The sequence below is a fragment of the Sarcophilus harrisii genome, chromosome 6, assembly GCF_902635505.1.
Source record: "Sarcophilus harrisii chromosome 6, mSarHar1.11, whole genome shotgun sequence".
Lineage (NCBI taxonomy): Eukaryota > Metazoa > Chordata > Mammalia > Dasyuromorphia > Dasyuridae > Sarcophilus > Sarcophilus harrisii.
Window position 1 is genome coordinate 78,808,484 of NC_045431.1, and position 288,358 is coordinate 79,096,841.

At 37.3% G+C, this 288,358-nt stretch overlaps 3 protein-coding genes across 5 annotated transcripts; 2 read left to right on the plus strand and 1 right to left on the minus strand.

The window, feature by feature from the left end:
• The first annotated feature begins 1,488 nt into the window (after positions 1 to 1,488).
• On the plus strand, positions 1,489 to 149,199 carry TMEM131L (transmembrane 131 like). 3 transcript variants are annotated; one of them, XM_031941752.1, is made up of 35 exons: positions 1,489 to 1,665; positions 2,567 to 2,637; positions 11,562 to 11,605; positions 70,236 to 70,304; positions 76,887 to 77,010; positions 78,491 to 78,607; positions 79,844 to 79,954; positions 86,467 to 86,544; positions 86,708 to 86,861; positions 89,231 to 89,289; positions 91,130 to 91,238; positions 92,261 to 92,360; positions 92,872 to 93,025; positions 94,047 to 94,217; positions 94,860 to 94,929; positions 96,613 to 96,730; positions 97,021 to 97,162; positions 98,635 to 98,744; positions 100,889 to 100,961; positions 103,672 to 103,814; positions 105,197 to 105,339; positions 108,290 to 108,476; positions 111,283 to 111,468; positions 113,351 to 113,500; positions 114,101 to 114,723; positions 126,993 to 127,147; positions 131,971 to 132,089; positions 134,197 to 134,363; positions 134,755 to 134,940; positions 136,993 to 137,071; positions 140,920 to 141,005; positions 141,497 to 141,617; positions 142,810 to 142,898; positions 144,436 to 144,599; positions 148,542 to 149,199. In XM_031941752.1, the coding sequence occupies exons 1-35, from the start codon at positions 1,542 to 1,544 to the stop codon at positions 148,818 to 148,820; spliced, it is 4,875 nt and encodes a 1,624-aa protein (XP_031797612.1). In that variant the 5' UTR covers positions 1,489 to 1,541; the 3' UTR covers positions 148,821 to 149,199. The 3 variants fall into 3 exon arrangements, with proteins under 3 accessions (XP_031797612.1, XP_031797611.1, XP_031797613.1); XM_031941751.1 differs by having other exon boundaries at positions 1,490 to 1,665; positions 114,098 to 114,723; XM_031941753.1 differs by having other exon boundaries at positions 1,490 to 1,665; positions 114,098 to 114,723; positions 134,206 to 134,363.
• A 22,083-nt stretch (positions 149,200 to 171,282) lies between these two features.
• TLR2 (toll like receptor 2) lies at positions 171,283 to 183,488 on the plus strand. Its single transcript, XM_031941320.1, has 2 exons — positions 171,283 to 172,191; positions 180,468 to 183,488. The coding sequence occupies exon 2, from the start codon at positions 180,484 to 180,486 to the stop codon at positions 182,833 to 182,835; it is 2,352 nt and encodes a 783-aa protein (XP_031797180.1). The 5' UTR covers positions 171,283 to 172,191; positions 180,468 to 180,483; the 3' UTR covers positions 182,836 to 183,488.
• Positions 183,489 to 244,656: 61,168 nt separating this feature from the next.
• On the minus strand, positions 244,657 to 254,498 carry SFRP2 (secreted frizzled related protein 2). The gene is made up of 3 exons (XM_031941841.1): positions 253,568 to 254,498; positions 250,886 to 250,966; positions 244,657 to 245,232 (listed from the first exon to the last, which is right to left on the minus strand). Exons 1-3 carry the CDS (start codon positions 254,067 to 254,069, stop codon positions 244,928 to 244,930), a joined length of 888 nt encoding a protein of 295 aa, XP_031797701.1. The 5' UTR covers positions 254,070 to 254,498; the 3' UTR covers positions 244,657 to 244,927.
• Between the last annotated feature and the right edge of the window lie 33,860 nt (positions 254,499 to 288,358).

The window sequence follows — 288,358 nt, forward strand, 5'->3', positions numbered from 1 at the left end:
TCTGCACTCCGAAGTCCGGGCTGGGAAGATTCATAATTCATTTGGCCCTTCCGCACTCGATTTGTGACCACCATATTCCTATTGTCTAGACTGTTAGACTCCATGTGCAATTAAATCAAAAATCACTGCCGTGTCAACAGGTGGGCAGTCATTTTCTTAGGATCGATCTCAGCCACTTGGGAAGCCCTCTAAGGGCTTTTGGGAAGGCGTTTTCCCGTGCTTCTCTTGTGTGTGCAAAGAAACTGCCGAGGCGATCTGCATTGACGTTGCAGGCGCGGCAAGTGTTCCAATTAGGTGGGATGCTACGAGCTGCGATTGATGCTTGGAGGCAGGGGACATCAAAAGGGAAGATGGGAGTTCCACCCTCAGAGGGATCCTGCTCCTTTTTAAGCCGCCTTAGCCTTGGCGCTGGGAGGGTCGCCTTTTAGCACCGGGAGGGTCGCCTTTTAGCACCGGGAGGGTCGCCTTTTAGCACCGGGAGGGTCGCCTTTTAGCACCGGGAGGGTCGCCTTTTAGCACCGGGAGGGTCCCCTTTTAGCAAAGGCTCTGACTTGCAGAAGAGGGAGATTTTTCCGCAGCTGCAAGTTTGCCAAGGACCGTCTGCACAAAGGCAGCGAAGCCGGGGCGCACCTGTTCGCCTCTGGCCGCGTCCGCGCCGGGCCCCGGGGCGCGCAGCCCCCCGGGGTGCGGGGGCGGCCCCCGAGAGCGCCCTGCTCCGCAGTTACAGACCTTGCGGACACCGGATGTCCTCGGCGCTCAACCGGCCGGGGCCACGCGGCGCGCTGCCGCTTCCTCCGACAACTACCTCATTATTTCCCCTCTGGCTCTGAATCTGCAGCCCGTCCGTGTGCTGGGCTAGTGCGAGTGGGATGGCGCGCCCGCTCCTTAAGTAGAGGAAGGAACCCCGCGGCCTCCGGGAGAGCAGGGGTCCGGCCCCCCGGCCCGGGCTCCCCTCCCCCGGCGCTCCCTGGGACGCGCGGCCCGAGGAGGGGGAGGCGGCTCGGCGCGCCCGCTCGGGGCCATGTGCTCGGCCGGGCGTTCGGGCGGGGCCCCGCGGGGAGGCGGCCTCCTCATTGTCAGCGCCCCCCGCCCCCGCCCCCCGCGTTCCATCCTCCCCCTCCCTATCTGTGTCGCACACACGCGCGCGCGGCCCAGGAGCCCCGGCGGAGGCTGGGGAGGCCGGGGCGGCGGCGGCGGGGCGGGCGCGCGCAGGCGGCCGCGGGGGCGGGGCGAGGCCGCGGGGGCGGGGCGGGAGGGGAGGGGACGGGGCGGGGGCGGGGCGGGCGCGGGGGCGGGGGCGGGGCGGGCGCGGGGCCGGGGCCCGGGCCGGGGCGGAGCAGCGGCGGAGGGCGGAGGGGAGGAGGCCGAGGGAGGCGGCGGCGGCGGAGGCAGCTGCAGCAGCGGCGGCGGCGGAGGCAGCAGCGGCGGCGGAGGCGGCGCCCGCCCGCAGCCCAGCCCGGAGCGCGAGCACCCGCAGCGGCGGCGGCGGCAGCAGCAGCAGCCGCAGCAGCCGCAGCCTCAGCCCCGGCAGCCCCGACAGCATGGCCCGGCTCCCCTGCCCGCAGCTCGGAGCCTACTGCCGCGCCGCCACGGCCGCCAACCTCCTGCTGGGCCTCTTCCAGCTTCTGTGGCCCTGCTGCCGCCCGGGAGGGGCTCAGGGACAAGGTCAGTGGCGCCGGGGAGCGGGGGCCCGAGTCCGACCCCTCCATCCCCCCCTCCCCCCCGCCCCAGAAGCAGGGGGAGAAAGGGGAAGAGAAGTTAGCGGCGGGGGCGATGCGGGCGGGAGCCGCTGGCAGCGGGGGGCTAGGGGGCGGGCTTCCCCTCCCCGGCCCCCTCCCCGGCTTTGTGCATGCGGGGCGCCCCGCGTGCGTGCCCGCCTGCAGCCCCGCTTTGTGTGCGCGCCCGGGGCTCCGCTGCCCTAGCCTGCGCGTCTGCCCCCTCAGCCCCCGGTTCCCGAGGCATTGTCCCGGGGGCCAGAGCCCCTGCCGCCCCCTCCTCACCCGGCGCTCGGAGACGCTGAGCTGCAGACGGGCCGCCGCCGTCCCTCCCCGAGTCCGGAACAGCGGCGGCGCTCTTTGGGACCCAAGCTCCCCGAGAGAGAGAGAGACAGAGACAGAGAGAGAGAGGAGGAGAGGCAGAGAGAGGAGAGAGGAGAGGAGAGAGGAGAGAGGAGAGAGGAGAGAGAGAGGAGAGAGGGAGAGGAGAGAGGAGAGAGGAGAGAGGAGAGAGAGAGGAGAGAGAGAGGAGAGAGGAGAGGAGGAGAGAGGAGAGAGGAGAGGAGAGAGGAGAGAGAGGAGAGGAGAGAGAGAGAGAGAGAGGAGAGCGCGAGCCGCTGGTCCTCCCTGCCCTCCCCCGGGGACCCCTGGTTCCTGCTGCTTCCCCTCGGACTGAAAGGCCGGCTTCGGAGCTCTGCCGCCTTCTTTCCCTTGCAGCGGTTCTCGTTCTCGGAAAACTAAAGAGAAATCAGTTACAGACGGGCCAGGAAAGGACGGTGTTTATAAACTGTGGCTTATGCTTGTTTGCTCTGCGAGCTTCATGTTTTCTATTTTTTTTGTTGTTCCCACAGTCATTGAGCCCCTGCCCAACGTGGTGGAGCTGTGGCAGGCAGAGGAAGGGGAACTCCTGCTGCCCACTCAGGTGAGACAGGGACGGGGCGCGCGCGCGCGTGTGTCTGTGTGTGTCCGGGGCGGTCGAGGGGAGGGACCCGCCAGCCCCTTGGCGGCTCATCCAGCGCCCAGGCCCATTTGCAAAGCAAATAAGCGGCGCGGCCGGGCCCGGAACACCTGGCAGCGGCGCGGCCTTTCCCGGTCCCTCCCCCCGCGCGTGCTGGGACCCGTGAGTCACGCTCGCCTCAACTTGGGGAGAAGGGTGGGTGCGGGGGCCGGGCCGCAGCCGCACGGCCCCGGGCTCAATCAGGCCCGGATCAGCAAGACCAGAAAAGCGTAGAATCCCCGGAGAAGCCTCCCCTTTAAAAAGCACAGGAAACCAGCTTCCGCCTCTTATTGGCCAGTGATCTCCCCTCGCTGGACCAAATCCACAGTGAGGGAGTGGGGTGTGGAGGGATGGGTGAAGAAGGGCCACCCGTCTGGGAAATGCTGACTGCTCCTGTGGATATTAACGAGTAGCAGTATTAGTATTCATATCAGAAAATATTAATAAGTAGTAGTTCCCATTAGAATTTAGCAGCTTTAGGTTAAAGATACTTATTTTTAAAACATGCTAATACTCCTTGGATTCTTTCCAGTGCATTTTAGAATACACCCACCGAAGAACTTGAATTTCAGGTTTTTTTTTCCTATAGGATGATATAATAATGTATGCAAGGCAGAAAATAATTGCTCTAACGTTTTATAGCAATCTGTTGTAACGCACTGGGATTATTGCTACACGGCAGATAGGGTCTTGCAAAACTTTGATGATTGATTTAATGTGAAAAATCCCGAGAAAGGACTTGGTTTTTTGAACTCTATAGTATATCCTTTTGTTCTCATCTTTAAATTGAGGGCATTGAACTAGAGGGACTTTCAGTTTCTTCCCCCTTAAAGTGAAGCATACTCTTAACTTGTGTGTCCAAGTTTGTAATCAGCTTGGAGTGTCATTTTAAAGATAAAATGTTTTTGCTTCTCCTGTTTGAAGGACTGTGCTCTATTTGGCCATATTCTTCATTCATTCCTGTTTTTGAATACTAGGGAATTGAGAGAGAATTTTACACGGAAGAAAATACATCTTGAAATGTAAAAGCCATGAAGAGTCCTTGTAAAGTAGGCAAGACGGCGAGTCTGACATTAGTCTGACATTCATCTTTGCCAGTACAAACATGGACTTGCTGCCATTAAGGCGTAGAAGTGATTTCAGGGAATGTTTTTCTAGACACTCAGACTGCTGGCTTCTAATGAAAAAGACCATTCCTTTGGGAAGCCACCCCATTTAGAAAGAATAAGAGACTAGCTTCTGCCTCGAATTGGTTAGTGACATAGGCCAAACCAGACCCAGAAAGTGGTTAAATTATAGACTCTCTCCTGTCATGTGTGTCAGGGTTTGATGATTAAGTCACTAGTCTCAGAGGAGGAAATGTCAGACGTGGTGGTTGTAAAATAATTATTTTACTGGCAGGTAAAGGATGGGCCTCAATTCTTAATTTTTGGTTCAGTTTTGAGCACTATGACTGATTAAAAATAATTCTTAGCTAGAAAATTTCTCCACAGTAACGCTCTTTAAAAAAAAAAAAAACACCCTTAAGGTCTAAAAGATTCTGTACAGTCTTAGTTGTAATGAAAGTGAAATGAGTTATTCAAGTGGGATACCTTTACTTCCATGTATGTTCATGTGGTGATCTTGTAATGTTTTAGCTTTCATGTGCCTAGGAAAAAGAAGCCCCTGTCTGAGATAATCTCAGAAAGGGAAGTGTGTCACTTAATTCTTTTCACAATATTTTTTAAAATGACAGACATTGATTTTAGGACTTCTTCCAGTTGAATCTGGAGTAAATTAAAAAAAAAAATCACTTCTGGCTATCAGTCCATTGAAACTGCTAATTTAACTTCCACTGGCTGTTAATAACTGATTTTTCTTTTAATATGGGGAGGTTGGGGAGTAAGAATAATCTGTAAAGTGGATTTTTATTTTTTGCATAACTTCAACATGGGCCTTCTCATTGTGGGGGTGGTGGTGGTGAGAAAAATGGGAAGGGAGGAAGGAAGATAAACTAAAACTCAGTTTTAAAACAATTGTTAAAAAATTATTTTACATGTAATTGGGAAAATTGAAATGTTACAACAATTTTTAAAAAGTGGATTTTGAACCACAGGATTGAGAGCAGCTTAAAAGTATATTGAGAGCATCAGAAGAGATGACATTTAACTCAAAAAGAAAGGCAGTGCCCACAAATATTTGCTGATGCTTATTATTTACACTGCCTTTATTTTTCTACATGTGTGGGATTGGGTTTATTTCCCATCCTGTCCCTTAGCTCTTCCTTAAATATTCACACTCTTGAACAAGGATGTATAAGAAAGAACATTGCATTAGCAGACAGAATACTGGCTGCAGTCCCAGCTCCATCACTTCTTAGCCATGTTTCCTTGAGCTAGTTGGGATCAGACATAGGCTGAAAGGACCTTAAAGATTGTCCAAGTTCATTCTTTTTGAAACAGAGGCTGGATGAGGTTAAGGAATTTGTTTAGGATAAGTAGAGAGATGGGATTCAAACTAGCAACCTCTGGTTTTCAATCTAATGCCTTTTTCCTAAAAATACATATAATATATAAATGTATATATTAATATTAATATAATGCATATATTACATGTAAATAAGCATATATTTACAGTGTTTTAAATATTAAAAACCCCTCACCAAACTAACTTTTCTTACAGCAGCCCTGTAAAGTACATAGAAAACCATTCCCACTTCTGTCTTTCAAAGAAAGAAAGAGAGGTATATAGAGGTTGAGAGACTAGTTCTCTTAATTAGTAAGTGGTTAGGGCCCAAGACAACTTGAAGTTTCCTTATTTTGAGTCCTGGACATTCTCTAATAGACCACATTGTTTACACACTCTCATTGGTAAAATGGGGATGCTCTATATTGTATTTAACATATAGTTTAACCTATTTAACACATAATGGACTACCTGCCATCTAGGACAGGTGGTGGGAGGAAAGAGGGGGAAAATTGGAACAAAAGGTTTTGCAATTGTCAATGCTGAAAAATTACCCAGGCATATATCATGTAAATAAAAAGCCATAATAAGAAAAAAAAATAAAATGGGGATGCTCATACTTATACTCCTCATTAGTTGTGATTATCAGATGAAATAATGTAATAATAAAGAGCATATCAAGCCTGGCTAAAATGCCTGCTATTCTTTAGGATTGTACCACAAAATTTGATGACAGAGAGCAGAGAAACAAAGAGATACCAAAGGAAAAGAAATAGGGTATTTGGAGCATTGTAGGGCTGATGCTTTCTGGAGGATTTATAGAAAGATGACCACACATCTGTGTGGAGATTGGTGGAGGGGCTACTTTCGCTGATAAGAGAACAGATTTCATCTTATGATGGATTCTTAAAGCTAGCAATTAAATATAAGGAATAATAATTTAAGTCTTGATCTTTTACTGACTGGCAAGGGGATAGTGACTTTCTGTTTCTGACAAAGTTGCTAGATCAGTTCAGATAATTTAAGCACTGTAATATGTATTAGATGTTGTTGTTCAGTTCTTTCAGTTGTATGTGATTCTCTGTGACCCTGTTCGAGGTTTCCTTGGCAAAGATACTAGAGCGGTTTATTTCCTTCTCAGGTCATTTTACAGATGAGGAAACTGAGGCAGAAAGGGCTAAATGACTTGCTCAGGATCAAACAGCTAGGAAGGCTGGATTTGAACTTGGTATTCTTGACTCTAGACCCAGTGCTCTATCCATTGCATCACCTAAGTGTCCTTGTATTAGACAATTTAGGGTTCAATTCATGCTATGTCATATACCTTTTTATGGTGATCTAAAATACTTTGACAGGCAGGAATAGACCACTTCCTGTAGGGATGAATCAAGAATTTATCTCCAATTTTATTCTGTATGTATCTCATTTGATGTAGCTGTTTGCATGTTGTTTATCTACCTCCCATTAGACTGAACTCTTGAGAACAGGAACTGCCTTTTAATTTTAGTGCCTTAGTGCCTGGCACACGGTTGACACTTGATGAATGCTGGTTGACTTGATTTGAAGATTAAAAGAAAGAGATGGCAGGAAGAGTGTCTGGAAAAGAACACTGGACTCAGACTAATGATCACCTTTGGAATCCAACCTCACAGAGATTTTGGTGTCCAGATCTATAGGAGTTTCGATGAGAAGAACTTTGGAGGTCCTTTTCGACTCTGAGGGTTATCATTCTTCTTTTGGGTTTATTAGAGTCTTTTCCATCATTTAGAAATTATTTTCATAATTTTCATAAAATTTCTTTAAGAAATGTCATACTTATCTTTGCAATTTGGAATTTTTATAAATGACTTTGAATCAGGAAGAGGTTCAGTGTTAGCTGTAGACACTTATTAGTTGTATGACCCTATTCAAGTCACTTCACCACTTGTTTGCCTCACCTCCAAAAAAGGGATAATAATAGCATCTACTTCTCAGGATTGTTAAGTGGTTAAAACAAGATAAAATTCATAAAACACTTTACAAAACATAAATGACTAGTTATGTTGTTCTTATTGTAATAAAGGGGTCAGCCATTCCTGTTCCATGTGGAGATTCAGGCCCACTTTATTCAGTAGTGATGGTCTTAGAATATTCTATTTCACTCAGGTCAGCAAATGTTAATTCACTAAGAGTCCCTCATCTTTAGGGACTAGTCCACACAAGTTGGACCCCTTGGCTTGGGCACTGTGGGCTTAAGAAAAATCATGCAAATTTTCCCAACACTTCATTATTTTTCATTTTAATTGTAGCTGGGTTTTTTTGTTTTTTGAAAATCGTGTAGTTCCCAATATGTTCTTGTTATACTCTTCTTTAGTTGAATCCTTTTTTTTACACAACAACAATAGCAAACAGTTGCACAACTGAAGTACACAGCAGCCAAGTCTAATGTTTGCTTCCACTCCTGTGGTTCACCACTTTCCTAACAAAAAAGAGATAGTTGAACCATCTGCTCTTTGTTCTGCTGAATGAGGATTATTTGTTGCAACTGATCTGAGTGTTAATTAAGCATTGCTTTTTGGCTTTGTGGGAGAATTGGCACTGGGTATGGAGATGAAGGATCCTGGTTCAGATTTGGCTCTCTACTCATTACCACTTGCGTGAAATTGGAAGTTATTTCACCTCTGTAAAATGAGTGGGGTTGGACCCCTTCCAGCTTTAAATCTGTGACCTAATGCGTCCCCCTATTTTCCTATCACTACACTTGCCTAGAAGTCTATAGTCACTAAGCCTGGCATTAAAGGCCTTCCATAACTTGTTTAGTCATTTTCAGTTGTGACTCCTTTTGGGGTCTTCTTGGCAAAGATAACTGGAGTGGTTTACTATTTCCTTTTTCAGCTCTTTTTCCAAATGAGAAAATAGGCAGAGTTCTGGTCTTCCTCATCCCACTCCTGGCAGTCTATCTACTGTGTCCCCTAGCTGCTCTCCCCCCCAGACTTGTTACCTTTCACCACTCTTGTTTTTCACCTACATCATCTTCTCCCCAGCTAATCGGTTCCAGTCACTGTTTACCCATACAGGTCCTATTTCTCCTCATGTTTATTTGTATTGTTTTCCGTGTCTTGCCTTTCCAGTAGTCTCAGTGAAATCCTGCTCTTTCTTCAGACACCTATTTCATCTGCTCTCTCAGTCCTTGGTGATCACCCTGCCCTTCTAGCTCCTCCTATAGCAGCAGCATCCTCCCTTCTTACTATTCATGCAATAGTTATTAGGGGTTACCTGCTAAGTATTGCTCTTTATCTTTGTCCTATCTTTCCAATGCAATAATTTCTTCCTTTCGAATGAGGGCCGTGTCTTGCAGCTCTGCAGCCTTTGGGATGGTGCCCCATGTAGATGAGGTGGTTAGAAATTTTTGTTAATGATAAAGACACTCCAGCATCATTTTCCTCAAGCCCTGCTAGGAGCAAGTATACCTTTTCAGTTACTTTGTACTCTCATGCTTTTCTCTTCTAGGATGTTTTCAGGTGCATTCTAAAAGTGACAGTAGAGTCACTGTCCTGAAATTTTCCGCATACTTTTCTGGTTTTGTTATTTATACCTATTTTTAAGAAGGGTTCTCTTTGGTTCATTCAACCTGTTAATATAAAGACCATGACCCTGATGCAAGAGTGATTTCCAAATAGGGAGGGAGGGAGGGACCTTTTGTTCTCTTCCCAGACTGGCCCATCATATGTAGAGTAAGGAATGTTAACACACAGAAAAGACTTGTAGTAGAAAGCCTCTGGTTTTCGCTTTATTTTTCCTTCTAAACTAAAGAGTAGTAGGTATTTAATTCAGTAGTGACTAAAAAATGTTGAATCTCTCCACTTTTTTTTTTCAAATATACCTTATCTCAGATCTGATTCATGGTCTTTATTTTAAGGAAAACCATTTTCCCTTCCTTAGTTCATTATTGTTCTTTAAGAGGCTTTATTATATAACATTACTTTTCTAGCTGGAGAAAAAATTTTACAGGAGAGAATAAATTTGATAAACTCTAAGGGAATGTCTGAATTTTTTTTGTGTGTGTGTGTGTTGTAGTCTTGTTGGCTGCACTAGGATGTTATATTGAACATTCCAGTGTTTGGAAATCTCACTTATGCAATGATAACTCTTTGTCATTCTACTCAGTCTGTTCTGAACAAGAGTTACTAATCTGTGGATTTTTGCACGTTGACAGGGTGGCTAGTTCTGATGACAAAAAGCAGGGTTGGGGTTCTGGGCGTGCTCTTTTAAGGAGCTTGCTTCACTGTTGTCTTTCTCAGTTTTCTCATTTGTGAAATGAGGATTGTTGCATCTACCTTATGGTATTTTTGTGAGGAATGTTAAGGGCTGTTGAAAGAATTAAATAAGATAATATATGTAAAACAGTTCACAAACTTTGCGACACTTTGAGAAATTTAAAGCCATATAAATGTTGTTACTATTACTACTACTACTTCCTGATTTCTGGGCCAGTCCTTTATCTCCTATGCCATGTTGCCTCAATTAAGAGTGATTTAAGTCATACATGATTTTTTTTTTTCATTTTTTTTAAAAAGCTTTTTATTTTTAAAACATAATGCATGGATAACTTTTCAATTGTGACCCTTGCAAAACCTTGTATTCCAAATTTTCCCCTTTTCCTCCTACTCCCTTCCCTAGATGGCAAGTAATCCAATATATGTTAAACGTTAAAATATATTAAATCCAATACTTGCATACATATTTATACAATTATCTTGCACAAGAAAAATCAGATCAAAAAAGGAAAAAGAGAAAATAAAGTGTAAGCAAACAACAACAAAAAGAGTGAAAATGCTGTGTTGTGATCATACTCAGTTCCTACAGTTTCTTTTTAGGTGTAATGTAGATGGCTCTCTTCATTGCAAGGTCATTGGAATTAGACTGGATCATCTCCTTGTTGAAAAGTCATATATAATAAGTTGTATAGTAAACAGTGTAGGCATTTCCAGGATAGCAAACCCATTGAGAGTAGATAGGATTTGTCATCAAAAGATTGTGAGTATAATTTTGAGACTGCATTAATCATTAGGGGCTTAGATCTGAATGAGAAGCAGCAGGAGGGCAAATGGGGACACAAAGAAGGAGACCATTAGTAAACAGTTGGAGAGGTTGGGGACAGATTTGGAGGATCTCACGTTCCAAGGCTAAAGAGTTTGAAGTGGATTTCCTAGGTACTATGGATCCATTCATTCATGATTAATGAGTTCTGGGTCTGTAAGTGCTTAATAAATAGTTATTCAGTCGATCATTTAAGGATATTAATTTGCCAATGATGTGAAAAGTGGATTCGTGCTGGGAATAGGCATGAAATAATTTTAATTCCAAACTTGGATCTGGGCTATGACAGTGGGATGGAGAAGAAAGAACACATCTGGGACTCTTGAAGAGACTAGAGAGGGCTTGGTGATTATGTGTGAAGGAGGAAGGAGAAATGCAGGATGACTCCAGAGTTTAAGCTTGAAAAAGAATGATGCCATTTACAGTGAATAAATCACTGAGTGGGGAGCACTGTTGGAAGAGTAGTTAATTTGTAGGTGACAATGGCAGAGCCCAATGGAAATACCCTCCAGATAATTAGAAATCTTGTGCTGAAGTTTGGGTGAAGGCTTGTAAGTAAATAATAGGGAGTTATCTGCAGGGAGACAGTAGTTTGAAATAGTTGAGTATAGATGCTTTGGAAATAAATCTCATACTTATGGGGGAGCTAGGAAGGAGAGTTAGCGTAGCCTCTCACCAGCCAATTTAAGAAGCGGAAAGAGAAATAGGATGGTTTGGGGTCTCATTTGTCCAAGAAGGAGAAATTAACAAGACTAAGTAACCCGTGACCTGCTTAAGTGGGCACGGGGAAGCTGCTCAGTGCCGTGTGCCATCGCACTTGCTACTTAAGATGACAGTGGTGAGTTTACTATATTGAGTAATTTTCAGTTTAAAGCCCTTTTTTCTTTTTATATGGCTATTACGTTATTTGAGGTCAAAATTAAGTGATGAATTTCCAAGTGTGGTTTGGTCTGTGTTTACAAACGTCAACAGATATTTTTATAACTGGTGATTTAAAATTACAATGGGCGTGTATTTTTGGAGTTTTGGTGCAATAACCAAAAAACAAAAATCTGTTTTTACTCTAGTTTGGAGTTTTTATTTACTGTCAGGCACTAAGTTGGAAAATGAGTCTCGAGATGTAGGTAGGATGGATTGAGGACTCTTGGTGGTGATGGCATTCAAGCAAGCAAGGATTGTGGCTTGTGGGATTCTCTGTGCCAGTGAGTCATTGCTACAAGTGCGTCAGCCTGTTTGGGATTTAAAGAATTCTTTTTCATGTACGTGGATTCTTGTTTTCTTTTTTGAAACTTCTCCTTAAATGTATTTTCCTCTTTTTTTAATAGGCTGATTCTGAGGAGAACTTAGAAGAGCATTCTCATGAACAAAGGTAAGAAGAAAAAAAGAAACTCTTCTTGCTTAACTGGAAAGTGCCCTTGCCTGCTGGAGATGCTATCTGAAATATGACTAAGATTGATGAATAGACATGGTTATTTGAATGCAAACCCTTTTTTTTTTTTTAATACTAGACTTTCTGCTTATAACTATGCTGATCTGATAATTATTGCTATGTTTTTAAATGCTTGCAAAAAAGTTGTGAGAAATGTTCAATGATCTTTTTATGTCTCTAGTGAATTTTTTTTGTTTACATGTTGTTTATATGTATTTGTAAAAAAAAAATAACTTTGTTTAAGGGTAAAAAGACTTCATTTAGAAAAATGTTTTTGTACATAGGACCAGATGTAAAGATCTAGATATCTCGAATGTAATTTGTTTTAGGGAAAAGGGAATACCTATAATACTCATGTCCTTTTTTTTCTTGTAAGATAAGATACAGCATAGTATAATAAATAGAGTTCCAAGAAGATCTAGGTTCAAATTATGCTTCTGATACATGCTGACTGTGTGATTTTTGGAAGTCACTTAATCTTTGTGTTCTGGACTAAAGCTTCTTAAACTATGGGGTTGTAAAATTATGATTTACGATCAATAAATGTTTGATATGTGTCTGTTTTATATACCTATATTCTGGGGTCTTGGAAAAACTCAGGTAAAAGGGGTTCATAAAGGGGTAGAAAAATTTCAAAATCTGCAGTGATACAGGGAATTTCCTCATCTGGGAGTTCCCTTTATAAAGGAAATCACCTGTCCAGTCCTTATTCCTGTTTTATAAGAAGAGTCTTAAAATAATCATTAAGTTTTGAATGCTTTGTATAAATTCCTCAAGTAAAGTGTGATTTTATGTTCCTGGGAAGTTGTGTAAAGAAAGAAGTCTTGTAAGGTATGTTTCTCATTTTCAAGTATTTGAAAAATTGTCATGTGTCTTGTTCTGCTTGACTCCAGTAAGCAGAATTGGAACCGTTGAGTGAAAGTTATAGGGAATCAAATTTTTAGCTTTGATTGATGGAAAACCACTTTCTAACAGTTATTCAGAAGAGGAATGGGCAGCTCCTGGAGACAGAAAAGTTCTTAGTCACTTGAAGTGACCAGAGAAGCTAATTGAGTTCTTGTAAAGGATGTTAGAGAGGAAGGGCTGTAATTCAGGTGGAAATCTGTACTCTTTAAGAATCTGATTTTGTGATTTTTATGGAGTTATCTTTTCTAATTACACGATTTTCTGTGCATAACACTTTCCTCTTAGAATTCAATCTGAGATGTTTAGAATGCTGACTTTCCCCTCCATTTGCGTTTGTATAGGCACAATTTTTCCAGTTCCTTGAGATTTTAAAACCTAATAGAAAGGTGGATGATTATAATTTAATTTAAATCACACTTCAGATCTCTAAATTCCCAGGTTTTCCAAAAACGGTGAGTGTTGTATTTGGAAATTACTCCATGTGTAATTTTGCCTCCCCAAAGAGACGAATTTAGGCTTGGTGTCAGGAAAAAGTTAGAACTATAAAAATACAGTGAGCTGTTGAATCTATTTTAATCTATATCTATATATGTCCATGTTATTTACCCTGCCTAGAAGGGACTTTTATGTTTGGCCTTGTATCAGTGATGTCTGACACAGTAGGTGTTAAATAAATGCCTATTGATTGAATGCTTGGCTGGGTTGTTGTGAGGATCTGATCAGCTATGGGTTGATCTCAATAGCCTGTGGGGCCTCCATTATTTACTCTGAGATTGTAGTAACATTTGTGTTCCCCACTGCCAGGACACTAACATAAAAATTGGTTTCTGATGCTTGTTTTACCCTACCAGTTTGTATTCAGATTTTTCATAGGATGCACAGCTGCCTGAGCTGATAGAGGGAATATAGGTTTAACCCTTTAAGTTTTAAGAATGAGGAAGCTGAGGTCAGAGAGGAAGAGAATAGGTCCAGGAGGTTGTTACAGATCATAAAAAGCAGAGCTAGGATATTAGCCTGTACCTACCTTGTAGACTCCAAATTCAATGTTCTTATCATTGTGCTTCAATGACTTTGTCAGTTATAGTATTAATGTATTAATATTCAGATTTTCTCTGCATTGCATGAAGTATTCATGCATTTTGATGTTATTTACACAGACATAGTCTCTTTGTGTTTGCTTTCTTTGACCTGAGATTCTGGTCCCCAAGGAATTTACAGTATGGTAAGATGTCAAGGTATCAGGAGCACAAATAAATTACAATATAAAATGGAACATGAAGAATTCATTTTGGGGAGTTGTAGGAGGAGAATTTAGAGTGATTTCATCCCTATGGGAAACTCTCACTGAGGAAACTCCCTCTCCCAATGTGGATGAAAGCTGTGACTCGCCCAGGTTCACACACAGACTGTATATCAGAGGCAGGATTTGAACCCATAATTGATTCCAAAGCTAGCTCTCTTTTGTTACTTTGAAATCTATGAAGAGTTACAAAATGCTGTGTTCTTGGAAGTTTGGGGAAGTTGTCATCAATGTGGGCAGGATGGAAAGTGTTTCAAGGGAGGTTTTATGGAGGATATGGCATTTGAGTTCGGCTTTGAAGAAGCCAGCATCTCCGGTCCTAGGGATCCAGCCACGTGAAGGCACATAGGTTTGAATACCTTTCTAGGTCTAGAGAATATGGACAGGTATCAGGGCCTTAAACTGGCAGTTAAGGTGTACAGGTGGCATTTCCTATTGAAGGCAGAGAAATGTCAAGCTGTTTTAGTGCCATTGAAGAATAATAAGGATAACAGGCATTTCTATAGTATTTTATAGCTCACAAAGTGCTTTAATTTGAAGAATTAAAAATTGTGGTGTTATATGAATTGAACTAGAAGATCTAGGCCCCTTCCAGCACTAAAATTCTTTGGTGTTTTTGGACCCTTCTGTCAAAATGTATTTTGTTTTCTAAAGACTGAGGGCATGATATGAATGGTCGATTAGTATTGTTGGTACTTGGGTTCCACTGTTGATTTCTGAATTCTCTATTTTTGTGATTCCTGTAGCTGTTGTAATGAGCTGAGTTTTTTTATATTCATGTTCAGTCTCTCATGAAGTTCTGATGCTGTGGATCCTTCACTTTCCAGGGCACAATTTAGATTCCTTTGGTCTCAGTAGTGATGAAATTCATGTTCCAATTTTTTTTTTCTTTTAGTTGTATTTGTATGGTTAATGACAAAGCATTTTGTGCTTGTTTTTTAAGCTTACGGTATTTGGCTTTCAAAAACTTCCAGACTTTCTGTCCCTTAGCATGCTTTTTGTTCTGCTAGGCGCATTCTGATGCTAGTGTTGGAGATAGGAGGACTAAGGAATGGATGGGGCTGATGATGGATTGATTAAAAGCTGACTGTGATTCTGTTTTTTGGAATCTTCTTTTCCTCCTGTACGTTAGTATTTCCTTTTGAGGGCTTGAAAAAGGAACTTGGCCATTCTAGAACTCCTGACAAAAGAGGATGCCTTTAAAAAAATGGATTTCATTATAAAAATATGACAAAAAAGATGTCATCAGGAAAAAGACTTTTTCTATAGCTTTATGGCTTTACAGGCCACTCTGAAAAGCCAATCCTGCTTCTTTCTAGATAGCACTTGGCTGACATACTAGAGCAGTATCTAGAAACACAATTGTCAAGATCAGTCTGGAACCAAGTTTTGACCTTAGAACTACCTGACTCTTTCTATGATCATGTATAGGGAATGGCCAATAATAACAATGAGGAAGAAAAATTGTATTTATCTGGTAAGAACTACCAGTCTTCCATATTGGAGTTAAAACTCCTTTTCTAGGTGCTCTTCTGTCAACTCCTTCCTAGACTCAAGGACCCACTAATCTTTGAGGTAGGGAGTATAGATGTGAGGAATTAGGTTATTTTCCTTTGTTATTGTGTGTGTGCGCGCGCGCACACACGTGTTGTTGGCCCAGTGAACACACCATTTTGGTCTTCTTACCTAACTGTGCCCTTAGATCTTTGCCATGGAATAGTGAAGATTAATTTCTTCAGCTCCTGCACCTTCTGTTTTCATCTTCACAGCTGTTAAATATTTATATGGAATATCTCCAAGCAGTCTCTCTAGGGAATTATTTAGCCTCATTGACATCATGTTCTAAATGTAAGTTCATTGAGGGGAGGAACAGTTTCTCTTTGTCTCTGTCCCTCTCTGTCCCTCTCTGTCTCTTTCTGTCTGTTTCTCTTTCTCTTTTTCTCCGAGTCTCTTCCTATTTTTCACTCTTTTCCTCTCTCTTCCTGTCCTTGTTTCCATGTAGTAGGCACTTTATAAATGTTTATTTGAATATAATGTGTTTGTAGTTGGAGACCGCCCAAAAAATCTCTGTCTTCTTATCATTGTCATATATCTTTTGGTTATTTTCAAATGTTGATATTAACCTACTTCTTTGCTGGGCAGGAATGGGGGCTGTAGTCATGAAAACAGATGAAAGATAGCTTCAATTTTTTTGTAGATAGTTTCTTGCTGGTAAGGAAGTGTGTCCAATTGTTTTGTGTAAACTTTGTGTTAGCTTGTTGGCGATGTGTGAAATTAATTAAAGCATTGGCAAAATAACAATACTGTGACATTTTCTTATTTCAGATTTTTTTTAGGGAAATTATTGTAGATGAGTTGTAGACATCCATTAGTGTTGATGAGAAGTATTCAGAAAGTTGCCTTTATTTTATCAATAGGATGTATGGGTAATGAATTTCAGTGCTTGGCCCAGCTGTTATTAAAAGGCATCCAAACCCCTAGAGATGTGAAATAACCAATTTCTTATACCTTATTTTATTGGTTTTTTCTTGGCGTATTTATTGGCCATTTCAGATGTCATTTTTATTGACAAATAGAGAATTCATGTCAGATTTTCTACTTATGAAAAAAAAGAACCCCCAAAAACCCATCCCCAAAGATCTAAAAAAAATCCAGCAAATCCCAAGTTAGATTTGGATGACATTTTCAGAAATGTCAGAAAGTGTTAGAAAAAAAGAGAAAAACCATGTTGGATGCTCCTTGAAGACTGGGTAGCCTGTTTGTTGTAAGTGCTCAATAAATGTTTGAATGAGTTCAGAAATGGCAACATATCCAAAAATGACCAGAAATCTTGGAATAAATCCTCTGTGAAGTTGTACTTTTTGATATTGAAAAATATCTAAGAGTAGTTTTTGGAAATAGATGGGGGGGGGGGTCTTACTTCCCCATTGTTCTTTAGCAATATAAGAGCGAAGACTCTACCAGTTGTGGCATTTTCCATGTCTGTACATGAAGGCGATTTATACCTCTTAACCAGTGTTAGCAAAAAAATAATTGGAGAAATTGAATGTTTGTATTCTAGCTTTTTATTTAGTGGCCATATGACTTTGGACAATTCCACTCCACTCCTACTTCATCTTTTAACTTTTTTCCTTTTCTTTCTTTTTCATTTCCCTCCAGATGAAAACATTCCTAAGAACTCCTCTCCTAGAGTAGTCACTAAGGTTGCCCAATTGTCATTTTCCCTCCTGGGCTGAGATTTGAAAAGTGCTGATAGCACTTAGATACCAATAGCCATAACTGAGTTTTACATCTAGTTAATTTACTATTTTAATTATATTTGGTGTCAGTTATAGATCATATTCTTGCTTCCTCTCTCCTGGTGACCACACCCCCTTGGATCTCTCTAGGGTGCCCCATCCTCCTCCCCTCTTGCCCACAGGTATTGCTTCTTTATTAGTGTCTTTGAAGTCTCTGCAGACTTTTCTTCCCTTCCACCCAATTGACTGGGAGAAGGGCTCTCCTTCTGGGGCTTAGTTTTTTTTTTTTTTTCATGTTTTCCTCATGCCATCCATTTTGTCTTATATTTGTCTTAATAAATCTTAATTAATTTGTCTTAAATAATTTTGATGTCTTGAATTTGTCTTTGGATATCCTAAAAAAAAAATTTGAGGGTGAATTTCATGTATCATGGTCCAGTTTTGTCACATGCTTACACTTAGCAGTGCCTAAAACATTTATGATAGAAACTAGAGCTTTTTCTGTATCATGAGATTTATATTTATATTTTTATACTATATATCATATGTAATTATAATGCATATAACATGTAATATAATATCTATAGAATATGTAGACTAATAATAAATATTATATTTGTTTATATTTAAAAATAAAATCTATGGCCATGCCTCTGGAAACAGTGAAAAATACTATCTAGATGTTTGTTACTCTGTAGATCAGATAGCTTTCTTTGTCTTCAGTAGTTGTGATGTAAAATTTGCCTTTCTTTAATGGAGCCCATAAATTAGATGTTATCCTCATCTCCCTGACAGGCGGTTGAGAGTCCTTCTGTATATTCCATTGTTACTGATCTGCAGGGCTTTGTTTTCTCTTGGTTGCAGGTCTTGCAGAAATGTTCAGCAGTTCTTGCTGTGTTTACTTGTGACACAGCGTGGTTGAGATCGCAAAGAATGACCACTGGCAACCTGAAAAAATTCTCTTATCTGTGCTCTGGGAATCTTCGCTTCGTTCTCAGTGTTTTGTTAAACATTTCTTCCTTGCCCCAGACTCATGCTTCCCTTTGATTTGAGAATTTGATCTTTAATAATAGCAAGATGCCTGATAAAATGTTAGTCCCTTATAAATAGTATCTCACGTATGTTTTTAGCTATCCTAGAAGCAAATGGAAATAATCCTACTTCTATTTCATAAGATGAAATGGGAGTTTGGAAAAGGTGTGGCTCTTAGGCCATAGTCACTTCTTGGTCTCTAGAAGTTGGAATCTCTGTTTCTGGTTCCTAAATGTCAGTTCTGTGAGTAATTTTTTCCAGGGTCGTTATTACTGTCTTCTAGCATTTTTCTTGGAAGTTGAATCCTGTTTAGAAAGAGGGGAGAGTTTGTGCAGTAATCTTAGATGTCTGCGTGTTCCCTTTCACCTTATGTTCAGGTGCTTGGAAGGTGGTTTTTAATATCATTAAATGTTAAAGTGTTGACACTGTCCTGCCATATCACGTCTAGATAAGAAACAGTGGGTTGTTATAGAGATGAACAAAAGACTTCCTGTCTGTTTCCTGTTCTGTAAGATGGAACTAATCATTATTTCTACTCTGACCATCTCATGGAGTTCTTTTGAAGATCCAGTAAGATAATGAGAAGTGGGTTAAATACTGTAACTCTGAAGTGTGCTATCTAAATATAAGACGTTATTAATATCATTTTTTGATATGTCTGTGTCAGTGTCTGTCAATCATGAATAGAAGAGGCTACCTGTTTTACTCAGTTATAGTTCTGTGTGAAGTCACTTTAGATTTGGGAAGCATTTTAGATTTTTGAGTGCAACGACTAACATTGTATGTGGAGTCAAAAGACCTGGTTTCAAACCCCATCTCTTTGTGACCCTAGAGAATTCACAACTTCACCTTGTTCCCTTACCTATAAGATGGGGAAGAGTGGCTGAGGTATATTCTGGAGTCTCTTCCGGCTCTAAATCTACTAGTTACCCATTTAGTAAGAGGCCCCCAGCCTGGGACATAAGAGTTTCCGTAGACATTGGAAAGCCCTTTGAGAGACCTGCAGAGATGGTTTATTTCAGGAAAACTGAAAGTTTTGCAACAAGCAGGAGAAGCTGTGGGCTTGGGACTAATTGCCTCTGTGGCCTGGCACCCACCAATTAAGAAAGGCCTGACCTTTTGGGAGAGCTGGATTCTGGCCGGTGGGCTTGCTGGCCTATCTCTTCATGGCCAAGGGGGTGTGAGGAAGGCAGATAGGGTGGAAATCCCCGCAGGGTGAGGACCAGTATTGATTAGCTCTCAAACAGCCCCTGGGAGCCAAGGTGATAGCGGCAGAGTTGGGGTTGTAAAGGCTCTCCAGGAGAGAGTCATTTCCCCCAGACAGGGCTCTTGTCTGCGAATGCTGATATTAAGGTTAATGGGTTCTCCTGGGAGCTTGTTAATCTAGTTCTAAGTGAATTGTCACCAGATGATTAGGAGGCTGTTAGCAGAGTCTCCAGTCACAGCCTGGCTGCGACTCCAAAGTAATGAGTGGATTTTTGACAGCTCGCTAGAACTTAGGCATCTGTATGATTATTCTCTCTTATTTGTCCCTTCCTTGAACCCCTCTAGCTGAAAGTGATCTCTCTCTTCTGGAATTTCTTGGACCTCTCCCTTCAGCCTTATCACACTTTCCCACATGTGTGCTGTCTTCTGGCGTCTTCTCCCTGCCCCCCACTTAGATTAGAACCCCTAGCTTCCATCTTTAAGGCTCTGTTCAAGTACCACCTGCCGGAGACTTTCCCTCCCTCATGTATAGAGTCACTCCTTGCTCTCTCCTGCTATTGTCCCCAAACCTTTCCTCTGTTTGACTCTGGATATATTTTTATTGTCGTGTATATGGATATGTATGTGTGTGTATATATAGAAATGAGAAATACACACACACACACACACACACACACACACACACAGCACCCCTTTCCCAGCTTGTCATTTCAGAGACACAAGGCCCTGGGAGCTTTAGCGATCTGCCCAAAGTTACACAGCAAATGGCAGAGACAGGATTCCAACCCTTGACTAGAAGTTTGGTTCTCACTTTGTAAGAAAAGTCCCAGGAAGTTGTGGGTGACACAGAGAGCTTCCATTGGGCTCACGTTTGCTGGAAATGCAGAATAACTACTTTGGGCTTTTTGCCTTTAAAATTTAAATGTAAATTTAAAATCTAAGAAAATTGAGATTTGAAATTATAAAAGGGGGATGGGGTAAATAAAGGTAGCCAGCCAGTCCCTTGAAGTGACTGGGTCCTGATCCCCATGTTGGTGTGGTTGTCTGCAGCAGTTTGGAACATTTGCTCTGTAGAAGTGTCACTGAAAGCAGCTTATTTAACAGAAGGAAAAGTGTCTCGTTACTTCACACCTTGCTGGTGAACCCATATGGTATTACCCATTTTGATTACCTACCGAGATTTAATAGACTTGGCTGCACATTGACATTTAGCTGTTGTCAAAAGTCAAACCTCATGCAAAGAGCAAAGATTTGCCACTGGAAATTCTCAGAAAGATCTCGAATAATAGCAGCAGCTTCTTGAGGAGATTACTTTGAAGGGGATACCTGGTATTTGGGTCAGGAGTTCTCAAATGTTAAAAATATTCCATGTAATTTAGAATCCTGTTGAACAGCAAGGCATTCTGGGGTCCCTCTCATTTCTGTTTGGCTTTGTTGTTTTTGGGTGTGATCAGTGAGTTTCAGGGGTGTGGGAAATTCATTGCACTCTTGCCTGAGCTACTTTGAGATTAAATGACTTACCTGTGGACATTTAGCTAATATGTGTCAGAGTCTAGGCAAGGCTGATTCTCTCTCTGCTATCCCACCTTTGTCTTTTCCTGTTTTTTCTCGCACATGAATTATTCATGAAAGCAAATAGGTTCCATCTAGAGAGTATGAGCTTTTGGACAAAAGATGATCCTAGGATTTAGTGTTAATTAATGGAAGGAAGAATACATTTCTCTTTTCTGGCATCAAAGGGGAGCATGATTCGTTTAATGCTTTTATCTTCTGATAACTCATCAGTGTTAATCCTCTAAATCTCTTGTAAATTGGTCCTGTTGTATATATCTGGGCATACCTATCAGTTATATTGCTTTATTCACCACCAGTAGGGGAGTGTAAATATAAGAGAAAGCTGAGGATTCTCTAAGGAGAAACAGGCTGATGTGCTGTTACTAGTATTTGATGGCTATATGGAGAAATCTGGAGTTACTCCAGAGTTAGCTTAGGTTAGGATGATAAACAGGCATTCGGTGACCAACCTTTGAGACATGGGGCGGAAAGAACACTGAATGTTAGCCCTTACGATGCCGGACTTTGTCAACAGGCTGGATGAGTCTGGGAAAGTCACTTCACCCACTTCTGGGACTCACCAGCTTTACATTCCCATTAGGAACATGAGGGGGTTGGACTAGCTTTTCTTCATGTCTGGCTCTGGATCTCATAATTATATGTTTTATATTTATAATGCCCTTGACAAACACCTGAACTTACTATAATTCATTCTGGAGGAACTATTCTTTTCAGCATAGAATATTAAATTGTGCGAGTTTCTAAGAATTAGCATTTAAAAAAAATTAATTCCTCATTCTGAACTGGATAATTTCATGCAATAGTTTGTGCCACCTTAATTCTAAGGATTCATAACACAGTAAATACCCATTTTAAAAAAATAGCTTTAGCTTATATAAGAATCTGAAAGTTCATTTAAAATGTGTTTTTGCAAAATGTCTTTAATTTCACTATGAAAGTGTAGATTTTATCCTTCAGGGTCTAAAATTTTGAGAAATTTGCTTTATAGTTACTTTGATTATTAAGTTGAAGGAATTGGATTCTTTTCAATTTAGAATGTAACACCTGAATAACCAATTGTCTTAAAACAGTTTCTTGAACAAAGGAAGTCCAATGGATTGTGAATAAGGACATGATTGTACCCAAGTCATAGAACCCTATCATGTTCCTGCCATCTTTCATGGTCGGAGTTTTAATTTCTTAGCATATTAACATTTTGCCTTTCTGCAACTATTCCATTAAATGGAACAAAGTATATATTTTTAAAGGTTTTGATGATGCTTTAAAAAATATCCCTTTTACTTTTCAATAATTCTTAACAGTCTCTGGCCCCATCCTCCTTGGTAACTGGAAATACCTCAATGCTTGGCGGAGGCAGGGGGATAGATGCTGCATCCCCCTTGACTTCTCTGCCTAAACAATGCATGGGCAGCAGGTAATTCAGGTATTTTTTTAAACCATTGATCTCCAAAGCCACAATTATTGATTACTACTTTGAATAGTCCTTGAAGTCTTTCAGTGAGGGAAAATGTTCCCTCATTATGTGTTCATTATATAAATTGTTCTCCTCATTCTTGCTTTGCTCTGTATCTTTGATTATTGAGGAGCTTTATGATTATAGTGGTGGTAACATTATCTTTAGATTCTGGAGATTTGTATTTAGATCTCCCTTTGAAACTAGCTTTGTGATCTGGAGCTATATCCTTCCTTAATCCCTCCAGAGACTCAGTTTTCTGATCTGTGAAAGGGGAATAATATTTTTCCTGCCCACTCTCTGTGGTTGTTGACCAGAGGACTATAGAGGTGTTGGGATGATTATCCTTGAAGATGTTATTACATTTATGTTTCAGAAGTAGTAAACTGATCGGTCAGGGCTCTAAATGATTACAGAACCAGCAAAAGATACCCAACCCATTGGACACAGCTGGATTGCTTGTGAATTGCTTCTGGATTCAGGATTGGAACCTCAAGATATCAGACTCTTAACCTCTTCACTTTGCAAATGAGTAAATGGAATTTCAGAGAGAAGTGATTAATCCAAAGTTAACAGAAATCATAAGTAGCAGAGTCAGATTTTTGAACTTGGGCCTCAAGAAGACAAATCTCTAGTTCTCCAGTAATACTGCTTTGCTTGGTCTATAGATTTTTATTTTCAAATTTTATCTCTAAATAATCTGTACCATAATATTTCCTCCCCTTCTTTCCTCTTAGTATTTATTTATTCTTTGGAGGGGGAGAGATAATAGGAGGATGAGAAGGTGTGTTTTCTTAGGACAGAGTTAGGATAACCTAAAGTTTACAAATGAATGTAAACCCCCCCCCCCCAAAAAAAAAAACCCCAACACCTTACTGTTTTGGTGAAAATTAAAATAAATGAATCTGGTGGAATCATAGTCAGCTGATTGATTGAAAGAAAGCTGCCTGAAACTTTTCTTGTTAAGTGAAGATTTGTGGGCTGGTTTACACTTAATAGCATTTCTTCTTTTTTTAAAAAAGGGGAAGTGTCTTTTTAGGAGTTATTGTATTAATGATAAATTTAATCCTTTATATGACTCTTCTTTAGCTAAATCTGCATTAACAGCAATTTTTTTGGAGGGGGTTGGGAAGAGAATAGTTGGGGCCAGGGTAACTTAGACAGCAGATGCTTGTCAGGGAAAATCTGGTCTGTGGTCCTGAATTGGCTATGGTTGGCACGCTTCATAGCTAATTAGGTGCCTGATTTCCACTTTTCTGGTAATTAGTGATCCACGATGTCAATTTGGGCTGACATTTGAGTTTGACAATGAAATAGAAGAAAGCACTTGTTCAGTTTTATTCTCCATTTTTAAATTTTATAAAATGCATTTAGTCTAGGTTATAAATTCCAATTTAGGTTGGCTTTAAAATTATGATTAAGGAGGAAAGGGAATTCATTAATTGGTTCCGATTTTGCTGGTAGCTTATCACAGAGGGAAGTTTTTCTTTAATTGTTCTTGTCAGGAAAACTTCTCAAAGTAGTCCTGCCCACATTAAAAGGTGGAGAGACCAATTATGGTTTTCCTTACTGGAAATGAAATTGGAGAGCCAATTAAAGCCTTTAAAAATGTGTATTATGGGGCAGGGTCATGGGGGTTGACAATACACATTTTGAAAGTAATAAATGTTTATATTCAGTAACCTGCTTATAGTTAAATGCCTCCTATCTTTAGCTATCCAGATGGGCCCTGCCCACAGCCAGTGTTGATATCCTTTGAAAGTAGGCTTGTAGAATGTAAATATTAAATTATATTAGATTTGAACCAAGTGTCTAATCATAAGACTACCTAGTAGATGCTCATGGTTTCCTTTTATTTTTGTTTCTAATTGTTATTGGAATAACTTCTAAAAAAAACTTCTAAACTTGTAAATTAAAAAAAATCTTGTAAAAAAAAGTTTACTTATATTATAAACTTTAAAGTAAACATACATAGCAGTATTACCAAAACCCCTTAGCTGGCCTTTAACAAAACAAACCCAAAAGAATTTGTGAACTAACAAGTTAATTGTGTTCTGTACCTTTGTGTCGTTTTGTTTTTATTTTTTAAAATAAAGCACCTGGTACCACTCTGTACACAGTAGATGTCTAATAATTGTCGGTTGAATGATAGAATGATGAATGAGAATATTTTACAACTTTGTAAAGGATAAAAAATGGGCTAGGAGGAAAGACCAGTTTCCCACTGTGTGCTGGAACACATGTATGAAGAGAGAGCCTAAAAGAAGAAATCAGAGAAAAACAGAAATGAAAGAGGAGGCTGTTGATAAGCTGATAGACCATCTTGTGTATATGTTCAAATTATGAAAAATTTCTGATCTAAGGTAGAAATCTAATTATCAAGTATTAATCAGATAATAAAGGATACGAAATAATCAGCATGTTATATAAATTCTCTATGCTCCGATTCTGTTGTCCTGCTCTTATATTACAGTAATAGTGTTTTTTTGTTTTTGTTTTTTTAATTCAAACTAGCCTGTGGAGGTCAAATTTGTTTGTTTTTTTAATTTCATGTTTTATTGTATCAGTAACTTTAATTTTTGCATATTTTTTAATCAAAATTTTTCTTGCTTTTCTTTTTCTGGAAGCTCTACTTGGGATTTGATGGCAATGAAGAATTTCTTTGCCAATTTCCTGCACCACTTAAAATGACTTTTAAAGCAGTGAGTTTTTTTTGTTATATCACATTAAGTTTTGCTATTTATCTCTTCCCATACCCAGTGAACCTTCCCTTGTAACAAAGATTAAAAAAGAAAAAAAGCTGTTTAGTAAAACCAGCACATATGGACTGCATTAGATAGCATGTGCAACGTTCTACACCCATCGTCCCTCACCTTTCTATTGAAGAGAGGACAACCATTCCTGTTTTTAGCATCTACACAAATATATTTTAGATATTTTTTCATGGCGTCAAATCTTATTAATATAATTTGGCATTTTGAAAAATTTATGACTGAAAATATTTAGATTGTGATCCTGGAAAAAATATTCCCGTTTTTGTCTTTATCCTGCTAGTTTCAGAACCGGCAATTTTCTTTTTGAGACCTCAGTTGAAGAACAGCTGTTTCATGCATGTGTATTTCAATACTTTACATTGTTATCTAGGACAATTTGTGTAATGTCTGATTTAAAGGGGAAATTTGATTAGTATTTTCTCTTGAATATTCTTCCTGAACATTGAACTCCCTTACATAAAGTCTTCTACTACAATCCCTTGCTTTCCTTAAAACTCAGCATTGTTGGCCCTTCTTAGGGAAGTCTTTCCTGATTGTCCCTTCTTACCATTGATACTTTCTCCTTAACTTTCTACCTATGGCATTTCCTTTCCTCAGCTCTTTGTGGAAGGAAATAAATGAGCATTTATTAAGTGCTTACTGTGTGCTAGGCACTGTAAGGCTCCTAGTGGAAACAAGTAAATTAAAAAAACAAAACAAAACAAAAAAACCAAATCATTTATTGTTTGCCAAGCACTGTAACCTTTATGCCTGGCACATAGGAGGGATTTAGTGTTAATTCTTCTCTTCCCTTAGTGATCTCTGTCCAGCTTTAGAACTATAATCATTCATGCTTGTATAACTGTAGGATCTGGAGCTATTTCCAAGGAACTTTAAATTTAGTTCAACCCTGTTACTACAGGTTTGGAAACTGAAGGGGGTTTGGGAAGAAGTTAAATAATTTGTCTAAGGTCACACTAAATAATTGGTGGCAGTCTGAGGATTCAAAGCAAGATTTTTGAGTCTGGATCCAGGAATAATCTTGTTATTGTACCACTTCTTGAAATTAAATGATTAGAAATCAGGAGAGAGTGATTTTCAAATGTGCTGCTGGACTTGCGTCGACATACTTAAATCAGATTAAAATGTAATTAGAAAAAAATTTAACCAAATAAATAAAAATACATTGAAGATAGGTAATGTTAACATGTGGTTTTTCTAAGTCAATATATGAGCATTTTATTTGTTTGACACTAGGGAAGGAAGTTTTTTTTTTTTTTTAAATAGTATGTTATTTTTCCAATTACATGTAAAAATAGTTTTCAATATTCGTTGTAAATAGCTTTTTATTTTTCCAAATACACACAAAGATAGTTTTCAGCATTTTCCTTTGTAAAATCTTTGTGTTCCAAAGTTTTTTCTCTCCTTCCCCTTCACCCCTCTTTTCTTGGACAGCAGGAATTTGGGAGTAAGTTTTAAAAGTTTTCTCACTGAATGGGTGTGAGCTCAGTCAAACTGAGACCTGTTTAAGACTTTGGCTTAAAAAGGTCAAGGCCTCTCATTTCATCCAGGGCCATTCCAGTTGTCCTGATCTATGTCTGACCATTGGCCCCAGGTGAATCTGGAGGGGAAAGTGAGGCAGCAGCCCTCCCTCACTTAAGTCCAATTCACTTGCATGTCATGGCGTCGCCCCCTGATGTCAGGGAACTCTTGGAGAATGAAGAACAAACAACAACAAAAGTTTGGGTATAAGATGGGGCTTCAGGGCTTGGGAACCTAGATTTCTTCTGGTTGAATCATTACCCCAATGAATTGAAGAAGAGAGAGGGTAGGGGGATTGAGTTTTGGTAGAACATTTTGTGGTATGTGGCGCTTCCCTCGCTCTGCTCCCCTAGACAGCAACAATCCAATATAGGTTAAACACGTGCAGTTCTTCCAAACATATTTACATTTTTGTCATGCTGTGCAAGTAGAATCAGACCAAAAAGGGGAGGGGGGAACACAAGAGGAAAAAAACCGAGCAAAGAGTAACAATAAAAAGGTGAAAATACTCTGCTTTGATCAACATTTAGTCTCCACAGTTCTCTCTCTGGGTGAAGATGGCATTTTTGCATCCTATGTCTATTGAAATTCCATTAAATCATCTCAGTGTCAATATTCATTTTTTAAGATTTTGAGTTGCAAAGTTTTTTCTCCTTCCCTCCCTCCCTTTTCTCCCTCCCTTATCTCCCCCTTAACCAGGACAGTAAGCAGTCTGATATAGGTTTATATGTGCAATCATTTAAAATATATTTTCATATTAGTCATGTGTGAAAGAAAAATCAGAACAAAAGGGAAAAACCAAGAGGAAGAAAAGCAAACAAAAACCAAAAAAAAAAAAAAAAAGATGAAAATAGTATGCTTCCATCCACATTAAGTTTTCATAGTTCTCTCTCTGGATGCAGAGGGCATTTTTTGGAAAGGAAATTAAATAAAAATGATGAGGTGTGGAAAGTCAGTCCCTTCTGATGTGGGGGGGGATAACCTAGTCACAAGTCACAAGGAGTTAACTCTCAGTGTAGCTACCGTTTATGTAATTTTCCTTTTTTTCCTCCTCCTGCTTTACTGTTTATAAAGTAGGAAAGATGAGTGAGCTCTAAGAAAGCTCAGGCCTTTGGGGAGGAGTGGGGGCGAGGGTAATGATTTCAGCAGTGAGCTGTGAAAACTGAGAGTTTTAGGAGTATTTCCTCAAGCTCAAGTGTGGCCATGGCCAGCAGCTATGATAAACTGCCTGGGATTTTGACATCCACTTGGCTGAAAGCCTCAGAGATATATATACAAAGCCCCAGGAAGGATTGATTAATAGCAGGATTAAAGTTGAGTTATCAAGGAGTATTCTAATCAGCACCTTGGGGGTAGGAATAATTACCATAATAGACTAATGGTATGTTAAAAGTTTGCCCTACACTTAACATGATTCATTTCCCTGGATTATTGCTGCAGTCTATTGGTATTATCCTTGTTTAACAGATGTGGGAAACTGAGGTTTAGAAATGTTAAATGACATATTGATAATAATATAATATATTACTATTTTAATATAATAAGTGTTAAAAGGAAGCCTTAAGACTAGGCATCTTCTGAGTTCAGGAATTTAAACTGTCCACTGTTTCTCATTGTCTCCAGCTGTGACTAATAACTGTTGAAGATTAAGAATAAGGTCTTAAATTTTAAATGTTGATCTCTAGGGTTATTTAACATAAACCAAATGTAACAATAATTATATATTATAGCATGTATAACATAACATATAAAATATAGTAATATACAAGAATATTAATGATATAAAATACATAATATATAACAAGATACATATATATATATACATACATATTACATGCTGTATAATGTAACAGAATTATGTATAATGCATAAAAATGGAAAACAATAAAGAACCTTTATATAGTCTCTATTATACATGATGCACTTTGCTAAGTACTTGACAAATAATTATTTCATTTGATACTCTTAGTAACCCTGGGGATGTAGTTGCTGTTATTATCCCCATTTTACAGATGAGGAAACTGAGGCAAACAAGAGTAAGTGCTAATAAATGCTTGAGGCTAATTTTGAATTTAGATTTTCTTAACAATGCCTTTCCTTTTTCTCCTCCCTCCCTTTTTTCCCTCCCACTTCCCTCCCTCCCTCTCTCTTTTTTTCCTTCCCCCTCTCCCTTTCTCCCTCCCCCTTCTTCTCTTTTCCCCCCTCCCCTCCTCTCCTCTCCTTTCCCTTCCCCTCCTTTCCCCTTCCTTCCCCTCCCTTCTCCAACCTTCTCCTCTCCTCTCTTCTCTCTTTCTCTCTCCTCTCCTTTCTTGTGAGACAGTTGGGTTTAAATAACTTGCTCAGGGCTATACAACTAGGACACTGCTGAGGTTAGATTTGAACTCAGATCCTCCTGACTGCTTTTATCCACTGTGCTATCTAATTGTCTCTGAACTTAGGTTTTCTTGATTTCAAGAACAACTTGCTTTCCATTAATTGATCATATTAAAATTGGGATTAAGGCCTAGATCTCTGATTTCCTTCCTCTGAACTTAGGTTTTCTTGATTTCAAGAACAACTTGCTTTCCATTAATTGATCATATTAAAATTGGGATTAAGGCCTAGATCTCAGATTTCCTTCTTCTGCCTTTTGCCATCATCATTTCCCCAATAATGTGTATAGTCTTATTAGAGCCTTCCCCACAGTCACCAAGAAGTTAAGTAGCTTGTGTAGGGTCACATAGGCTTTACATGTTTTAGGTAGGTCTTAAATCCAGGTCTCCTTGGTCAGTTTGACTTCACTTATTAAAACCTTAATCCCACATTTCATCTTGGTGCTAAGTGACTTCTGGACTTTCAGAGGGCTCTGCCTTCTGTGTGTAAGTGAGCTCTGAACAGGCTGGAAAAGCTTGTGGACAGACACTATTTCTTGTAAAAGCTTAGTTAAAACTGTATAAATATGTATACATATATTATATTTATGTATATTATATTTATATATTATATTCAACTTATATTTAACATATTTAATATGTATTGGATTACCTGCTAGCTAGGGGAAGGGGTGGGGAGAAGGAGGGAAAAAGTTGGAACAAAAGGTTTTTTAAGGGTCAATGTTGAAAAATTACCCATGCATATATCTTGTAAATAAACAGCTTTAATTAAAAAAGAAAAGAAAAACAGACTTCACTTTTTTTTAAGAGCTTCATCGTTAGATTTGGGATCAGGAATTTTTTTTTGGCTCTAGCAGTTTTTGAAACTCAACTATTTTTGTAGAAGGATTGAGAGCTCTATTGGTAGAGGAACTAACCATGGTGATGAACTTAGGTCCTGAAAATACAGCTATGAAGATGATGATGATGATGGTGGTGGTGGTGGTGGTGAGATGTTGGGGTGGGATAATGCCAGACTGAATAGAAGTGGGAGTCAGAGCACAGAGTGACTTAAAAAGTTTTAGGCTAAAAATTATTTCAGAACTCCCTCCCTCTTTTTTTAACCTTGCAATGGGTACAGGACATTTTTAGACTTTCTTTCTGGTGGGGGATATTGAGTGCTGAGTTCCTTCTTCATTTTCGATCTGCTCTTTCCCTTTGATGTTTTGTACAGAGGCTCTCATATAGAAAGAGTGTGCTCTTGGATTTTAGAAATGTAGAAACTCAAAACTTGAGAGTCTTTTAAGCTGACTTAGTAAAGGAGACTCTTCTTGCCTTTTTCTGCCTTGAAACCTGCAGCTATAATGGGGCAGACCTGTCAGTTCATTTGTGGTAGGTGGCAAGAGTGTTTTCTGCTTCACGATTTATCAGCTTCGAGGTTTTGTCAAATTTCCTTGGAAAGAATCCAGTGGTATTAAGAAGAGGAAGTAGGCCAAAGGCCCAGGATAGCCAAGCTGCTGTTTGTCATGTTTAAGCCTGGAAGGGTGGTAAGAGGCCAGAGCTGTCCAGTGCACATCCGGACTGTTGATAAAGTTTTACTCGTAGCCCCCCACTGGGGCAGAGCTCTGATTTTCTCCAGTCCTAGCCAGTGTGCCTAGTTCCCCTGAGTTTTAAGGAGGAGAAATTTTTTTTTTAAGGTTTGGGAGTAAGAAGACATGGCTTGGGAACCCCGTTTCTTCTGGTGGAATGATGACTCATGCATGAAAATTTGAAGAAGTCGGGAAGGAGGGGAGTTCTGGTAGGCTGTTTAGGCCATGCTCTGGGAAGATGGCCTATTTTCAGGTTAAATGTGTCAGATCTGTATGGGGTCTCTGTCCCCAGTACTGGGCGTTGTGGATTGCCATGATGATCTTTTGGGGATGAAAGGAGATCCTTCATCCTTATTGGAGCTGCTTAGTCCGCTTCTCCATTGACTCCTCATAGAGTTTCATGTCTTTTTACTTGAGAAGACCAAAGTCTACATCCTCCTGATTGGACATCCAGCCACAGGCACTTCCTATCTGGGTGGTCCTGGCCAAGTGACTTACTTGCTGCAGGCCTCATCTGTAAAGAACAGATTCTCCATGTGTAAATGAGGCTAAAAACAGCAGGGTTTGTAAAGAGGGTGAAGTATTGGTGAGACCTTTTGTGAACCTTAAAAGGGCTAGCAATACTAGTTTTAAAATTATGTCATAGCCTCTTTTCTTTTTAAAGCCTCAATTTTCCCATCTCTAAAATGGAAAACATAACATCTATAGTATCTTTTTCCTAGAACTTTGCTGAGGCTCAAATCTTTTCTGTCCAGTGCCTCATACATTATTAATGCTCAGATGTATGAATGAAGTGTAAGATTATGATATGAACTATATATAAGCAGTAATGAATTCAAAGTAACAGAAAATTATATTTATTTTATGTGTACATAGTTCTCTATTTGTTGCTTACCCCAGAAGCATCAAATATGCATCCTATAATACTCCCAAGTGGATTGAATCAGATTAAGATACAATTAGAAAATATTTAATAAAATAAAAGTACAGTAAAACAGATTGTGCTACTATGTGGTTTCTCAAGTAATTTACAGCTGATTTCTGTATGGTTTAATAGCCACTGTTTCTATTTGAGTTGGACAGCATTGATTTATCTCCCTTCAGCTCCCCCAAACCCCAAAACTACAACTTCTTGAAGACTGGAATGATTTTTTTTGTATCCCTGGTCCATAACACAGTCCTTGAAACATAGTAGATACTTTATACTTGTTTGCTCAAAAAAGAGAATGTATATTATAAAAATATTTTGTAAAATAAAATACCGTTTCAGATGTTAATGTTATTTCATTCTTTTCATCTTTTTTGATGGAATTCAGGTAGAAATAGTCTTAGGATACATCTCTATTTTGCTACTATTCTTTTATGTTTAATCTGCAGATTGCTTTGCGAGTAGATAAAATGACAAATTTTTATAACATTATCTTTTATCCTGGTTAGGAATTCTCTATTCTCTTTAAAACACCCTTTTAAAAAATCTTTTTTGACTTTTGTGAGTGAGGTTTTCTCACTTGTTTCTCAGGTCATATTCAAAATTCACAATTGGTGAGCACCACAGGCAGGGTGATAACCAGAGGATCTATTCTGTAACTTCCTAGAGTCAGGATCACCTATAGTCATCTATACCTTTTCTTGGGAACATCCTCCCTAAATTGCCCCATAAATTCTCTTTTGGATAATCCTGACACAGTACCTTTCATGTTTATCATCCTCTAGTTATTACTTACTATGTAACCTACCATGTGCCAGGAACTGTGCTGTGAAGTATTAGTAACACATTATTAACTGATCTTTTAAATTACATATAGACATCAGCTTTTGTGCACACAGGATGCCCAAGGCATACAATAATGAGGAGGAATCCTTGCTTACCTGTTCTTGTTACTTTTGGGTGAGTGAAAATTCACTGATGATAACCTCTGGGATGCTGCCTCATTTTGCTCTTATGGAAAATGTGGCACTTTGTATACAAGTCTTTTTTAAAATAGGTATGAGGAATTGATTATGGATGTTGCCATATTATGGATAAGTGGTTTTCCATCATTTATATAGAACCATAGCCTTAGACCAGGAAGAGATTGTAGAGATCATCTTATTCAACCTATCCATTTTACAGATGAGTTAACTGAGGTCCAGAGGTCCCACTAATAGGAAGTGGCAAAGATAGATTTCAAAACTAGGCCTGCTGTCTCCAAGTATTGTGCTTTGTCCATTACTCTACACTTCATAGAATGTGATTGTAGCTTAATGTTGTTTATATTTTAATTTGTCAACATCAGTAAACATTTATTAAGCACCCGTGCTGAGCATTAAGAACGCAAAAAGAGACAAAAGGCAGTCCCTGCCTTCAACAAGCTTACAATCTAAGGGTGAAACAGTATAGGAACAGATACATACAAAACAAGTTAAATGCAGGATTATAGGAAATAAGTAAGAGTGGGAAGGCAGTGGAGTTGAGGTTAAAGTTTCTTATAGAAAGTGGGACATGATGTTTCATATCAAAATGACTAACACCTTATAAGGTTGTATAACCTTATACCCAGTTTTCCTGGGTTTTAGCTGTTAGAAAGGTAGATTTTATTCTTTATTTCTCTTGATTTATTTCAGTGGTATATAGAAAGGCTTATTGAACTAATAATCAGTTTGGCTTATTTGACTAAATTTTATTGTGTTTTATTGACATTGGTGATGTTTTCTCTTGGCTTCATGTTCCTCATCTGTAATTTTAAATCCTGTGATCTAGTAGAAGGATAAACTCAATTCTCTCCCATTAATTTTGATCTTTGTCCCTCCCTGACACAGCATAAGTTTTAGGCATAAATTACCTTATTTAATTATAACTAGTTTATGGTTTATTTATGAAATAAATATTCAGACTTTGTTATTTAATTAAATGTGCCATCACTGAGTGGAAAGGTGCTTTTGATTTATTAAGGTGGAGGACTTAGCCTGAAATATCCTTTAAAATTAAGAATGCAGTTCCTCTGAAAAAAGTCTGTGTGGTTTGCATTGTGGACAGTAGAAATAGACAAATCACCAAGGGAAGATGATTTGGGTTGAATCTGTTGAAAATAGCGACTTCTGTATAGTTGTGGGCTATAGGGCCAACATTTTTGAAAATTTAAATTACAAAGGGTATAAAATCTTAGAATATATTTCTTACTATTATTTTTTTTTCCAATTTGAGTCTTAGACTTCAAAAATTACCAAATTCATTTAAATAGATCTTTTTTTGAGTTTAATAATACTAGAAAGAAACAGATGTGAGGAGAGAGTGTTGACTGGACTTGGAGTCAAAAGACTTGGAGTTCAAATCCTTTATCCTTTACCTCTCTGTGTTTTTTAGTTTTTTCACCTGCAAAATGATAGAATTGGACTCTGGGGCTTCTCCAGTGCCTATTCAAGTTTTGTGATATAGAGTAGAGGGTCTACACTTAGGGCCTGCCTTAAAATGCCAGTGGGAAATGTTAACAAAATAAAAGTACCATACAGCATCAATGATGTTACTTTGTGGTTTTCTCTGTCAGTAGGTGGCACAGAGACCCCTTTCTGTTTGAGTTTGACACCTGATATGTATGTGTCTCTTACAAGGTGATTATGAAGAATCAATGAGGTGTAATATGTGTATATATATACATATACATATTTATGCTCATATATATACACATACACACATTTTATATATATGTGTGTGTGTGTATATATATATATATACACACACACATATGAATTCATATGTAAACAAACACACCCTCATGTAGTGCTTTGCAAACCTTAGGTGACTAACACTAGTACTGGTGACTTCACAAAATCCTAGGAATTCTCAGGAGAGACATTGCACAGGATTGTGTGTTTATGACCACAAATTCAGTAGCAATAATAGTTAGCATTCACATAGCTTTTTAAAATCTGCAGAGCACTTTGCACCCGCACAGTCACCCTGTGTGGGGGGGTGCTGTTCCTTCTTTCACAGATGGGTAAACTGAGGCAGAGGCTGTTGGTGGCTGGCCCAGAGTCCCACATCGCAGGCTTCATTGGCAGCCAGGTGTTGCTGATTCCCTGCCCAGCACCCTCTCTTGCTTAGGGACATGTTTGAGTGGTGGATTTGTAGAAATTCCCTTTTTTTGTGTATGCCACAGCACACTCTTATCTTTGACCCACAGCTGTGTATTTGGGGATGACGTTCTGCTCCCGTGTATGACAGAGCAGTCCCAGGGTTTCCCATGCTGTCATAGTTTCTTTTCTTTTCTTTCTTTTTTATTTATGTATTTATGTATGTATGTATGTATGTATGTATTTAATAGCCTTTTATTTACAGGTTATATGCATGGGTAACTTTACAGCATTAACAATTGCCAAACCTCTTGTTCCAATTTTTCACCTCTTACCCCCCACCCCTGATGACCAGTAGATGTTAAATATATTAAAATATAAATTAGATACACAATAAGTATACATGGCTGTCATAGTTTCTAATTGGTGGGGGTGTTTTATTTTCATTTCAATTTGTATTCTGAAGTTAATAAACAAGAATAGAATGGAGTTTTGCATAAATAGAACACAGATGATTGGACATGGAATTACAGGTCTTCCTATTGTCAGTTGGCTTTTCTTTTTAAATATATATAACTTCAACCTGTGGCTTTTCAAGGTGTTCTGCTTGTCTGCTTCTTTTTGACTTCTATTCTCTTCTTGGCATTTTTAAAAGCCACAATGCCCCAGTGATCCTTTTTGGTATTTATTTTAATGCTGTTTTTCCTATTTTCTTTCTCCCTTGTTAGGATAAAGAGGGCAAAGAAAGACAAAGTCCTTATATATTTTATATATGCTTTATCCTGAATATTAACATATTATTAAAATATAAAATATAATTGTTGGCATTTATACAATTATATATTTTATACTTCTATATGGTTTTTATAGTTACAAGGAAATTATAAATATATAAATTATATAATTATATACCTCCTTAACACTCCCCTCCCCCAAAAGAATTGTGGTCCAAAAGGCTAATTATTCTTAGTGGTCCAGAGAGAATTATATGTTTGTTATATGTATGTGTTTACATACATACAAATACAGATATATGTATCCGTAAAGGTGGTCTTAGATTACTTTGGAACCTGCTATTTCATCACTTGTTAATCACAATATTCCTTTATATTCTCATGCCATAATTTGTCATTTTAAAGGCACTTGTTTTTCGTTTCTTTGTCATTACAAAAGTAGCTGCTTTAAAATATTTTTGTGTGCTTATGCATTCTTTACTTTTCTTTTATCTCCTTGGGGCACAGGCCATTAACGGTTCTTCTGGGTCAAAGAAGTTTGCACAGTTTTATTGACATTTTGGTCATGATGAGAAATTTCTTTCCAGAATGGTGAGGACATTTCAGAGCTCTATTAAACAATATTTTAATATACTTGTTTCCCTATAGTATGTGCTTTGAACTTCCAGCTGGTGCTCATTGGGGAAGTAGGATAGTGGAGGGCCGAAGGGTGAATTGCTTTGGGAGTCAGCAAAGCAGGCCTGAATAGTTCCTTAATCTTGTTCTAAGGTATGTAGGCTAAGTGAATTTGAATGGCATTTTCCACCTCTAAAATGTTGTGGTTATACAGTTTTTTCCTCTGGTGGCTTTTAACATTTACCACAAAATTATCATATGTACTATTTATACAACATATAAATATACCTCCCTATTCAATATATAAATTTATATATATTTCTTCTTTTATGGGGAGACAGGTGGAGTGGGGGAGAAGGATAGGACTGTTAGTTATTTGTGAGTCCATTTGAGAGATTTTTGTATGTCTTCTCCCTTATTAGAATTCTGCCTTTATTTGTATTTTCATTGCTTGGTATGCAGTAAGTGCTTTATAAATATTCATGGACTGACTGATACCCCCCAAAAAAAAAAAAGATACTGGATGATAAGGCTTTTAGACACTTCTCTCTTGGGGTTCTTCATTTGATTTGTAAGGGGTGCTTTCTACATTGTTAGCACTTTCTCGATAAGATTGCTTTAAATAGGTGAATAGAAAAACAAGATAGACATGACATGAAATGGGCAAAGGAGAGAATATTCTGGTGGGTTAGAAAGAAATTAAGCGTGCTATTGTCTTGGGTTATTATGGTTATAGTTCTCACTGCCCACTTCTCAGAAGTGGGAAGGTAGAATAGTTTGAAAGTAAATTAAATGTTACCCATTGTCTGACTTGCAATTCAGAAGAGTTTTTTTGATTTCCTTACATGTGAAGGAACAGTTCTCATTGATGTACAAACAAATACAGCTTTGGGCCAGCCCTTGTTAATGAATAACTTCTTTTGGCCAGAAAGACTTGTAGAACCTCAAGCAAGAATTCCAGTTCTGTTAAGTCACTTAGATTCAAGAGAAAGAATTGTAGTCCAAAAGGCCATGATTTAATCTTGGTGGCCTTGAAGAGTTATTCCTTCAAATACAGGTGGACTGTGGTCCCCCAAACAGACTTTTCAGAATCTGAGTCTTTCCCTGGGCTTGGGACATCAGCTGTTTTCTAAGCTGCTCTTTAGAGAAATGTTGAAATGAAGATTTTTGAAAACTGAAAGAATGGTGAGAGCTTAGTTTTATTTGGATCCTACTTAGGTTCACTAATGCGCCTGTCATTGGCTCCCTTTGAAAAATGGCTTCTTGAAATGAATAATATTATAAATTAAACCTGTGAATGGGGAGAGGTCTTTCTCTTTTAGCCCATTTACTGAGCATTTGTATAAACTAGTTTTGGTTTCTGTATGTTTGGGGTTTGAAAAGGGGACCGATGAATTTGACACAATGAAATTTTATTTAGTATATTTGTTGCAGTCATTGGATTCATTTATCAAATTGTGTGTGCGTGTGTGTGTGTGTCTAATAATATGAACATTTTAGAGCAGTGTACAACAGTGGAAAGAATGCAGACTCTGTAGAGTCTGTAGATCTGTAAGAGTATTTCACCTGTAGGTGAAAGACTTGGGATTTAGTCCCCTCTTGATGCTAACTTGGTTGTGTGACCCACCCTTTAATTAGGGAGTTAAATGAAGAAGCTGCTAAGATCCCAACCCGTATGTCTGTGATCAAAGACTGAAGATTTAGGCTGCCAAGGTGAGTCCTTGTGGGGGCCCAGCTCCTTTATGACTGATTTCATTAATAGGTAAATGATTTCTACTTATCTGTTGACTGTTACTCTGGATAGCTGTTGTCATCATAAATCAGAGTTATTCAGGTTTTCTTAGGAGTGAGTGGACTCTCCTGCTTGACAGGTTGTTAGTTTTTAAGTGTCTGGTCCAACCCTCTTTTTACTGAAGATGTGAAGCACTTTCTCAAAGTCACACAGCTAATAAGCCGTAGAGCTGGCTTGGGAATCCAGGTTTCTTGATGCCAAATCCAGTACTCTTCTCAATTCATTGGATTGCCTCTATTAAAAAAAAATTCTTACAGATATTTTTGGTTTCACATTGCCTTTTTTTTTTTAACCTCTGCCTCTCACACACCCTTATAACAAAGAATTTTTAAAAAGGAACTGCCAGTTCTGTGAAACAAGCACACAAACCAAGTCTGACTTTATTGTATTTATCCCATATGCATCGAATAAATGCCTCCACTTTCAGCTAGCATTCTCCTATTTTTCTGCATATTTTCCTGCTGTCATCACCTTCACACCTCTACCTGTTGAAATAATTTTTTCTTTAGAGCCCATTCAGATACCTCTTTTTCTTTCTCTGAATATTTCTGCTTTCCCCAACTACTTCCCCTTTGTAGCTGTTCCCCTCAAATCTTAAGAGTATTTTGTCAGGATTAATCTTTTATCCATATTATACTCTTTTTGTCTAGTATTTGTAGACAGGCATAATATTACTTGCATATAGAAAGACAGACCTCACTCCCTATAGTTGATGTCTTTTTATTTAGATCTGAATTCTGTCCTTTAGGACCAAACATCAAAGTCTTTAATACTTCATGTTTCCCCATTATAGAGCTTTTTGGCTATTTGATGATGCAAGTCAGATCACCTTCCACCATCTTCCCTTCAGCTTTTCTCTTGATAGAAAAAATTTTGTACCTCTTAACTCACTCAGTTTTCTCATAACCTTATTCATTCTGTCCTCTGAAAGAATGGACTTTACCATACATAGTATTTCTATTTTTTATTTGCTATAAATAATTTATTATTTTATAAAATTTCAATAGTATTTTATTTTTTTCCAATTTCATGTAAAGTGATTTTCATCATTAATTTTTATAAGATTTTGAGTTCCAAAATTTTTTCTCCCTCCTTCACCTAAAGACAGCAAGCAATCTGACACAATAATTCTTTGATTGACGAAGTTTTTTTTCCCCCAATAACTGTAACTTTTATTTGCTTTTGGGATTTATTCATATCTTACCATATAAATAAGTAAATAAACAAGTATTTGACTTCTGCTTGCATATATAGAACTGATTTAAAGATTTATTTTCTCACTTCCTAAATGATGTCTAATTTGCCATTATCCATAATCTTTAGCAACTCATAAATAATACAAAGCTAAATGAATAGGTTGAGGCAACAAAAGGAATATTTCTCGCAGCTCACTACCTATTCTTTTTTTTTTTTTTTTCTTTAAAGCATTATTATTATAGGAGAGATGAAAGAACCATTCACACCAGGAAAATACAAGAGCAGTTACATATATAAAAAACAGATTCTTAAAGTACTGCCTGTATTCACTTAAGCAGTCATTGGTTGAGTGAATGAATAAATGAATGAATGGTTAGCTTGGAGGTTGGGAAGTCTTAATGGCTCAGCCACAGCCCCACTTTGCTCTGGTTCCTTTTCTCTAATAGGGCTCTTGAGTCATCTGTACTTATTAGTCATTGCTACATTTGGCCTGTTTTCCTTGATTGTTGCAGAAGCACTTAGTCATCGTCCTTCTCCAGCTCACCTTTTCCAGGGACTCTACCTTGTAGCGAGGTTACTCTTGTGTATACGTTTTCAGAGGCCTCCCGAGACCCTGACTTTCTTATGCTACCTTAGTCACTCCTAAAATGACTCATCTGCTTGTTGTGTGAAGTCTAAGTGGGACTAGGCTTGAACTGGAGGTGGGGAAATTTTCCAAGTTTTCATTTGATTGTTTTGCCTTTGATGCTTTGGTGTCTTAAGGATTCTCCTAGATAGAAATGTTGGGTTTTTCTGAATATTTCCAAAGTATTTTCTTGGGTACAGTAGATAGCTGCAGCAAGCCACAGGATTGGGAGGGGGGGAGAGGAGGAAAGTCCAGATGAACAGTGATTTCAGGAGGTTTATTTCTTGTCCTCTTTGTAAAAGAAGGCTTTCCAAAGCTTTAGAAGGGGAATGTTATTTTAAAACTGGAAGGGGAGAAAGGAAGGGAGAAAGTAATTCAGGGTTTGAGTAGGAAGAAACCATAAGTGTGCAAGAGAGAGAGACTTTGGGGGAGGTCTTCAAAGATGGTGGGATAGGGACGCACCCGCGGGTGGTGTGTGCTCTTGTCTCACCTGTGAGTTCATCAGGGCACAGAACTCCCAGTGAGAGATTTCCAACCAGGCAGGGAAAGCCTTCTCTGGAACTGGAATACAATTGTCTGGGTCAGGGCTTCTTAAACTCTTTCCCCTAAGACACCTTCTTGCCTGAGAAACTTTGTGACCCTAGGTACATAGGTAGGCAAAAAATATTTACTGAAAATAAGCTATTATTTTGTGACCCCCACAAGCAATTATGAGATCCCATGTAGGGTTGTGAGCCACAGGTTAAAAAAAACCGGAATGAGAGAACTGAGAGGCTCCCAAAGCCAGGATGTCTGAAGTAGAACTTGCACCTGGGCCTTCCTGGCTGAAAAGGCAGCACTCTACCTGCTTCTTGTGCAGAAAACAGAAAACCATCTCACCTTTATGCCTCCCAACACCTGGGCTGTCAAGGAAAGCCTGAGGAACTCTTCTCCAAATGTTCTCAGACAACTGAAGGAAATGTTCAATTTCAGAGCTTAGTAAAAATATAAATAATTCTTTCTTCTTTTTCCTCTTCAAATTCACAGACTTCAGTTTAAAAACCCGGGCTTTTCTGTTACACTGTAGCTAAAGGAATGGTAGGGTTGGCCCAGAGTAACTTGTGAAGCGGAGATAAGAAGCAGAGCCTTTTTTGCTTTGTCCTTCCTTTCTTCCCTCCCTCCCTTCCTCCCGACCTAAGCAGCAAGCCCTGACAGGCCCCACCAAACTACAGCGACTATTAGTATGGGGTCAGTAACAGATGTGTCCAAGGACAGGCTGGTCTGAAATCCCAAGCAGCTCTTCTCCAGCTTGGCCACATGTTGATGGGCGTTTTTGGCCCGTGGCAGCACACACTCTCTCATTGTTCAAGGTTTGTGATCTTTATTAGCTGAGGAATACGCTGTGTGCTTCACAGAAAACCAGTCGGGGGAATATGATGCTGAGGGGAAAATGTATCATGCTTTCGGGAGGTGGGAAAAAATTGGGGAAGTTTCTGCCCTAAGTACAAAATTTCTAAAATGTTTAATAAGACATATTGTCTGTGTATGTGTGTATGAGATAGATGTATGTATAAAATACATACTTCACATGTATAACATTTTCTGCAGTAGACTTAACTGTGAACATATAGAAAAAAAGGCAAAAAATCTTGCATCTAATATTAGCTTCAACAAGGTAAAACCAATGAATTAAACAGTAAGCAAAGAAAATGCTTTTGTTTGAGCTCTATCTACTATAGTTCTGCCAGCTCTGACTTTGATCTCATTTTTTTTCCTACATTGTTTTAAAATTCAGATTTGGGTATTTTATATTTATGTTGAAAATTATAATTTGATTTAGCATTTACTTTGTATGTTTCATGTCTTTTAAAAAGCAACAGAAGCAGTCAGTTTTGACAGAGAGGTATGAGAGAATCTACAATTTAGGCTTCCTTGGTTGGAGCTCATACTGGGATCAGAATATCATAGCTTTAGAGCTTTAAAGGTCATTGAGTTCCATTTTATAGATGTGGAAATTGAGGCTCAGAGAGGTTTGCAAAATTCTTAGTTATTTTTTGTTTTTAATTTCTCTGTGTGGAAAAAGGTGAGAGAAGAGACTTTTTTCATGATTTATTGTTCAGTTCAGTTGTTTTTCAGATATGTCTGACCTTTTCTGGTCCCATGTAGGGGTTTTCCTGGCAGAGATACTGGAGTAGTTTAGCATTTCCTTCTTCAGCTCATTTTACAGATAAGGGAAACTGAGGCAAACAGGGTTATGGACTTGCCCAGGGTCACACAGCTAGTGTCTGAGGCCAGATTTGAGCTTTGATTTTGAAGAGGATTATGACCTCAGGGAGAGGATGCCATGACATATATGAATTGGATTGAAGTGGGCAAGGTCCCCAGCCTCACTATCCCCTCCAGAGCCATCTGGATCCAGTGGCCAGAGAGAGATCAGGAGGCTGGAGATGGCCCTGGATGCAGGGGGAGAACTTTCTAAGCTCAGATCTTCCTCAAGTTTCAGCTTGCCTGAGGCTGCACCCATTCAGTGATTTAGGCTAGGTAGCAGTAAAGGCAAATGGCCTCTTTGATCCAGTCAGAAGTTAAAAATGAATAAATAAATCTGGAGCAGGGGAGAACTCCGTGCCTGGTACTCTATCCACTGCACTACCTAGCTGATTGTCATGATTTATATTCTTTCATAATGGTTTTTGCTGCTTCTTCTCTGTCAAATGCTGCATAAAAACCAGTTGAAATTAGTTGCAAAGAGAATGAGGAAATGGTAGGTATATTTTTGATTTATCTTTTGAACATAAAGTTTTCTCCTTTTCTTTGGCAAAGTATCTTTTATTAATTTTCTATTAGCTTTTGGGGTTTGTGATGCATTTCCCTCTTCCCTACCTATTTGTCTTTAAACTTACCCCCTGTGAGTGTGGAATTAGAGAGAGTGATTCTAATAAAAGGGAAAGGAAGCCAGAGATAAGATGCTCCAGTGGAAGTAAAACTTAACTGGCTTTGGGGTCTGAGTCCCCAGATTAAAATCTGATAACCTCTCCTCCTACCACGTTCTACTCCTGGTTATCTGTAAAAGGAGAATAGGTTGCACCAGACGGCCTCAGAGGTCTTGGATCCTAAATTGATATCAGAGTAGTCATCTGTAGATCCCAGGACTGTATGAAATCATTTAGAGGAGGACTCTATATTAGAATTTTAATAATGGAGGGACCCAGAGTTACAGGATCCTAGATTGCGGAAAAGACTTCAGAAGCTGTCTACTCTCTTCCCTCTCATTTTATGTATGAGAAAGCTAGCTTAGCTCTGGCCCTATAATTACCAAACCATTAGCCTTTTTATTCTGTCACACTGCCTACCTGGTTTCTAACTCTTTCCTTTTAGTAATAAAGAAACTGAATTTTAGAGAAGTTTGAAGTGTTTTGAATGACTCATGCAGGGGCATATAACTAGTTTGTGACAGCTTAGACTATACCCTAATTAAAAATCTCAGTTGGGGGAACTCCATTTCTTAAAACTGTTTGTATTTTGTGGTGCTTTTCTACTGATGGAAGCTCTGAAAATCATTAAGATCTGTTTTCATTTCCTGTAAGTTCGGGAAGTTCATTTTATGGTGTGTGAAGAGAGAGGATACAGAGCTTGAAAAGGGAAAGCTATTTTAGTACTAGAAGGGGAGAGTTTGGAGGGGAACTAATTCATTCGATATTGGTGAGAAAAAAACTCAGTGATGCAAGGGAACCGGGGAGGTGGGAAGAAACAGGAAGTCCGTGAAAAAGAGGAATTTAAGTTTTAGAAATATTGGAGGTGACATGGCCAGCCCCTGAGGAGGGGGAGGAGTCAGGCCATGGTAATTAGTTGTTTAGAAGGGCATTTATAGGTCAAAAGGAGAATTAAGCTAGAAGAGAAGTTATTTCTGAGAATAGTGGTGGTTATAGAACACTTCTTATGTAGCAATAGCATACTAATCTTGAATCAGCGCTATTGATTGTTGCTTATCTTGGAAAGGAAATAAACTACCTCTTTATTCTGGCATTCAAGGCCTTCAACCTACTCTTTTGCCTTACTTCCAAGTACTATCCTATGTCTATAGTTTATGTGAGCCATACTGGGATACTTGATTTCTTTGAATAATTTGTAATCATTCCATTTTTCTACCTTTCTTTGTTCTCCTAGTTTTCTTCCTTTCCTTCCTTAACATTGTACTTATTGAACTCATATGTTATTAAAGATCCAGTCTGATTCCTAACTGTTAAATGGTTCTTGCCCTGATCTTGATAATCTTGTCCATGATAATCCTGTCCACCTAACACTGCCCTAGGACTAGTACCAGGACTTTAGTAATGAATCATTCTATTCAGTGATGTGTCTCTTAAATTTTGTTATTCTTCATTGAGCATAGCATCTAGCTCACTAGATAGTAAGCTCCTTGAGGATAGGAATGCAAGTAAAAATGTCTGTTACTCATGTGGAAGAAGTTATTAGAGATTATAGTTATCCCTTCCACATCATGGGACATAGCATCCCTCTGTTGATCTGAAAAGTCCTTGTAAAAATTTTTTTGGTCCTCCCTTTGTATCAGAGAAGAAATCTGAATTACTATGGTATTAAAAGGTTAAATATGTTGATCCAGCTTTGCTTCTGATTTGGAAAAGTCATATTATTGCTTGTCTAGCTGTAAAATGGGTTTTTGAGTTTTCCTTCAAGGTTTAACCTTCTTCAGTTTTTTTATTTGTTGTTTTAAGTCTCAAAACTGTTTTAAGTTTTCTCAAAAGGAAATCTCAAAAAGGAGATAACAATTTTCCCAAATCATGTGGCTAGAAGGGAAGGTCCAGCTATCCATTTCCTTTAGCAAGCTAAAATCTACTACCTAGAAGACAGTTGTCTTCAGAGATGAAGTGCCCCCAGTTTGTCTTGATAAAGTCACTGCAATGTTTAAGCTCCCTGGAAGTCAGGATGTTGTGAATTTTTTTTTTCCCTGTCCAACTGAGATCTCATCTCTTTAAACTTGTATCCATTTGTATTTGCTTGGGCTTATGAAATCAGGTCCTTTATAAAAATCTTACAGGTACTAAAAACCAGTGAGATCACCTCTTAAACTTCCCTCTTTTAGTTCTTTGATGATTAGATTGGGATCTTCCAATAAAATATCCAAGTTACTAGTTGCTCAAATCCTTTCTTTTCGTTTGAATGTTGTAGTTCAATTAATTTGCTTCCTCATATCCAGATCGTTCCTCAACTTATTAGACTTGCTAGCTGGGAAGAGAGGGATTCTGATGAGAAAAACTGTTCATTTAACCAACAGATTTTATCTTCAGGACCTCCAAACACTTTTCTCTTGATTCTCCGCCCTGCTTAGGCAACCTTGTTGATCTCTTGTCCAAGCAACAGATTGTTAAATTCTATGTTAAAAATTCATTCAAATAAATTCAAAGTAAGGAAAATTAAAAAAAAAATGCTTCTAATTAAAAGGTTGGGAAACTTTCCTTTTGTCTACATACTTTCACCTTTTAACTTTTTATCACAGAAGCCATCTGGTCTCTTCCTGATTATCTTGGTAGCCCTTTGAAATATCTGTCCTTTCCATCTCCCTTTAATAAACTGTCCTCATTGCTGTTCAGGGTGGACAGATGTAAACTAAGGGGACTGCAGCCTGACCCTTCAGTGCCCTTTTTCACTTAACATAAACCAGGATTGTTGATGGCGTTTTTCCAGGTGGCTTCTGCTGTTGATTTGCCCTTAGCTTATGGTCAGCTGTAGAATCTTAAAGTCCTTATAAAGGGGGAAGGGACTTTAGAGGTTTTTGTGGTACCAGTGAATGGAGTCAGAGGACGAGGGTTCCAATCATTTAGTCCCATTACTTATGAGACCTCGAATGATCAACTGGCTTGAGTTTCCTCCTCTATAAAAATGTATGGCTGTAACTAAATGGATTTCTGAAGTCTCATTCCCTTTATATCCCTGATCCTCTCATTCTAGTACAATTCCTGTATGCTCAAAGTTGCAAAGCAAGTCAAAAAAGTGACTATGAAAGAGTCACTTTGTTACATATATACTCCATACATTCTCTTTTATTTTTAGGTTGTCATTAGTGTTTATAGGTTTTCCTCTCAAAACCTTTAAAGATATTAATAATGAGAATGCTTCTATTTTAAACATATAGAGATGTTTGAATAAGAATACTTTTGAAATAGTCCTAATTAATTTTTCCAAAAGTAAAACCAAAAGGGTAGGTGATTTTGATGAAATGGCAATTTCTTGCCTTAATAGAAAAAGAGCCAAGTTACTCTTTTGGCCTATTCTTTTCCATGTTTAAAACTTCAGACCAATCACAATATGATATTCTTAATTAATCTTTCTGCAAAAATAACAGTGCTAACCAGTGTAATACATCTGAAAAATGGTTACATCAGGTCTTGTGCTTTTTTGGACTTTTCATTAGGCCTGTTATTTTATAGGAAGAGAATGTACATTTATGACCCATAGTATCACTGACCTTTGAAGAAATGCCAAGTAGTAAGCCAACAATGAGGAAGAAAGAGGAAAAAATTGAAGACTTTAAATTAGTAAATGGTCTAGAAATGTCATTATTTTAACAAAAAATAGCAGCTGTGATTGCAAAAGTTTTTTTTTTTTTTTTTAATAAAATAGATTGTCGTATTGACCACATTTACATTTCTTTCAGGTAAAATGTCTTAAAAAGAGCTTAATGTCGAAATCAGATGTCTTAACTATATTCCCTAAAATAGTAAGGTTGCTATATTAATCCTATTAAATTTAGGATTCTTTCTTAGAATATCATTACTCTAATTTGACATTTTGAATTTCATGCCTATTTTGAGTGTCATTTATCATCAACTATATAGCTTTTTCTCTAACTTGTCAATGAATGTTGAACAATAAAAATAAAAGACATTTTATGGTAATTTCATGCCTGAAATTCTGTCTTTTGGAATCTACCTATTAGAATCCTTCCATTATTTCAGAGCCAACTGAACTGTCATCTATAGTGCTTCTTCCACCCCATTCCTAAATTACTTTATATATCATGTATATAAAGTGCATTACAAATATTATCTTTTTATTCTTACAATAACCCTGGAGAAGTAGGTGCTATTATTATTGTTATTATTATTATTATTATTATTCTCAATTTACAGGTGAGGAAATAGAACCAGTCATTTCCTTGAATTAACTCCCATGAATCATTAGAGAGCTACACCATCTTGCCATGACAGAAAGAATTGCTATAAATGTTTTTGTACATATGAGTCTTTTTTTCTTTTTCCCTTTTCTTTGAGTCTTTATATATATTTCATTTCATCTTAATCCTTTGAGGTACATACTGTAAATATCCGCTTTCCCCCCACCTCCCTTTTTACAAAAAGGAAGAATCTAGAAATAACCAGGATCAGCTGGCAGAGGTAAAACTTAAGCCTATCTTCTTCTGAGTATAAATGCAACAACTAATTGGCAATTGTCCCCTCCCTTCCAACCCTCCCCAGATTTACTCAAGGCTATCAGTGCTAGTCTTTCAAATCAGGTTGTTTTTGGGTTCCTGAGTCATTGACTTGGTCATAGGTTGTTTGTATATCCCCTTGGACCTAGGGCGAGCCTCTGAATATACAATGAGTATAACAAAAGCTTATTATATTGTTTTTTATTCCTAATCAAAATAGACTTCACATTATCATGTTCCTTTCTTACCTAGGAGATTGCTTGCTTGGTATAGATTTCCATGTTGATTGTTCCATTAATGTCTCATGCTTTCTAGACACTTATCAGCCTCATGGCATAGAAAAACCTGTGGACTTGAAGTCAGAAAATGCTTTAGGCTTATTAGTACTTATTAGTACCATGACCCTGGCAAACAATCTCTTTCCTCAGGTTTCTTTTTTTGTAAAGTGGTCCCTCCCTCATGCCTATCTGAAAGTGGACCTAATGTCTCTTCAGCCTAGTTGATGTATCTACTGAGAGAATCAAAGGAAATATATTTGGGAAAAGCCTTCTCAAAGACATATATCAACCAAAGATACTACATTTCTAAAGCTGCGTTCTGTTGGGCTTCCACAAAGTACACAAGCTCAAGAAGTTCTAAAGAGAATGGAATTGTAATGGTGGATAAATAATACCCATTTTGTGTTTTTAAAATTTGTGTCAGTCACACCATGTGTGAATTGAGCCCATGAGGAGCTTGATGTCACTTGAACGGCCAAAAAGTTGCCGCCTTTTTTGGTCTAAAATCTAATATTTTTGACCCTACCTAGTGATAACATGTGACATGTTTATCTTGTGCTTGGGCAAGCACTTTCTTTCACCCATTCATGATTTTTTTTACTGTAAATTTTTTTGGTATCAAAATGCATTCTCAAGAATATTAGTTTTAAGAAACAAGTCTTCAAGGCATTGTGCAGCTAGGTGCCCTCAGATAAAAAGGATGTATTCCTTACTTCAGGCACCTTACCTGTTCTATCCTGAGCCTTTTCACTGATATAGTTTGCATACGATAAAAATAGGGACAAATAGGAAAGTACTACTACAGGCTTGTTCTTTGTGATCCTAATGAATTAGATTCCTTGACTGTCCAAATTAAGTGTGGTCACTGGTGGAATTTTATATTACATCACAAATAATCACTTCCCTTTTTAAAATTTTTTTTTTTTGAGGAACTTCTAGGAACTTTCATTTGGACAGTTTACCTTTTTTCCTCTTAAGATTTATTTTGTACATTTTAATGCTTTATCAAGAAATAAGAGACCAATTCTTTGTGGCTTGATTTTTAGTGCTTCAAGCATTTTTTGTTGCATTGGAATTCAGACTATTTCATCTTGACCAGAAACCAAAAGAAGAGAGTCCCTCATAATGCTTACAGTCTCCCACGTTCCCTTCCTCCACTTTTTTTTTCTTTAAACTATTAATAGTTTTGTTTTCAGTAGCACTCCTCTCTCCCCTCCCGCCACCAGGATTAATGGCAAAACTTTTCCCAAGTGATTATTTATATTAGTAGACAGAATAATTAGTCCCTGTGTATATGGAATTACTTTTCCCAAGGAATTTAATAAAATTAATTCCTTCAAAGAAGTGTATGTGTGTGTGTGTGTATGTATATATGTAAATAAAAGATCAGAGATATAAAATCAGGAAAGAGCTCTGGCCATTTAGAGCAATCTATTCATTTTGCAGAGGAGGAAACTGAGACCCTGAACTCCCAGGTAATAAACACCCACTTAACATTTAATTAAGTGCATGATTTGCCACTTGGCGCAGTACTCTTTCTTGGGGTAGCTATGTAGCTCAGTGGATGGAGTACTGATCCTAAATTCAGGAGGTCCTGAATTCAAATGTGGCCTAAGATCTGTTACCCTGGACAAACGACTTAATCCTGTATAAAGAAACTGAGGCTGGATTTGAATTCAAGACTTCTTGACTCCGAGCCTAATGTCTCTAGATATCAGCTAGATAAATAGAGATAAACTGATTAATTTAGGGGAAAAACCTACTAGGTTTAAACAAAACAAAACAAAACAAAAAAAACACCAGACAAGCTTCCTAAATGCCAGAAGATAAGGAGGAAATGGAACCATGTATATATACTTTTAAGGTAAATCATTTTTCTTTTCCCATTCAATTTTTCTCCTATCTCACTTACTAACTTGTCTGGTCAATCTGTCTACCTACACCCTTTCTTTTTCCTGCTTTGAGGATAGTTGTAATCTTTGCCCTTCCTCTCCTTGCCCCCTCCTTGAAATTGTGACTTTCACTTATGTGTAGTAAACCTGTAATTTAAAAGAAATAGTTACAGTGTGTGTGAATGGTTGAGTTTCTGTTAGTAATAAAATTCCTTCTGATGAAAAAAACACCTATGTAAGCCTCTCCAGGACATGGAAATACGAGGTGAACAGAAGAGAGGGTGGATTTTCAAGTTTGTAAAGACAGCATGCACAGGGATTTATTATCTGAAGATGTGCATGGTAGCTGACATCTGGCTTTTAATTCATTGTGCTGTTCCTGTGGGTAACTTCCTTTTCCACTCTGAGTTTAGAAGAATTGAATCCCATGGATTAAGGAAAAGGAACCTATCATGTTAGTCATCCCATGCTGCTATATGTAGCTGGTGATTTCCGGACTGTTTCAGGGTTAATTTTATCTATTTTTGCCTGTGGGGAAATGACACTGGATGTAGGAGCTTCAGTGAGTTCATCTACAATAGATGGAAATGTTCAAAATGATTCTTCTTTACATGCTTGAATAAATAGATATAAATAGAAATGAACAAAGGAAGGAGCCCATCAATGTATGTATGTATGTCTGTGTGTAGATGTAAAATAAAATAAAAATAAAATATGTAGAATATCTATCTATCTCTCTATCTCTCTCTATATATCTATATATATATATAGGTAAAAAAATGTGATGTGAGAATGGGAAAGAACCATTTCTTTCACATATATGCTAAAGAAAATTTCCCTTTAAAAGGAGTGTGGCTAACTTTTTAGACTTCCCCTTTCTATAAAACTTTACTGAAGACATTTTTAGGATGCAACTTTTCACCTAATACAACTTACTGAAAGCGAAAATCTAAAATAAGTGAACTTTGTTTAAATTGCTTTTTTATAGGTATTATTGTTTTAAATAGCAATGAGCATAGAGAAACTGAGAAGTGAAAATTGAATTCTGCAATGGGAAAAACTCTGATAGTGGGGGGGGGGGAGGAGGAGGAGAATAAATGCCAATGCCAAATACAGTGCTGAGGCTTCAGAGCCAAGGTAGTTTATGTGGCCTTTGGGATGGGATGATTAGGAATATCTTAGAATTTGGCTGGGGGGGGGGGTACATTTGTGTATTGAATTTTTAAGAAAGACTCTCATCCTTCCATTGATACTCTTGTGGGAAAAATTGCCCTTCCCAATCATTCCTTTATTTTCTATTCTCAGAACTCTCTTTTAAAAGAAAGAAATGCAGTTATGCAACCTAAAGTGGCCCATTGGCTGTCCCCCCCCTTTTTTTTCCCCCTTAATCTCTGACTCTCCAGCTCCGTTAAAGTCGAGAGTATGTTTCCCTACTAGTTCCTCTGAAGTCAGGATTGGTCGCTCACTGCATTCATCAGAGGCCTGGTATCCTTCATTGTTGTTTTCCTTTATTTGATCCTGTTCATTGTTCTTTTGGATCTTTTTAGCCACAGCGGTTCACACTCAAGCTTCCTAAGATCCTTCAAATTCTTGAAGCCATCTTTTAAGAAAAATAATAATAGTTGAGGTATAAGAAGAATTTATGGAAGACTTTAAAGCATTGACTATATACTCTTGACTTCAAGTCATATGTTCTCTTTTATTAAGTAATAACTGATTGCAGAAATGGATGCTGTGGGTAGTTACACAAGGTGTTACTATATGTTTGTTTCAACAGATACCATGTTTAAAAATTTTGTCTTGTTATAAACAACTTCCATATTGTCTCATTAGTTTGCTTTTATTAGAAGTTGACTCAGAAATGTTTTCCCTTTTCATTTATATATGTGTGCGTGCACACACACAAAATTACCTCGTAAGAACCAGATTTCTGAAAGCAGATAAGTAAATAGGGACTGCTTACTACTGGGGGACATCAGGAAATGGTTTCCCTGGGAGGTTTCAAGTGAATGACTAGACTGGTGTCACAATGTGGAAATGATTATCCTATGGGGGATTCAGGATTTCCCTCTTTTGTGAATTTCAGAGGAAGGGGCTGCATTTCAAAAGTATAATTGGAGGAGAGAATAAAATGTTTGTAACTTGTAGTGAGATTTTAGGCTTGAATTGAACTAGACATAATATATTTTTGTACAAATCCCTTGCTGTCTTGTTCTTTGTATGCAGATATAGGAAAAGCAGATAGCAGGAATTTCCTAACTTGAAGTAATTTCCACCAAAAAGGGAGGTTAGGAGATTGGGTTAATGGCATAAAAATAAAGTTCATGACTTTTTTCTTGAAATAATAGTAAATGGTTGTGATTTGGTACTTAGTCCTTAAAGTTTTGTTGTAGATGTTTCAATGATATCCGATTCTTCTTGTGGCCCATTTGAAGTTTTCTTGATAAAGATACTGGAGTGGTTTGCCATTTTACAGATGGAGAAAACTGAGACAATTTAATGACATGCCCATGATCATACAGCTAGTAAGTGTTTTGAGACTGAATTTGAACTTGGGTCCTCCTGATTTCAAGTTCTTTATCCTCTGTGTCTTCTACCTACCACATAAAGTTAGGGAGTTCTTAACCTGTGTCTGTGATTTAAAAAATTAACTAATTCAATATAATTGCTTTCTTTTATAATCCTTTTTCATTTTATGCTTTCACAAACATCATTCTGAAAAGAGATCTGCAGGTTTCACCACTCTGCCAAATGGGCACATGACAAAAGAAAGGTGTAGGATCTTTGCTTTGAAGTTATATTATCCACATGTCTGGGGGAGCTGTTGTACAAAGTATCCAGTTGGTTGAGGCTAGAAATAGTGGGCAATCTGGAAGACTTTAGTATATTATTTATAATTACTCTTGTCTCATTTTCCCTCTTACTGTGCGTTTTCTTCCTTTTTAGTTTTGTTCATTACCTGTTTTGATTTTCTTTTCCTACTTTCTGTGAATTTACATTAATGGCTGATAGAGATTAACATTGATAAGTTCTAATGGTCATTTTTACCTGCCTACAATTTCCATTGGGGTTGATATTTGAGTAGGATGTGCCGATTTTAGTCCATGTTCCTTAAAACTGGGCGGGTAAAATTGTCCCCATGAGGACAGGATTTTCTTTCTTTGCAGCTGCCTTTGCTACTTGACATTAGATGCAATTATTTTAGCGCTTATATAACTGCCTGAAATTTCTTTGCAGCCATAATACTGCTGATCATCATCAGAAGATTAGAATGCTACATGTCAAAGGAAGTTCATGTACTGTGTAAATTCTGTGGAATAAGACCATGTGGGGGGAGAGACGAAAGTGAGATAGAATGAAGGAGGGAGAGGTAGAAAGAAAGGAGGAGAGGGGAAGGAAGAAGGAGAGGGAGTTGAGAGAAGGATAAAGAGAGAAGAAGAAAGAATGAGCATTTGGTGTTTGTTTGGGAAAAACTATCTTGTAGAAAAATCTGCCCTTTCCTTTTTAATTTTTTATTGAAACCTGATAAAGTTGGTCAATTTTTGAGAATATTACATATATTTCTTAGTTGTTTCTGGTAAAAATGTCATCTTAAAAATAGGATTTTGTTGTTTGGTTTGGGGTTTTTTTGGCTGGGTAATCAAGATTTCCCAGGCTGATGCTAAACCCTCCCTCCTCACAAAAACTGTTTCTGTTCTCATGAATAGTCAGCTTGGTAAAATATCATGCTGTTTCACTTTTCAGAGACTTGTTAAAGGTGACCTATTTCCCTGCCTTTTAGAGATGCCCCTGTAAATTACACAAAGACTATTGGGGCAGGTTTCATCTCTCTGTTTTGTACCACAGAGCTTATTTTTCCTTCATTTATAGAATGTTAGAAATGAGCTGATTAGTGTAAAAAAGCCTATGCTCATTTCAAGTTTCTTTTAAGTCTTTTAAAAAACATTTTTTTTTTTAATTTGAAGGTCTTTATGAGTTACTGTAGTGGGTGTGAGTAGGCAGCAACACCTAAGTGACGAATTGCATCAAAAATAAGGTGTAAAGGTTGTCATCAGAGAAATGTATTACTGAAGAACAAGTGGATCCACTCACATGTTCCAGTGAAATATCAAGAGTTTTTGAGGAAATGCTTCATTATGTTGGGCGCCTCTTCCTTATACCTTTTTCTTGATCAAGAGCCACAAAGGATCAGCAGGCATGGAAGGTCACTGTCTGCATCATGGGAGGGAAAGCCCACTTGGAAGGACTCACAGTCATTGGAATGCATATGGAATGGGGGAGGGGGGAAGATTGCATTGTCAAGAATTCCTGCTTCCACCAGTCCAGGTTGACCCTGTCTCCACAACTTTGTGGTCTCTGACAGTTGTCTGGACATTGAAAGGCCCATGGTCATCCAGCAAGCATGTGTCACAGGTGGGATGTTGGCGTATAAAGGAAGTAAAGAGATGCTTTGAAGAGTTCCCCCATTAAAACAAAACAGCACAAAACTGCTGGTCAGTTTTCTGGATTCTTGAAATGTTGTTTATCCTTCGTTCTCCAAGAGGACCACGACATCAGAGAGGAGGGGATGCCATGACATGCACGTGAATTGGGGGGGGGTGGTCAAGGTCACCTGCCTCACCTTCCCCTCTGGAGCCTTCTGGGGCCAGAGAAAGATCAGGACAACTGGAGGCCTTGGCCTTTCTAAGCAGCAGATCTCAGTTTGATTAAACATTAAGTAGCAATGGAAGCAAAGAATCTCCTCTTTTACCTTGTCCCCAAAACCCCCTAAACAAACAAACAAATAAGTAAAGTAAGTAAGTAAACAAACAAACAAAGGAATAAAGGAATGAATCTGGAAGGGGAAGATGTTCAGGGTTTCTCATCAAAGCAGAAATAGTGATCAGGGAATTTGAGATACTTTGATCTAAGTTTGTACCTTTGAGTGCCCAAACAGGGAGGCAGCATAGCATGAGGTATCGCACCTGGCTTCCAAGCTTGCCTCTGACTCCTTGTGTATTTGTTTAACTTTGGTCCTTTCCTTTACTCCTTTTTGGACATGAGAGGCTTGGGCTATATATGGTCTAGAGGTCCCTCCTATCTTTGGAGTCTGTGACTTTTTCCATCTATGAAGACTCAAATGGATCCATCTGTCTTTTGGTAGCATGACAGAACCTGGAAGACTAGGGGACTGTTTTTAACTTTTCCATTTTTAATTGTAAAGGAGGGATTTGGGTTAGATGTCTTTAAGACCCTTCTGCTGGAAATTCTGATTGTGAAGTTCTGGGCAATCTGTATGTATTTTTCTCCTGGACTCTTGTCCTTTGGCATTTGATTCAGCCATCTCCTAAACTACCAAGCAAGAAAGCAGAAGCTTGTCTGTTTACCTATGAAATAGTCAGTACTCTACCTGTTTTTAAGATTTCTTCATTTGTTAAAAGAAGAGGGAATGCCAGTAATAGCTTCACCTCTATTTACACTTGCATTGTATGTCAGCTGCTGTAATGAATGTTGTTCTTGGTCACCACTTTGTCCAGCATATAGGATTGCTTACAGTAAAAGTTGGATAGTGGCTTGTCTGGAGAATGAGTTAACTTGTAAGGGAGGGGTGGTACAGCACCAGGTGGCCAGACGTTTGTAGATGAAGTCTTCCCTTGCTGTTTTTTCTCTTCAAGAAGATTACCCCACAAGAGATAGGACCCTTTTTGTATCTCTCATTTAGTGCTGGCCTTAATTCCTGATTTCTCTGTGGGTTCCTTTAATCTACCAAAACAGAGGTTGGATTTTTTTGAAAAAGGGTTTTACTTAATAGCTAAAGAAAGAGGTTAAAAATAAAAAAGAGAGAATGGAATTTTTATGTTAACAAGCCATGAATGGAAGTTGCAGAGAGACACATTTTGGCCTGATAGAAGGAAAAATTTCATTAACAATTAGAACTATTCAAAAAGGAAATGGGATGCTTTTAAAGAGGTAATGTATTTCCCTGTCAGTGGAGGTTTTTAAATAACAATAACAATAATAAAAAAAATTAAAAGGCACCTAGATGGTGCAGGATATAGAAAGCTGGGCCTCTATTCAAGAAGAACTAGTTTTAAATCTTGCTTCACTTATTAACTATGTGACCTCGGGCAAGTGATGACAGTATGTGCTTACCTCCATTTTCTCAGCTGTAAAATGGGAATACTGTATAGTAACACCTACTTGCCAGGTGATTGTGAAGATAAAATGTGATAATGTTTGTAAAGCACTCTTAAAAGTGATATTTACTACTACTATTTTAGTCAATTGATATATAACATTACATATGATAATTTATCCTTATTATTATATTGCACTTTGGTTGTTTTATAGGAAATTGCTTTTCAAATTTGGGTTAGAACTAGAAAAGACTTGAGGGGTCATGGCAGTGAGGAGACAAAGAATGATTGAAGTCTTCGTTTAAAAGTCCATTCTCTTGGAAATGAGCTGTATTAAAGTTAGAACCTATCCGATTCATAGTCAGCATTTTAATTCCTGTAAGAGCCCATTCTCTGATTTGACAATGCATAGCTGTCAGAGGATCTGCGTTGACTTTGGACTGCAGTTTTCTACTGTGTGATCCTGGGGCTAAATCTATGAAACCTTTTGTGCCTCAGTTTCTTTCTCTTGAAGTGAGAGAGGTTGGACTGTTGTTGTGCAGTTATGTCCCACTCTCTGTGATCTCTTTTGGAGTTTCCTTGGCAGAGATACTGGACTGGTTTGCCATTTCCTTCTCCACCTCCTTTGACAGAAGGGGAAACTGAAGCAAATAGGGTTAGGGACTTGCTCAGGGTCACTCAGCTAGTGTGGGAGGTCAAATTTGAACTTGATTACAGGCCTGATCCTCTCTTCACTGTGCCCCCTAGCTTCCTTAAAGTTCACCTTCTTGAGTCTAAGACCCCTTCCTCTTACATTAGAGACTTCTCATTCCATTTTTAAAATTGAAACTCAGTTTTCACAACTTTCAACTAGATTTGCCAAAGATGGATTTTCTCAGAAACCCCAAGTGACCTCTTGCAGCCTACAGGCAAAAGTACAAACCTCTTTAGCCTGATTTTCCACGATGTGGCTCCCAGCTTGGCAGAGTAGGTAGACAGCTGGGCTTGGTCAGGAAGATTTGGGTTCCGGTCCTACCACTGGTACGTACTGGACGTGGTCCTGGCCAGGCAAAGGCATGTCAGGACTTAGTGTCCCCAGGCAGCTGTGTGAGACCACGTATTGCAGATCTGTTGCCTAGGTTCACTGGTGGAGGGAGCTGACTCACGGCTGGGAGTTACCTTCCATCAGTAAAATCACAAGTCCGAACAAGGAAATAAAACCCAGCCCAGCTGGGCTTCTGCCACCCTCCATTCCTGTATGATGCATTTTCCATTCTTGTGTGGTGCATGTACACCTTTCATCCCCTCCACCTGGAACAGATTCCCCCCTCTCTCTGCCAGTTGAAATCCTTTCCTCCCCCCTCCCCACATAAACTCCCAGAAGCCAGTCTTCTTCAAACCTCCCATCTGTCCTCCTTGAGGTTGTTATTTTGGACCTTGCCTTTACATTTAATTCCTTACATTTTGCACTGTACTCCTGTCCATTGCTTGATCCTGTTCTTTCCTATCTCCCTTCATCTTTTTAGGATTCTGAGCTCAGTGAGGGTTGGGGGCGGTGTGTCCCATTTCCAGCCTTAAATCCCCATCCTCTCCCCCAGAGCAGATGTTTGTTTCCTGGAAGCGATCTTTCCCAGTCTTTTCAGTTGAGGAAACCGAGATTTGGGAATGTGGTACCTTGTTGAATTTAAAGCTGTCTCTGAGGGCTTTGGGCATGCTGGTAAAGTTCTGTGTACATGTTTATGTCTATCTTAGCTTTGTCTTTTTGCCATTTCTTTTTCCTTAGAAATACTGAAGACTGTTGGAAGCATTTGTAGGCAGGTTTTGGTTTGACAAAGCCAAAGGAAAACTAAACCAGCCACGTTATCTGGCGAAGCACCCCAGTTTGCTAAAACTTGGTCAGCTTATAAAGATGGAAATTTCTGGTTCCTATCTACAAAGGAAATGGTTACGGGCCATGTTTAACAAGAGTGTAATTTCCTATTACTCTTCAGCTTTTGAACCCTTCAGTGCTTCCTGTCCGAGACAGCCCCACTCAGGCTTTGAAGGGGAGGCAGGTTTATGTTGATCAATGTAGGAAGGAGGCATAAAAAGCAAAGCTGCTTCAAGCTTGCCTTTTAAAAGTTTATTTTTCCTACTTGGAAAAAAAAAATCCCATTTTTTTCTGTGTACAGTAGCCCCTAATCAGGGGTGTGCTTGTAAATGTTTAACCACTGGCTCGCTGTTATTAAAAATACACACATGCTAACTATCTGCACCCACACAGAAGATATTTAAGTTTCTTGACACTTTCTCCATCATTTTGTTATAAAAGTCTCAAAAAAAAAAAAAAAAAAAAAAGAAAAAAGAAAAACCCAAGCCCTGATTTGTAGCATTTTGCAGATTCAGTTGATTTGAGCTGGCTCAAGCACAGCGCCCCAGGCTCTGCTCTTCTTCCCACGCTGCTTAGTCGGCATGAAGAGAGGGGACTGAAGAGATTGAAAGTGGTAATGCTGGTTATGGACTCTTTAGACAGAATCTTAAAGCTTAACAAAGCACTTTATGTAGACTAAGTCATTTCAGCCTGATCATCCCCTAAGGCAAAGGCTGTTAAATGGATTCTCCCATTTTACAGAGGGAAAAACTGAAGACTTTTTATAAGTGACTTGACCAGAGTCAAGGTCTGAGGCCAAATTTAAACTCCTGACTTAAGGGCTAATGCTCTATCCACTCTGCTACCTATTCACCCATGTCACTTATTTTGTGACACTGACTATTCGGTCTTTAGTGTCCCTCTCCAGCAAAGAGACTGCAATACTTTTAAGGGTAGTAAGGAAAATTTCAAATCAAAAAAGAAAACCTTTAAATCCTAGGTTTTGGAGGTCTAAGAAGTGGTGGATAGATTTCAGTGGGGGTGGAATGGAACTGTGAATTTATTTTCACTAACCTAATTGAAAAAATGCAGGCGGTGAACATTCTAAGAAGGGGGAGCCGTGCTTATAAGTGGAAGAAATGGGCTTAAAAAATGAAATTGCCTTAAACTTAACTTTTTTAACATTTATTTTTCCTACTTGGAAGATATCCATTTTCTCTCTGTACAGTGGCTTCTCCTCAGGGGTATGTTTATAAATGTTTAATAACCAACTATATTATTTTTTAAAGTGTACACAAGATGTTTAAATTTAATCTGCATTATTAGTTTCACGACATTGAAGGGGGCGGGTATAGTGAAGACTGTTTCACAACATAAAAAAAGCTAAAGGTCTTATCTTATCCTTATAAATGGTCTCTAAAATTTATATCTGAGGGAGTGGCCTTTGTGTGATTTTGATCAAATCGACTGACATTTGAAAGGGAAATTTTGCTCAGTCTTCTGCTGTTGTGATTTATGTGACAGAGGTAATAGGTTCCTTCTGAGAGGTCATTTAGCCCAACTCCCTCACTTTGCAGATGGGAAACTGAGGACTGCAATAGGCAGGCACCTAGGAAGTAGACCTCATTAAAACTTTCAAAATTGTGACCCCTTAAAACTTGGATTCTCTGGGGAACAAGAGGCCTCCTATGAAGAGAGAAGACCTTGTACATGGATTGCTCCGCTTATGTGGTTGGGACCATGATGGCTGGGCTTCGTTTCTCTGCAAGTGTTGTTCATGTAGAACAGAACAGTTTGATTCCAAAGCAATCACATGCTAATATTTAGATGGAGAAAAATAGGATTCCTTTGGGAGCATTTTTTGTTTCTGACCCCTAAGCAGGTGTCATGTCTTAGTGGAAAGAAATCCAGTCTGGGAACTGTGAAGGCAGGGGTTCGAGTGCCATGTCAGACACAAACTGGTTGTGGGACTCTGGAAGGGTCACTCCCAGTTCCCATTCCTGGGTCTACTTCCAAAGATGGTCAGGGGAAAGGTTCTACAGTATGGATAGCAGCTCTCTTTGGGAGACAAGAAATTGGAAGTTGAGGGGGAATGGCTGAGTAAGTTTTGGTGTAAGGTCATGCTATGAGAAACGGTGTGCTGATGATTTTAGAAAAACTTGGAAAGTCCCTAAGGCAACTTTTAAATTGTGGAGGTGCGTGCTTGTGTTGATCCGCCAACAACTGTCCTCATCTGTATTCCTAACTGTTGGGTGGAAGCTGTGCTATCCCTTAGATTGATCAGGGGACTTAAGGATAATGGTGTGTGTGTTCAAAAACAAATAAAATTGTGGGTAGCTTCTTTGAAATGTAATCTTAAGTTTTTATATTCTTCATAAAGTTATAAAAAGTTGTAAATCTGAATTGCCCCTACAGACTGAGGAAAGGTTTTCCACGACTTTGGTTTTCTGTCCCTTTCCTAGAGCCTGAGAGTTCCTCCCCAAGTAGGGAGTGGGGGGATGTCCCGTGTAGTAGTAAGAGGCCCCAAGGATCGTCAGGCCCCCAGGGAAGGCACTTTGTGCTAGCGTTTGTCTGGAGGGAGCCCCCTCCCCCGCCCCTGCTCCTTTGTGTATAATTTGACCCACATTCCCCATCAAGGAGAATACCCTGCTGGATTTTGCATCATATCACGTTATCCCAGATCCGAAAATTTGTATACAACGTACCTTTAACTTGATTGTGTCTCATTTCTGTTAATAATGCGCCATTGTAAAGTGGCTCTAATGTGACCAGGGAATGTGCTCAGCTCCTCCAAGTTCTGAGCCACCCCCCGGAAGAGCCTGCAGCAAGGAAGGAGTGCCTGGCTCAGGCTGCCAGGCCCATTTCATTGGAGTTAGAATGGAAGCTCGGAATCCAAAGCCGCTGCTTTCTTTCCTGGGAATTTGAAGATGACTAATGAGATTTTCAAATGTGCAGAGGGGTTGGTAGTAAGGCACATAGCTGTACGTCATTGTTATTATTTGTAGTGAAGTCTGGCCAGGATTCTTAGTCAAGCACTGGGGTGTGACTGCTGTTTTATCAGTAACTGTAACAAAATGAAAATGAGAAAGTTGTTTTAAATTCCCATAGAGACACATAAATACACTTATTTCTCAGTAATGCTCTGTATGCACTCTATTTTACCATCCCCTCATATAGCCCTGGAGTAGCACTCCCAGCCCCCAGCCCTTAATGTCCTTGCCTCTTAAGAATTCTTTTTCTTTAAGGATATCTCTGGTTGCTGCCTTTGCTGGGGCGCCTTTACCAGATTTCTTCCCTCCCTGGAACATAGAAGGGAGTCCTCCTTCCTCAAATCTCTTGAGACTTCTGTCTACCACACACTGTGGCTGTCTCTAAAAACCTTTTAAATGTTTATATATCCACTTATTATTAAAGCACTTTGTTTGGAAAATACACTTTTTAATACCTTTGGATGTGAAAGTACTTTTTGAAAACATTTAAAAATTCCTACGTGCTTCTCAGTCAACCTTTAAGATATATAGGGATCCCAGTGAAAATACTACCTAGATTCTCTCTTGAGGAACTGTTTGGAATTTGGTCAGTTTTTATAACCATTTGTAAAAACAAACATCCCATCCTGCAAAAATCTTTACTTTACTCCTCTGCCTGAAAATATTAGCAGAACAGGTGAGGGGAAGGATGAGAAGGGAAATCTATGTCAGTTTTTTCTCTCCCATTGTTTGCTGCCTTTATTAAGGAAACAATGCAAGCGGGATTCAGGGATGTTAAGGTAAGATAAGGGCACGTTGCCTTGTTCCAGAAGAGATGAAATGCTTTGGGTAAAGTAAGCGCAGAATTTCTCTTTTCTGTTCCTTTGTGGTTGGATGTTACTTAGTACAGTGCTGAGTTATTTACTGTGTATGTAGCTTGTATATATTACATAGGAATTTGTATGTTGCCTTTCCCCTTAAAATGTAATCTTCTTGAGATCTGGAACTGTTACCATTGTTGTGGCCTTTTGTATCCCCAGTACTTATCACAATGACTGGCACACAGTAGGTGCTTAATGAATGCTTATTCACTGACTTAGTGTTAAATAAATACTTTATTCATTTCTGATTTCATTCCTGACTTAGAAAAAGGACAGGTAGTGAAAAATATGGAAAACCTTGGCTTGCCCCTTGCCTCTCATCACTCCCTCCTGCTTATTAGTGAAATACTAGGTACCTTAGCCTATAATTTCCCCCTTTCCTCCAGCCACAGCCACATAGAGAAGGCCAGTGATTAACAAAAGTATTTAAAGAGAAAATGGAATCTTCAGCCTAAATACCAGTGCTGGCCCTTACACTATGCCTTTTATCTCGGGAGAGCTCACTGAGGTAAAATTCTAATTTGTGATACCTGTTGTCCTGTGAAGTCAGCCTGAGGAAAAGGCCTTAGCAACTGCCTGCATCTGCAGCTTGTCAGGCTGGCCTGAACCCAGGTAAAAAGGCTCTCAGTCATGCTCCCTGCGCAGGTTCAGCACTGGTTTTGAACCTGAGACACTTCCTGTCTCTCTGATTGCTATCTTCTCTACTCTCTGAAGTTTGAACACCCCAGAGTTTATAGAACTGCTGAAACCTTTTTAGGTTCCACTCAATGATTTTTAAATCTTACAGTGGAAGAGAGATAAAATCACCTGGAGTTTGTCTCCAGGATTTATAAGCTTCACAGCTCCTTGGCTTGAGTAACAATGATTTCTGCTGGTGAAGTAGAAACGTGCATGAGATCTGAATCTCCTTCTGCCTGGGAACCTCCTGAAAAGGGTGACCTGACAACTATTTTGTCCTTATTTGCCCTTTCACGGTTAAGTGTTGAATTTGTAGCATGTGGGTCTATTAAGTAAGCATTTGCTTTGTACCAGGCATTGTATCAGATGGTGGGTCAGAAAAACAAAAATAAAACAATCCTTGCTCTCAGGATGCTTACATTCTATCAGGGAAGATGATGTGTGTTTGTGAGTATGTACAAGATAAATACAAAATCAGGACATGAACAAAACCAGAGCTAAAAGGGGTCTTGCAGATCCTTGCCAAAGAAGCAAATGTTGGATAGAATCAGAATACTCGGGGTGGAATCCTGATGGTTTGTGTCACCTTGAGCAGCTTGCCTTGGTTTCTCAAATCAGCCCTTTTAAGGTTCCTTCTAGTTGTAAATCAATGAACGATCCTGTGGCCTATTCCAACCCCTTCATTTATTGATGAGCAAAGGGAAACCAGGAGAAGTTTAATGGCTCACTTGGGGTCCCAGAAGTAGTTTGGATATTATTGCAATAACATGGCACCTTCAGCCAGGGAGCTGTCAATAGAGTGGTTAGCTTGCCAGGGGTGTGTCTGCAGGCTAAGAGAGCTGGGGCCTGTTTGGATGCTTGCATAAGGGGAAATACTTTCAAATACTTCCTTCCTTGGGGATGTAAGTTCTGGAGTTGGGGGTTGAAGGCAGAGGGGAGCAGAACAAGAAGAGAGATGGAGTGTACTATTCTTGCCTTTTTTTTGAGTTATTAAAATTCCCTTTCATTTACTTGCCTGTCTGCAGCATAGTTGGGAAAAGAGGAGGGACCACAAATTAAAAACCCCATCTGCGCTGTCTTATTTAGACATTATTAACACCTCCAAGCCAAGGGTAGGTTAGGTCAGGTTGAAGATGGCTGCTCCCTTCTCTGAGGAAGATTGGCGTTAGAGCCCTTCTTGGCAGGATATCAGCTGCCTTCATGACTCCCCCTCTCACTAGGGATGAACCCCAGTCTTCCTTCTTCCTAAGTAGCCGCTAGAGTTCCTGGTCACAAGAATGAAGAGACGGCACATTCTGAGGTACCCTTGCACTCAGTCATACAGAGAACCTGCCACTCTGTACCCTCTCGGGAGGAAGGTGTAAATGTTTTTTCATTTAGTTAGCATTTGTTAACTGCCTACCTTGCTCCAGAAAGTGGGTGCAAAATGAAAAACTCTTTGTCCCCCAGGAGCTCTTATTCTCTTTAATGTGATGACAGTATTTATGGAGCCCAGAAGTCAGTGTTTCCATGTAATTCCAAATCTGCTATTGTCTGAGGTTGGTGGGAGTGGCTTTGAATATGGAAGACAGATCAAACCCGAATAAATTCTGAAGTAAATGCTATAGAGCACCCTGGGCCTGGACCATTCTAATTGCATTTCCTTCCCCCACAAGTCACTTAACCCGGTTTGCCAAAGTTTCCTCATCTATAAAGTGAGCTGGAGAAGGGAATGGCAGACTACTCCAGGATCTCTACCAGAAAACCCCCTGTGATGTCTCCAAAAATCATACACAACTGAAAATGACTAAACAATAACTATGGTGCTTTCTTCTCTAAGTTTATATTAATTTATTCCTTTTACCAAAAAAACCCAAACCAAAACAAAATACAATGTGTATTAACTAGCTGTGGAGTATTAGATACCCTCATCAGTTTTAACATAATTCTCATACATATCCACACACATATCAAGAAAGAAGCATTTCAATAGAATTCTAAGCAGAGGGGATGATAATCACTGAGGCTTGATAAGAAGCACTCATGGGAAAGTGGAGGGTTAGGGGCCCTGGGTTTGAATCCCAGTTCTGTGGGCTTGTGGCCAAGCCATTTTAACCCTTATCTGTAAAATGAAGGGCTTGGACTAAATGGCCTTTGAAGTACCTTCCAGCTTGAAATCTCTGATCTTTTGTGGTTGGGAATAAAGTTTGGAAACCCATGAGTAATTTATTTTTGACCTGTGTGGATAAAATTTGAGTGATCAAAGTTGAGAAAGGAGGATCTTAATTGAGTCCTGTTTTTAAACTATTACCCTAGAGGCTTCCCTGGATCCCTTCCCTGCAAAGTCATGTTTTTCAGAAAGTTAAAAACCGGGGAGGCTTCAACACATCCATGTTGCATCACATTGTATGCAATAACTGTGTGTTTACTGTGATGGTCCAGTGCATTTCCCAGCATTCCCTTTCAACCCTCTGCTTCTTTTGAATGGGTCATTGTGATTTAGGGGTGGTAGGGAACTTCTCTGGGTTCTGACATCAAGGGTTTTAATTTTGGCAGAGACAATTTGGATAGGTGATTCTTGACCATATCTGATTCTGGTTCTAAATCTGCTTGAGAGTTTTCTAACTGGTTTTGGGTTAAAGGGAGAAATGAAGAGGGAGTGGGGGGAGCATTAGGAGAGATTCCTTTGTAGGGAAACAAAAACCATTCTCTGAACTTCTTTCTGAGCAGCATAGTTAATGCATTTCCCAGTGAATGGATACTAGGGATTTTTTTAATAGATTGGAATGATTAATAATAGCAGATGGATTTAATTCTTTTAGGAACAAAGGACTGTATTTGGGAATCTCTGAAATGCATTCAGAATGGGCATATGCAAACTGAAAAGGCTTCTGACCACTCTTTCTTACCCTTGCTTCTTGTAAGGATAAAACTCAAATTTTTTTTGTGTTAGGCTCTTTCATTTCAAAACATTTTTTTTTTTCTATCAATCTATCACCTTTCATTATATTTTTATATGCATTTTTTACTTACATCATATATATGTATGTATGTATACACATGAGAAGAAACAGAAAAATTTTTCTTTGAAAGTAAATTGGTTTGTTTTCTTCAAACTTTATTGCTCTTACGGAGGTTTTTCTGAGGTCTGTGTGACACGAGACCCTGAGTCTTTTTCTTTCTGTCTGTCCTTTGTCTCATCTATTTCTCCTTACCTCTTCTTTCTGTCTCATCCTTCTTCTCCTCTCTCTCTCTCTCTCCCTTTTCCTCCCCTCCCTTTCTTTCTCATCTTCCATCTCATTTTCTCTCCTATTCTCTACCTTTTCTCCTTCCTCAAATTCTCTCCCCTGGACTCTGAACTAAAGGAAAAAAAAAAATGACTTCGTGCTAAATGGATTTTTCTCTTTGGTTTATTGATGACAGGGTTTCACCAAACTTAGAACCCCAGAAGTGTTCATATAAGGGGAAAAAACTCCCCAAACTTTAGATGATATTTCTTTAATGGAAATATGAGGGAAACCTACCTAACTCAAACTGTATACTATATTAATGTTTTTGTTGTGAAAAAGTTTTTATTACTATTTTATTTTTCTATCACCTAAATTGTTACTTGTATTTTCCCTACTTCATTTCAGAAATCTATTCCTTATAAGAAAACATTTTTAATGAAAGAACTTTTAATAAAAAGAAATAGAGAAAAAAAATCAGTCAACCAATTAACATATCTGAAAAGTCTTGGAATATGCAGCCTGCTCTGTCCCACTTTCCCTGCTAACCCACACAAAAGCTGGGAGGGATGGTGTCTTCTCTCTTCTTGGGGGCCAGCCTTGTTTTTTTTTTTTTTTTTTTTTAAATTCATTCAAAATGGAGGCTTTCTCTGGAATCTTCCCCTCTTTTTTGTTTCTTGTTGGATTCTGGACTCCTCAAAGTAAAGAGGGTCAGGTTGACCCTGACTTAAGATACTATTCAAAAGAACTGCATTTAGCTAAAGTGTCCTGTGTCTGTCCTTACAGATTAAGACCAATTCATGGGAATTTGTGGGGAAACCTTTTGTTTTTATTCTGTTTTCACAGCTAATGAGAAATCAACTGAGTAATTTCTCTGAAGCTGCTGACTTAATTTGAAATTGAAAGAGAAGAGACATCAATTCTGGCCTGAAACAGAATCAGAGGAGACTAGACTTGGCCTGGGGGGGTTCAGTACTTCCTTTTCCTCTCAACTTGAGAGGTTTCTGAGGGCTGCTTCTCCCTCCCTCCCACCTTTTATTTTATTTTTTTAAAGAATGAGAGAAGTACTCTAGGTTAATGGTATTATAACCAAAGTTATTTTAGTTTTAAGAACATATTTTAAAGCAATTAGCAAAAACCCTCTTTTAACTTACACATATATGTGTGTGTTATGTATGTATACACACACACATACATGTTTAAGGTAGTAAGTAGCCATAGTGGATAGCAGGCCGGACTTGGAGGTTTGTTGGAAAATATAGAGGAAGTCAGACTCTGTGACCTCCAGACTTCCAGCTGTAAATCTAAGATTATATGATGATAATTTAAGAAGGGAAATTGGGTGGGTTTTGTAACTGTCACAAAAACCATGGCTTCCAGATTCAGTGTTTTGTTTTGTGAAGTCAGAACAGACATCGGGAATTAGCGGGGAATTTTATAGAGGAGATTTCTCTCCAAAGCAGAGTTAACTCAAGCCTGATCTACTCTAACTCCTGCTAATGTGAGACTCAGGATTTCTGAATTCTTGCTGTTTTAATTATCTGTAACTACAGTTATTGAATCATAGATTGTGGGTGAGTGTGTATACATGCATGCATATATGTATGTATACACACACATACACACATATCCCTACCTATTTGTGTCTAGTGGTAACCACTTCTATGGGGAGAGGGGAAGAAAGAAAGAAAGAAAGAAAGAAAAAGAAATTTACGCAATAACTTTGTTGAATATTTGGAGGGAATAGTAAGATTTTACATGATAGACTTGGATTTTAATATGCAGTCATTAGTTTTATTGTACTATATTGTGGAAATGCTTATTTTGCTCCTTGAATTGAAAATTTAAAAAATCACAGATGGTGACTTGTAGTAGTACCAGAATTTGAAAATTTCCTAGTCATAAATCATTTATTAAGTGTGTACAATGTTCCAGGGCTTGGGCTAAGTGTTGGGGATGCAGATACAAAGAATGGAACAATTCCTCATCTGAATTTTTATATTCTGATGAGGCAGACAACTAGTGTATATGTAGATAAGCCAGTAGTACATCTGTTTGACATACTGTGGTTAAACACAGTAGTTTGGGAGGGAAGGCACTAGTAGCTGGGGAATCAGAAAAGGCTTCATGGGAAAGGTGATGCTTGAACTATCTCTTGGTGGAAGAGAGAGATTCTGTGAGAGATTCCAGGCATGGGGTTGGATTGGTGCACAAGCAAAATATCACCAAACTAAGGCTAGAATATGTGTGGGTGTGTAATATCAAATAAGACTGGAAATATAGATTGGGACCAGGTTAAGATTTTTTAAAAGTATATTTAATTATAGAAGTAATAGGATAGTATTGAATAAGGGAATAGCATTCAGCTTTGTGCTTAAGAAAAATCCCTTTAGCCATCATGTAGGGTAGATTGTAGTGAGGAAGGAGATGCTTCTCTAGGAAGCAAGCTCTACAAAAGTGGACACTGTTTTGTCTGTTTTTCAGTCCCTAGTAGCTGCAGCAATCTTACCAATTGTAGGTAGTTTTATAAACATCAGATGTATTGAATTGGATTGTAAATGACTCTACCCCATTCCCTTAAAAGAGGGTACATTTAAAGGCCTTGTTTTGTTGGGAGTGAGCACTTTTTTGACCTTTGTCTTTTTCAGATAGTCTAGGGTTTATATTTAATTTGACTTCTGAGAGAATTACTGTGACTTAACATTTCAATAAAAGAGTTAACTATATCGTAGGTTTATACTATTCAGTGTTCTAACATTTCTGTAGGATCCTGGTATTCCCCACAGTGTTTCAGGGGTTTCAGGGAAAAAACTTACCGCCACTGGTGTTTTCCATTCTGAAATATTAAATATAAAATTATGAATGTATTAAAAATGCATGTGACAGCTTATAAGGATGAAAATAACTACTAGTTATATAGGGCTTTAAGGTTTACAAAATGCTTGACAAAATTTCTCATTTTATCTACTCAACATTCCTGAGTAGTTGGTGCTGTTTATATTTTAATTTTACAGATGAAGAAACTGAGGCAGATTAGCATTTCTCACTCCACCCTCTCCCTTACCCCGGAAAAGATGATAATCTTGTTAGTATTTGAGGATAGATTTGAACTTTACTTTTCCTGACTCCAGATTCATTGTTTATGTACATCCTCTCTTAGCTGGCTTTATTTCTGATATTTTAAAAACCTTTCCCTCTTATCTCAGTAATATTTCTGCAGCCTTAGATGTCTCTATGTAATTCAAGCCCTCAAATATTTTGAGACTAAATTATTTTGGGAAAAGATATCAGCATCCAACACAGGCCTTCTTACTGGACTTGTTCCCCTTTCCAGTTTGGGTTCCTAAGGATTTCAAAAGATAATTGTGGTATATTGAAAAGGGGGCTGAACTGGGGTCAGAAGACAGCAGGTGAAAACCTAGCTTGGCCCTTACTGTCTGGATAGTCCTGGGTGAATGATGAGCCCTAAAATGAGAGCATTGGACTAGATTAGTCTTGAGGGCCCTCAGCTCTAAACCTGTGATTCTATGAACTGCTTAGCTTCCCAGTATCTGAACTTTATGACTTTTGACATTAAATTTTCACAGACACAAATTGAATAGCTCTTATTCTTCAAGAATTCACGTTCTTGTGGGAGGATGAAGCAAGTCTAGTAGAAATAGGTCTGTCTCACTCCGGACCTCTGGCTCTGGATTCAAGTCCTTGAAGGACTTAGGGTTAGGGTGAGGTCTTTCTCACAGTCTAATGCCGTCACTGAATTCCTTCAAGAGTCACTTCAATCTCTGCACCCCCTCCCCCCAATAATACTAGTACCTTCCTGCTGAGTTTACCTCCCATTTACACTATTTCTTTTATGTTTAATTTTTTTGGGATGTTGTTGTGCACATTAGATTGGAAGGTGGGTAGAAACTTTAAAAATTCCAATCCTTAGCATAGTGCTTAATTCTAGTAGTAGGTACTAGATAAGTGCTTGTTATTTGATTTCGACTGGCTATTATAGTTGACTTTAGAGATCTGACAGGTTTAGGCAATTTCTACAGTATAAAGTTCTAGGTATTAATAAATTCCATTCTAGATTAGTACTCAATGCACAATCTAGTTAGTTAGATTTCACCATTGTTTTAGGGTGGATTGTTTTCTCCATCTACAATTTTTGGAGATACCTGTTTAAAATTGCACTTGGGGGAAAATTTTTCAGTATTAAGTCATGGCTATTTTTCTTAGATTTATTTATTTTTTTCTTTTTTAAACACTTCAGTTTTATCTTCTCTTCCCCTGAGACAAAGTCCTGGGACACTGACAAGCCCATTGGGAAGTAGTGTATGAAATTTCAGTAGTGATATCAAAAGAAATCTTTTCTTATTCTTCCTGAACATTAATAGCAATGTTAGCTAGAGGTTTTTTTGTTTTTTTTTTTTTTTTAATGAATATGTAATGTCCCCTTCCTTCTGGTGTACTTATCTCCAAAAGACCATTGTCTTGGTTTGGAGGTGGGCAGGGCAGAGAACTATTCAGTGTGTTCCCTTTGGTTCAACAAAGCAATCTGTTATGCAGAAATATTAAGGCTGGGGGGAGGGTGCTTTTTTGGAAAGTGAGAGTGGGACACTTCTTCACAGGTGCTGAAGGAAGAAATGTTTTGTTTTGAGACTGGAGGGAATAGAGGTAGGCAAAAATTGGCTCCCCTGCCAAGGAAATCAGTCTCCCAGTTCAAAATACACTTTAGTATTTTGGATTGGTCCAAGAACAGCCATTTCTCCTCCCAATCTACTCTATTTTTCTATAAGCTTTCCAATAGAGGGTTTGCCTAGAACCCCAAGTCTGTGTGTGTGTGTGTGTGTGTGTGTGTGTGTGTGTGTGTGTGTGTGTGTGTGTGTGAAAGAGAGAGAGAGAGAGAGAGATGAATATTTAAAATAAAAAATCATAGAAAGTTTATGAAACTTCTCAAATAATTCAACTTATAGAATTCATTCCTTTATATTTGGATCCAGAAAGATTGCTTGTTAAACTTTGAGTCACCTTTTTTCTGTCTCTGTGTGTTTTTGGAGACCAAGTCCTACATTAGATTTTTTCTTGTCCATTTTGATGAGATGTTAGATTAACTATGATTCATGAGTAACAATTCTTGCCGAGCCGGAATTTTTGCACTGGTATTCAGGAACATTTTACTGTCAAGTTGATTATTTTTAAAGCATTTTTAGAACCTAACTCAAAATATCCTTATAGTAGAGAGAATTTTTATCCACATAAGGGCCTTTAGTGAGTTTGCCATGTTTTAAGTTCAACATGAAAACTTCAAAAGGATAATAAAATTAACCCTTGTTTTCTTTTTCTTTTTAGTTTCTCAGATAAGCTGTCTAGTGGGAAAGGCTTATACTTTCAGCCTTCAGTCCTAGATTTTGAAGTACAGTAAGTATCTGATTTCTTTTTTTCCCTCTTTATACATTTTGTTTTTGACTTCTTCCCTCCCAATCAATTTAATTTTATTCGTCCTAATGATATATCACATTTATTGTCTTCTGTCACATTATTCTTTGTATAAACACATGTATATATACATATATAAGCTATATATATATGTAGATATAGTTTGGATGTATGTGCATATATATTTATGCTTGTGTGTATATGGTGTATATGTATAATATATAATATATATTTATATGTACATACATAGTTATATGTGTGTGTATATATATCGTAGTATATAAATGTGTGTATATATAGCTTTATGTATAGAAAGAGAGTGTGTTATATATGTGTAACGTAGCCATTGTAGCAAGGAATTTATATAAAATAATTAAAATTTTTATCACATTTTAAGGTTTTCATGGGGCTTTAAATACATTGTTTATTTAATCCTCACAATAATACCATAGTAGAAGGACTATACTATCCATTACTTCCATTGTGTAGGTGAGGAAACTGAGGCATGTAAAATTTTAAGTAACCTGCCTGCTCAAGGTCATAGAGCTAGTCAGTTTTTGAGATGGGATCAAACTCGGGTCTCCTTGGATCTCCTGAATCTTAGCTCAGTAATCTTCCCTTTAAGGAAAATGAGAAAGGAAAAGGACAAGGAAGGAAGGAAATTTGTAGAAAGAAGAATGCAAGAAAGAAAGAAAAAAACAATGATTTCAAATATTTGAAGGGTTATACATAACTAGTGCCTTTTAGTTGCACCTGGAGCATACATAGCCTTTTATGTTTTTTGAAATTAAATTAGTTTGTTGGAAATAATGACAACTGATACTTAAGATTGTAAAATGATCTGCTATGTTTTCCCATTTCTTGCTATCATCTCCCCTTCCAGCAGACGTTTATTTGGCTTATTATCCCATGTACTGGGTCTGGGGATATAAAGATGACAAATGGCATGAATGACCCCTTTCCCTCAATGAGTTTACATATCAGGAGCCCAAGAGGTGGTCTGGCTGTCCCATTTCCTGAATGTGTGATCTTGAAAGACTTGAACTCTTCTTGGTCTCCACAGTTCTATAATGGGGGGGGGGGGGAATCTCTTGGCTCTCATGGGTTATTACTAAGAGAGCACTCTGTAAAGTACTGGGTGTGTGTGTGTGTGTGTGTGTGTGTGTGTGTGTGTGTGTGTGTGTGCATGCATTGTTATTTAGCCCTTTGGAACTCCTGGATTAAATGCTCTCCAAGTTCCCCTTGCTTCCCCCATGGGGAAGCTTTGTGGTTTTGCCTACTGACAGATCCAGGTGGTATGATATACAGTGGCACCTTGCTGGGGTCAGAGAGCCTCGGCCAGGTCCTCCTGGTCCTCGGCTTCATCTGTAAAATAGGAAGTTGCACTACATGTGCTTCTGTGGTCCCTCTCAGCTCTCCATCTAAGATTTTATGATCATGGCGGTATTGAAACTGTTCACAAATGAAGATTTCCTATAATTGATATTCTTGGAGAATTCCTGAAGCTCAATGGGATTAAGTGATTCACTCTTATTTGGATTACCCCCTACTTTCTGAAACTTTTTTTTTTTAAATTCATATGCAGCTACAAAAGGGAGAAAAATCATTTAACCCTGTTGATACAATTTTTGTTATAATCTCAGCTAGACCCTTGTTGTAGCAAGCCAATTTTTTTTTATACTTTCTGATCAGTTCACCACACAATGAATATTCTAGACCTTTTCATCCTTCCTCAAAGTTCCCATGGCACCTTTTTTCCCCACCACTCTCTTAGCTGAGGTTCTAGTCTCACACTTGATTGAAAAAAATTGAACTCATTCCATTGAGAGTTCTCTTTTCTCCCTTTATCTCATATCACTCAGATGTATTCATTCCCTCACAGTCTCCTCCTTCACCTCTGTTTCACATGAAAAGATAGCTCTTCACCTCATCAGAGCAAAATGCGATAGATCATCCTTAATCTCATCCCATCTGCTCTCACAGATTGTCCCTATTATCATCCCCCCCTCATATCTTCATTTTTCTCTCTTTCTGTAGTTTGCTTCCCCTATGCCTCCTGTGTCATTAAAAAAAAAAGTCCTCCTCCTCTTGACATCTGCCTTTTGATTTCATTCACCTGAAATAGTTCTTTTCAAAATCACTAGTGATCTCTTGATTGCCAGATTGATGACCTCTTCTCAATTTTCAGCTTTCTTGACCACCTCTGCAGCCTTAGACATTGTTGATTAACCTCCTCTTGATAGTCTCTTTTTCACAGGTGTTTGTGGCTCTTACTTGTCTGACACCTCCTTATTCTCCCATATTGGATCTTCAGCTAGGTCACACTAAGTTTCCTTATGTTCCCTAATGGATTCTTATTGTCTCACTTGGTGATCTGGACTACTCCTGTTAGTCTCCCTGCCTCAGATTTCTTCCCAGTCCATTCCATCTTTCATTTAGCTACCATAGTGATTTTCCCAAAATTCAGATCTAATCATGTCATATTTTACCTTCCTGCTCAGCAAATTCCTGTTTCTTCATACTGTTTTCAGGGTTAAAAATAAAATCTTCTGTTTTTTCATTTAAAGCTCTTCATAGTCTAGTCCATCCATACTCTTCAGTTTTTTTATACGTTCCCTCTACATAGTCTGTCATTTAGGGGCATTGTCATCCAAGTCTGTACTTTGTCAGTGGCTCTTGTGTGCCTGGAACATTCTCCCCTTTATTGTATTTTGATTTCCTTTTAAGTCTCTGCTTAAATTCCATCTATTCAAAGGGGATATTTGTTGTTATTCCTACCTCCTCCCTTCTGAGAGTACATTCCCTTCACATTATATAAACTTTATATGTATGTGGCATATAGTAAGCACTTCCAAAAATGTTTGCTGACTCGCCCACTGACAAAATAAAATAAAATTCTCTTAGTGGAAGAACAATAGTTATAATCAATATAACAATGTCATAAATTTACTTATTATTGATAAAGAATTGCTTGTTGCATACACTGAAGGCAGCCTTTGTTGTGAATAACTTAATTTTAAGTTGAATTTATAGCTTTTTATCTTTAAAATAGATGTTTTTATCCATATTTGTTATCTGTCCTGTTAAACAGATTAAATATTTTATCTCCTCTTTCCTCCCTTCCTCCTTTTATTTTTAAATAGCTTAGGAAATCGAGGCCCAAAATTAAATGATCAACAAAACTGGGTCTAGAATCTTGGGCATTGGGTTTCCATCTGGCATTCTTTCTATTCTATCCCATTATATTATTGGTGAATATTCTTAGAGGAAGAAATTTATTTGAAAAATCAAAAAAATATGTATCCATGACTTCTAAGTTGGCTTTGCTTTGTAAATTATCACTGTTGAAATGGGGAAGTTTTAATGCAGGGGTTCTCAAGCTTTTTAAATAGGGGGCCAGTTCACTGTCCCTCAGACTGTTGGAGGGCCGGACTATAGTAAAAACAAAAACTTTGTTTTGTGGGCCATTAAATAAAGAAACTTCATAGTCCTGGGTGAGGGAGATAATCGTCCTCAGCTGCCTCAACTGGTCCATGGGCAGGAGCCTCCCCCTGTATTTAATGCACATCTAACGAATGGGAAGTTCAGAAGTGCTAGAATCAGGGAAGCAAAGATACTTTCCTCGACTGCTTTGCTGTCTGGTGTCTGTTTTTGATACCATCATTTACTCTGTGTGTGACCTTGGGCAAAATTCCTTTCCCCTTTCAGCGTTTAGCTTTCCTATATATCAAATAAGGATAATATTGTTTAATCCCACTTGACTCCACAGAGTTATTGTAATGGTTATCTTATAGGCTGACACCTTTGAAGTAGAGGGTGCTAATTATCCTAGAAGAGGGTAGATTGATAAGGTATAAAATTCTGACATTTGCCTTTCAAAGAGAGAACTTTTCCTTTTGATTGTCCTTTAGACCCTGGGGAACCTGGCAGTTGTCGCTAGTAAAGGAAATTTAAGATCTTCATAACACTTTAAAAATAGCAAAGTGATAACTACTCCAAAGTCCCAGCCAACATTCCCAACTGTTTGATTTATTGCTTCAGTCTCAGCTTCTATGGAGGGTAGGATGGCTTTGGGCTCTCATTCTCCCCAATGCCCTTGGTTGTTTTGCTCTGGGGAGATATTTGACACGTGTGGATGAAGTGTTACATGAGACCAAAGATGTTCGCCTAGTCATGTCGGTAGGATATGAGGTATTTACATGTAAGCATTAACAACTTAACTAATTGATTCCTTTTTCTTGGAAATTAAAAACCAGCAAAGACATTGCTATTTAATTTAGTGAGATGATAAAATCTTGGACCACTGCAGTAGGCCTTTCTTTGATTACAACATTCTTTGCTTGTTATACTCAGAAAATTTACTTCTCTTTGATAATGAGAGCACTTTGAAAGAGTTATCTCAGTGCTTAATAGACTCTTAGCAAATGTTTATTAAATGATCCTAAATTTTAAATTCTTGTTAGTTAAAACTTAAACACTTTTGATTTAGAGAAGGGGAAAAAAGGAAATGATTTTTCCATTTTTCAAGATGTTGATGTTTTTTGTCAATTGGATCTTAACTTCATTGATGTGAGGAATTCATAATGTGGAAGCATCCTTCATATATGTGGTTTGGCACTTAATTTCTGCAATAGTAATAGATTAAAGGACTTGTCTTTGGTCACATATCCAAAGCCACGTACTTAAACCCAGGTCTTCCTAATTCCACAAATGATGCTCTGTCCTTTGTAATAGCTCTGGATTTTAAGACTTTCCCAGTCTGGTTAAGGAAAAACACATAGGTTCTTTTTTTTTCCTCAAAGGAAAAAAAGACCTAGTATCTCTGAGTTTTTTGTTAAATTCAGAGAATAGTTGTGTTGCTAAAAAGCTTTGCTCATAGAACCAGGAGAACATTTTACACAATTATAGAAATATTGTGATGAACCACTGTGATGGACTTGGTTCTTCTCGGCAATGTGGTGATCCAAGACAATTCCAACAGACTTGGGATGGAAAATGTCCATCTACATTTAGAGAGAGAACTGTGGAGATGAATGTAGATCAAAGCACGCTATTTTAACCTTTATTTGATTGTTTGCTTTTTCTTTTGCATGTTTTTTCCCCCCCCTTTTGATCTTGATTTTTCTAGCACACGATAAATATGGAAATGTGTTTAAAAGCCTTATATATGTATACTCTATATCAGGTTGCTTGCTGTCTTGGGAAGTGGGGGAGGTAAGAGAAAGAGGGAGAAAAAATGTGGATCTCAAAAATCTTCAAAATGAATATTGAAAAGTATCATTACATGTATTTGGAAAAAATGCTGTCGAGGTGGGGGGAAAAAGCATTGTTCATTTAAGCCTTCTTCATTAGAGCTTTTAAAATTGTCCCTGTGACTAAAGTGACATTTCAGGTAGCCATCTGGGTTGTCTGTGAGAATGTTACTCAACTGGAATCTGGCATAGTACAAAATCAGTGCTTAATTACCTTTTATTGAATTGAATCGAAGCCCAGGCCACTGCTGATTGAAGCAAGGACTGCTAGTGCCCTTGGTGTTGGAGGAGACTAAGAGATAAGAGGGTAGTGATGGTTAAGGAGTAACTTGTTCTTTCAGATCTATATATTGGCTTCTCTTCTCTTCTGATTGGAGGCGGGCAGTGTGATAAAAAGTGACTTGTAATTATGGTCATTGTAAAGCACTGGGTTATATGTTTTCATTTTAAACCAGAGTGGCCTTTTTAGCATCAATTAAGTAGTTCTTTTTCTACAACTACTAAGAAATAGTATCCCTTCCGTGAGTTGAAAGACCGCTACTTCCAGAAGAGTGAAATAGTCTTTACACTTACTGCCCAGGAAACAAAGCCTAAGGGAATTGGGTTTTTATGTGAGCAAGCAAATTTTCTCTTATTTAAGTATGATTTATTTTCATTTGAATTACGGTTATAATTTGGAGAACTATCTAGTGCCCAATGTGTATTTTACTTAAAAGTTTAAAGGCCCCATTGGATTCATATCACACAACTCTATTGGGGTTGAAATTGTCAGGTAAAATCTGTGAGCTCCTTGGTTTGGGGGATTCATATCCTAGGTAAAAATTGCAGCCCTGCCTCATCTTCTCTTCCCTTAGGTCTTTTGATAAATCTTGATTTGATAAGAAATTGATAAAATAATATATTGATCAATAAAATTGATTTGATAAATCAATGGGAGTCGACTCAATACTTTGAAGACCTCAGTCCATATTGTTTTGTTTTTAAAATATTGAGTACTTGCTTAGCATATGTGCTGCCCTTCTGGCTCTTACATGAGTAGGATCACATTCCTTATCATAAATGTCTTTAACATAGCTTTATTTTTTTGTAGCCTATGTATAGCCTATCCTGTTTTTCCCTTGCCCTTTGGTTTGGATTAAGTTTTATAAAAGGAAATGCTATTTCTTACTGTTGTTGTTGATATATTTTGATGGAACCAGGACTTTGTTGCATTTTTTAAAAAGAAGGTAATGAAAATTGATTTCTTACAAAAATATGCATAAGTCTATATACATATACATATATAATTTTTTTTTCTCATTTTCCCCCTTAGGTTACTGGGACTTCCCACAGCTAAAATACTATATGCTCATAATCCTAGTAGGGATAAAGAAGTTGTAGTGAATTCAGTGTTTACAGCTTCTAGACATTTTCATGTGTCTCCTGTTCATTGCAGGGTGAGTGTTGATGTACTCTTGGAAACTATGTGGTGGAAGTGTGCCAAGATTTCATGCTTTATTTGGCCCAAAGTTTTCATTTTCTGCTGGTCTCTCCTTTCCCTATTAACCCTGATCTTTTTCCTTTGCTTATTTCCCTTTGTGTTTATTTTTTCCAGAAAGTTTTTTCTTTATTTTGGGGTAGGTCTTGATATCAGCTTATAAGGTAGTAAAAAGTTTAGACTTCAAATCAAGATAGTTGGATGAATACATATTAAAGGATTTTTGTTTACGCTAAATGAAATCTAATAATGTAAACTTTTTAGTTTACCACAGATTCTGAAATATTCGGTAATTAGAAAAAGTTTTCAGCTTTTTTCCCCCTCCAAGATACAGTAAAAATTATTTTAAAATTCAGTTGTATAGGGAGGGTAGTTGATAAGTTTAAGTAGCTGGCTTAAGAACTTAATCTCATAGGACAGCAGTAGATAGAGCACTAGGCTGGAGTCATGGAGACTCATTTTACTGAGTTCAAATGTGGCCTTAGACACTTACTACTCGTGTGACCCTGGGCAAGTCACTTAACCTTGCTTGCCTCTGTTTCCTCATTTGTCAAATGAACTAGAGAAGGAAATGGCAAACCACTCCAGTATCTGGGACAAGAAAACCCTAAATGGGGTCATGAAAAGTCAGACATGACTAAAAAGCTTTCTTAATGTTTTTAATTTGAATGGTATTTAAACTCTTAATTTCCAGTTAGTTATATGCTTTTATTTTTCTGTGCTTGCTTATATTAACCTTCAGTTTTGAACTTGGTTCTTTTAGAGGGTTTAGGGGAACGGCAGAAGAGAGACCAGTGTATTGTTTTAACATCTTGACAAGTAGAGTAATGACATTTCACTTAAGTGAAAGCTTTTAAGTGCTCATATAAGGTCCTCTTCTATATTTATGTAAAGATGAAAACTTTGGTGAAGAGCGGAGATTCTTAATTGGGGGGTCCTTGAACTTTTTTTAAAACTATATTTAGAAATGATTTCTTTCCTTTGAAATCCTATGCATTTTATTTTGTACATTAAAAATACTATTCTGAAAAGGGGACAGTGGTTTCACAAGACTGCACAAGAGGGTCTGTGACACTTAAAGCTTAAGAATTCCTGGTGTTGAGGAAAACTTTGAAAGATTTGAATGTAGAGTTTAAGAGGAAAGTTGTTTTTAAAAATAGATAAGTGGCTTGTGTAGGGGCAGAGATACTGTAATCCTAAATGAAAGTTAAAGGATTTGGGTTCTCTGTTGTCAGTAAATCTTTTGTTATTTATTTATTTTTTTTAAGTTGACCTCAGATTTGGGTATTTTAATCTGTTATAGAAACCCAGAAGAGTTGTCATCCTTATTACTGTTTGTAGGTTTAACTAGCATTGAAAGTTGTCTAAATGAAGAGATTAGAGAGATACTTTAATTATTGGTTTTGAGCAGATGGAATTAATGTGTACCTGTCTTTCAGGTGATTCCAGCAATGGGACAAACTTCCTTCAGAATCATTTTTTTACCAACTGAAGAAGGGAGCATTGAAAGTTCTTTATTTATAAATACATCCTCATACGGAGTTATTTCCTACCAGGTGAAGTAATTTTCCTTCTCTTCTTTTCCAATAAATCTTTCTGATTTTAGCTTCATTATAAAGCTTACATACAAAAAATACTGTAAAAAGGGAAAAAATTCTAAAGAGTTTTTAGAAATTTGAGCATTGTGCTCTAAGACACCTAGATTCAAAATATTCATGATCCTTTAATTATTTCTATTTTTTCAATATGAACTCTTTAGGCTCTATTTGGACACAGATCAGTGGTACAATTCTGTGCCATAAATCTCACATATGCTTAGTGTGACCTCATAGTGGGTTCTTGATTTTTGACAGATAATGGCATAGGGAAAAAACGCCACCTCACTTGAATATTCAATTTTTATATTGTAAATGGCATTCTTTCATAAAACACAACTGAGAAATCAGTAATTTTGTCATTCTCCTTCTCACGTGGACTTTTGAGGAATGTGTGAATCCCTTTTTAGTCATTGAGATGACCAAAAGTAATAATTTCATTAACTCATGGTTCTTCTAACTAAATCTAGTCAGTTTGAGGATAGTGGTCTTTGATGTGCCAAAATTAAAAAAAAAAAAAATCAAATAACGAATACTTGTTAAAATGCTCTGATCAACGCAGGCTTTTTCAAAACCCCAGAGATTTGGAGCCATACAAACGGGTTTTTTTTGGAATGTTGTTTTATCTTTTTCTCAATTACATATAAAAACAAATTTTGGATATTTTTAAAAAATAATTTTTAAATTTCACATTTCCCTTTTCCCTCCTTGAGAAGGTAAGCACTTTGATATAGATTAAATATGTGCAGTCATGCAAAACATATTTCCATATTAACCGTGTTGCAAAAGAGAACACAACCCCTCCAAACTCTGAGAAAAATAAAGTGAACATAGTACGCTTGATGCATTCAGATTCATTTTTCATCATGAGTCCTTCAGAATTACCTTGAATTATTTTATTATTAAAACTAGCTTAAGTCATTCATAGTTGTTCATATTGCGGTCACTGTACAGTGATCTTCTGGCTTCATGCAGCATTTTTATAAGTCATTTCCCCTGATCTCATGTACGTAGTACAAAAAGATATTCATCTTGTAGGTTGTAGACCTGTGTTTTCCTGGAGAAGTGGGTATTTAGAAGCATAAGATCCTTGAAACTTAGTATCAGGAATATAAACTATATTTGCGGTAGTAATTGATATTTGGTGATTACATGTTTTATCTCTTCATAATGGTATAATTTGTTATTTTCCTCAAGGTCTTTGGAACGGGAACTCCACGCTTCTCTGCTGAAGGGTCTACAAAACAGTTACCAAATGCTCATTTGCTGCTTCCCCATGTCCAGAGTATCCAGATTTCACAAACACAGGTAAATATTTGAGAATGGAAAAAACTTTTGGAGCCCAAGAAGGAACAACTTCACTATTTTGTATTTCTTAAGTAAAGATGATTCCTGGGGATTCTCAGGCATTCTTATGCAGAGCCCTGCTGAGATTGGAATATGGTCTTCACATTTGGTCATTAGACCCTCATGGGAAGTTGGCTTTGGAACTCTAAGGCCCAGCAAGAGGAGGAGATTGTTCTCTCCTGGTTGTACACACTGCAGCCCCTAGGAGTTGTAGCTAAGTTAAGGAAATATGGCTCCATCATGGATGATTAATGGGGATTTAGACACGTTAGCGGTTCAGCCCCCAAGTTGGAGGATAGCACTGTGAGCTGCAACAACTATGGTGTTGAGCCAAAAATAATCCTTTGATGTCACTGTGAGTGACTGAATACTAGGTGAGCTCTTAGTGTGAAATTGTGTTTTAGGGATATGCTTCCTGATCTTTTTAGTTAGTGGTAAGCATTCTTTTTATTTGTTTGAGCATTGGAAGAGGTTGAGTTTTGCTAAATTTTTTATTTTTTACTTCTTTGTTAAAAAAAGGAAAAGCCTTAAAAAAAAAGATGAAAAAATGGAAAAGACCTCCTGGTTGGGGGAAAGGAGGGATATTTTTTGAAAGAAATATAATAAAATAAGACAATTAAAAATAAATAAAATCTCATTAAAGAGTGTATATTTGCATATGGTTTTTGCTTAGGACAGACTGTCCTCCTTCAGACAATGTATCTTTTGATCCATTTGCTAGAATCAGAAAGTTCACTATACCTCTCTAAAATTGTTTTTAAGGTTGTTGATTTTAAAGTTTGGCTAGTAGTAACCATGTCTCTTTCCTATTAAGTCATATATCATTATATCTCATTGCTGCATTTTTTGTTAGGCGATTTTTTTTTTTGAATAGTCTCACTCTTTTCCTTTTTGACAGTTATTTATATCACTTAGGGAAAGTAAATGATGCATAGTAAATCTTTTCTTGACTTGCAAAACTTATTACATCATTGCTGGTTTTCTTTGCCCCTTCTTTCTTGGATGTTCTTTTTTGTGTACATTCTGATTTTTTCCAACCCCACTGCAAGATCATTGAAGTTAGGAATTCTCATTTATGTCATCTTTGTATCTCCAGCTTATTTATTTATATTTTGGGGGGTGTTGCCTCACAATTACTTAATGTTTGTTCAACTTGGTAACTCTTGACTTGGACCTTCCCTACCACTGAAATATCCACAATTATTTTCATCTTCCTAGCAAGCTTTATTCCTTTGCTTTGTTGTACTTTGAAAAATTGTTTTTTTTGTTTAATTTTTATTTCTGGATTTACTTAAATGAGAATAACTATGTTATAGTTTAAATTCAGAATAAAAGTAATGAAGTCTGACATTCTATATGGTTATATCACAAATGATGCAAAAAAAGGTGACAATATCATGGAAGATATTAACATAAATAGAAGGAAAAGGAAACAGTCATTTGTTAAGTGCCCAAAAAGGGGCAACTAAGTAGGGGAAGTTGATAGGCTTCTTGGCCTGAAATCAGAAATTCCTGTGGGCAAGTCATTTACTCCTGTTTGCCTCAGTTTCCTCAGCTGTAAAATAAACTGGAGAAGGAAACCACTTTAGCATCTTTGCCAAGAAAATTCCAAATGGGCTCATGAGGAGTTGGACATGGCCAAAACGACTGAATCTCACAGTGAAAAGCCTGCATTGTGTGAGACACTGAGCTTAAATGTTTCTACAAATATTATCTCATTTTTATCCAAATAATAAGGTTAAGTTGACTTGCCCAAGGTCATACAACTGATAGATGGCTGAGACCAAATTTGAACTCATATCTTCCTCATTCTGGGCCCAGTGCTTTAATAATTGTGCCACCCAGCTGCCTCTTCAGAATTTCAAGATTGAAAAATGAGAAACAAACATCATTTTTTGAATTAAAGAAATCAATATGAAAAGTGCTTTATGAACTTTCCAAATGACATTCATTCTAATTGACACATAAATAATGTCTTCTTTGAGCCTGTTTGGTGTTTTTTTTTTTTTTTTTTTTTTTTTTTTTTTTTTTGTTTGTTTGTTTGTTTTGTTTTTGTTTTGTTTTGTTTTGTTTTTTGTGAGTGGTTGGAGTTTGGTTTGGCTTTATTTACGTGATTGGATATTTGAAATCCTGTAGGGTTAGGGCTGTAGCGGTTTGATGAGAAGATGCACAACAGGGCTTAAACCCAGGTGGTTGGGTGCTGCATTACATTAGCTAATTCTTCTTTGTGTTTTTTGACATTTTTTCCTGAAGAGTTATCAGATGAGCAAATGCTTTATTTAAATAGCTGGTGGTTGAGATATGGAAACAATATTATAGTCACCTTTCTTAGGTCCTCAGTGGCCAAGCAGAACAAGCATAATACCTCCTCTTGTCCATGGCCATTTTGAAATATTCTGGTAGGACTTTGTTTGTGCCAATGTATACCTCTTATTTATAATTGTGTTTAAGTGAAATAATAATTTAGCCCCAGTTATTTGAAGTCTAGCTAACGTTAGTAACCTCTCCTTGCTTGGTCAGTTACTGCACCTGAATAGTATAGGAGATCATTTTAGATCTTAAATATTAGTTGATTGAGATTAGCAGAATAATGAGCCAATATTATCTTAGATAATGTATGTAACTCATATAGCACTTTGCAACTAATATTTACTAGGTTTATAAGCTTGATTGATGTTATTTTGAGTTTCAGTTCTTTTTTTCCTTTTTAGTATTCACAAAGAGTTTTCCCCTTCTTAAACATCTATTAAAAATACTACCTCCTTTTTGGAGCCTTCTCTCATAGGATACAAGGGAAATCTATTAATCTTTTGCACAAACTGACCTACCTTCTTGGCTCTTAGCAACAAAATTGTGAAAACTAAATTTAAAAATTCATTGCCCGATTCTTTTTTTACATTATTGTACAACTTTCTATATTCTTCTACATATATATCCACATTGGCATATATATTTTAAATATAAATTTCCATTAAAATCAGTTATGATTTGCTTATAGTGAGAAAAGGTTAGAATTGAAACCAAGTGCCTTGAATTGTAGGTTAAAACTACCCAGTTAAATGTTTGATATTTTGGTACATTATCTAATTTCTCCAAACTTTAGTTGCTTCATATATCAAATATAGGTAATGATCATTCTTTAGCACCCTGAAGTGAAGACTAATAAGAAGGAATTGTCTAATTTATGAAAAACAGTGCTATGGACTAAAGTTTGTTTTTTTCCTTATATGTGTGATAAAGCCTTTGTCCAGGATCAAGAGAATTCCTAGAATACTCACTCTATACATTGTAGATTTCTTAGGGTGACCACAAGGAATGTGAAGGGCCTTTCAATCCCAACTCATTTTAGATCTGAGGGGATTAAAGAACTTAAGTGTCTTGCTTAAAGTAGCACAGATAATGAATGTTAGGTGGGCTTTGAACCCAAGTCGAGAGGCCGTGACCTTTCCACAGTACCATTCTGCCTCCCCAGCCAATCCAGTAGCCATTCCCATTTCCATAGTTTCTCTCAAACTGCAAAAACTCTTTCCTCCCATTTTGCAGATAATCCCAAAAGCCTACAACCACATAGCAGAGCTAGGACTAAAAAAGACTCAAGTCCAATTCAATTCAAAGGCTTTTTTCTATTTTACTACAAAATAATATCTAGCTAACGTTAGTAACTTCTCCTTGCTTGGTCAATTACTGCACTAACAGTATAGGAGATTATTTTAGATCTTAAATATTAGTTGATTGAGATTAGCAGAATAATGAGCCAACATTATCTTAGATAATGTATGTAACATTCATATAGCACTTTGCAATTATTATATCAGACTTTTGATATTGCTATGTTAGGCATAGAGGCTTTATATATGGGATATAAAATGACAAAGCAATGCATGACTTGTTGAGGAGTAGAGAGTACTGCAGACTTTGAACTCGAGTATTTTTTTAAACTCTAGTTTCAGAAAAGTAAGCATTTTATGGCATCTACTATGTGCCAGTTACTGCTGAACATTGGTAATGCAAAGAAAATTGTAATAGAAAATTGGTAATACAAAGAAAAACAAAAGGACAGTCCCTGTTCTCAAGGAGCTCACACAGCCTAATTGAGGGGAAACAACTATTCTTTTATTCTTAAAATTTTGCAGGTCTCCCATTATAGGAGTTTTTCATCTATCATAGCACACGATCTATTCCACTGTTTTCTCCCCCATCTTGCTACATAATTTGCTTATTCATCTCCTTTTCTAGTCGTGTAATTGATTATCATTTATCCATTAGGATAATATCTCATATCATTCCGGATTGGTACTGTATTTCAGCCTGCTCAAGTCCACCATAGTTCCTCACCATTCCTGCGTGAGTCTCTGCCGCATTGTTGATGAAAAATGTTGATGGTTGAAAAAGCTTAAGGTTATTTTATATTTAAAGTGACAGGGACTCACTCATAGCAGAAGTTCTTAAGTGATGAAACTCCTTTCTTCAATGTAGACCAGCATCTTTTTTACAATTTAAAATCTTATGGGAGTTGGCTATACCACTGAAAAGTTAACATGACTTCCCCAAGTTGACAGAACCAGTAGTGTCTCAGGCAGATACTCAATGTTCATGCTTTCTCCCTGGTACACTATGCTTCCTTTTTTTATAGCTACATTTTTGGTTATTTCTGTAAATGATATAAAGGAAGTTTGGAGGTACTAGAACTCCCTCTTGTGGACTTAGTTTTTTAATGAAATTTTTTCTTATATGCTTTCTTAATACATGGCATGTAACTTTTAAATAAATCATTAAAATGTAATTCTTTTCTTACTACTTTCAATATTTTATATTAATGAGAAGTAGTAAAAATAGCTATTACTGAAAAAAAAAAAGCCAAGTAGAAAACATACTAGGATTTTATTCATTGTGTAAATGATATGGTCTTTATAGATTGCTGATTGGAAAATGTTTCTTTAAATATTTCTTCCATGTTTTAATATAACATGTTGAAAGTGCCTGTCTATGAGTGCCTGTCTATGATAGGCATAAATAATAAAAAAAATTTATAAGTAACAAATTTAGAAAATAAAGCATTTTATTTAGTGGTTCTGTGATATCATTGGTATCGTTATACCGGTGACACAGAAATCAATCAGTAATTATTTATTAAGCCCTTCCTTTATTCTATGTGCCATGCTACATAGTGGGAATACAAAAAAAGAGACAAAAGACAGTCTGCCATCAAAGAAATCTAATGGAATAGTTCTATGTCTAATAACTAGATAACATTTGTGACTTTTGAGTACTTCTTAATATTAGTGTTTAGAGGCCCACCCACTGGTATTGTATCAAGATTGCTATACTTTACCTGGGTACTTCTGGGGCACCCGTTGTTAATCAGTGAATCTTGCTTGGCACACCACCTTTTCTTGTATATCTCCTTATAAATATAAAATTATTTGCATAAGTTTATTTGGTAGGTGACTTAAATACATTTTCTTAGAATAACAGTTTTGAAAAACTAAACTTATAAAAACATTCTTGTAAGCTATTTATTTTTCAGTTTAAAAATTTTAGATTGGAAACACAGGATCCATATCACTAGGATTTGACATAGGAGGTGATAAACTTTTCTTTTGGGGAATTAACCATCTCTTTGACTTTCATATCTCCAATGGTAAATTCCAATAATTCCAATTATTGTTTGTTCCAATTCCAATAATAGTTTCACAATGTGTTGTTATGTTTAGATGAGAACGAGTTTTTCTTAGGTGGTAGGTATATTATGTAAAGGCAATTATTTATTGTTGTTTTTTCTTTAAATGTTCCCTTAGATATATGTGAGTGCCAGGCAACAGTATTCTAATCTATTACTGGAATATCTCTGCATTTCAGCAAAGCTGTGATTTTGTTTATTTAAGCCCCGTTTCATTGGTATAGGCTTTTGTCATTTTTCGTAAATTCTTCCACTGAGTTACTACTACTAGAAGACTACCCTGGTTATTTTGAGGGATGAACTTACCTATCCATTTATTACCTTTTGATCTCCCTAAGTAATTGATCTGCTTCCTTTTTATATTTTTTGCACTACTTCTCTTAAAGTCATTCTTAGTAGTATGTTACAGCCTTTTATACTCAACATTTCTCTTTCTAAGACCTTCATGTCCCCTATAGTTGTGACTCTAACAAGATTGTTTTCTGTGATGTTGTGCCCTTGACCTATCTGTTTGAATTAACATTTAAAAAATGGATTTTTGTAACAGTGAGTAGCTTAGAAGCATTGTAAATGCACTGTGCAATTTTGTAAATGCGATCTAGCCCTTAGGACTTTTAAAAAGAGGAAGCAACAAAGATTTGACTTTTACATTGCCACAGATATGTTTCAGGGGTGTTTGAAAAAAGAGCCTAAGATTATGTAGTCTCCGTTCTCCATCCTAATATAATTGGAGACTACATATTTAGTTTTATCAAAGCTTCTTTTTAAAATTATTATTTTCTTACTCTTTCAGGCAGAAACCACTAATACAAGCCTTTTGCAAGTTCATCTAGAATGTAGTTTACATAATAAAGTTTGTCAGCAACTCAAGGTAAATGCTTTTCCTTTTTAAACAACATCTATACATTAAAATTAAAAATCATCTTGTATTTTGGCGATTTTTTTTTTGTTGGGTGGGAAATCATCAAAATTTTTGTGCTTTGGAATCCAAATGTGATGAGTTTTTGTTTTCTTTTCCTTCCCCCTATCCTCAGAGTTGCTACTTAGAATCAGATGACACTTTGCTGCTACAAATGAGCATCATTCTAACCACGGAAACCTCCCCTGAAGAATATGAGGAGAGTAGACAAGACTTACTTGATAATCTTTCCATTGTTTATGTAGCTATAGACAAAACTGAGACCTCAGGTAAGGTGAAACCATTGTAGCTCCTATTGTAATATAGCTTGGTAGTTGAAGAAGCATTGATTGCTTGGAAGTGTTCACTTTGATGTAGTTATTCCAAGGAAGAGGCAGAAAGTACTTTGCTTTTCCTCTAAATGTAAACAGAGTGAAGGGTTCCACAGGTTGTAGAGGGAAGACAGCTGCTTGAGTATGTCCTTTGCTATCCTAAAGCAAATGGGGGGACAAAGGTCTTCCATTCCCCATCAGAGTTGTTTTGATGGTCATGGATTATCTGACATCCATTTCATTTGTTTCTATTTTACTGTGAATGGAAGCTCTCTTGATCTTATTAAAAAAAATACATTTGGAATTAGGAGGATGTGGGTTTGACCCTTGCCTCTGACACTGATTAGTCTTGAGAAAATGGGAAAGTCTTTTAACCTCTTCAGATTTTTGTTTTGTCATGGAAAATGGGCATGATAAATCTTGGAATATGTATGTCACTGGGTAGTTGTGAAGATCAAATGAGATAATGTATGTAAAGAATTTCATGAACTTTAAAGTGCTATGTAAATATCTATTAATATTATTATTCTAAAATTTTAGTGAATTACCAGATTATAGTAAATTAGAGCCAGAAATTCCTGGAAACCTGTGAGTGTAGTATAGTCTGTGAAGCTTGACCCTGGAAAATTTGAGTCCTGCCTAACAGTATTAACTTTACCGCCCCTTAAAATTTATGGGCTTCAACTTTCCGGGTGCTTTAATGGGATAAACATCATTTTTCATCCATAATCTCCATTATGCAGAGATACCTATATTTGTTGATCGATTCAATCAAAAATCTGCATTTTACATTATTTTAGAAGAAAGAAATCAGAAAATAATGAGAACTTGCTATTTCTAGGAATTGGATTTGGTGGCAGCATAAATTTTTTATCCCTCAGAAGTAATTTGTAGTAGTGGTTGAATAAGTAAACATTATTGTAATGACTGACATTTATTACAGTGTTTTTTGAAGTTTGCAAAATATTTGACATACAGTCTTTAGGTCCATTAAGCAATAAGCGTTCATTTTTTGCTGTGAATGATAGCATTTTTCTTTAGCTATTTAGGTTATTCAAGCTTAGCATTTGAAGAGAGGGGAGAAACCCACCATATATCAAAATTTGACAAGTTTAGAGTTAAAAGCAAGCTATTTTTTGTTGGCAACCTTAGATCATTATAATGCAGGGCTCCTTTCTTTTTCTTTCTTTTTCTCACTCTTTTTTTCCTTTTTTAAAAATCTGGGTCCTGTTGAAGATTCCTTGGATAATTTTTCATGGAGTTTATGAATTTGGATGGGAAAAAGTGACATCTTTATTAACTAACCTCTAATTGAAATTTATTATTTCCTTGAATTATTTGAAAATATTATTTTGAAAACCTCTAACTTAAATTGAGAATTATTTTACATTATTTGAAAACATGGCAATGAGGAGTTTATAGATTTTACCCTCCTGCAGGGGCTGTGATCCAAAGGGATTGAGAATCTTTGTGTAATATCTCATGGTATTGTGCTCAATTTTAATCACTGAATGTGTGGAAGACTATTGCTTCCTAGAGGCAGCTATGGTGTAGTAGAAAGGACATAGGTCTGAAATCCAGAAGTCCTAAGTTCTAGTCCATCCTTAGAGATCACTTTTGAGATGTATGAATGTGGGCAATTCATGTTAAATGAAATCTAATTAAATTACATCTAATTACCTTGGTTTTCTCTCCTGTAAAATAGAGGGAATGATAATAGCACCAGCCTCCTAAGGTAGTTGTGAAGATCAATTGAGAGATTGTGTGTATAGTGCTAAGCACATTCATAGGATGATGACGCATAAAACTGGTGACTTACTGTACTTGAAGTAATAAATAAACATCCCTTGATAGACTTGGATATATGTACTTGTAATCTGATACAATGCAGTTAATTTCCTACCAAGTCTCTTCATTTGTTTATAATAACTAAAAATGTATTTTCTTTAAGTCACACATCCTCAAGTGAAAAGTAGTAAGCACTTAAAAAATGCTTATTCCTTTCCCTTCTCTTTTCTTGCCCTAGTAGTCACTGCCTAAGAAGTGGCTGCCACAACTCTTGATTGATTGTTACTTGGGCTAATGTAGCTGATCAGATTGACCATTCTCTGTTACAAATCTCAAATATATCATTTATTTACTCGCTGTTTTTTCACAATTTTGATAGCCTGTGGTAACTGTCTTTTTTCTTGGGAAAAAAAATCCCTGTTTTTATTTCAGTGGAGAAATCTTTATTACAACTTTGACAGAAATTTACATGATTTTTTTCAGTATATAAAATTTGGAAAATTTTGTTTTAATTCAGTTACTTTAATTGTTTTTGACAGATGATTCTGCAGTAAATATGTATGTATTACATTCAGGAAACAGCCTTCTATGGATACAGGTAATTGACTTACTGGCCTTTTATCTTTTATGTTTATTTTGTAACACCTAAGATATGTAAAAATATTTTTGGGGAGGTTTTTATTTTGCATTTTCAAATGTACATTTAACATAGTAATTTATAGTTATGGTTTTTGATCTAATCTTGTTAGGGAGGTTATATACATGAATTTTTTTTCTTTACATCATAACATATACCATAGTTTCTCTTCTGTCTTGGATGATTTAGTGTCGTTTTTGTCAGAAGTTATATACTATGCAAACTGTCAGGGATCTTCCAGCCTATTTATCTTTTGATTAATATTTTTCTAGTACATATCATCATTTTTCAGATAATAATTTAGAAAAGGAGGATGTATGGTGTAAAAGAAATATATTTCTGTTTATCATAAAGAAATTAAGAGACTTGGTAGAATATTTATTACAGTGTGCCAAATTATTTATATATACATATGTGTGTGTACTTATATATGTATATGTTCATCTAAATATCAAGAGGTATTTTTGCATTTAATGCTGATAAAAAGTGTAGTGAAATGATTTTGTACTTGATTCCCACTTCCAGCCCATTTTATTAGTCAATTTGTGACATTGGTAGGCCTGTTTCCTTATCCATAAAATGTAGTTAGTATAGTTGCTATCCCATTCATAAATGCCTTTATTAATAGACATTGATGGATTAATAATGACTACTTTATATAGGATTTTAAGGACCAAATAAAGCACTTTGTATTATATGCTATACCAATAGAAAGTATTACTGTCACACTGATGCTCATGACTTAAAGGAGGGTTTTTTTGGGGGGGAGCGAGGGGAGAATAGAGAGTATGAGGAAATCTTGGAATGTTTAGTCTTAGGATTTTATTGGTATTTGGAGTTTTCAGAAAAATCGGAAATTGGAAAATTGAAAAAAAGTTGAAAGTCCTACCAATGCAGATCAACAACTGTTTTATAGTAGTCTTTAAAGAATTGCTTGGGACTCTGAAAGGGTTATGTGACTTCTTAAGCGTTGCAAAAACCAGTATGTAACAGGTGGTACTTGACTTAAAGGACAGGCTCTTTATCCACTAAGCCATGCTGCTTCTCAGGCTTAAGTGACATCAGTAGAGGAAATGCATGATCCAAGGAGGAGGAGGAAGGAAGTAAGGTCATGAGGGTAAAGACATGTCAGCTGCGTGCCTGCGTGCTCCCTGGTCTCCACACAATATTCCAACTTAGAGGAGGGCCGCTGGTGTATTTTTATGGAAAGAGAGAGACAAGAACGGTATGCCCATAGATGAGTATTGGAATCTGATGAAGAACTGAAGAATGGTGCCAAATAAAACTGATGATGATGATGAGTAAAGCTAATCTCCTATTTAATAAGTGCAAATTCTGAGATCCCTAAAATTTACAATTGAGTCAGAAGGAACCTGAATTGGGGGGAGTAGTTAAATTGTTCTTTTGACTTGAGCATAGAAGATGTCACAGTCTGCCTAATTTTTTGTTCCAAGTCTGTTTTTCTTTAAAACATTTTACTTTGAATTTTTTTTTAGACTGAGAATAAAGTTGGCCTCTTTCCCATAATATCAACAATTATCTTTTGGACAAAGCTCTGTACTTTTCCCTCCTGCTGCATCTTCATCTGTCTAGATAATATGGGTCACTCCATAGTTTATCGCTTTTCCTATCTGAAGTTTTCCTCTTAGGATCTGATTTCCCACCCTCTTCTTCTTTTGCCAGTTTTGTTTTCCATTTCTACATCCTTCAAATTCTGTGTCCTTTTTAAAAATGTAGAGACAAATATACTCAGTAGTCATCTTCCAACCAGGAAGTCAATGATGTTTATCTTTTATTTCAGGATGTACATCATTTCTCACAAAGAGATTCTTTATCTCTGCAATTTCAGCCAGTCCTGCTACCCTCTTCTACAACCAATTTTACCAAAATTGCTTCTTTTATTTGTAAAGGTAAAGTATTTGTACATGTCTCCTGTTTACTTCTGTTGTTAAAACATACTTCCCCCCCCACCTCCCCCACCCACCAAATGGTTATCACTGATATTGTTTCCCAAGAATAGCATAAATATGTAATGGCCAAACCTTACTGTAATGTCTTGAAACTCTGCCATAAAGCCATCTAGCTGATCACCCATTTGTAATATTGTTCCTGTGAGACTTAACTGTTCCCTGTTTTGTCATTTCACCTAAAGCCTCATTTTTGTGAAACAAGTTAATAATGTTAGGCAGATTATACTTGTATAGGTGATATAATTATGATAATTATTGATGTCTCTATGGAATGATTTATTCACAACTGCAGATTAGCTTAAGATAATGAGTCTGATTCCCATTATGCAGGGATTAATAGTTCTTGAGAGTTTTGCATGAGGAAGAAATGCTGGTGCTATTTTATACTCCTTATGTGAAATTTTGTATGGGAATCCTTAATTCAGTACTGATCAGGAATTAAGAATGATCAAAGATTTCTACTTTGTCCTATAAGGAACTTTTTTATAGTTCAGTTTGGTTTTATTTTCAGGTCTGCATTTTTCTTTCTGTACCCCCCCTCTCTTGCCTCTTCTTTCATAGACAGGCCAGGCCTTTGGATGACAAAATATTTAAAAAAAAAAAAAAAAGCAAAACAAATCTCCCAAACTTTCACTTACCATTTAGATTTTCTTTCTTTGCTGCTCATTTCCTTCAATGCCCTGTTATGGTACCCAATTTGGCTTCATTTTTCTTTCCCATCGTACTGTAGCTGGCAAACCTAAGGACTTTTCCCCTATTAACTGAGTGAAAAGTAGGGCTTTGTCACGGAAAAAAGATGAAGTGTGGAAGTTAAATTTTCCTCCAAGAAAATAAACTGGAGGCATGAAAGGCTTGGCAAAGGAGGCACACAGGTAGTAGGGCAGTTAGTAAGGAGAAAAAGCATAAGTGGAAAGTAAGAGGTTTGTGCTTGACCCTGATTTTTTTTTCCCATTCCCAAACAGCTCCATCCTGTCTCAGTGAAACTGATTTTCGTGGGGAAGGAAGAAATCCGAAAGGCATGGCCACCTTGCAAGCATGTCTTTCTCGCCCTGTGGTGCAAGGGTAGGTTCAGCCAATCAATTCATCAAGCATTTATCAAGTACCACCTTTGGTCTAAGCACTGTGCAACCCCTTCCTCGAAGGAGCTCATAAATCTTTTGGCAGCAGGTTAATTTTAGTCTTCATTCTGTTTTTCATTAAGAGATAGAGAAGAGCTTCTTAAACAGAAATCCTTAGGGAGATTTTAGGTATTTTTATAGGTGAGATTTTCATCCTAGCTATTAAAGTAATTTTTTTCACTCCCTTTAAATCAGAACAATTAACCTGATCTGGTTCTTTTTGTCTCCTTCTGTTCTTTATTATGATTTCCTACAGCAATTAATACTGAACCATAGGAAGTTAGCAAGAAGTGGAGGGAGCACTGGATTATTCGCAGACTCAATAATAATCCCATCTCAGATAACTAGCTTTTCTGACTTTTTGAAATAGAGTGCTGTCGCTGCCATCCCTTTATTTAGAGTGTTGGCAGGAAGCTTGAGACTAATATCTATGTTCTCTGTGTGTTTGTTCACAGATACTTTGCAATTGACCCTTCTGCAATCCAGTTTCACCTTGAGCCACATTGGAATGCATCCAGCGTTTGGTCAATCTGGTACACTAATCATTTTAGTCCTATTGTTGTTATAAATGATGTGCTTGTTCCCAAGGAGACCAAGCATATTTTAAAGGTAAGTATGTGCACATTTTTTAAGAAGTTAATTTTATTCTAGCTTAAGTACTTATGCTCATCTTTTTTTGTGGGTGGTCATTTAGGAAAAGAAGTATTTTATATTTCATATCTTCAAAATAATTTTTCAGGAAATGGCCTTGAGAAGCAACATGTTGCGGTGTGTTTGAAGTCAGTATATAGTTTGGATTCTGGCAGATTCTTTAACATCTGATTTCATTTTCCTTCTCTGGAAATTTGAGATTAAGATTACACAACCTATAAAATCTTCTTCATCACTGAATTTGTCTTATGTTCTTATTGCTTTCCCATTCATAGGATTGAGTTTTGGGGGGATGGTGGTGGTAGTATAAATCGAGAACTTGCTGGATTTTCAATCAAAAAAAATTTTCAAAATAACAATGTTGGTCTAATTATATAAAATGAGATCATTTTGCAAGGAAAAAAAATTAAGTCTAGTGAAAAATAATACTGATTATAGACTGTACTTAGATTTTATTATAAGGCCTACTGGTGTAGTGTCCCTAAGGTGGAGCCATGTATTATATTGTGGGTTTTTCTGTAACTATACGTATGTAGAACCTTTTTTTGGTGGTTGTTACGAATTTTTGCTTTTCACATCAAATCAGGAATCATTAATGTTGTAAATAGAGGATTTCATAGAAAGAAATAAATGAAAATTTATGAGTTGCACTAAGGAAATTATTCTTCTGTAAAAAGGGATATGCCAGAATAAATCAGTGCATGAAAAATGCCGCCATTTGTGAAAGATTTCAGCTTAATTATATAGAATTACATAAGACAAAGAGTTCCAAATAGATTGTGTTTTAAAGTTTTTGATCTCCTCACACTTAATTTGACATGGCCTGTTTATTTAGCCTTTTCTTTTCATTTAGAAAAAAAAGTTTTAAAAGGAAAATTTTGAAGGGGAGGTTTTAGATACTATACCCTTTTATAAGTGAAATTTTACAATGATGATTAGTTGTAGAAAAAAAAAATCTATTTTGGTTTTTTCCTTTTAGATTCAGAATTTCACTGGCCCCTTATTTCTACCTCCAGGATGTTGGAATATATTTTCTTTGAGAGTTGGTATTAAAGACACTGCAGTAAATATGTTCACCCATGTGTCTTTGACCACAAACATAGGCGCTACATTTACAATACCTCTCCAGATTTATTCATCTCCGGCCAAGGTATTGTTTTATCAGACAGTTGTGTTTTTGTGTGTATGTGTGATGTGATGTGTGTAATTGGATTTCATTAAGGATCTCTTAACTTTCTATTACCTGTCAAGACTTAACAAAAGAGGGTTAAGTTCTTTGATACTAGTTTGAAATCCAGCAATATTACAACATTTTTTTCTGCTTGATATCAGTTCAAATAGACTAAATAATATAAATTTGGGAACACTAGAAAATAGGTTGGTTTTCTCAAGCAAATTTGGGATCATTAGATTTCCTGAGGACAGGAATGCAACAAAATATTCATACTTAAGAAGGATTTTACTCCTTAGGGTCATCTCTTTGGAGATAGTCTCCCACTGCATAGCCATGTTGATTTAAAAGATATAGGAGGGTGGAATTGAATCTATATTGACCTCATGAGACAGAGCAAACATTCTTTCAAATATTGCATTTTTATTTTGTTGCCATCTCTTATTAATGTTTAATTTGAATAGGGATAGAAGTCTACTGATTTTTAGCATTCTGGTTGTCTGATTTCTAGAGAAATGGTGTTTAATATAGATGTAGACTAATATATGTTCCATGTGGGAAGTGTTTTGGGGTTTGTATGTTTGGTGTCACTTTAAAAATTATTTATTGCCTTTCATTTAGGCAGGGAGTCTGGTCTCTGAAGTGATAGCCCATTGTGGAATGCACTATTACATGGGAAAACTAAATCAAGGTAACTATTTTATTCAGTCTTGCTCTTAGAAATGAAATTTTTGTTAGGGATGGAAAGGTGAAGGGCAGCAAGGGCAGCTTTGGGATATCTCCTCCCCCCCCCTCTTTTTTTAAAAATTAATATAGTTGTACCATATGTTGCTCTCTGAGAAAAGTGGTCATTTACTAAATGCTTTAAAAGATTCCTCTACCAGAATTTGGGATATGACAGTGAAGATAACTTCTTAAATTTATGACATTCTTTATTCATTTTCAGAGCTTTTGTACATGTATTTGTTCATTCAATCCTTACTCGGGCCCTATTTTTAATAAAGATCAGTTAGGAGGCTCTGGCTTTGTGTATAAGATAACATTTACGGTCTAATCTAAGGAAATATGTTATCTTTGACCTGACAGAGTTTGGATAGACATCATAATAGAGGATTCATAGTGATTATGTCAGAGCTGGGAGACTTTGGTCATATTATAGTTAACAATATTTTCACAGGGATTAAACCTGGGTGAGGAAGTAATGTTGGAAGGGGCCATTTCCAGACTTTCCCCCCAAACTTCCAATTCAGAATAATAATTTTCCAAGTAAGCATCAGAAACTTGTTATTTAGATTAGAATTTTATACTGATTTAACATTGCCCTCTCGAGTTTTATGGAAATACTAGGGAATTCTTAGACCAAGCCCTTGGCATGTGTAAGTACAAAGCCATCTTTTTTCATCTCCTGCTATGTTCATTTACTGATTTGAACTGTTTTTGGCAGGGAGATAATAAGTACCCTGGGAACTTATGATGAGGGGAAGCCATATTTGTATGTAAAATGAATAATAACTGAATAACAAACTAACATTAATGAAAGTTCCATAACTGGAACAATTAAAAGTTACTTTATAGTATATTCACAGAATTTGTATTCATTTTACATGATTACAATAAAATAGAACATTTTGTTAAAATACTTTTGGGTGATGCATTAAGAACCATGATTTCTTCGGTATAGGGAATTCCCTGTTTGAAATGCCATCCTCAGATTTGGGCAGCTTGCTAGTTTATAGCCTTAGAGAGTTACCTACAGCCTTTGATGGGATTTAGTGATTTGTTCAGAGTTTCACCATAAGTCAGAGGCAAGACATAAACCTAGTGTGGGACTCTGATTTTCAAGGTTAGGCCCCTACCCACTCTGCTGTGCAGCTAATATAAATAATAAGTCTGTAAACTTTTCTGTGTCATGTCACTGGGCTGCTCTTGTGAAATAAATCTTTGCCCAGAATAGTGTTTTTAAATGTATTTTATGTATGTATTTTTAAATACATAATAATGAATATATAGCACAGCAAAGGAAATCAGTTATACTGAAGTATGCTTATCAAATGTTTAAAAAAAAATCAAGTACATTGCCCCAAATTAAGAAGCTTTCGTCAAAATGGATAATCTAGATGATTGAATTTAGTCAACATTAAATCTAATTGACTTTTGGAGCGATAGATATTAATGAAGAGTCAACAGAAGAGACAGTTCTCATTGTGTAATAAGAGAAATCTGGCATTTTCAAAATTCATTATGTGATGTCTTCCAGGTTGGTTAGCCAGTAACAGAGTATTTCTGGGAATCCTGTGGTGCTTAATTATAAGTATAAAGTAAATTGAATTGTGCTTTCTGTTATTGCAAAGACATTACTTGATTTCCTTTCCAGCAAGTCCTCGTTGGCAAGCGGGCTTTTCCCTGGGCCATTCTACTCAGAAGATGGATTCTGAGCTTGCAAATAAACTGTATCAGAGGTGGCAGAGGATTAAAACTGGTCATGTCTGCAGGTGTGTTCCAAGTTGGGTCCACAAATACTTTCCTTTATCATTAGGACACTTTATGAAATTAGTGTTTTATGTAGTATTCTCCTTCTTGTAATGAACTTTTAAAGATTGACTTAATATTTAAATTTCCAGAAAGATTGTGCGACTCTTTCTGGCACCTACAAGCCAGTACTTATTAAATATCTACCGGGGGAAAAGGGGGTCAGCGTTGTTGGGGACAGAGGTCCTTTTATGTACCCTAATAGCAGAGAGTAGGCTTATATTTTGCATAAAACTTTTTCTTTATTGAACAGGAGAAGTGTTTTGGGAATGACTCCATTTGTTTATTCTAAGAAATCTCGAGAATCAGGATCCTTTGCTTCCTCTTTGCCACGTTTAATCACAGAACCTGGCCTTACATTAAACTTCAGTGCGTCTGCGCTCAGGACCAGTATGGTGAGAATAATGTTGTTTTATCTCCTATGCCAGTAATTTGCCTATGTGTATGTATGTGTGCACATCTCATTGTTTTAGAGTCTATTTAAGAAGTGCAAAAGAAAGTTAAATTTACGTTAAAAATGTTATTTATCTAACTTTTTGACATGTACATTAGCTTAGGAAAAACCACAACAAAATCACAAGTAAAAAAATGAAATTATTATTTTTTTAATTAAAGCTTTTTATTTTCAAAATATACATACATGGATCATTTTCTGTATTTATCCTTATAAAACTTTGTGTTCCAAATTTTTTCCCTCCCTTTTCCCTACCCTCTCCCCTAGATGGCAAGTAACCCAATATATGTTAAACATTTGCAGTTTTTCTACATATATTTCCACAATTATCATGCTGCACAAGAAAAATCAGATCAAAAAAGGAAAAAAAATGAGGAAGAAAATACACTTGGAGTAAAAACAATAAAAAAGTGAAAATACTATGTTGTGATCCACATTATCCACATTCAGTTCCCACAGTCCTGTCTCTGGTTGTAGATAGCTCTTTACATATGGGAGAACACTGGGGAAATGATTTAAAAACTCCCCAAACCAAAAAAATCAAACTTTTAAAAAAAGTTTCTTTTTTATTCTATAATTAACAGACGTGAATATTTGAATTTACAAAAAGTATTGTATATGAAAATACAAACTTCCATCACATTAGCTTATTTTTCAGATGTTTATGTTAAATTTAAAGGAATAATGTTGTCATTGCCCTTTTTGTCCCCTCACAAAGTGCCCTCTGTGTATCTTCTATTTCACTGATTGCTTTTTCTTGCACCAATATCATGAATCCCCTTTTCCCAAACCACAACTTTTCTTCCCTAATAGCCACCTATGTCACAGGTACAAACAAGCAAAGCAAATTTACTTTGCCTTGTTATAAAATGAATATTTCATTCTCAACCTCTAATCCCATCTACACTTCAGCAAAAAGTGGAAGTTTTCTAAGAATCATTGCACTGATTGTACAGTGGTCTTTCAGAGTCATGTTATTGTACTAATTATTGTCCTGCTACTGCTCTGTTGTTCATTTGTATCCAACTGTGTATGACCCCCATTCTCTTAGCAAAGAGGGGTTGGCCATTACCTTCTCAGCCCTTTTTACAGATGAAGAAACTGAGGCAGGCAGGGTGAAGATACTTGCCTGGGGTCTGATGCCAGATTTGAATGTTGGAGGATGGGTGCCCTGTGTTCTACTGTGCTGCCCTTCTGCCAAAGTTTGGGTCCCTCAGGGGAATGGGAGGCCCTTAAGGATAAAGATTATTTTTCTTTTATTTTTGTGTATGGCCCCCATGTTTCCCCCATCATAGAGCCTGACATCAATGCTGATTGCATTGGGTTGGAAACTAGAACATTGCTTCTAAATTGACCAGTCTAATTTTCCATTGTCATCACATACAGGTGTTTTAATTTAAAATTTTCATCTAGGTGAAATATTTTGTGCTGAGGAATCCCTCATCTTTCCCAGTTACTCTGCAGCTGTTCCCTCTGTCTTCATATCCTGAACCCGAATGGGCGTTGAACTTGCTCCATAAATGGTAAAGTACTTCATCTTAAGAAGAAACTTTATTTTTAAAGTTTATATTGTTTTTATATCGCCTTTCCCCCCAAATATTTCCTGCCCCCTCCTTCCCAAACCCCACCTACTTCAAAAGTTATTCCTTGTAATAAAGAATAAATCAATTTGCTTAAATTCATCCAAAACATTAACTGAGGCTGGTAGCATGTGCAGTGGGGCGCACCTCGTCTCTGACCTCTGCAAAAAGGGATGTCTTCACATCTTTTTGGGCCCTAAGCTTGATTGATCAGTACGATTATACAGCATTTAGTTCCATGAGGGAACTTCTGTTATTACTGTTGAGAAAAACGACTCAGTCCCTTCGTTGTTATTCTACAGGAGCACTGAGTCTGTGTATGGTCAGTTCTCAGCTATATTCCCGATCATCATTAAGAGATCTCCCTGGTCCTTTCTAGTGTTAAATCTGGCCTAATTTGTGTGTTGAAGGTACAAGTTAATTTCGGTGTCTGGGAATTGGTGATCTTTATGCTATCCCAGCCCCTTGGTTGTGATTAGTTTTTGAAAGTGGTAACTGATCCCCCTGCTCTAATGGTGTTTGTTATTTGACCCTCTCTATGGTGCTCTTCTAATGTTGCTCTCACTAGAATATGATTATGCTTTCAGCCCCTTGGTAAAATTCTATAAAGATTAATTCTGAATGAGAAGATAAGAAACTAACTTAGCAGAACAGTAGGAAAATATGAACTTCTTTAGTTTTAATGAAATAAAATGTACATATAAATAAATGTATTTAAGTATGTATATCCATATGTATATACCTATATACCTACACACATTTCAGCTAGTTGGCACAGTAGATAGAATGCTGGGCATGAGTCAAGAAGAATTATCTTCAATGATGGATAGAAGCAGCTACACCCAAAGAAAGAACACTGGGAAATGAATGTAAACTGTTTGTTTGCATTTTTGTTTTTCTTCCCGCGTTTTTACCTTCTGAATCAAATTCTTCCTGTGCAACAAGAGAACTGTTCGGTTCTGCACACATATATTGTATCTAGGATATACCGTGCCATATTTAACATGTATAGGACTGCTTGCCATCTGGGGGAGGGGGTGGAGGGAGAGAGGGGAAAAATCGGAACAGAAGTGAGTGCAAGGGATAATGTAAAAAAATTACCCTGGCATGGGTTCTGTCAAAAAAAAAAAGTTATAATAAAAAAAAAGAATTGATAAATAAAAATAAGTATAGAATAAAAAAAAAGAAGAAGAATTATCTTTAGGAGCCCGTGACCCTGGACAAGTCACTTAATCCTCTTTGCCTGTTTCCTCATCCATAAAATGGGCTGGAGAAGGAAATGGCCGACTCCATTATCTTTGTCAAGAAAATGCAAAACTCAAATGGACCCACAAAGAGTCGGCTACAACTGAAAAATTGACTGAACAACTAAAAAGATTTATTATTTCTCACTTTTGTATATCATGAATATGAAACTCACCTTTAAATATCCTTTTAGTTTTCTTTTGCTCATGATGTATTATATTTTTAAGATCTGATTTAGAGCAATATAGAAACTTTTTTAGGGAGAGGGGATGAGGAAATTGAGATTAAATGACTTGCCCAGGGTTAGACAGCTAATAAGTGTTAAGTGTCTGAGGCCGAATTTGAATGCAGGTCCTCTTGGCTTCAGGACCCATGCTTTGTCCATTGTGCTCTATTTAGCTACCTCTGGAAAGAACCTTTGAGACCCTTTTGCTCAATTTCAGGCTACAAGCCCATGAACACAGGGTTGAAAAAAGTCAGAAGGAGGGTGGCCCATCTCTTGTCCTTTTCTTAGAGAGAACCTAAAGAAGGTAGTGAAGGGACTGCAGAATTTAGTCAGGATTTGGGTTCAGATTCTGGTGCTGGATGTGTCTTGTGTATTCTTCATGTCTCTAGACCTCAGTTCCTTACATGGAAATTGTGTAGACTGGGTTACCCCAAAGGTTCCCCCACTAGTTCTAGGTCTACACCAGTGATAGTTTTGCATAGTCAATATTGGATGATTAGTTGTCACAAACCAAGTAACATTTGCTTAAAAGCCTACACCAGTCATTTATCTTTTGACAGATTGGAAATAAAATACTGATTTTTCCCCTCACTGTTTTTATTTCCTTTCTACTCAGGTTTGACATTGATATCCAAACAATCAATTTCACAACTGGTGAATTCCAGCTTACTGAAATGTGCCCCAATCTGGTAAGATGCTTACTTTGGGCAAAGACAGGATTATTGTAGGAAACAAGAGTAAACATTAGTATATAGCTCTCACTGAATTATATTGAAATTGTTATAGCATGCTATCTTTGGTAGTCATTTTCTAAGTCCTTAACAGTATCGTGGCATATTTATTAGAAACTTTAAAATTTTAATATGTTGAATTTCAAAGTGTAGCCAGATCTGCTATGGGTTCTGTAAAGTAATTATACTATTAGTAATCCCCATCTTACAATTTTTGCCAGTTGCTTCTTCTGCAGTGTCCAAGGTACTGAATGAGTATATTATAATGGTTGGTTGATATAAGCTGGTAAATTGCTTTGCTAATTTAGTTTTTTATCATCACTGTGAGTGAGCAAAGTGATATCAAATGACATTATTGCTGAAAGGGGATTATAGTAGGGCAGAACTAGGGGTTCTGATCCTATTAATGGGATTCTGTTGCTAACCCTCTGTGTTTCTAGCAGACCATCTCACTTAAAAGCCTCACTTAATCCCATCTGTTCAGATAGGTAATGATTCAGAGGGTTAGAAGTGTGAAGGACTTATTAATATGTGTTTATGACCACTAGTAATTAGCATGCAGGAATTACTTTTTGCTTATTGACTCAAGGGCCTAGTTTCCCAGTTTTCATTCTTTTGATTTACTGGCTCTTTTGGAAAAATCCTCATTCTGCCAAATGACTTATCTTTGACCATATGAAATCTGTTCTACAGGATAGCTTTCTGAAAATGTTTATCTGAAATACTTTAATTTCTCCATTTCTACCCCCTTTTACATTTTAGGTATTAGAAATCCATAAAACATATGCAAATCTAACTATGAGGAGAGTATTTCTCACACATATGAAATGTTCATACTTTTTTAAAATAATAAACTAAATCACTACAAGATTTGAAATAAAAGGTTCAAAAGTAGTATGAAAATTCTCTGTTTTTCTTGATATGCATTTGGAAATTATTTAAATTAGATTTCCTTGTAAATTTCACAATTTCTCACTTTTTCTCTGGTAACAACCACTGGATATAGTTTGCAGATGTACCAGTCTTCGGACTTAGGTCACATCTGGAGTGTTGCATCTGTACATTCCATTTTAAACATTTTTTGCTGTTGTTCAGTCATTTTAATCATGTCTAATTTTTGTGGCTCTAATTGGACTTTTCTTTCTTTCTTTTTTTTTTTTCCCCCTGAGGCAGTTGGGGTTAGGTGGCTTACTTAGGGTCACACAGCTAGGAAAATGTTAAGTGTCTGAGAACAGATTTGAACTCAGGTCTGCCTGACTTCAGGGCTAGTGCTCTATCCACTGCGCCACCTAGCTGCCCTTACTTGGACTTTTCTTGACAAAGATTTGTCAAACAGCAGTTTGTCATTTCCCACTTTAGCTCAGTTTGCATTTGGGGAAATTGAGGCAGGCAGGGCTAAGTGACTTGTCCAGGGGCGTACAGCTGGTAAGTGCCAGGCTGGATTTGAACTCAGGAAGATGAGACTCCCTGACTCCAGGCCATGCACTATGGCGCCACCTAGCTTCTCTAGAAGTAGATGAGTAGATGAACCAGCTAGGAGGCTCAGTGGACAGGACAGTGGGCCTGGAGCCAGGGAGGCCTGGGTTAAAATATGGCCTCAGACATTAACTATGGGACCTGGTTGGTCACTTACCCTCTCTGCTGTAATCCTCTGGGTAAGGACGTGCTCAGCTGCTGCAGGGTCCTTGCCCCTGGACGTTATGGCCCATGGAGTCAAAGACACAACTAAAGAGCCGAACAACGGAGAATTAGAGCTGTCTGGCTCCTTCCATATGGCAGCAGGAGCAGCGGGCTCCAGTTTGGGCTAAAAAAGAACTCTAATGATGAGAACTATCCTTTCTAGAACTTTGCCTTTTGAATTAAAAAAACAACTGAGTTCCAAAGCACTGCTAAGTCTGATTGGTCCTATCACTAGTTATTCCCATCCTCCTAATTTATCACACTGCTGACGTAGTGATGGCTCCTTAATTGTCTGGTGCCTTACAGGGGGCTGGGCTGCAGCGTGATGTAATAGGCCTGCAAGCCCAAGGCCGGCTTTGAAAGCTGTTTCTTGGGGAGATTGCCAGAAAGACTGGCCTGGCGTTTGGCCTGGGATGCATTGTTGGTTACTTGATGAGAGCCAGAGTGATTTGGGTTTAAGACATGGTCCTATTCTGCAAATCCCAATTTATCTTGTGATTGGGATGAAATATCCAGAGCCATTTCCAGTCATCTTGATCTGTCACTGACTCTGAAGGGGAAGGTGAGGCAGGTGACTTTGCCCAGCCCGCCCCTGCTTAAATCCAGTTCACTTGTGTGTAATGGCATCCCCTCCCTGATGTCATGGTCCCCTTGGAGAACAAAGGACAAAGAGCAGTAATAATACCTCTGAAGGCCTCTCCAGGTTCCCAGTTCCTGGTCCTCTGATTTTGAGCTGCATTTTACAGAAGTGAATAAAATTTGTAATCAAGATTGAGGGATATCCCCTCCCTGCGGTGTCAACTTTTGGAGAAGAAAACACAATAGAGAGGTGTTAGGGGGTTGTCACATCTGGAAATTAATCTTTGGGTAGAAGGTTAATGCCTTTGTGTCTCTTTGCTTCACTATAGAGACTGGCTTAGTAAAGCTAAATATCAAGCTTGCCCTGGGTGGTTTCTGCTGTAATGGACTCTGTGTGAATCACTTGCAGGATGCACGGGGACATGAAGACCTTCATGTAACATCTCAGTCTGAAATACTGCGCCTGCATTTACAGCCTTTGGAAAGGAGGAGGGTTGGAGTTGTTTTTACACCTGTAGACTATAGAAAAGTCACCTCCATTATCCTGATAAGGTAGGTGTTTCTCTGAGGGCACCTGCATTAATTGTAAATATGTGACAGATGTTCACTGAATAGAGGAAACCTTGTGTTATTGGAGTTAGCTCAGTGAGTGGCTCCTTGGATAAAGGACTGGACGGGAAGTCAGGAGGACTCTAGTTTTGTTAAGGTTAACTTCCTCTGCCTTGATTTCCTCAATTATAATTTGGTGATCATAATGGCACCTACCTTCCAAGGTAGTTGTAAGGATCAAACAGTTGCTCTTAGCCTAGTTCCTAGCACATAATAAATATTCCATTTCTTTTTTTTATATCTAGTATTCCCTTAATGGCAGAAGAGTGTGGCTTAGAGAAAAGTTCTGCCAAAGTGGGGAGTCACTTAAATGTCCTGTCCTAGAATTTACTTATCTGTATCATAGGGAGAATTATAACGGGGAGAATGATACATGGCTTGCCTTATCAACTTCCTCTTTGAAATATTAGTTGTTAAACACTTCACAAAATTATAATAGGGCTAACAAGGGTGAAGTTATGAGGAGGTTTGGTATATGATGGGGTTTTCCAGTAAAGTAGGGTTAATCTAATGAACTCATTTCTCAAAATAGTTTTAGGATATTTTAGTGGACAGCCACCCAAACCTAGTGTTTGGCACATTATCCATCAATATTTATTGGGGGTTTTTGTATCTAATGGGATTGAAATGTATAGGCAGCATGATAAAATAGTTTTAGGATTTTTAAAATTTCTATTACTTTTAAATTAAATTGAACAAAGTTTTATTTTTTTAATGAACAAACACCTATTTTCTCTCTCTGCCACTTCTCTTTCCCTCATTAAGGGAAAAAAAAGAGAAAGTCTTTGTAACAAACATGTATTGTCAAGTAAAACACATTCTTACATTGGCCATAGCATGATATCAAGCAAAGGTGCAGTTTTTGTATTTGGGGTTAAATCCTGGCTTTATAATTCATTGATTGTATGAATTTGGATGGTTGACTTCCTTTTGGGTTTTATCTTTTCATCTTTATAATGATGTAGTTGAATTAGAGGATTTCTTAAAGTGCCTGCAAGCTCTGATAGTTTTATGAGGCTCTTAACTGTATAGTTGAGTTTTGCCTCAAAATATTTTTTAGAATGTATAATATTTTGAATATTATTTGTATGCTAGAGGGCTGTGTTTAGAGTAAGGAATTCCAGACATTAAGAACTACCTCTTGTGTTTTTTATTTATATATAAATATAATTTTAATTTCCTTGAGACTCAATCCACACCCATTATATAATCAAAAGGTTTTTTAGGTTAACTAGAGCCCTTTAGTATGGGATGTGCCTTTATTTGAGATAGTATTTTCTTGTTTAGAAATAAAAAAAAAATTTGTTTTTCTTTCTCTTTAAAAGAAATAACTTGACCATTTTTGATATGATCACTGTGGAAGGGTTTGGAGCGAGAGAGTTACTGAAAGTAGGTGGAAGGCTTCCTGGTACTGGAGGATCCCTTAGGTTTAAGGTGCCTGAGTCCACGCTCATGGACTGCCGACGGCGTGAGTATTAAGAATTCCTACACCTGAATGGGAACATATTGTACTGAACTGGTCAAGGCCTAAATCAAGTCTTGTTCCTTATAATTAAATTAAGAATGGCCACAAAGAGCTATAATCTGGCCCCTTTATCACTAAAACATTATTGCTTGCCTTTAGTAGGTTTAGATGCCAAAGCAATTTTTTTCTCTGTTAAATATTCAGGATAGTGTTATTAGAATCATGGTGAAAGAGAAAATTAATCTGACTTTATACCAATTATTTGCTTATGAGAAATGAGACTAAAAGAGGACTCAGAAGACCCAGTGTGCCTTTTTTTGGTTGGAGAGTTAGAAGCCAGCCATTCAGAGGGGTCTGTGGTACCACTCTGATTTTAAAACTTGTTTGACTCTGAACTTAAAATATTTTACTGTAAACTCTCATTTTTAGGTTAACATTTTAGATTGAATGAAAACAATTAACTGTGGTAATTACTTGTATCTATGAACATGTAATATAATATGGATTTAGCAATAGAGAATATATTGATTGGTTAACCTGCCATCTGGGGGAAGGGGTGGAGGTCAATGAGGGGAAAAGTTGGAACAAAAGGTTTTGCAATTGTCAACGCTGAAAAATTTGCCCATTCATGTATCTTGTAAATTAAAAAGCTATAATTAAAAAAAGAATACATTGGTGGGAAATTTAAAAATTTATAGGTGGATACACTTTTTTAAGATCTAAATTCCTTTTTTAAAAATTCATATGCAACATTTAACTGTGTTCCATTTATCATCTCCAAAGATGTTTATTGGTCATTTTTAGTTGAATGACTCAATCATCTGCAGTCTATTTGACTTTAATAATGGATAAAATCATAAATTGTGCCCACAGATCCTATGCCAGTACGCTATTAGACAAGAGGCAACTGCTTCATTAGTCATTCATTAGACTTCCCCTCCTAATCTAACCAATTGGAATCAGCTCTCCAGTGTCTTGTGTCTGCCTTCAGAGAGACTCAGAATGGCCAGTGTCCTGGCTTTCTCAGGTGCTGACTGATTCTGGACACCAGACTGGAATGGACAGGTTCTAACAGTATAAGACTTATAGCAGCAGATGTGAGGGAGATAATTTTACTTGTGCATGTGGTGAACCTAGAGGGCAGCATCTTAGTGAAATAACACACACAAAGTAACCATAGATAGAAGGAGGATAATGATGATGATGATGATGATGATGATGATGATGAAGATGATGATAATTGTGGTAATTACATTCCCTTTACATAGTGCTTAATCAGCCACATTCTGACAGTATAATAAAGTAGATTATTCAGATACCCTCAATTTCCAGTAGAGGAAACATTAGAGACGTTAATGGTCTTAGTTGAGGACATATGGATAGTAAGGGCTGAAACTGGTGTGGGACCTATGAGGTGGATTATGGGCTTTGGAGTTTCTAAAAATATTATTTTTTTTTCTAAAAATATTATTTTAAAATAACTTTCCACTCTTGGTGTTGCTGGGACATCTGACTGTTCCATCTCAGGGCTGCTTTCCTGGATCATTATCAGGATGGTAGTTCTCCTCTGCATTCCCTTCACTAAATTCTCTTCCTCTCTCCCTTCTCAAGCTTATTAACTCCCTGTACTGAATCTTATTCACAAATTATCCAGCTCTGGAATTTTAGTTCTGTATCTCATTTGCTGGGACCCCTTCCCTATCTTGGATTCAGGATATCGGATGTGGTCCTCTGGTTTTACAAACCATACATCCTTTGTGGAATTGTTCTGTTAATGCACTGCCATCACCTCAGGCTTTTATCCATAAATCATCCTTGCCTCTTTCCTTTCCCTTGACTGTCAGCATTGTGTAAGCTTTGGAGGCTTAATGATATTTCTTTTTATGTGAAATGTGAACCTTGATTCTTAACATTTCAATAGTTGAGGGGGGAGAGCCTAGGAGCAGTGTATTTTGAAATCTGTATAGATTGAATCAAAATACTTGTATCCAGTCACTTCTCAAATCTTGTTGATTCCACCACCAATGTGTCTCTTCCCTTTTTTCTCCACTCAACACAGCTTCCACTTTAGTTCAGACTTTTAATCATCTTTCACTTGGACTATTTCTGTAGACTCCTAATTAATCTCCCTAATTTTGCTCTCTCCCCTTAGGTAGAGATCAGACCATCCCATTCCCCTGTTCATATCATCAATGACTTCCTGTTGCCTCTAGGAAAAAATATATACTTCTCAGCCTATTCAATTAATCCAGTAATTATTAATAAGCAGTTACTATGTGTTAGCCACAATACTAAGTGTTGGAGTTGCAAAAAGAAGTTTACAATCTAATTGTAAGAGACTATGTTAGCAAATTTATACAAAGTAAGTTACAGGAGAAGTAGGAAATAATAATGAGAAGGCACCAAAATTAAGAGGAGTGAGGGAAAACTTCCTTTTCCTATCTTTCTAATCTTTATTTTACACAACTTCCTTGTTCCAAGTTTCATGTGATAGATAGCCAAAGTTAGTTTACCTGTTAGCCCCTAAACTCTAGACTATTTCCCATTCCTGGAATAAACTCATTTCTTGATCACTGACTTTCTCTCAGAATTTTTATTTTTCTTATAAGCTTAAAAGATGCTACCATCTCCATCCATTGAAACTTCATCAATCCCCTTTCTCCCTCACCCACTCTTACTTTCCTCTGATTTTTGGTGATCTCTTTACTCTCAGACTATTTTATGTTTACTAATTTGTGTGTGTATTACCCATCATAGTCTTGTACAGAGTAAAGCCAGATTGTAATGTATGATTCCTTGAGATAAATAGAATGGTTGGAATTATACTTTGTCAAGTTCATGCTGATTGATTTTGATTGTGTAATCTGTGATGATTAATAACTCCTGTTGATACATCATTTTCAAAACATTTAACCATGGTTTCCTTACCAAATGTTACTTTTGTCTTCCCTAGAATTGAAGGACAGCAAGCAAATCTTATCCATTACCAAAAATTTCAAGGTTGAGAATGTTGGTCTTCTTACCACAACAGTTTCCGCAATGAAGATCAATGGGTATAATTGCCAAGGCTATGGGTTTGAAGTGCTTGGCTGCCGAGAGTTTTCCCTGGATCCAAACTCATCCCGGGAGATCAGCATTGTGTAAGCTTGGGGATTTAGCAATATTTTACTTTATGTGAATTGTGAATTTTGCTTCTTACATTTAAACTAGTAGGGGAGAAACACAAACAGTATGTTTTAAAATCTGAGTATATTGTATCAAAATATTTGGATATACTTTTATTTTAAATCATAGCATACCTATAATGTATAATGTTTTGCGCAAGATAATGTATGGCCAGGTGTGGTGAGTTTGAGCAGGTTGAAAAAAAAGTCAGATTTTTTTCCTTTTTATTTCACAGTGAAAATTGGCTCTTTTTTCCCCCTTATAGTTTATAGATCTCTTAATTTAATTGTTTTCTCCCTCTCATGTATAGTTCTTTGCAACTAGAGGAAAGCTCTAGTTTGCTTTTTATTCGACATTTTGATAATGCTTGTAAATAGAAAGCCAAGCCATTTTCTTGATAGTATCTGTGAGCAAACTCTCAGTAGTTCATTTGGTTATGATCACTAGTTGGACAAACTCTGAAGTTGTCATTCTTTTTAAGATTTTTATTTAATTGTGCACAGGAGTATCCTTTTTGTTGAATAGAATCCATCAAATGACTGCTGACCAATTTCATGAAAATATGGCATGCCATTTTGAAAATGGGCTTTATGAAACTTAGAAGTTCTTTGTTCTTTTAAAAAAAAAAAACCTGGCCACTTGGGTCCACCTCTGTTTTTCTTGATTTCTTCTTCCCTAAAATTAGAGGGTCGGGGTAGGGGAGAGGAGGAAATCAGTTATCAGTTCAGAAAAAAATGGTAATCCTGATGCCTTTTTTGTGTATGTCCCTTATGGAACCCCCTTGTAATTAAGACTATTTAGAATTAAATCATACCCTGAATTAACTGCATTTGAAGTTGTAGGTCTCAGTTCATAGCTTGTTTTTGTCCATATTTAGTTGAAGGTTTTCTGCTGGATTAAGCTGATTCTAAATAAAATTATCAAGTTTGGGGATTTTTTGGGGGGGTGGTTTTTTTTGGAGGTGGGATACAATACAATAGTTGAAGTTTTACATAAATAAAAAAAACTCAGTGTGTGTGTGTGTGATGTGTGTGTGTGCGTGCGCGTGTGTGTGCATGTGCATGTGCATGCAGTTTTGAAGCTTTACTTATCTCATTGGAAATTTCATGAGTCCCTATGAGGGTGCTATGTGATTTATTATATCTGCTAGATGATTAAAGAAACTGAGTCTTAGAAGAAGTTAAAATCATTTTTTCCCCAGGATCATAAAGCTAGTTGGTGCCCATAGTTAAATTTAAACCCAAATCTTTTCTGACTGCAAAATCATCATTCTTTCCATTGGACATTTTCCTCCTACTCTTAATGCACCTATTTCTGGCCTTTATTTAGAATATAGGTTAAGATTCTAGAATAATAGGATTCAGAATTAATATCTACAATTGGAAAAATCCTCAGAGACTATCTAGTCTTATGCTTTAATTTTAAAAATGAAAAAATTGGACCAATTTAATGTTTTGTTGATTTAGTAAGTCAAGTATTTCCTCAGTTCGGTATTTTCTTTTTCTTTTTCTTTTTGCATTTTCTCAGTAATTGGGAAAGTTTTACTTCCTTTATTAAAGAGATTTCAGACATCATTAACTAGGATAGAGATTATAATTCTAGGATGGTAGAGTTAGAATTTGGAGGGAGCTTGGGGATCATTTAATATAACCTCGTCATATAGGCAAGGCACCTGGGGTAGAGAAAGGTTAAGTGATTCAAACAGATCCATGGATTGAAAATTGTTCCACTAAAACCCACTTGAAATCTGACTTATTGATTTGATTGATTTATTGATTGAGTGATAGAAGAAAAAGGAACATTAGAAGCCATACTCCTTCTCAGACAGTTTCCTCTTCCTTTGAGGGAGGTTCACTTGGCTAAAATGATTGGAACTATTCCAGGAATTGCTGGAGAGTAATGATCTTTTAGTTACCAATCCCTTTAGGGATTTGGAGCCTACAATACATACTATTTTGCCTGCTTGATCATATGGATTTTCCCACTTTTTTTAGGCCGCCCTTCTCTCCCAAGAATCCTAGTTTTATTTCTATTTCCAATAAATCTAATGTTTTATTATTAGTGATTTTTCATATCACAAATATTCTTACTTTTAAAAACTAATTAATACTTATATCTCGTGTGTGTGTGTGTGTGTGTGTGTGTGTGTGTGTTTAACAATGGCACTGATCTTTCTGACAGAAATTCATTTTTGGGGTGGGGAGGGACATCTTACTTAATAGTGCATACTACTGTGTAGGAATGTTAGCTGAAAGAGTAGCAGTGATGGTGGTAGCAGGAAGGGTTAGAATTTCTGCTCCAGTAAGTCTGTAGCCTTAAAAATGACAGTGAATGGAATTGAATTGATACCAGCTTCCAAGATAGTTGACCCATAAAATTAGGAGGATGTATTATTTTCACATATCTGGGGGATATATTGTTAAGCTGAATTAATCCCAGGTGGAAAAACAAATGATTGGCAAACTGTTTAGCGTTTTAGAGGATTATGGTATTGCTGCTGCCTTCATTAGTTTTCAGCTCTAAGTCTTTAGCCCTTTTTTCTGTCATGGATCCCTTTGGAATTTTGAGGAAGTCTATGGACCTTCTCTCAGAATGATGTTTTAAATGCATTAAATTAAAACAAAGGATTGCAAAGGAAATAAGTTATGTGGAAACAAAATTATCAAAATATTGGAAAAACAGGTTCATTGTCCCCAGATTAGGGATCCCTCTCTTAGATAACAATGACTTAGAAGAACCTGCAGGACTCTGTAGTGAATGGGAGATGCCTTTTGTTTGCAGGTTTACTCCTGACTTCACTTCTTCATGGGTTATTCGGGAGCTGACTCTTGTCACGGCTGCGGACCTAGAATTTCATTTTACACTCAATGTCACCCTTCCTCATCACTTGTTACCCTTATGTGCTGATGTCGTGCCAGGACCCAGCTGGGAAGAATCTTTCTGGAAACTCACAGTCTTCTTTGTCAGGTAAAGCACTGACTTTTCACATCGATAAACTTCCTCTGAACCCCTTTTTAGGGAGTTGAAATTGTCAGGTGGGTGCCTACAGAGTGCATGAACATATGGTATCCTAGTGTAATGAGTAATCGGAGCCTGAGTAAGTGACAGTTTTGTATTGCTTTGAGCCTGCTTACCTTACCTGTGTAAACTAGCAATTTTAAGACAGCAATAACCTTTAATTGTTAGTTTTCTTTTTGTTACGAGCACTTGGCACAATAATAATGGCTTAGTGGACCATATTCATTGGTGATGTCAGCCAAGCAAATAGAAATGCCACATTAGCCAAGTAAACCAGAAATTTAATATTTATTTAATGCAATTAAGTTTGCTGTCTATTTTCCTTGTCGTATCGCAACATCTCACACTCTTAACCAAATTTCCCTTCTCTCTACTAAGTTCCCTTTAATTCAGTAAGTATCAAGTACTTAGTATGTATAGGGTGTAGCACTAGCCAAAAGAAAAGAAAAGAAAAGAAAAATCTCTACTAGAATAGACTCCTAAAGTGTCAGCCTTTGCTTAAGGACCTCCATCGAGGGGCAAATTGTCTTCTAAGGCATCTTTCCCCTATTTGGGATTGTTCCTTTAAAACTCCTAATGATTGTTCTTAGTTTTTCCTTCTGGGGCCAATTAGAACCTTCCCTTGAGATTGCATTCTGGGATGTCCATTAACTTCCCTTGACTAATGTGATAATATTTTCCTGGTTTTATTTCTATTTCTGAGTCTCCTTCACTGGCTCCCCTCCCCAATCCCTTAAAGTAATGTATTTCCTAATCTTTTATACCTTCTTTCTTCATATACCCTTCCTTGGTAGTTTCCTCTACTCATTTCGGTTCATCTATGAGTCTCATATGTGTTTGCTTACTTCTAAATATTTCTGTAATTCTGACTTCTTTCTCCTCAACTCCAGACTTGCATTTTCAACTTCTGGCTGTTATAAGTCTGTCTTAGTGTTTCAGAAACACTTTTGAGCCAACGTTCCTGAAACATCAAAAATCAAATCTTCCTTCTGATTTCCTGTCACTCTCAATAATCAAAATCTTTGATATTATCTTAGACTCTTTACTTTTATTTCTATATTCTGCATTAGTAAGCATGGAATTGTAAATTGATATTTGGAAAGGACTTTAGAGGTCCTTAAGCCTACCCTCATTTTATCATCCCTTCTTTTCTTTTTCACTACTGCCATCTTGGTAGAGACTTACTGACTTAGTCTACTTTAGTAGTCTTTTTGCAGTATATCTTTCCCCCATTCAATCTATCTAAAAATGTCAGTTTAATCTTGCACACAAAATTTAGTTGTCACTCTTGTACTTAAAACCTCTCAATTAGCTTCCTGTTGCTAACCAAATAAAATTTGGTTTTCCTTAGTTTGTCATCTTTTAAAAATTTGTGTATTATGATCTTGACATATAGCAACAAATTCAATCACTTCCTAATTATTTTGGACCTTTTTGTGTGCGTATCATGATCTTGACAATATAGTACTTCCTATTTATTTGGACCATCTTATTTGTTGATTGTGTGTTTTAATTAATTTTTGTATTTCTCCCAGACCCTAGGACATTATCTAGTTCCTGCCAAATGAATAAGACTAAGGTTTTTGTTTTTATTATATTTTTTTCAGAGAAAAATACTTATATCTTATATTTATTTTTATTTTTAGAAACTTGAGCAAATATTTTGGGATATAGTTTAGAATGTTCAATTTCTTATGTTGTTGTAGAAGTTTCACTTCAAGTGTTTTGAGAATTAGGCCAGCATTTAAATGTTGTTCTCCATTATGAAGCAAACTTGGTTTTTGTTGTCTTACAGCCATGTAATTATAAAGCTTATTGCTTTCTTCCTCAGCTTGTCCCTGTTGGGTGTGATCTTAATAGCCTTCCACCAGGCACAGTACATCCTAATGGAGTTCATGAAGTCCAGACAGAGACACAATCCTATTTCATCTTCACAACAGAATAGCAGCCCAGTTGATGTAATCAGCCCTGAATCTTACAAGTAAGAATGCTTGTGGTTATATTGATATATTTTTTCCATTCCAGAGATTATTCTCTGTGGTATATGCACAAAGATTTGCATTTTGAAGTTCGTGTAAACTTTTCACTTGGCAAACTTCACTGGCTGACACATGGTTGGGTTCATTCCTTTATAATCAGGTGTCTACCAGTGGAAAGGCTCCATTTTTATTCTTTTATTAATTCTATTGGCAGAAAAGAATAGTAGTTCTTGGCAAGTGAATATTTGGAAGTGGGAAAAGCAGAAATCCTTTAGGATTTAGGTTTAAGAAGGCAGCTTTTTTTGGATTTAGATCCTGGAGGCCTGGGATGAATTCCCTACCTTTTGTTGGACTGTGTGATCTTGTACAAGTCACTATCTTGTTGACAGGCCATTTCCACATCAGGAAAATAGGGGAAAAGCACCTCTTCCCTTACTGAGTGGCTATTGGGCTCTGTTTTGCTAAGCTTAAACTCCCTTGTTTTTTCCCTTAAGTTAGGCCACTATCACTCCTTACAGATTTCCAGATAAAAAGCCAAGCTGTTATGAAATTTGGTTGTGGTGGTTTTTGAAGCAACATGTTTTTCCTCTTCACTTCAGAAGCAGTTGCAAGACGTTCCTAGATTCCTACAGTCCTTCCGATAAAGGCAGAGGGAAGGGCTTCCTCTCGGTCAGCGCTCCCCCAAACAGGATCCAAAATGCCACCAAGAGAAGTCCTGCCACCTATAGCCACACTCAGAAAAAGCATAAGTGTTCTGTGTACTATAGCAAACAGAAAGCCAGCCCGGTGGGGGCCTCTAACACCAGTGCAAATCCTGACGACAAGCAGAGCCCTCTTCCTGGAAGCTCAGCGTCTGCCCCAAAGGAGGACGCTTGTTCGGAAGCTGTCAGTGAGAGCTGGATTAGCCTAAAATATGCCAATGGCCTAAATGTGAACCTGCAAAAGAATTTAACCCTCCCCGGAAACTTTCTGAATAAAGAGGAAAATGCCCTGAAAAATAACCTAATTGTGAAGAACCCTTCTTCAGAATGTGACATGAAGGAGGAAATGCAAAGATGTATGTTTCCTAAGGAAACTGAACTTAAAACTTCAGAGACTGTACCTGAGCTCAAGGAAAGGGAGCTCTGCCCTCTGAAGACCTCAAAGAAGCTACCTGAAAATCACTTCCCCAAAAGCTCACCTCACCACCAGTCAGACTTGCAAGAAATTTCCAGGAAAAATAATGGTAATCTTTCCATTCTTGTGGTAATGAGCTTCCTAGTATATCTGTCCTGGATCTGTTTGTAATAAGAGTCTGTTTATGTGTTCCTTTTGGTTTGGGTTATGGCATCGAATTTTAAAAATATTTTTTACACAGAAAGTTGTAGCCAAGATATGACTATTTAGAACAAGTTTCCTAAGATGGAAAGTTTGAAGCAATATATACTAAGAAAAAGTAAATTCTTCTGGCTGTCATAGATATGAAATCTTTGTTTTTACATTTGATAGGAATATGTGATCAATAATGTAAGTGATTTTTTTTTTCATAGTGGGGAAGTTGCCACTCCTTTTTCTTTTAAATTCTCTCTCTTGGCTTAGGTTTGTAAATAGATTTTTTTTTAAAATAAGGAAATTCAGCAAATTTCTTTCTTGCTCACTAAAATTATTTGGCACTACTACCATGTCCCTACCGTCTGTGTCTTCTGTTCTTGGTGTCACTTAATTAAGAAAATACCATTTGCTTACATCAGATGTTTTTAAACTCCCTCCCATAGACAGACGCCTTATGTAAACAAACGGATTTATAATGACAAGACAGACTAGCTTTTAAAAAAATTTCTAATTTCCATTTGGCCCTGGATTGATTTCTTTTAGGTCTCAGATGCAACAGTCAGTACATTCTTTGAGTTCTTCAGAAATGAAAATTTTTTTTGGTATGTTTAAGTCCAATTTCTAGCAGCTTTAAAAATCAGGGGGGAAAAAATCAATCTATGGATTTTTCTTGTTGAAATCAAGAGTTTTGTAGTTTTTGTTCTGTAATTTGGAAAGAGGTGCAAACATATTGTAGATAAAAAATAATTGAGATTGGGCAATTTTCTTAGAGCAAAAGCCCAGATCTCTGATGGAGATTTCAAGTATCCTTTAAAAGGGCATGTCAATTCTAGTTGTATCTAAGAGGGAGACTCTTAGGATGCTGAGATCCCTGCTTGGTCAGTGCATGTGTATTCCCAGCTGTGAGTGCACCACTGATGCCCTTAGTTCCAACCTGTTTGCACTGTTTCCCTTGGCAGCAGTGGGCATGCTTTGAAGTGGATTCATATCTGCAATGTTGACACTGTACACTTGTGTCTTCTCCACCTGTCTGTGTAAGTATGCCCTCTGGAATTATGCTTTTTAAATTTTACCACATTTTATTTTTTCCAAAATCCTAAAATAAAATCAGTTACCTTGCTTTATGGACTTTGGGGGTGGGGGAGAAGGCCATGTTTTTGTTTTTCTTTTTTTCAGGAACAATTAGGGTACAAACTTCAGAAGGAGCCTTGGACAGAGGACTCTAAAATTCTTGTACTGTTGATCAAACAAGATGGTTTGCAAACTATTAGCACTGAAAATGGTGAAGATGAGGAGGCAGCCTTTGGTTTACTCAGAATAAATCAGACCAAACTATTCTTACCTCCTTTTTGGGGAGAGGAGAGTGTTGTTAGACTGTGATAGCATTTTTTGATCTATAAACCTAATGTAGTCTGAATTTCAGCCACTCCTTTTCTTATTACATTTTTGTGAATCATGTGGAGACATGTTTACTGGCTAGAACTATATGGATTTGTAGTTGATTGAATCTTTGCATAGAAAGTTTTATTTAACTGACTTTTGTTAACTCAGAGAGACAACTTGAGTTGGGTTCTTTCAATCCTTTGATCGATAACTCAGACAGGCCCTTTAATTCTCTTTGTAGAATACATCCTTGGGAAGGATGGGAAGGAATGTTTTAACAGATGTCCATGTGAAAAAGACTTAGGCCTCTTAGTTGATTGCAATCTGAAGTATGATCTGGTTACCAAAAAAGGTACTGGAATGGAATAAGCAGTTATTAAGCACCAACTGTATACCAGGCATTGTGTGCTAAGGGCTTTGTGAATATTCCATCTCAGTTGACATTAATAGATGCATGGTGGTCAGAGTGAAGGATGGGATGGTCCTCAGTTTCTGCTTTGCCCTGCCAAAGCTGTAGTCTTTTCTGTCACATTGTTTATAAAGAGATGGTTCACAAGTCTGCAAAGTCTGTCCGGTAAGACACTGTTAAAGGAACTGCAGAAGAGATGGTGGGGGATGGGGAACCTTGATACTGTTCTCAAGTCCTTAATGAGCTGGTAGATAGAAAAGGGAATTAGAGTGCAGAAATGTTTAGGAGCATTAGAAAGATGTGTCCTGGGAGGCACACACAGTGCAATAAAAAAAGAAAATTGCAATAATTAAAGCTATCCAGAAATGAACTTCATTGGGAAATTACCTCCTCATCACCAGTGGGGAGAAAAGAGGGAAGGACATTTCTGCCACAGAGAGGACAATATGCCCTTAAGTGTCTCTGTGCCAATATTCTGCAGAAATGGTTCCCACTCTTTGACCCAACAACCATGTGCCCAGAAAGAAGTGCTTGAGGTTAGATACCTTCAGGGAATGCTTAACACCTGACAGACATGGAGTAGTAGCTCAGTCATGATGTTATAGGGAAAATGCTTGCCTTCGTGGTGTCTAGGTCTCTCTCTCTGTCTGTATATCTCTATGGTGCTTTTTGCCTTATATCTCTTCATTGTTAGAATGTTTGTGTGTGTATGTGTGAGAGAGTATCCCGTGTGTGTGTGTATACACTATGTTAGAGTACTATATATACTATGTATTAAACTGTATAGTTTAGATATATACATACACAGATGTATGTTTCTGTCTCTATATATCCCTTCCTCTTTTCTTCCTTCCCTCCTTCTTTTTTCCTCCCTCCATCCTTCTTTCCTCCCTCCTTTCCTTTTTCCCCTTTCTTCCTCCCTTCTTCCTTTCTCCTTCCCTCCCTCCTTCCTTTCTCCTTCTCTCCTCCTCCTCTCCCTCCTTCCTTTCTCCCTCCCTCTTTCCTTCCTTTCTCCCTCCCTCTCTCTCTCCCCCTCTCTCCCTCCTCCCTTTCTCTCTCCCCCTCTCTCCCTCCTCCCTTTCTCTCTCCCCCTCTCTCCCTCCTTTCTTTCTCCCTCCCTCTCTCCCTCCTTCCTTTCTCCTTCCCTCCCTTGTTCTTTTCTCCCTCCTTCCCTCCTTCCTTTCTCCCTCACTCCCTCCTTTCTTCCTTTCTCCCTCCCTCCCTCCCTCCTTCCTTCCTTACTTCTCTCCCTTCCTCCCTGTAATTTTATTACTAATTTTATTAGTATGGAAAACTCCTGATGTAGACGCCCCCTCCATTGGTACATTAGCATCTCATGGATAATGGGGAGAGTTGCCTGGGGCTCTGAAAGCTCTTATTATGGTCAGAGGAGTCGAGGCAGGCCTTGAACCCAAGTCCTCTTTAACGCCAAGCCTGTCTCCTACACTGATGCCTGCCTGAGGAGACGTGGCTTCGGATGTCACAGTAAGCTTGGCTGTGGCATTGTGTGCCCTTTCCTGTCAAGGTAACCCTTCCTTTGAAGGGGGGAGCCCTGAGGGTGGCTCTGCGTGGCCCTGCCAAGCCCTGCGTCCCTCGGGGTGGCCCGTACCTGGTGCTTTGTGCCAGAGTCTGAGTCATGCTTGCCGTGTGATTCGGCTAAGCAGCTGTGAAGTAACTAGAGGTGGAAATCTAATCAGCTTCATGGTTTTAGTCCGCATCGTGTTGTTTTGTTTCCAGGGCAGATTATTTGTATATTTCTTGTTAAATTTTTAGTGGGATTGACTCTTGTAGATGAAGCATTCCCCTGGACTCGTGTTCCCTCTCTCTCTCTCCTTGCCCCCTTTTCCTTCTTTGTCTCCCTTCTCTTTCTCCCTTTCTTCTTCTCTCATCAGAAGCCTGGTAAGGAATGTAGGACTGGCTTTTAAAACAGTAGAGAAATTGATGAAAGGGCCTTGGCTCTGCCCACTTCAGACATGTCACAAGCAAAGAAGACCGATTTACAGTCTTGTGTTTTCCGACACTGCATGTCTGCAACAGATTTCTTCTAGTTTGGTTCATTCTTCCAGTACCAATTAAAAACTCTACTAGTCACATGGTACTGGATGAAAGAAATGCAAAAGAAATAAGAAAAAAAATTTTACCTTTCAGTAATTTACAATTTTATTTAAGGAGACTTGCTTCAAACATAAAAAGGAGAGAGACAGACACAGAGATGGAGAGAGCTTGTTGGCACATAGGGGAGAGGGGCAGAAAAAGTCTCAGGAAGAGATCTTTATTAGCATGAGTATAAACAAGAATCAGGGAGCATTAGTTCCTTTTTATGATAATAACTGCAGTACTCCCTTCACATATTCTAAACGTTTCCTAGTTGGAAAGACCTCCAGAGATGAAGTTCAGTTTTTGCCTGACCAGAAATGCCTTTTAACACCATTCCTGACATGTCATTCAGCCTCTGCTTGAGAAATTTCCTACTGTGAGAAATCATTACCTGATAAAGCCATTAATTTTATAGAACTGTAGTAGTTATGAAAAATTTCCCATTAACCAGGTGCATTTCTGGATCAGAGCAACTAGTGCTCTTTAAGTGGGACCTGGGCCATTGGGGATGTGGTTATCACAAATACTGTGCAGATATCTTTCTTTCTCTTTCCTGTTATACACGTGTTCTATGACTGTCAGGCCCCTATTCTTTTTCCCTCCCTTTCTTCCCTTTTCCCTCACTCTCTTCCCTTTCACCTCCTCTTCCCTTTTCCTTCCTTCTCTTTCCTTTTCCCTCCCCTTCTCCCATGTATCATTTCATATAAATAAACGTTCCTACATTTTTGAATTCATATTTTCTCATCTCACAGAGTAGATTTGTTCATTACATTTGTGTACTATAATTTATTTAGTCATTCCTTCAGTTAGTGGGCACTAACTGCCTTAAATATTTTTAATTTTTTTCAGCTAATCCATTGTTCCATTCCTTCATTTGAACTGACCTTCCCAAAGAACCCAAATATATTGTGAAAACAAGTCTATGGCTAGGTATTTATTTCCTTTGGGGAGAAAACAAAAAACATGGTGCCTCTTAGACCTCCAGGGAAGGACTATTGTCTTCCTCTACTGGTTAGAACCTCTTTTCCAAGCCTTGTGCCCTTAAGCATTTGGAGGCTTTTTTTTTTTTTTTTCACCTAGCATAACTTTCTCATTAAGTGAGAAGAGAATTGTTCAGAATATGTAGTGAAGGTTCTGGTTCCATTTTTCGTTGTTGGTTGTTGCTGAGAAACACATAATATTTTTTGAAGACAGTCACAGAGTCCAAATCCTGACATTTCTCCTCTGAGATTGCTTCAGGCTCTCTAACCACAAACAAGTGAATCATATATCAAAATTCACTCCAACCCTGAAACCTGTTGACAGATTCTTCGAGGTCCCATTTTTTTTCTCACACTTATGCCTGGTTGTCATCTCCAGCCTCCCAAAAGCCATTAGACAGCTAAAATTACCGAACCAGCCCTCCCATCCTAGGAGTAGTGTGTTGATAGATGGGAACGAAGATTGTGGATATTATGTAAGTCTTTTGTATACATAACAATCTTACTTAATATATTAGTATCATCAACATCATTATGATTTAAAATAGTTTTGAAACAAAGTAAGACTTTAAAGTATAATAGGGTATATGTGTACTATTCCATATGTGGACAAAAACACCCGTTGAAAAGAAAAAAATGAATGAATCAGACTTCTGTTTAATTAAAAATATTCAAAGATAATGCTCTTCTACCTGATGTCCTAACCTTACAGTACTGTCTGAGCTTGTATGCCTCCAAAAATATATGAAATGCAAAACCTTTTCTGGAACTTGGAAAACCATGTTTTTATTTACTTAAATGTTCCAGTGACATAAATGAAAGTCTAATGATGAAAGTTTAATTATTTGTTCTTCCTATAGATCACAATTTGATTTTATAGGTAAGATATATTCATTTTTGTCAGTAACTGAAAGTTAAAGAGGTTTTTTTTTTTTTTTAGCTACTACTTAAAAAACCCAAGCATATCTAAAATATTTGCTACATGCAAGATGCAGACTGGAGGAGATGCTACCTTCAAGTAGCTTACATTCCAAGCAAGGATATTCTGCTAGCCTTTTTTTCTTTAAGTTGGGACAGCCCCATCCAATAATTCTGAACTGTGCAGAATGTTTTTGTTTTTGTAAATAGGAATGGCTTAAAATTCAGCTACAAAAATTAACTTAAAAAAGAAAAAATAAACCTTTCACATCAATTTCTGTTCTGTACTGATTCTTGGCACCAGAAGGCATTGCTGATTTTCCAAGGTTCTGCGGTTCACTTCTCCTTATGTTTTTGGAAGTGGCCTAGTCCTGAATATTAAATTTGGATTCCTTCATCCTAAGAAACTTTGAGGACTAATACTTTAGAAGTTATATTCTTGGCATGAAGAATCCTTCAAGCAATGATTTTTCCCATCAATTATATCTGTAGGGAAGGAATTGTACCTTGTTTGAGGGAAGTGTCCATCTGTATGTAGTTTTATTTTTGTCACCTCTATATGTCATGAGAGATTTCTCACTTCCATTTTTGTGTTACCTGTTTTGTGTCCTTTGCTTTCTGCTTTTCACAATTACCTCCCTTCCTCCTTCCCTTCTTCCTTCCTTCTCTCCCCTCCCTTCCCCTCCCTTCCTTTTCCTTCCCTTTCCTCCCTCTTTCCTTTCCTCCCTCTTTCCTTCCCTCCCTCCTTCCATCCCTCCCTCCCTCTTTGCTTTCTCCTTCTCTCCCCTTCTCTCCCTTCCTTCCTCTATTGCTCTCTCATTTTTTGGTTCAGGGATTTAAATTTTTTTCTTTGGTTTCTTGCTTTGCTTTTAATTGTTTTCCATCCAGGTCAAGTAGTAAACATTAATTAAATTGGAAATTTTATGTTTGAAAAGAAGTCATATTTTAAGGAAGAATTAAAGGATTTTCTTGCATAACTTGGACTAATTGAGATTCTTGCTTTGCTCACTGACTTAACTACAATACCAATGATAGCCTCAACACAATTGAACCAGGTTCTATTCATAGAGCAGAGTTTGATCACTTGTTCCTTATATAAGAAGAACTGATAGCCTTTTAAGTGTATTTTCCAGAAGTAACTAACCGCTTCATCTTATGACCTAGAATTTGAAACATTCAAATACTCATACATCCAGAGAATCAGGGGCTAACTCCCTCTTGTTCAACCTCATTTTATGAGGTATAAAACGGGGGGCCATTACTTATCCAAAATCACATAGTAGAAGGTGAGAGGTGAGAGCCAGAAGGCCTAGTCAAGTCGTTGCCCCTGCCGCCAGGGAGTTCTGGGCCTGAAGTACTCAGGCAGATGTCCCACTAGTCTACAAAACCACAAATACTCCTCAGAAAGTGAATATGTCTTACTATCACTGTGTTTAGGGTCAGAAGTGAGAAATCATCCTATGGCATACAGAGGTGACAAAAGTAAAACTACAGATGGACGCTTCCCTCAAATAAGGTATAATTCCTTTCCTACAATGGCAAATCATTGGCAAAAATCATTGCTTGAAGGATTCTTCATGATAAGAATATAGTTTCAAAAATATTAGTCTAATTTGATTATAGAGTTTATGAAGTAAAGGAGTAATACAGAGGGGCTAAGCTTTAGAAAAGTCCTTTGACTGCCATGGAAAATGTATTAAAAAGAGAATAGAATTGGTACTATTCAAGTGGGAGGTATCTTTCCTGATTTCCTTCCGATTCTTCCAATTCCTTCCTTGCCTTAGGCAGCAGGTAGAGAAAAATGATATTGGTGAGGTCCCTATGGAAAGCTGCTTTGAGTCTTTCTACCCTCCTTTTCTCAGCCATATTCCTACCAGCTAAGGATTCACGGATTTTCATTCTCTTCTAGTTGAATGGAGGTCCTGGCTCTTGCTTCTTTGATGATCTAGATTGTAGATTGTTTTTGCTGGATATTATGAAAATTAAATTTTACATTCAGTAGTTTGCATAACTTCAGTCCAGGAAACCCTTTCCTGATTTGTGTGTGTGTGTGTGGTTTGCATATGTATGTGCAATATGAATGTATATATAGATACATGAATACATGTATACATAGGGTTGTATCTATAGATACATATACATATGTATGTATTGTATATGGTAAACAAAATATATGTATATATAATATGTATGTATTATATATGCATTCATTCTAGGAAGTGGCTGAGTGGCTCAGTGCTACAGTGCTGAGTTCAAATTTGGTCTCAGACATTCATTGTCTGGGTGACTCTGGGCAAGTCACTTAATCTCTGGTTACCTAAGGCTATGGAGAAGGAAATGGCAAAACCTCCAAATATCTTTGCTAAGAAAACCCCATGTGGTGTCATGAAAACTTGAGCCTGACTAAATAACATTTTATTGTGTATGTGTGTGTGTGTACACACACACACACACACACACACACACACACACACACACATACATATGGGTATGTATATTTATGTTTTACAAATAAAATCTTTGTCTTTGGGACTACCTTTGGACCCTTGCACCCCATGTAAGATGAGGCTTCAGAGTCCTATACATGTGATTGGATTTTTATTTATTTATTTATTTTCTTGCACAAGACTTTAAAATCTCTGACAAAAACAGTGGAATATGATAGCCTGGTGAACTTTGACCTGAGTTTACTCTGAATTTGTTTACTCAGCTGTAGAATGAGCTCCAGATTGAACTAGATTATTTCCTAAGAATCACTTGCAGCTTCTGATGCTGTGGTCCTCTTTGGGACAGGACCCAAAGGAGACATGTCTTCAAGTTAAATTCAGAAAGCACTGTTGTAAGTGTCTATAGTGAGCCTGCTGCTGTTGAATTTCAGAAACGAGGCAATTAAACAGTCCTAGGCTCCTGTGATTATGAACTTGGAGTTTAAGAAATACTTAGAAGTTGTTTTGGTCTAAACTTCCCCCACTCTCCTTGTTCCCTGATGTGTCCCATCCAAAAAAAAAAGTTTGCATTCCATTTCTCATCATTTTGTGAGCTGTTTTGTAAATGAATTGTGGTGAAAATAGTAATTCTATAAAATTATTCTTTCAGATATTTTGACTTTGGTAGGGACCTGAGATTTAATCAGTGTGTGTTCTCTTTTTACTTGTTCAATCATGTCTAATTCTTCATTGATTGCATTTAGAGTTTTCTTGACAAAAATACTGAAGTCATTTGCCATTTATTTCTCCAACTCATTTGACAGATGAGGAAACTGAAGCAAATCAGTTTAAGGGACTTGCCCAGCGCTATACAGCTAGTAAGTGTCTGAGGCCAGATTTGAACTCAGGAAGAAGAATCTTCCCAACTCTAGGCCTGGTGCTCTACCCACTGGGTCACCTAGGATCCTTTTATACTCCTGTAGGTCAGTAGTTTATTTGCAGGCAGTGAGGGATTAAATAAATTGCCTATTGTCTGGGAGGTGTCAAAGTAGGCTCTCAAACTTTACAGAGTTCTCTTGACTCTAGATAAACCTACATACTATATCACCCATTTTTATTACTTTCATTTAATTTCATTTTAAAATATAATATTTATTTTACTTTTTTTCAATTAAAACATTTATTTTCCTTCTCATCTCCAGGAATAAAAGTGGGGAACCTCTTTTAGTTATACATATACTATATGTATGACTTTTAGACAGAAAAGGTAAAATTCATAATAGCTTTTGAGGAAAGGCTCTCCTTCCAAAACAAAAAATGTTTACTATCCTCAGACTGGGCTTACGCATTCAAATCTGAATACATTTTAAATAGTTTGTGCTATTTGCCTGCTTGTTTTTTCTTAGAATAACAGAATTTTCTGTTACTTTCCTGAAACTTATAATAATCAGGATATTTAGTTGATTTGAAGTATTTCTCCTTTAAGTGTTTAGAGTATTACTTACTATATATTCCATTGGATTAACTAAATAAAAAATTTTTTTAGAGTACTTACAGCTTAGTCTAATCCAGGATTCCAAAGGTTCTTAGATTTAGGGGGTCCATAAACTTGGATGACCAAAAAACTATGTCTTTATTTCAGTATAATTGTTTTTCTTTTTAATCCTTTGTATTTTATTTTATACATTTAAAAACATTATTCTGAGAAGGATCTACTGACCATAGTAGACTATCAGAGGGGTGATTGACACTAAAAAAAGGTTAGGAAATCCTGATCTTCAGTTCCTTCATTTTATAGGTGAAAAAACTCAGTTTCAGATCAGTAAGCGACCTGTTTAAGGGAACCAGACTAGCTGCAGAGCTACTAGACTAGAGTAAACAAAGTAGCAAGGTTTAAAAAAAAAAATCTAGTGATTGTGGATTTTGATAGGAGGCATCCCCCAGTATGCCATTACTTCCTTTTTATACTTTACTTGAGGTTTTTAATTGTTATGGCTTTTTAAATGGCTTTTCTCAATTTAAGGGAAAAAAATGAGCAAATTCAACAGAATTCTTTTCTTGGTGCTGAATCTTGGTTAGGAGTATAAGGCATCAGATGAAAAGGATTACAAATAGTATAAGGCATTTATTAATTTAAGTTATGTAAGAAAGAACCAGTTTAAAAAAAAAGTAATGCAGCTTCCAGATTCTGAGAAATAAAGCATTTTGAGAAGAAATAAAATTGAAACTATATCCAGGTTGTATTTCTTGTCCTTCTCACAACATATTCTATTATATTTCATGACCCAGCAGTAGAGTAGCAGGGCACAGAGAAAATAGCAGCTTCTACTTGTATAGTGATTCAGAGTTTACAGAACACATTTGTTCAGGTTGTGAGGCGAATCAGTACTTTCTAATCAGTATTATCACCTGTTGATCCAATGCTGAAACATTGGCTATGCTTTGCTAAAGGTTGATGTAATTCTAGTGTTCTGTGATAAGGCATTCCCCCTCCCTTGACTTTAACCCTTCACTTTCTTATGGATCAGTTACAGAATACTTAGCAGTTTTCTCTTAAGAGTCTTTAAAAAATGTTCTTAACTTAATATAGAAAACAAGCACATAAATCTATAAAACAAGGGACAAAAACTGCCCACAATACCTAGACAGTGTAAAATGAAACAAATGAAGAACAAATAGAATTATTTTCGTTAATTGTTGTGTCTTCCTTCTTTTTTCTCCTGCCCTCCTTTCTTTTCTTATATTATTCTAGTTAGTTTGTATGTGGTTCTGGTTCTGTTGATTTTGTTAAGTGTCATCTCATTCCAGTATTAATTATTATTTGTATAGCCTTAAGAGTATTCTGTTAATAGAACATAATTTACTTAGCCATTCTCCAGTGGTGGGTGTCTTTAAATTTTTTCCTGTTTAAAAGATTATTTAATTTTTTTTAATAAATAGTCTTTCCCCCCTATTTCCATGTTATTTTGGGGAGTAAATGCTAGTAAATGTAATTACTGTTTCAAAAGTTGAGATCAGTTTTATAACTCCATCTGTATAATGTCTTTCATGATTTTTTTTTTGGCTTAGACTTCAGCCTAGCCAATAGTTTATCAAGAGTGTTTGTTTCCCCACAGCCAACAATGGCTTTTATTAGATTTTATTATTTTTTTTTTATTAACCTAGTACAGGTAATATGGTATCTTACATAGCTGTTTGATTTGCAGTGCTCTGATTATTTAGTAATTATTATATTCTCATATATTGACCAGCACATAGATTTATTTTCTTCTTTGTAAATTGTCTCTTTCCTTTTATTCTTGTTCCACTGGAGAAATGTTTGTTAGTTTTTGTATATTTGCATTAGTTTATGTCAACTCTAGATATCAGACCTTTAACTGACATATTTATTACAAATATTTCCCCCATCTGTCTCTTTGCTTTTGATTTTTAAGATTGTTTTTGTTGTGCAAAATCCTTTTACTATGCAGAATGAATCTCGTTGATTTTTGTCTTCAGTGAATTTTTCTGTTTAAAAAATGTTCTACATATTCCTTTTAAAAAAGTACTTTGGTTTAGACAGTCTACTGTCATTATGGGATGTGAAGATTGGATCCAACTCCATTTTTTTCTCACATAGCAATAGAAGTTTTTACTTTTAATGCCTATCCATTTCCTCAATATTTAAATGTAGGTTTATCAAATAATTATCTTTTATATATGCTGGCTCTCTATATGGGTTCATTATTTCATTGATCATTTTCCCAGTTATTTTCCCAACATCAGATAGTTTTAAAAAATTATTTAGTGCTTTCAAATTTTTTCTCTTCCATACTATTAAACTAAGAATGGTCCAGCTATCATCATCATGTAAAATCAGGAAGATACAGATGTAGGCATCAAGTAATATGACCAGGAGAAAACTAACTCACTCCTGGGAACTGACTTGAACTGATTACTCAAATGTTGAACCGTTTTTTATTTATTTAAGGAAATAACCAGCAAATGGCTATTAAGAATGAAGTAGAAAGTTGTGAAACTTTGAAAAAACAGGTTGATGCAAAACCTTCCTCAGAAAAGAAGATTCACAAAACACCTAAAGAAGACACAGGTTGTGGCAAACAGGATGTCCCTTCTTCAGTCGAGGTCTGTATTCAGCTTTTCAGCTTTTCTTTATTCAAAGGCATTTTCAGTTTGATTTGTAAAAAGTTAATGGTCAATACAGACTTGGTCCCTGTAGCTTTAAGAAGAAATGCACGCATTTGTGTATTAACTTCCAGCATTTGCAGAGAGCTTTTCCAAAGCTCTGATCTTCTTTGTTCTACTTAAATTCACAAGAGAAACCTTGTGTTTTTCTTCATGTGGTAAGGATGTGCCAGGTGGTCTGCCTTTGGTGGGAGAGGGGGACCTAACCTCAAGGGACTTGCTGGTTCATTGGGGAATGCTTATGTGAGACATTTAAGGGGCTCTTGCAATATAGTGTCTGATTAGGTGCCATTCTGATTGGGGCAGACAGGAACACCATTGAGGGAAAATTCTCTGTGTGTTGGGATGAGTAGAGATCAGTTATTGGAGTCACCTGAGCTAGGATAGCGAAATTTGGAGATTGGAAGGGAAAGGGTCAGTCAACCTAGATTTGAATCTGCAGTGACATTAGTTCTGCATTAGTAATAAAGTCAGTTAGCTTTGATGGGCCAGTTTCCCATTTGTAAAACAGAGGGGAAGGCATGACCGGGGGTCCTGTCTGCCTCACATACTTGTGAGGAAAGAACTTTGTCAACTTTTGGAACTAACTAGGGAAATGGGAACAGTTAATGTTGATGATGGTGACATTATTAATATGGTATGGAAACATTAAATAACTTCTTGGAGAATGGTAAAGGAAGGAACCTGAACAAAGTAGTAAAAGGTAAGATGGGGGGGAAGTTAGATGGAACCAGGTGGTACAGGGCCTTGGTTGCCGGACAAAGGAATATAGACTTTTGTTTCTTATGAGGCCAGTAAAGAATTTTGAGCAGTTCTTAAAATCAGAAAGCCTTTATGTGCTGGAGATATCTTAGGGATACAAAAAGAGCAAAAAACCAGTCCTCACTGAGGGAATTCAGTCTGATGGGAGAGACAACTCTCCAAGCAAGATATATACAGGATAAATTGGAAATAACAAACGGAGGGCACATGCAGTATCTTAGGAACATGTTCAGGATGGATTGGAAGAGAGAAGAGGTGATGGGGGATATGGGACGTTGTTATAATGTTGTAGGTGCAAAGTGATGAGAGCCTTGATGAGAGTTGTGGCAGGGAGATGGGTAAGGAAGGGGAAGATCTGAGAAATATTTTTGAGAAAAAAATCAACATTTATTGGTGTCACCAATTGGCTGTAGAGGTGGTGAAAGTAAGCAGTCAGTTAAAAAATATTATTTACATACATCTAAACAGATAGCTTTACCAAGTCTTGATGTGCATATAATTGACAGAATGATGGGAGCCTGAGAAGAAGTTGGAAAATGAGGGGAGAATGCTGATTTGTGGAGCAAATGGACTTTAGTTGTCTTTTACCACTCACATTTTTATTTTTAGAGGAAAATCTTGAGCGTCTAGAGAGAACAGTGACTTAGTCATTTGGCTAAAGTTATTCTAGTAGTATTGATGGTTTTGGATAATGGAAAGGCATTCAGATTTCAGGATCCAATAGGCAGTTGAACTAATAACTATAGCTTAGGTTAAGGCTCTAGATTTAGAAACCATCTCCTTACTGGTGACAATTAAAGTGATTAAAACAAGTGAATTTATATGAAGTAGTGAATGTTAAGAAAGTGAAGAACAGAGCTGAGTTTTGGGGAATAGAAATAGTTGGCAGGTCATGAGAAGAAGATCAAAGGTGAGAGATATCTTTTTTTGGCATATAGAAAGACCACCTGAAACTTGTCATAAAATTAACTCTAGATTCAAGAAAAATTACAAAAAATTGACAAAGCTCTTAAAAAGAGTTATTCCACCCATGCTTGACATTCAGGAAGCCATTTTGAGATCCTAAGTAGTCATTCTTACCTGTTAAGACTTTGACTGAAGAACAAAGTGAGCAGAACCAAGAGAACATTGTGTACAGTAAATGCAGTATTGTTTTAAGAACAACTTTCAATGACTAGGTCATTTTGGCTATTATAAATACCCAAATTAACTACAAAGGACTTACGAAGAAAGATGCCGTCTGCATCCAGAGAGAAATAGAAATACGCATAGTTTAGATCTGCATGTGTATATAAACATATGTATACACATCACATACACACAAACATGCACTCATGTTTACATACTTATTTGTATCTAATGGTAGTCATCTCTAAGGCTGTGAGGAAGGGAAAAAAAGAAAGTTACATGTTAACTATAAATTTAAAAGGAAAAGCAAATTGTACATAACAGCTTTACTGTTTTCTGTGCAATCCTCTTTTTTTCCTATTCTACTTTGTGATTGTTTTGTTTCATAAGTTCAGAATAAAAATTTTAAAAGGTCCAATCGATGAAAAATTGGAATTCATCCTGAAAAGCAGACAGAGCTTTTTGCTTTTCTAATGGTTAGAAAATCCTTCTTTATATTAAACCAAAATCAGCCTAACTTTTAATTCTATCTTTGCCTTGTGGGGCCAAGGGAAACAAATCTGACAGTTTCCCTTGTGGTCTCTGTTAAGTATGTGAAGGCAGTTATTTCCCTTTTTTAATTTTCCCTTTCACTCGGATAATTATAGGATCATAGATTTACAGCTGGAGGAGTTCCTTCCTTGGGTTCTCAAAAGGCATAGTTTTGAGTCCTCTGACCTTCCTGGCTGTCCTTTGTCCATTCTCTGGCTTTTCTGGGAACCGGACACAGTAATCCAGATGGGGGCTGACCTGGGCAGAGGGTGATGGAACTGACAACCCTCATTCTGCAGGATGCTTCCCTTGATGCAGTGAGGGTCACCTTAGTATCTTTGATTTCTGTTTTGGATTGAGCTTATGATCCACTACAATCCTCCCATCTTTTTCATATGAATTACTGGCCTTTGTCCACTCTGTACTTAGATCATGGGTGTTTCCAAAGGTGAAACTGTATGTTGATGGCTATTCTTGATCTAGAACTAGAAGCCAGGACCTCGGAGGCCTTGTAAGCCATACCCTCACAAATGGTGAGAATCAGGGCTAAGTCCTTTACATCATCTGCCTGAGGTCCCCCAGGGGAAGCACCAGAGGTGAGATCTGAACCCAGAATTCTTTTCCTTTTGAACGGCACCACCTCCATTTAAACCTGCAAAGCTCGTTTGGAGTCTCATTGGTGCCGGCTCCTCTCTTGGCTGTCCCCTCCCACCTTTTCCATCATTGAGAAGGCCAGGGGATTGATAAGGATGCCTTCTCTTACCTCTGACCTGGGCCCTCAGCCATTCCTTCAGCGGGCTGCAGGGGGCAGCAGCTGACCGTGCCGAGAGCCTGGATAGTCCTTTTCCTCCGCTGATCCCTGATTCTGAGTTTGGAATGAATGGGGGCAGCCAGGCGTGAGCCACAGGAGGGACACGGGGCTGGGAGCTGGGTTTTGGGGCAGGAGCCCCCTGCCTCCCAGAGGTGATGGGAAAGTGGAGGGTGGCAGGGTGCAAACCTTCCCATTTAGAGCTTCAGAAGCACAGGAGAAAACCAGAGCTGGGAGCGCATGGTTGTTACTCAGTAGTGTCCGATTCCTCGTGTCCCCATATGGGATTATCTGGACAGAGGTGCCGGAGGGGTTTGCCACGTCCTTCTCCAGCTCATTTTACCCAGCCACAGCCAACAGGAACAAGAGCTGCCACCTGAACCCTGGCTCCACTGTCTTTTAAGATGTTTGCTGCTGTTTTTTTTTTCTCTTAGATTTCTGCATGTAGCCTTCAGACTGTGCCCTGTGCATCCCCCTCATTCTGTCTCCCTTGTGGCTCTGCCCCCACAGGATCCCTCCCTCACCTGTGCACCTTAGAATCCCCCGCATCTTTTCAGAGCACGGCTCCCATTCCGCCTTCTAGATACAACCCTTCCTGACCCCCAGAGCGGGAGGCGTCTCTCTGAGTGACTATGCATGTGTTGGGGTCCCTGCAGACCCCATCTCTCAGAAGAATGATTGTGGGCTCTGCGGAACAGGGGCAGTTCCAGTGCTCAGACCAATGCCTTGGACATAATTACACTTATGACGCATATTTTGTATTGTATATAGTATTAGGTATTACAGATAGCCGAGTATATGCTTTATCTTGTAAAACTACACATTCCCTAGGAGAAGAGGAACCGTGGCTTTTCTTTAAATTTTATTCCTTCCTCACAATTAGAAAAGTTTGTTGATTAATCACATTTTTAAAATCCTCAAGAAGGTCCCTGCCCTGTTTATCTAAAAGTACCATTTGGTTTGGAATGTAGTAGTCTTCTTGGTTTTCTAACAAAAGAGGCTTGATTTTTGTACTTAAGAGTCAGTCAGTCTCTCTCTCTCTCTCTCTCTCTCTCTCTTCCCCCCCTCTCCCCCCCCCAATTTAAAAAGTAAATTCCCTCTGGGTTCTATTGAAGTGATTGCTGGTGGTGCTTCAGTAGTAATTCATGTGAATTGCAGGAACCGAGCCAACAGGTGAGGGGAGGAGGATTTATTGTGGTAGAATTTAACAGCACCTTGACCATAAATCTGGCAGATGTTTCTCATTTTTAGCCCATTAAGAATCTTTATAGACCAGGTTTTCTTCTCTCTCCAGAGATTGAGAGAGGAGGGGAGAGAGGGGGAATGCAAACACACCAGAGATGGAGAAAGTTATACCCAAGTTTCCAGGGCTTAAAAAAGACCTGAATTCTGGAGATCAGGGTGGAAAAGTAGCTAGAGGTTGTGTATCCAGAGGCAGGCACTTGCTGCATCAAATTTAAGCACTGAAGTGTTTGTTTAAATTCATTGGCCTTTAGCTCCACCATGTCGCTGACTCTCTTTTCTTTATTTGTAGCAAGAAGATAGGAAGAAGAGACCGCAAGAAAAGAGGGATGGAAATCTCCCAAATCTAAATTGGAATAAAACTAGAACATCTAGAAAAAACAAGAAAAAAAGTGTTACTGTATTGGCAAGGTATGTAGTCTGTAGTCCTCCCCCCTTTAAAACAACAACAGAAATCAAACCCTGAATAGGCATATCCTCATTTTGTTCCTCCTCCCTCAAAGAAATTTTGTAAGTTACCTGAAAATATAAAATATTTTCTATTTTGAAAAATCACTTCCAAATGTGAAAATGCATCCTTAGGATTGTCAATAGCCTTGATTACAGGTGTTCATTTTTTATGGAGTTTGTTTAAAATTTACAGAAAAAAAAAAAGCCGAGGTTGAAATTTTACTTGTTGCTGATTTCAGTGGCTTTTTAGACCAGACACACAATACATATATGCGTGTGTATATACATATATATAATACATATGTGTCATGTGTTTTGACATTACATTCAAGGTTTTAAAATTTTATACAGTGTACATATATGTAAAATTAAAAAAACACATCCATATCTAGCAACAAAAATATTTTAATTTTTCCTGGCTTTGGTTCTCTTAAAAAAAAAAAGAAGGCATTTTAGCATTAATTATCTATCCTATTTTGTGCAAAATTTTTCCCTACCCATAGACAGTTTGCCTGATGTAGAATTAAGTAATTACTGTTATCTTAAGTGCATTTTGAATAGGCTGATTTGTCTGCCATAAGAAAAAAGAAAAAATCCTGGTTGCATTTTCTTGTTTCAGTTTTTCATAGCAGTAGAAAGTCCCAAGCAGTAGTGGCTTAGGTCCCTCCACCTGGCCCTGTGACCCTGAGTACTCCATACTCCAGTCAGCTCTCTTAACTGTGTCCCAGAGGAGATGCAGGTCTGGTTCCTTCTCTCCCACTCTATTCTCCTCTCCACCTACTCTATATTTCATAAGAGTCAACCCTAAGGTACCTTTAAAAAACTTTCCAACATAATCATAGAGGAAGAAGTAAAAATTTTAAAGAGGAATTAAAATGTAGTTTTACCAGTTAAAAATTATGGCTACATGATTAGGTTTAAAAGTAGAAACCTGGCAGGCCTCAGACGTGGGAGAAGAAATGACTCCGTTTTGGTTTATGGCTATGTATTATGTGAGCTTTAAGGGACATGTATCCCAGGGAGATTGTCAGAAGAATGCGTTGTCTGGCCATTGCTGGGGTTCGATTTGATGCTTCCTGGATGTCTTGAGGGGCACCTTGTTTTCTCCTAGACTTTTCCTCTGGAGACCAAAATCTTGTTGAAGGCTTCAGGTTTTGGATTCATTATGTATGTCCCAAAGACCAGCTTTTAGTTAAGTTGAAACAAATCCAACCATAGCAACTCATTCAACTACTCTTTGTGCCAGCTAAGATCTTGAGGAGTTGCACTGTGATTCTGTGGAAGAATTGCCCGTCACGTAGCCATGACACATTGATGTAGGTAGTATCTGGGGAATTGGGCTCCTTATCTTCTGCTTTTGTGGTGGTAGTAGGGGTGAGGTAATGGTGAACGGAGTAAAAAGTCAGGGGAAGAAAAGCAGTAAATGAAAAACATCCCATTTCTTGTTTCTTTTACCTCTGTTGAATAATACTTTATATTTATATAATATTTCATTTTGCAAAGCATTTATGCATTCTGATCTTCATAGGCATTCTTTATAGTGAAAAAGATTGGGATTTCTTTTTCCAAGTAATGACTCAACTAAAGCTGACCCACTTTGATAGAATTCTTCCCACATCTTCCAAGTGTTCTCATCTTTAGCAGTAGGGATGCAGTCATTCTCTCTGCTTGCCTGTCTCTGTCTCTCACAAACACATGAATGAGACACATGTATGTTTACATATAGATCACATATTACACACAACACACATATATGTAATACACAATTCCTTGTTTATATATTATACCTATACATATGTGTGTATGCATGTATTTATACATGGCACAATATGTGCATATATTTCCTTGTTAATATATTTTATGTCACCATTTCATGTATAAACATATTAGAATATCATATTTATAGCTCTATATATTTTTGTGCATATTTAAAGAAAACAGGCATTGTATATGTGATAATAGTATATGTTATACTCTATGTTGTATATCATCTGTGCAGTGCATGATAAATTTTGTTTTATGTAATAGTGATGCATGTGTGATGAGGACAATTATAACATATTTTTAGCTGCCATAGGGCTTCTGAACAGAATGAATCAAAGCACGCGTGCACTGAATTTGAAAGGCCCGAGCTGAGAGGTGCTACTCCTCTAAGGAGCTGGTGCACCCAGAGTGGAACCATGGACATTTGTAAAACAGAACCCAAAATGCCTTCTGCAACCCCAGGAGAAACAGGTATGCTGTATCCTGAGTTAAGAGAGGGGCATCTGCTTTGGCTTCCCTTTCTCAATTTCTTCACCAGTATAAAGGGATTCTCTTAAAGGGCCCCTCCCAGCTTTGAAGTCTGTTCTGTGCATCTAAGAAGGGATGTTCCAGGGAAGAAGTGCTTTAGGTACCTGAGAGATAGAGAAGGGTGTCTCAGAAGTGGATATAGGAGAGGGGAAAAGGAGGAGCAGAGCTCACGAGCAACTTGTACTTCTTTCAAGTGCTTCCTAAGAGCTGGGCACCGAGTCTTATGGGAAACAAGAGTCCATTCAGGAAGGCAGCCAGATTTTCCATGCCTTGGAGTCAGGAGGGAGCAGCTTAGGGAAAACCTTGAAATGCTCTTCTGTCCTGTTTCCTCCAGAGAGTCATTACCAGCGGCCTCAGAAGAAATGTGGAGACAAGTTTTGTTCAGATTCCAGCTCGGACTGTGGCAGCTCTTGCGGGAGTGTACGGGCCAGCCGGGGCAGCTGGGGCAGCTGGAGCAGTACCAGCAGCTCTGATGGAGACAAGAAATCCGTGCTCCCTCCTCTGCACTTCCTGCCCTCCCGTGAGTAGGGGGCCCAGGGCACAAAGGGCTGTCTGGGATAGAGTGCAGGTTTTTTACCTTTGGGAACCAGGTAGACCGGGGAAATGCACGACCTTCCCAACCCTAAAGCTTTGTTGTGGTACTCTGTCCAGGCTGGACCCATTACCCTTCTTAGTGAGCTAAGTGAATGTGGAATGGTCGTTTTCTCTCCAGATTTACATCCTTGAGAAAAATGAATTTTTTTTTTTTAAACAAGGAAGAACTTATTTCCCATGGGTCCATTGACTGGCAACATGAATTAAAATTAATACTTGGCCCTGGTTGTCTGGCCTAAACATGTAATTTTATCCTCAGTTTCCTCTTTTGTAAATTGATTCGTGTAGGATTACATGTTTCTTAATTTGTTTCCAACCCTAAACCCATAATCCTGTGATTTTTGCTTTTTTTTTTTTTTTTTTTTTTTTAAATAGTTCACAGAGCCCGATTAAATGTTGTAACCAATGCTCAGTTTCTGGGATCTAGGTTATGCAGTCCTAGACAAAATGTTGACTCGCATTGATGGTTAGAGGGATTTTCCTCACCAGAAATCCCAAGGCAGCCCCTATATCTTTTGCTGTTTTGGTTTTCCTGGAATGTCTCATGTACATTTGAAAATCTTCCCCCTTTTCTTCCCCCCCTCCCCTGGCAGTTGGGGTCAAGTGACTTGCCCAGGATCACACAGCCAGGAAGTGTTAAGTATCTGAGACAAGATTTGAACTCAGGTCCCCCTGACCTTAGAGCTGGTGCTCTATTTACTGTGCCACCTAGCTGCCCCATTTTAAAATCTTAAAAATCCCATTTCAAAGATTTATGATTCATTGGTATGCATGCTCTCTGCATACCCGAGACCGACCCTTATGGGAATACTGAAACATCATCTCCTCGGCAGAGCCTGCCAGAATCTTCATTCCCTTGCCATAGCTTTCAGTGCCCCAATGGCCTTTCCATACAACACAAGCCTTCAGGGCAGGATTTAGTGGAGGGCTTTAAAAACATCCCCCCAAAAAGCCAATCTGTAAATAAATATATATATCCTTGTGTCTCCCCAACACAGTATAAAGAATTTCTATTTTGTCTTTGTAATGTGGCATTCAGAATCTGAATGTAAAATTAGAACACTTATACCAGAGTTTCCCCTTATTTTCAGTAATAATTACATGTGAATAACATTTTAATGTTTACAGAGCACTTCTCACTCCTGTGCGAAGGAGGCACAGGCAGTATAAGTATTATTATCTCAGTTTTACAGAGGAGAGACCTGAGTCTCAGACTGTGCTTTATCTAGGCTCTTATGACTAGACTAAGCATCAGAAACAAACTCCACATCCAGCAACTTAACTGTCTTTGCCTGAGAATATAGCAATTGAGAAAGTAGTAACAGAGCTAATTTTGATTCTGTCCTTGAATATCAATGTCAGCTTAAAAAAGGAAGAAATATATGGTTTGAGGTTAAAAAAGTATTTTTATATATATGTATATATATAATATAATTGGAATTTTAAAACATCTTTCATATGTTATCTGATTCAGGTGAAAATGTCTTTTTTTTTTTTTTTTTTTAAGACCTCAAAAAACAAACAAGCCCCATAGCAAATATGCAGAATTGAGTAAAAACAAATTTCCACATTCACCATTTCCATACAAACCTAACTCATTTTCGATAAGTCTGTCACTGCTCTGACAGGAGGTTAACAGCTGATTCACCTTCATTCTTTTGGTTTCGTGGTTTAGCATTGCATTAAATAGTGTGAAGGCTTTCTTCTTTTTTATAACGTTCTCATTGTATAAATTGTTTTCTAGTTCTGCTCACCTCATTCTGAATCAAGAGCATAGAATTCTTCCTAGTGTCCTCAGGAACTGTCCATTTTGTCAACATTCCATCGTGTTCAAATGCCTTCATTTGTTTAATTCCCCCCCCCCCCCCCCATAGGAGGCCACCCCCTCAGCTAGGGACTACTACAGAACAAGATAAGATAAATATTTTATACATATGAATCCCTTTCCTCTATCTCTTTCCTCTATCTTTGTCTTCAGGTGAGAATATTTCACAAACTGATTTTCCATCTGAAACCCCCATCACTTTGAATCTGTCCCACAACATCTGCAACCCCAGGTAAGTTAATTTAAATTTCTTAAATAATATATATTGTACTATTTGTAGTTTTCCAACAAGTTCTTTCTTTTCCTGAAATCTGGGAGTCGTTTTTTTTTTTTTTTTTGGTAATAATTGTTTTTCATGACTTGGCCCTATCTTTTAATATCATTAAGTATCATTTTTTCCCCCTGGACTCTGCAATCCATCCAAATGGGACTTTTGTTTATTTCTGCTAGTATTTCCCATCTTCTTATGTTAGCCCTGGCCTTCTCCCATGTGTGGAATGCACTTTCTCCTCATCTTCTCTCATATAGAATCACTGTCTTTAAGACACAGCTAAAACACCAAAAATCTTTTTTTGATCCCCTTGCTAATGCCCTCCCTCTCACACTACCCTATATTTAGCCATTTTGAATTATTTTCATATACACATATGGAATATGTATACTACATATACATATACATATACTACACACACATATATTTTTGTCTCTATTTCTTTTTCTTACATTTATACATTTCATTTACTTAAGTAGAATGTGACATCCTTGAGAGCAGAGGTGGCTTCATTTTTAATATGTCTATTGTTAAAGCTTAGCACAATGCTTAGCACAGAGTAGTTCCTTAATTGTTGTTGACTAATTGATAGGTAATTTTCCTGCCAAGTAAATTCCATTATGGGTTGCCTGGTTCTCAGCATGGTGATTTTTCTCCCATAGCTTATAGATTTCATAAACATTTGTTAAGCACCTGCTGTATACCAGGTACTCTACCTTACCTGATGGTGGTGGGAGAGAGATAGAACATGTGTAAAGATAAACATATTACAGGATAAAATAGGGAGCAAAAGAGCAGTAACCTTGGAATTGGGGGAGGCTAATCAGGGAAAGTTTTAGGGGAAAGACCGGTTTGGGCAAATACACAGAGGGAGATGGTAGGATGCTTCAAATTTTAATGGTTCAGTGTGGGTTGATTGTTGAATCCATGAATGGAAATATGATGAACTAAATGTGGAAAGGTAGTTTAAATTCAGATTTTGGAGGTCCTTGAATTCTAGGGTAAGGAGTTGTGTTATTCTATAAGGAATATGGGAAATCTCTGAAGGTTTGAGTCAGGGAATGACATTATCAGTGTGATTTAAGGCCATTGTTTTAAGAATATTATTTTGAAAGATATATGAAGAATGGAATGGAAGAAGTAAAGACTAGAGTGAAAGAGATTAGGAGGATATTGTAGGAGTTCAGGAAATAGGCTGTAAAGACCTTAATGATGATGTTATTGATGTGAGCAGAGAGAATGAAACTTAATATGAGAGATGTAGATGCAAAAAAATGATTCAGACCCAAGAACTGGCTTTGCAGCTTAGTGGGTAAATTGGGTTTGAAAAAGATGGGGGTCAAAGATTAAGGTTACAAGTTAGAAAGATGGTGACTTTCTGACTAGAAATAAAGAAGTTTGACAAAGGTTTTAAGGAAAAATAGGATCCTTTTCTGGGCATGTTGACTTTGAAATGTAGTAGTACTGAAAGGGAAAATTATTAGATCATGGAATGAAAAAGCAAAAACAGAAATGTCCCTGCCAGGAATATTGACTTTGAAAGCTTCAAATTAACATTATCTATGTTGTATTATTTTTGTATATTTTTATTAAACAACACCATGGTGTTTGTTCCTTGTTTTCCAATGAGACAGCCCTATTGGATTGGTGAAAATTTGCAAATATAAAAGGAACCTAGCTGATAGGAGGATGGGCCAGTGCTGCACTATTGCAAGAAATTTAGATAAAAACTGAAGAGTACTGAGACTAAGAAAATGTTATTGTGTAGTATCACTAACAATACCTAACATTTATATAGTGCGTACTGTGTGCCAGAAATGGTGCTAATTGCTTTATGATAATTATATCATTTAATCCTAATAACAACCTTTAGAGGAAGGGGTTGTTATTATTCTCCCCCATTTTACAGATGAGAAAACTGAAGCAAGTTAAGTGATTTGCCCAGGGTCATAAAGTGAGTAAGTGTCTGAGGCTACATTTGAACTTGGGTCTTTCTGAGGTGCTCTAGTCACTGTCACCTAACTGTCCCCTCTAGGAACCTACAAGAGCCTCTTGATTGTTGTTTATTAATTTATATTCAGTTGTTTCCGATTATTCATGACCCCATTTGGGGTTTTCTTAGCAGAGATACTGGAGTAGGTTTGCCTTTTGCTTCTCTTGCTCATTTTACAGATGAGGAAACTGAGGCACACAGAGCTCAGTGACTGGCTCAGAGTCATGGGGCTCAGAAGGGTCTGAGAGATGAGGCTTCCTGACTCCAGATCCACGCTCAGTGCACCATAGCCCCTCAAGCCACCCCAAACAGCTTCACATATTTATATTTTCCCCATGCACTATATTCTGATTTCCTGAGACAACACAAATGGACCCTATGTTATCAGGAAGGAGATGTGTACAGAATTCTTAGTTGCCTGTCATCCCATGGAGGAAGGACACAGGCTGTCCTCTGACACTGGTGAGCTTATTAAACAGGACATTTGTCTATCCAGTGGAACCTATGGCTGAGTTTTAGTGGGTAAACAGTAACCAAGGCGGAGAGTCACTGCCAGCAACTTAAGAGGATTGAAACTATCAGGTTAACTACAATTATGTCATTTTTCTTAAGTTTACCTTTTAAGTTAACCAAGGAGCTTTGTTGTTGGCATGTGACTATATGGAGGGATCTTCTCAGCCCCCCTCCCCATTATTAACCTGTTGCTGAGACTTCTCTCTGAAATCTTTTTAGCTCTGAAAGATGAAATCATGCAAAAACTAAAACTGTTTGTGTCAGAGTGAAAAGCATCTGTAGCATTTCTAACACTTGCCCTTTCAGAATAAGTGTTTTTTGATGACTTTTTTTGTGTCATTCTTAGATATTCATCCCTCTTTCCCTATGGAAATACTTCCCCACCTCCTACCCCATAATAAACAGCAATTACATAAAAATATCAAATAGATTGACTATCTGGTAGTCAAATCATTAAACATTTATTATACTTACCATGTAGATGACACTGTCCTAAGGGCTAAGGATACAAAAAAGAGGCAAAAAAACAAACAAACAAAAAAAAACCTTCTGCCTCTGAAGAACTTACAGTCTAATGGGAGAGGAAGGGTCATTAAATAATGTACAAGCAAGCCATGCATGGGATAAATAATTAAGAGAGGGAAATTGCTGGAATTGAAGGATTATAGGCGATGAGGCTCTACTTGGGATTAAGGGAAGCCAGAAAATCCATCAAGTGGCAGTGAGGAGTGAGAGCATTTCAAGTGTAGGGGGCCAGGCAGAGAAAATGCCCAGAGGTGAGACCTGGAACAGCAGCGAGTCTCTGGCTCAGAGAGTATGTGATAGGGAAAGAGAGGAGGGGGCTAGCTAAAGAAGTGCTTTCATTGCCCAAGAGAAAATGTTGTATCTGATCCTGGAGGTGATGAATGTATATAGAGTCCCATTTTCTCTGGGGCCACGATTGGTTTTTCACTAATTTAGAAATGAGAGGCCCTGGAGTGTTTTTGTAGCTATCTGGCATAATGCGCCATCCTCACACCCTTGTTAGAGTCTCAGCAAATCATAGTTTTCCTCTTCTGTAAAGAGGGGCTGATACTAGTGCCCACCTCCTGGGTTAGTCAGGGGATCAAACGAGGCACTAGTTTAAAGCGATTTGCAAACCCAATAATGCAAGCTGCTGTTGTTTTGGTCCTGCCCATGGGGCCACGTAGGTCATCAGTGTATTCCCGTTTCTCATCTTCATCCTGTGCCCCTGCACGGTAGAATTCCATCATACTCATGCCCCCCCCATTCAGCCATCCCCCTCTTTTTCCCACTCTCTCAGCAGAGACATGAATACCGTCCCTCAGTACGCAGAAACCCTTTGTCCCAGTTTCCCAGACATGACTTCAGATCCTGATAAAAACAAAGGTGAGTTGTGTTGGGCACCCAGTGGTGGAGTTGTAGGCCAGAGCAGACCAGGGATGCCCTGGGGAATGGGGATGGTGGGTTCCTTGCTGCTTGTGGCACTGCTGACCCCAGGTTAGACTGGGGAGTGGGGAAGGACCCCAGGACGGCACTTTGGCAGCATGTGGAGCTTGGTAGGGGTCTTTGCTTGTACCTGCCCCTGCGTCTGCCAGCCCCCCTCCTGGGAGCTACTTTCCTCCCCTCTCCCCCAGCCAGCCTTGAGTTTGCCTTCCTTGCTTGATCACCTTGGCTCTTCCAGCTCAGAGGAAAAGGAAAGGGGAGCTGGGGAAGGATGGAACCAGAGGCAGGCTTTCTGTTCTCTGGACTCCATCTCAGCCTCACAGCAGTTCAGGAAGGCACATCTGAGCTGGGCTTCCTTGGAGGAGGAGCCAGAAGTGAATAAAGAGAAGGGGGAGAATGCTGGAGCCCTCATGCGCCAGTCTTTTCTCCTTTAGGTCTTTATCCCCCAGGCAACTTGTGGCCAGGCCAGCCGGTATGTCTGACAAACAGCTTAAGCTACAATCTTGAGAACAGTATGCCTTGCATGATTCAGGAACCCCCTCCTGTTCAGAACAGGTAAGGTTTTTTCCCCTTTACATAATTGTGATAATGTTTGTCTGTGAGTGTTCATTATGAGTGCTCATTCACACATACATGCACTCATATTAGATCTTTTATTTATGTGCATCTCTGATCAAAAAGCTGCTTTTTTTATCGAATGTGATTTAGATATCTCTCTTCTGCAGGATTTTTTAAGAGTAATATTTGCAGAAAATAAAGACAAAAACTGAAGAGAAAACCCAGGGAGGGGAAGGGCTAGGGGACAGTGTGAGCTAAAATGGTAAATGGCATCAATTTCCAAAAGGCTTAAAAGAAAAAGAACAGCAGCAGATGGCTTAAGTATTGAATAATTCATTGTCAAGCAAGACAGGTACTGGAATAACTACTTGATTACAATAATATGGAAAGGATTGGTTTTCCTATAGCAAAACTATAGAGATTGGCTTGTGCATTTTGTTGAATTACTAGATCCATATGGATAACTTCTTGTTTCCAGCATTGTATGATTACTTGCAACTGTTTTTGCTCAAGGTTTGCAACATTTATCAAAGGTTATTTACTAAGAAGCTTCTTACACTTTCATGACTTTCCAGAAAGGGATGTCGGCCTAATTCTTTGAAGGAAATCTGGAAACCCAAATAGTATTGGATTTATTTATGAAGCTAAGACCCTGTACTGAATTCCCATATGTAATTAGGTCAGTACAGAATACACACCTAACCTTTTTAAGTCATAAGTTGTATAGATGTAGATGTATATTACTGATCACAGGATTTATCAAGAGAGGAGGAATTAGTGTGAAAATTTATTATCTCCATGGCGAAACAAAACAACACTTAATGTGCCCAGCCAATGATGGCCATCTTTCTCATTATGGCTAATGTGTTATTATCATGATACATTGCTGAGATGCCCTTGGATTTGTCCAGTCTCATTCAACTAACTATGTTTCTAATGCTGTGATTTAAGAAAGTAATCTGGCTTTTTTAAGGATAAGAACTAATGGAGAAAACAAGATAGAATCCATTTGTAATGACTCTTCATTATATGTTGTGGAGTAGAGTTGTTTAAAGAATCAAGACTTTGGAAAGATAGTCTTTTAACATTTGTTCATATTTAATATTCCCTTTAAAAATGGTTTCATCGTCCCTTATTTGATGTCTGGCTGTCGTATTTCTGAAACTAGGTACCTTCTCTTTTGTCACAGTTTCATTGACTGGAATACAACTTGTGAAGGCCAGTTTCCCAATGTGTATTGCCCGCTAGAAGTGAATGATTACAACGGCTTTCCAGAAGGTAAAAACTGTGAAATTAATAGGAAAGTTGATGTTTAGGATCTAGAGCCAGGATTCTTAGGGTGTGTGTGTGTGTGTGTGTGTGTGTGTGTGTGTGAGAGAGAGAGAGAGAGAGAGAGAGAGAGAGAGAGAGAGAGAGAGAGAGAGAAAGAAATGGATCTCTTTGGTAGTTTAGTTTCATTTCCTAGAATTTTTTTAAATACATAAAATAAACCACACAGAATTACAAAGGAAATCAAAAGTTAATGAAAAGAAAGATGTTATTTTTTTCCCATCCAAATTCATGAATTTCCTGAAGTCTGTCTGCAAACTTCTCAGGCAGTCTACAGATCTTATGGTAATAACTCTTGGTATAGAAGCATCCAGGTGACTGTCCCTCATAATAGAGTTAATAAACATGAAGAATGGTGCTTAGATATTCAGTAATGTGCCATGGAGATTAACCAAATCATATAGTGCAATCATAAGTCTTTCTATGTGATCTTCAAAAATTGACACAAAATCATCCCCTCCCTCTAAAAAAAAAAATGGACAAAAACCCTAACCAAATCATGTAGTACAATCGTGAGTCTTTCTATGTGTTCTTCAAAAATTGAGATAAAATCATCTCCTCCTCCCCCCCAAAACTCCGCCACCCTTGAATTCTCTGTATAGCCTACATATTCTTCTCTTTCCCAACTTGAAATGCAGAGTATATGCTATTTAGGACAGTAATAATGTAGAAGGAAAGAATACTATATTTGGCACAGAAAACTTGTATTCAGATTTCATTTCTTTTCTTATTGAGTGTAATTTTAGGGAAATCATTTAATCTCTCTGAATCTTAGTTTCCTTATCTGTGAATTGTGAAAGATAATCTGTTGTTGTTAAGTCCTCAGTCATGTCTAACTATCTATGAGGTTTTCTTGGCAAAAATACTGGAGTGGTTTGCCATTTTCTTTTCCAGTGGATTAAGGCAAACAAAGGTTAAATGACCTATGTCTCAGACCAGATTTGAATGCTATTCTTCCTGACTCCAAGCCCACTACTCTATCTGGGGGGCCACCTAGTTGTCAGAACTTTGCTACCCTGAATATGCAAATTACTCTCATTGTCCAAGGTTCCCAAAGGTTAACATTAATACCTCGAAATCTTTTTCCTCCTAGATGGCAAAGCCTAAGAGTAATAACATGTTCATAGTATTCTGCCCATTTGTTTTTTTTTTTTTTTTAATCTGTTTTATTTAGAATGAAAATTCCATCCATGGTTAATGTCTGTTCTCCATGAGGTATTTTCTATGCTTGCTTCTGAGTAACTGGATACAGTAATATTGGCAATCTTCTTTTTTCCAGAGAGCAGTATTATAATACTTTGAATTAAGAAGGGGTTCATCCAAAAGAATGGAAGCTCTTTGAGGGCCAAAAGGAAGCATCTCTGTTTTTACCTTTGTATCCTCCATGCCTCACATTTAATTGGGTTTAGTAAATGCTTGTCTTACTAAAATGCTTTGATTTGATTTCCTTATGAAAAGCTGCTCCCTTTTCTTCCTTTCTTCATAGAAAACATGAATTACCACAATGGCTTCCCCTGTCCTACAGAAGTTCCCAGTACAGCTTTCATCAGTCATAGCTCCCAGTCGTCTTGGAGTACCCCACCCAATGCGCCTCCTACCTGGGAACCTGCCAGCTATGTCAGCTCTTCTGTCAGTGATCCTGAGTTTACAGTGAGTAATAATTGTTTTTTTAAAATATATTTCTACTTTGTTAAATATGTTCTAATTATGTGTACATTTTAAAATATTTTAATTTGGGGTTCTAAATTTTCTTACTCTCTCCCATTCTTCCCTGCTCATTGAAAAGGCAAGCAGTTTGAAATTGAATATATACATGAAGTCATGCATAACATTTCCATATAATCCATATTGCAAAAGAAAAACACAAACAAGAAAAATAAAGTTTAAAAAAGGCATGCTTCAGTTTGCATTCAAAGTTTATCAATTCTCTTTTTTGGAGGTAGAATAACATTTTTCATCATAGGTCCTTTGGAATTCTCCAGAGTAGCTAAATCTTTCACAGTTGTTCATCTTTACAATATTGTTGTTACTGTTTACAATGTTTTGGTTCTGCTCACTTCACTTTACATTATTTCAGATTTTTCTGAAACTATCCTGCTCTTCATTTCTTAGAGTACAATTAGTATTCCATCACAATCATATACCACACTTTGTTCAGCCATTCCCCAACTGACGAGCATCTCTCAATTTCCAATTCTTTGCCACCAGAAAAAGAGCTGCTATAAACATTTCTGTAGAAATAAGTCCTTTCCCCTTTTCTTTGATCTCTTTGCATTATAGACCTAGGAGTGGTATTGCTGGGACAAAGGGTGTGTATGTATATGTGTGTGTGTGTGTGTGTGTGTGTGTGTGTATATATATATGTATGTGTGTGTGTGTGTGTATATATATATATATTTTTTTTTTCTATGTAATCCCCTATGCCATTTTTATTCATTCTGTCACTATCCCTAACTTGTTCACTGTCCATCCTTTGTCCATTAGTAATTATTTTAGTTAGGTGCTCCAGTGGCATGGAACTGATAAATTAGCAGATGATCTTCAAGAATTTCTATGACCAAAAAATTCCTTATAGCTTTGAGGCTTCTATACTTCAATAACTCAATCTAGCATCAGTGAGCTCATACTTGAAATCCTTCCCATTTAATAGTACCTTCTAGGTCAGGTGCTTCCTTGCTAGATTTCTCAAGAACCTATAGTCCTCTCCTTTCCAGGATGAGAAATCAGGATAGGAAAGGCACTGTGAAGCCATGGAATGAATTTGGGTGCTAGATCTGGAATGAGAAGACTTGGCTTTGAATTTCACTTCTGTTGATTCTTACTTTTTGTAACATTGAACAAGTCATTTAGCTATGACTAGATAACACCCTGAAAGTCCATTCTCTACCACCAGCCAAAGCATTGGGTGCTGCCAGTTGATGGTCACCATCTTAGTTTTCAGTTATTTGCCACTATAAAAAAAAAAGCAGCTGTAATTTTATATATATATATGTGTGTGTGTGTGTGTGTGTATAATATATATAGTTTAAAAAAGATAACCTATCTAAATAGATAGGTTATCTTCTTTTAAACTTTTAAAAAACATAGTTCTAGCAGTGGCATTGCTGGTTTAAAAAAGGTACGCCCAATTTAGTAATTTTGGGGGCATATTCTCCAATTGTTTTCCAGAATGTCTGGACCAATTACAGTTGTGTCAATAACACATTAATTAATGTACAGCAGCTATCTCTAGCCCCTCTAGCATTTGTCATTTTTCTTTTATTTTTGGGGGGTGGGGGCAACTTAATTGTGGGTGTGAGTAATCCTAACATTTTTAATTTACATTTATCCAATTATAAAGGATTAGAGAATTTTTTCAAATAGCTGCTATAAGCTTAGAAATGACAATTATTAATTGACAATGCTTCTTATTCTTACAAATTTGAATCTTGTATTTCTGTTCTATACGTATTTAAGTACTTACTACATGCCAGATATCGTTCTAAGTGTTGGGGATGCAAAAAACCTCAGACAAGCCCCAAAACCAAAAACCATACATCAGATATTTACATACTACTGGGGGAGAGAGACATTTCAATAATTAGGTACAAGCAGGATATACAGAGGAGTTAGGCAATAACCCAAGGTCATCTCAGAGGAAAAGCAGAAGCAGGTAAAGGGGGGACCAGAAGGAAAGGTCTTGAGGAAGTAGGATTTGAGCTGAATTGTGAAGAAAGTCAGGGGGACAGTAAGGGTGTGGGGACATAGTATTTCAGGCATGTTGGACAACCAGAGCAGAGGTAGACATGGGAGTTAAGGAGTGCCGTGTTTGGGGAACAGCAAGTAATCCTGTATAGCTAGAATGTGTGCAGGGAAGTCAACTATCAGAACACTGAAGATGTAGTAAGTTAGACAGGTTATAAAGAACTTTAAATGCCAAACATAGTAGTATTTGATAATGAAGAGAGGTGTAGAGAGCCCATGGAGCTCATTGAGCAGAGTATAGAGGGACATAATCAGAACTGTGCTTTAGAAGAATCCTCTTTGGAGCTGACCTTTGGATGGATTAGAATAAGGAGAGATTTAGGATGAAGAGACCATTTAGATTTAGAAGGCTTTTGTGATAGACCAGGTGGGAGGAGGCGATGAGACCCTAAACTAAGGTGTAGGTGGCTGTGAAAAAAGAGAAAATTTATGAAAGATTGTGAAGGTAGAAACAAGTTTTGGCAACAGATTGTACATGAGGGATAAGAGAGGAGCTGAGGGGATAGTGAGATTGTAAACCTGGGTGACTTCTTAATAAATGGGAAGTTCCAAAGAGGAAGTAGGGTTTAGAAGAATGATTTTTGTTTTGGACATGGTGAGTTTGAAATGGGAAATCCACTTTGAAATAGAATTGAGGGGAAATGAAATATGAGATAAACTAAAATGATGTATGTAGATCTGCAAGTAAAGTTTGTGTTTACCATTAACTATGGGAGCTGCTGAGGATCATCAAAAGAAAAAATGAAAGAGGGCTGGGACGGAGACGTGAGGAATCCCTAGGGTTCCTTACTGGATGCTCTGTGAAATAGTTTACATTTACTACTTGAATACTCTTTAAGTTTAATCATTTCATTCTTGGGGTGACACTTACCTCCTGTCCCCTTTCAGGTCCTTTTTCTGTATATATTGTTTTTTCCCATTAGGATATAATGAGAGAAACTGCCTAGAGCCCAACCTCTTCCCTTTTTTTTTTGACAAGACATTTGTGGTTAAGTGATTTGCCCAAGATCACTTAGCTAGTGAGTGTTAAGTGTTTGAGATCAGATTTGAAACCAGGGCCTCCTGACTCCAGGCCCAGTGCTCTATTCAGTGTGCTACCTAGCTGCCCTGAGCTTCTTAAACTGTAGGTCTCCACCCTATATGGGTTCTCATAACTAAATGTGGGAGTCATGAAATTATGATTTATTTTCAATAAATATTTTATTTGTATACTTATTTTATATACCTAAGGACACATAAAATTTTTAGGGTGAAAAGAGATTGTGAGTGGAAAAAGTTTAAGAAGCCCTGGCATAGAGGACAAGAAATGTCTTTTTTCTTATATTTGTGCAACCAGTTTTCAGCATACAATAAATACTTATCACCTGCTATATTTCCACTGCATCAGTTGGAAAAAATGGGAGGGACTAACTGGTATTAAAAAGTAGGAGCACCGGACCTCTTTTTAACGATATTTGTTAACAATAGGGACCTTTTCAGTTTTTTTTTAATATAATGCCCAAATTATCAACTGATTGAGTTAAACTGCATTTTGAAGATCTTTATTCTTAGATCCTTTTCCTATTCAGAAGGCTCTTTAAAGCCTTTCATATTAAAAAAATTAAAAATCAATCTTTCTGGGCCAGTAACCTATCTATCCACTTCCCTTGGGAAGGATAAAGGTGTACCAGGAGAGCCACATCAGCAGAGTTCCCTGGAGGATGGCATTCCTTCTCAATTTTAAGGGGATCTTTATGGTTGATCAATTTTCTAGAAATGGGTTTCCTCCCGTCCACGTGACTTGAGTAGATGCCATTATTGTTTTTAAGTATACTGGCTCTTTAGTAAGGTTTTTGTCTTCTATTCCAGCCCTACCTCTCAAGCACCAGAAGCTTATCCCCAATGTCTGGACTTTTTGGTTCCATCTGGGCCCCACAAAATGATGTGTACGAAAGCTGCTGTTCCGTCAATCCCACCACCCAGCATTCCACTCACATGGAAAACCCAGCAGTGATGTGTAAGCAGGAATATTACCCAAGGTTTAACCCTTTCCGTGCCTATATGAACCTGGACATATGGACTACTACAGCAAACAGGAACGCAAACTTCCCTCTTTCTAGGGACTCAGGTTACTGTGGGAACGTGTGAATGGAATTTGGTTATAAACAATGTGAATAAAGATGCTTGTGTTTTGATTTCTAGAGTAAACTGGTTGTTGAGATAGATGGCAGCGTTGGTGAATATTTTGGCACTTTTATATGGAAAATAAATTTTTTAATGAAGCTTGAATGTTCCTTTTTTAAAAAAAATTTTTTTTTTGTAAATGAGCAAAAGAAAGTGTCTGAATATTCTAACTGTAGAGGTGTGCCAAGCGTCCCAAAACATTCTAAAAGGATACATAGGTAATTCTAAGAAACCGGGAATCAGGAAGCTCTGGATTTGGCAGCTGAGGTGACTTCAAACACCTTCCCTATGTTGGGGGATGCAATTCTAGGAGCAGGAGAATGGCTGGTCTGAGAAACTCTGAGACAGCATTCCTAGGGAGAAACGGGCTAGAATTGCCCTCTGCAGAGCTGATTTTCCACCTCTCCAGGATTGTCAGTATGAAGGATCAAAAGCCAGAAAGGCCCATACAAGTAAGTATTTCATTCCCAACGTAACTCTTTCAACCACAAGTTGAATTACCTGGGATAGGTGCAAGGCTGGTGCCTAGATTGTGTGTTATATGGAATGTTAATTGTAAGAGTACCTCTTAGGGTAAGGTCCATTTGTGCAGAAATGCCCCTTTTTTTCAAGTAAGCAGAAGAATAGAAAACTGTGCCCTGCCTTGAGGGATGCCCTTTGCAGATGGGCTGGATTAATCTTGCCTCCATGTGAATTGGCTCCCACTCTATGCCTTTTGGCAATTTTGCTGTGTCCATGTTACGGTGTTTTTGTAAACCTCTTGAAGGATTTTCAAACTTTTAATAAAATAGTTTGGTATTTTCACATTTGGTACTGTGTCTTTTCTTTATTGGGAAGTCATGGCTGGGAGTGGGGAATGGAGAGTGGGGGGAGTAAGTGGAGGGGGAAGTTGCTTAGGATTTTAAAAACTCTGCAGCATCTTCAGTATCATATCAAATAATGGAGTTTCTGTGCTTAGATTTTCCAATTCAGAATAGTAGCCATTGTGACCCTCCTCTCTGTGTAGGGATGAAGTCTTGTCAGTATCGATATGTATTTTTGCTGCATTTTAATTTGTACTTCATTGGATAATGTTTTCAACTTGATTAATATGTTTTCCTCATACTCGTTTGTATTATTTCTCAAAGATTACTCAAGAAAGAAAATACAGATCGCCAAAATGTGTGTGAAAAACAGCATTTCCAGAAGTTTTCCAAAAGCTAAGAAAGCTGTACCTCCTTGAGAAGAGGTACTGAAATTGTTGACAAAAGAACTGGGAATCTTATTTGCATTTGGGCAGCTAGATCCGGTTTGTTTGTTTGTTTTTAGATCCTGGTCTTCAAATGGGTCACAGCATAGTTGTTTTTTTTTTTTTTTTTTAAAGCTTTTTTGTTTTCAAAATATATACATAGTTTTCAACATTCACCCTTGTAAAACCTCGGGTTCCCAATTTTTTTCTCCCACCCTCTCTCCTGGATACCAAGTAACCCAATATATGTTAAACATGTGCAATTCTAATATTTCCACAATTATTGGAAATAATATTTCCACATTTATTATACTGTGCAAGAAAAAATCAGATCAAAAAGAAAAAAAATGAAAAAGAAAAAAAATGCAAGGAAACAACAACAAAAAAGTGAAAATACTGTGTTGTGATCCACATTCAGTTCCCACAGTCCTCTCTCTGCATGCAGATGGCTTTCTCCCATCATAAGACCATTGGAACTGAGCTGAATCACCTTGGTCACAGCGTACTTTAGTCTGTGGTTGGGGATTAGCCTGGCAAATTTAATAGATTGTAGGAACTCATTTGTAGGTCTGAATCTTCAGTCTGGTGTTAGGCTAAAGGGAGAAATACTATGATAAGGACAATAGTGATATTAAAACCCAACATTTATATAAGGTTTTTGATAGAAGGCTTGAAAAGTGCTTTTACCCATTTTATTTTCCTTGACCCTCACAGTTAACCCTGTGAGATAGCTCCTGTTATTAATCCCCATTTTATAGGTGAGGAAATTGAGGCTGACAGGTGAAGTGACTTGATCAGTGTCAGAAAGTATGTGTGTACACATGAACATACACACATGCATACAAATTGTATCTACCAAGAAATGTTCCTTCTAGGTGCTATGAAAAATAAAAATTTATTAATTTAAGATGTGCTTCTGCCTTTTGGATTCATGAATTTAGGTAAGTCTTCTGCCTTAAACCTTAGGACTCATGCCTTTTTTTTCCCCCTGTTTTAATAATATGGTAAATTGAGTGCATTGTTTGCCTTATACTTTATGGGGTCTAGGGTCGTAAATTATTTTTTTAAGCAAAAGACAGATTTGGTGGCAGGTGGAGGTCTTATTCAAAATAAGATTTTCATCTTAACCTGAGAAAGTCAACAAATGACAACATTCTCAAAGTGTTGGAATGTTTATAAACCTAGCTCAACTTTTCCTGTTTCCTGCTTTAAACAAATAATTTTTAAAGGTCTGTTCTTTGTTTCATTTCTGGGCAACTTGCCTTCCTTCCAAGAGCCTCACTTGGTATTTTTGGAAGCCTTCCCCCATTGATGATAAGAAGTACTTGGGGCTAGAATTGGGTTGATATTGAAATGATAAAAACCAAATATCCAAACTTGTACCAACTCACAGAATTTAAGATTATTTGATTATTATTTTTTTGTACTTCAAAGATTGGTCAAATGAAAACTCCTAATTAATTACATCCACTTCACAATTTAGGTCATGTCATGTGCATCTTATTTGGCTTTTGCCAGGGAATATGCCATCTGAGAGAGTTACTAAAACAGTACCATAGAATTTAAGTTTTAGGCGTTAATTTTTTCCCACATTATGCTGTTTTTTAAAATGTCTCATAACTATGTAACAGATTTTTGATCAGGTGGTTTCCATTTAATGATTTGATTTTAAAAACTAGTAACTTAACACTGCCGTGAAATCTATGATCCACCATTACAAAATAAAACAAAAGTTCCTTTCCTCTAGAAGATTTACGATGCTCTGTGATAATTAACCAATCTTTTACTGTTAAACTTAAATGGCCAATTGAGACAAACAGCTCTTAAACCTTTCTTCTGATTAAGACTGGGGTGATGGGTTTTATACAGAATATTCATCTAGCCGGCTGGACAGAACTGTTGACTTTTCCTCCCCCACAAGTGTTCTTATCATCTGCTTCAGCTACCTACCACAGAGGTCTGCTTCATATTAGCAACCTCAGGAGAATAATTAAAGGAGTTCTCAACAATCCATGCTCTTGGCATTGTAGCCAACATTATTATCTCCAGGTAGATCCTTATTGAAATCTTCACAAGGCACTTCCACAGACTTCATTTGTGACACTGGGGCAGTTAGCGCCATACCTACTTTTAGAACACCCATCTTCAGTTGGCCAGCAGTATCTCTGCCACGAATCTTGCAGGTATCTTGGAGTAGGAGAGACAGGAGTTTGTCAACAGGATGGTTTATTAGCAGGATGCAATTAAAAAAGCTTCAAGCATTGTAGTTCCATTAACATCGGTGTCCCATTCTTCAAATCAAGGCATGTTACGGCTTAATTCTATTAGATTAATTCCAACCTGAAATTGGCACAAAAGCAGCCACTATGCTGGTTTTCTTAATTACAGGTTCTGATTTTGACAACTTCTCATATCTCTTCAGGCTGTAAGTAGGGAGTTGATGGAATCCAATTTTTTGTCAGTTGTTTCACACCCAGTGGACACGTTTACAGGTCTGCCCATTCTTTGAGATACCGGATTCAAATTTACTAAAACCAACAATCAGGATAGCACTGTCAGTCTGAGATCTCTCTGTAACCATTGCTTTGATAACATATCTTTGTTCTGGAGCTTCAATAATGATTACATAGTATTTGCTGATCTCCAATTTCCATAGGGAGAGATATATAGTTTTTATTTTATTTTTTATATATTTTATTTTATCATCACTATAGTATTTATTATAGTATTTATTATGTTTTTCTACATATATATAATACATAATAGTGATTCATGTTTGTCCTACAGACTATTTCAGAAGCCTCTTTCTCAAATTTCTTGATGTTTCTTTTTATCTATTCCATCACATACATAGATGTGAAGATTAGTTGGGATGGATTTACCACAATCCATGTTGTCTAATGATGGCAATGCTAATGAGTCTTTTCCTTACCTGTTTTTGTGGAGAATTAGTTGATTTTTCACAAGACTTGTGTTCTGACAACAGTCCTGTTGTTAAAAAGTTTAGGGATTCATTCACTTAAAGTCATTTTGTGTTATTTTTAAAAATTATTAATGCCTTTGGTTTCCTTAATCATACTTATCGCAAGTATCTCTTCCATCTCCTCCTCCTAGAAAGTTAGCCCATAGAACAAATAATATTTTTTTAGAAAGAAAAAAATCACAACTTATCAATACCTGAAAAAGTACAAAAATAGATGCAATGTGTGATACCTCTGGGCCTCCTACCTCCACAAAGGAATAGTTTGGGTGTGTCTTATATCTCTTTATTCAAATACTTACCTGATCTTTATAATTTTGTTAAATTTATTTTTGATTTTTGATGTATAGTTCTTGCCATTTATCCTGTTGTAGTTACTAGATGTATTGTTTTCTTGGCTTTGCTTCTTTCACCTGGATCTTTTCATGATTCTCTGTATTGATCATACATATCATTTCTTATATTATAGCAGTACTTCCTTATGTTCATGGACATGTTTGACCATTTGATCGATGAACACCTACTTTTTCTTAACTATCACAAAAAGTGCTGCAATAAATATTTTGGAGCATATGGAGATTTTCTTATCCATGACTTCTTTGGGGTATGAACAGTAGTGGAGTATAGTATAAACAAAAACAAAAGGTATAAACATTTTATTCATATAGTTTGAAATTGCTTGCCCAAATAAATATACCATTTTATAGTTCCACCAATAATGTATAAGTGTACCTAACTATTCCACAAGTCCTCCAACACCGACAATTTCCTTTTTTTGTCATTTTTGCCAATTTGCAGGATATTAGGTAAAACTTCAGGGTTGTTTGGATTTGCATTTCTCTTATTAACGATTTGAAACGTGGTTGTGATTACTTTGAAATTCTTTTGTGGAGAACTTTATATTCTTTGGCCATTTATCTATTGGTGAATGGCTATTAATTATAAATATATATGTTACACATACACACATTTGTCTACTATTTCTATCTGTCAGTCTATCATTTACAGATCTTAGATAACAATCCTTAATCAGAAATTTGGTACAAATGTTTATTTTTTCTCCTGTTTTCCCATTTTCCTTCTTATCCTGGATGTGTTAATTGTGTCTATGTAGAAGTTTTTTTATTATTATTATTATTTCAGACATTCAAAGTTACCTATTTTATCTTCTGTAATTGTTTATCTGGATTTTTAAATAGTATAATATTTAATATTAAGGTCTTATAGCCACTTAAAATGTTGTATATGAAATAAGATATTTGTCTAAGCCTTATTTCTACCAGTTTGCTTTCTAGTTTTCCTGCAGCTTTTCTTTTGTAACTTACTTTTTCAACTTTATTAAACACGGGGCTATTGATTTCTCTTGTTTCTGATTCTCTCTTGTTTAATTTGTCCTATTAGTCTATCTATTCTTTAACCATTATTATATGGTTTTGATGACTGCTGCTTTATAATGTAGTTTGAGGTCTAGAAGTGCTTTTCCTCCCTCATCCCTACTTTTTTCCCCACTATTTCCCCTTCATATTTTAGATTTTTGTTTTCCATATGAATTGTTATTTTTTATCAAGTTTATCTCCTCAGTAATTTGGTATGATATTAAAATGTAAATTAATTTTCATACTATTGTGATTTTCATTACATTGGCACAACCTTGCTATAAACATTGAATATTTTTTGAGATATTTTGTTATTCTTTATTTCTTTAAGAACACTTTGTAACTGATTTTATAAAAGTGGCTAGTGTGCTTTGGAAGATTAGTAGCCAGATATTTGTATACATTTTACATTTATTTTGAATGGCATTTCCCTTTTTTGTTATTGCTTCTTGTGTGGGGTTTTGTTTGTGTTTTGGTCATTAGTATCAAAATGTTTAGGAAAGTACTAAGGGGCCAAGCAGGTGCAAATTATAGTGAGGAAAAAAGGGTAAGTTTAGAAACAATAATGCCTAGGGGGAGATTGGATGATGGATTTTTGAATAAAGACGTTTTGGAGTCCTTGATCATGGAAACATGACTGATCCCTGTATATAGCTGAGATAGGGTGGATTTGGGCTTGAGGAAATTGAGGAACCAGGGACCTTAAGAGTATTTGAGGGAGTATCAAATATCTGTTGAAGTGCTCCATTAAGAAGAAAAGAAGTTTGAGTGAAGAGAAAATGAGCCCCGTTAAAGAACTCATTGAAAAAGGAGGAAAATATTCTGAGATAGGAGAGTGGAGGTGATGTTACTAGCTACCAGGATCTGGTTTGTATAATAAGCTTGGATAAAGTGTACCTTAGTAGATGATATTACTAAGTGATACTTTGTAGTACTTGATAAAAAAAAATTCATTTGGAAAACAAGATCTAACATGTCAGAGGAAATTTAGTAGAGGGATATGGCAATTAAAAGAAAATTTTGAATCCCTGTTGAGGACCAATGAATCAGGAAATGGCAGAAACAATGCAATCTGTTCTAATGAGAGGGATCTGCCATCTTCAGGGAGCCAAATATCATTTGGAGCCAGAAGGTAAATTGATGGGTGGAAGCATCAAGCACCCACTGTGTGATGTAGGTACTGTGTTAAGTACCAGAGATATGAATAAAAAATCAAGATGGCCCATTCTCTCAAGGAAGTCACATTCAAATAGTGGAGACAACACAGAAGCCAGGGAAGGGAGTTTTGTTCTGAAGTATCAAAAAAAATTCCCTTCTCAGAGATGGTAGTGGGTTTTTTTTTTGTTGTTTTTTTTTTTTTTTGCTGATAGTTCCCAATGCAAGAGGTGAAAGGTGGGTGGTGAAAAGTGGTGAAAGCTGTCTCAGGAAGTAACTGAGTAAGGTCGAGCCTTCATGGTTTCAGGCAGAAACCTTAGCTCCTCTAGGACATGGCCTAATGAAGAGATATTTGCTAATTAGTGGAGTGGATGGATTTATTAAGTACTTTACTATATTATAGAAACAGTTTTAAGTGTTGGGTATACAAAGAGAAACCGGGAACCTACTTTCAGCCTCACCTCCTCCCCCAAGCAATTTTTAAGAGCTGCCTTACTTAGCCAGAGCTTAGAGAGGAATGAAGGGGTGAATATGAATGTCCTAGGAAGGTAATCCCTAAAAATGGAACTATCAGGAGGAAATCAATCAGCAGAGGAAGGGGCCAAAAGGGTAGAGCAATCTTCTACATTGAGAAGTTGGCTTGGAAAGAGAAACCCAGAAAATCAAGAGTGGGTCTGGGAAGAAGGAAGGAATAAACATGAGTGCCAGAGAGTCCAGTAAAAGGGGGAGAGATTTTTAATGGGATACTGAAGATATGGAGGTCAGGCAGGTAGAAATGAGCTCTCTATTTCCCTTGGCCACTGTGTCTCTTATTATTCACTGGAAAGAAAGGTGCTGTTTAGTATCCAAAAAGTACAAAAGATGCTCTGTAATTATCTTTTTCTGATTCTGTTACTGATCTCCAGATAATTCCCCTTTTTTGTGTTTGTAGACCTGTCTATCCCTTTTGTCTAATATGTTGCTAAGTACTTTTAACATTTGATAAAATGAAAAGATAACTGTAAAATGACACAAAGTGTGATAATTTACCTTGTCAAGGGTTTTATAATTTCTTGTTATTACTTGAAAGTGACTAGGAAGAATTTGTAAAATTCTGTATTTTTAAGTCAAGCTCAAAACCAACAAGAAAATATGAAAAAAAAAACCCTCTCTGGATAAATAAGACTTTTTAATTAGGATAAAGAATTAAGCAAATGCATTAGTAAAGCCATAGTACAGTGATGTTTAAAAAGTTTAGAAGACAATTTCTGGATAATTAATCATTTTATTAATCATGATAGCAATAATTAACAAAAGAGATCAGTGATACTTGAATGTCAAAGGCCCCTCATGGAACCCACTGGGACACATATGCTCTTCAAAGAGTCCGTGTTCCTGAGAGTGGCAATCAATTCTGATTGGCTAATAAGTAATAAGAGAATGAATATTATAATTAGAGATGACCTTGTTCTAATGAGGGGCAGAGCCAGTATGCTCTCTCTGTCTCTGCCTTTCTCCCTCTCCGGTTCTATATCTCTGTCTCTGTTTCTCTCACATATAGACACATAAACACACACTTTTGATCACCTCATTTGCTTCTAAATCATCCTCCAGCCTTGGACAGTTTCTGAAATAATTTCTCCTCACCCCATCCTTAGTAGAACACAATGGACTTCTCTATGTAGATGGGGTCTGAACAAGATTGAGGAGAAAACCAATCTCACTATCAACAACGTCCTTCAGACTCTGGCTTGAGGTTTCAGAGACAGTTAAATCCTGTGTCCCCGGTATTACCAACCAATTATTTAATAATCATTTTTTGCAGCAAACAGTACAAAAGATGTTGACTGTGTATCCACTAAACACTTTCAGAGAGACTCTTTGAAATGATCAAGGGGACAACATTGGATGTTATTAAAAACTACTATATTTGGATTCAAGACTTGGGTTCAAATTTTGATTGCTACTTTACTGCTTTATGAGCAAATCACTTTGTCCCTCTCTGACTCCTTGTCTTCAGAATTAGAAAGCTGGACCAGATTATCCCTTACAGGCCTTTCTAGTTGTAGTTCCTGTCAATCTTTGTCCTCTAAGAGCACAAAGTTTACAATTAATAAGAGCGTAATAAGAACTCACAGACATATAATAATTTGCATTTATATAATGCCTTAGAATGGATGGAATGTTCAAGAAGAGCAGCATCTCTGGTGTGGAGGCTTTTGACCCCTTTTCAGAGCTGCTCATCCACCTTTGGTGTTTAACTGCCACCTTTACTTGTGGCTCCAAGGTAAAGCCATCATGGACTAACCCAGATGCAAAGTGACCAAGAGAGCTCATATTTAGCAGTGAGTTGTTGGATGTCTACCCCAAGCATGCAAAGACTTTCTCTGGAAGAAAGAGTGATGAGAATGATTTGTTCCAAGGACCAGGAAGGTGGCTGGAGCAGCTGGTATGGAATGCTTAGAGTGTGATTAGATATCAAAGACACCAATTATCCAGTGTATTGCAGATAAGCCTTTAGAAAATACCAGAAAACTAAGAATACTAATGGTTGCCTCGGCTCCTACTTACATCACTTCTTATCCATTCCACTCATTTAAAAATTTATATTCTCTGAAAAATGACATCAGAGTCTAGGAAAAATTTGTATGCATATTATCAAAAGTGTCATTTTACATATATTAATAAAATGCACATTATATGTTATATAGGCAACTGTAAGTGTGTAGTATTTAATGCACAAATTACAATATTACAAATGAAATATAAAAAATCATAATTCATCATAGCTACTGTATATGGTATGTGATAAAGTTACATGCAGTAAACTAAATACAGAAATTGCATGCAACATGTATGCGAGTTATTTACAGAATACACTTTGAATGTATTCCAGCATGGAACTGTGAATGGATCCAACCATTCTGGAGAGCAATTTGGAACTATGCTTAGGAAGTTATCAAACTGTGCGCCCTTGACTCAGCAGTGTTTCTACTGGGATTATATCCCAGAGAGATCTTAAAGGAGGGAAAGGGACCCACATGTGCAAAAATGTTTGCAGCAGCCCTGTTTGTAGTGGCGAGAAACTAGAAACTGAGTGGATGCCCATCATTGGGGAATGGCTGAATAAATTGTAGTATATGAATGTTATGGAATATTATTGTTCTGTAAGAAATGATCATAGGATGATTTCAGAAAGGCCTGAAGAGACTTACAGGAACTGATGCTGAGTGAAGTGAATGAGAAGAAAACACACTGTATACAGCAACAACAAGACTATAAGATGATCAATTCTGATGGACGTGGTTCTCTTCCAACAATGGTTGGAAGATGATTCAAACCACTTCCACTTTTTCGGTGATAGAGACATCTACACCCAGAGAGAGGTCTGTGGTAACTGAGTGTGGACCACAACATAGCATTCTCACGCTTTCTGTTGATATTTGCTTGAATTTTGTTTTCCTTCTCATGGTTTTTTTTCTTTCTAATCCGATTTTTCTTGTGCAGCAAGATAACTGTATAATATGTGTACATATATTGGACTACCTGCCATCTGGGGAGGGGGTAGGGGAAAGGAAGGAAAAATTTGAAACAAAGTTTTGCAAGGGTCAATGTTGAAATATTACAAATACATATACTTTGTAAAATGCTTTAATAAAAATATATACTTCAACACTGAGAACCATATAAAAACCACTCATTACTCTGGGAGCATCATGTCAGCCATAGCCCTGGCATTTCTGAGGGGAGGATCACTTTCTGTTTTTCATCTACTGAATTCTCAGACCTACGTAAAAGGTTCAGGCAGAATGACATACTCTCCAGTTCCTAAAGAGTTGGACTCTGTAGATGGCTTCAACACAGGCAGAAGTTTGAGGGTTTTTTGTTTGTTTGCTTTTTTTAAATCTGTACCCACAGGGTCCTATTGGCTAGAGAACTCTAAGTGAGAAGATTCTCTTTCCCAGTGCCTTTTTTGTGAATTATAGTAGTAGAGAGTTCATGGAGATCACTGAAAGCTTGTGACCTCTTAACCAATTTTTTTATTCATCTTTCTGGTTATGATTATATTGATTTGATTTTTAAAATTGCTAATTCAGTTATTGTCAGTAGAAATGAGGAGAAATGGATGCATAAGAAACTGAACTTCTACCACTTGCAGGTTATTTGTTTTGCTAAGGTTTGGTTTGGTTTTAGAGAAATAAGAATGTTTGTCTGGGTTTCAGTATGATCTCTTGTTTGTACTGCCTCGAAGCCATGAGGAAATGAAATGTAGCTGCAGCTATCACCTTTTCTTCTTTATTTTTTTTTTTTAAAGAAGTTTGCATTGCTGGGGAATTTAATACTTAGCCATGCATATCTGTAAGACATTTCTCCTGTAAACTGTGATTGGTTACATCCCCTTTTCTAGACATATTAGAATGGAAGCCTCTTTTGCAGTTGGCCCCTACCAATTTGCCTTCTTTATATATTAAGGAACCAAATTTGCAGAGGACAGAACCATGTTAGAGATCCGGGAGCCCATCAGGAGCAGAGACTCTATCAATTTGAGTATAGAGTCCAGAATCCCTTTTTCTGTCTCATTGGCTCTATTAAGATCCTGGCATGTGTTCATTTCAGTATTCAGGAAGAACTCTTCTGCTAAACTTTTCTACTGTACCTTGCTGTTTTTCCTTCTTATGTGAGAAAGTAGGTTCACTAGGGATAAAGCAGGTAAATACAGGTGAAGAGCAACAGAATCAGAAGCAACGAGCTTATCATCCAGCAATATTATAATCTACCTGGACAGAGAGAGAATATAAATGAGGAGATTTTTTATTTTAAATTTGTCGATATTTCATTTCAACTGTGTGTAAAATCAATTTTTAGCATTTTTTTAAAATTTTGAGTTCCAAATTCTCTCCTATCCTTCCTTTCTCCCTTGAGAAAACAAGCAATTTGAAAAAGATTACAATGTAGTTATGAAAAATATTAGTCATGTTGCAAAAGAAAGCACGGACCAAAACCAAGAAAAATATAAGAGGATTTTAGGAAATTACAGTCTTGACACAAAGGTAAGATGTGACAATGCTGGAGGACTTCAATTATCCAGACAATTGCTGTAATTCTCCCTTCAAAGCAGAGCATCTAGTGATTCTTTCAATTGCCATAGTGATACTTTCATCCTTTAGAAGGCTGAAGAACTAATAAAAAAGAGCTGCTGAGAGCAAGGAGGAACTTGCTGTCTGAGTAGAGATGACTGGAACCCTGGCAAGAAGAATCCACTCAATTTTAGCGTTTGTCATGTCAAAGGAGAGGAAAGCTAATAAAATACAGCATATATCCCAGATTTTGTGAAAACAAGTTCTAAGGATTCAGGGAAATTATCCTATGGACTAAAGAAATTGAAACCCTAAGAGGGAAGAGAAACTCTTAAGGATGAAATTGCCAAGAGGCAAAGAGAAACAATACTAATGAGGAAAAGAATAGAGTTGTGTAAAGAAACAAGTGTGAATTCAAAGGGAATCAACTTAGATTTTCCAAAGACATTGAGGTGATGAAAGAAAAGGGGACATACCAGGAAGTACAAAAGTGACATAGTCCAGTGAAAGTTGGAACAGGAATATTAAAGTTCAGGAGGATCTGTCAAAGAAATGTACAGAAAATAAAAAAGGAGTTTATTTTTTAGATGTCTGGAGGAAAAGGAGAATCAGAGAAAGGATCAAAGACAATGGATTGGATAATGATGGCTGATAGAGAAAAGGCAGAGCTGCTCAACAGTTTTCTTTTGCAAGAAGAATGATTTATGAACTGAAGACAAGAACAAAATGCTTAATGAGGAGCTATTATATGACATATATACATGTAGTTTAGCTTTGTAAGGTATGTACATTGTCCATGAAGGCAGATGGCCAAGTATCCAAATGAATTTGTGAAAATGATTTCTTTCAGGAAAATGGGAATTAGTTGAGAGAATGGAAGCTGAATCCTTTTATTTCTCCTTCTCTGGTCTCCCTTCTTCCCTGCCCTCCTGAATTAGCAGTGATGGAGGTGCTAGAATGGAAGCGTTTGGAGAACTGATGAGTTGGAGCTGGTGGGATTGAAGACCCATTTCTTTGGCACTTAGCACATAGCCGGATTCAATAATGTTTGCTAAAGGTTTGCAGTACAATAGGAAAAACCATGGGCTTGTAGGGAACAGACCTGGACACAATTTAGGAAAAGGGATGGAGTACTGGATTTGGAATCAAGATCTAGTTTGGTCTCTGACTCCTTTGTAATTTTGGACAAGTCACTTCCCTTTCCAGGGTTCAGTTTGTCATTTCTCTGTTTGTTATCTGAGATCTGAGAGAGTTGTTGTAGATAGTTCTTCCCAGTTCCCAATCTGTGAGTGTATAAATGCTTCACTTATATTCTCTTTCTGTCCAGGTAGGTTATAGAATAGCTGAATGAGCAGCTCGTTTATTTTTGCTTCTATTAATCTTTACCCATGCTTATGACACCTGATCTCTCTAGGCCTCAGTTATCTTACCTGTAAATTAGGAATAATATTATATGATTTTTTTTTAATATGTGGATTTCTTACCTCACAGGCTTGTTGTTAAGGATCAAGAGAAATTATATGTATTGGGGTCTTTTCCTTAAATCCTTACATGAAAACCAGCTCTTTGTTGATTGTTCTTGTTGCCTATGGATTTCCTCATCACTTCTGGTTACTACTTCCTGAACTCTGAAAAGTTCAAATTGTCTTTACCAGTCATTTTCATCACCTTGCATCAGCAAGTCTGTTCAGTCTTACTCAAGAGTGGGATTTCATGGAAGTCACGTGGAGACCAGACAAACATACCCACTGTGCAAGTTTCTCTCACAACTGGCACTGACGAAAACCTACAACTTTCTGAAATGATATCCCAATTTAATCTTCTCTTATTCTGTCTCCTTTAGGCAAAAGCCAGTGAGTTGAGACCTAGTCTTTGTGGTCTATTTTCTCTGCTAAAGCTGGTTTTGGTCTTTCCTCATACTTTGAGGACAGGAATAATTACTCATAGACTTTAAGCCAAAAATCACGTTAGAGGGCATTGAATCTAACCCTTCATTTTAGAGATGAGGAAAGCTGAGGTTCAGAAAAATTAATTCACTCAAGGATGACACACCAAGAAATCATCAAAATTGGCATTCAAGCATAGATTCTCTGACTTCACATCCCTTTCTTTTTTCTTGGTCCCACAGTCATCCTGGGATTTTTCTCTGTTACTAATGGAATTTCTCAAAAAGAGTTTGGAGTCATCTATTAAAAATAGAAGTTTGGATTTTCCTGAGTTTCTGGATATGACTCTGCCATTTCAGAAGGACGTGGCTAGATAGTCTGTCAGTCTCTTAAATTCCAGCTCCTGCTCTTAAGGGTTTGTTCTTATTTCTTTGAAACTGGAAGAGCAGACTGACAGAGTAAAAGAGAGGGCGGAGTCTCCTCTATCTCCCTGCCTGGAAGTTGTATTTTCTAAGAGTAGTGATAGTAGTAGCTGGATGAGAGATGGACCGAAGCAGACCCTGCTGTGATCCAGACAGTGACAGATGCTTGGAAAATGCAAGGAAAGTCAAAACAAGATGGGATATTATTTTACCTCTTAACACGTCTTTTGTGAGGATGGGCCAAGTAATGGAGATTATGATTCCTTGACTTGTTAGAGGAGATTTCTCACCCCGAGGTATTTATAACTTTATGGATCAATTTTTAAAATCAGGACTTTGCAGTGAAGGGAACTTCTTGTTTCTGTTCATGCAAATTGGCATCTAATTAGCAACTTAATAAAGAATTACTTAAACCTTTGAGAGACTAAATGATTTGTCATTGATCACATAGATAGATAGCCTATGTCAGAGGCAGGGCTTCGTACCAAATCACGCTGATTTCTTATGGTTTCTTATTGGATCATACACAGATCTAAGGCTTACAGATTTAGAGCTGGGACAGACCAAGCCCAACCCTCCACATTTTACATATAGTACCCCATCTACTCTTAACTTCCTTTTTTTGGCCTTGGGGACTAGTGGGAATTAGTTGGGTTGTATTAACGGGAAGTAACAGAAGATGCTGTTGTGGGGGCAGAAGTGTTTATGCTTAATGTTAGATGCCAGGATACATGACTATGAGCTTCTCTTTACCAGAGATAACCTTTGGGTCTGTCCATTCTCCATGAGCTAACTGCAATTAAGGCAGTCCAAAAGTGACTACCAGGAACAAGGAAGCCCAAATCAAGAAAAGCGTCTGTTTATTTTGGAGTCCCTATACCCTGCCATAAATTCCAGAGCTGACAGCTGACATCTTGTGGCCAACCTGGCTGGACGTATGAGTACAAAATTGAATTTTAAAAAATTTAATATATTTTTTCCAATTATATGTCAAAATAATTTTAACATTTTTTTCAAATTTTGAGTTCCATATTTTCTCCCTCTCCTTCCTCCCTCTTCTCTTTCCCCCATTGAGAAGGCAAGCAATTTGACAGAGATTATACATGGTACAACATTGAATTCTGAACTATGTTGTGTTTTCCGTTCCTTGACCATTCAAAGGAGGACTATATTAGAAATTTCTTAGAATGCCTGAATTTGAGGTAAGTCTTATGTATGGATCTTCCAGGACCTAGGAGAAGGGCAGATTTACAGATATTCATTAATGTGATTAAAAGTTTTTTTTATTACTTTGTACTGCTTATTTCCTTATAGAAATTATGCCAAGAGTAAAATTACAGCATACAGTATCAAAAATATAACTGTCTTCAGTCATCTCTGCCTATGCTCCAGTCACATGGTGAGGCTTCCTGGGTTTTCCTAAGTTTCTGGGTGTGGCTCTGCCACTCCAGAAGGACTTGGCCAGATAGTCTATGAAAGGCTCACTCTCTTAAATTTCAGCATGTACACATGCTCTGCTCTGAAGGGTTAGATCTTATTTCTTTGAATCTAGAAGAGCTGTTTGACAGAGTAAAAGAGAAGGAGCAAGTCAGGAAGGAGATACAGTTTGGCCAGTAGATAGAACTTCTTTGATAATTTCCCTTCCCTTCCTTCCTTCCTTCCTTCCTTCCTTCCTTCCTTCCTTCCTTCCTTCCTTCCTTCCTTCCTTCCTTCCTTCCTTCCTTCCCTTCCTTCCTTCCTTCCTTCCTTCCTTCCTTCCTCTTCCTTCCTTCCTCCTTCCTTCCTTCCTTCCTTCCTTCCTTCCTTCCTTCCTTCCTTTCCTTCCTTCCCTCCCTTCCTTCCTTCTCTTCCTTCCTTCCTTCCTTCCTTCCTTCCTTCCTTCCTTCCTTCCTCCTCCTTCCTTCCTTCCTTCCTTCCTTCCTTCCTTCCTCCCTCCTCCTTCCTTCCTCTCCCTCCTCCCTTCCCTCCCTTCCTCCCTCCTCCTCTCCCTCCTCCTCTCCCTCCCTCCCTCCTCCTCCTCCCTCTCTCCCCCTCTCCTCCCCTCCTCTCCCCTTCCCCCTTCCCTCCCCCCTTCCTTCCTTCCCTTCCCCCTCCTCCTCCCTCCCTCCCCTCCCTCCTCCTCCCTCTCCCTCACTCCCTCTCCCTCTTCTTCCCTCCCTTCCTTCCTTCTCTTTTTTTTGGAATTTAGAATTTGGAATTATTTTCACTTGTGGAACTTCCATTCAAGGATGGAACTTTGGAAGAGTCATGGCTTCACAGTCATTATATAGTTAATTTGCACTATCATTGCCTTCCTTAGACTAATCTTCTCCCTAGCTTCTCTAGAATACCTATTAGCCACTTGCTGTAACACACTGTGAGGCTGATAATGATTTTGCAATTGTTTAATGCTATTCATCCTAATTGGATCCTGAAGTTTATCATAGCATTAAAAAACTGATAAAAGAATGCTTATTGGCATAATCCCTATAGTCAAATAACAGAGACAAGTTCTGCAACCAGTCTTTGTTATAATGTAAGTGTAACTTTCTCAAAAATTCCATCTATGGATGAAGGTTTCCATTCATTATCTTAACTAAAGGATAACTTTTTAAAGATAACAACAAAAGGTCCCTGCTTTTATTTTTAAGTAATTTCCCCCCAAAAAAGTTGTTTTTTTAAACATTTCTCTTAAAAATACATAAAACTTTCTGAAAAATCTATATATATGAAATTTTAGGAAGAAAAATAACCTTATTGTCCCAAACCAGTCATGTTCAAATACTACTATTATTTGTTTTCTACTGTTTGGAATTACCTAGAGTTAAAAGATGAATCAAAGTGTAATAAAAGAGATATTTTTCAAATGGCTCCATGTAGTTTCCCTAAAGATATTGAAAACCCTATCATCCTGACCTAGGTGGCTCAGGGCTCAGTGGATAATGATTATCTGATAATGATATGACCCAGGACTGGCTGAGCTTTTGATACTCTAGAGAGTTCTCAATCATCTTTACCAATGCAGCAGCACTATGGCATGACTGATTCAGTGTACCAGACTTTTAAAAAATAATAGCTTTTTTTAAAAATACATGCAAAAATAGTTTTCAACATTCACTCCTGAAAAACCTGGCATACCAATTTTTTTCTCCCTTCCTCCCCCCCTCCCGACCCCCTGCCTCAGGTAGCAAGCAATTCAATATAGCTTAAACATGTGCAATTCTTCTACACATATCTCCACAATTATCATGCTGCACAAGAAAAATCAGATCTTTGATCATTTCTGATGGCCAGAAGTCAGTTACTCCTCCACACAGTGAGGTGTTCTCATTGACAATGAGAACAAGAAAGATCTTGAATTCAGCTCAGTATTCTTCCCAACAGGGAGGGTGCAAATCACCAGGATAAGCATGAGACTCCCCATGACCCAGATGACTCAGACGTGAATAGGATCAGGTGAATAGCTATCAGTAATGAAATATAATTGAAGAAACCAGAGAGATGGTAACCTAGATAATAAATGGAGAGCCAGAATCATTGCTAGAAAATGATTGTAAGGGTTAGAAAGTGCAGAAGGTGACAGGATAGCCCATTAATCTCATCTTCAGTTATCTCCAAAACTAGTTTGGAATTCAGGTGTGGCTATATGAGCAAGAAAATATATGTATAAGAGGGCTTATATAATTTGTTTTGATGAATATATGAGGACACTGGGTGGTGCAGTGGATGCCAGACCTAGAGTTAGGAAGACCTGAGTTCAAATGTGAACAGATACTGACTAGCTGTGGGCTAGTCACTTAATCCTGTTTGCCTCAGTTTCCCCATTTGTAAAATGAACTGGAAAAGGAAATGATAAACTACTCCAGTATCTTTACTAAGAAAACCCCAAATGAGGTCATGAAGAGTCAGACGTGACTGAAATGACTAAACAACAATTAATGAGCATATAAATCTTGGCTGATGCAGAGGAGAGTACTTCTAAAACAAAGCTGAGGAAAGAATTGGGCTGGATCATGCTTTTAAAAAAGGCATTGCCACAATGTATCTCTAGCTAGAAACATAAGACCAATGAAGTCTAAAGATATTCAGGAGGCAACATTTCCCTTCTAAGGGCAAAGATATGATTTCAGCTGGCTTTATGATTTGTATCTAGGTAGGTGACAGATTCTCTTTTTCCCTTGATCTGAGAGAGAGCTCCCCCAGCACCTAAGCCATAACCCAAAGGTGGGAAAATTAGCTTTGGAAACCACCTCAAGGCTTTTATTTTGCTTGTTAAGGTTTTTGATTGAAGGCATATTGAGAGAAACAATTATTTCTTTCATATTAATGACTAATTATTGAATTAGGACTAAGGTTTTCCCCCTTTTCTACTTCTTTATTCAGAAATCAGTCCCTGTGGAGTTTTTGAAGTGTAGGACTGAGAATGAGAAGGAAAGCTCAAAAAGTAAAGAAATTTTAGTTTAGGTGAATTGATGGATTCCAGCCCATTATAGCAGGTGGAAGTAAAGTAGAAAAGTGAGGAGAATAAATAGTAAGAAAGATGGTAAGGAAAAATAGAAAGGAGGAAAATACATAAGTAAATTGTAGCTTAGAATGCAAATGGAAAGGGATAGATTAAAAATTTGAATATAACAACGTTGCTTTCAGTTAACATTATAAAAATGACATATTCACAAGAAATAATAAAGGGCGAGAGTAGAACTTATATTAAAAAAGAGAGATAGTAATCATAATCTCAAAGTTAAAGTTAAAATAGATTTAATCAAAAGTGAAAAAGAGAGAAACTACACCATGTTTCAGCAATATTATAGAATAGTGTTTTAGACTATTTAAAAATACTAGAGTATAAAATACTGAGTATACATCTGCCAAAACAGATACAGGAACTATAAGAATATAAACACAAAAAACTTTTTATATGAATAAACTGAGATCTAAATAACTGAAGTAATATTTTTTATTCATGGATAAAGCCAATATAATTTTTAAAATAACTTATCTAATTAATCTGTTTAATCAATATCATCCCAATTAAACATTAACAAATTATCTTACTAAATTAGCAAAAATAACATTAGGAAGGGATTAAGGTCAGGAATTTCAAAGAAAGCAGGAAAAAAGATGTAAAGGAAGTAGATTCAGCAGTATTAGATCTTATATAGCAGAATGTTGTTGAAGTACAAGAAAGGATAATTTTGATTATTTTGAATCAAAATTTTCTCGTATAAATAAAATCTTTATGACCAAGAATAAAATAAATGCAAAAATTGAGGAGATTTTCACAGACAATTTTTCAGATAGAATGTGATTGGGCTGGAATATAGCTGTGGTATAGGATGTCATGAGCTGCTGCTTGATTTAGAAAAGCATGGAAAAACTTGGACATATGAAAAAAAGATGACAGAGAAACAGATGACAAGTAGAAATAATCATAGAACAATCTTAACAGAAATATGTATATTTTATATATATATATGTGTGTGTGTGTGTGTGTGTGTGTGTGTGTATAAACATTGACCTCTATATCCATCCATATATACACACACAGTTTTGAATTCATCTCTTTTCCCAAATGCAAACTCTCCTCCCAAATCTAATTTTAGTTCATTAATAGACATTACTCTTCCTTTAGGCTAAAATCTGTGAAAAGTCCACAAGAAGACATTTGATATTGACTAGATTCTTATTCAAATTCTCAGGAGTCTGTGCCTGTGACAAAACAAAGGGATTGTAGTGAAAGTAGACTAGCAGGACTTCTGGGAACCACCTGGAACACGGTACTTCTCTGAAGTATATGGGGCTTGATCTTGATGGCATTATCTGGGACTTTAATCAAACAGAGTAACAAATCCCATCCAATATGACAACCAAGGCAGAAAGCCTTACTATAGTTAAAATACATAGTTCCAGGGGGTCTTTAATAAAATAATGAAAGCCAGTTTGGGCACCATGACAAAACTGGTGAAAAAGATAAACACTGATGACCAAACAAAGAAAGCAAATAGTTTAGGCTATACATTTGTTACATTTTAGTATGATAACCAGAGGGTTATTCAGGGAGGATAACAAATAAACAAAAGTTCTATTTACTTATTTAATCTATTCCAATAGATTAAAATGTTACATTAGTAGGAAGTTAATAGCTATTTTTTTTTTTACTTGATAGCTTTTCCTTTATTTTCTTTTAACTTGTAAACTTTTCCCCCTGAAGAGAAAAATACTCTCCACTTTTTGGTACCAATAATTTTCTTAATCCAATTGCCAATTTTTTTTCAGATCAAAAAAGGAATTTATCAGGTTTTTTTGGACAAAATTTGGTTTAATACTAAAGGGTACCAAGATGAACCTTAACTTCAAATTAGAGGTCATCTTGTTTAAAAAAAAAAAACTTTTATTTTTTCTAGTTGAAATCCTTAATTTTTCTCATTCCTTTGAAAAAAGAAGGAAAAACAAAATCTTTGGTGTTTTTAAAATTTTATTTTTAATACACATTGCTTTGTGAATCATGTTGGGAGAGAAAAATCAGAACAAAAGGAAAACACCATGGAAGAGATTTTTTTTAAAAGCTCCAGAAAAAGGATGTGAACATAGCATGTGGTCATTTACATTCAATCTCAATAGTTCTTTTTCTGGATGCAGATGACATTTTCTGTCCAGTCTATTGGGATTGCTTTGGATCACTGAACCACTGAGAAGAACCAAGTCTATCATAGTTAAAAATGGCACATTCTTGCTATTACTGTGTACAATGTATTCCTGGTTCTGTTTGTTTTGCTCAGTATCAATTTGTGTGGATTTTTCCAGGTTTTTCTAAAATCAGCTTGTTCATCATTTTTTATAAAACAATAATTCCATTTTCTTCATATACCACAACTTATTCAGCTGTTCCCCAACTGATGAGCAGGCATCTACTCATTTTTCAATTTTTTGCTAGCACACACAAAAAAAAGCTGCTACAAATATTTTTGCACATGTGGGTCCTTTTTCTTCTTTATGATTTCCTCATTATTATGGATTATGATGGACCCACAGATCCAGCTGTGGCACTGCTGGGTCAAAGGATATGCACAGTTTGATAGCCCTTTGGGCACAATTCCAGATTGCTCTCCAGAATGGTTTGATCATTTTACAACTCCAGCAACAATGCATTAATGTCCAATTAGGAAAAATAAGATCTTTGTAACTTGCATAGTCAAGAAAGAACCGAATGCTTTTTTCACCACAAGGAAGGTTGACATTAGCTTTCTCAGGTTAAATATTGCTGAAGTTTGCAGATTGTTTTTTTCTTGATTTTTAAGAAAGCTGGAGAATAAATGGAGAGAGAAACACACACATACACACACTCAGAGACAGAAACAGAGAGACAGAAAGAGAGACAGACAGAGAAAGACAGACAGGGACAGGAGACAGGAGAAAGTGAGAGATAGAGAGAAGAGACAGAGACAAAGACAGAGAGGGAAGAGAGCAAGAGAGGAGAGAGAAACAGAGGAGAGAGAGGAAAGCAAGAGAGTGCAAAAGAGAGGAGAAAAGAGACAGAGAGATAGAGACTCAGAGGAGGAAGAGAGAAAATGAGAAAGAATGAGATAGAAAAGATTCTTAGAAGAGAGAGGAGAAAGTGATAGAAGAAAGAAGAGAGAGGGAGGAGAAAGAGGAGATTCTGAGAAGAGAGAGAGCAAGAGAGGAGAGAGAAGAGAACAAGCGAGAGAGGGAGCAAAAGAGAAAAGAGAGACAGAGAGGAGAGACAGAGACACGAGAGAGTTAGAAGAAAGGAGAGAGAGGAGAGCGAGAGCAAGAGACAGAGGAGAAAGGAAAACGAGAGAGAGCAAAATAGAAAAGAGAAGGGACATAGAGATAGAGACAGAGGGAGGGAGATAGAGAGAGCAAGAGACGGGAGAGAGAAAAGAGTGAGAGGATTTTGAGAAGAGAAAGAAGAGAGCAAGAAAGAGAAGAGAGTGAGAGGGGGGAGAGAGAGAGAAAAGAGCAAGATAGAGAGAAAGGAGCAAGATAGAGACAGAAAGAGAGGGGAGAAATCAAGTGAGAGAGAGGGGAGAGAAAGAGAAGAGACAAAAGAGAGAGGGGAGGGAGAGAGGGGGAAAGGAGGAGAGAGGGAGAGAGAGAGACAAAGAGAGAGGTGCAGAGAGGGAGAGATGGATGAACCAGCATGAGAGGGCGGCAGTGAGGTCTGGGGTAAAGGAGAATTCAGTCTGAGGGCAGAAGAGGAGTGTCTTAGCTGGAGGAGGGCAGAGAAGCTGTTTGGTTCTGCACGGGTGACCCTAGAAGGGAAGGTCCGCCACTTGACATTTGGCCTCATCAGGGCCTCCTCATTTGCCTGGAATCACGTTCTATCCTTGTGTCCCCGCTTAGGGGAAGCCTCTGGAAGCGAGTCAGATGTGGCTTAGCTCTGGCTAGGACTGTGTCTTTTCCATCTTCTGCAGCTCTCTGTCCCCTCCAGATTCCGGATTTAAAGTCGGAAGCCTCCTTGGAGAAAGCCATGTAGCTGAAGTCTTATTTTACAGACTCGGATGAGGCGCCCCAGAGAGGGAAGTGATTTAACATCTAGAAGGAAGCGGAATCGGGATTCGAACCCGAGGCCCGCTGCCTCCTCCCCGGCCTTGCTGTTCTCCGGGTTCCAGCTGGATTTGGACGGCGTCTGAGGAGTGGAGATGGCGCAGGAAACACCAGACTCCTTGTTCTGAAATTTCCAGTCAGTACTTCCCCTTGGCCTTTGGCCTAGAAGAATGTGTGAAAGTAGGGGAATGCCCCTCCTGCCCCTCTCCGCAAACTTGGGACTCGGCATCGGAGAGGCCATGAAAAGTTACCCGGGACCGAGAGGAGGAGGAGAAAGTGGGCGCTCTCTTCTTCGCCTCCCCGTCTCCCTCTAACTCTTTCTCTCTGTCCCTGTCTGTCTGTCTGTCCCCCTCCACCGCCCCCCTCTCCCGGCTGCACTTCGGATGCCCGGCTGCGCGTGAGGAGGGAGGGGACCCGGGCCGTCGCGTCCTTCCTTCCTGCCCCGGCCCAGCGCTGCCTCTCCTGCCCACGCTCTGTCCACCCCGGTCCACGCCGGTAGGAGCCATTCAGAAAGGGCGGAGCGACGACGGACCAGGATCCCGCTCTCCTGCGCGCAGCCCCAGCCGCCTCCCGTATCGCGTATCCAGCCAACCTGTAGCCGGGGCCAGCGCTCCTGTGCAGCCCAGCTCGCCGAACGGAGCGCGTCTGCCTAATCCAGACCTAAGGAGCGTCCTGGGGCCGTGGGTACGTCTGCTGCCTTTCCCGGGACTTGTACTGGGGGTGCCCGTGGAGAAGTGCGGGGGTCGGGCGGGCCCAGCCGTGGAAACGCGGCCCGGGGACTGGCCATCAGCGTCTCTTAGCCTGCGGCTGGAGCCGGTGAAAGTGAAAGCTCGCCTCTCTCTACAGGCAGGTCAGAACCTGCCAAATGACTGACCGCTCACTTTCCTTTTGGTAGTCCGGTTAAAAAAAATCATTAATAATAATAACTTCTCAATCCACAGCCGTGGAAAGCTGAGCCTTACTCAGATCATGGGAAAACAAACAAACAAAAAGGTCTGTTATCTTTGGCTGGCTTCAGTGGTACCCAGACCCAGCTCTTGGATCCCTTGGGACCCAGTCCAATCTTGGTTTGACGTCACTGTCAGAGAATGTAAAAAGAAAATTAATGACAGAAACAGGATCATAGACCCCTGAAAGGTTAGTTTAGTTGAGGGAGCTAAAATGACTTGTCCAAAGTCAAATAATTAGCAACTGAATGTCAGAGCCAGGATTCAAGCTTATTTTCTCTGACTCCAAATCAAGTGCTTTGTCCATGGTAGGATCAAACGGTTTGAGGCATAAAGAAATTATCTTAAAAAATCCAGACCAACAGCCTCATTTTGCAGGTAAAGACACTACAGACTCAGCAAGGATTAACTGTGGTCAACCAAGTATAAAGTATTTACATAATAGAGTGAGACTTTGCCCCACTTACAAAAGACTGAAAAACTGTTTACATTTTGGAATTTCTGAAAAGAAAATAATCTTAAATGTGATCATAATGGAAGGAAGAAAAGTCACCAAATGGAGGGCTCAGAAGACCTGAGCTCTAATTGAGTCTTGACTAGCTGTGATCTTCTGCTTTGTCAGGAAGGCCAAACTCTAAATCCTTCCTCTGACACTTAAGAGCAGGGCAAGTCACTTCTCTTTTCTCAGTCTCAATTTCCATATCTATAAAATGAATTAATATAAATTACATTATATAATTTATATGTATTTATATTTATATAATATTAATATTATAAAATATAAAATAAATAAAATTTATATAATATATATAACAAAATTATAATATCTAACTCATAGGGTTGTTGAGCAGTTCCAATAAGAGAATATAAAATACTCTGCAAACTTTGAAGTGCTATATAAATGGTGACTAGTGTAAAATATTGGTCATCATTATGCCTCAGTAGCTTCATCCATCGAAGGGAAAGCCTATTGGATTTAAAATGAGAAAACTGAACTTTTTAAGGGCAAGGATTGTCTTTGACCTTTCTTCATGCACCTAGCAAATAGCACAGTGTCTGGAATATTGTGTTTGATAAATGTTGATTAAATGACTAATCAGCTCTGGATGATCTTGGATAAGTTAATCAATTAATCAATCAACAAACATTTTTGGAGATATTTATTAAATGTCAAGCACTGTGGTAATTGGGTACAAATAGAGACATGAATCAGTCCTTACCTTCAAGCAGCTACATTCTAAAGGAGAAGACAACATCTAAGAATACATACATATACATGTATATGAGTATACATATAATTATACAAAATGAATATTTTGTAATTTGGGGGGTTTAATAATAGCAACTGAGGATGGTGAGGGAAGGAGGTGACTAGAAAATGTTTCATACAGAAGGTAACATGATCTGAGTCTTCAAAGGAAGTCAAGATTCCAGATAGATTCTAGTCCCCGGCCTCAGTTTCCTCATCTGTAAAAGGACAGGGTTAGATTAGACAATCTCTAAGAGTCCTTGCAGCCCCATAGTTCCTTTTGTATAATTCTATAAAATGAGGTGATTGAACGAGGAAGGTTTTGGGTCCTAATATTCTATAACTCTGATTCTAAAGACGACCTCTGGTCTGCTCCTAGTTAACTAGTGGGATAGAAGAAACACAGTCAATCTTGATTTGCTTTTCTGGGTCAGTCAGATACATATGATGAAATAAGGGAAGTTTTCTTTTTTTTTTTTTTTATCTCCCCTTTCATCTACCACTAATATTCCCTTCCTTCCTCACATTTGTGTTCAACCAAAGGTGCTCATTTCTTTTTTCACTTCTCTCTATTAAAACTGGTTCTGGGCTAGCTGTCATATTGCAAGGATTTGTCCAATGTTGCCAGGACAAGATGTTAAAACTGGCAGAATTTAGTGCATTATGCATTTTCTGAAGTTCTTCTTTAAGACTTCCTCTTTTCAAAAGAAGAACTTGTATATTGGTATATTAGATGAAAATTAGATGTTAAATGTTTTGCAGGAAACCAGAAACTCAGTAAAGTGCCAAGATAAGAGACTGGACTGGCACTGATATTTTCCTGACTTATATGCCTCTTGTGGAATTCCTTTTCTACAGACATTAATGAAGTTCAACCCAAATTTGATAAAACAGACAAAATAATAATAATGATAGTGATGATGATTTACATATTGCTTTTACTCTCTATGTATCTTGTTTAAGTGCAGAATTATTTGCTTATCTGCATTAGAATGCAAGCTTTTTGTCTTTTGCCTTTCTTTGTATCCCTGACCCTTAGTACGGGGTTAGTACTTTTGACAGATCAGCCTATATAAATTATCTTATTTGATCTTTACAGCAATTCTGTGAGATAGCCATTCATATCCATTTAGCAGATGAGGAAATTAAATCCCCTGAGATGTTTGGTGATTTGTTCAATTCATATAGCTATTAGTAACAGATAGTGGATTTGGAAACTGAATTTAGGTTTTCTAAATTAAAATGGAATGTTTCTTGTTCTGTTGTTCACAATTTACAAAGTCTTAAAGTTTTATTGGGAATGTCAGTTCTACTTCCCAATAATTTCAGCATCTCTCTTGAACTCTTCCCTTGAATAAGAAAGTGTTCTAGAGTTCTTTGTTTCATCATGACATGCTCATATTTCTTATGAGAAACTGACTAGATGAATGTAAAAGAGCAAACACTATAGTAACTAGGGAAATGACACTTATACCTTTTCTGCTCTAATGGTGCAGTGAAAAGTGTATTGGATTTGAGTCCCAGGATCTGAATTTGAATGCCTATCTCTGCTCAAAGCCATTACCAGTATAAATTTGGGTAAAATGACCTCCCCAATTGAGACTCAGTTTCCTCTTTGGTAAAATGAAGACTTTGAAGCAAATGATCCTTGAATTCTCTTCCATCTTTAAATATGTGATCTTGTGATAATGAGGAAGTTCTTTATAAAACTTCAGTATCAAGTATTATCATTGGGAAAGGACCCTGGGTTGAAAGTGAAGAGAATTTTGGTTTAATTCTTGACTTAGTACTTGTTACTAATGTGACAAGATTTCACCTGTTTGAGTTTTATTGTTCCTCATTTATAGAATGAATTAGAGCAGTAGTGTCACTCAAACAGAAATGGAGACCACTAAGATACAGAAGGATCTCTGAGGCAGCTTATTGACTTAAATAGCCACATATTAACATTATTTTTGTTTTGCTGTATTTTTATTTTGTTAAATATTTACCAGTTACAATTTAACAGATAAAGTTATCCGTAGGAAGAAAGCTAACAGCTCTGACATCCTTTCCTGCCTTTGCTTCTTATTTCTGAATCTATTACTTTCATTACTCCAGTAGCCTCCAACCTTTTCCTCTTTCAATTCAACAAAAAAATTTTAAAATGTTTATTTGTACTAGAGTACCCAATATTGAGAGCTATACAAAGATGAAATAATATGTAGTTTCTGATTTCATGTCCTTGTTTTCTCTTCAGAAAAAGTTTTATTTGGCTCCCCCTGCCTAAAACATCTTCCTCCTTATCTCCCTATCTGAAAGCCTCCCTATCTGAAACTTCCAGGACTACCCTCAGATCCTTGTACCTAAATAAAACTTAGCTTCACCAGCACAGCCCCTAGTAGTCTGTGCTTCCTTTGAACTTCTTTTTATCTACTCTACTCATTTGGTGCTTATCTTTTAGTTAACTTGTCTCAAATGTGTATCTCGTGTCTCTCCATCTAGATTGTATTAATTTATTCATTTATCATTTGACAAGTTCCAATTATATGTGAAGTATTGGGCTTGGTAGTCCTGGAATATAGAGACCATGTGTTATACTTTGTATGTCTCCAGGTTTTTTATACTTATGTGACTAGCATAATTTTGCTTCTTCTTTTTTCTCCCTATCAGCTTATCAATAGATTAGCTTCTTTGTCTTGCCCTATATAGAATAAGAGGGTCCCAGAGTTGAAAGAAATCTTGTAGGTCATCTGGTCATTCATTCAGGAATTCAGTAAGTATTTATTAGGTGTCTGCTATGTGCCAGGAATCAAGCTGATGCTGGAGATAAAAATAACAGGAAAAAAAACCAATCAGTCCCTGCCCTCAAGTAACTTAAATTCTACTAGGGTAAGGACATATACAAATAAAGTCAACAGTCATTTATTGAATATTCATGGTGTGTAGGGCTCAGTGCTAAGTGCTGTGGAGATTAAAAAAAAAAAAGAAGCCCTCCCCTCAAAAAAACCCAAACAGTTCTTATTCTTTAGGAGCTCACAGCTAATGAGGGAGCCAATAAAAAGACTGCTATACCAACAATCTGTAGACAGGGTAAGTTAGCAATCATTACACTAGCATGAAGGGGAATTGGGAAAGACTTCATGCAGAAGTTTTAGCTATCATCTTAAGAAAGTTAGAAAGTAGGGATGAGCTTGGAAAGAAATCCAGGCATTAGGAATAGCTACTGAAAATGCAGAGTTGGGAGATAGAGTGTCATATATACAGATAGTTAAATACAAAATAATTTCGATAAATGCAAAATCTTTCACAAAGTTCTACTCTGAACATCGTCATCTAAGGAGATGATCTTTAGTTCTCAAGGATATGCCACCAAAACCAAGCTTTTACTTTTACTGGTAAGGCTTTAAAAAAAAAACTCACTTGTTGGCAGTCTGACTAAAACTGGTTTAGAATATAAATTAATTTGTAAAAATCTTACGACGAAGGATGATGGAAGACTGAGCAGTATTGTCTCATAAAACAGAAGCACTAGTGGATAACCCCAATTTAAAGGAAGTTTGGCAAAACGGCCAAATGAAAAATTCATCTAGAGGACTTTTAGGGATGAAGCTAGAAAGAAAGCAACAAATTAAAAAAAAAATGGAAAAGATCCTCAGATAACTTTTTAAATAAATAGCTTTTTCTCCATCAAGATAGTAAGCCACTACATGGACTCTTAATATAATAGTGCTGATTATATTTATTGTGGCTCAACATGGAGCTGAAAAGAACATAAATGGGAAAAACAATTGCTCCAGACTAATTCTATACAGATAAGAGTGTGTTTTGGATGCGACACAGTCGTGTGGACATCAAGTGATCACAAGGTGTCCAACCAAAGTGAGGAAGACCTTAAAAACATTTCTGGAAGGCGGGCTGGGGAGAGGGGGAGAAATCTTAGGACTTATTAAGACTAAAGTCAATTTGGAAAACATTAACAATACCAACTTGTGTGACTACTTTTCCATCTATATAAAAATTTTATGGGAATAATCTTCAAATGTACTGAGGGCATCCATCCTTAGCATGGATAAAGAAGAGGCAGGCTTTCACAAGGGGGATTCCTCAATAGAGCCCATCTTTACTAAACCAACACTTTGAAACACTTAAGAATTATAACCAATGACTCTGATTCTAGAGGGCATGTTATGAAGTATGCTACCTACTTCCTCAAAATATCAATCAATCAATCAATCAAACAGATTGAGACTTTTTTAATGACCAATTTGGGTATTTGTTTTTCTTGACTTTGGGTATTTATTATAAGGATTTTTTTCTTTTTTTTTCTTAATGGGAAGGAGAGCAAATAGATTTCCTTATTGAAATAAAAACATTGTAGAACTTCTGGGAAGTACTTCGAAATCATGGAAGAATTTGATCCAGACATGCACACAGGAAAAACCAAATGGATATAGAATGTGAATTTTCCAGATAATTCCAGGAATACTTCAAAGAAATGAAATTACCCTAAATCCTAAAAATGTGAAATGAGTAAACCAAAGGATTTTGACATGGCCTATGGAGTCTGTCAACAGTGTACACATATGTACACAAATATATATGTGTATATATATATATATATATATATATATATATATATATATATACACATATACACACACACACATACATTCATATAATGAATAAGTCAGTTTCAGTGTTTAAAAGGCACTGGCTATTGGAGAGATGAGATAAGGCTTGATGTAGGAGGTGATATTTGATCTGAGCTTTGAAGAAAGATACTCTAAGAGGTATAGATAAGGAGGGAGTTTATTCTAAGCATGATGTTTATGTTGTTCAAAGGCATGGAGACCACAGCCCAATACTGTGTATGAGGAGCAACAAGAAGGGTAGTTTAGCTAAAACATGAAGTACATAAAGGGAGCAGAATAGATAAGGGTCAGAAAAGGTTGGAGCCAGGTTGAGGCTATATCTACATTTAGATTCTACTACCCAAAGTTTTTAGTGATAAGCACTTTTCTTCTAATTGATGTCCTTATTTTCACCTGCTTTTCCTCAACAAACAAGATGTTTTTGAGATATTTGAGTGGTTTCCTTGCAGCTGTAGACATTTTAGAGTTGGAACAGGGATCAGAAAGCATCCTTTCTCATTTTACCTTGAAGAAAATTGAGGTACACAAAAGTGTGATTTGTTCAAGTCCATGAAGGTAGTAACTGGAAGAATTGGGACAAGAATTTGGGTCTTCTGGCTTTTAGTCCAGAGCTCTTTCTTTGATGACCCACTACTATTTCATATCACTATGGAATTTAGTGTTGGAAGGAACTGTAAAGGTAACATAATCCTCTTTTTTTGTCCATACCTAACCCAACCCATTTACAATGGTGGAGAGGTTATTTGACTTGCCCAGGATTTTATTCTTTTGTATTCATTCAAAAGTGGGGAGTGATAGGAAGATATCAGTAAGAAGTTTCAACTCAATATTTCCATGAAATACATCAAGAGTATATACATCCAAAGAAATAAAACCACTTGAAATCTTCAAAATGTAAAATATTCTCAATAAATAAATAAATCAAAGGACTATACACCATAAAAAGCTGATATTGATTCATAAGAACAGAAAGACAAAATACTAGAAGACAAAAATGTTAACATTCTAGTAGCAGTAACCTTAGAAACAATTTGAGAAGTATCACAAGATTTAATAAAGAAGAAAATAAATAAACTGAAGGAATTAAAGGAAGGGGGAAAGAAAAGCAAAAATATCAGGAAGTGAAAAGTTTTAGGTATTTTTTGGGACCATACTTATGAGCATAAGACAGTTCTTTATGCAGATTGCCACTTTCTCAGATCACTGAGGTTAAATGACTTTTCTGGAGTTACATAGACAGTATTGATTACCTTCACCGAATCCTAATCTTTGCACTGATGCATGATGGTGAAACCAAAGCAGAGTTTTTCCCACTGGTTACAATTTTGGTTTATTATGATTTTTGAAACAATTCAGGAAGACTTCTTTGATGGCTATAATGAGGACTATTTTGAGCCCACAGCAAGCTAAATGGTCCAAACTTGTGCAATAGTCTATAGTTCATCCCTATTTTCAGATAGTCTTCCAGCTGCTGGATACATCCACTAGAATTCATTCTTAGATTGAATTTGATTTTTCTACCTTCACTAGACAGGATAGAGGGGTTCCACATATATTTTTAATATCACGTTGATTTCTGGGGTGATATTTTAAGGAGGATATGGAGAAATTGGAGTAAATGTTGGTTTTGGTGTGTCTTGTAGTAGAAATAACAGTAAAGATACCTGAGAGCAGGGACTAGTTTTTTTAAATTCCTTTTGTCTTTATGCATCTGACACTTAACACAGTAACTGTCATATGATAAGCACCTGGTCAATTGGAGCAAACTTAGATATTTCTCCCTTCATATCAGAGACTGCTGCTGTACTTGCGCCATACACATCTGTGAAGCATCTAGATGATGGGGAAACTCCTTACAAATCAAAAATAGACTATTATTTAATTTTGATGAGTCTTTGGAAGTTAATTAATAGAGACAGATGTTATCATTTATATGACACATTAAAGTGGGTGAAGAGTTTGACAAATTGTGTGGACTTCACAGTTATCCCAAAGGAAGATATCAGAGAGGGAAGAACAAGTTTAGGACCATTACAGTGTTGATGGGATGTTCTCAGATTAGCTTTAGTGAGTGCTACATTAAGGCAAATTCAAAGGATTTACTCATCCTGATCTCCTTTTCTTTTTAAGGCTGAGCCCCTGGACAATGAGACATGTCAGGTGGACAGTGTGGATCATGTGGACCATAATTGGTCTCTCAGAAGGAGGTGCGCCTAAACAGACTTCTCTGTCATGTGATTCTGCTGGTGTCTGTGATGGCCATTCCAGGTCTTTGGGGACCATTCCTTCAAGTCTGACAGAGACTGTGAAACAGTTAGACCTGTCCTTCAATAAGATCTCATACATCAAAGAAACAGACCTTCAGATCTGTATCAACCTACAAGTTTTGCTGTTACAATCCAACCAAATTAGTGCAATAGATCCAAATGCCTTTCGATCCCTGGAAAATCTGAAACATCTGGACTTATCTAACAATACTTTGCTTCACTTGTCACCCTCCTGGTTTAATTCTCTCTCTTCCTTGCGCGTTCTACACTTGCAGGATAATCCTTACCCACGGCTCGTGCAAGGTCTTTTTTTTCAGCTCTCCAGTTTGAGGATTCTCAAAGTGGGGAACAATAACAGCTTCTCTGAACTTCAGAAACAAGACTTTGAAGGGCTGAGCATGGTGGAGGACCTTGAGATTGAAGCAGACTACCTGAAAAAATATGAGCCAGGAAGTTTGAAGTTTATTCACAATATAAGTCATCTGACTCTCAGCATCAAGAGGTCAATTTTACTAGTTGATATCATGGTTGACCTTGCAGATTGTTTGCAGCATTTGGAATTGAGAAATACTGATCTGGAAACATTCCATTTTTCACTGCCTTCTAGTGTTTCCAATGCACTTATTGAGAAGATTACATTTAGAGAGGCACAATTCACGGATATTAGTTTTATGGAAATTCTTAAAATGTATACCTTTGTTTCTGAGTTGTTAGAGATTGTGTTTGAGGACTGTGAACTTAGTGGAATTGGAAACTGGGATGATGAGTTCTTAAGTGAAATTAATGATCGTGGAAAACTTGAAGCAATCACCGTACAGAGGCTACGAATTAGAAGCTTTTTCTTATTTTCTGATATGAGAACTGTGTATCCACTATTAGGAGGAATCAAGAGAATCACCCTCACAAGTAGCAAAGTTTTCCTTGTCCCTTGTGACCTCTCGAGAAATCTGAAATCCCTCGAGTATTTTGACCTCAGTGACAGTTTGATGAGTGAAAATGCTCTAGAAAATTCAGCTTGTGACGGGGCTTGGCCCACTCTGCACACCTTAAATTTGAGTCAAAATAAATTCACATCTCTGGAAACAGTGGGAGAAATCTTGCAGACTGTGGAAACTCTGACTCACCTTGATCTTAGCAAAAATAGCTTTGATTCTATGCCCGACAGGTGTCAGTGGCCAAGGAAGTTGAAATATTTGAACATCTCCAGAACAAAAACCTATATGGTAACTTCCTGTATTCCCCAGACCCTGGAAATCTTAGACATCAGTAATAACCAGCTCAGTGATTTTCACTTAAATCTGCCCCATCTTAAAGAGCTTGATCTTTCTGGAAATAAGCTAAAGACTCTACCAGATGCTGCTAATTTCCCCAACTTGGTGGTAATGAACATCAGTCAGAACACAGTGCATTCTTTCTCTAAGGCACAACTTGAATCCTTTCAGATGATGGAAAGTTTGGCAGCTGGAGGCAACAACTTCATTTGTTCTTGTGAATTTCTGTCTTTTGTCCACAAAGAAGGAGTCCTGCTGGCTCAAATCCTGACAGATTGGCCAGAAAGCTACCTTTGTGATTCTCCATTTCAGGTAAGGGGCAAACGAGTTCAGGACATTCAACTTTCCTTCTCTGAATGCTACCGAGTGCAGCTGGTGTCTGCGATCTGTTCTTCCCTCTTCCTGCTTGTCTTGGTGGCTGGGGTTCTGTGCTACCGGTTTCATGGCATCTGGTACCTAAAAATGATGTGGGCCTGGCTCCAGGCCAAGAGAAAGCCCAGGAAAATTATAGACGGGGAGATTTGTTATGATGCTTTTGTTTCCTACAGTGAAGGAGACTCTTACTGGGTTGAGAACTTCATGGTCCAAGAACTGGAGAATTTTGACCCCCCTTTCCGATTGTGTCTCCACAAACGGGACTTTGTTCCTGGCAAGTGGATCATTGACAACATCATCGACTCCATTGACAAGAGTTACAAAACGCTTTTTGTGCTTTCAGAAAGCTTTGTCAAGAGCGAGTGGTGTAAATATGAGTTGGATTTCTCCCACTTTCGCCTCTTTGATGAGAATAATGATGCAGCTATTCTGATCCTCCTGGAGCCCATTGAAAAGAAGGCCATTCCCCAGAGGTTCTGCAAGCTTCGGAAGATCATGAACACCAAGACTTACCTGGAGTGGCCCAGGGATGAAGCTCAGCAAAAGGCATTTTGGTTCAATTTGAGAGCTGCTATAAAGTCATAGACACATTTAATAGGGCTCAAAACTCAGCTCTATTATTCCTTAGCTTGAAGGAAATAGTATATATATCCCCCCCTATTTTTCTGAACAAAGACTAAATTCTTTGGGACTTTGAAAGCCTAAGGGATTTTGTGTTGATCTTATAAGATTGCTTGTACACATCCAGAGTGCTGCCTAGGTCACTTGATTTCCTGATATGAATCATGATCAATATTATTATTATTATTATTTAATCTGCCTAAGATTGCCTAAGTTGATTAGACTACTGACAATATTCCAATCCAAGAACCCAGGGTTCTTACATTAAAAAAAAATAGTATTAATCACTCCATTTTGGGCTTTATCCAATGTTTTATAAAGTTATATCTCAAACTCAATTGATTTTAAGTCACAAAGATTACTCATTCTCCCAACTGTCATCCAACTTAAGGAATGTCTCCAAAACTACCTCTTCATTCTTACCTCAGAATTTCTTGATTCCATGCAGCAATAAGAAATCAAGCCCCTTAAACCCTTCATCTTGATTTTTACTCCTTTCAAGTTGTATGTTAACTTGTAGAAACCAATGGTCTTGTTTCTTATGCTACAGAGAACCTGGATCCAATTTGTTTCTGCAACCACATATCTTGCTAAATAAATCATTTGTCTAGATGATACTCAGTTTCTGTATTTCTTTTTTTGTTTGTTTTTATGTTTTTGTTTTTTAAATTTATTTTACTTTAAAAAACAAAATAAGAAAAAAGAAAAACTGAAAAGGAATACAAAATAAAATAAAAGAAAACAAAAGAGAACATTGTCATGTGCCTAGGAGAACATGGGGGAGAATTCAAAATATGTAACAAGTTCAAGAAAGGATATATAATAGTAGAAGAAATTATATTTATAAGTATCCATTTTTCTTTGCTTCCTTAGGCATTATTCTTTTGTTTTCTGCTATACATCTTTTTTTTCTTTATTATTTTTCCCTTCTTTTATCACCCCCACTCCAAGAAGGCTGTAGTTAAGAAAGGATATATTTATATATACATGTATGGAGACATATACATACACACACCTGCCCCTTTCCCCACATATCTTTCGTATCTCTGCTGACTCTTTTCTTTAATTCTGCTCCTAACTTGCCTTGCCATGAATCCCTCCCTTTTCTTCTTCCCCCACCTTTTGCTTTCTGGGATGTCCATCCCTTCTCCCTTATTTCTTTAAAGATGTTGGAGGGTGCTATACCCTTCAAGGTATATATGTGGTGTTACCTATTGAACTTATTTCTGATGTGAGTGGTTTTCAGAATTAGGAGCCCTCTTTCCCTCCCTCTAATGCCTCTGTGTCTGTTTTTCCTCTGCACCTCATTTGTATAAGATAAATACTATTTTTATTTTAGCTCTGCCCCAATCTTTCTTTTGAGCTACCCTATTGTTGATATCAATGTTAAACATATGGTATATGTTTCCATGTTAAAAACAAACAATTTGTCCATGATGAGTTCCTTGAAAATGACCTTTGATATTAGCTCATATGTGTTAAATTTTCTATAAAGTTTGGGTTTGGTTGATAGAAAATCCTGAAAATCTATGTTTGCTGAATATCCATTTTTTCTCATTCACTATTACAGATAATTTTGCTGGATATGATATTTTTGGCCACAGACCTAGTTCTTCTGATTGCCTGCAGATATGATTCCAGGATCTGGGGTCTTTCATTGTTGTTGCTGATAAATCCTGTACAATTCTAATTGTAGCTCCAGCATATTTGATTTTTTTTTTCTCTTGCAAAGTTTTCTCTTTGATCTGACTGTTTCAAAATTTGGCAATAATATTCCTATGTGTTTTCCACAAAGGATGTCATTGAAGTGGTGATTGGTGGATTTTTTCTATTTCTACTTTCTCCTCATGTTCTATGACTCCAGGACAATGTTCTTGGATTATTTCTTGCGTTATCGTGTCAAGGTTCTTTTTTTGTCACAGCTTTCAGGTACCCAATTATTTTCATATTTTCTCTTCTTGATCTATTCTCCTGATCTGTTTTTTTTTTAAATAAGCTGTTTCACATTCTGTTCTATTTTTTCATTCTTTAGAATCTTATTTATTATTTCTTGGTCTTTCATAGCTTTACTTACTTCCTCCTGCCCAATTTTAATTTTCAAAAAGCTATTTTCATCTTTGAGACTCTATCTCCTTTTCTAGTTGGTTAACTTTTTTTTCTTAATCTTATTTTTCTTGGATGGTTTTTATTTTTATTTTTTTAGTTTTTCCTCAGTGCCTCTCATTTGATTTTTAAATTCTATAAATTCTCTCTGGGCAAGTAATCATTTCACATTACTCTTTGGGGTAGAAGTTTTTTTTTTTTTTACTTCAGGGTCTTCCTCTGAAGATGAACCCCCATCTTCCCTGTTCCCATAGTATGTTTCCATGGTGGGGTTCTTCTTTCTTTGCCAGCTCATTTTTTTAAAAATAAAAGATATTGTGTAAGTACCTCTAATCCTGGGGTAGGGGGATGGTGTCTCTAGCTTCAACTTGAGTTCTCCCCTTTGACCTGAGACCCCAAACCAAGAACTCCCCCCTCTTGCAAGTGCACACAGCCAGCTGACCCCTGCCTTTTCACTCAGCAGGTGCTGGTTCCTTCTTTTCTCTGCAGCACGGATGGGTCTGGTGTTCCCAATCAGTTGAGGTTCTTTCAGGCTTCCTGATCTCAGACCCCAGTTCCACATGCTGTCTGAGAAGTGAAAGTTCTGTGGTTCCCGCTGAGGATCCAGCCAAGTTCAGTTAGCTCCAGAGCTCTCCACTTGGTGTTTCTACGGAGCTGGCCTGGAGGTGTTTGAACTTCATATGAGTCAATCCTAATATGAGTCAATCCTAGTCTTTTTGCAGATCTTCTTTGTTGTACCTTGAGGACCCATATTCTGCCCCAATTCTTCTTAGTTTTTCACCAGTATACGGTCAACCTAAGCTACAAATTCATTGTATTTGTGGGGGAAATCTGGAGAGCTTGAAATTTGCTAATTTATTCCACTATTTTTCCCAGAATCCTTCCCCATTCTGAATTTCATTGTAACGATATTATTGAGCAACAATCAAGAGGGGACAATGTGAACAGTTGTGGGACAACTGAACCTTCATTAGAGAGAGCCCCCAAAGAGCACTGTAATAAGATTTTCTGGTGAGGGACTTTCTGGCTGAAGGAATGCTTGAGTCTCTCTCACCCATTCTTCACTTTAAACCTTTTCCAGGTAATTAGTTTTTAATGACGGTGCCATAGGGAACAATTTCTAATAAGCCAATGGAAGTACACATGGGATAATCCTTGGCCTGGAGGCTTTCTTCAGGTCTTCTTGGGCTGTATCTGGAGGATCCCTTTTCTGTCCCAAGTCTTCTTGATTTTTCACCACTCTATGTTCAAACTGAGGTACAAATTGGGGTACAAACTGAGGTACAAATTCTGTTTGTGGGGAGCTTGAAATGTACTAACCTACTAGGTCATCTTCTCAGAATCCTCCCCCCTTCACTAAATTTTTTTTTTTTTTTACTTTTTATTGACAGAACCCATGCCTGGGTAGGTTGTTTTATTTTTATTTTTATTTTTTTGTTTTGTTTTTACAGCATTATCCCTTGCACTCACTTCTGTTCCGACTTCTCTCCTCCCTTCCTCCACTCCCTCCCCCAGATGGCAAGCAGTCCTATACATGTTAAATATATCACAGTATTTCCTAGATACAATATATGTGTGCAGAACCAAACAGTTCACTTGTTGCACAGGAAGAACTGGATTCAGAAGGTAAAAATAACCTGAGAAGAAAGACAAAAATGCAAGCAGTTTACATTCATTTCCTAGTGTTCTTTCTTTGGGTGTAGCTGCTTCTGTCCATCATTGATCAACTGGAACTGAATTAGATCTTGTTTTTGTTGAAGAAATCCACTTCGATCAGAATACATCCTCATGCAGTATTGTTGTTGAAGTATATAATGATCTCTTAGTTCTGCTGATTTGACTCAGCATCAGTTCATGTAAGTCTCTCCAAGTCTCTCTGTATTCATCCTGCTGGTCATTTCTTACAGAACAATAATATTCCATAACATTCATATACCACAATTTATTCAGCCATTCTCCAACTGACGAGCATCCATTCATTTTCCAGTTTCTAGCCACTACAAACAGGGCTGCCACAAACATTTCGGCACATACAGGTCCCTTTCCCTTCTTTAGTATCTCTTTGGTGTATAAGCCCAGTAGTAGCACTGCTGGATCAAAGGGTATGCACAGTTTGATAACTTTTTGAGCTTAGTTCCAAATTGCTCTTCAGAATGGCTGGATTTGTTCACAATTCCACCAACAATGTATCAGTGTCCCTGTTTTCCCACATCCCCTCCAACGTTCCATATTATCTTTCCCTGTCATTCTAACCAATCTGACAGGTGTGTAGTGGTATCTCAGAGTTGTCTTAATTTGCATTTCTCTGATTAATAATGATTTGGAGCATATTTTCATATGGTTAGAAATAGTTTCAATTTCTTCATCTGAGACCCTTCACTATTTCTTAAACACAATCATAAATCAGCCATTCGCAAATTAACAGTCATCTCCAATTCTTTACCATCAGCAAAATAGCTGCTACAAATATTTTTGAATAAATAGATTCTTTTCCTTTGTTCTCTTTGGGATACAAATCTAGTAGTGGTATTGCTGTGATGAAGGATAGCTACAGTTTTATTACCCTTAGGCGTAGTTCCAAATTGTTCTCTAGAATTGTTGGACCAGTTTATACCTCCACTAATGTGAACATATTTTTCTGTATCACCTCTATCATTTGTCTTTTTTTTTTCTGTCATGTTAACTAATCTTATAGGTGTGAAATGATTCCTCCGAATTGTTTAAAATGTATATGTCTAATTATTAGTGATTTAGAGCATTTTTTCCATATGACTTTAAAAAAAGAAATGTAAGCAGTTTAATTTTATTGAGACCTTATGATTACTTTTTAAAGCACTTTTTTATTCAAGCTTTTTATTTTCAAAACATATGCACGGATAATTTTTCAACATTGGACCCTTGCAAAACCTTGTGTTCAAAATTTTCCACCTTCCCCTAGATGGCAAGTAATTCAATATATGTTAAACATGTTAAAAATATGTTAAATCCAATATATGTCTACATATTTATACAATTATTGTGCTGCACAAGAAAAGTCAGATATGATTACTTTTTTATGTTAGCCCTTTTATACTTCTCTTGAGTCTTGTGTTTGAAAGTCAAGTTTGATCTTTCCCTCATTAAATATCCATTTTTTTTTTCTCCTGAAGGATTATGCTCAGTTTTGCTAGGTAACTTATTTTTGATTGTAATGGCTCTTTTATCTTCTGGAATATCATCTTCTAAGCCCTTTATTTATTTAGTTAACATGGAAGTCATTAAATCTTTTGTTATCCTGACTTTGGTTCCTCATTATTTGAACTGTTTTTTTTGTTAGTTGTTTTTCTCTTTGATCTCCAAGCCCTAAATTTTACTATAATATTTCTGATAGTTTTCATTTTGGGATATCTTTCAGGAGGTGGTTGGTAGATTCTTTCAATTTCAATTTTACCCTCTAGATCTGTAATAATGGGGCAGTTTTCCTTGATAATTTCTTGAAATGTATTATCTAAATTCTTTCTTTGACACCCTGTCAGGTATTCTAACAATTCTTAAATTCTCTCTCTTTAATCTATTTTCTAGGTCAGTTGTTTTCCCAATGAGATATTTCATATTTTCTATTTTCCTCCCTTTTTGGCTTTGTTTTATTGCTTTTTAATATCTAATGAAGTCATTAGCTTTCACTTGCTCAATTCTAATTTTTAAGCAGTTCTTTTCTTCAGTGAATTTTTTATCCCCTTTTCCAATTTTGCTTTTTAAGGCATTATTTTCTTCAATATTCACATTGCTATCTTCTAGGTTATGTTTCTTGCCACTATAGATTAAATTATTTTTTCCCTAATTTTTCAGCCTATTTTTTGACTTTGAATTTTATATTAAAGTTGGGCTCTGCTTACTTGAGGATGGGGGGCACTGCCTGAAGAATCAGATTGTTTTGTGCCTCTTATGTTTACAAGAGTTGAGTGAAAGCTAACAAATCAAAATCTACTGTAATGGTACTTCTTATTCTCAGTGCCATCCAGGAATCAAGAACAGAGGCAGGGCAACGCTTTTACTATGGAAAGAAGGTCCATATTCCCTGAAATTGAAGAAAAAAGAAGTGAGATTTGAAATAGAAGGCCACAAGGTTGCAGTCAACATGAAAGTGGGGGGCAGAGAAGGACAAGAAGCAATTGGGATAAGTTCTTTTTGCCTCACTGCTGGCTCTAATTCTTCTTTTCTAGAATATTCAGTATCACTAACCTAATCATGGTAGGAGAAGAATATGATTGCCTGCTTGATACAAATACTTCCACCTCTGTCCTGACCCATCTACTTACACAAGCATGTTAAAACTCAGGGCACCTTGGATTTAGTCAGGACCTTCAAAAGTTCCCAAATTATTCCTTATCATTTCTTCTCCTGTGAACCTTCAAAGATTTTCTATGCAAAATGGGGCTATTGTTAGGTACTCCTCAAATGGAACCCTTATTTTAAAAATCCCTAGCCACTCTGTGCCTCTTTTTCACCACCTCATGGGGTAACCTTTAAAACTGACTCAGGAAACTCAGTGTTCACACCCCACACTCCCTTCTGGGATCCTCAGCCCTGTGAGTCCTCTGAGATAGGACTCTTAAGAAGTGCATCTTTAGAAATCACCATCAAGAAAGGGAAGTATCTTTCAGTCCCTTAGTTTCAGAGGATAGTATCTCACCCATTATAATTTATGGCATTGTAAACTAGGTAGAGATTAAATTTATGGCTGAAATATAATTTCTTTTATATAAATTTCCAAATTGTGGTTTAAATATTTTTTATTAATGCTGAAATATCTTAGTGAGTTTGGGAGTATCACTATGTAGAATTGGTTTTAAGGAAAAGTAAGATTAAAACTACACAAAAGTTATATAGAAACAGCACTGAGACCTTTTATCACTCTTTCCCTGGAAAGTGACAGGTTTATTGTTTTAATATAAGGGAGACAGGTGATTTCATTGATTAGTAAGAAAAAAGTGAAACTCGTTTGGAAGTAGTATCAGTGAGGTTCCAAAGTAAAAGGAAGGAAATGGGCTTGGTGTTTGCAGTTTAAATTTATCTGGTACTTAAGACTGCCAATTATTAATTCTCTTTTGTTTAAATCAGGAAGCAATTTAAAGTAAGACAATTTTAATTTGGTAGAATGTTTTGTGTTAGCACTGTATGTTTTTTTTTCTTTTTTGAATGATATAACAGAACTTAATTGTTGAAGTAAACTAAAATAAAGTCATGAAAAGGGATCGGAATAGACCATGCATTTGTAAATTTTTAAGAGCCCCAAAGTCAATAGTAGCAATTGCATAATAAAAACTTGTACTAAAAGGAAAAATTCAGTGGAGTGAAGATTAGTATCTCTGGGATATGGTTGGGAAATGAAGATAAGAGGAATTAAGCAACTAAAAGAAAGTAAAAGGAACTTTGGATCCAAATATGAAAAGAAAAGAAGGAGATTTGAAGGGCTTTAATTAAAGTCCACTGGAGAGATATTTAAAAAATGGAAGAGGGAAAAATTTAAGGAAGAAGGGATGAGAGATGAATAGGCAAAAAGTTTTTTGTTTTTTTGCTGAGGCAATTGGGATAAGTGACTTGCCCAGGGTCACCACAGGTAAGAAGCAGTAAGTGTCTGAGGGCAGATTTGAACTCATGTCCTCCTGACTTCAGGGCTAGTGCTCTGTACCACCTAGCAGGCAAAAAGTTGTTTTTTTTTAAGTTGAAGTTTGCATAGATACAATGTGAATGGAGGCTTTGATAGTAAAGGCTTCTGAAATTTTGGAAAAAGGTTTGAGGGAGGTTTTGAGATAGGAAGATATGAGAAATATTGTATGATTATTCTTTACAATATAGAAACTATAGTAATAAATTTGCAGATAAATAATAGCATTCACCTCCCATAGTTGTGAGAATCAAATGATTCTTATATGATTTATGCCTGGCATAGGACAAGTACTATAGAAATGTCAGTAAATAGAAATACTCTATATTGGTCCTAAATGTAATAAGTATAAAATGCCAACGTGATAAAAAAAAAGAATGTTCTTCTATGCTAGATTATTTGTAGATGCTTTCAGATGAATTGGTGTCACCTATATGGTTGATAACTTTTGTTTTTTTCCTTGTGTTGTGAAATTTTGGAAACTCCTGAGTCAGAAATGCTATTAAAAGATTAATTTCTCTTTTAATTTGGTTGCTGTAAGATTGTGAATTGAGCTATTGAAAGGATGTGGTAAAATGCTCGAAAATGGTTAAAAACATAATGGAATATATGTATAAAATGGATAATAATAATAATAATGAGTTACTATTTTGAGAGAAAGTAATAAAGATTTCTTTGTGTTATTGTCATCTGTGAAATTCTTTGGGACTTTCTAGTTAGGCAAGCTCATGTGGTAAATTCTAAAGTCATGAGATTGAGAAACAAGATCAAAGTGGTTGACTTACCCGTTTGTTTATAGTTCAGGGAAGACACTAGAATTTGAGGAGGGCTTCCTGTTGAAGACAGGATTTTAGCCTTTTAAAAAAGATTTTTATAGTGAGAAGAATCTTGGATTCAAAGTCAGAAGAATTTGGTTGGAATTCAATTTTAGTCTTTCTGGCCTTCAGTTTCTTCATCTGTAAAATGGAGATAATAATTCTTGCATTGCTTACCTTATAGAGTTGTTTTGAGAAAAGGGCTTTGAAACTCCTAAGCTCTATTGAAACATCATTGATGATGATAGAGTCAGAGAAACCTTCAAGTAGTATTGCTTTATTTCTGTGAAGCTTAGAGAGCAGGCAGCATCCCTCAGACTATGTTCTTTCAAGGGCACTGCTTTCCCACATTTCTTCTAAAAAGCTGTAGCACAGGCTAGAAGTAGTAATGGGCTTGGGTGGGAGTGAGAAGAGAAACTTCTTTCTTCTGCAATTATTGCATCTTTTAAAAAAAAATAGTATCTCCCTCCCCATGCCCCAGTTACATGTCAAGAAAATTTTTAGTATTCATTTTTACAGAATTTTGAGTTCCAAAATTTCCCCCTTCTTCCCTTCTGATGGATATAGTTTATATATGCATTATCATGTAAAACATTTTCACATTAGTCACAGTGAAAGAAGAAATAGATCAAAAGGGAAAAAAATGAGTAAGAATAAAGTAAATGAAAAAATATGCTTCAATCTGCATCCAGAATCCATCAATTCTTTATTTGGATGTGGACAGCATTTTCCTTTGTGACTCCTTTGTACTTGTCTTGGATCACTGTGTTGCTGAGAAGAGCAGACTCATTCATAGTTGATCATCACACAATGTTACTGATGCTGGATACAATGTTTTCCTGGTTCTGCTCATTTCCCTTTGCATCAGTTTATACAAGCCCTTCCATGTTTTTCTGAAATCTTTTTGTTCATCATTGCTTATTGCACAACAGTGTTCCATTATATTCATATAGTACATCTCATTCAGCCATTTCCCAATTGATGATCATATCTCCTCAATTTCCAATATTTTGCCATAAAGACAAGGGCTATTATAAATATTTTTGTATATGTAGGTCCTTTTTTTTGTGGGGAGAGGGGAGGTTGAGAGATGAAGGGAAAAAGAAATAAAAAGAGTGAGAGCAGCAAAGGGAAATTGGATGTGAGAGGATGAATGTTTTTGCCATAAAAATTAACAAACTGTGAGCTTCTCTATCGGTTTTCACTTCTGGAACACTTACTATATTTAATGCAGTGGTATGTGTCTGATCCCTCCAAATTAATACTGGAGTTGGTAGCCAATCCCCAACTTCTCAATACTTAACTGTGACACAAATAAACTCACCAGTCATTTAAAAAGATCTTTTATGGTGATTCTTGGTGTTCTTTATTTTCTAGGATAAAAACTAATTGTTAGAGATTCAGGAGAGTGGAGTACCATAGTAGATGGAGTTTTGGACTAGAGATCAGCAAGACATGTTTTCACATGCTTTAACCTTTTCTCTCAGGAACTTCTATCCTCTTTGGCCCACATGGCCAAATGTACTTTCCGAATGTACTTGAGAGCAGCTACCTGAACTTTAGCATATGTCCCTATTTTAAGAAGAACTAACTTTTTAAACAGTCCTGCCTCTAACGCCTGCTAGCTAGGGCAGTTATCTCTCTTTTCTGAGATTCAATTTCCCTTATCATTAAAATGGAAGTGTTTAATAACAGTTATATCTGTGTTTTATATATATGCATATATACACATACATATAAAACTATATTAAATAATAATTAAATGTAAATCTCCCTAGAAATATATATATATATGTATACACACACACACACATACACAATAACCTGTTTCAGTGCATTTTTGTGAAGCTTATAGCTAGTGTTAATTAGGGACAGCTAGGTGGCAAAGTGGATTGAGTATTGGGCTGGAGTTAGGATAGACTTGAATTCAAAATCAGCTTCAGGTACTTACTAGCTCTGTGACTCATGACATCTACTTCTTTGGTTTGTTACTATGAGATAACTCATTTAAAATGCTTGGCCTATTGCCTGACACATAGTAGGTACTATATAAATGCTTATTTTCCCACTTCCCTACTTCCATCCCACAGGAATTTGTATGTAAGATGCCTTTCAATTATTCTCCCTCCTTCCTCCCTTCCTTTCTTTCTCCCTCCCTCCCTCCATCTCTTCCTCCTTCCCTTCCTCCCTCCCTCCTTCCTTTCCTCCCTCCCATCCTTCCTTCCTTCCTTCCTTCCTTCCTTCCTTCCTTCCTTCCTTCCTTCCTTCCTTCCTTCCTTCCTTCCTTCTTTCCTTCCTCTCTCCTTTTCTCCCTCCCTTTCTTCCTTCCTCCTTCCCTTTCTTTATTTCTTCCTTTTTAGATTTGCCCAAACCTGGCACTTTAGAGAGAATTCCTTTTTTCTTCAGATTTATAATCTGATATAATAGGGACAATTACTAGACTTAGTATAGGGAATTCAAGCATGAGAACACTGCTGCAGTTGGACAGCTTCTCTGCAATTTCCTGACTTAGAGAGTAGTTTAGAATACTGAGAGATTAAATAACTTGTCCAAGTTCACACAGCCAGTGTGTTCCACAGACAGAGCTTGAACCCAGAGATCCCTGGCTCTGAATCCCCTCTGGCACAGAACCTTTCAGTTAAATATACCTCTTTTATCAAATAGCTCATCTTTGCCCATAGTTGGGTAAGCAAGTATTTGACAGTCCTCTATTATAATTATTTAGAATGCCACTGTAGCCCATCCTTGGCTAGGGGGCTCATGAAAAATATAGTTTTTCCCAGCTGGAAGGAGGAACAAAAGAATTATGGGAGGTGGAAGTCATAGGAACAGGACATGACTGGAGGTGCAGATACTGGCCAGAATTAGGGATTAGCAAGAAAGAGTAATTTTAAATCATATAATAATCACAAACATTTGAAGCTTTCACTAGCTCATTGACCCACTTAAGGAATTTTGAGCCTGGATAGAACTTTGTGGTTTTCCTAAGTATTGCTGCTACTTGGACTTGGTAAATTAAACTCTTTTCTGTATCTTCCCCGGCTCTTTGTCTCATCACTTTCTGATAAATTGGCATGGTTTACTCTTGGGAGTTGCCCCTTCTCTTTTAACTTTGTTTATTTGCTATATGTACTTTTATAATGGGTATAAAAAGGTAAAGATAGCCAGATTCTTCTTATATTCTGTATATTTGGATCGCATTATAGGGAAGAATTAAAAGGAACATATGGGTCAATAACCCTCCACTTAATCACCAGCCTATAGTAAAGTTCTTTCTCTCCTCCCTCTCTCTATCTCTCCTCCTACTTTTTCTTTCCCTCTCCTTTCTTACTCATCTCTATCCCTCTATTCCTCTCTCTTAATCCCCATTCCTTCTTTTCTTTTCTCTTTTTCTCTCTCCCCTTCATTTCTCACAGCCCATCTTTTTGCCCTCCCCCAAAACAAAGAGAAGATCCACTAACCAAACAGGAAACTATCTTGCTTAGTTCTTCAAACCACTTCTCTTATCCTTTCTCTCCATTATTAATCATAACTTACCCATCCTTTATAATCCAAGGCAGATATGATCCTACCTATAAAGCCTTCCTTGATGACCTCTACCCCAGCATGTAATGACCTCTTTCTGTATATAGCAGGTATTAATAAATATAGAATTGGAGTGAAAAGTCCCTTTTCCAGGAAGATGTCTATCAGATTAAGTGGCTAGCTAAATAGTAGGCATCTGTTTTATAACTCTTTTTTTTCTTCAGAAATGTACATGAAAGTTCAAGGTAAGAGAAAAGGGTTAAATTTGCTATTGAATTGGCAGTGAATGAGTCAATTCAAGGCAGCTTCAAGGAAACAAATGATCAGCTGAACAGCTTGATATCCTAGATCTAGTGCTGTAGGTATAAAGCTATGATCATGATGGAGAGTGGGTAAGGTTTTGTCAATGGTCTAACTAAAAGCATAACTCACATTTTATGTCTCCCCTGATACTATTCCTTTTCTAGGATTTCATATTTTTTGTTGAAGGTATCACTATCTTTCCTGTCACTCAGATTCCCAAACTTATAATCCTGTGAGAGTAGGTAGTAAAAATACTTTTTCTTTATTTCATTAATCTTTTAAATTTTTTCATTATCTATTTATTATTTATTGATATATTATTAATTAATTAATTTTTGGCTCTTCAAATGATGTATTTGGACTATCAGAAATAATCCAACAAGAAATCATGACAGTTCATGAAATTTTGTACTTGTTTGATTTTTTTTCTTCTTGTTCTCACTTTTATATATATATATATATATTTTTTTTTTTTTCAGGGTTATGCCTATACATTCATTTTGTACATATTTCCACTTGAGTCATGTTGGGAGAGAAAAATCTGAACAAAAGGGGAAAACCAGAAGAAAAAGAAAACCAGAAGGAAAAAAGCGAAAATGCTATGTTTCAATCTGCATTCAGTCTCTATAGTTCTCTCTCTGGATGTGGATGGCATTTTCCATCCAAAGTTTATTGGAATTGCCTGGATCACTGAATTGCTGAGAAGAGCTTAAATCTATTATAGTTGGTCATCACACAATTTTGCTGTTGTTTACAATGTTTTCTAGGTTCTGGATGCTTCACTCAGTATCAGTTCATGTAAATTTTTCCAGGCTTTTCTAAAATCAATCTGTTCACCATTTTTTATAGCACAATAATATTCCATTACTTTCATACATCATAACTTATTCAATCATTTCCCAGGTGATTAATATCCACTCAATTTCTAGTTTCTTGCAACTACAAAAAGAGCTTCCACAAACATTTTTGTACATATGGGTCATTCCTTTCCCCTCTTTTATGATTTTGTTGGGATACAGACCCAATAATGAAACTGCTGGATCAAAGGGTATGCACAATTTTTAACTCTTCAGGCATAGTTCCAAATTGTTTTCCAGAATGATTTGGATCAATTAGTGCAAGTATTTTGATCTCCTTTTTTGAGAATGGAAAAACTAAACCTTAGAAAGATTAAGTGACTTGTTTACCTGAATACTTTTAAGTTTATTAGTGTTGGGGCAGCTGGTGGTACAATGGATAAACCACTGGCTCTGGAGTCAGGAGAATCTCAGATACTTAACACTTAACTAGCTGTGTGACCCTGGGTGCGTCACTTAATCCTAATTGCCTCCTCATATATAATTACAGTTTATCAATGGTCTTCTCAAAATGTGCTAGCCAGGTAATCTACATGTGATCTGGCCAGAACAAACAGTTAGATTGTCCCTTCCCTGTCTTCTCATTTAAGTTTTAATTTAAAGAATTTTTTAGTTTAAAGGAAGCTTAAAATAATATTTAGAGCATCAAATAAGTAGTGGGCCTTGGAATTAGAAAAACCTGAATTTAATTTTCATCTCCAATTCATACCAACAATAAGTACCCTGGATAAGTCACCCAATGTCTCAGTTCTCCAGACAATTCTCCCAGACTACAAATTGCGGAAGAGTTGGTGTTCTAGTCCAAGATAGAAGGCATTTTCTCACCTAGAATTCCTCATACTAAAGATATCATGTGGCCAGAAAAAAATTGATATAATTGTAGACAGAAATGTGTATGTAGAGTTAATAGTCTTGATTTAGGAGCACATTTTTTCTTAAAAAAGAATATATAATAATATAATTATATTACATAAAAAATTCTGTCCATATATGGCTTTATTGATGTCATTATGTTTTTCCTTTCCTTAACTCATGTCCATTAAGTACTGCTCTGGGTTCTTCATCATATAAACTGAAACAGGAAAGGAGAAGGAGGAAAAAGGAAAAGAAGAATCAATGTAGAGTTTCAAAAATCTCAAAGATAAAAGGGACCTTAGTGACCCCCAAAATTGTAATTGACCAAGAATCCTCTTCATACCATATATGACAAGTAGTCAGCTCCTTCCTGAAGAGCTCTGGGGAGGGGAAACCCTCTGCTTCCCTAAGAAGACCCCAATACATGTAAGGCCATTCATTATATTGGACTCCCCAGTAGTTTAGAGTTATACCATAAAATTTACTCATCAGGGGTTGGAATAAGGAAGATAACCTTTACTGTCAGTTCTCATGTTTAGTTTTTGAGGCTTCCATTATTCATCCATCTGATATTATTCCTGACTTGTGGCCTGGTAGATAACAGAATTATTTGGGAACTCCCTGCTAGAACTACAAAGTAGTCGATAATATGATTAATGCTGTTTATATTCTTGAAAATGTAATTATTTTATAAGGTTTTTATAATTAGTGCAAATGAAATTTTATAATTTTGAACATTGCACTCCTTATTCAAATACCATAATAGTGACCAATTTTAGAGGATGGGATCTATAAGTAATAACTGAAGTGGTTGGTTTCCTCATTTTGCTAAACAATTTAGTGAGTCTAATGAAAGAAACTCTTTTCCCATTATTATGACTACTTTTAAAATAGACTGCTTTGGATTGTCAAGTCAAGTGCACATATATTTGTTAGAGTGTTTTCTTTGCACCAGACACTAAGTGTTGACGATAAAAGGATTAAATCATATGAACTGTCAGTTTTCCAATGAAGAAATAAAAATAATTTATAGTCAAAAGAAAAAATGCTCTAAATCATTATATATTAAGGAAATGTAAATTAAAACAACCTTTCAATAGCAATCATTCAATAGACCGGCTATGATGATAGAAAGGGAAAGTGACAAATATTGAAGAGTATGTGGAAAATTAGGACATTAATTCATTGTTGGTGGAATTGTGAATTGATCCAATCATGTTGGAGAATAATCTCCAAATTATGCGAATTTGGGAATTATGCCTAAAGAATTATGAAATTATCTATGTTTTTGACCTAGCAATACAACTACTTGGTCTATTTGCAAAGATGATTAGGGAAAAAGAAAAAAAAAACCTTTATGTTCTAAAATGTTAAAGTTTCTCTCTTTATGGTAGCAAAGAACTGGAAATTTCAGGAATGCTCAGCATTTGGGGAATGGCTGAACAAGTTGTGATATATGATCGTGGTGGAATACTAATGTGCTATAAGAAATTATAAACTTAATGATTTTAGAAAAAACATGGAAAGTCTTTCAGAAAATAATGAAGAGTAAAAGCAACAAAATTAAGAGAACATTAATAATGTAATAGCAATATACTTTAAGAACAACTTTGAGTGAATAAATTATTTTGACTACTATAAATACCTAAATTAATTAATAAAGGACATATGATGAAAGATGCTATCTCCATCTAGAGAAAGAACTGATAAACAGAAGTATATAGACCAATTTTACATATCTATATGTATCTATATATGTCTACATATTATATATAATGTACATATTCACATGTATATGTATGTTTGTGTCTAATGGTAGCCACCTTTAGGCCAAAGGTGAGGGGGAAGGAAAAAAAAGGGAAAAAAAGAAAATTCCAGGATAATTTTCTGTAATTGAAAGTAACTGCAAGTTGGGCGTATTAAGTTTGCTGTTTCACATGCAATCATCTTTTTATTGTACTATATTGTGGAAATGCTTGTTTCATTCTATACAATTAAAAAAATAATTTATTAAAAATAGGCTATGCTTGGATTGTTAAGTCAAATAAACGTCCATTTATAGGAGTGTTTGCTTTCTGCTAGACACTGTGCTCAGTGCTGAGAATATAGAAAAACAAGAAATATGGTACCGGGTCTCAAGGAGACATTGTAAGAAGGAGATAACATGCAAATAGTTACAGAATTATGAAGGAGACATGGAATGTAAGAAGTCTTAAGAGATACATATAAAGAAGCCACTGGGTGGGAAAGTGGATAAAGCTCTGGACCTCCAGTCAGGAAATTGTTATTGTTCAGTTGTGTATGACTCTTCGTGATTCCGTTTGGGTTTTCTTGGTAAAGATACTGCAGTGGTTTGACATTTCCTTCTCCAGCTCATTTGACAGTTGAAGAAACTGAGGCAAACAGGCTTAAAGGACTTGTCGAGAGTCACACAGGAAGACCTGAGTTCAGATCTCAGGCTTTAGGCATTTACTAGCTGTATGATCCAGGGCAAATCATTTAATCTCTGTCAGCTCAGAATTTTTTTCTTATTTTTGTTTTTATTTTTAATATAAAGAAGCATCTAGATGATGTAATGAATAAAGTATTGGATATAGATTGGGAAGATCTAAATTGAAATCTGGCCTCAGAAACCTAGCAATTGTGTGATTCTGAGTGACTGAACCTCTGTCTGCCTCAGTTTCCTCAACAATAAAATGAGGATGTGAGTATTTGTAAAGCACTTAGCACAGTGTCCTGTACAAAGTAGATGCTTAAAAATACTTGTTTTCTTCCATGTTTTCCATGTGATGAGTTAGTCAGACCAATGGACTGGTCTCCTTGCACTGTTGTCAGTCATTCAGTCAATCAGCATTTATCAAGAGTTTACTATATACCAGATGCTTTGTTAAATCCCAGGGATACAAAGAAAGGCAAAGCCCCCACCCCACCCCCTGCCCCTACTTTCAAGGAATTTACAGTTTAATAGGGAAGACAATGTGTAAATAATGAGGTACATGGTCAGCCAGATGGCAGTGGAGAGGGCACTAGCTCTGGAGTCAGAAAGAGACTCTGTGTTCAAATTTGACCTCGAACACTTACTAAGTGTGTGATTCTGGACAAGTTATTTAATCCTGTTTACCTCAGTTTCCTCATCTGTAAAATGAGCTGAAGAAGGAAATAATGAACTATTCCAGTATCTTTGACAAGAAAACTCCAAAGGGGATCATGAAGAGTTGGACAGACTAAAATGATGTACATAGGAAAAAAATATATATGTTACACATTGAATAGAATATTACAGTGTGTGTGTGTGTATGTGTGTATGTGTGTGTGTGTGTGTGTGTGTGTGTGTGTTATACACACGTGAACAGAATAAATGGAGGCAATCAGAAAGGGGAAGGCATTAAGTAGGGAAGGCCTTCAGGACATTGGGTGAACCCCCAGTGGAGAAGTTGTGGGAGGACATGGATAAGAGTTTCATAGAATGAACAAGCAGGGATGGGCAGAAATCTGTCCTGCAGGAGACATTACCCACATAGATGAGATCACAAATCCACTGGAGTAGTTAGTATATATTCAACATTTCACATGTGCATGCACATAAAGTCCCAGAGGGCTTTTGAAGGGGAGAGATATAATTTTCTACCCACAAATGGCAGAAGGGCCTTTATTCCAATACTTAAAAAATGAATCATAATTAGACTGGGGCCAGACATGGAAAATTTCAACCAACTCTGATAGTCTTTTTGGAAAGTTATCAGACTGAAAACATGCCATAGAATTCCATATGCAACATCATTGTATTTCCCACTTTAAATCTTAGAGCAAGAGCTGTGGTTACATTTTTGATGTATTTAGTTTAGTTTCCACTATGTAGATTGAGTAAATGGAAAACTGCCAGGAAGAACATAACTGGAAAGTTGTCCAAGTCCAGTAAAGATATCACTGTCCAAATCAGGTGTGGGATGGAAGAAAAGCACATATAATTCCAGTCACCTCACAGGTACAAACATCACCTAGGGGAGGACACCACTAGGGTTTTAAAATGATACTGTCCTGGGAAGGAAAGATTCATAATATCATTCTTGCATTAGGAAACATTAACTGTGCCATCACATCATTGGGAGCCAACAAATCCAAACAAAACATGAGTATCCATGGTTACAAGTTCATTTAGTAAATGATACTTTCTTTAAGGGCCTCTAATTTGGTTGGGGGTTTGTGTGTCTATCAGCATTCCCATCCAGTCCACTCTTTTTCAGCACATCCCATTATGCAAGGGGTACTGTACTAGGGACAAAAGGTTCAAAGATGAAAGGGAGATGTTGTTGACCCAAGCACCTTTCATTCTATAGATAAGCATATACATGATAATATACCGAGAAAACAGGTGATTAGGGGAATCAGAAAAAGCTTTCTGGAAGAAGTGGCACGTGAGCTGAAATTCAGAGGATGTTAGGGATTTTAAGAGGCAAAAGTGAAGAGGTAATTCCAAGGATGGGGGCCAGCCTCAGCAAAATAGGGAGGGAGGAGAAGGAATGTCAAGTCTGTAGAACAGTAATTAGATCAATGTCTGGGACCTGTCAATGGTTAGTGTCTTCTGGGCTCTAATTCTAGTACAGGATGCAGGAACTATTGGTGATTGCCACCTGAAGGGTCCCTGAGCTAATGTAGACCATTGGGGAAGAGATGATCACATAAAGAGACCTATAAGACCTTCCTTTCTAAGCAGCTCCCACGACAGCTGGCGAACAGGTGGGAGAGAAGGTACTTATAGGCCCCTTGTACCAGATTTGAGCCAAGATTCCCTATTCCAAGAACTAGACCTCATAGTGGAGATTTTGTTTCCCCCTTGACTAGCAGCACTCTTAAATTTGCTTCTCTTTCAGACCTAAGAGGATTTTTTTTTTACCCTCTTAACCAAATCATTTAAAACTCTCTGTCACTTTCTTCATAAAGACCTCCTCCAATGTCTGGAAGACAATGGCTTGGAAACAGCTTCTCAAAGACTATTATACACACACACACACACACACACACACACATGTGTATGTATTCTATGTTGTTCAGTTGTTCAGTCAAATCTGACTCTCATCTGGGATTTTCTTGGCAAAGATACTAGAATTGTTTTCTATTTCCTTATCCAGCTCATTTGGCAGATGAGGAAACTGAGGCAAATGGAGTTAAGTGATTTGCCCAGAATCATATAGCTAAACTTCTACTCCAGCAGCTTTAGAAGAAATGTGAAAAGAACAGTTCTTTATGTACTTAAAGTGTGTATGTGAAGTCCTTTACCCCACGCTTTTGTGCTATAAAATCAGAATATACCTGGGAAAAGCTCTGTCTTAGCTTAGATGCATTTGAAAACTGTGGTAATAAAGATGATAGAGTCTCTTCCAGGGAAACATAATGCTCACAACTTATCAACTTTTTGTGATTTTTTTTTTAATTATAGTTTTTTATTTACAAGTTATATGCATGGGTAACTTTAAGCATTGATAATTGCCAAACCTTTTGTTCCAATTTTTCCCCTCCTTCCCCCCATCCCCTCCCCTAGATGACAGGATGACGAATACATGTTAAATATATTAAAGTATAAATTAAATACAAAATAAGTTTACATGTCTAAACTGTTATTTTGCTGTACAAAAAGAATCGGACTAAAATATTGTGCAATTAGCCTGTGAAGGAGATCCAAAATGCAGGCGGACAAAAATAGAGGGAATGGGAATTCAAAGTAATGGTTCTTAGTTATTTCCCAGAGTTCTTTCACTGGGCGTAGCTGGTTCAGTTCATTCCTGCTCCATTGGAACTGATTTGGTTCATCTCATTGCTGAAGAGGGCCACGTGCATCAGAACTGATCATCATATAGTATTACAACTTATCAACTTAATATATTGTGAAGTCATAGCTTTGGAACCCAATCTCTGTAAACTGAAACTCTGTAAGGTTTTACCATTTGAAAAGACTTCAAGTGTGACCCCAATACTAGCTCATATTGACTTTTTGGGGGGCAAACCTAGCTAATTACACAAAGGTACATCATCAGTAGGTTGGCCAAGTGGTAATGAACAGTTTTAAACATATCAATTCATGAAACAAGAAAGACCAGGGTTCTAATTCTGCTAGATGAATTAGTTTAGGTAATCACAGTAATTAATTGTGTGATCCGAGAAAGCCACTTTACCTCTCAGTTTCAGCTTTTTCATCTGTAAAATGAATGAGTTTAGATTCAAGGATCTCCAGGGTCCCTTATATCTCTATCTATAATTGTGTAAGTTTAATGGCTATGAATTAACTGCCACAATAGGGAGACTAGAGAACCCAGAAGGAAGCTAAGTCAGCAAATGTCTGATTTACTTGCCAAAGGAGGAGGCTGCAAAAGGTAACACTTACTTAGAGCATAAACCTATGAAGAATGATGGATGATTGTGAACAGTTTGTCTCATAAACAGAAAGAACAGGAAAGGGTCAAACCAGCTTAAGGAAACCTTGATGAAATATCCAACTAAGCAAAGTGATCTCAGAGGCATTCAATGATGGCAATGGATGGAGGACTAGAAAGGGAAGAAAAATGGAAATGAATTGCATATAATGTACATATATAAAAGTGTATGTATGTGTATATTTATATATATGTATGTGAACATATAGAAACAAACTTTTCCATATTCAAACCTCCAAACTTAGACACTAACTTCATAGCTCCAGATGAGCTTATTGAGAAGGTAGACATGATTTCAAGGCCAATAAAAATGGGAAAGGCAGCTGGAGTAAACCAAATACATCAAGAGGAAACTAATACTGCATTGTATAGAATTATGAGGGCTTTGAGAGACTGATATACAAGATAACTTAAGGAAAAGTATGAAAGATATTGAAAAATCTAAATCTTGTTAATTAAAAAGTTGCTGTAGGGATCATTAATGATTTCTTTTGCAATATGATTAATATGGAAATTTTTTTGCTTAGTTACACATATATAATCTATATCAAATTGCTTTCATTTTCAAGATGGGGGAAGAGAAGGGGAAAAAGAGAATTTGAAAATCAGAATTTAAAAAAGAATATAAATTTTTTTGCATCTGATTAAGAAATAAAATAAAAAATTTAAAAATTATTCATCTATATATTTCATTTCCATTTATACAATATCTTTATGAAAGTCATCTATACATGTCTTCAAGGGTATTTTTTGATGAAGAATAAAGTAGGAACCACACATGTTTGTTTTTTTTTGTAAATGATATTCAACAATGTACTCTATCTTCACCATTTCAAAATGAACTGAAAGATGTAGATAATATAAGATCCCATTGTGCTTATTGTTTGTTGAATATGATCAAGCATTTAATTTTTAGGATAAAATGTCACCTTACAGGCTCTTGTATAACAAGGTATCTCCTATTCAAAAATCAAGGCCATCCAAGATTCCTGAGATAATATAAATAATAGAAACAACCCATTGAGCAGTGATTATTAATGAATAATTCTTAATATAACAATAATTAATCACTGATCCATATTAGGTGAGTTTTAAACAGGGCATTCAGCACAGTTTAGATTGAAGAGGAATTCCCTGCAGATGGTGAGAGCTTCCAGGTGCTCCTGTTCATTCATAACATTGTGCTGATTGCATCAATCCCCAGAACAGAGCAGAATCTGCTGGAACACATTTGTAATCATTTAAAGGAGTTTGGCCTGTCCATCCATATAGGAAGAGCAAGTAAATGAGGAATGTTTATTGTCTAGACAGGATTATGAATTTGGATGGAAATCCTCTAGAGAGTATCAAAAAAATATATGTTTGGGACAAAGAACAAATAAACAAAAACCTGAGTCCAGAGTTGAACAGGAGAAAAGCAGACTGGATTGCTTTGGTAAATTGTATAACTATTGGGGCAGTGGATAGATTAGCAAGTCTGAAATCTGGGAGACCTGAGTTCAAATCCAATCTCAGACACTATATGACCCTGGATTAGTCACTTAACCCTCTTTACCTCAGTTTTTTTTCATTTGCAAAATAAATTGTAGAGAGACGACAACAACCTCAAACTAAAGATGAGTATCATAGAGAAACAGTTAAGTAAGTTGCTACCTTTATAATCTGTGAAGGACTGAAAACAACAGTAGAATATCATTAAGGAATTGGATAATAAGAAGACTGATCATAAGGAAAGAATGAAGTGTGACCGAAAGATAGCTAGAGTCCTTCACTGGTTCCCTTGCTGATGTTGGGAGAAGCACGTTAAGTCTATCCCTCTGTAGAATATTGATGAGAATTGCACAGGATAGGAAAGCCTGGATCTGCTTTGCTGGAAAGAACTCTTAAAAAGATGGAATCACAGATACATTTGAATATTTGAATTCTGTCTCTTTGTGGTAGTGACTAAAGTTTTTCAAAAAGATGTTCTGTCTTCCTGTGAGTGGGAGAGGGTCTGGGGGGAGGGAGAGAATTTGGAACTGAATATAAAAAAACCTTTAAAAATATATAGTCTGTCTATTTATAATGCAGTAGGATTGCTATCCAACTTGTTTTCTATTTCAGCAGGGTAATATCCATGTCTTAGAAATGGTCATGAGACTTAAAAAAATTGGAAGGAACAGAAAATGTATTTTTTTCCTCTTCTCACTGATATCATTGACTGGCTGAGCTATGAATCATGACCTAAACTCCTACTCCAACAACTTTGTAGGAAATGGAAAGGACAGTTCTTTATAAGAAAAGGAAAAAGAATGGTTCTTTATATCCTTAAAGTGAGTATGTGAGGTCCTTTCCTCCTTCTCTTCTCCTTGGCACCACTATATTATTCTGTAAAGTCAAAATATAGTTGGGGAAATCTTAGGCTTAGTCTGACTACATTTGAGAATTGTGGTAATGAAAAGAATGGAATCTTTTGTTCTTTGCATTAATGTTCACAACTTTATCAATTTAAAGGTTAAAACATTTCTTGTGAAACCATAGAAAAATACAATTACTTCAATATTTTTGGAAAACTCTTTTCTCTTACAAGTATGAGGTTTTCCTCAGCTAACATAGGTTGTAGCCCCTCCCTGCTTTAGTAGATGGTTTCATAAATTACTGTGAAAAGGAAAATTCATCCCCTAGTGGTTAATCTCTCTGTTAATCTTAATCTCTCTGTTTTCAGCTGGGCAGTACAGTTGCTTCTCCAAGTTTATACCCAAAGCCTTTACAAGCCTTGAAAAGTAGCTTGATACAATGGAAAGAGGTAGATGGGGCAGCTAGGTGACACAGTGGATAGAGCACCAGTCTTGAAATCAGGAGGAGCTGAGTTCAAAACTGGTCTCAGACACTTAACACTTCCTAGCTATGTGACTTGGGCAAGTCACTTAACCCCAATTGCTTCAGCAAAAAAAAAAAGTTAGATACTGACATATACACTCAACTTACACATATTGCTTCAATGTGAAAGATCAAGTAGGACAGAATGTTCCTTTTTTCCTCATTCCTGCTACTTGGTATTTTTTGTCCTTCTCCCTTTCCTATCTTTCTTCCTGCTTCTTCCTGAGATTATCTTCTTCCTTCTAGTTTTTTTTTTCTCCCAGCTGTAGCTAAAATGGTATATAAAACCTATAGATGCTACTGAACTGGAAATCTTCATCCACAGAAATAGTTTTCTTTGTGATTTTTTTATTTTTTAACTAAGCTGCATCTTTGTGGTTGGAGTTCATGATCTCATATCTCAGCTATCTGACCCCAACTTCCAGAAGCAGACTAGAGTGATGTGAGATGCATCGAGGAGCAGTTTTGGGGTATGTAGGAACCAAAAGGGAGTGTTAGCATTATCTTATCAATTTACTTTTTTTCTGGAAAGTCAAGCATAGGAAGTGAATAAGCATAGGAAGTGAATTCACAGATGAAGCAGGTTTCCAAAAAGCCTTACTGTACTGACCACAGAGGTTATGGGAGCAAAGACAAGGAATTTCCCCTGGAAGCATGGAACACATTTGGTTTCTTGGTCAGTTCTGTTGCAATTTTGTGTCATGGACCTCTGTCAGTAATCTAGAAAGGTGTTTTCTCTGTATTTGAGTATTGCACACATATAATCATGCATCTTTTCTTTTTGTTGGAGAAAAAAGAACCAGAAGGTAGGAACCCATGTGTCCTCTAAATACTGGGATCTAATGTCTTGTGGGTGCCATGAGCCACGAGGTGCAGTTACTGGCCTTTCCAGCGCTGAATTCTGTGTGCTAAGTTGCCTGACTTATCCTGATACACACTCAATGATAAGTTGTGTGCTGGAAAGGTGAGTCATTCTGAATGGAACCTCTAATATACTTTGGATAATGGTGATTATAACAGTAGCTCATGCTCAGATGAGCTTTTAAAATTTACAGAGCAGTTTACTGGCATTACCCCATTCAATCCCCACACAATCTTGTGAAGTAGGTGCCATTATTATCCTCATTTTATAGTTGGGGTTCAGAGAAGTCATGAAATTTAGTTAGAGGCACACAGCCAGTAAGCACAGGGTTTAAATACAAGTCTTCCTGCCTCCCCTGTTCATCTTTTGGATGGTGAGGATCACAACAGTACCTAATTTCTCAATTTGTCACTTCCTGGTACCAAGAAATCTCCATTTCAACTGACCAGTTTTTTACCCCTATTTGCTCCTCCACCTCTGGCTCTTAGAATTGTCATTACCAATTGTCATTATCATTGTCTCTGGAAAGGTGTCAAAAACTACTAAGTTTTACCTCTCTTCACCTTTGTGCCCTTTATGACCACACTTTGTCTCTCTATAGTGAGTACCCTATTGCCTTTGTGACTGCTCTATAGAAGGGTTCCTAAATTAGAACTTGAGTTCCCTAGGATCAGGGATTGTATTGCTTTTGTACCTATATTTCCAGAGCTTAACACAGTTCTTGGCACATAAAAAGCATTTAGTACTTTTCATTCATAAATTCATTTATTCTTCTCAGTCAAACTAAGACTGTTAAAGACCCTGTCTTAAAAAGATCAACATCTTCCACCCAGATAGATGGCTTTGGAGGGAAAATGAGGCAGATGACCTTGCCCAACCTTCTCTCACTTCAATCCAATTCACTTGCATCTCATGGCTTCACATCGCTGATGTCATGGTCCTGTTTGACAACAAAACACAAAAAGCAACAACCTTCCTCCAAAGACATTCTAAAACGCATTCAAAATAATAGTTTACATATTCTTATAAGATTAAAGGAGAAAGATAGACGTTGGTACATTAATCAATATTATTTAACTGGGTAAACAAAGACATAGAAAGATTAGCCTCCCCCCCCAATTATCCCTTAACTATCCCTTTATTTCCCCTCCCTCTATCCCCAGGTCATAAAGTTAGTAAATTAAGAATAAAACTCAGGAAAAATCCCCCCAAATTTTCTCAACATAAGATAAATTAAATTCATACTACAAAAATGATCCAAATCTTTGTTACCACATTTGCTGAAGTATTTTCCCTTTAAGTGAATTTTCCTCTTATAACTTAGAAGAATCACGGAAGTATTCTTTACCTCTACTTCTGACTACTTGTCAGAAAACAATTGAAATTGTTAGTAAGAGGATTAGAAAACCTGTGTTTGAAACTTGGTCAGCCACTTCCTGAAAATCACTCGCTAAACTCTCTGGTCCCAGTTTCCTGATTTATAAAGTGAAGTTGGACTAGATGACTTCCCAGTTCTATTTCTCATCTCATATTCCTTATTCCTTTCCCTATTCTACTTTGCTTCTAACCAACCCATAGTCAACTAGGGAAATATGTCAGAAAGCTTATTACTTGATAAGTTAGCATTGTGCATATACACAGGCACAATCATTATTGTACATCATCCTATTTTTAATATGTAGTCCTCACAGTTGATGAGAAAAAATTAACCATCTCCAGAGATTATAAGGAAACAGTGATGAAAGACGCTATCTGCAACCAGAAAAAGAACTGAAAAATAGAAATATGTTTAGAATAATTTTCCACATATCTATATCTAAAATTTGCATTTGTATTTGTATGTAATGGTAGCCATCTATAAGGTGAGATAGGAGTAAAAGGGAAAATAAAGAAATTTACATAATAATTTATTATATATTTAAAAGCAATGGCAAGTTGTGCATAATAGATTTGCAATTTTATGTGTGATCATCTTTTTATTATACCATGTTTTAGAAATGCTTGTTTTATTTCATAAATTTAAAATATAATACTTTTTTCCTTAAAAAAGAAAGCAGTGATTGGTGGTCTGTGTTTTTCACAGAATTCAATGTAGTAAAGTTCAATATGCTTTTATTAATGCCTACTGTATGCCAGGTAGAATCATAGAATCTAAAAGTGAGGAGGAATTTCTGAAGAGGCCTATCTAGTACAATAATATCAAAGAAGAATCCCCTCTACAACATACTTGATAATTAGCCATCTAGCTTCTACTCTAAGACCTCCCCTGGGGGTGCAGAGTGAGGAGAGTATCAATCCAAAGCAATCCCACTGCGGTGTTGGACAGCTCCAGTTGTAAGGAAATTCCTCCTATCTTAAATTAAACACAAATTTGCTTCCTTCCAGTTTCTACTCATTGTTTCTAGTGCTGTCCTTCTGGACTAAATAGACCAAGAATAAACCTTCTCCAAACATAGCAGCTCTTCAAATATCTCTATGTCCTAGCAAGTCTACTCCATGCATAGCAGGGTTCAGTAGAAGGAACAGAAACAGTCATGTAGTTTTGCAAGTTGAGCAATCTCATTTCTAGATGAGACTTTAAATAATTTGGCATAGGATATATTATTTTAAACAATGTTTTCATGTTAACAATGGAAAGAATTTTGGCATTTTTGAGAGGCTGTGGGTTTCATTCAATGTTCAAAAGTTTTTTAAGTACCTAGTATATACAACACACACACACACACACACACACACACACACTATATATACATATATATATATATATATATATATATATATACACAAATGAAATAGTTCCTGACTTCAGGGAGTTTACATTCTTTTGTGGTTATATAATATATGCATATGGACAGAAATGCAAAGGCTGTACAAAGGAAGAAGAGAGAGATAGAGACAGAGACAGCGATAGAGAGAGACACAGAGACAGAGAGGGGGGGAAGGAGAGGGAAAGAGGGAGAGAAGAAAGAGAATGATATAAAAAGAGAAGTAGGGAGAGAAGGAATGAAAGAGAGAAGGAGGAGGAGGAGAAGAAGAAGAAGAAGAAGAGAAAAGGAAGAGAAGGAGGAGGAAGAGGAAGAAAGGAGGAGGAGGAGAAGGGAAAGAGATTGGGAGTGTGAGAGATAGGGCATATTCACAGAGGAGGTAGCACTTGATCTGTGCTCTGGGCTTTTAAGTATTAGAGTTGAGGAAGGAATAAATTTCAGAGAAAGAGTAGAGATGGGAGATAGAATATGGTGAAAAGGGAAGAGCTGGATGCTCAATTTGATTGGAATATAGAAAACTAGAAAATCCTTGACCATTCAATAAAAAAAAGTTTATTTATCTTGCACTGTCTTAATTCCTTCTTTTACCCTTTCTCCCTCCCACCAAGAACTGCAAGAAATCTGAGTACCCACCCTTGGTTTGATGCCATCTGAAAATTTTTATGACCCTGTTCACTTTGTCTCTGGGAGGAAAACCCCCCCAGCTAAAAATAGAAACACAAACAACATTTTAGAATTTCTTAAAATTGTTTCAGTTTTAGTTCCTTTTTTTGGTAAGCTCTGTCTTTTTTTTTTGGTGTTGTTATTTCTTCCTACAGACAATCATTTATCCCCTTTCCCTCTCATTGTCCTTTCAATTGAACAACAATAAAAAAGAAAGTACAAACCCTCATAATGACTATGTAATAATCAAACCAAACAAATTCTCTTATTTGTTATGTCCAAAAATTTTTGTCCCAGTGTGCATTTTAAATCCACCATCTTTGTGTCAGGGTTAACTCATTTTTGGTCCCTTGGAATCTTGGTTTCCCATTGCACTGATCAGACTTCTATAGTCTTTGACAGATGTTTTCCTTATAATATTGTATAGATTGTTCTGGTTCTGCTCATTTCACTCTATCAATTCATAAAGATTTTCCCAGTTTCCTCTGAAATTTTCTATTTCACCATTTCTTGTGATGCAATAATATTTTATTCCATTTCTTAGTCTATAATTTTTTTGACCATTTTGTTTTATTTTTGTTTTTTGCTACTACGAAAAGAGCTACCATAAATACTTGTGTACATATAGGTCTTTTTCTTTATCTCTGGCGACATATGAGGTTCTGACTTTTGTGGATTGCAATGAAAGACATTTATTTGAAAGGGCCCATTTTCATTATTGTTAATTTTATTAACATTATTTAATTTTATTTTTTATTTAATTTTATTAACATTAAATTTATGTTGAGTGAAGAACTGGTTATAGGATTTATCCTAAGCTTTGTAACATAAAATAAAATAAAATACTTTTTCTTGGTAGAGAAAAGATAGACATGGTTGATGAGACATGTTTAATCAATTTGCTTTGCTTAATTGTATACATTTTTTCTAAAAGAGGAATTCTGTTGAGTAGAAGATGATATCACTTTTTTAAAAAATCAGTAGAACTTTTTCTTAAAGAAAGAAAAGATAAACAGAGTAGAATCTACCACAGAAAAGAAATCTAAACTCAGATTTCATTTTTTAAATGAAGAAAAGGGCTAATAAATAATGGATACCAGTGGTGTCCTCCCTAGGAAGACTGCTCTGGAAAGGACAATATTGATAGTAACTGAGAACATCTTCCATATTGTCAGAATTATACTAGTAATATTTTACCAGGAACAATGGCGGTATGTGCCACATCTGCAACAGGGTCACCAGCCATCAAAGAAATAGAGTGGGTATCTTTTTAAACTTCTAAGGACCTAGAGTAGCATCCTCAGTATAATTTAGTTCAGTAATTTTTGAGGAAATAAGTAACCTACTCATAATCAGGTGTAAGACAGTTTTTCTGTCCAGAAAAAGTCCTGGGTAGAATTGAAGTGACAGTTCAGACAATTCAAGAAGGGGAAAATCCTAATTATCATATTTCTTTGGCTACATATTTTATTGAAAGAAATAATATGATGGAGCATATTGAATTTGAGATCAGGAAGATCTGGGTCTGAATCTCATCTCAGAAATTTACTAGCTATGTGAGCTTTTGGCAAACATTGCTGAGTCTCAGTGTTTTTATCTATAGAATGGGAATAACCATGGTAGCTGCCTTAAGGGATTGTTGTGAGGACTGAGTAGACAATGTATGTAAAGAGTGTGAACCATTTTTAGATTTCAGATGAAAATAATTTTAATATTACACTATCCAAAAAGTTTCCTCAAATCTCTATTTGTGTCTCAGGAGATAGAGCATCGAATCTGAAGTCAGGGTGACCCAAGTTTAAATCTGGTCCATATACTCACTAGCTGGTGCAGAACACACACAGCATGACAGTATCTCAAATAGACCAAGTGCCTGGAATAAGTTTTGTGTCAGAGAGATGCGCTTTGAATCCAGAGAGAGATCCCCATGTAAGTGGTTCCATTTGTGATGAACTTCAAAAAAAAATAAGAATATGAAGAACAAAATAATAGCAGCAATAAGATTTTTGGAGCCTTGTGACATCAGGATTGGGAATAACCATTTGCCCTGGATGAATAGGAGAGTGCTGATATTATCAGGTTTGACTTGGAAAAAATGTGTGTGGTGGAGACATTTCTGGTTCTCATTTGGAAGACTTCTGGTTATATGTTTCTGGTGTAAATAGCTAAAAAAAAAAATTGCAAAGACTTTAGCATTTAAATAAAAGTCAACATCCTAGCCATCCCATACTTACAAAGGACATCCCTACCAAGAACATGTCCCCGCCCTCTTTTGTCACCTTATATTTTTCTACCCCAGCCCATCCCTAAATGGTCTGGATCTAAACTGTTCCCAAATCCTAGTTAATTGAAACAGTGCTTATGCATTCTAACCTTACTGAGAAACTTGCTTTAAATGGACTATTCTAAGTCTGACTTTAGAAATACATTTGCATAGAAGCAAACACATTACATATATAAACACACAAAATGGAGAAACAAGGTAAATATTGGTCTGATTCAAGTCAATAAACAATCACATAAACTAATAAAACCCATTTAATTTAATTTTTTAATATTTCAAATGAAGATATTTGGTTTACTTTTGCTTAGATGATTTAATTAATTGTCTCAATTCTTCTTTCCAGTGAATAGAGGTAAGGAGTTAATGAGGACATAAATTGTAAAATTCTAAACTGAGGACAAAACTGTCTATTATTTGCTTTTTGAGAAAGTTGATGCTTCCTCCTATCAAAGGTAGAAACATGAAATTTTCCAGAAGGGACTTTTCACTTATATTAATTCTCAAGCAGAAGGTGTTTTAGAGGGAGAAATGGCTTTTATATTTGCTTAATTGACATCAATATTATCCAGTCCTTTAAAAAAAATCCTAAGAGCATTTCTGATATTAAATATTATGCTGTCATTTTTGTCCTTTAGTATATATATATATGTATATATATATATATATATACAGTATATTAACTATACAATATGGAACATTATACCATATGCTATATTAACATCTATCTTACATGACAACATGTGTAAGATTCTTTGTAAATCTCAAAACACTATGCAAGTGTGAGTTTCTTCATTTATTGAAGAAATTGTTCCTCAAACAATTATCCATTTGTGAGTACCTTGAAATTGGGGACTGTCTTTTGAACTTCTTTGCATTCTCAGTACCTGGCACATAGTAAGTCCTTATTAAAGGTTTATTGACTGACAAGACTCTATGTTCCTAGCATAAAGCCTCACACAATCAATATCCTTCCTTTATAGTTTTCATTACAGAGGAGTTGCAATCTATGCTGATGGAGGGAGTTCCCACAAGGGTGAAATTACAGTTCCTCAAAGGACTGAATTAAGAAAGAAGTGAACAGATGCTACACTTGTTTTATAGGAGAAAATTGAGACATATTGACTGTTGATACAGAGTACAACAGTCAATATGTCTCAATTTATTTCCATTTATTTTATCATTCTTGTTTTATTTCCTTCTTTCTGTTTTAAGATTTGATTTGGAGATTCATAGATTTTAAACTAGAAGAACTCTTCAAGATACAAGCATCTAGTCCCACCCTTCTTTTTAAAAGTTTGGAGAAGGGAAGAGACATCTTTCATAATTCTGAAAAGGTTAAGATCCTTCTTGGAATGGAAGTTCCTTGAGGGCAGGAATTTTCTGTCCTTGTATTTGTAATGTCTCACACAGTGCCTTGTATACAATAGATGTTTAATAAATGGTTATTGGATTGTATTGGCTTTATCTTGAACACTCTTATTTTGAAACTATACATCATCTTCTCATACTATGTTCTCTTTAGTTTAGATTTTATATCATGAGCCAAAATTTACAAGCTTGTTTAATGTCCTTAAATTCATGGAAATAAACAGTGACTGTAAGTATTGATTGGCAATTAAATATACAACACATCCTAGCTCTCTCCCTATGGAATTATATAAATAGGAGCCATTTCTTTGACAGCCTAAATTTCTTAGTAGATGGCTAAACAAAGACTAAAAGGAAATATTCTCAGTTCATAGGCATGCTTTTTTTTTTTAAATGAAGGTTTTCTAGATCACAAAACTGGAAATAAGAAACCATGATCATTAATGAAGAGTACAAAGACTTAATTTCTTAACCATCTTTAAAATGTATACCAAAGAGCCTGTTTTTTCCCCAACCTGAGAGGGGAAGGGTCAGAAATCTGCATTATGGATTCTGTAATTATAGCAGAAGAGACCATTGTGAAAGAGAGTCCACATTTCATAGCAATTAAAAAGATTCTTTATCAATTTCCAGAGCAGTTAAAACTTCTCATTTTTAATAGTAACTGCCATATATGAAACGTAGGAATGTTCAACCTCATAAATAAGCACATGAAATATGGGAAATGTGGTTCTGTACATGCTAAGGAGAAAGCTTGGTGCCTGGAACCCATTAATAATGCAAGAGGGGTCACCATCTGGACATGGACGTATAAAAACACATCAACATTACTGGTGAATGGCAGCTCCAGCATCTGGTTCGTATTACTCCACATTTTCCTCATCCACACATCATAGCAATAAGAATTTCCTGTCAAATCAAACTGCTGCTACCCAAAGGTAGTACACGAATTTAAAAAGACCTTGAAGTAAAGTGAATATTAAATCTCTCTTTTCATTTGTCTAATGGTACCGGATGATGAATGGGTCACTAAATAGAAAAAAGCAGGATCATATGATGCCTCACATGGCCCTCCCTTTACCTTGTAATTCTATAACAAATTAAGGCCCTATACTGGTGCCAGAAGTTGGCTCAAAGCGATAATGTCAAGAAATGACACCAGGTAGTCTTGTTACATCCTTTACAATGGTGGGGTTAAATGTATGGTCCTAAATTAAATGGTACCTATGGTCTAGTCATGAGTGTACCCTTCCCTCCAAGATTGAACCTGTTCTGATTAAATCCCAAGCTTTTAGAATCTGGGTTTTGGTCTTCCCTACTGCTTAGGAAGATTTCAGGTGGTATTGGGGTTTCTGAATAAAAGCCATAGTCTGGATTGTGTGATATTACTAGACTTATGTTTCCTTTGCCACTTTGATTAAAGGCTCTATAAAGTAATGCCCTGGAAACTGAGGACCAGTGCTAAGATTGACAGTTAAGGACCCTCCCCTAGATACAGGTGTTACAAACTTGTCAGCCTCATGCTGGGTGAATGACAATCAGACATAAAAGAACAGGTAGCTTGCCTGATACCCACAGTACCTTCTGGTGGTGGGTGATCATTAAAAACAGTGTTAGGGAATAGGAAAGCCAAGTGGAGGAGACCTCCAGAATTACCTGCTTCAGGGGGTGTTAAACTGGAGTCCATGAGTAGATTTCAGCGGGTTCTTGACCTTGGATGGGAAAAAGAGAATCCCGACCCTTTCCTTTCCCATTTCCCTTCCCTTCCCTTCCCTTCCCATTTCCCTTCCCTTCCCTTCCATTCCTTTCCCATTTCCCTTCCCATTCCATTTCCCTCTCCTTCCCTTCCCATTTCTCTTCTCTTCCCTTCCTTTCCCTTCCCTTCCCTTCCCTTCTCTTTCTTTCCTTTCCCTTCCCTTCCCTTCCCTTCCCATTTCCCTTCCCTTCCTATCTCCCTTCCCCTTTCTTATTTCCCTCCCCCTTCCCATTTTCCTTTGCCTTCCCATTCCATCTCCCTTCCTATTCCATTTCCCTCTCCTTCCCATTCCATTTCCCTCCCTTTCCCTTTCCATTTCCCTTCCCTTCTCTTCCATTCTCTTCCCATTTCCTTTCCCTTCCCATCACATTTCCCTTCCCTTCCTTTCCTTTCCCTTCCCTTCCTTTCTTCCTTCTTCCATGGTTTTTATTTTTAAGCATTTAGAAACATTGTTCTGAGAAGGGGTCCATAAACTTCACTAGACTGCCAGAGGGGACCATTCCACTGAAAAGATTAAAAAGTGCTTCTCTAATACTACCCCTCTCATTTTGTAAAAGAGGATATTAGTTTAGAAAGGCATTATCTAGTTCTTAGCCCTATTTTCAAATAAGATTACTTTTGTCGCTGCTTAAGTTAAACTTTCATGTTTATTAATAGTTATGAAAAATTAACACTTGTCACTATTCTAGCAAACAGAAACAGAATCTTCTTTTCCAGAGAACATCATTTAAAAACAGCAGTGACAAAAGTTAGGGAGAGAAAAGTCTTTCAAATTCTGCATGTACAAAGAGAAATTTAGCTGTAAGTGGTGGATGTTCAAAGACCAAGCAATCATGTAGTTCCCCAAAACCTTTCAATTGAAAGGTAGTATGTATGTAAAAATTACAAAAAGTCAAAGGGAAAAACCACATATGACCCATACAAGAAAGTGGAGGGAATATAGTTGAATAAGATTCCATTTCTAATTTAATTGGTTATTAAGTCAGAGTCAGTGTCAATTCTGAAGCTATGCCTGATATATACAATATTATAGTTCATTTCTAAAAAACCTGTGATTTCATCAGTGCACATACTCCTTTCTATAGCAAGGCATGATGAAGAGAATGCTTGACTTGGAGTCGTAAGCATCCTATCTCAGACACATCATCTGTACGATCTTGGCTGTCACTTGACATCTCTGAGTTTCAGTTTCTCCTTCGTAAAATGAAGATAATAATAATACCTCCCTTACAGGGTTCTTGTGGGTATCCACATGAGAATGAATGTAAAGTGCTGTGAAAATGCTATGTAAATTAAAGCAACAACAATAATACCAATAATGATGATTGGTTCTGAAACAGGTGCTAACTCCTCCCTGCCTTATCTTAGAATGTTTGAGTTTCTATGACCAAAATAACTGAGCAGGTGACCAACCCTATTCGGAGGGGCTTCTGGATTGAGATAATCTGGTCTTCTGAAGAAATAGTCCATCACTAGACTTGTGCTTGAATCTTTCCAACTGGACAGGACCTGCTGGGGTCTGTGTTCTGCTGGGGGTCATGGTCTTCCTGAGTTCTTCTCAAGTTGTCTTAGAGGACAACTGCTTTACCCCTACATTCAGTTTAAGACAATGTTTTGTTTGTAGAGGGAATTTGAAGAACCTTGAATTTTCTGACCTGAGAAGACAGGCTAATTGACTTGATATGAAATTGACTTAAAAGGAAGGATGTATGATAACAAATGACATCCATAGAATTAATGCTTTCAGTTTTGTAGAGAAATTTAATATCAATTATCTTATTGGGACTTCACGACCATCCTGTGAGCTAACAAATTTATCCCCTTTTATAGATGGAGAAATGGAAATTCAGAGAGATTAGTAAGTGATTTCCATATGGTCACAGAACTCATAAATATAAGAGGAAAGAAAAGAATTCAAATCTTCCTGATTACAGATCTAGAACATTATCCATAATGTCAGGCAGTCTCTCTTGATGAAGAATTTGTCTGAAAAAGTAATGGGCTGGAAAAATCAAATTTTGACTTCTGAAAACCTGGCTTCAAATTTCATTCTAAAGATAATGTAAAAATAATATTTGGGGAAATTAACCTTTGTGTTTACTTACACACACATGTGTATGTGTATACACGATATACATTTATACAGCAATATACACGCACACAGATGTATACACAATGGATATGTATATGTACATACAGGTGCATCAAATACATGTGTATATATAATTTCTACTTTGCATCTACTGCCTTACCTGTTTTCAACATCAAGGAGCAAGTTACCATTGCTGTCCCATTCTAGCCCCAATTCCTGTCTCCTTTTTAGTGTTGCCCCCTTCTTTAGATTACAATCTCCTTGAGGGCAGGATTTTTATATTAATTGTATCCCCAACACTTAGTACAGTGCTTAATACATAATAGCTGCTTAATAAATATTTATTGGACTAGATTGGTAAATATGTGTGTGTACATATGCACAATGCACCCACCTCCCCAGCATAATCTATTTATTACCAGGACTAGCAGTTACTGATAGTAGAATTCAGTGCCCTCCCTCCTGTTGCCTTCTTCCCCACCCCATTAGTGATCAAAGATATAACTTACACTCAGAGCAGTTTCTTATACACTTTAAGGGTTACATAAGGTCCATTGATGGGACCTTATGGGATCACCTAAGACAGTGATTGGTCCATAATTATGCTGATTTGCAAAAAAGAGGAAAGTCTTCAGAATCCATAATAACAGAGATGAATATCCTCTGTTGCAGATACAAGATATCTCAAAAGCCTTTGTGCTGTTTTAGGCTTTAATAGCTTTAGCAGCATAAATGTTATAAAGTATGAAATCAATTCAAAAGCTCAATTATATTTCTTTCACAATTAGATTTGTGAATTTTCAATAACAGATTTAGAACTTTAATTTTAATTAGAGTACTTTTGTTATTATGTTTTGTGTGTGTAACAGTTTCTCATTTTCAGACCTGTGGATCAATAGAGGACGTGCTCTTGGTTGACTACCTCACTTACTTTATCTCTGAGCATTATTTTTTCTTGTAGGGTCGGTCACATAAAAACTACCATGTATGCATCAAATTTTCTTTCACATATTGAGCAGCATTTCATGAAAATTTTACAAAGTTCAAAAATTGACTAGTATTATGTAAAGCATAAGTGGATATGTTGAATTTTTATGAAAACTATATTGATATTTTAAAACAAATAATTAACTTTAAAAATTTCCCCTAAGTTTGTAGCATTTAAATTTCTGAAGTTATTAAAGCTCAAAACTAACCCAAGATTTTTGGTACATCCTGTATATCTACATCATTCCTGTATATTAACCATTTGGATTAGCAATCTCTTTTCAAAAGACAAAAAAAAAAAAAAAGAAAAATTGCACAATTACTGTAAGATCGGTATCACATGAGCTTGTGTGCTTTGGTTCAAATTAGTCCAATAGGTTAAAACACCTATTTTCACAAAAGAAATATGAAGAGAAAATTCCCTTTACCTTCACAAGAGAATTGACAATCCTTTAAATTGTGAATATAAATTTCTTCAACTTAAATAAAAAGAATTCCATTTTATGCCTTGCCAAAGACACTCTCCAAAAACAGGGAGGAAAACTCTAGATAGCACAAAATTATAATAAACATGAGCTTCATTTCTTCAACTTTTTGCTTAAAAATTAATATGACACTGTCTTCCTTCTCCTTCTGACTTCTCATGGGGCAAGAGCCTGGTCCAACACAACATGTTCATTTACACAGAAGCTAATCTAAATATATCTACTGTGTAAAGTCACACCAGTAGATAGATAGATAGAAAGATAGATGATTGTTTGTTAGATAATTTAAAAGAATCATAGAGTAATAAGCAGATAGATTGATGGATAGATTGACAGAGGGATAGATGGAGCATTTATTAAGCATTTATTATGTGCTATGCACTGTGCTAAGTTCTGAGGGATAAAAATACAAGCAAGATAGATCCTGCCCTCCAAAAGCTTCTGTCCAAATGGAAGAAGACAACATACACAAGGGAGCTATAAGAGATGGGATACACAAGGTAATATAGATGGGAAATAACATCTGGGGATCGATACAGAACATTAGTCAGAAAAGGTGAAAGTTCATCTATTATTAGAGTCTTAGGGGACATAGACCAAGGTTCCTTCGGATGATGATAGTGAGATTCAAGGAGCAGAAGATTCAAGGAGAGATTCAAGGATAATATACAACCACAGTTTAGGCATCATAGTTTAAAAATGGAAGTGGGAAAATGATTGGTCAGCAATAGTAATGCGTGACCTGTAACTCAGAGTCATAGATATGATAACCATACCATTATCTCCATCCCTTTTAGTAAGTAAGTAATTATTTACCATTTTATAGATGAAATACTTAAATTCTAGAAAGGTTAAAGACACAGAAGTAGGAGGGGAGGCAGTGCAATCCTGGAGCAACCCATTCCATTTTTAAATGGTTCTAATCTTCTGCCCAGAATCTGGATGGATATATAAGCCATGAGTTCAGTTGTGAAATTATCCTGTGATTTAAATTAGGTTTGAGGAGTGTTGGAATCTTTTACAAACTGTTAAGACATTGGAGTTAATTTAATTTTAGAAAGAGTTATTTTGGGCCAGAACTTGAACTAGGTACTAAGTACAACTGATGGAAACAATGCTTGTGTTCACACCTTTAGAGAGCTCATAAGTATCTAAGTACTCAATGGAGTTCACACGTGTAGGGCTTAGTCCGAATTCACACCTCCCTTATGGCCAAAGAGCACTCTGGGAGATAACCCAGAATCTCTCTCCCTCCAGAAGGCGGAGTTAACCTTTGGGAGATCATATATATAGGGAGCTTTTGAAGCTTGGGCAGAGTTCTTCTTGTGGGACTTAGGAGAGAGAGAGAGACTCTGGAAGAAAGCCTACAAGCTCTAACTTCGAGGCAAGAGAGATCCATTGCATCTTCCAACTTGGTGCTGGCTGGAGGCTGAAGAAAGCAGAGGCAGAAGCCAAGGACAAAGCTGCAAGATCTCTTGAAGCCAGGCAGAGAGTTAGGCCTCAACTAACGGGGCTAATTTGGAAGGAGAAATAAACGTTTGCATTTTACCAGCTGGCTGCGATTTTGGAGTATTTATTTATTTCACCTGAGACTAAGGCTGCCTCCAGGAAAACCTTCACAGAGGAGAATCCCATTCTCCTGCTTCCTGAGGTGGAACTTAGATCACAGACAGATTTTATATCAGAGTCTAGAGGAATAATGTAATTAACCCTTCTTGGGCTTCATCAGCCAGATATTAGAGCCATTCAAAGGTGGGATGGACTGTGTCAGGAGAGAAGATTATTCTCATTCGCCAAAAGTCTTCAAATTGAAACTGAATTGAAATGTGTTGGGGATTCTGTGGATGGGGTGGTCTCCTTTCCACCTCCAAGATTTTGAGATTCTTCAATCAATCAATCAATCAAAAATTTATTAACCATCTGTTATGTGCCAGGTGGGAAACTAGATGATACAGTGGATAGAGTGCTGAGTCTAGAACAGGGAAACTCTTCTTCCTGAGTTCAAATCTGGCTTCAGACACTTATTAACTGTGTGATCCCGGACAAGATGTTTAACTCTATTTGTTTCAATTCCCTTATCTGCGAAATAAGCCAGAAAGAAATGGTAAACCATTCAATAATCTTTACCAAGAATATCCCAAATGGGGTTATGAAGAACTGGGATTACTGAAATGATTCCTACAAGAAGAGGCATGTCTTTGCTAAAGTATGTAATACTGCCCTGTAAGACTGACTGAATTCCCTGAGAGAGCTTTAGAAATTATTTTAGTGTAGAAAAAGTATTAAAAACTCAGGAGATTTCAGCTCAGCTTGGCCCCTTACTCACTATGTATGTGACCTTGGACCAAGTCACTAAAGTCTCTAAAATCTCTTCTGGAAAATGAGAAAATGGACCACATGAGCTCTGAGCACTTCCTGCTTGAAAGTGCTACTGTTTTAAGAATGAAACCTTTTTTAACCTCCAAGAGTTTGGGGATATTAGAAGAATCCAGGTGATGATCATGTTCTTTCAAATCTTAGGCAATCTCTAAAAAGATGTTCAAATGCATTGGAAAAAAGAGTTTCCTTGCTTGGTTCAAGTCCCTATCCTTTAATGTTTATAAATAATTCCAATCCCAACCAAAACTCTGCGAGGTAAATTCTACTGGTGTTATTATTCCCATTTTATAGATTTGCAAACTGAAAACTGATAACGGAGAAGTGATGTATGAGAGATCACTTGACTTGAAGTATCAGAACCTCTCATTTGGACCTCTTGACTGCAAGGCTAGGACTTTTCCCACTATATCATGAAGTCAGAGATGGGGCTGATGTGAATGTTTTCTTCCCCTAAGTCCCTTTTCTCCCCTGAGTTATCAAAGCATCATATCAATAAATCCCTGGGGATTTATCTTTTCCCCTTTATATGTGACAGTTACGGAGAGGAAATCTGTCAGAACCAATGCAGAGAAACACCTGTGGGAGATGATGGCCCTTCTCTTTCGTACCTCAAGAGAGTAATTTTTTTTTTCTTTTTTGGTTGATGCTCCGGATGTTTGTTTGCATATCTCATTTGTTTCTTTCTGCCTTATTGACAGGTCTCACTAATGTCATCCCTTCCAAAACCTTTGCGCTTGGAGTGCCCCCTGCTGGAAAATGTAGTGGCTGTCCTTTTTGGGGGGTATGGATAGTCAAATTAAAAGAGGATAAATTGAGAATTTTATGGCTAGAAGAATGGCTTCCCCGAGCTTCTCATTTTACAGATGAAGAAACTTAAGTCCAACAAAATAAAGGCATATGGACAGGAAGGTGGGATGTACTTCCATCACTTTTCTAATTCCAAACTCATTGGTCTTTTCCCTGGACTGTTCAGTGAGGGAACAAACCCCAAAGGGAAATGTTTTGCCCATGATCACACAGATAATACCTAGCAGAGTTGGGATTCAAACTGGGTATTTTGACCCTAAACCACTGGTCATTCAATCATATCATGGTATGTTTACACAGATGTGGAGATTCAACTTTGTGCCCATGCAATAAATCTACACAAATTTCTCAATAAGGTTCAGTCTTTTTCTCCCACAACTAAACATAGCTGCTTCTGAATGTCTCCTAAATTTTGGAAGAGCTGGAATTTATTCAGTTAAAAACACTAATTAAACATTATTCATGAAACATCTGAGCAAAGAGTATAGCAAAGTGAATAGAGAGCCTGTCTTAAAAATTGGAAAATTTAGGTTAAAGTCTTGAGTCTGACATATACAAGCTAAATTCACCCTTTGCAGGTCAATTAATTTCTTAAAGCCTGACGCAAGTAGTCTACAGACTGTTTTGATCACACAATTTGTTGAGCACATATTCCCAATATATGAATATTAATTTATAAATGTTATATGTATTTATTATTTATTTATTATAAAGTATACATGTGGAAATCTTAAAAGCAGGCCCTAATGATGAACTAAGAAACTCATTTTTGGATTTCTTAAAGTATGAAACTCTTTTGGCTTTCACTAAGATATTATTTATAATGTCTCTTAGTGAGAGCATTGTGATTGAATATACTTCATAATGTTTGAAAAATCCCTATATATTCTGTGGGGGCAAATATATACATAATACTTTTTTTGGAAATTGATTTTTCAAGTAATTTGACCAAGGAGGACAAATATATAAACAATATATTTATATATTATTATATAAATATATATTATTATAAATTATTATTATATATATATTATTATATATATGTATATATATGTATATATTTAAAAAATTGATTCTTCTAGTAATTTGACCAAGGTAATTAGGTGAGTTTCTTTGGTTATACTTTTTTTTTCAAAAAACAATATAAGTGGATACCAGGATAACATAATAAAAAAGCAGAATGACTTTTGAATGGAGTCACATTTCACTGTGTTTAGATGCTCATCACAGGAAGCAGTACAGAGATGATGGGCAGAAGCAACATGTCTCTCATTTAAACTCAGAAGAAAGCTTTTTAAAATCAGTTTATTTCTCTCTATAGACTTCCTTTTAATGGATGGTTCTGTGTTAGAGTTTCCTGATTGTTTTATTCACTTAAGTTATATTTTTATTCATTGGAATGTATGGGTGAAGCATTATTAAGAGTTTACTATATACAAAGTATGAGAATTCATGTTTTTAATTATATTTTTTGTTTGGGACAAGCAAGATGACCAATTTGATGAGAACCCAGAGTTTGTCAAGAGACAGAAGATGGTAAACAAGTATTAATTTGGGGTTGGGTTGTCAGGCCTTTTAAATGCTAAATAAAGAAGTTTATATTGGGTGCTGGAGATAACAGGCCTTTGGCTTTAATTAAATGGGGATGGTGATTGTAGTGAGGGTGATATGGTCATATTTATGCTTTAGGAAGATCAATTTGGTAATTGTGTAAGGGAATGGGTGGAAATGGGAAATAATAAGGTAAAGTCACCAAGTAGGAAGTTATTATATCAGTTCAAGAGATAAGATGATGAAGATTTGAACTAGAATGACATCTATATAAGTGCAGAAAAGGAATAAGATAGGAGAGCTGTGTGAAGATAGGGCCTGGGAGATGATAGAGTACAGCTTCATTATTTTCCAGATGAAGAAAGAAATTGAAGCATGAAGAACCTCAAATGAATTTTCTCCTGTGTAAAATGAAGAGGTTGAATTCGAAGGGTTTAAGGTTCCTTCCAGCTCAGTGCCTTTACTTTCTTCTTCATCTTTCCCTGATCACTCTCATCTTCATTTCCCCTTGTACTTTTCCTCTTATGTCCCTTCCTCTTGTTTTCCAAGAGGAAAACTTTTTCTACTTGTCTTCTCATCCATTTGAATTCCCATCCCTCTGTGCATCATAGGATTCAGATCTGGGAAGGGATTTTAGAGCTTATGGAAACTAATTTGTTTTGAGAGATGAAGGAAACAGATACAGAAAGATGAGGTGATTTGTCCCTTCCTTCTCTTTTTCTCTCTACTTTCTCCCCCTTTCTCCCTTCCTGTTCCTTTCTTCTTTTCCACTTTATTCTTTACCCCCTCTCTTTTTCTCCTTCTTTACATTTTCCACCCTCCCTCTACTACATCTTATCTTCTTCATCAGCTTCTTCCTCTGCTTCTCCTTCACTACTTTCTTTCTAACTCTCCCTTGTCTTCTCCTTCACCTTTCTTTTTAATCCTCTTCTCTCTCTCTTTCTCTCATGCACTTCATCTCCTATGCTCATCTTCCTTTTACTACTCTTTTTGCTTCTCTTTCATAGCTGCTGCTATGATCTGTCAAGTTTGTGCCATCCACCATATCTGAGGTACCCAGAGCTGCTTCTCTTCTTCCTTCCATCCTTCTCTCCTTACTCCCATCCCTTCCTTCTTTCCTTCCTGTTTTCCTTCATTCCTGCCTTTCTCCCTTCATCCCTTTTTCCTCCCTGTTTTTCTCCCTTCATCCCTTTTCCCCTTTGCCTCCTTCAAGGATCTACCCATTAAGAAACAATATCCCTAAAAAATGGTCACCTAACCCATTTAGCCCAATTCAATTCAATAAACATTTAAGTACCTACTATATGCTAGGCACTGTGCTAAACCCTTGGGATATAAAATGAAGTCTCTATTTCTTTCCCTGTAAAATGAAGGATTTGTTTGAACCAAATGGCCCTTAAGGTCTCTCCCATCTATAAAATTATCATTCTTTGATCCAACAAATCTTAGTGGTAGGGAACATACTACTACTTCAGAAATCCATTCCACTTTGCAAAGCTCTAATCATTTAGGAGTTGGGAAATGACATTTTACAGTGGGAATTTTGCTGGATTTGGAGTCAGAGAATTCAGGTTAAAATTCTGCTTCTGCTTCTTACAGTCTTAAACAATTCACCTCACTTCTCTGGAGTTTGGTTTTCTCATATGAAAAATGGAAAAGTCGGACTAAGTCTTTTATGTCATGATCTTTACATGAAATCTATATATGCTTCTTTATTACTCCATTGGCTGCCATTTTTATTCCAGGGGATTATGTTTAGCAAATCTAATCCCTCCTCCATATGACAGTCTTTAAGGAGGTATGGTTTTCCCAATTCTTGAAGACATGGATTCAAGACAGTTATGATGCTCTCAAATCTTTCTTTCTTTAGGTTTCTGGGACTGATCCTCATAAAAAATGATCAAGAAACCCTTCATTGGATACTATCCAACTTATTTGCATCATTAAAAATGATGTCCTCTTATTCCAGCTCAAGGTCCCTATAATTCCATGAAATTTGAAGTTAGTGCAACAGATAAAGGTATTAAGCTTCACAAGGGGCCAGAAATCTAGGGTCCCATAGCTAGTGAGCAGCATCAAAATGATGAGTCCCAAATACATGTAATGGTTGCAGGTCAACCTGCAGCGAGACACTATTTAGAATCTGTTTTTGCCATTACTTATTTGACTTAGATTTTCCCCATGGTTTTTAGTAATGATTTCTTTAGTCAAAAGAGAGTTGGAATTTTTCTTAGGGGAAGAAGGGATTTTCCACACCTTGACCAAGATAGCTCTACTGTGGCACTAACAATGTCCAATTAATTAGAATCAGAAGCAGAAAAAAACAAGGATGGTAGATGCTCATTGGTCCTATTGGGAGTCAAGGAAGAACTATGTGAAAGATAATAAAGGGGAAAGATCAGAAAGTAGGGAGGAAGCAGGTGGGACTGCAGGTTCCATTCTGACTTGGGGATTTTCTTCACCCCAGTGACTAATTTTGGCTTAATAGTTGTCTGGGACTGTACGTAATCTAAAACCATGGAACAGAGCAAAGCTAATCAAAAAGTCCATGGAACACTTACCCTAGAGCTGTAACTAGAGCAACTGAAGCTTTTTTCAGAGTGCCAGATATAGAAGATGCTAGCCATACTTGCAATATTTTGATAGGTAGGTAGCCTAGGTCCTAGTTTGCAGAATAATTACTTAAAATAAGAAATTATCAGATTGACTCAAGTGAGTCTCTACCACCCATCCTGCTTTCTGGATACATTATTCCCCCTTCTCCCCATATCGCCATGCATCGAAGGAATAGATAATCAGTGCAAAGGCAGAGGATGAATGGGAGAATGTTATTGTGTGAGGAAGGTTCTAGGGTCCTAGACCAGGTCAATCTTATCAATCCTTTTCAATATGACTTCATATACACACAAATACACACATGCATATGTATATATGTACACACATATACATATATATATACACATATACATATGCATACATATATATATATATATATATATATATATATACATATATATTTTTTTCTTTTGGACCATTCCAGAGGGTGATTGGATATTTGTTTGCAATCTATAAGGTAATGTACATTTCTGATACTTTTCCAAGAGGAGGGTACAGAGACAGAATGCTATGGTTTTGTCAATGCTTGGAAACTGTTAATTTGCCTTAAATGCTGGGAATTTAGACCGAGAGGCAGCATGGTAATAATGACAATTATTGCAAATATTTATATCACACTTTAAAGTTGAGGGAGTGTTTTGCATACGTTATCTTATTTGATTTTTCACAATAACAAGATATAGAGAGGTTAGATTATTTTCCTAGGGATACCCAGTGGTATAAGACAGAATTTGAAAAGGTCTTTATGAGTCCAGGTGTAGTGTTCTATTTATGATACTAAGCTACCGCGGTATATGCAAGTGACTCTAGAGTCTGGCTCTTCTTTTCTCTCTCTCTCTCTCTCTCTCTCTCTCTCTCTCTCTCTCTCTCTCTCTCTCTCTTTTCCTATGTGATCTTGAGCAAGCCAAGTCACTTAATACATCTTAGTTTCAGCTCTATAATGGATGCTGGCCAATGAGTACTGGGAATATATATATATATATATATATATATATGTGTGTGTGTGTGTGTAATAAACTTTCTTTGGGAAGTAAATGATGATACAGAGTAAATAGGCTTAACTCTCCATTTCTAAGGACTTTTCCTTAGGCTTTTTGATTGCCTGCTGTGGCAGAACTGGGTATATAATACAAAAATAATGCCACCAGAGAAACTCAGCCCTCTTTCCTGAATGGTTGCACTTATGTGAAGGGGCAAGAATTGCTATAAACCTCTGGCTGTGTGAAGGAAGGGAATGAAAGAGGTGTGTTTGGGGGGGTAAGTCTATTCCTCTCACTGGGGTTGACATGAAGTCATGACTATGTGTCCCTCTTTGGTCTATTTTTCCCTATCTTAGATGAAGATGTATTGGAGATGGAATGGTTTGGGCTGCCTTGTAAGTTTCACAATGTAAGGAAAACCATAAAAGATCAAAGTTTATGGCTCAAGTCTTGAGAAACACCCTATAGGACCCAGTCCAACAATGAATAAATCTGGTAGTTAAGATGCTGCTTTCTAGAATGATTTTATGGATTGATTTTGTGATATTCTGAAATGAATTTGATAGAATGAAGATTTGAATCCACAGCCTTCTGGGGCCAAGGAGACATGAAAAAGAATGGAATCAGGAGAATGGGTTACATATCTATTTTTTTTTTTTTTTGCAATATCTTCGCAATAAATGTCTCCATCTAAAAAAACCAAATTGATATTCCCTGGTTAAATGAAACAGGGGTTCTAATCATTGGCAATTGGTACTGGGGAAAATATACCTGAATGGAAGTTTGAACTATTAGCAGAGAAAGGAGCCCATAATTCCTTAAGGAACTGCACTGGATAATTCAAATGAGGGTTAAAAGGAGAGAGGTTGGAAACCCATATAGTGATGAAAGGGGGTTCAGTAGGAGAATATTGGGCTATAATGGCATATAGGGTATGTGGCTGGCCTGGAGATAAGCCCTGTGATTGGCTATTGTGGAGTAGGTGGAAAACAGCTAGTTTTCCATCCCTCTTATAATCATATATCATGCAGAAGTCAATCCGTAGTCATCATTTTGAAGAACACTGGACCAGAGGATCTCTTAAGTTTTCTTCTAAGTCTAGAGCTTCCTCTGACCAGTGATAAACAATTAAACTTTTCCTTGCTTCTTCTCACTAGTCTAGCCTAAGCTTCCTCCCTATTCAGCCGGGATGGGGCTTACAGACAACGCTCATAGGAATTGTTAACATTATTTTCCATTTGGGAGATTTCATGCCCTCTGGTGGCCTGTGTTCCAAATGACCATTTGTAGGAAAGATGAATCATTCTAGGCTCAGGTTTTTGTTGAACTACATCCCTTTGACCAAGACTAAACAACATATGTTCCATTCCTCCGGGAATTAGCAAGCAAGGGTCAACGACTTTATGCACTTTGTCCCCCAGAGCAAATGGCTAACTCCTGAGTCTGTCATAAATTCCCAGGATGAGACAAAAATCTGTCCTGTTATTCCAGAATTCCACATGGTTCAATCATCAGGGACCTACTCCAAGCCCTGGTGACTCTCTGACCTTCCTGTCTGATCTTAATGGATGACTTAGTAAGGCCATGCTAGAGTTTGCCCACAATCATTCCCAGGAATTTCCCCTTTTGATAAAACTGTATTTCTGTTGCTCGAAACCCTGTTCTTTTCAGGATATCAGCATTTCCCTGGGTAGCTTCTTTTAGCTTTTCATGGATTTAGGTTGTGGTGATGATAGCTAGGACAGATGAAATAAAACCCTGAATTTAGTCTCAGAAGCAAAAGAGGCAATCCAAATGAAAAGTCGATGGTGTTGTCTTTCTGAGATGAATTTGCTAGCAATTAAAAAAAAAATCAGATCACTTCTTTTTTTCTCTTCTGCCACCTTTCATTGGCTGATGTCCAGATCTATTGTAAGATGATCCTCATCTAAGGGCATGTTATTGGCACAATGAATAAGGAAGATGTGGGTTAAAAGTCTGACTCAGGTGTACTCTGTAACTGTGTGATCCTGTTTGTCACTAGATAACTCATAATTTTATTTTCCTCATCTGTAAAATGGGAATATTCATATCTGTAGTACCTAGCTCACAGAGTTGTTATAAAGATTAAATTATGTATATAGTGTATTACCAGCTTCAAAGTTTTATATAAATATTGCATTTTGTTCTTGTTATTGTGTTAACAAATGCCCCCAACAGTGGATAATTCTGCCATAGGCTAAGTGTTGAAAGAAGTAATTAATAATTATTCTAATCCCTTATTCCTTCCTAGAGTTATTTTCTGGATTCCAGTCTTTGGAGTGATTCCCTATTAACTTTGGACTCATCTCTTCCAACTGTGGACACTTTATTGTATAGTTCCCAGCATCTGTCCCCTTGTGGATTTGGGGTTTTAAACTTTAGATGTGACTGGTTAGAGAAACCTTGGTATAGAGTGTGAAGAATCATGGGCATCTGGCTTTGAATACTGGCACTGACAATGATTTTCTGAGTAAATCACTTCTTTCCTCTAGAGAATTATCTTCCTCATCCAAAAAACAATTATTTTCTCTCTTTTTTCCCCTCTTCCTCCCTCCCTCCTTCTCTCTTCTTTTCTCTCCCTTCTCTTCCTTTTTCTCCTTCTCTCCCTCTTTCCCTTCCTCCTTCCTCTTGTCTCTCTCCTTCTCCCCCCTCTCTCCCCTTCTCTCTTTCTCCTTCTTTTCTCCCTCCCTAAATAATTAAAGTATATTTAATTAATATAATTAAAATTATGAATATAATAACTACAATATAATCACAAAATATTTAACAAAACCCAAAAAATACAACATGGATTATGTTAATTTGTGGTTATCTAAATCAATATGTGGCCAATAGAGATTCATTTCTACACTGATGAAATCAAAGAATCCATAAAAAATAATGCTTTTAGATGTGTGAGTTATTGGGATTATCAGTTGTGGATTGGGGCAATCTTGGAATTGGTCCTAGATCATTCCCATTTTCCTGGTCTTATTGGCTTATGGCTAATCACATTAATCACTTGTAAGAGCTGACCCCTAACACTGATACATTGTTGGTGGAATTGTCAATACATCCAGCCATTCTGGAGAGCAATTTGGAACTATGCTCAAAAAGTTATCAAACTGTGCATACCCTTTGATCCAGCAGTGCTACTACTGGGCTTAAATCCCAAAGAGATCTTAAAGAAGGGAAAGGGACCTGTATGTGCAAGGATGTTTGTGGCAGCCCTCTTTGTAGTGGCCAGGAACTGGAAACTGAGTGGATGCCCATCAATTGGAGAATGGCTGAATAAATTGTGGTATATGAATATTATGGAATATTATTGTTCTGTAAGAAATGACCAACAGGATGATTTCAGAAAGGCCTGGAGAGACTTACACGAACTGATGCTGAGTGAAATGAGCAGGACCAGGAGATCATTATATACTTCAACAATGATAATGTACGATGATGTATTCTGATGGAAGTGGCCATCTTCAACTATGAGATGAACCAAATCATTTCCAATGGAGCAGTAATGAACTGAACCAGCTACACCCAGTGAAAGAACTCTGGGAGATGACTAAGAACCATTACATAGAATTCCCAATCCCTCTACCCTGTCTGCCTGCAGTTTTGATTTCCTTCACAGGCTAATTGTACACTATTTCAAAGTCCGATTCTTTTTATACAGCAAAATAACTATTTGGACATGTATACATATATTGCATTTAACTTATACTTTAACATATTTAGCATGTGTTGGTCAACCTGCCATCTGGGGGAAGGGGTGGGGGGAAGGAGGAGAAAAGTTGGAACAAAAGGTTTTTACAATTGGCAATGCTGAAAAATTAACCATGCATATATCTTGTAAATAAAAAGCTATAATAAAAAGAGCTGACCCCTAGAGTTTTAGGCTCTCATTGTTAATCTTTCAAAGGCTGTCTAATTAGGAGTTATGAATGCTATCATAATATGGCTATCCACAAACTTATAGAATTTTTGAGATGAGGACATTAGTTGTCTTCTAATCCAATTAATACTGAAAACTTTCACAGATATATTCTTACTTTCACAATGTATTTTCACTACAAAAATAATCATTCACATGGTCATCTAGTCTGAATAATTCGAACAAAGAAACTCACTACTTTTTAAAGAAGCACATTCTGCTTTTAATTAGCTCCAATTATTAGGAAGTTTTGCCTTATATTTGATCTGAATTTGCTTCATTGGGATCTTTACTTGCGGTACTCTGAGACAAAGTAACATGTTTCTAGTTTTTCTTCTACATGATAGCATTTCCAATACACAAATACCTTGTTTTTATTCCATCTTGCTCTATTAGACATCATAATTATTGTGTTTTTTTTTTTCTTTTCATCTTTTTTTTTTAACAAGTTGGAGGTTTGTGACAACCTTGAATCAAGCAAATCTATCAACACCATTTCCCCAAAAAGCACACATTCACATGCCTTTGTCATATTTTGTTAATTCTAGCAATATGTCAGATTTTTCATCATTATCATATCTGTTATATTGATCTGTGATCAGATATCTTTGATGTTACTATTATAATTATTTTGGAACATCACAAATTATGTCCATAGAAGATGGGGAATCTAATTGACAAATTTGTGTGTTATGACTGCTCTAGCAACCATCAGTTACCCATTTCTCTCCCTCTCCTCTAGCCTCCAATTCCCTCAGACACAACAATATTGAAATTAAGCAACTAATAGCACTACAATGTCTTCTAAGTGTTCAAATGAAAGGAAGAGTCGATCAATACAGCAAACTTAATTGTTGTCTAATTTTAAGAAATTGCCATGACCACCTCAACCTTTGGCAATCACTGTCTTGATCAGTTGGCAGCTATCAACATTGAGGCAAGAACCTCCACCAGCAAAAAAGATTATGACTTCGAAGGCTCAGATGATGGTTAGCACTTTTTTCTTTTAGTAATAAAGTATTTTAATTAAAGTATGCACATTACTGTTTTTAGACATAAAACTATTGCACAATTAAAAAAAACTATAGTGTAGTGTAAACATAATTTTTATATGCGCTAAGAAATCAAAAAATTGTGACTTACTTTATTTTGATATTTGCTTTATTGCAATGGGATGGAACTGTACACACAAGATCTCTGAGGGGTGCCTTTACTTGAAAACTTGTTTTGTGCCGTCTGGCAATCTTATCTTACCCAGTTTGAACGTCCCTAGTTCCTTTAACCTAACATGATCCTTCCCATTGATTGTACTCTTCTTGATGTTCTCAGTTTCACAATGTTTTTTTTTTCTAAACTCTTGTGCCTAGAACTGAACATACTACTCTAGATGTGCCAAGTAAGGGGCAGAGTGACTTGGGACAATCACCTTCTTATTCCTGGAAGCTAAACCTTTTTTTTTAATTAAAGTTTTTTTATTTTTCAAAACACATGCATGGATAATTCTTCAACATTAACCCTTGCAAAATCTTGTGTTTCTATTCCCTTCTCCTCTCCTCACTCTCTTCCTTAGATGGCAAGTAGACCAATATATGTTAACCATCCAACATATGCATATATATTTATACAATTATCTTTCTGCACAAGAAAAATCAAATCAAACTGGAAAAAATAAGAAAGAAAATAAAATGCAAGCAAACAACAACAAAAAGAGTGAAAATGCTATGTTGTGAACCACACTCAGTTCCCACAGGCTTCTCTCTAGGTGTAGATGGCTTTTTTCATCTCAAGGTCATTGGAACTGATCTCAATCATCTCATTGTTGAAGAGAGCCACATCTGTCAGAATTGGTAATCATATAGTATTGTTGTTGAAGTGTATAATGATCTCCTTGTTCTGCTCATTTTCCTCAGCATCAGTTCATGTAAATCTCCCCAGGCCTCTCTGAAATCATCTTGCTGGTTATTTCTTACAGAACAATAATATTCCACTACATTCATATAGCATAACTTATTCAGCCATTTTCCAACTGATGGGCATCTACTCAGTTTCCAGTTTCTTGCCACTACAAAAAGGGCTGCTACAATTTTTTTTTGCACATGTGGGTCCCTTTCCCTTTTTATGATTTCTTTGGGCTATAAACCCAGTAGAAACAGTGCTGGATCAAAGGGTATGCACAGTTTGATAGCCCTTTGGGCTATCAGTTCCAAATTGCTCTCCAGAATAGTTGGATCAATTCACAACTCCACCAACAATGCATCAGTGTCCCAGTTTTCCCATATCCCCTCCAACATTCTTCATTATCCTTTCTTGCCATTTTAGCCAATCTGAGAGGTATGTAGTGGTGTCTCAGAGTTGTCTTAATCTGCATTTCTTTGATCAATAATGATTTAGAGCATGAAGCTATGCTTTTTAAAAGGAAGTCCAAGATCACAGTAGCTTTTTTAATTAACTGTGATATCTCCGCTAATTCATATTTGGATTTTGATCTATTATCAACAGGCATTTATTAAATCTCTGTGATAGCTAGTTGCTCATTAGACAAAGCTGCAAAGACAAAAAATGAAATTATTCCTTGTTCTCAAAGTACATGGGAAATAACCCATCCTGGAATGCACTCACACCTAAGCTTCAAGGAGTCCTTCTTTTCCTTTAAAAGTCAGCTCAAGTACAAGCCTCTTCATGAAACCTCTTCTGGTACCTATAACCACTAATGTCCTCCCTCCCACCCCTAAGCTATGTCACATTTAATTGTTTTTTTATTGGCTCGTCTCTTGTTTTTGCTGTCTATCTTATAGATGTACTTGCTGTATCCCATTCTTTGTACTTGTATTCCTAGAGCTGAATACAGCCCCTGACATTAGACATATTAGACATTTATTGAATGTTTATTGGGTAATAGATCTCTTTATTCCTAGGTCTCCTTTTTCATATCTTTGCCACTTTTCATTTGCAAATAATCATTTGTAATGTGCTGTTGTTCTCTTGTTTTTTTTCAGTCATTTTCTACTCTTCATTATCCCATTTGGAGGGTTTTTTTTTTTTTGCTATTGTTTTTTGGCAAAGATAATTATGTTTCTTAGCAAAGCTACTGCTCCAGATTATTTTACAGATGAGGAAACTAAAGCAGGAAGGGTTATGGGACTTGCCCAGGTTACACAGCTAGTAAGTATTTGAGGCCAGATTTGAACTTAGGAAGAGGAATCTTCTTAACTCCAGAATTAGATCTCTGCTAATACCTGTTATTCTTCTCATCATGCTTCTGTTTGTGGATGACATTATACTAATTGAATCAAATGTCAGGACTCTATTGGGCCACATCACTGACACTGATAGCCCTGTAAATATTTCTATTTTAACTTCTTGTTGTTTGTTCTTCCTTCTCGAAGAGGGCCATGATGTCAGGGAGATGATACCATGACATACAAGTGAGTTGGATTTAAGGGAGGGAGGTCTGCCTCACTTTACCCTCAGAACCATCTGTGTCCAGTGGCAAGATATAGATTACCTCCTCTGTGTCAACCAATTTCAGGCTAGGAAACAAATTTTTGTTGGCTACATCCCATTCCATATTGGAATGTCCCAGTTTGTACCAGTTTTAGGTATAGAGAAGCTGCTCCTTGATTACTTTTCGATGTTATTCCTTCACATGGTAGATGCATTCACTAGTATTACCCTTCTAGAGAGTAAACGATATCCTGGGATTAAGTTAAATAGATTCCCGACCTCATTTAAATTTCAGGAAGACACAGGTTAATGATCCAAATGCTGTTTATTGGAAGCCATCATTACTGTTAGCTTTAATCCACATAAATGATAGGAAGTTAAGAACAAAAATTTCCAGTAGCATTTTTGAATATGGTGAATAAGTTTGAAATTTAAAAAAAACTGTTGTTCATATTGTTCAAACCTTTAGATTTATAGTACTATTCTGGGTGGCCTGCGGTCCCAAGGGGAAAGAATTTGAACTTGTGTAGGAGTCTAAGAAAACTTCCTTTTGTTAGATCTCATTTTTCCTTGGAAGCTAAAACAATTTATATGACTTGTAACCTCAATGAAAGGTTAGGTCTGAATTGCTTTTCCCTGCCATGCTGATCCTTGCTCCCCATGTGTCTTTTTTCTGTGTCTTTGTTTGTTGATGATTTTTTTTAATCTTCTCCATCACGGGGAGCTCTCTGGAGTAATCAAGTTTCATCTTCCTTTGCAAGACTTCTTTTGTCTCATTTGCCCTTCTAATTCCCCCATCCAGCATTAGTTACTTTTTGCACATGGATTGGAAAGGAGAGAGGATACATAAGTTTCCATCAGGAAACTAGTTTCTCATAGGATTAGTGTGAACCTGAGTCTGTGCCAGGACAAAGGCCTCATTAGGAATCAGGATACGGAAAATTTACACCTTACCAAGGAGACACAAGAGGGAAGAAGGATTCCCAAGGTTATCTTTGGGATGTGAATAGGCACAGATACTACATTAGTGAGAAATCTGTGTTAGGGAAAAGGAATACTCTGAAATTACAGAGTAATGAATCATTGCTATAAATCTTTAGAAACCTAGGTTAAGAACTCTATGATTGCTCGAGAATCTCCATAAAAGTCTTCAGCGCTTCCTATTAAATCTTCTAATTTAAACTTATTTTTCTGCCAATTCCAGTAGAATTCAAGATAAATAAAAATGATTTATTTTTCAACATTATCTTTTAATTGTACTATTGGGACTTTAAAGTTGGCCCATCTGACTTTAACTTACTTCTTCTCTTTCTCTCAGTCCTCCAAACTTGATTCTTGAGTCCTCCTGTCCCTCATTTAGAGTCATTTGCCAAATCTTGTCAAATCTACCTTCATCACATCTCTCATCTTCCCCTTTCTCTCCACAATCATCCTCAGGCAGGTGCCTATCATCACTCTATTGTGGTGGTCTTTTATAATTTAGTACTTGGTCTATTATAATATCCATTCAATCTATGCCTTATTTTTTGATCTTGCCTCTCCAGTTCCTCCTTAAAACAATCTCCAAAATAATCTTAATGAATGTTCAGGTCTCTACCCTGCTTACAATCCTTCAGTGATTTCATATTTTCTTTTCGATAAAGCATAAACGTTTCTGCCTGGCCCTCAAGGGTCTTCCCTAGCCCGATTCCAAGCTACCATTCCAACCTTATTCCACAATACTTCCCTTTATGGAGGTCCAGATCCGCTAGCTGTTCCCTAAAGTTGGCTTGCCACTTCTGCTCTTCTGCTTGGATCCAGGACATTCCTCCTGAGCATTGCCTATGAAAATCCTTTACTTTCTTGAAGACTCACTTTAATTACCAGCTTCCCTATGAAGTTTTTCTTCAATCTCTTCCTAAAACTTTTCTTCACTGTCTCAAAATTTACCATAATACTTTGTAGCTCTCATTTATCGTGTCACCTTCTACCTTGCAATGCATTCTCTCATATGTATAGGTGCTTGTTTGAGCTTATATGAGTGTGTACTGTGGATATATACTGTTTCCCTTTGTAACCTCCAAGTTTCTTGAGACCAGGGGTCTTGCTGATTTGTAACTTTATATCTCCAGTACACCTCCTTGTATGCAATGAATTCTTCATAAATATTGGATGAATCGAATATTGAAACAGTGTTTTTCCCCTACAGTTTTCATTTCAGTTGTTCCATGTTTCAGGTAAATTGTGGGTTAAATCAGCTTATGTGGGCTAGCCTGGGAACCTAAGCATAATTTGTAACCTTGTTTCCATGGGAAAATGTGTTCTGCACTCTGAACAACCAACTTACAAATGAACTTTTGGAACATGGCCCTCTTGTAAGTTGGGGACTTCCTGTATTAATGTTTCTTGGCCCTTGTGTCGCCCCATGGCCAAACGTGCATAATCCTGACATGTGGTTTAAGGTTCATATAACAGCCGGTTCATTTAAATAATGTTAACTGGAGCTCGGTTTTCAGGTTCTCAGATTTCTGGCTAATTTGAAATAGTGAAGACAACAGACTAGAAGCAGTGATTCAGTCAATAACAGGGACAGAGCACCTAGTATTCTGTCAAGCTTCGTCCAGGAAAAAAAACTGGGAAAGACCCAATTCTTGCCTTCAGAGAATTTATAACCCAGGTTTTTGGAAGTTAGCACTTCTGTAGGTCATACCTTTTAGTCCTGTTGAACAATTTGTTTTAGAAAAGAAAAAAATCCTTTTAGAACCAACTCTAGTTTCTAGTCTCAAGCTTCAGTTTAGGTTATTTTTATTTACTGAGAGTAAGGATTCTCTCTGCAATAGGAGAAACCAAATCTAAATTTTTAGTGAGACCCTTGTGTTCTCATGTCTTTCTTCCTTATTCCTTCACCCAACAGCGGCCTAAGTTTTATATCAAGTTGTCCAGACATCTTGAACAAGTCCTGGCATTTCCACTTCCCAATGCTGTTTCTGAATCAACAAATATCACAAATAGGTTCTATTTTGAGATTTTTGATCACTTAAAGTTGGTCCTTGGGCATATGAGGAGATCCTATAGGTCAATTGAAGATACTGTTGGAAAATCCAGATCTGGAAAACTCCAGGTCTTGGAGATCATACGTTAATTAAGACAGTTAAATGGTATAATGGATCAAGAATTCAATTGGGAGCGGGGAAAACCTGAGTTCACATCCTGCTTCAGTCCCTCATTAGCATGGCTACCATAGGCAAATCATTCAAGCTCTTTTAGGATCAGGTTCTTGCTCTATAAAAAAGGATAATAATATTTGCACAGATATCTCAGAGAGGTGTCATGAGGAGCAAAAGAGATTTTGTTGTTGCTGATTAGTCATTTTCAGAGTAACTCTTACTTCCTTCACCCTAATCTTTACTAGACTTTTTACATCTCCAAGGGCTTGATACATTATTAGTTACAGGAGTGTGGAAACAGAACTTGGTAGTATGGTCAAGTCATTGTGCCCCTCTTGGGTTTATTTAGTAGGGATAACCCTGGAGACAGACTCAGAATCCCAGAATTCCAGAATCTCAGAGGTGGAAGGGACCTTAGTATTTATTGAGTCCACCCCACAACTTCTTGAAAATACCTTTGCTGATAAATATCCATCTAATCTCTGCTGGAAGATCTCTAGAGAGGGAGACCTACGACATCCCCAGGAAGCTCATTTCAATTTCAGACAGCTGTAATTGTTGAGTTATTATTTGGGACAGCGTGCTAGAGTGATGATTGTGGAGTGAGGAAAACCTGAGTTTAAATCTAGCCTTATTAACTGTGTGACCTTGGGCAAGTCACTTAACCCTGTTTGCCTCAATTTCCTCATCTGTAAAATGAGCTGGAGAAGAAGCTGGCAAATAATTACATACCTTTGCCAAGAAAACCCCAGATGAGCTGATGAAGAGCTGGAGATGACTGAGCAATAACAACAACAATTATTGGATGGCTTACATTTTTTATTCTTTGCCACTTCTCCAAAACTCTTCAAATATGCTCTTTGGGGTCAAGAAGAACAATACCATTTGCTTTCTCCATGCAAGAGTTCTGGCCTTGAGGCAGCTAGATGATACCATGTTATTGATAAAGCACCAAACCTGGAGGCAGGTCCTGATTTCAAATCCTGACTCAGATATGTATTGACTAGCAAGTCACCCAATCTTTGTATATCTCAATTATTTTATCAATAAAATGATGATAATAATAATAGCACCTCTCTCTCAAGTTTATTCTGATAAATATTTGTAAAGTATTTTGCAAACCCTACAATGCTATTTAGATGCTATGCTAGCTATATCATTACTATTATTATTGCTATTATATTATTACTATTATAGTTGCTTAGTTCTTTAGAGATAGCTATCAGATCCCCCTCAAAATCTATTCTTTCTTAGGTTAAATATCTTTGACTATTTCAATCTAACCTCATATAATATGGGTTTAAGGCTCCCCAGATTTACCATCTTGGGTGCTCTCTTCTGGACACCTTTCAGTTTGCTAATATCTCTTTTAAATTGTCCAGAATTGAAAATAACATTCTGTATATAGTATGACCAATGCAGAAGAAAGTGACTCTGTAGCCTCCCTAGTTTGGCATACTGCTTTTAAAGCAGACCTTTTGATCCATAGATCACAGATTTTAAAATGAATCTTGTCTTAACTTGAAATGATCAGTCCCTAGGGGATCCATCAAGTCACACAGTGACCAGAAGATATAATCTTCACACTCTGTGGAAAGACAGTGGAAAAGGCATATGCTGGATATGGAGTATTGTAATGGGATTATTGTGATACTCTAGGGATCTCTCTGGGTTTCTTTCTACTTGTGAGACTTTGGACAAATCACTTTATCTCCCCAGGCCACATTTTTAATGAGGGGGGTTACACTAGATATTCTCTAAGTTTGTTTCTGGGGTCGGGTGGGGTGCTCGGGAGGACTAATATTAATGGTGTGAGGACTACTCATCCACCTTTGGTATCTACCTGACACTCAACTTTCACTGTGGCTCCAAGAAACTGAGGCATGCGTGGTGACCATGCCCTGGGCAGATGGACTAAACCAGGATTCTGATAACCAATAGACCTCAAACCTTGGGGTGAGTTGGGGGCATGTATACCCTAAGCATGTGAAAACTTTCCCTGGCAGAATGAGAACAATTTGTTCCACTGGGCCATGAAGGCGGCTGAAGTAGGTTCCATGGAACACTGAGTTTAGTCAGACACGGAAGATGCCAAAGTCATCCACTGAATCCTGAGCCACAGCCAGTTGTCTTGACTATTGTCCTCCCCCTGGTCTTGGATGACTCAGGAAGAGAGAGAGAGAGATTCTGACAACTTCATGTAATTAATTTTGCTGCTCTTAAATCCAATTCTTCAGCAAATCAAGACATCTGTTATGTCATCCATGCTCTTTGAAAATGAAGGACAAACAATAAGAAGGTCCCTTTTAACTTCAAAGCCCACAATTTTGTGATCTCAGTCATAGAAGTTATGTTCTTTTGTCTTCAACTCAGAGAACTTATTTACCTGGCCCTTGTTTGAAAAAAAAGACAGAATTTGCATTTATTGAATCAAATTCAGACCTGAATAAATATGATCTTAGGGACATTGAATTGTGTATAATGAGACCTATAGTAACAGATAAGAACAGGTGTGTGTGTGTGTGTGTGTGTGTGTATCTTCCTTATAGATATAGTTAAGCTAGATTACTGAGTGAAAGAATAGATTCTGAGTGGAATTCAGTTCTGTGGAAGTTTAGCACAAACCTTTATCAAAACAGTGGGAAAATCTGCCTTTAGCCACATAACATTCAAATGAAAAAAATGCACGACAAATGAGTATTGGAGATACAACTGCCTTTCCAGTTTATTCTATTAATGCAACAATCCTAGCACGTCACATAATAGCTTAGAATAGGGCACACATGTTGTTCGTTTTTGTAATAAAACACATGCTTGCAGTATTTTGGAATACATGAGAAATGGAATACTGACTTCTTGGTTGTTTGTTGCTTATTTCACCTCTTCACTGGGAGGGATTTAAATTATTCCAAGCAACTCAATAGTTATAAATGGAAATTTTGTGCAGGGCGTGTTGTTCAATTAGGATTGTTCTTTAAATTTAATATCTCGGTATAAAATTACTTATGCATGCTTAATTTTTACAGTAAACAAAGTCTTGCTATGTCTATGGAAGAGGAAAATTTTCATTGGCATTGTTAGTGGGGTGGGGGCCTGGCTTCCTAACTTAGTATCAAAAGGCCTAGAAAAATAAACTGGATATTGAATGATTGGACTGGTCTTTTAGTTGAAAAAGCTGACCCGAAGATCTTACAGGAATTCCTTCAAGGTGCCATGTCTTTTGGAAATGATTTTGCAGCACACAATGAAAATTTCTTTGAAGTTATCTATTTGAATATTTCAATTCAATCGGACAATCACTTATTAAACTCCTAGTATGCACAGCACTGTGTTGAAAAAGAGAAAAATATTAGACAGTCTCTCTTAGAGAATAGAGGGAAATAACCCAAACAAAGATAACTAGGAGATAGTTTGGTGCGGTGGAAAGAACATTGGAGTAAAATGACCTACCCTTAAATCTTGCTTCTGCCCATTACTAGTTGGGGGCAAGTTACTTAAACCCTTTGAATCTCAATTTCTAAATCTTTAAATGAAAAATTTGGATTTAATGACCTCTACAATTCCTTTGTGCTCCAAAGCTGTGATAAAAATTATTTAAGGACCTATAATTCATATTATTGTATAAAAAGTTGATAGCAAATGCTATGTAAGATCCAGAGGGGGGGAAATTTATTATTTGTACAAGAATCAGAAAAGGTTTGTTTCATGGAGTAGGTGGCAGAGGAATAGAAGTTCACCCAGAAAAGAAGATTAGGGAGGACATTCCAATACATGGAATTCTCTAAGCAAAGCTTGGAGGTGGGAAAACTTAGAGGAGGGTGAAAGGAAAAAGAAGAGTTATCATCTAATTGGAACTTAGAATTGGTTAAAGGGAACTGTTATATTAAATAAGTAAGGAATGATTGAGCCAGACTGCAGAAAGCTTTGAATGCCAGGTAAAGGAGTCTAATTATTATTTTGTTGATAATAAAAGGTCACTGAAGACTTTTGAGCAGAAGTGCCATCAACAGGTCCATGGTGATAGATTTTATGGTTCCATAATACATATGAAGTCTCGGATAGCTACTTCTCCCATTCTTCCTCAACTAACCAATAATTTTCCCTTCAATTTATCCAACAAGTGATCCACTCAAAAATCCAGGTCTACTTGGAAATCTTGCCATCTATCCTGACACTTCAATACTCAACATAAAACAGTAACCATAGACTTGACCCTTAGAGTTCACGTTGTTGAGTTGCTTCATTCATGTCCAATTCTTTGTCAGGACTGCAGCAGATACTGAGGAGCACTTAAGAGCTTGGTCAGACATCAAAGGTATCAATTATCCACTACATTTGGACCATCACCAATCATCTTGACCTTTGTCATGTCACTAGACTTCAATAACTTTGGATTCAATTCAATTTAGGCATGAGTCAAGATGTCACCCCATGATGTCTTTGGTCCTCTTCCAGAACAAAAAACAAACATTTGAAATGAGTCTTAAAGTTGGAGGTTGGAAGGATGGGCATTCTAGGTAGAAGGAAAGGCACAAAGGAGACTGAGATTTGTGTTCAAGGAACTTTAAGCAGGACTCTTTGGCAGGACCATATGGTGCCTGAAGTGGGGTCAAATGTAGGAAGACTAGAAAGGTAGGGAGGGGGCAGGTTGTGAAGATCTTTAAACATCATGAAAAGGACTTTATATTTCATATTGGAGCATATAGGGGACCAGTGCTGTTTATTGAGTACAGTGTGATGGTGGTAATTTTGTGGTATGTTTTAGAAATATATTTTGGCAGCAGAATGGAGAATGGATTAAACTAAGTCCCTTAGCCTTTTTTGGGTCTCAGCCTCCTCATCTGTGTACTGACAGGAATGTGCTAGATGACCCCAGATGTCCATTTGAACCCTAAATCTTGAATTTTTAACACCTTATTTTTGTTGTCTTAGACACATCAGAGAAGGCTATAGAACCTCTCAGAAAAACTTTTAAATGCACTAAATACAATGCATAGGATTGCAAAGGAAAGCAATTTTATTGGAACACAGGTAATCAAAATATAAAAAAATATTATAGATCCTAGATTTGTTAAGGTTTCTCTAAATCTATGGTTCTACAGATTGCATTAAGGCACCGATAGATTCATGACTATCTGCTATTCCTTCTAGCTCTCTATCCGAGGATAGGCACCTTAAGGATAATCCCACCCTAAAATGTGCAAAGTATGTGACCTAACATATTGACAATGGAAAAATAAGAGAGACACAGATATTTTTAAACGACTGACAGGTTGGAAAGTTAAACTCTACTCTGCTCTCTCTCCAGTCCCTCCTAATAAGACATATCAGGACAAAGAAGAAGACAATCACTGGATAAAACATGGCATAAAGTTTATATACAAGAATATAGTGTTTATCTGAAATATTTACAGTATTGGTTAAAGCAATATTTTACAACTCTTTTAGGTAAACCACTACGTATATTACAGGCAGGCTACAAATGGTTTAATTATAAAATTAAGTAAAATTATTTTTAAAAAAGTTTAACATTGTATTCAGATCAGTTATAATATTGTTAATCTGTTTTGCCTTTTATTGGAAAGAAACATGCTAAGAACATGGGTTAATGTGCTTTTTATCAATCCAAGTCCTGTACCTGGAAACGAAATGCCATGTATAAGAGCCATAATTTCTCAACTATGATGGAATAATAACAGATGAATGTTGAAAAGCTCAGACCCTGAAAGTGCCAGGCCAGAGCAAAGAAGAGTAAGGGTTGAGATAACAGCCAGCTCTATCTCAACCTATTTTGTTATACACAAAGATTGGTTATATAGAACTGTGAAGCATCAGGCAAATTACTGCATGGTAAGTGACAAATAAAAACTCGATGTTCCAAGTAAGGAAGGGAAAAAATGAGACCCAAGTCACATTATTTTTCAACCCAGAGACCGGGTTTCCCTATCTTACCCAGGCTGAAAGTACAGTGGATACTTACTGGGCTGATCCCATTACTGATCAATACAAAAGCTCTGACCTGCTGCGTTTCCATCCTGGGCTGGTTCACTTTCTCAGACCTCTTGGTGGTTCCTTGATAGACTTCGTTTGGGACACTGGATACAGCTTTGGTTCTACTCTGTCTCAGAACTCCTGAGCTCAAGTGACCCACCAGCCTCGGACTCCCTGGTAGCAGAGATTATAAAATGTGCGCCATCTTGCCTGATCCACATATCCCCCTATCCAAGATTAGCCTGAAGCAAGCTATTTTAACATTTCATAAAAATATTCATGATTTTATTACAATTTTAATATATATACACATAAGATTTGGGTGGTTTTTCTATCTTTCTTTTTCTTATAAGTGAAAAATAGCTCTCTATTCCCCAGGCTTCCTAAGAATTAAAAAACTCAGGAAATTCTGAGATGAGAAGGTGCAAAAGGCAGTGGGAAGTATAGGGCTGGGTGTGGAGACTGCTTAGGTGAGAAGAAGGAGTCCTGGCTGGACATGCTCAGCCTGGCCGGGGAGCAGAGCCACCAGGATGCACCAGGCAGACAGGAAGGGATTAGCACTGCAGCTTGCGGATACTACGGGAGATTCGTTTAAACTCTCGCTGCCCTTTCTGCCACCGCTTCACAGAGGTGATCACCAGCTCCCCACCCTGCTTCTGTCCCATAACCAGATAGGGAGCATTGATATCATTCATCTCCTCGCAGGTACACTGCAGGCTGTCTTTGAGCCACAACACGGATTTCTTCAGATCCCGTTCGGACACTCCGTTCAGCTTGTAAATCGTTTTGCTTTTTGTTTCCAAGATGATCTTGGTGTCTCGATTGATGTAAGTTATCTCTTTCACTTTTATCTTCAGGGCTAAGGGGGACAGAGTGGCAGATTTGAGTAAGATAGAGTGTGTGTGTGAGAGAGAGAGATCCTCTCCCCCTTCCATTAGTACACAGAAACACAATCTGAGCAAGGAGGGCCCACAGGCTTCCATGGAAGCTAATGAAACTGTCAGAGAACAACAGGAGGGGGGGGGCAGGCAAGCAAGTGGCTTCTTTCTATAAACTCAAAGAGCTTGCCAAGCTCAAATAAACCATCCCTTCCTCCCCACTCCCCCACTTTTTTTTTCTTTCTCTCTGGGACTTAATTAACCTCTCTCTAAGTTTTCTAGCACCTCCAAAAGAAAGCCCCCAGAGTGCATGTGTTTGTGTGTAGACTGTATGTGGTATATGCCCAACAATTGACTTCCCCTATTGGAAACTTAAGTATGAAAAGAAATGTCTGATTCTTAGGTGTAATGTGATCCTTACTGTGGCTGTAAAGTTTAAACTCAATTTATTACGTTGGAGAGGTTTTTGGACAAACCTGTAAGGAAATTGTATTACACAATCATTGTTTTCTAAAGGACAGATTACAGGGAAGGGGAATTGATCTCACAGCTGCATTTGATTTGGTAAAGTAACTAGGAGGGGGAGAAACCCATGCAAGGCTCTTTTTAAGAGTACAACATGTTTAACTGTAAAAGGGTTTCTCTGAATACCTCATCGTCATATGCTATCACTGGCTTAGCCAAGGCACTTACAGATCATATATGTACCATTTCCAAAAATGGATAAGTAAACTCATTAGACTGCTAAGACAAAAAGTAAGTGGTTTGCTATAAAAGACACATTTTACAGTCATGAGCAGGATTCCTAGGGACCAAAAAAATCTCCAACTACAAACGCATCTGCTGTAATTACAGTTCAAGACCCCATGAAAGCAGGGAAAGTAAAGAATGTTAGAGCTGAAAGAGGTCTTAGAGATATTCCAGCCTGGCTCAGACATTTTGTTCTTTACAGATGTGGAAACTGAGGATCATATGGGTTCAGTCTTGGTACTAGTTAACAGCAGAGCTGGGATTAGACTCCAGGTTTTCTGATGTCCAGTCCGGGTCTCATTTCATGATGCTACATTGCCTCTTGAGAAAGAGTTAAATTTCCTAATTTTACTCTCTGTATTAAGTAGCTCAAACTATTTATTGTGCATTTGTTACTAATCTTAGGGCCGATGGAGGTGAATCTGTGTCTCAGGGTATAGGAAGATTCTCAGACAACCAGAAATTTCATTTTGGAGTATCGAACTATTTGGCTTGTGATGAACAACAATAGAGGATTTTATCCTTTTAATTACTGCAGGATTTTTTTTAATTTCAAAAAAATTTGTATAAACTCTGAATATTGAAAGAGTTTAATGGAGAAGTATTGATTTTGGGGGCAAGGACTCCAATCCTAGTTTCTGTCTGTGAAAATTACTTTTTTTCTCTCTGAGCCTCTATGATCACTTGCCTTCTCCCTATCACTAAGACATGGAAAGTATTCACTGAGTAGCACTGGGACTGTGTAGCTTCTGCCTGGGGTTTTTTGCCTGTACTCAGACTACAAAGACTGGGTCTTCATCACTTACGAGGCTTAAGTCATGGAAAAAGCTAAAAAATCTAAACAAAGTAAAGATGACGTACTATGTCTTTTTAAAGGGAATGGAAGCAGCATTGGTCAACTCTTCCTACTGTTTCCTGAATCTCCCTGTTCTTTGCTTTGGGGCTGGCAATAGAGGGAAGATGTGCGCTTGTCGAAAGCTTGAACTAATTCAGGCATTGGGAAGAAAAAAAAATAAGAATTGACTTTGAAAGAGGTGACATTGCTAGAAGAACAATCACTCCATAGATTTGGGTCTTAGATATTACCTCTTAACTCTTAGAAATTAAAATTTGCCCAGATTTCCCAGGGAATTTTTTGACTTTGGAATTAAGAACAATCTAGAAAATTTTGAATAAGAAAAGATGTTATTTTTTTTCCCTTGAAATGTTCCAATAAGGATGAAGGATGTCATAAGAAGGCAGAGTCATTCCCTGTTGTACATATCCAAAAATGGAGACGAGGGGATGAAATACACAGGAGAGAAAGTCTCAAGTTAATCTCTGGTTTCAAAGTGGGAGCCTTTAAAATATTTATGTCTTACAACTATATTAGAGAAGAAGCCCATGCTTTCTAGGGTAAATTACAATGAAGCAAATTTGCTATTTCCATTCCTTTCTCTTTTAGGCCCCTCATTATTCTCCCCCCTCAAATCTGTGTCATAAATCATAGCTAGAGGAAAATCTCCCCTGGGTCAAATGGAACATTCTGATGCTTCTGAGTCCATCCTCCTCATCTACTTGAATGGGTGACACCAAAAAGATGGTTGTGGAGGAGTAAAATAATCAAAAAGCTATTTATTAACATAAAGAACCAGGTAAAATGCAAAATAAAATGGGCAAAACAGATATATTTCATCTTAATGTTATGCTTTCTACTGAGAAAAGAGCAAATATATCTACATTCCTATTATAGATAGATGAATATGGAAACTTATTCCTGCCATGCTATACTATACTATCATTATTTCTTGCATTTATGTAGTGTTTTAAGTAAATTATCTCCCTCAATAGTCCCAACAATCCTGTAAGTTTGGCTGGCAGGTATCAGGATCTCCATTTTGCAGATGAGGAAAAGTTTGGTTCAGAGAGTTTAGTTGATTTGTTTGTATTCACACATGATTAATTGGCAAAGCACTAACTAAAAAGTATTTTTATTTCAAGTCAGAATTTACCCAGGATTATGACAAATATAATGGTATGAGGAGATGGGTGGATGTGTTTTTTTCCTCCTTCTACATTCAGGTATCTATATTATTTGTATCTTTTTGAATGTAAACGAATAGAGTACAACATCTTATATTTTCTTTTTAAAAAATTTCTTCTGTAATACCACTTAAAGGGGGGGGATCTCTTCTCTAGGTCATTAACTTGCTCACAATAGCTATTTTATATTTATTATATAGTTAACTGTCAATCAGCTTTGTGGCTTAGCCATAGTGATTTGAAAGCTCCTCCCTTTTAGCTCTATCCCACCATTCTGGAACAAAAAGCGGGTAAGTATATATGGAACTGCGTGGCTGCATTCCAAAATGAAATATATTGGAGACTACCTATAGAAGGCAACCTGCTATAGGGTAATATTCCATGCCCAAAGTATGTTTTGGATGTTGTCCAAAGGGAGATTAGTTCCTGGAAGAAACTCATTATAGTGCCCTAATCCCTTAAAATGAGGTACCAGGGCATGTAACCTGAGATAGCATTTTAATGAACTTCCAGTAACTTTTGGATCATCCATTTTTCAGTATTAATCATGACTGTTTAGGAATTTAGATGATTGGGAATTTATTGTTTTTACCAAATCACGTCTTTTAGAGTTAGAGGGTCCCCTAAGACCCAAATAGGGGTATTTTCTAAAACTGCCTCCCAAAATGTGATGCAGGTTTTAGTTGAATGTTTCCAGTGATGGAAAAGCAGCTCATTCTGCTTTTAGAAAGCTTGACTGTTAAGTTTTTACACACCTCAACACACGGGAGTGAGGACTATGATTAGATCTTAAGCATAGAAAATCAACTGATATATTAACATGCAGTAACACATTAATTTCAGGAGCATAACTCAGGTAAGACATGACTGCCTCTTCCTCTTGTTACCCTTCACTGTCAACTGGGATACCAGTGCAGACCCAAATCTGTGGCGTGATTGTTCTTCTAGCAAGTAGAATAGTTAATCATCTACCTTTTCACCTAGATTGGTATTACTGAGATTAAAGGTGATGGTAGTGATGTCAGGTGAATGTCTGTGTTTCTTGCCAGCCCACTTTAATTTAGGGACTTAGTCTTGGAGAAGATTCACTCAGCATGAGGCTTTGGAAAGAACATTTGGCTTGGAAGCTCACATTTCTATACAGCTTTTTACTGGAATTTTCCTCACTGGGAAACCAGATTTCTGGGGTGGCTGGTGACCATTGGTCCCAAACTGGGAAGTGAAGACAGAGAGGGGAAGAGTGAGTAGCAAGGTTTTCTTCAATCAATATAGGATACCTTTTTAAGTAACAGGAATTATAAATCTTGGATGTGTCCAACACTGTTTATTTATTTCAAGGAGCATCAGGAATAGGAAGGGAGTACTGTTAGGTGGCAAAGAGCAGAAACCATTTCTGTTTAACTTGCTTTATTCCTAATATTGTATCAATGCTTGATAAACTTTTTAAAAAAATTAAGTTGGAGAAATCTTGGATGATCTGAAGCTGTATGGTTAACAAGCCTTAGAATGGAACAGTAGGAAGCTGAACTCATAGGAAGCAAAATTAAGTTTTCAATCCATTCAGAGGTCCATCCACAAGTAATCTATCCATTAAGTAATGATCGAATATCTACTATCCAATCTCTTCCAGTTATACCCTCTCACCTAGAGGGCAATGCTAAATGAGTGGATATATACTACCAGTAGGAGTTGGAGCACCACACTGAATCTTCTTAGGTCTCACTTTTTTTCATCTGTAAAATGAGGAAAGCTGGACCAGATGGCTTTTAATTCTAGATCCTAGTTGCTTCTAGTTCTAGATGCTATGATCCTATGTGAATTTAAGAGCAACTTTCCAAATCTCTTTCTCTTATAGTAACACTAACCAAAACACAAGGCTACTGCTTGTTTCCCAAGACCCTGATATAGCGGTACCTCTATTGAATGCTCCTAGAATAAACTTTAAAACTTTTTATTTAAAAAACCATTTATTGCTTCAGATTACATTAATATAATCCATATAAGAGAGTTTCTCATAGCCAAATTATATGGATTTTAAAGTGTTTCTGTTCCTCTATAAGAATTTATAATAACCCTTGTCATATGACTCATTCTGACAATTAAACACAGAATTTAGTTATTTTTAAAAGATATTTACCATTCATATAATTCTTACTTCTCTCACCATGGTAGGAGATGGGGGAAGGTGGGGGCCCTAGTACAGAATCCAAAATAAATTATTTGGCTTTGGAGTGAATGATAGTTCTTTTTTGGGTAGCAGATTTACTGAGGGTCATAGTATTTTAGAACTGGAAGGGATTTTAGTGACAATCTAGTTCCCCCTCCTAACTCTTTATTTTACAGATGAGGAAACTGAGGCTGGGAAAGATGAAAAAACTTGCCTAAAGTTGCAAAGGTAATAGTAGTGAATGGCAGAACTTTGATTTAAACTTCAAATTACTTTTCAATCCATTATCAGATTAGGTTTTATCTGGGCTAATAATGATATTAATTTGCATTACTTTGACAGGCCAGAGAAGAATGTAGCCCTGGCAAGTGCTTGGGAACGCAAAAAAAAAAAAAAATACTATTGAATTAATGTGGGAATCAAAACCAAAAAGCAAAATGGATAATCTATACAGAGGTAATAAAGATCTGACTACTTTCATGGAAAATGTACAACACTTACACAGATAAAACAGAATACAAGATTTTTTAAATGATAGGAATGAAATAGGGGGTAATTGTTAAATGATTGATGAAAAGCTATTTTTGACTATATCTTTCATAGCTAGTTCTAGTAACTTCAAAACTAAATGATTATTCTTTGAGAAAACTTTCAAAGTGTGAAATAATGGGTGGGAACTCTTCGGTTCCACTTACCAAAGTCATTTTTGCAAAGGGTTTCCATAATGTCATTGTCATCATCATTTCTGTTTTTGCAGGCTTCACACACCTTTGGAGCTACAAAAGAGAAAAATAGGGTTTAGTAGGTTTGGTTAAAAGGGAACAGCAGGTGGCGTTGGGCAACTTTAAAAGGAGTAACTTCTCCAGCCAATGATTTGTAGCAAAGTATGATTCCCTCAGTACCTCAGCTCACACCTTCCTTTAAGGTTGCCAAGGCTCACTGGGTAAATATTGTCTTTTTATAGGGGGAGGGGAACCATTTGTTTCTAGGGGACTAAAAAACCCCTTTCTAGTCCATTACATTCCTAGAGCAGTCATAGGTTGTTCCAATGAATGACTAATGAATAAGAAGTAAAAGTTGTCTCTCTAGAGGGCAAGATCTAGGCATCTGTGCACAGGCACCCATAGTTATAACTATAACATAGACCAGAGGAGATTCTGGTTCTTTTAAAATGAAAAGTCCCTGAGACTAATCATCTCTTGATGATTCCCTATTTTTAAAACCTTTATCTTGAAAGTCCATAACCCAAGGAACCAGGGTTTTCTCCTCCAACAGCTCAGTGGAAGCAACAATGAAACAAAGAATCTTTGGGCTTTATTTCCTGACCACAAATTTGTCAAAAGCCAAGACTCCCTCTACAATCATCTCTTCCCTTCTGCTGGAGAGAGAGAGGAAAGACACCAGTGGAGCTAGATTTTTCCTCCTAGATCAGCAGAGTTCTGAGTTTCAAGTGAAAAATTCCAATATATTTTGAAGACTGAAATATAGGGTCAATATTTGAACAATTCCTGCATGGAAGTACTATTTCCATTATGGAGACTATCCGTGATTCATGTGATTCATGAATACCTAGGATTTTGTGGAAGGATTGTACTTAATTGCATTAGCATACTGGAACCGATTCTGTATTACTTTGCAAATGTAGTCAGTCGGTTTCCCATCTTAGCTTGGATTTATTTCCTATGTATCTAAGAGTGACCTGGAATAGACTTTTTTTTTTTCTTTCCATTAACTTTAACTCAAAAAGCTACTAATTAGACTCCATCCAAAGATAAGCCAGGTGGGCTTTGTAGCCAATCTTTTGTGTACAGGACACTTTTGTGGGGGTGCCACGATCATTTCCACTGTCTTATCTGTTCTAGGAAAGGAATTGCAACTTTCTGCCCTAAGAATAGCATTTAGGGCAATTTAAGCTTGCTTTAGGAAGCTTTTTGTGGGTCCTAGAAGGCAGAGACCGCTTATGATTCTTTATTATGTTCGCTATATACATGGCAAAAAGAAAATATCTAAGCATGTAAACTTCATTTTGGAAGGCAAAAAATGAGCAGTGGAGTTCTGTGGAGCAATGGACAGCTAGAACACGGAGGGAAAGAGTGCAAGTAATACGAACCAAAAGCAACAGAAGGAACCACAACATTTCCATTAAAGCTTTAGGAATGTATATAAAATGTTACTAACCTGCATTGGTTGGTCTATGGTATATGTTGGACAAATGCTTGAAAAATGCCAAACATTTGCAGTAAATTAGAAATCTAACCAATAAGATGATTGCAAACTCCCAAAGCATGCCAGGAAAGACTGCTAAGCAACTTTGCATTTTCTTTAACTAATGATGGCTGGAGAAAGCAATTAGAGATTGAAAAGGAGATCCTGCTGAATGCCCTGAAAAGGATTAGGGAGTCCCCTTGCCATCCCAAGAGGAACCCAAATCAGTTTAGGCACATTGTATAGTTTTTCCTTTTGGGAAAAATATCAAGAGCCCATGAGGTTTTCATTGCTTTGATGGTTTCTGTACAGGAACTTTCCTCCTCCCCCCACCCCCCCCTGTTTTTAAAAACTTGGGAAACTCTCTTTTGCATGATTTTCCCCAGTTAATTAAAACCAGCCCTCAGATAAAAGCAGATAGTGGGAAAAAGATTATTCCCTGGAGACTCCTTTGTACCCTCTTCACATATTTCTTCTTTAACCACCCTGTACCCAGGCATTTTCTTCTCCTTCTTCCAAGGGCTCTTTTGTAGGAAAATTAACTTGGATGCAATGGCCGTCTAACATGCTCTTTTTTTTGAGCTTCCTCCAGAGAATAATTTCTGACTTGATTTCCATGATATAAATTTGGAATGGACAAAAAACAAAACAAAACAAAAACCTCCTGTTAAGGTTAAATCTAGTTGAATACTTCTACAGATTTTGAAATGGGGACTGGCATTATAAGCAATAGCAATATTGCACTGACAGCAAACACCTGTGGATTCCTTCCCTCCTTTCCTCCCTCCCTTTTTTCCTTCCTCCCTGAACTTCCTCTCCTCTCCTTCCTCTCCTTCCTTCCTTCTTTCTTTCCTTCCTTCCTTCCTTCAGAGTGGGGGCAGGGAATAACACCATAGATCCCTTACTTTACGCTGCACGGCTAGGGAAAAATCACAGGGTCATCTCTACTCAGAGATGGGAGAACCAGAGTGTCTCAGCCTGATCTGGTACCCGACCGAGTTACGTGGAGGTGGGAAGCGTCGGCCCGGGTCCAGCAGAGCAGCCTGACTCCTCTTCCGAGCCGACTCCGCAGGAGGAGAAGGTGAGGAAGGCGCCGAGGTCCGGGAGCTTGCGGCGTAATTTGCGCCGCCTTCGTAACCGAAGGGGACAATTGTGGGGGGCGGGGCTCTTACCTTCCTCCGTGGCCAGCAAGAGGTGGTCGCTGCTGGCCAGGGGGATGCAGAGGTCGTTGTCCTGGGGGAAGCGGTCACATTCCAGCATGTCGGGCCAGGGAAAGCCGAAGGCGGACATGACCGGGGCGCAGCGGTCTTTCACCTGCACGCACAGCGAATGGCACGGTTGAATGGTCTCGTCCAGGTCGTCGAGGCAGACCGGGGCGAAGAGCGAGCAAAGGAACTTTTTGGTGTCCGGATGGCACTGCTTCATGACGAGCGGGATCCAGGCTCCCGCCTGTTCCAGCACCTCCTTCATGGTCTCGTGGCCCAGGAGGTTGGGCAGCCGCATGTTCTGGTACTCGATGCCGTGGCACAGCTGCAGGTTGGCGGGGATGGGCTTGCAATTGCTCCTCTTGTAGGAGAAGTCGGGCTGCCCGAAGAGGAAAAGCCCACGCGCGGAGCCCAGGCAGCAGTGGGAGGCGAGGAAGAGCAGGAGTAGAGAGCCGGGCCCCTGAGGCATCTTGGGCAACTCGACCTCAGAAAGGGATCTAGCAAGGGGGGAAAAAGCAACCGCGACCTCCAAGGCAAGCCTACTCTCCCCCCGCCCCCTCGACCCGAGCTCTCCGCGCCGCTGGTCAGAGTCAAGAAACTAAGCAGTGGCGGGGGGGAGGAGGAGCACGAGGATGGGAAGGGGCGCCGAGGAAGAGACAGCGAGGGGCGCTCTGGGGGTCTCCCTAGACCTCATTCAGCGGGGGGATCCACTCGGGGCTCGGAACCGGGGGCGGCAGCCGGATCGGGTGCTAGGGGCAAAACAAGCTTTCCTGGCTTTTTTATGCAAATCGAGGTGGGGAGGGGAGAAAGGGAGGAGCCTTTCGATGGTAATCCGAGGAGGATTGGTCACTACTTCTCGGGCTGCTTTTCTTGGGAGTGGGGAGGGTGATGATGGGGGCTTTCTATACCCCCTCTTTTCCTGCTTGGAAATTCTTAACGCCCCTCACTCCACCCCACCCACCTCTTCGCCCCAATCTTACAAAGTACTTCCCAGCGCTACTTCCATAATTGTTTCAAACAAACCCCACTTTGAGCGCAAGCCCCCCGAACAAAGAGCTGGGAGATTGAGAGCACGCGCTGCGGACCTCGGTGTTCCCAGGCGGCGGATAGAGCGCGCGGAGGCCGCCGGCCTCTCCGGGAGCTTTTTACTAGGCTAGTGGCCCCGCCATCGCTGGGGTCACTGAGGCTCAATCCGTTTCTGCCCTCCCCCCTCCCTTCTAGCAAATGGCGAACTTCTGTCTCCCGTCAAACTTGAGTGACAAGAAGGGATTTTTTTTTTTTCAGGGAATCGCGCATTGATTTGGGAGGATCTAAGCAGCTCCCATCACCCTCAGACGGAGAGGGGCTGGAGGCGAGGAGAGGTGCTGCTTTGTCCAGTTTTGCTCAGACTCCTGGCTCCCGGGCACTGTTTAGTAAACCCGGGAGGATGCTGCAGTTCTTCTTTGTATGGTTCTCTAAAGTCTAGAGCTTTGCAGGCAGACCCAGGCAAAGTGTTAATCTGTCCTTTACCACCCCCACCCCCCACCCCCCATCTCCTAACTGGAGAAAGCGTAAGAAAAACCTCTGCCGTTGTCTTGATTAGGATATATGGTCACAGATTGAGTTCGGGAAGGTATCTGGGACATCATCTGGTCCAACTCCTAAATTTTAGAGATTTGACTTGCCGGCAGTCACCCAGGAAGTGGCAAAGTCAGGATTTGAACGCAGATCCTTTGAGATCAAGTTCAGCTGACTATCTGGGGGAACGGAATGCCCATTGTTATCATCATTATGATTTTGTGCCAAGAACATTAGATTCGTTCCACTTACTCCATAAGATAACTCTACTGGTCTGGACAAAATCTCCACAGACCAACCGAAAGGGAGATCATTTTCTGGGTAGCCTAGGTATTCCTTTCCACTCCCAACGACAGAATTGTACTACCTCTTTAAAAGTGATTTCTTTCTCAAGATTTCCCCTCCTCTAATTAACTGGATAACCAAATAAAGAGGGTCACTGAGCGTCAGATGTATACTTATTCTTAAAAGTGAGATACCCTTGTAAGTTGGGAGAACCAATGAGATCAGGTGTAACACTGAATGTCAGTCTAAACTTGGAGTGTCCTTGAAAACAATTGGTCAATTTAATCGAACGACACTGGACTGTGGGGGTGCTCCACTGAGCAAGTAGAAGATAAGCTCCAGGTGGAAAAAGATCTCCTATAATCATCATTGCTTTGATGATTTTTTCTGTGATTTCCTTGCAGTGGGCTCTCCTGTTGTGAAAATTCCCTACATCAGTGGAGATTGTCAGTGCTTCTGAAATTTAGAGCCTTATGGAGTTGTCTGGGAGGTTTGAGCAGTTAATTGACTTGTCTATGGTCCTACAACTAATCTATACTAGAGGAAGGATTTGAACCCTTGTATCTAAGGCCATCTTCGGACTTCTGCACATATTATGTACTTAATTTAAAAAAAAAATTAACTTGAAGTCACGTAAAACCTAGTGATTAACTATGAAGCTAACTTTTAATTCTCTTTTAATGACAATAGTTTTCAATTGGCATTAGTAATTCTGGATTCTAGTTATAGTCCATACTACAATTCTGGGCAAGTCACTTCTGTTACTCAGTTTTTCCCTATGTAAAAAGGGGCAAAGTAATTCTTACCTTGTGGTTTCTTTGTGAAGATGAAGTGAGATGTATAGAAGCATAGCATGGTTTTGTGCCAAGCTCACTGAACTTGGTTCAGAAGATCCTTGGTTTTGTAACCTATTGTCTGTACTACTTTGGGCAACTTATATTTGACTCACTTTTCTCTTCTGTAAAGTGAGGGATTTGGAGTAGACAATTCTTAAGATTCCTTCTGAACTGAAGTATTATTCTATGTTGTTTACAAAAGCACTCTTTAAATTGTAAAGAGCTATCGATTAGGCTCTACACTTAAATGGCCACCATTTTGGTTAAGACCCCCTTGGATTCTCACCTGGACTATTGCAGTAGCCCCAGTTGTTCTCTCTCCTCTTCAATCCACCTGCCACACCAAAGATCCCCAAAGAGATCTTTATAAAACACAGGTTTGACCATGCCCCCACCTTGCTCGAAACATTTCAGTGTCTCCCTGTTGCTTCTAAGATACTATATAAAGGCCTCTAACATTTGAAGCTTTTCACATTGACTCCAACCTTCTTTTCCAGACTTACAGGCATATTGCTTTCCTTCAAGGGTACAATCCATTAAGTCTACTTGCTGTTCCTCGTGCAGGATTTGTTTCTCCCATCTCTGTGCCATTGATGCAATCCATGTCTTCAATGCACTTCTTATCATTTCCAGACTTTAGAATCCCTAACTCTTATAAAATCCCTAGCTTCTTTGAAAATCGATTTGGTTACTTACTGTTCAGTGTTGAAAAAAAACTAACAGGACAAGATAAGCCCAAATGTGACTTCAGTTTTCCCCTTCTCTCCTTTTCTGATTCCCCTTTCCCACCCTAGTTAAAAATGTCAGCTTCCCTCCAGTTAACTTGGATTTACTTTGTATACAGATTTAAAATTTTTCTTACACGTTTGTTTCCCCCAAAAGACTGTACACTATTTGAAGGCAGGGACTGTTTATATTTGTCTCTTCCTCTATCTCCTAGAACAGTGCCTGAGTTTAATAAATGCTTGTTGATGATGATGATTATTATTGTTACCTTTCTGACACCAGCCCAAATCTTCAAGAGGTTTGTGGGTAATCATTTGCTTCCCTCCTAACTATAATCATTTCCAGGAATTGTCTTGAAAGGCTCCACGGTTTCCCAGGGAGCCTTTCCAAAGGCTCACGGGGTTTCTCCCAAGACTCTCCTATACTTATTACTGAATGTAAAATGAGGAGTTGGGGAGGGGGAAAGTGGGGGAAAAAACGAGACAAAGCCTGATTTCTCTCCCAAGTCTTCCTCAGACAATACAAAGCTTCATCCTTTTACTAAACTACTGGGCAGAAAGAAATGGATCAGGTCAGGGACCTTGAGCTGTTTTCTTAATCTTTAAAAGTCGACCTGCACCTTTGGGCATAATAATAAGAGAACATTGGGAGGCAGAAGGCGATTTGCTTTCTCTTACGGAATCAGTATTTTGGCTTCTTGTGGCTTTGCATACATTTGGCTAAGAAGGGAAAACAAACGTCCCTCCCCTTAAAACAACACAATTCCTCCGAAACAGGTCTGTCCAAGAAAATAGAAATCCCCCTCTCCAGACTGCATGCCTTGTCCGGGCTCCCAGGGGAGGACTGAAGGACTAGGGAGGGAGTGGGAAGAACTGGAAGCGATGTGCCCAGGTTTCCAAAGCCCCTCCACCTTTCCTTAGTTGCACTTGACCGATCACACCTCAGCGAAGCCGGCTGTGGACTTGGAGTCCGAGCTAAAGGTCTGTGACCTGGGAACAAACTACCTGCAGACTAACTCAGACAGGCTCCTTTCCCCGTTCTCACATGGGGTCAATTCGAGACTCGTTAGTTTTAGGCTGTAGCTTCGACTCCAGACACCAGAAAGCATCGGGACTGGATTGGAGACAACTTCCCTGTCTCCCTTTCCCCCACTACACCTCGCTTTTTCGAATTATCTCTTTCCGTCCTTGTTCCCAATGTCACTGTCTTATGGCTCGGGTCCCCGGTGCGCAAAGTCCCATCTGCACCCACCGCCCCCGCTCTGAGTGGCCACCGGGAGGCGCGCGAACTCCTTGTTGTCTCCAAGGACTTAGGCACACGGGTGGATTTTCAGGGCTGCGCCCTGTCTTTTCCTTCTCCCACCCTCCCCCACATCGGGAGCCACGGGCGCTCGCGCACACGATCTCCCAGTTCTAGTGGGTCAGCGGGATCGGATAGAAAAAGGGAATATACAAAGCCACGTTACAGGCAGTCCCTAGAGATGGGCTGGATGTCTTGAAATGCTTGCAAAGGAGGGACGCGGTTAGTTCTGGGCCTTTTTCTTCCGGTGCTGATAAAGCGGCTAACTCTTCTTTGGGATAAACGAGTTACAGTAATCGCACGTCCGGTCAGAGGCTTCTAAGTGACCCATCACATGAGCGGACAATTACCGTGGCTTGCTGTGGATTACCTCAAAGCAAATTTTCAACCCCAGTCCTTTCTCAATTTCCCATTTAAAGGCACCTTGTGAGAGCTATCTTTAAATAGATAAAAGAACCGAAAGATTTAATCTCTTTCCCTCTCTCTTTTTCTCTGTGTCTCTGTCTCTCTTCTCTTCTCTTTCTCTCATCTATCATATCCATCCATTCATCTCTCTCTCTCTCTCTCTCTCTCTCTCTCTCTCTCTCTCTCTCTCTCTCTCTCTCCTTTCTCTGTCAATATAATATATATTGGAGGACTGGGGTCAAGGGAACTCCTCATTCTTTCTAATTTAGTTAGTCCAGATTACTTAGGGGACACTTATTTTAAAGAGATCCAGTTCTCCAATCCCTGCCCCCTCCATTTTGGTGTTGTGAGGCTTTTTTTCTGGAAGTCAGTCAGGTACTGTTAGAGAGATGTGTCAGTCCCGTGTATGTGCAGAAGAAGCAGCTTGAAACATAGTTAGATAAAGCTACTTAGATAGATAGATTTTTCCTCTGGTAGTCAGGACCTAGGACAGTTTAAAAGAGAAAAATAAACGCATCCATATCCCACCCCTTCCTCCAAATAATTCATTTACTTCTGTGGAGGAAGGTGCCAAGATTATGTCTAGAGATCTTCTTGCTCAGTCTTAGTACTGGAAAGGGGTCCGGGGTGCATCTGAAACAAGGTTCCTGTTTTGGTTTTTGCTACTTCTACAGCTTTCAGTGTGTGAAGGAAGGGGGACTTCTGATTCCTCTCCTGAGAATGCATCTGCTCTGGTTGGATGAGTGGAGTTGAAGTGGGCTAAGAAGATCTGGCTAGCTTCAGCATCTATCTCAGCCTTCTCTGAAGACAAGACAGTCCTGATCTATTCGCAGTATGTTAGGCAGACTCATTCCTGATTGCATGGGGGAGAAGAGGGGAAATCTCAGCTCTAGGCATAAGAGTGAATGGTTCAGATGCAATCATGTGACATGAACCCCTTATGGCCACTTCTATGTCCCTCTCCTAATTAAGTTTTTTCAAGAATAATACGTGCAAGAATGATAGAAACAGACAGAAGCAGGAGCATTCACTTATAAATGAAGCAGGAAGAGAAATGTTTGAAAGAGGAAAGGATTTAGGGCCTGAAAGTCTCTTCTCAGTCATGTGGAAGATGCCGTGGGAGGTGGATGAGCCTCTGACTCACCTTAATAACTAGCTAAACCCATATGGGGTCATGTTGTTTTTGTTGTTTGTCCTTCGTTTTCAAAGAGGACGGTGATATGAGGGAGAGGATGCCATGACATGCAGCAGAATTGGATTTGAATGAGGGAGGGCTGGGCAAGGTCACCTGCCTCACTTTCTCCTCCTGAGTCATCTGGGTCCAGTGGCAAGATATACGTCAAGATGACTGGAGATGGCCCTGGGAGACCTTGGCCTTTTGAAGACAAGGTCTTTAACAGGTCTCAGTTTGAGGCAAAGAATCTCCTCTTTCACTTAGTAAGAAAAAAATAAATCAATGAATCTGAGAGGGGAAAATCCTGCTATTTACATTCAATTTGACTCAATCTGGACTCAAACAATGATACAGATTAATGACTCGGATCTAGTTCTTTCTGATTCCAAAGCCATATTTCTCTCCTGTTTACTGATTGCCCCCATTCTTGCAATGCTCTTTTCTTTTTTTCCTCTTTTTATTATTAAAGCTTTTTATTTTCAAAACATATGCACGGATAATTTTTCAACATTGATCCTTGCATAGCCTTGTGTTCCAAATTTTCCCCTCCTTCCCCCAACCCCCTCCCCTAGATGGCAAGTTATCTAATATATGTTATACATGCTAAAATATATGTTAGTTCCAGTATATGTAAACATATTTGTACAATTATCTTTGCAATACTCTTTTCTCACTTTTATCTCTTCACTTTCCTTCAAGATTCAGCTCAAATCTTACCTTCTTGCAGAAGGCCTTTTAGCCCTCTTCCCCCCTTACCTTCCTTCTGAGATGGAAGGAAATGCAATGGAATATCTGGTTTAGGTAAGGTTCAGGACAAAGAGTTCCCATATGGCTTTCACTTAAACCATATATATCTTAAATATACAATAGTCATTTATGTGTTTCCTTCCTCAGTGACTGTATTTTTGCCGTTGTTCGTTGGGAAGCTTAATGCAATGCTTGCCACCTAATAAACCCTTAAATGTGTATTGACTAACTACCCACAGGCTACCTTTTATGCCTTACACATAGGAGGTGCTTAATTCTTGTTGAATTGAAAAGACAGCCCCAGAGAATACTGTCTCATCCTCCCAAAATCAATCTCATGGCTTGTTTTTCTATAACAGCTAAATTCCTTTGCTTCTAAGCATATGTATGCATAGAGGTAGACCGGGGTGCATTATGGAGGCCAGAAGTAGACATGGGCTTGTGTGCAGAAAGGCTTATGGGGAGTATTACAGGGCACCCATATACTGAGATGCCGTTGGCTCCTGTTCTAAGCACATAGGATTCAAGATCATCCATTTTCATGGACCATGTTCAGACTTGTCACTCCTGGTTACAGTGAAACTATAGGTTCCCTGAAGCTTGGCTATTTTTTCCTTCTTGTCTCTCCCTACCCTATCCAATGACCCTGGGAAGGAGACAGGAGCCATCTTGGTATCTTTCTGACCCTAAGTCTCTCAGGGAAATGCAAAAACTTTTGGAAGCTGTTAAATCTCATCAACTCACACTTTAGCCTCACTACTGACAGCTAGGTGAGAGAGTTCCTGAGAAAGAAATGTTTCTTGAAACCAAATGACAAGGATTTCCTTGCAAGTCATGCGAATAGATAAACAATAAATTTCTGCTTAACTTATCCACCTTTGTTTGAGAAGTGAGAACTAAGGCTAGCATTTGGAGGCCATGCATTTCTTTTCAGATTTCTTCAAGTAGCAGTTTCACAGCCTGTTCCGTGAACTGATATATACTGGTGAGTTTTGCTCACTCTTTAATTTTGGGCTGAGTAGAGAACTGTGCAGATTTGCCAAGACTGGGCAAAATGGCTGGCGATTTCCAGTACCACAGTGGCTGATATCATCTAGTGCCTTTTTACAGGGATGGGTGCAGCCACATAAATGAATTTGGGCTGAGTGTGGTGGGACATGGAACAAAGGAGACCGCAAAGAAGACCCTCTGCCCCGCCTTGTTGTATTTCCCAAATTTTGACTATTGTGGAATATGGAAAGGGCCAACTTATACTGTACTTCTGAATTTCAGACACCTGCTTGGTTATTTGATTGTTATTTGGAGCTGTCATGTGCAACTCGCTCTTTCTCTTTTGCTCCTTTCCCAGTGTAAATATTATTTCTTTTTAACCTAGGCTGTTTAAGAGGTGCAATGAACAAATTCCAGAGGACAACTTGGTGGCACAGTGGATAGAATGCTGGGTCTGGAATCAGGAAGAGCTGAGCTCAAATTAAGCCTCAGGCACTAGTTGTGTAGCAATCCCTAATCCTGTTTGCCTCAGTTTCCTCATCGGAAAAATGAGCTGGAGAAAGAAATGGCTAATTACTCCAGAATCTTTGCCAAGAAAACTCCCAAAAAGGGATCAAGAAGAATGGGACACAACTGAAAATGATTAACTATAACAAAATAAAATTTGGAAAGCAATGGAAAAGTTAGGATTGTTGGCAAAGTAAAAGTAACAGACTCTCCAAGATTCTAAGTGCAGATTTCTGATCTTGAGATGGGGGGCTGCCCTTTTCATTTGAAAAGCAGGATTAAAACACAAGATTCATTTGTTAATTGCATTTCAAACACAGGACTCCTGCATGTAGCTCTTTTACTCATATTTAAAAGGGCTTTGGGCTTTTTATTTGAAACATGAAAAAAAAAGAAAGATAAATTTGAGTCACCAATAGATAAAATGATTCTGGTTCCTTTTTGAGGGCCTCTTTGAGAGAAAGGCTTTATAATCATGTCCAGTCCAGAGTACTGCTTTAGGAGAGGCTGAAAACCATGGCCAAAGTGATCTTCCTTCTTTCTGTGGGACCCAGATACTTTCCTCTAGGACACTGTCCAGAGAGAGGCAAACTGGCCATCTATCCAGTTTTTTAAGCCTTATGTTTAGCAACTTTGCTTTTAGAAGATGAGAGAAAAAAGAAAAATCCCTTATTGTGGAAGAGTTAAAGCTAGGATGGGGGAAAACTACTGTTAGCAGGGAGGAGAATCTGAGAAAACAAGGGGAAGAGAAGAGAAGAGAATTGGGGAGAGCAAGAAGAAAATGCAATGGAATATCTGGTTTAGGTAAGGTTCAGGACAAAGAATTCCCAAATGGCTGCCGTTACTCGTTGGGTTTCCCAGGAGGACAAATGCCAGGAGAAGATATTTTTTATGTGTGAAGGAAACAAGGTTCCTTCTGCCCTTCCTGGATCACAAGGCAACTCAGCTATGGAAAACAAATTGTGGAAAAGAATAAGATACATGCTCCAAGACAATATTAGACCTTTAGACAAAATTAGACAAGTTTTGTGACTTGTGTCAAAGATATAGTATACACTCTGTGAAGTGGTTATCTGTCCTTCATGGTTCAACTCTTCCTGGACTATTCTGCCTCATTACCAGCTGTCTTGAACACCTTAGAATGACAGTTTTTGTTTTTTGTGTTTTTTGCTTTCTTAAATGATGAGTTTCTGACTGGGATTCTCCTTCTTCAGTTCCAGTTTAGTTCACTCTCTTCACTTCTCTATCTAGTCACAGTTGCCCTGCCTCATCCTTCATTTTCCAGCTCCTTTTTGTTTTTGTCTTCCTCTATTAGAATTTAAATTCGTTGAGAACAGTCTTGCTTTCTTGTATTTATATACTTAGTGATACAATTGTTGTTTGTATGTATTGATGTATGCATGTATTTGTATATGTATGAATGTATTTGTTCATGATCTTTCTTCCCTCCCTCCCTACATATATATATATATATCCCTCCCTATATATATATATATCCTATATATCTTATATATATATCCTTATCCTATTATATATATTATCCTTATATATATATCCCTATATATATCCTTATATATATATATCCTTTATATATATCCTTATATATATATATATCCTATATATCCTTCCTTCCTTCCTTCCTTCCTTCCTTCCTTCCTTCCTTCCTTCCTTTCTTCCTTCCTTCCTTCTTTCCTTCCTTCCTTCTTTCCCCCTTCCTCCTTTTCTTCCTTCCCTCTTTCTTCTTTCTGCCTCTTTCTGTTTCTGTCTCTGTATATCCCTCTCTGTCTCTGTCTCCATCTCTCACTCCCCCTCCCAATATTTCAAAGCAATTCTGTTGTCTAGACAGAACTCAAAAGTAATATGAAAGACAGAAGCAACAAATCTATACATTTGAAATTCATATATATATAATATACCTAGCTGAAAGATGAGGCAGTGTATTTTGGTGAAAGGAGCATTGGACTTAGAATCAGAGATCTGAGGTCAAGTGCTGGATTTATTGTTTACCAACTCTGGCCAAGTCACTTAACCTCTCTCTTCAGTTTCCTGGTCTGTAAAATGGGGCTCTTAAGGCAGTGTGTGAGAGCACTTTACAAATAGAAGTATTTAATTGTGGGCATGTGGAAGTGCAAGGCTGGGTGGAGGAAAGCAGTTACACAATATTTTTCTTTTGTATCAAAGAATAGCTCAAACTAAGGAAGCTGAAATTAGGAGACTTTTGTTTCTTGTTAGAACCAATTAGGGGCTAATTTGAAAGCCCTGAATCTAGAAGCTTAATTTCTAGAATCTAGAAACCTAACTAGCTCTGTTGTGATCTTGGGAAAATCCTTGTATTTTCTTGGGGTCTCAGTTTCCTCAACTGTAACATGAAGAGTTGAACTAGAAAATCTTCCAAGATAACTTTCATCAAGATTAAGATGACTTAATGATGCATGTATGATTTAATGTATTAATGATTTTTCTATCTTCAAAGAAGATGACATTTTGGGGAATAGTTTACTTGGGGATGAACAGGGCTGGGGTAGGGGTTGAGGAATGGGGCAGATTTGGCAAATAACTGAACTATATTATTCCTACCTTTCTGGGCTTTTACTCATGCAAAAAGACATTTGTACCAATCTGTACTTCTTACTCGTGATGTAAGATATTCTGTAAGAGGGAAGTATTTTTTTTAATAGATTCCTCTACAAGAGAACTCCTGAGGATGGTTACATGCTGGTAGCACCTGGTGGGCTCATTACCCCCTCTTTAATATCTTGAATATACTGTAGGACTGAGTAATTCCTCAATCCTTGGATTTAACCCAGACTTTAGACCATTGAACATTTATTTCCCTTTCTTTCTTGCCCTGTGTTTCTCCCTAGCCCTTATCTTGCTAATCACTCCTATCCCTTCTGGGGTTTGGACAATTTATGTTTTTATTGATCTTTTCAGCCCCTTCTGAATTTTCTTTAAGGTTTAAACAAAGCCTCTTGTGCACACTCTAGTGAATCTTGAATGGAAATAGCAAGAAACAGAATTAATCAGATAGTGCAGCCCAGAAATCCATGGAGTATCTTTAGACTGGACAAGTCCTATTGTCTGTTTTAAGCAGCAGGGGTCACTGGTGAAGTGGGTGTTCTCTTCTGGACAGGTTATTTATTGCCAACAGATAAGACAGCAGAGTCAATACAATAAAGTCCACAGTCTCGAAAGCAACAGATGGAATTTGAGTTGGGGAACGAGCCACACACAAACATGTAGTCCTTTTGGTGGGAATCCTAGAGTTACGAAAGGACCCCATCATTCTGGTTAGCGATATCTGGGCCAATATTTGAGCATCTGGCTCAGTTTGCTTTATTTGGGTTAGGAAAGGAGAAATGAGACCGATCAGAATATCTCAATATAGGGACTGATCTTAAGAGTGCACATGCTCTTGCATACCCACATTCATGCACTGGACTTGAGAACATCAATGAAGTCATTCAGTCATTTATTTTTCAGAACTAAACAGGGCTCCATTAAAATGAAAAGACACATAGTCTCACATAGTCTCACATGCATTCGTGATGATGACAATGTTCATTAATTGGATTTGAAAAATGAGCGCTGTTTTGGGGACAATTTTGACTTATATTTGATTGTGTAATTTCAAACCACAAGTCCAAAAAAGGCAGCATGGAATAGTAGATAGAAAGCTGGTTGTGGAGCTAGGAAGATTTGGTTCCAGCCCTATCTTTGATACCTATTGGCTATAACTCTGAGCAAGTCAATTAACCTGTGAGTAGTGTCCAACTCAGATAGAATGGATCCCTGCAATGGATATCCCTACATACTGAGTTAGAAAATCAAAACTAATATTATCTACCTTGAATTGCATTTTATATATTCTGTTAAATATTTCCCAATTACATTTTTTTTATTTAATAGCCTTTTATTTACAGGTTATATGTATGGGTAACTTTACAGCATTGACAAGTGCCAAACCTCTTGTTCCAATTTTTCCCAATTACATTTTAATCTGGTTCTTCTCTAAAGAGTATTGTGAGTCTTATGTCACTGGTGGGCAGAATATTTGACACCTTTGCCCTAGACAGTTCTTAAGATCATAAATTGGAGAAAGGGTACAGATTTGCACTGGTAAAGGGAATTTCCTCATACTATTCCACAATAGTATCACATCTCTATCTTTATGTACAAAGACTATGACTGATTCTCTAGATCTGGTTTTACTGGCATTAACTGTGAACACTTTAAATATTTTTTCTCTAATGTTTTCTAGTAGTTTACATATATCTAACTGGCCATTGTTGTTCAGACTTCTTTTTTATTCATATCTGATTCTTGTGATCCCATTTGGGGATTTCTTGGCAAAGATACTGGAGTGGACTTCCATTTCCTTCTCCAGCTCATTTTACAGATGAGGAAACTGAAGCAAACAGGGCTAGTGACTTGACAAAGGTCCATAGTTTGTAAGTAGGCCAGATTTGAACCTAGCTGCCAAATGGGACATTAGGAAGAAAACTATTACATTGCAGTAATTTTTCCAAACCTCACATTGGGTTTATGATACAGATGAACAATTCATAGTGTCTAAAAGCCCTTCTGTCTATGTTGTCTAGAGTCTAATGGTTTTCCACAGTCCAGTTTGCCCCATTCTAAATTTTTTATTACTCAATGAAAAGGATCCATCATGGGAAGGAGATAAATAAAACAAGATATTTGAAAATTCATATGTTATCACACATTTAACACTCTATTATGGAAGTCAGTGTGATACCATTCAAAGACTTCGGAGCTAAAACAATTTGATTCAAATCCTACTTTTTTTTTAAAATAAACTTGAGCTCCTGATGCTGAGTGAAATGAGCAGGACCAGAAGATCATTATTTACTTCAACAACAATGCTATATGATGATCAGTTCTCCTAAACGTGGCCATCTCCAGCAATGAGATGAATGAAATCAGTTCCAATAGAGCAGTAATGAACTGAACCAGCTACACCCAGCAAAAGAACTCTGGGAGATGACTAAGAACCATTACATAGAATCCCAATCCTTCTATTTTTGTCTGCCTGCATTTTTGATTTCCTTCACAGGCTAATTGTACACTATTTCAAAGTCTGATTCTTTTTATACAGCAAAATAACTGTTTGGAGATGTATACATATATTGTATTTAATTTAACTTATACTTTAATGTATTTAACATGCATTGGTCAACCTGCCATCTGGGGGAAGGAGGTTGGGGGGAAGGAGGGAAAAAGTTGGAACAAAAGGATTTGCAACTGGCAATGCTGCAAAATTACCTATGCATATATTTGTAAATAAAAAGCTATTAAAAATAAAATTAAAAAAAAAAACTTGAGTTCAATGCTTTAGTTTCATTTTCTGTGGAGTGAGGGGATTGGATTAGATAGTCTCTGAGGGCCTCTATAGCTCTAGAACTAAGCTGAGCATCTCCTAGAGATTAGCAGTAGTGATAATTCACAATAATTTCCATAGCATTTATACAGTGTTTTAAAGTTTGTAAAATCCTTTATAAATACATTCTTATTTTATCTTCAAAACAACCTTGGGAGGTGGGTACTGTTTTTATTCCCTATTTTATGGGAAAATAAGACTAGAAATAGTTGAAATAACTTTCCTGAGGTCACACAGCTAAGAAGTGCCTAAGGCAGATTTTGAATATGGTTCTCCCCAAATCCAGATCCACACCTACATAGTATTCTCTACTTCACTGATGTTGCTAATTGAGAATTATTGAATAGTTTTCTTTCTTCCTTCTCTTTTGAAGTTGAAGTTTTGTAATTTGCCCCATGTGTCACAAGCCATGCTCTATTTCCCCTTCATTTTAGAATCCAGAAATTATTTATCTTTGACAAGCAGCCGTGGGGCTGCCTTCATCCAACTTATAGTTTGGGTTACTTTGTAAAGAAAGAGAGATGAGACCAGAGAGAGCATTCCAAAAATGTTTCTAGGCTGTGGGAATTCCTAAGGAAAGTTTAGGAGGAGGTCCTTGACTGCTATTTAGTCCCTAAATTTATTACCTTTCAACATGGCAGGATTTTTCTCTTTGACCTTTCCTTTTTTTTGGTCAACCCCTTTTCCTTCATTAAAGCTTCATCTTTGTTGAATCCGGGCCCAGAGTTTCCCTGTCTGGCAGCTGCATCACATTAAGGTCCCAGTAACCTCGAATCCCAGTCTCCTTTTTCTGGACTCCTGTGTGAAGGAAGGCTAAAAATGTCACCCTGTGAAGGATGGTAACAACCAGATAAACTACAATTAGTGGGGTTTGGTTTGCATTGAATGAAGGATTGGTTTAGTTACAGAGATGAAACTCTTTGCTCATCAAACAGAATTCTAGACAAGGGACCAAAATCTTTTCTGAATATATTCACCATTGGGGCATCTTTTATACATCGCATAGCTAATCCAATTTACTTCTCTATGTCCTTTCTGTTTCGACTGGACTTATGATTTCATTGATGATGGTAGGTAACTCCTGTGAGGAACATTCTCTCCCAAGGCAACTCAGCACCTTATATAGCCTTTGGGCATTAAGACATAATAATTTGCTCAGGGTAACACATCTAATGTTTCAGAGTCAGTATTTAAACTTGAGTCTTCTTGATTTTGATATCAGTTTTCTATCTATTGTTCTATATTGGCGCTCTAGTTTGAAAATTATATATCTGTTAATTATAGAAATATGTGTAGAAGAATTGCACATGTTTAACATATATTGGATTATTTTCCATCTAGGGAAGGGATTGGGGGGGAAGAGAGGGAGAAAAAAATTTGGAGCACAAGGTTTTACAAGGGTGAATGTTGAAAATTATGCATATGTTTTGAAAATATAAAACTTTTATTAAAAAAAAAGAAAATCATATCTGTAAAAGAGAATTCTTAGGATTGTAGTTTTGTAAGAGGAAGTACCTTAGAAGTCATTCCATCCACCGCCCCCCCCAAGTTTTATACATATAGATTTTATAGTTAATTGACTTGAGACCATATTGATAGTAATTAAAACAGGCAAGATTTGAACTCAGTACCTTTGCTTCTAAATTCAGCATTTGTTATGTTGTCTCATACTACCATCTTACATGAGCTATATTGAATATAAAAGCTCTATGGATCTTTATCCAAATTTCCATTCTCTTGGATGAGTTAAAACTCCAAGCAAGATAATCACATTTCCTTCCCCCAGCTTCAGAGTTTTAGAAATACTTCTGAGGGTTTTTTTTTTTAATAACTTTTTATTGACAGAACATATGCATGGGTATTTTTTTTTTTACATTATCCCTTGCATTCACTTCTGTTCTGACTTTTCTCCTCCCTCCACCTCCTCCCCCAGATGACAGGCAGTCTTATACATGTTAAATATGTCACAGTATATCCTAGATACAATAGATGTGTGCAGAATTGAACAGTTCTCTTGTTGCACAGGAAGAATTGGATTCAGAAGGTAAAAATAACCCGGGAAGAAAAACAAAAATGCAAACAGTTTACACTCATTTCCCAGTGTTCCTTCTCTGGGTGTAGCTGATTCTGTCAGCTACATTCATTTGGAACTGAGTTAGATCTTCTCTTTGTTGAAGAAATACACTTTCATCAGAATACATCTTCATACAGTATTGTTGCTGAAGTGTATAATGATCTCCTGGTTCTGCTCATTTCACTTAGCATCAGTTCATGTAAGTCTCTCCAAGCCTCTCTGTATTCATCCTGCTGGTCATTTCTTACCGAACAATAATATTCCATAACATTCATATACCACAATTTACCCAACCATTCTCCAATTGATGGGCATCCATTCATTTTCCAGCTTCTGGCCACTACAAAGAGGGCTGCCACAAACATTTTTGCACATAGGGTCCCTTTCCCTCTTTTAAGATCTCTTTGGGATATAAGCCCAGTAGTAGCACTGCTGGATCAAAGGGTATGCACAGTTTGATAACTTTTTGGGCATAATTCCAGATTTCTCTCCAGAATGGTTGGATCCGTTCACAACTCCACCAACAATGCATCACTGTCCCAGTTTTCCCGCATCCCCTCCAACATTCATCATCTTTTTTTTCCTGTCATCTTAGCCAATCTGACAAGTGTGTAGTGGTATCTCAGAGTTGTCTTAATTTGCATTTATCTGATCAATAGTGATTTGGAATTTGGAGGCCTTTTCTTTTTATCTTTGATAACTTCCAGTGGTGATTTTTCCAGTATCCCTTAAAAATAATGTTAATTAATTTTCACAAAGGTTTCTATTGAGAAGATATATTAAGGGGAGCCAGTATGGCAGAGTAGAGAGAAGCTCTCAGCTGCTCTCCCAACATTCCCTTCCAAACAACTTTAACACCTCAAATAAAATTCTGTAGTGGTGGAGCCAACAAAAGGTCAGGGTGAAGCATTCTTATAGACCAACACAATTTAGGATGTCAGAAAGGGAGATGTATGACACAGGCAATGCAAAAAGCCTAAAACTTGAAATAGACTTATCCCCCAAACCAGAAATAGATTCCAATTTTAGCATAAAATTCCAAATGAAGAAAAAAATGAAAAAGTTAGCAAACAGCAACAACAATAAAAGAATCTGACTATAAAAATGTACTATGATGTAAGGGGATATCACTTCACAAACACAGAAGATAAGTCAAAATAGCTCAAGCAAAGCTGTTAACTTTTTTTCATAATTTTCTTCCTTTGCTTTCATTTCTTTATTTGAGTTTTAAAATAACGTTAGCTCTTCTAGAAATTCTTTTCTCGGGTTTTTCTAAAATCATGCTCCTCCTCATTTTTTCCTTTTTAAAAAATTTATTTTTACTTATTTTATTAAATATTTCCTAATTACATGTAAAACTACTATTAGGATGATCAGTAAAAGAGTTAGCTACTCTGATCAAGACAATCACTGGAGACAATTTCAAAGAACTCATGATAAAAATGTTATTCACTTTTGTAGAAAGAAGTGATGAACTCTGAATGCAGACTGATCTTACTTTTTTTTTTTATTTTGAGGCAATTGGGGTTAAGTGACTTATCTAGGATTACACAGCTAGGAAGTGTTAAGAGTCTGAGGCAAGATTTGAACTCAGGTCTTCAGAGCTGGTGCTCTGTGTACTGTGCCACCTAGTTGCCCCTATGAATTTTACTTTAAAACTCCATTTTTCTTAAAAAATTTTTTGTTTGTATTTTCTTTTTGTAAAATGGCCAATATGGAAATATGTTTTGCATTAATTCACAGGCATAATTGATAACAAATTGTTTGAATTCTTTAGGGGAGGGAAGGGACAGGAGAAAAGAAGAGAATTTGGAATTAAAGAATTAAGTTTTTTTACATATCATTGGGAATTATTTAAATAAATACAATAAAAATACATTATAAAAATAACATAAGAATGGAAATAGAAAGCATTGTTATTAACAAAGGGCATCTTATCTGCTACACCAACTTGGTTCTTGGGAAGAATTGGTTCAAATGTAAACATTTGCTACTTAAGTATTCACTCCACCAAGTTCATTTCCAAATGGAAATGGAGTTGATGAATTAAGTTGAGCATCTTGGCTACTGGATCTGATTCATTGTTGGGCTGGGTCTCAAATTGCTCTCAGGACTTCAGTGACTGCAAACAGTAGCATGAACTTTTGTCCCTGGACTTCCGGCAGTTTTCTTATCATATAAATCTCACAGGGTTACAAGCTGATCTATTATATCTCCAGTTCTCTTTCATACAAGGCAGGAAAAACAGATATAATAGGGATAGAAGCAATAACAGGGTCTTGGTTTGAAGGCATTTGGTGGCTGACAAAGTTTTAACTTTCCAACAACCCCATGAGTTATATATAGCACAAATATTTAATATCATCCCAGAGAGATGAGGGAACTGAGGATCAGGGAAGGAAAGTATCTTGTCCATGGTCACACAGCTAGTAAGTGTCAGAACTTTGCATAGAACTCGTGGGTAGAGTAAACCTTGTAAGGTCCTTTTACCCAATTGGATTTAGTCCTGAGTTTAAGATGGCTCATTCTAAGCATTTCATTGTGTGAATTCTCCAAATTCCTTCCAATAGGACTGGAAATTTTTTTTTGCCTTTGGGCTACCTGGAAATATTCCAGGAACTGCTTTTCCTTCGGCCCTTTTTAAACCTATAGTTTAGCATCAGTTTGGCTTATCCAGAAGGAATTTTATATCTTTCAGTGAAAATAAAAGAGAGAATTATATTTTTTTTCTAACCTCAAAAATGATGTGGTTAGATTTTGAGAAGGTTTAGGTCAGTTCTTATTTTTCTGAGCCAGTTTTCCCATTATTCACTTGTTAAAAATCCTTTTAATGAAATAATTGGAATGATTTTATCCACAGAGAAATCTATGCTCTGGGAGCCAGGAATTTCCAGTTCCCAGGGAATATACTTAGTAAGCCCAGTTCTTCCTATCATAGTGAGGATGAAAAAGTAGTCACAAGACCTAGACTTGAAACTTAGCCTGCCTCCTTGTGAGCTGTATGATCTTGGAAAAGTCAATTAATTTTCTAAACTTCATTTGCCTCATTTATTAAATAAGGGTATTGTTTGAGATAATTACTAAATTCCCTTCAAGTTCTGACATTCTATGGTTTCATGATTATATAACTCCTATTCTCCATTCGTGGCTTTGTTCAAAATGGGAGAATGCCCTTCCTACTTTATGCATTTCTCAAAGGGGACATAGACAGGGATTGTCTCCTAGGCACATACAAATGATTCTTCTTATACAGAATACAGATCTAGTCCATGTATTCTGCAACAAGCTTTTGTTACAGTACTTTATAATATATTGTCAATGTCTTGATAGAATGACCCTCCAGCAGTGAAACATGAGGCATGAATGGTAGTCATGAGCTTGGGTGATCCATGTTATAGTGAGGGGCATCATAGCAAAATGGAAAGAATATTGCAATTGGAGTGAAGGATCCCAGAACTTGGGGTTATCACTCTTTTGTAATGAGATTGGCTAATTGTTCTTTCAGGTCATACACTTCTCTGATGAGTTCCATCATAAAGCCTCATTTGGAATGTGTTTTAGCCTGCTCACAACAACCATGAGTCCCTTCATTACCCTCTGGATTATCTCCAATCTTAATTCTTTTGAGACTGTGATGTGCTGTGATTCACAGCTGTGTGAAACCCGAAGGAGAATTTCGGTGAGAAAAAGTAAAGATTTTTGTTACAAGGAGAAGTTTGGGGTCACTGGGGGAATTGTGCAACTTCTCAACAGCAATACAATCAGCTCACCTCTTATACTCAGTTCTGAGCCCAGTTCAAGATCTATTTGCCCTGTCTCTTTAGCAAAGAGACGTTGAGGTATGGGCTCTATGTATAACATAATTTGGCCAGAGGCATTTTTCATTCTTTTTGTTTTTCCTCTGTGGACAGTCATCTGAGTGATTACAGACCTCATCCAGGAAGCTCTGCAATAATCTATGGCTTAACTGTGATCAGCACAATGTCACCCCACAGAAGTCCTTCTATATGTAATCCTTCTTCAGTCTGGGCTCCATTTAGGACATCCTCCATGACAATGGTGAGCAGACATCTCACACTGACAGCAATTTGGGAGAAAGCAACAACAGTCTCTGTTACATCTTTCAAGGAGTCTTAGATATTTATTTTGACATGTGGTTGGAAGATAACTTGTGGGAGAAAAATTTTAAAAGTGGCCTTTTTTCTTTCCCAAATAAAATGTTTTCTAGCTTAAAAAAAAAGGTAAAGACATTGGGACCATCAGTTCTCCACAATTTAAGTCAATTGTGTGACTGTAATGGTGTGCTCTGCTATAGGATATTATTTGTAAAATCTTCTTTTCCCTTCTCATACTTTTATTAATGCCCTTGTACACACACACACACACACACACACACACACAGGAATTACAGGAATGTCAAAATAGATATTTTGACACAACTAATAATTAAAGTATTCTCTGTATTAAATTGCTTTTTTAAAAATTCTGAATTTGTGGGATAGGTTAAGTTCACAGGACAAAATAGTCAATGACTATAGTAATCTAATATTTGACAAACCCAAAGACACCAGCTTTTGGGATAAGAACTCACTATTTGAAAAAACTGTTAGAAAATTGGAAACTAGTATGGCAGAAACTAGGCATTGATCCGTATACCAACATAAGGTTGAAATGGATTCGTGATCTAGACATAAAGAATAGATTATAAACAAATTAGAAGAACATAGGATAGTTTATCTCTCAGATCTATGGAAAAGGAAGGACTATAGATCATTATTGATTACAACATAGATAATTTTAATATATATTAAGTTAAAAAGTTTTTATATAAATAAAACTAATGCAGACAAGATTAGAAGGGATATAATAAACTGGGAAAACATTTTTACATTCAAAGGTTCTGATAAAGGCCTAATTTCTAAAATATATAGAGAATTGACTCAAATTTATAAGAATTCAAGCCATTCTCCAATTGATAAATGGTCAAAGCATATGAACAGACAATTTTCAGATGAAGAAATGGAAACTATTTCTAGTCATATGAAAAGGTGCTCTGAATCACTATTGATCAGATAAATGCAAATTAAGACAACTCTGAGATACCACTACACACCTCTCAGATTGGTTAAGATGACAGGAAAAAATAATGATGAATGTTGGAGGGGATGCTAGAAAACTGGGACACTAATACATTATTAGGGGAGTTGTGAACTGATCCAACCATTCTGGAGAGCAATTTGGAACTATTCCCAAAGAGTTATCAAGCTGTGCACACCCTTTGATCTAGCAGTGCTACTACTGGGCTTATATCCCAAAGAGATACTAAAGAAGGGAAAGGGACCTGTATGTGCCAAAATGTTTGTGGCAGCCCTTTTTGAAGTGGCAAGAAACAGGAACTGGATAGATGCCCATCAATCAGAGATTGCCTGAATAAGTTATGGTATATGCTATGGAATATTATTGTTCTGTAAGAAACGACCAGCACGATGATTTCAGAGCGTCCTGGAGAGACTTACATGAACTGATGCTAAATGAAATGAGTAGAACTAGGAGATTGTTGTACACGGCAACAACAATATTATACAATGATCAATTCTGATGGAAGTGGCTCTTTCCAACAATGAGATGATTGAGGCCAGTTCCAATGAGCTTGAGATAAAAAGATCCATCTACACTCAGAGAAAAGACTGTGGGAACTGACATAGCATTTTTACTCTTTTTGTTGTTGTTTGCTTGTATTTTATTTTCTTTCTCATTTTTTTTAGTTTGATTTGATTTTTCTTGTGCAGCAAGGTAATTGTATATATATATATGCATATGTTGGATTTAACATATATTTCTACCACTTTAACATATATTAGACTACTTGCCATCTAGGGGAGGAGAAGAGGAGGGAATTGGAACACAAGGTTTTGCAAGGGTTAATATTGAAGAATTATACATGCATATGTTTTGAAAAATAAAAAGCTTTAATAAAAAAATTTGAACTTAAGAAATAAAACAAGCATTTGTACAACAAATAAAATAAAAAAGTTTGCATACAAAATTGCAAATCTATTATATACAACTTGCTTTTCCTTTTAAATGTATAATAAAGTTATCATGTAACTTTCTTTTCCCTCTCTCCAATTAAATGCAAATATGTGTGTATGTGTCTGTATTATGTATATGTATACATATATATATAGATATATAGATGTAAAACCATACTGTACATACTTCTATTTATCAGTTCTTTCTCAGGATACAGATAACGTTCTCCTAGATATATTCTTAAAGAAAACAGATAATTTTTAGAGTCTGGGATTTGGGGAGCTTTGGTAATTTGGAGGAGGAACTAGGGAACTACTGGTGGATAGCAAATAAAGAAAGCAAGATTAAATACTTTAGTTATTCATTTCAACAAACATTTATTAAGCTCCTACTAGTAGGTACTTTACTAGGGTCTAGGGATATAGACCTTCAGGGATAGTTCCTTCAGAACCTTCTATTCTGCTAAGAAACACACAGTAGGATCATTTGTAGATAGAAATGCTTGTGTGCATTTATAGACTATTTTCAAGAGGTAGGGAGCTACAAAAATATATTTTCTTGATTTATTGTTTGAGTCCTAATAGACTCAGATTGAATATAAATAACCATCATTTCTGTTTTGGCCAGAAACCCCGGTCTTCCCCTCCTAGATTTATTTGTTTGTTTCTTTGTTTTATTTTTATTTATTTATTTTTTTGTTAGTTTTTTTTTTTTTTTTTTGAGGGGAAGGGGAACTAGGTGAAAGAAGAGATTCTTTGCCTTGTTATTGTTATTGTAATTGTTATCTAGCTTTAATTGGTGAATGTGTGCAGCTTCAGGTAAACTGAGACCTATTAAAGACCTTAGCTTAAAAAGACCTTGTGTAATCCCTTCTTTGCCTCTCTTTTTCCTCCTCTTTTTTTTTATACCACCTTTCCCTTCTCACTCCTCTCATTTTGTCCTTTTTGTTTTCTTTCTTTTCTTTTCTCTTTTTCTTTCCCATCTATTCTCTTTCCATTCCTCCTCTTTTCTTCTTTCCTTCATTCCTCTCTTTTCTATTTCTCTTCTTTCTTTTTCTGCCAGTCTTCAGTAGGTTTCAAAGAGGACCTATTCTGGCAATACTAGATAAGCCAGTTATGAAACTGTTTAAATATCTACATTTCCAGGAAATTAGATAAATACCTAAAATGAGGTACGCATAATAAAAGAACAATCAAACTTACATCTATCCTTTTATTTTTCATGGCATAAAAGAAAGATATGACTTAAGACTTCTGAGGAAACTGAACTTTGTTAGAAATGGAAAAATGAGGATTGCAGATGTTTTCTTAAAATCTGTTCTTGTGCATAGTTGTATCCAAAGAAAGTAGATTTTGTGATTCAATTTCTGGATGGTTCAAGGCATGCATTTGGCATTGGAAAGAATTTGGCATAGTATAAGATGGACTCATGATAAAAATAAATATCTCCAGACCTCCTACAACACTATATAGTTGTCAGTACTGGCAACCAAAGAGGTTCCCCTGGGAGCATATGACTTGGCTGTGAAAAAGGGTTAAAAGACTTGCCCAAAGCTCACAAAAAGCCACTGAATCATTCACCAGTTGGGAATGGATATTAGATGTGTTGATGACCAAAATAAATTTGATTTACATTTAGATGAAATTTAAAGAATAGAAATACAGGTAAAACTGGTAAGTAAACTCCTAGATGATAACATCCCTAATTTTAAAGTTAGCTTTTTCTGTGAGGAATAGTCCCTGAAAAGCTTTTTATGGGGCTTTCCTTTTAAGATATTTTATTTTTAGACTCTTAAAATAATTTTTTTCAATTAACAAGATTCCACCAAACCTCTCTGTTATCCCAAGCCCTCTACTGAGAAATAAAAATAAAATCTTGATTACAAACATATAGTTAAGCAAAATAAATTTTTCTGTTGCTCATGTGAAAAAAATGCCTATTTTTTTTTTTTTTTACACTTTGAGTGTTCATCTTCACCTATCAGAAGGTGAGTAGCATATTTTATCATGAATCCTCTGAAATCATCATTGGTCCTTTTGATAGTCAGAGTTCCTTAATTTTTCAAAATTGTTTGTCTTTACAGTATTAATATCATTGTATAGATTGTTGTCCTAGTTCTTATCTCTTCATTCTGCATCCATTCATAAGAGTCTTCTTAGGTTTCTCTGAAAGAATTCTCCTCATTTTTTACAATACAATAATATTTCATTATATTTATATACCATAACTTGTTTATCTATTCCTAAGTTGATGAAGACATTCTCCACTCCCATTTCTAGTTCTTTGCTTTTGTAAAAGAGCTGTATTTGTCTGTTTTACTTAGGACTAATTCCTCCCTTGATTGCTCCTTCCCTTTATTCTTTTCTTTTCTTTTTCCCTCATACATATTTCTGTACCTAACTTTTTGTGTGTGTGTACTTGTAAATATGTATATATATGTGTAAGTGCATATTTTCCCATCCTCCGACCAGTTCAGATGAGAGTGAGATTCAAGTATTAGCTGCTTTTGTTTGTATAGACTTCTACTTGATTATGTGAGACAGTTTTCTCTCTTACTCTCTCTTCCTTAATTTAAAAATTAAAAAAAAATCATTGATGTGTAACACGATCGATCACTCCAAGGTCTTTTGTTTAATTAGACTTTCTTTATGAACTCTGATCACATCAGGGTTGATAGGATGCACTCGTGCATGCATGCATACATGCATACACACACCCACTCCCATGCACTGACACACATATACATAAATATATGTATGTGTGTGTAGATATGTATATACATATATATGTGTGTGTATGCATGCATGTATGTATGCTTTTCCATATTAGAATATAAAATCTACTCTTGTTTGTTCATTTGTGTTTATTATTTTTTTATCTTTCTTGATTCCTGTGTCTGTACTTTAAAATTTCAACACAGCTCTGGTCTTTTCATCAGGGATGCTTGGAAGTCCTCTATTTCATAAAAGGTCCATTATCCCCTTTGATACTCAGTTTTGCTAGATAAATCATTTTTTGGTTGTTAACTTATATATTTATCCTTCTGAAATATTGTATTCCAAATTTCCACTCTTTTATAGTAATACTAAATAGAATGTAATTTTGATGATAGCTCCTTGGTATTTGAATTATTTTTTCCCACCTGCGTTCTTGCATCATTTCCCCCCCCCCCCTTTAATATAAAAATTCTGAATTTTGGCTATAAGGTTAATGGGAATCTTATTTTTGAGGTTTCTTTTTAGGAGATAACAGGTAGATTTAAAATTTTTCACTTTGACTTCTGATTCTAAGAAATCTGTGTGGTTTTCTTTTATTATTTCTTGGAATATGATGTGTAGATTTTTTTTGAGTTTAAGGATTTTAGTTAGCACCATGATTTTTAAATTATCTTTCCTTGATATATATTCAGATCAGTTGCTTTTGACATGAGGTATCTATTACTTTCCTCTAATTTTTCAAACTTTTGTCTTTGTTTTAATATTTCTTGTTGTCTCATGGAGTTATTAATCTCTAATTGGTTCATTCTAATTTTCAGGCAGTTTGGTGCGTGGGCAAAGTTTTGTACCCCAGGAGGCAAGTTGCTAATTCCTTTTCCATTTTTTCTCTTCCATGCCCTCATTTCTTTTTCCTTTTTTCCCCTTGTAGCATTGTCATTTCATTTGAATTTATGCCCAAGTTATGGTATTTTTTTGGTTTAGGTTAGGCTTTGATTGTAGATATTTTAGGACCCTTCTCTTATACTGGGTTTGTGTCTTAATACTGTCATCAGAAAGACTTTTATGATGGAGATCTATTTATGTTAACTTATTCAGTTAACATATTTCCTTACCTCAGACTTTATATTAGAGTCAGGCCCTATACTCTTTTAGAGGGAATATTTGATCTGATTTTGCCACTGTTTTCTTGGATTATTAAGTGTTACATAATATAGGCTCTCAGTGACAGCTAAGACTAGGGACCAGTAATTTTTTGTACTTCCAAATTAATCTAATTCAAGGTAAGTTTTGATTTCTGATCTGATAGTCAAAATTCTACAACTTTCTGACCTGAATTCGCATCTGAGCCACAGGTCTATGGACTTTCACCATTGGAAGTTTCAACAAACTCTTGTTGGACTTAACCATTATTAATCAGTGGAAAATGTTAGCTAGTTTACAGTTACAGCATTATGGATCTCTCTTTCTTTTGGGATTCCTGCTCTGGTTATTCTTCTGCAAGCATCAGACTGGATTAGAAGTTGGAACTGAGACCTAACTTCATTGTTGGGATTGGAGTTCCCTAGCTTTTATTTGCTTCTGAACTTGCTCCTTGGCAGTTAAATAGTCCAGTGTTCATCACTACCCCTTCCCAAGGAATATAATCGCCTAGGCACAAATCCTTCTCTCACTCTGCACTGGATCTGTGAGCTGGAACTGAAAAGTGAGTGTTACAGATCTATTTGGAGGAGTTATGGGAAAGAAGGAGCTTGCTTTTCTTCTTGCTACTCTGCCTCTAACAAAATGGTTTGTTCTTGAATTTATTGTTCTTTAAAAATTGAACATATTGAGTCCTTTAAATCGTCAGAAACTGCCATGGCATCTGGGTGTCAACTCCAGTAGCACTCTGTTCCTGTCCCCATTGTGACATCCTATACACTTATCTAGTAATATTTTTCATTCATCCCATTGATTGACTGCCATCTTTAGAGTGACATATTTCTCTTTCCCTTCATTGTGTTGCTTCACACATTCTTCATCACCCAAGAATATAATTTAAATACACAACTTAATTAGAAAATGCAGAATGAAACAAAAGATATTAAACACATGGAAAATAGATTGCTTATGTATGTCTAGCAGTTCTTTTTTTGAAGAAACTATTTGTGAAATAAAGGAATGAGACTTTTGTGTTAAATTCAAATTCATTCCCCCTCCCCAACCATATTTTCCTATCTATTTCTTTCTATTCTTACCTTCTCCTAACTTTTTATTGAAAGTCTCAAGTATCAGTTTATGTTAACTTCATCTGGAGAGTCATATTAAGTTCTTTGAAGACTTTTCCTATCTCTTCAACCTTTTAAAAATTAAAGCTTTAGAAAAACTCTAATGAGAAATCTATTTACTCTCCCTCCTACCCTACTCTCATTGGAAAAAAAAAGAAAATTCTTTGTGTGGAATATGCATAGTCAGCATGGCCAAGCAAAACCAAATTACCTTACTTTTTTGTTTTCAAAAAATGTATGTCTCATTTTGGACCCTGAGACCATCCCTTTTTTTTTTTCAGGAGATGAGTTACATGCTTTGTCACTGAATTTCTGGAATTATGGATAGTCATTGCATTGATGATTGTTGTTATAGATTTCAAAGTTTCCTTCCTTGACCAAGTTATTGTTTTTGTATAAATTATTCTGGTTCTGCTAATTTCATTCTATATCAGCTTATAAAAGTCATCAGAACTTTTAATTTTTGTAATATTGATGTTAAGTACAAATTGTTTCTCATGGGTCTGTTAATTTTACTTTGCATCAGTTAATAAAATCTTTCCATATATTTTTGAAGTAATCTCTTTCCTTATTTCTTACAGCATAAAAGTATCACAGCATATTCATATACCACGATTTGTTCAGTTATTCCCCAACTGATGAGTTTCCTCTTAGTTTCCATGTTTTGTTTTATTGCCATCACAAAAAGAGTTGCTATAAACATTCTTTTTATCCTCAGTAACTAATACTGTTGCATAAACTGCAGTTATTTCATGGCAGTTTTTTGGTGAAAACTAGTCAAATATCCCATGAAATAGAGTGAAAAATAGGTAAAATTTGCTTAAATACTGGTCCAGATGAGTTCTGAAAGCATGAATCCTATAAATGAAGCCTTCGGGTGGTTTGGCAAACTGCATTCTGTTGATTAGATGGAGTCTTGGGGACTGCACTAGCTTGGTTTTTTCTTCCCAAATCAGAAACTTTGAGCCTGAGCTCTATCAGGAGGCTCTGCATTGTCTTTTGAGTTTTAAATGTAAATTGTAGGCTCTAAGAGCACAGATCACTTTTAGTTACCTATCCTGACCCTAAATTATGGCATAGCACTTTGAAATCTGATGCATTCTGGCCTGTCTGCTTTCACCTTGGCCCTTTCTTTGAAAAATAGTAGAGAAAGGATGCTTAGTGTTAAATTGTCCAAATAGGAAAACTTTGGAAGATCATTTGATTAGTGTTTGGAAATAAATTTATACTGTTCATGATTCTTAGTATGTAGATGGTTAAATCTTACGGGTTCCTAAAGAGAGTGGGACACAGTGAAGAGAATACTGATCTTAAGTTAAGAAGACCAGAGTTCAAGTGTGGCCTCAGACACTTACCAGCAGTGTGACTTTGGGCAAATTACTTATCTTATATCTGCCTCAGTTTCCTCAACTGTAAGATGGGGTAACAGCACTGTCTTCTTAGAGCTATTGTGAGGATTCAATTAGATAATATTTTTAAAAACACTTAGCATAGTACTACATACTTAATAAATGCTTATTTCTTCCCTTTCCTACTGCTCCCTTTCTCTCTCTTTCCATCCCTCTCATTTTTCTTTCCTCTCTCTTTCCCTCCTTTCCTTCATTCCTCCCTCCCTCCTTCCTTTCTACTTCCTTTCTTCTCTCCCCTCCTTCCTCCCTCCCCTCTTTTTTCTCCCTCCCTCCATCTCCTACTCCTTTCTTCCCTCTCTTCCTTCCTTCATTCCTTCCTTTGTTCCTTCATTCTTCCCTTCTTCCCTTCTTCTCTTCCTCTTTTCCTTCCTTCCTTCCTTTCTTTCTTCCTTCCTTCCTTCCTTCCTTCCCTTTCTTTCTTTCTTTCTTTCTTTCTTTCTTTCTTTCTTTCTTTCTTTCTTTTTTTCTTTCTTTCTTTCTTTCTTTCTTTCTTTCTTTCTTTCTTTCTTCCTTCCTTCCTTCCTTCCTTCCTTCCTTCCTTCCTTCCTTTCTTTCTTTCTTTCTTTTTTCTTTCTTTCTTTTTTCTTTCTTTCTTTCTTTCTTTCTTTCTTTCTTTCTTTCTTTCTTTCCTTCCTCCCTTCCTTTTTCCTTCCCTCCCTCCCTCTCTTCTTTCTTTCATCCTCTCATTCCCTCCCTTCTTTCCTTCCTCCCTCTGTTCTTACTCCCCACCCCCTTTTCTCCTTCTCTCATTCCCTCCCTTTGTCTTTCTTCCATCTTTCCCTCCTTCCCTTCTTCCCTCACTGCCTTCCTTGCTTTCCCATCCATTTGACAAATCAAATTGGAATTTAGGTCTTCCAAGTTAAGTAGGTCACCAAATTCAACTTTCTTAGGAGAAATGGAGAGATAGGTGGATTTATTTGTGGTCTCTTTTGAAAGACAGAAAATGAAATGATGATTTTATTAAGTAGAAGACAAAATTGGATTGTTCTGGAATGGTTGGTGCATTTTAATGGATTAGTAAGAGACTAGGATTACAGAGTTAAAATCTGGTCATGACTTTAGAGGTGTCTAATTCAATTACCTCATTTAACAGATGAAGGAGCTGAGCCCCAAAGGGGTAAAGGGAATCTACTTGTTCCTTCACTTTTGTTTTTTTTAGTATGTGAGAACTATCACCACATTTTGGGGAATATGCTGATCCACCAGAGGGTGACAGTGGACAAGAGAGCAGGCAAAACCTAAATGTCAGACAAGAATTTAGTGACTTGGTAGTAATTCTTAAAAAAACAAACTAAGCCAAACAAAATTTTGTTGGAGATAGAATTTTGAAAATGTTGTCTAAAATTAAATTTTATATGGGTAATAGGATACAATTATTCTTGCTATTTTTCTTTCTCATTAGAACAGATAATGAAGATTTGGCTTTACTTGCTTGGATTTTGGTGCAGTCATTTCCAAAACAGGCAGAGCTGATTGGATGTAGAACTAGTGAATCTTGAGCTTTGTGGATGATTCCTGAGTCCTGCTGGCATGTTGGTTTAGCAGCTCTCCTAGGAAAGCCCTTTCCAATTCTGTCCTCTCCCAAAAGCAAAACAAAGTAGGCATCTTTCTCCTTCCATTCCTTTTCTCCTTTGCCCCCTTTCCATAGATATGCACAGAGGGGTCCATGTTCTGATGCACTCTGACAGAAATAGCTAGAGTCAAAGTTGGGGCAGATCTCGGCAACCCTTATTTTATAGATGAATGCAGACACAAGAAAGCAAAATGAATTACCCAAGATCATAGTGGAAGTTTCAGAGGTAGAATCAGCACCAAGAACATCTGACTACATACTCTTAAATTTGATGTTTCTATTTTCTGATTGGAGTCTCTTAATCTGAGATATTCCCAGAGGGAGCAATGAATTCACTGGTGCAATGAGAGAACAGAGCCTCAGGGTGGCACTTGGCCACATGGGCTCATTCCTAATGCATCCCATAACATGGGAAGTGATCTTCCAGTTTCACTCTCCTCTGGGCTTGTCTTCAGTGCCCAAGACCTCCTCTCTGGAATTTTACCTTGCTCTTTCAGAATGCTAGAATTTAGAAAAAGGTATTGAGTGTGCTGGGACTGACCTTTGATTTCATATATATAGATTTAAAAAATATCGAAACCACCATTTTCACTCTGCATGTTCTTATGAGCGTCAAATTGTCACTATGAGTTTGCTAATTTTGGGAACATGTTACATTTTTATTGGTAACTCACAGGTGATTTTGTTCTGTCACAGGCATTTAATGAAGTTTACAGATTTTTGAAAGAGACAACTACTTTTTATTTGTCATTTAGTGATACCTCTAAGTTCTTATGCATGATTTTAAAAAATTGTAACAACTGAGTTTGCAATAATTCATACATAATGTACTTTTTATGTCAAATGATAAAATATATGTAAATCGAATATAGGCATGCATATTTATACAATTATCTTGTGATACAAGAAAAATCTGATCAAAAAGGAAGAAAAATGAGAAAGAAAATATCTGTATGATCCTGATCAACTCACTCTGATATTATTCCATTTTATAGTTGAGGAAATTGAAGCAAACAGAAGTTAAGTGTCTGAGGCTGAATTTGAACTCAGATTTTCTTGACTCCAGTCTCAGCCTGTAAAATGGAGATAAGAATAACATTGACTTCATAGGGCTTTTATGAGGATCAAATGAAATAGAATATATTAAATGCTTTGGAAACCGAACCTTATACAAATACCATTATTATTGTTATTTCTTTTGAACTACTGGGGAAACTATACAAAGACAATTTTAGAATCTGAGAGGTTGAAGAAATAAGATGATTGATCAAACAAATAACTTAAGGTATCGGAAACAATAAAAATACAATTCTGCTTTAGGTTGTAAGAGACTCATTTCTGAGTCTTGATGGTGACCTCTTCATAGAAGAGCCTTTAAGTGTTATATTGTTTCCTATGCTTATTTTTTTGGTAATCTAATTAAAGACTTCCTTTTCCTTTAGTAAATCTTCTATGTCACTAGCTAACTCAGCTAGCATCGGTCAAGAAAGATCACTTCAAATGGGTCCAGTCACAACACATGGAGTAGGTTATAAGATCTTATTTTTGGAAAGGGTCTTAGGGACCTGGTTCAGTCTCTTATACAGGGGTACATGGGTAATATTTAACAGTTGACTGTTGGAAAAAATGTACTTGGGACACACTTTTAAGTTTAATCTGCTTTATTAAAATTTAGTCCTTCTCTTTCTTAAGTCTAGATAATCTATAAAGTAATAAATTAAGCCCTGATTTGAAGTGTTTGCTGATTTCCAAGATGTAAATGCACACACTGAAATTTTAACAATTGGCTCCCTCGAATGGTCTACTTCTAGGAATATTTCTCAATCATCTGTTGATTGGCCTCAAATCTTCAGAGTGACATTTTCCTTTCCCTTCCCATAATCCTAAACAAACAAACAAACAAAAAACAACCTAGATTTTTATGGATATCTTTTGTCTTTTTACATTGCCAAAATCCCCCCTCAGCATTCTTGCAATTCATTCCTGAGAACTATTCCTTCTAACAAAGAATTTGTTTAAAAAGAAAAAAAAAGTAGAAGAGAAAAATCAGCAAAAATTAATCAATATATTGAAAAAGATTTGATTTATTAAATATTTTGCATCTCTATCTCCACCCTTTCACTCCATACTCCTAACCTCTGCAAAAGAGTGGGTATGGGTCTTCTTGTTTTGTATTTGAATTTCATAACATTCATTTTTTATTGTTTTATGATTGTTACTTTTTCTATTTAGATTGTTATAATCATTTTTTGTGTTAGTTTTTGTCTTTGTTTCATTTTGCATCGTTTACATAAGTCTGAAAGCATGGAAACATGTTTCTATTCATCAATTTTATATTTTCTTAGAGCATGATAACATTCCATTTCATCCATATACTACAATTTATTTAATTATCACATGTACCATAACTTGTTTAGCCAATATATGGACATCTACTGATTTCCAATTATTTGCTACCACAAGAAGTGTTACTAAAAATGTTAATATATAAGAAGCTTTTTCTGTATCCCTTCTCATACTTAAAAAAATTAAATGAAGTCTTTGGGTCCCCTGTATCTGCCTAGCACAGGGCTTAACATATAGTACAGACTTAAGAAACACTTATTACATTGAATTGAATTATTCCCTTCCTGGATGCAGGTGAACGGGAAAGTAGAGGAAATAGTTATCTTCCTTTGAACACTTGTGTTTTTATTGGGATACTATTTACCTTCATGAACCCCTAGAAGGATTTAACTTTAGATGTGATCTTAGAGAGAATAATGATTATGTTTGAGACCTCAGTTAATCACCCAGTAGGGACCTATACTTCTTCATGTGCTCTTATAAATCTTTTACCTAAATCAGTGCCTCAAATGTAAAATCCAACATCCAAGGTCTATAATACTCCTAGGGGACTGGGTTCTATTAAACTGATGTCTGATTTATGCTTTTTGAAGGCTTTCACCATGATATATTGTTTCAGTACTAGGTGTTATTTATCCCATATGATGCATAGAACACAAAAGAGTAGAGACAGATCCATAGAATATTGTAATTTGTAAAGAACAAAACTAATACACAAGGTTTTTGATATAACTTTAGCATAGAAACAAATACAATGTGATAAAACGAGAATGTTAAGATACATTATATCATTTCCTTTCAATTGAACATTTATTCAATTTCTACTATGTTATAGCCATTGTCCTAAGAATTGGAGTAATAATTTTCTTCAATTCAGCAAGTATTTGTTATTTCTTTATATTCAAGAAATTTAGTATGTAAAGGCAAAAAATTAGTCAGTCCCTGGCTTCAGATTGCTTCTAATTTGCAGGAAGGCATGACTGAGAGAAAAAGTGACTATGAGACAGTGATTTTGAGTTAGAATTTGGATCCCAAGAGGGTTTAAACTTGATTTGGGGAAGGCAGGGAGAGTGAGAATGAGCTCACTTTTCACAGGTTGACATTACCTCTTTCCCTCACTGTATACAACCCATAAAGACTGAGATTGAGAGTTGGCTTTCAATTTTGGGGAGAATAGTCAGAAATGTTATCTTCCCGATACTGGAATGCTATCTGGGAATGCTATCTTCACAGCATTCTCCATGGGGGAGAAAAAAAGTTCAAGAATGGTACAAGTAAGTCTAGAAGCTGAGTATGAATGAAATCACAGTATGTGTGTGATTTTATGATAATGTGTTCAAGTGTTTTGCTGTTCTGACTATCCTACAAAAAAGAGAGTTAAAAAAAACCGTTTGTTTATCAAACCAAAAATTCTGACATAATTTAGAACGGAGTGATTTTTAAATGACAAACTATAGGTTCATTGCCTAAGGAAGATGTAGAAATTTGTAGCAATGAATAATTGATTTGCCCTTTAGTATCAGGCTTGAAAATTTAAGGTCAGAGTTCCAATCATCTTGTGATGGAAAGTGCCATTTACACCCAGAGTGAGGATTGTGGGAACTGAGTGTGGATCACAACATAGCATTTTCACTCTTTTTGTTGTTGTTTGCTCTCATTTTTTTTCCTTTTTGATTTGATTTTTCTTGTGCAGGAAGATAACTGTCTAAATATGTATGCATGTAGTGGATTTAACATATATTTTTACCATGTTTAATACATATTGGATTACTTGCTATCTAGGGGAGGGAGTGGGTGAAAAGGGGGGAAATTGGAACACAAGGTTTTGCAAGCGTTAATGTTGAAAAAATTATCCATGCATACCCTTTGAAAATTAAAAAGCTTTAATAAAAAAAAAGAAAAAAAATTTAAGGTCAGCCAGCTTCTTAGTCTTTGAACCCCTGAATTGAACAACAATATACATGATTTGTATATTTAACAGAAAGTGTCAGAGAAAACTGTGGTGTTCAAAAATAAGTCCTGAGCAATTTGGATTTTTAAAATAGAAATGAAACATTAGGAAAACCAGCATGTTATGGTGGAGAGATCTCAGCAGTCAGAGGAACTGAGTTGGAATCCACCTCCTGATACTACTCTGTGACTTTGAGCAAGTTAATTTTCCTTCTTTAGATCTGTTTCCTCACCTACATAATGAAAGGGTTGAATTAGATGACTTCCAAAGTCCAATCTCCATATCTCTGATCCTGAGTTCCTGGACAGCGTATAATCTGCAGGGAAATAATTCTTTTTCTGGAATGACAGTTGTTATTTTGAATGGCCCATTAACTTTCAGCACAAAAGATCATTTTATTTTACAACCAAGAGATAATCACCATTTTTCTGTGCCCCAGTCCTTCTTTCCCTTTGTTCCACCCA

What these genes read in the sequence shown, in the direction of transcription:
- SFRP2 (XM_031941841.1), bottom strand. Translation starts at nt 254,069, where the DNA reads ATGCCTCAGGGGCCCGGCTCTCTACTCCTGCTCTTCCTCGCCTCCCAC. An exon ending in CTTGCTGGCCACGGAGGAAG is followed by an intron (nt 250,967 to 253,567) that starts GTAAGAGCCCCG and finishes TCTCTTTTGTAG; the next exon opens with CTCCAAAGGTGTGTGAAGCC. An exon ending in CCTTTGCAAAAATGACTTTG is followed by an intron (nt 245,233 to 250,885) that starts GTAAGTGGAACC and finishes TGTCCCCCTTAG; the next exon opens with CCCTGAAGATAAAAGTGAAA.
- TLR2 (XM_031941320.1), top strand. Translation starts at nt 180,484, where the DNA reads ATGAGACATGTCAGGTGGACAGTGTGGATCATGTGGACCATAATTGGT.
- TMEM131L (XM_031941751.1), top strand. Translation starts at nt 1,542, where the DNA reads ATGGCCCGGCTCCCCTGCCCGCAGCTCGGAGCCTACTGCCGCGCCGCC. An exon ending in CTGCGCTCAGGACCAGTATG is followed by an intron (nt 97,163 to 98,634) that starts GTGAGAATAATG and finishes ATTTTCATCTAG; the next exon opens with GTGAAATATTTTGTGCTGAG. An exon ending in AATTTCCAGGAAAAATAATG is followed by an intron (nt 114,724 to 126,992) that starts GTAATCTTTCCA and finishes TATTTATTTAAG; the next exon opens with GAAATAACCAGCAAATGGCT.